The 275,913-nt window shown below is 44.6% G+C and overlaps 1 pseudogene across 1 annotated transcript; it reads right to left on the bottom strand.

Annotated features, from left to right (window-relative positions):
• Positions 1 to 63,565: 63,565 nt before the first annotated feature.
• On the bottom strand, positions 63,566 to 274,474 carry LOC309612085 (homeobox protein Mohawk pseudogene; annotated as a pseudogene). The gene is made up of 4 exons (XR_014249774.1): positions 273,643 to 274,474; positions 151,882 to 152,009; positions 93,765 to 93,896; positions 63,566 to 86,526 (listed from the first exon to the last, which is right to left on the bottom strand). The product of XR_014249774.1 is annotated as a homeobox protein Mohawk pseudogene (transcript).
• Between the last annotated feature and the right edge of the window lie 1,439 nt (positions 274,475 to 275,913).

Raw genomic sequence — 275,913 nt, 5'->3', positions numbered from 1 at the left:
TGCCCTCAGGACACGCACCCACCAGCAGGGGGAACGGCGCCCTTCTGGAAGCTGGTGGGCTGGGGCAGTAAAGGAAGTGTGGGGAGTCCACGAGGCCGGAAGCCGCACACCAGGTCCTCAGGGAGCTGGCTTGGCAAGGACTCGGGCCAGGCCATCCGAAGGGAGGCACGGGGTAGAGGAGTCTGGCCTCCAAGGCTCTCATGCCAGTGCGTCCTTGGGGGAGGCTCAGAGAAGAGGCTGGGAAGCCAAAGCCCCTTTAACATCGGCTTTGGGGGAGATCAAGAATCATATGGGATCTTGATGTTGTCCTATCGAAACCTCGAGGCAGGATGCTGTCTCGAAAGCCAGCACCCTGCCTCTGGCTCGTCTGGTGGGGCTGGGAGGAAGGCGTGCACGGTCACATCACAATCCACACTGGGGGTGGGCCAGGGGCGTGCAGGCAGGGGCCGGGGAGAGGACAGGGGGGTGAGGTGCCTAGGACTAAGAGGGGAGGGCAGTGACACCTTGAACACGAATCATCTTTACCTATGTATCCTCCGCCTCCTCCACCTGAGGAGCACCCCCCTCCACCCCCTCCGAAACCCCCTCTGGTCTCCCACCCCCACTTCTTCATGGCCTGGGGGCAGGAATGTCCTCCGGTGGCACCTTCCAGCAAAGACTTTCCAGACCAGAGCAAGGAAGTGTTATCATTCCAGCCACCTCCACCACCTGCAGGAAGAGATGGAGAAACGCCTAGGTGAGGGTGCCGGCTGAGCTTGGGCGGCTGCTGGGCCTGGAGAAGGAGGCAGGACTCGGTGTCTCTGAGGGGTGCTTGCCCCTGTCCAGTGCCCAGGGGGCCTGTCCTCAGTGGGGCCTGGGGCCTTCAGAGTCCACGGCCGAGCGTACCCTTTGCCCGAGGGAGACCTGCTCTGGCCACAGTCGTGCTCGTCCTGATGGGAGCGCCTCGTGCCCCAGCTTCTTGTCAGGCCTCTGGCTCAAAAGCCCGGGAGTATGCTCGGTGAGGGACGGGGGAAGTGGAGGGGACAGGCAGCATGACTACTAACTTGTGCCTCTGCCTTCCCTCTATGCCTACCAACTCCTGAAGCGCCCGGCCTTCGTTTCATCAACTGCTTCCCATCTCAAAGAACCAGGACCAACTGTCAAAACCCTGCCGAGGTCACGGCAGTGAAATTCCTAGCAGGAATCCTGGATTAAGGCACCAAATAACCCAAAGTGCTTTAATTGTCTACTAGGCAAGAACTTCCCCGGTTCTGAGACTTGGTTTCCTCACCTGTCACTTGGAGATAATGAGACGCCTCATGGGGTGGATGTTAGGATCAAAGAAGACAGGGAGTGTATGAAATGTTTCACAAACCGCCAAGTGGAGGGATGGTTGGGTGTTTGTGAGGCAGGACACACACAGGCAGAAGGCCTCACTCTCTGAAGCTCAGGCAGTGTCTTGCCTGCCTGCTTCTAAGGAGCTGCTCCAAGGTCAAGAGCAAAGAGAGCTGGGGGTGGAGGCGGTGATACTCTGGCTACAGTGGCAGCAGCTGGAGCTGTGCTTCCCAACGCCTGGGCCTGCTCTGAACTCTTGCAAACGAAATGTTCTTTACAGAGCTAGGTTGAATGTAACTGTATCTTAAGGCCACAGGCAGACCACAATACATCTCTCCCGAGGCCCTGGAAATTCCAGGACGCCCGTCTTGTCTCCCCATATTGTTTTGTGTGACATTTCAAGAGGCAGTTTACTCCAGAAGACCCCAAAGCCCTTTCTGCTCCAGCAGATGATGGGAGGTGGGAACCGGGAGAAACAGCTGTGCGTGTGTCTGCTGGAACCATAACGGTTAACCTGCCCGGAAGGGTCCTCTGGGAGAACTTGTGGCCAAGGTTTTTCTGCACCCGGAGAGGGCAGCAGAGGGACGTCTAGGTCGGGAAAGCTGCAGACAGGGATGATTATGGTGCTAGAAAGAGGGAGACAGGTTTCAGGAAATGAGGTCGAGGTCAGGAAGAAGCTTGGGTCTGGAACAGAGACAAGCAGAGCTGAAATGAGGTCCTGGACAAGTCGTGAGGACCTGTCAGCTTCGGAAGCTACAGGACTCCAAGTGTTTGGCCTCCCTTTGCCAGCCAGAGGGTGGGTATGGGGCCAGTCAAGGTGGTTGATGTCACGTGGTGGAGGGAAGGCCCCTCAGCGCCGTTAGCTGGAAGTGGGCTCTGCTGGCTATTTGGGGCCGTGAGCTTAGTGAATAAGTTAGGATGAGATGGGCCTGATACCAGGTCTGCCCTCCTTCCCCTGCCCGGAGAACCCTACCCTTGAGTCCTGTACAGTCCCCAGTTAAGTTGGTTTCCGACCCCCACTCTATCTTGCAGCCTTCAAGCAAACGTGTGGGAAAGAAAACAATGGGCGTAAAAATAAAAACAGCAACAACAGTGTTTTAAAAAACGGATTAAGTACGAAACAGTTTGGCCATCTTGAGAAAAAAAATCCACCGACTTTCAATGAGCTTGTTGACCCTTCTGTAAAATGAAATGATATGTTTGGAAAACCCTACAGGACTGTTTTGAAAAGCACATGTATAATAGATGTGGAAGTGCTCTGTAATTTATGACATGCTGGACGGATGTAAGGGGCACTGTAAATATCACTGTGGTAATTCCTCGCTGTGACCGCTTCTCCTCTTTCTTCTATCTCTAGCTCTCTCTCAATTGAAGAGAAAGTCTGAGTATTTATTTTAATTAATCTCAAATCTTAAACGCCTTCAAAAATCCTCCCTCGATCTGATTGTGGAGAAAAGAAAATACAAAGATGAATGGCTGACTTCGGAGGAATCAGAGAATTCACATCCCCTTTGGTGTCTGCCCCCTATTTCTGTGTTGCTGGCTCTCATTAAGGAGACAGAGAGCCCAACCATGGAGATTCCAGAAAGAAATTTTCCAGCAAGGAGATGTGTGCGCTGGCAGCCCGGGGCCCGGAAGTATGAACAAACCACAGGGGCCTGGCGGGGCCTGACTCTGCCCAGATTTCTTCCACCTGCTCACATCCAGTTGCATTTGGTAAAACCCGGGGATGGTTGGGTTGGCGGTCAGACTGCTGCCGCCTGCCTCATTTTCTCAGTGACCTTCTGCAAGTCCAAACCCCGTGTTGGCAAGGGGGCCTCTGGGTCCCCAGTGTGTGGCCTGACCTTCCTCTCTTGATCCCGGTACCAATATCCAGAGCTCCCAGCATCTCAAGGGCCAGCGACTAAGATGCCCACAGGTGTGTGATGGCGCCCGGCCGAGCTGAAGCTCACATGGTCCCGGGAGAATGTTCTGGGAGAGGGTGGGCTTGCAGCGATTTACCTGCGGCTCCGGAATTGCCATTCAGCCCTAGAACTGAGGAGTTATTCTCCAGTCTCTCTGGGTGGAACGTGTCTGTCTTGGCTCCGTAGGCCCTGCCGCCACCGCCGGCCGCTATGATCAGGGGCACTGGCACTCCATCCTTCATCTGCCCAGGGGAGACATTCAGAGATTGAGAAACCGAGTGGGGCTCCCACTCTGGAGACCCCTGAGCAATTTAAATGTTTAAATGTGGCCGAATGTTTGCTGGGCAGTGGGTGATATCTCAGTGGTCTGAGGGCCCTGATCTCATGTTACAACAACCCGTCAGCTCTTCCATCCCCTCCAAACCCCGGCTCGTGTATTAGTCCAGGTTCAGTACGTGAAGCAAAAGCACTAGGAGATACAAATGTATCTGAATACCAGGAGGCTGTTTATACAGCCCCTTTCCTGAAGTTCCTCTCTAGCCTCAGGGGTCTGGCAGCTGGTGTGCAGAAGCAGGTCTCTCTCCTCTCCTTCCTCTCTCCTTCCTCTGCACGCTCAGGGGTCTCTGCTCTGATCCCCACAACTTCAAGATTAAGCCCTCAGCATCACCGTCCCTGCAGGAAGACCCAGCAGGAAACCTTTGCCTATTTTCGATGACAGCAGAAAAGTCCACCTTAGGACAGAGGAGGGCACAGTGGGACCCTCTGGGACTCTGAAGCAGGATGGCAAAGGTCTGTGTGGTGAAATCCAGCTGGCACATCAACATGAGAAAGGCCTGTCCTTTCCTGGACAGACAGGGAACCTTATATTCCCTCTGGGCCTCGGTTTCCTCAACTTTAAATGGGGCTAAGAGCACCCGAGGTGCTTTGTTCCCAGGTCTGTCCTGAGGATCCAACACCAGGACACAGAGAAGGCACTGCTCTGGGGAAGCTGGCACCCAGACCTCACCTTAAATACGTAGGTGGCTCCGCCCCCTCCTCCGCCCCCTCCTGCCCACTCGTGCACACTTTTGTTCACGTGGATTTCTTCTTCTATCACGTTGTTCTCTCCAATGCAGACTTTCTGGATTAGTTGGTTTGTCTGGAGAAACAAAACGCACCTCAGGTTTGTGCCCAGGGTTCTCTACCTCCCAGCACACAGACCTTCTATGTTTAAGGATAGGGTCTGACAATCTCTCAAATAGCTTGTCGTTGAATTGAGGAGACAAAAACTACACACAGATAACTGTCACTCTGGGCACTATTGGAGAAGGACCACAGGGACAGCTTAGAAGAAAATGCATGGGAAATTGAGGAGGGAGAGTTAGGCTTTGTTGCTGGACTGGTGAGTAGGGAGGACTGCCTGGGGGAGGTGGCATTCACTTGGGCCTTGAAGGATGGGGAGATTTTTAAACACTGAGAATGGGAGAAAGTTAGGACATTACAGGGGAGATCAGCATGAGCCCAGAGGGAAGGAGGTGAGTGGGGTATTTTGGGGGAAAAGTATAAGGAGTCTCTGTGGCTCAGGAAAGTCCATCTGAGGACAGAGAGGTGGTCCAGGAGGACCTGTTAGGATCCTTTGGATTCTGAAGAGGGGGTGATAAAGGCCCCATGCGGTAAGACAGGGCTGGCGGGAGTGTAAATGGGAGTGGATAGAGGGAACCTAACTGGACAGTCAGATCCTGGACAGGGGCCTTGAATACAAACAGAGAAGGAGCTGGACTTCATTCTCTAAGCAGTAAGGAGCCACTGAGGTATTTTGAGAAGTTGCAGTTTGAAGTATCTTGTAAAGAGAAGAAAACAGCGGGAGGCCAACCTCGGATTTTATTCCACCTGGTGTGGGCCCAGGCATCTGGGAGTCTCTGGGGACAGGCTGGAAATTCCTGTGACCCAGAAGCCTGGAATCTCTGAATAAAGAGGGCAGCGTTTCAAGAACAGCCACCCTGCTTGTCGGTCACAGCAGCTGAGACGAACTCTCCATGCATTGGCCTGACCTTGGAGGAAAATGACTTTTCTTTCGCTTCATAGAAAAAAGGCCAACAAAACATCAAATTTTCATCGAATGTTGCTGTGTAACCAGCCAGTGGGCATGGCAATTCATCTTGAGCCACTCCTTATGCTAAAGCACTCAGGGGTGCCGGGAATGAGTACTAGAGAAATTTCCAGATAAATAGCTGAGATGCAATTTGTTTTATGGCATTTTGGATTTAATGATGGAAATAATTTGATATTTTTTAGAGTAGAGTTAGTGCGGATGGAAGGGTCTGAATTGCTGTTGTGGACAGCTGACATTTCTCCTGTGTATGTGCAGTGCCATCCAGGGCTGGGGCGGGGACTGAGTGGCATGGAGTCTGCTGGAAGGAAACCCTGTTAACCGCTGCCTGGGGAGGGCCTGAGACGCAAGGGGCATGCTCTGAGGGCAGAGCCAGGGACAGGGCATGGAAATGTGTGCTGCCAGCTAGGCAGAGCACAGCACAGAAGACAGTGTCCAGTCTCACTTCCTGACTGGAGATTTGCTGGGCCATCTGTCTGGATCTGCCCTCCTCTATTAATTGGAGAGCTGCGGGACTGCCCCGGTGGTCCAGTGGTTAAGAATCCTCCTTCCAATGCAGGGGAGGCGGGTTCGAGCCCTGGTCGGGGAACTAAGATCCCACATGGCACAGGGCAACTGAGCCCGCATACCACAACTAGAGAGAAGCCCACACGTCGCCACTAAAGATCCCACATGCCGCAACTAAGACCCGATGCAGCCAAAAAGTCTAAATAAATAAAAAAAAAATTGGGGAGCTGCCCAGTGCGAACCAGTGGTGCTAAGAAGGTCCATCCCCTCCGACCCTGCTCCCTTTCCTCCTCTCCTCTGTCTGGCAGCAGTGGGGCCCCCACCCCTTGGGGGTGCCCTCTTCCCTTGAAGGGAACTTGCCGATGGCTGGAGATTGCTGGAGGGAGCAGTTGGGCTTCAGGATGGTTTTTGTCTAAGTAGAGCCCAGAGTCAGCGCATTTCCCGCTGTCCCGGAGGCTCAGGTGTCTCCTTTGAATGGGGTGGGGGGAGGGGAACAGTTGATTCGCTTCTCAGTCTGCATCTTGCTGGGTCCACAGCTGCATTTGGAGGAGCTGATCACTTTTCCACGATTCGCTTTCTTGACCTGATTTCTGGAGTCTCCTCCTACATCCCTGGCTCCCCCCTCCCCGCCTCCTTTGTTGGTTCCTCTTTCCTCCATTTCTAAATGTTGGGGGTCTGCAGGGTTCAGCCTGTGGTGCTCTCCATCTATACCACTCCCTAGACAGTCTCAACCTGTCTCAGTTTATGCTGATCTCTCTCGTATTTGCATCTCCTTTCCAGACCTCTCTCCCGAACTCCAGCGGCCTGTCTTCCTTGTCCACAAGCAGCCTCCACGTGGCTGTCTACCAGATCAGTGCAGCTCAGTAAACCTGCTCCTTCCGCAGCAGGCCCCGGCTCTCCTGAAGGCAGCTCCCTCCTTCCAGTGCCTCGGGCACAATTCTTGGATTTTATGTTCTAAATACACCCAGAATTCAGCCACTTTTCACCACCTTCACTGTTACTGTCTTTATCCAAGCCACCATCATCTTGCCTGGATTAATGCAATAGCCATTAGATTCATTGCACCCGACTCCTCCCTTGGGCCCAAGTGGTCTGTTCTCCACATTGTAGCCAGAGGAGCTAATATGCAGATCACTTCAGGTCACTATTCTGCTCAAAACCTTCCTATGGCTTCAAAATGTTCTTCTGAGGTCCTGACCCAGTCCCCATCACCCCTCCCTCATCTCTCACCCACTCTCCCTCCTGCTCCATCCACTCATCCTGGCTGTTCCTCGAGCACACCAGGCACAGCCCGCCTGGGGACTCGGCCTCTGCTCTGCTGGAGTCCCCACTTACTTTCCTGGTTCAGTCCCTTAGCTCGTTCAGGACTCTGCTCAGCTGTCTTTTTTTCGGTAGGCTTCCCTTGACCACTCTATTTACGATTGCAACCTGCCTCTGAACTCCAGCACACCTGACGGCCCTTCACCCTACTTCTATTCACCCTAACCCTGTCTCTTCTGGGTGTCCTGAGGAACTTACGTTTACTAGTTATTGTCTGTTTGTCCCTCCTCCCCTGGAGTCAATGTGAGCTCCATGAGAGCAAAGGATCTTCCTTTTGTTCATGAACATCTCCCCAGTTCCTAGAACAGTGACTGGCGTGTAGTAGGTACTCAATAAATATTTGCTGAATACATTTGAAAGACTTGGGAACTGGGTGGGTGTGGGCTGGCCCTTCACAATACTTGTCTTGTGAGTGATGGTAGTGGTGGAAGCTAACATTTAGACCCATGGTTTTGCTCCCCTGGGGACGTTTGGAAATGTCTGGAGGCATTTTTGATTGTCATTTCTGAGGGATGCTTCTGGCATCTGGTGGGTAGAGGCCAGGGATGTTGCTAAACAGCCTACAGTGTAGAGGACAGGGGCTGAGGGGTGTGTGTGTGTGTGTGTGTGTGTGTGTGTGTGTGTGTGTGTGTGTGTGTGTATGGGGGGTGGTTCCAGCAGCTGGAGCCCATTCCAGGCTTGGGTTGGCCAGGCACACGGGAAGAGCCACTCCACGCAGAAATGCAGAGAAACTGCAGAGCTGCCAAAGCCTGCAGTTTAATTCTTGGGGTCCACTTCATTCTCTAGAAGATCCTCTCTAGACACCATTTTTCGGCCTAGGGAGGACTGGAGATTGAGGTAGTGCCTGTAAAAGGTCTTTCTCCCTTTCTCAAATGACCCCTGAGGGGCAGAGGTGTGGAGCAACTGGGAAGACCAATTATTTTCCCCATGCCCATGCTATGCCCGACCCGACCAGCAGAGGGGGCTGCCCTCTGTCCCTGGCTTCTTTGGAACCTTCCTCGCACATCCAAAGTTTGAGAGCAAGTAGGTTGATTAATAAAATGATAAAATGCAGCAGTCCAGAGGAACAAGTAGATTACAATTGAATTAAAAAAGAAGGACTCAGTCCTGTGAAAAGATGTAACAGATGACAATCCAATCAAGTAAAAGTTGCTTGCGGAAGTCAATGCGATCTTTCTGCTTAGATGGAAGAATTACATTAGCACTCAATAAATTCCTGTGAAAATTACAGCGGCTCCTAATGTAATGACTTAATACATTATATCAGGTTGGAAAGTCCTGATTATAGTTGCTAAATAAAAGAGTCCAGACATTTCTCACGCCCAAGGTTGCAACTGCGCAGCTTACTCCTGTTGCTTTGTTTTCAGCCTCTAAGGTGGGGTTGGGGGTAGGGCACATACTTTACTCCTGGCTCCCAGCCTGGGGCCTGACTCTTAGAAGCCTTGAGGTTATTCTGTGGAATTGAACTGCTTTCTCATAGCTCTTGTTCCCACACCTGTCTTCCAACTCTGCTCTTGAATAAGTTTCTGGGGAAGGAGCCCTGGGTCCTGAGACCTAGAACCCAGATCCCTGCCCCAGTCCCACCCAGTGCAGAAGTTCACCCTCAGGTGAGGGCGTGGCCTGGCCCAATGCGGAGACCCCCCTGCAGAGTGCGGAGTTCCCATCAAGACAGCCAGCAACACGAGGGTCCTGCGTCCCCCAGCACAGGCAAGAGGCATGGCTGCCGCTTTATTAGTCTCCACTGTCTCCCCTTCCTGGTCATTTTAGACCACTACTGGCTTTCTTAAGTACTGCTGTTGGAGCTCTCCCTGTTTGACAGCTGGACACCCCAGTGGGGTCAGGAACTAGAATGAAGGGTTGTCTCTGGGGCTGCAGAGGATGACAGTCTGGCTTGTCAAGTGATGTGCTATAAGTGGAAAAGGGAAAAAGGCTGTAGAAACTGAGCCCCAAGCAAGTTTGGGGCAGCAAAAATAGGAGCCAGAGTCTCTGTGCTGCATTATGAGAGACTCTGGACAAGTCCCTTCACTTCTGTGGTCTCCATGTTCTCATCTGTGAAATGGGGGAAGTGGACTACATGGTCTTTCAGCTCTGAGTCTGTGCTTAAAAAACTTAAAAAAAGTTTTAATCACACAAATAATAAATAATATGTGAACGCATTATTTTTGTAACAATATCAGACATTACTGACAAAGCACCCTCAACTCCAGTCCCCTCTCCAGAAACAACCACTGTTATCTGTATCTTTCAGAACTTTTTCTATGGTTTTATATGCATATATGTGGCTATGAGTCTGTGATTTAGAGCTGAACAAGACATGCTTAGTCTGGTATTTTCCTGTTTATGATAAAACGGCTAAAGACAATGGTGCCCTTGCAAGAAAGCTTAGGCAGTGGGCTTCAACTCGCACTTGTGCTAAGAGGAACAACCATTTGCCCATTTTAGCAGAATTCAGCTCTTCAGTTTCAAAGATTGCTCATGAAACCCATGCCTCAGCCTTGGTGCCTGTAAGGATGTGCGACCCCCAAAGCCACACCACCCACTTTCTCATGCACCCAAATGGCCCTGGAAAGGGAGGAGCATTTGCAGGCAGAATAAAGGGTGAGTCCTGCCATCTTTGAACGTGAGGTCTCCAAAGGCGTGTGTCCAGTGTTTGTGTCCTCTGAGGGACCTGCCTGGGTCCTGGTGAGTGTGGAGGAGAAACCCCCGCTCTGGGCACTTACACTGGGGCAGGCATCTTCGCCCTGCTGCCCGACCAGGATGTACAGCACGTCGTCCTTCTCCAGGCTGAAGATGCCCAGCACAGACACGCCGTGGGATCGCATCATGGTGTTCTTCCCGCCTTTCCCGCCAGCGGCTCCGTAGCCTGATATGCTGCAACAGGACAGAGCTCGTGGGCTCCTGCCATGGTATGAAGACTGACTCCCCTTCTGCCAACCCAGCGGCTCCTAACAGGTCGAGCGCACCACCCTCGTGCTGGAGGTCTCTCCCCTGCATCAGCCCATGAGGTCAGCAAGGAGGGTCCTCTCTCCACTGTCAGGAGAGGGCGATCAAGTTCAGAGAGGGGCAGGGAAATGCCTCATTCACAGAGCTAGGAAGGTAAAGAACTAGTAAGGGGTAGAAGAGAGGAAGAGAGGGAGAAGGGGGGCAGGGAGAGAGAGAAGAGATGTAGACAGGGAGAGTCTGTATTAATGTGGGCTGTTGGGGTGATGGTGTCCTGAATACCTGGGGTTTCCTGTTATGGACTTCTCTCCATGTCCAAGAGCAAAGGACTCATGTGGTCAACCTTAGACAAGTAATTGAACTTTCCTGTTCCTCATCTGTAAAATGGGGATAAGAAAAACCTACCTTCTAGCCCAGGTGTGTGGTGAAGATTAAAGAAATGAAGTCTCGCAAGTCTCAGAATTGTGGCTGGCACGTAAGAAGCACTCACTAAGTATTATTATTCTTACTGGTAGAAGGAGCAGTAATTGACTTGGTACAATGTTTTAAAGTCTCCCCACGGGGTCTAGACACAAGGAGTCCCACATGGAGTGATTGAGGAGAGTGGTGTTTACGAGCACAGACTGTTTATTTGCATCCCGCCATAACTCCTTCTGGAGCAATGTGTGTGCGGACAGCAAACAACCAATCATGATGAAAATAAAACCAGAGAATGGGGATGCGGGAGTATTTCTGCTGCCTCTTAGGTTGTTGAGTTGAAGTCAAGCAAGGATGGGGGAGAAAGGACCCAACTGATGAACCGTATCAGAAGAGCGGTGTGCCGTGAAGACAGCTCGCGTGCCTGATACGCACGCCTCCCCAGAGACCGGCTGCCAGGGAGAGGAACTTGTGGGGCTTTCAAGTCCCTGCATATTCAGATCCAAGGTCCTTGAAGAAAAGCTTCCAGGGAGAGCTGCAAGATGGTTTAGCACACGTGCGCACACGGCGGCTTCTCCACCTATAATTCTAGGAAATGTCCTGTGTTCCAAGCATGCGAGGGGCCTCCTGGAGGCTCTCCTAAGGCAGAACCCGGGCCTGTTCTGCAGAGACAAGCCCGGAGGGCCAGCTGATGGCTAACGTGGCAGGTGAGGAGCCGAGGTCTCTGTAGAGAGCAAGGGAGAATTGAGCCCACTGTCCTGTCTCCGGGGCCCGGCACCGATGGGAGATCATTGCAAACTGGCATAAGGCCGCGTGCCTAAGAGGAGGCAGGAGATGGGCTCCAGGCCCTCGAGAGGCTTCCAAAGAAATTGGGGAGACAGAGTTATGACATCTCCCTGTGGGGGTGGTTATATTGGGGAGGCAAAGCGGAGGGACCAAAGGGCTCTGGGGTTCCATGTGAGGAGTGGACCATCTCCTCATTGTGTGTCCTCTCAGAGTCCCAGATCCTTCCCTCGTCAAAGAAGGACCATTCTTTCCTTTCCGAACTCACAGGGGCACGGGGAGGTTCAACACTAGAAGGAGATAATGGGTGAAAGCCCCAAGAAAGTGGCAGGTCTCGGCACAAATCAGGGCCATCCGGTGCTCGGGGCCCGGGAAAGAGGCGGAGGACCGCGACAGACATTGAGGCAGCGGTGCTGGAGGCCTTGGCTGGTTTGGGGTGTGTGGGGTGCGGGTCTGAAGTCGGCTTCATGGTGGAGATGATGGTTGGGTAGGACCCAGACAAGCAGAAAGAGGTGGAGGGTACGAGTCAGGCTTGTGTGAACGTGAATGAAGAGGCAGGAAACCCAGGTGCTGGGGTGGGGAAGTGGGGCGTTGTAGCTCTGCAGAGGGAAGTAGGGCCAATTCCTGAGCATCCTACAATGTGCCAGGCGTGAGTGCATATGGCATCCCCCCAGTGGCCGTAAACAGTAGCTGTTAGCAATCTCATTTGGCAGATGAGGAAACCGAGGCCCAGAGGGATTCATTGGGACTGGGCAAACCCTGGTCCAGAGCTCTACATTTCCCCTCACGGAGCCCATTTCCCCTCCGACATGCTGCTGCGAGGTTATATGGATGCACGAGGGTGGTCTGAGAAGCTACTGGCCCATCCTAATTCACTCAGACCCTCAGCCAAACCCTCGCTCCTGACCCACTGGAAAAGGAGAGGTGATAAGGACAATTAAAAGGTTGAAGAAGAAGGAAGGCTCATTGGTGAAAGGAAAGCAGCAGAATTATTTAGCTCAGAGAAGGCAAGCCTGGGGCCGGGGTGGTGCTGGGTATTCCAGAGACTCTGTGGAGTGCAGAGACAGCAACGTGGCCGTAGACGGGCCACATCTGTCCTGCTGGCCCCTCCAGGGTTCCGGGGCTTTGGCAGGTTACCTAAGAAAGTCGTTTCAATCTGAAGGTGCTGTTGGCTTGGAAAACTGCTGCCCGAGAGGGAGTCCTCACCCTGCCCACTCCTGCTATGGCTGAGAGGTAAGCTGTACCCGTCTCGTCCTTCCTGCATCATTTGCATAGTCATTTGCATAGTCAATCTGCATGCATTATGAATCATTCTGAACTCTTTCACATGTTTAAATTTAGCCAAAGCATTATATTTTAGAAGTTGTTTGTTCCTGACATGCTTTTTTTCCCCTCTCTAAGTCTTCTTTCCTATTTCTCCTGCCCCCAACCGAGTCTGAACTCCAGCCCCATTTGGGTCTTGACCTAGTTCTTGGCAGTGAGGTGGCTGGAAAGAGCCCTGAGTTCTGAGTCATACCCTGGGCGCTCTGCTGGCTGTGTGACTTGGGACAACTTGCTTAACCTCTCAGAGCCTCAGCTTCCCCTACCAAGGAAAAAAATGAGGACAAGGACCCTCGCCCTCATGAGGGTAAGTAGTGGGTTTGAAAAGATTACAAACTGCTGCCAAGTGCAAGGGGGACTCTGGGCTGGGGTCAGCTCTGCAGACCCCAAAGGAGACAGTAGAGATTAGCACCCAGGTGTCAGCAGCTGGAGTTTGCTTTCCTGCGTGATGGCCTCAGCCCCACGTTTCCACCTGGACTATCACTGTTTTAAAGACACGGGACAGGCAGCTGCCCACCTGGGCTACTGGCAGGGGAGGTGGTGCCTCCCTCATCAGCCCTGTGGGGCCTGGAATCCCACCACAGAGCTTCACTCCTTTGGAAACTTCTAGCTGCTACTAGAGGTCCATCTCCTCCTGGGTGGGCTGTGCCACAGTGAAAAAAGCACAGGCTGGATGCAGACAGACCCGGATCCAAATCCAACTCTGTCACTCGGGGCCAGGAACTGGGTGAGACATCTCCCGCCCAGGTGTTGGCCTTACACTTGGTCAACGTTGAGAGCCAGAGCCTCCTGAACTTTTGTGTCCAAGGCACCTTGCTTACCTCTCCTGGTTCTGGCTCTGTTACTCGCCAGCTGTGTGACCTTGGGTAGTTTATGTACCCTCTCTGAGCTCCAGTTTCCTCATCTATAAAAGGGGGATAAGAATATTTACCTTAAAAGGTTGTTGTGAGAGTTCTATGAGATAATGCCCCTTATAAGGGGCCTAGTTCAGCCCCTGGAGGGTAGCTAGTGAGTAACAAATAGTAACTGCTGTGCTGATGTACCCCTGGGGGAGCCTGTCTGCTCCTCTCCTGGGGTGACTTCTGAGAGGCATAAGGGGGTGAGTGAATAAGGCCCCGGATTCTAGAGAGCAGGGCAATATGTGGAGCAGGGTGTGGCCGAGGAGCCAGGGTCAAGGGTGTTCAGTTTCACCCAGGACCTACTTCCACAGGGAGCCAGTGGGAGCATAGGGCCAGCCTTGGCGCTTCTGAAGACCCCCGCACTGTACGAATCACGTTACACAAACTTGTGCCAGAATAATAACCTCAGCCTGAATCTTTGAAGCCTTTTCCCATGCCTTGTAAACAACTTATTTTGATGGTTGACAAATGACAACAAATTAATATACTTGCCACTCAGGTGGGGAAAATGACTCGCAGCGATTCCTGTTTACTGGAAGTTACAGGATACTGTTCTCAGCGAGCTGATGCTGTAATTTGTTTGTCTGTCTTCATCTAAATCCATGTCCCCTCATCAGAATGGATGTTTATCAGGTTTGCGTTTTGTATTATTGACTGTGAGCTATTGTTACCTGATGTAATGGAGTTGTGAATCTTTTTAAAATAAAGAATTAGCTGCAAATCAAAGTGGCTGCCTGCCGGACCCTGGAAGGAGAGCACAGCTGGTGTGCAGCGTGATGGCGGTGTCGGCGGCACACTTGGTGGGGCTGCCGGGGGCGGTGGAGGGGGGGAAGGAGTGAGAGGACCCCACCTGGGGAAGCAGGAAGCACCTCATTTCTCTTCCACACCTGCTCTGGGCTCTGCCTCTAACACCCAGTGGGACCTTAAGTGAGTCCCTTCCGTCCTCTGGGTCTCGGTTTCCTCCTCTGTGAAATCAGAGTAGTTAGGTCCACCCTGCATATCCATCCTGCCTCCAGGGCTGCTGTGAGAGCACGGGGACTCTGGGTATGTGCAGGGCTTGGTCAGGGCGAGAGCTCTGTGCAGGTACATAGTCGTATGATCCAGATGGGTCACGCGAGCCATCAGGCGACACCGCCGGGGGTCAGCGGTGGAGGCGTGCGCTCCTTGCTGCCCCGGTTCCATTCCAGTTTGGCACCAATGAGCAAGACTCATCGTCCACTCATTCCCTACCACCTTCCTGACCCAGGAATATCAGAGCTGGAAGAGATGTCAGTGACCTCTCTCTCCAACCCCTCCTTCAACAGATGAGGCCCTTGTAGAGGAGGGGCAGCACACTTTCAAGGTCATACAGTGTGTCAGAAGTTGAACCCAAACTTCATTCTGCCTGTGGCTCATGGATCTTCGCTCAGTGCTGCCCCCCTTCCTCGACTTTCCCTGCGCTATGCTCTTCGTGGCTATGGCTATCTGCACAATTACTCTGGCAATGAATCATGACTTGTGACTCTCTTCTACAATTGTTTAGGACTTTATTGGCATTGTGGACTGTTATTGAACTTTTCTGCCCTGCGGTCTTTGCAAAGACTGCAAGGCTCCAGAGGCTCAGTCCTCTCTACAAGTTCTGCAGCATCTATTCAGTGCCCGGCAGACAACCGGAGGCCCCTTGCCCCGCACCACCCCGGCTCAGAGCCGGGCAGGCAGTAGGTGCTCCACGGCTGCTTGTGGATTTGAATGATGGTGTCATCCAGCTGCACGTGCTGGTCTGTGGAGCCAGGTGAGGAAACTAGTGTGAGTGATGGAGGCCGTCAGGAATAGCTGTGGCCCAGGTTGGCTGGTGGGCTTTGCTGGCTCCAGCTGGGATCTGAGACCTCTTGTACATGATGTCTGAGGAACAAGTGAACCATGTGAGAACTGTCATCAGGAGCTGTGGGCTGTGCTTGATGAATGTTTTTAGAGACGATCTGTGTGCATGTGTGCACGTGCGCATGTGTGTGCGTGTGTTTGTGTGTGTGTACATGGGAAGCTGGGGGAGGAGGAGGACAGGGAAGGATACGGAACCCTGGAGAGGCAGGAGAACAGGCAGGTGGGCTGGGAGGAGGGAGAGAAGGATGAAGAGGGGAAGAAGTCAGGAGAGCGAGAGGCTGGCTGGCTGACATCTGCATGCGACTGCCCCTGCGCGGGGTGTCACACGCCGAATCGCACTAAATCCCCCCGGGCCTTGGAGCTGGACTCGGTCAGTGTGCGTCTCCATTTCAGGCGGAGGCTGAGGCTCCTTCCCTAGCACACCCCCCACAATCACGCTCCTGTTCTGATCCACCTTAGCCGCCCACCTCCATGGGCACTCAGACCGAGACTTGGAAATCTCCCAGATCAGGTGTCCCTCTCGCTGTTACCCTCATCCTTGCCTGTCCTTCTCAATCAGGCTCCTTGGGACAGGAGCTGTCGCTTATTGTCCTGGCTTCCTCAGCCCTCCACGCACGGCTATCCTCCTGGGTATTGCCTGCTCCCCCTCACCCCCATCCCACCCACTCAATCCTCCAGTCATGCTGATTCTACCGCCCAAACATTTCAGCCTCTCCCGCCATGTTTCCCCTGCCCTGGTTTAGCCCCATTTGACTCTTGCCTGCCTGACCTCACCAGCGTTCCCTCTGTTCTCCCTGCCTCCCCACTTGCTTCTCTCACCACCACCATCTCGCTGGCACCAGAAAGAGCTGAACGAGTTCGGGAGGTGAGGCTCCAGCCTCAGGGCCAGGTCCTGCTTCAGCTCCTGCAGGCCCTGGCTTGCCCCAGGGGCTCCTTCCCCTGGGAAGCCCCTCCCCTCGTCTTCGTAGACAACTCTATCACCTTCAAGACTTAACTCAGGCTTCTGTCTCCCTGTGGAAGCCATCCATGAACTCAAGCCCTTCCCCTGGCCTCTGACACAGGGCTGTGCGTAAACCTCCATTGCAGTACTTTCTACATCACAGTGAAATGCTTTGTTCCTATGTCTACCACTGACTGGGGCTTCTCTTGGGCAGAAACTGGATCTTGTACCTCTTTATATACTTAAGTGTCAGGCATAGTGTCCTAATAGGTGCTTAATATGGTCCACTGAGATGTGCAAAGCAGGAGGGGAGCGGGTCTGGACACCTCTCCTGTTTTGACAGAGGAAGTGGCAAATCCAGAGGAAGGGGAAGCCCAGGGCAGGAAAGCAGTGTGTGTGTGTGTGTGTGTGTGTGTGTGTGTGTGTGGAGGAGATGGAGATTTAGGTTTTGCCCCTAAAGCCCCACCTTAGCCTGCTGTCTCCTTCCTGGTCTGTCCTTCCTCTCCCTCTTCGTGGTAGTAGACAAAGGTGTAGAAGATGGGAGAGGAACACCAGGTAAATGGCCAGTTAATTAAGAGTGGAGGCGTTTTCATTACTGTATATAAAATAGATAACTAATAAGAACTTACTGTATAGCACAGGGAACTCTACTCAGTAGTCCGTAATGACCTATATGGGAAAAGAATCTAACAAAGAGCAGATATATGTATACGTATAACGGATTCACTTTGCTGTACAGCAGGAACTAACACAACACTGTAAATCAACTATACTCCAATAAAAATTAATTAAAAACAATATATATATATTTTTTTACCTGTATGCATCCCTGAGGAAGCCCCAGGCAATGACGCCCCACTGTGGCACACAGTGGGTGCTTGATAAGTATAGCTCGCTTTCCTTCACCTCTCTGATCAGTAGGTAGAGACCTTGACTGTAGCAATAATTGTGCCAGGCCTCAAGCTGCAGCCAGGCAGCACTAGCTGAGCGCCACACTCTTCCAGGAATAGATGGACTCCCTAAGGAATGACTCCAACCTTTCTGTTCTCAAGAACCTTTTACATCCATCCTCCTGTGTGTCCTACGTTTGTCTCACTAGACGAACTGCACTTACTAAATAAGAATTAGTTAATATGGAGAAAATGTCTTCCAGAAAAAGGGCACCTGACTTCTCAACCTGGATATTCTGACTTGGGGACATTTCGATGGGGTCTGTATAGCAAATCATTAAATGGTCTGCTTCTCTGATGCGACGTTACGTGACCAATAGACATTATTGTCCAAGTCCCGAGCCTCATCCAGGGTCAAGGATGAGGTGAGGGTCAGGAATATCTATAACAGACTTTGTTGGGTTAAAAAACAAGGAGTCAACAGCAACAACAAAAACCCAAACCCAACATATTTTGGTTTTGATTCTTCCATTTTGATATGGTGCTTCTCAGGCCAGTTCAAAAAAGTCCTGATCAGAAGTCCCCTTTACAAATTTGGGCACTTTGAAGTGTCCTGCTTCAACAGAAAAACGGCTCCTGTGTGTGTTTCTAATGAGTGTTCAGCAGGCAGTGCTGGGGGCTGGGAGCTAGTCTCAATATTCCAAAGAGAGAAATGGAAACAGTTCTCTGATTTGGGCTGGGCTTGTAGCAACACAGGGTGGCTATACCGTGGCAATTTACACAGATCAGAAACCTGGCTAGACTTAGATATAGCTGTGATTAATAAAAAATAGGAAAATGAATTATTACTTAATAAGTGTAGTTTGGCAGGCAAAATCTTTCAAAAGGCAGGGACCATCTGAAGAAGTCAGAAAAAGTCCTTGGAAGCAGAGAAGTCAGGAACTACTGCTGTTTCTGGAAATGCTGTCTGGCCACTGCCTGACACCACTCCAGGGGACTTCTCTGCAGTCAGCTGGGCTGGGGAGCACCTGCCGCGTGCAGGGCATGTGCGAGGCACTTGTACGTGATCTTTGCAACCAACTGGGCAGGTGTTAGCAACCCCCAACCTTCGCCTTTTACAGGTGGGGAAACAGAGTCTCAAGAGATTAAATAACCCGCCCCAGTTTGGAAGTGGGTCTGATTCACACTATCTCAGGAGGAACGCAGCCCAAGAGGACCTCCGTAAGTCACAGAGGACTTCGAGCCAGTCTAGCCTGGGAGTCGCCCTGGGCTGGGATGGGACCATGGGTCTTGCTGGGGGTAAGTGTTGAGGTCTCTGTCTGCCTTACAGCTCCTCTGCTTTCTTCTTCACGTTGCTTTTTGTATGTGGCGATCTGTGCCAAGGGCTGGGCTGGCCAGTATCCCTTCGGGAGGCGGGGCCTCCCCGCCCAGGCTCTCATTCCTGGAGGCTTCCTGGAGGTGGGTGCCGCATGATTCCTACGCCCCCTCCCACTTCCTGTTTCCTGAGTGGGAGTTTTAATGGAAAGAACCAACAGACTTTGAGACTGAGGGTCCTGGGTTCAAATTCCAACTTTGTCACTGATTGAGTGGTCTTAGATCTATTGCTAAGCTTCCTGACACGCTTCTTCATATGGAAACAAGGGAATATGGATAAAAACAATAGTAATAACACCTACCTCATTGTGAAAAGGAGGAGAAATACCTAGTGGGTCCTCAACAGACATGCATACCCTTCTCTCTAGGACAGTGGATGACCCCTGGAAAGTCAGCCAGTTCGGACGGGGAGGCCCGGCCTGCTCAGTATGGCGGGGCCGAGGGTAGCCGGAGATCTTTGGCCATTTACTAGAGATGTGTGGGACCTGGAGCAGCTAATCTGATTGCAGCCAAGCCTTGTTATTGCATTCCTGCCCAGAATGCCATTTAAAAAGCACTTAGGGCTTTCCCCGGAACGTATTTACACTGAAGTCCCAGGGGTGGGAATGTGTGGAAAACAGGGCAACTTGAGAAGCCCCTTTCCTTCCCAGGGGGGCTGAGGATGTGCTGGGGGTTGGGGGCTGCGGGAGGGGAAGCAGCTCACTTCCCACTGTGTTCAGCCTCTAGGGGGCATCTGCACAAATGACAGCATGATTATGATGGTTCCTGTTTACACAGCCCAGCCGTGTGCTGTGGGAGGAACCTCTACAGAGCTGCGCCTCCAAAGTCTGGGCTTGGAGGCCATTTCTTGACCATGTGGCCGTGGGAAGCTCCTGACGCTCTGAGTCTACGTTTTCTCAACTGTAAAACAAGGATTGCGGCACTGGCCTTGCCCACGGCATCGAGCTGAGCAAGGATGACAGCATGGGCTGTGGTTAACCCAGCGGCGGCATCGGCGTCACCTGGGAACTTGCTAGAAATTCATATTCTCGGTGAATGAATGAATATGGATGGATACCATGAGTACAGTGAGTACCACTGGTGTCTCCCTCCTCAACCTGCATCCAATAAATGTCAGTGTTTTGTCATATTTGCTTCATTAATGTAAAAATGTTTAGCATGAAAAAAAATTCATATTCTTGGACCCCACTCCAGACCTATAAAATCATACACTCCGCGAGTGGAACCAGCAACCTCTGTTTTAACTGGCCTTCCTGTCATTCCGATGCCCGCTCAAGGGTAGGAGCCACTGGTCTAGGCCTTGCCATTAGCTTCGCTTAGCTGAGTGCCCGTTGGAGTCGGGCCTCCCTCCAGCCTGGCCTGGCTCTGGTGGAACACTGTGGGGTTGGGCCTGGGATAAGAGTTCCAGAATAGTTGCTTTGCTTGCAAACAATGAAGGCCCAGGAAAGGAGGCTCAAGCATAAGGAATCATCTTTCATGTGTATCATACTTTTGTCTCCCAAACACTTTGACATTCATTGCCTCATTTGAACAGCATGAAGTTCAAAGAACAGCCCACTATAATTATAGTTATTAATAAAGCTAAAGAATGTTCTGAAGCTGGTGCATGCATGCATATCATCTCCACAAATGAGTCTGTGGGCTTCTTGAGGACAGAGGACACAGCTTCTTTTCTTGCCATATTCCATTATCCCAAATCTCCCCATCTCCAGCCCTTACACTCCAATGTGGGCCAGAGTCTGTGGCCTCGGAGCCTTGGCCTGCCCGGGCACCCCAGGATAGCAGGCATGCACCCAACGGCAGGACCCCAGTCCTCTTCGGGAGGGTGGATCTGCCCCTTGCCCTCCCCCTCCCCCATACCCACCTGTAGGTGTCGGTGGCTGGCACCTTCCAGGTCTGGATGCCCTTCAGGGGGCCCTCGCTCCCCACCACCACGCTCAGGTTGGAGTTCCGGTAGGCATTGTTGCACTGGGCCTGCGTCGGGCCGTGGGGCCCACTGGCCCCGCATGTGGTGAACAGCCAGTGAACTGCACACAAGAAGAAAGGTGATCACTCACTTGGCCTGGCCCTCCCTCCTCCGTGGGCCTCCCTCTGCTGCCTCTGAGCTGTCCGCTCCATGAGGCCAAACCCACGTTCCAAGATGGCACCCATGTCGGGGCAAGGAACACTAATCAGTCATTTGAACTGGAAACTTCTCTTGAGGATCTACTGTGTGCCAGGCCCTGGACCAGACAGATACTAAGGGAGAGACACAAATGGAGCAGACTTGGACCCTGGCCTAAAGAAGCTTACAGCCTACTAAAGGGAGACCCAAAGGGATGCAACAAGACAGGACAGTAGCAGAAAAAGAGCCTCAAGAGGGTCTGGCTAACACTGCACTGTGAAGGTTCTGAGGAGGGAGAGAAGACCCCTCTCAGGTGAGACAGGCGGGCAGTGGCCAGGTCCTCTCCTGGTTTCTCTCTGAGTCCAGCACAGTGCTGGGCAAACAACAGGTGCTCAATCTGTGCTATTGTGACTGGATCTAACCCGCTTCCGGAAGTTTGATATCTGCATATAGGATCTTCTTAGCTTGGAGAAGATCAAAAGAGTGAAGTGGACCCAGAATTGGCTCCATGCCCTCCTCCCCCACATTGGTTGGGTTTGGAAATGCACTAGAAGCAGCTCTCAGGCTCTCTATGTAACAGAGAGTGTAAAAAATGGGAAACAGGTCACATCTGCCTTTGGTGCAGGTCCTTTTCCAAGCCCCTCACCGCTTCCTGGTGCTCTGTCCTCACCCGGCGCACCCAATGCTCTTAGGTGGCCTTCTGGGGGTGCCTCAGGAACACCCAGCACATCCTCACCCCTCCACTGCCACTGGGCCATTCCTTCCAAACTTTCTATCTTTGAGCCTGGCTGGACCTTGGGGAATTGTCAGATTTCATCCTGGCAGGAATTTTAACATGTTTACAACCTATAAAAACTTCCCAAAAAAATGTGCTCTTGATAAATCACTTTTACTTAAAATACAAAAATCTCATTATAAGATTGAAGAAATTATTTCCCTTTAAAGTGATTAAGTCGAATTCTACCTACAGAAAATTATGAAAAAATTAATTTGGGTGTATATAGTTTTGTTTGCTAAAGCATAAAATTCTTTTGATGACTTTCAACTAACTTGATGCAAAAATGAAAGGTTAATTTGGGTTGCTAATTATTAGCAATCAGATTGAGATTACACTGGGCAGTCTTGATAATCTGAAAACCGGGCTGGCTGTGGTGGGCTTTTGTGACACTGCCCCAGAGCTGAGGTCGGGAGACCGAAGCTCTAGTTGGGGTTCCCATGCATACAGCTACTCAATACTGAGCGCTCAATACCTTTCTTGGCTTCATTTTTTCGAATGAAGATGTTGGTTTCTATTCGGTTTCTGAAGGTTGTTTCAAGGGCAAGAAGGTGATGAATCCATTCATCTTTGGTGTGAATGGCTGATTGTTAATTTTCTCATCTATTTGTATTATAAGGGGTAACCTGTTATTTCAAAGGACTAACTCTTTACTGGAGGCATTTCAGCAGAGCTCTCTTGGCCAGATGTCCTTTCACCCTCTCCAGTGTTCAAATCACATGTGTGGGCTGTGCCAGAGGGGAGAAGCGGAAAGGATTCGGGCTTTGAAATCAGCACGAACATCTGAGTTTGGGAGCAGCTTCATCATTGTTGATTATGGGACCTTGATCGTGTTCCATTGCCTGTGAAAGGGGCTGGGTTGCCATGAGGATTAAAGAAAGCGAGGGGGTGTGAAAGGTCATTGTAAAGTCCAAAACTCTAAAAATGTGAGCTGTGTCACTGACACCTGCCTGCACCCAAGGCTGGTGCTGTTCCTGACAATGGGAAATGCGGACAGGGTTTCTGTGTATATGGATCCCTCCGCCAACGGCACCTAGGAATTTAAACTCAGTGAGTTGGGGATGACGATAGGAGCAGGGAAAAAAGAACAGCTCAGAAAAGAAGTTAAAAAATACACTCCTCCCCGTGGTCTCTAGCTCCTTGAAGCCTATTCTGCAGGTTCAGTCTGTGCCTATAAGCGAGCAGCCTGGGTTTGGGGGCAGCCTTATCAATCTGGGGCAGAAGCATGATGGTTGACTTAGTTAATTCAGTCCTGGAAATTAAAGAATTTAGACATAAATATAAATATGTATTTTTTTCCCCTGAAGAGTGTGCTGAGGAAGACAGTTCAAGGAAGGCATGGGCTTGGTACTCTACCGGAGCATGTCCTTCAGCAGGACCCTCTTCTAACTTCAGCCTCGCCTAACATTGTTCTGAAGGTTCTGAGATGTTCCCAGAGAGGGTGGGCTTCTACTTCTTGGCCAAGTTGGGCATCTGACGAGGTAGGAAGAGGGGAATGGGCTTTGGATCCAGATGGGCCAAATTTTCTCATTGGATTTTACCTCTGATGAGGTATGAGGACTGGGGTAAACTCTATAGCCTCTCTGAGCCTCAATTTCTTAATCTGAACAAGTGGAGACAATAACACCTAGTACTTAGACATGCTGTGAATATTAAATGATGACCTATGCAAAGTGCTTAGAACAACTTTATGCATTAGAGATGCATACTGAATACAGTTTAAAAAGTGTGTAACTTCCTGCTCAGTTTTTGACTGTAAGGAAGCAGAGACACCCAATCTCAAGATTTATGTTCCCCAGTCCATAAAGAAGGGACTCTAGGGCTGTTTCTCAATAAAGGGACCAGTATTTTCCCAACTCAGTGGACATATATTAGTCTCAGGTGGTTTCTATGCACAAAGTTCTGTTTTCATTTTCAGCAACTGCTGATGGAAAGGTCCAGAGCGGGAATTCTTTCTGAAGTGGATTCCATGGGAATAGAGGATTTGCTATCCCAGGTCAAACCCATGATTCATCCAGCCGGAATTCTGTTGCTCGCACAGCCTTCGAGGCATGGTGGTCCTCCCTGCTCCCTTGGATGGCTCTGCCTCTCATAAATCTGCCCAAAGTTGTTTGGAATTAATTTCTGTGTCCCACCAGCAGCACTTCTTGGGGGTATTGGGTCTCTGAGTTTATTGCCCATTGTGAAGGGCTGTCCTGCTTCTGATGTGTGTGGGCTTGTCTTACTAAAGCTTCATCCTGTTGGTTCTCTTTGCTCATTCTGTTTGGAATCTCATAGACATCACAGAATGCCACAGCAAGATGGGACCTTGGAGATATCTGAATTCAGTGGTTCCCAAACTACCGAAGGACCTTAAAAAATACAGATTCCAGGGCCCTGGAGATTCAGATTAGTAGATACTAGGTTGGGACCATGGTGGAGGGAGGACAATATTTGCATTATATGACAACTTTTCCAGGAGAGCCAGCCTGCTGTAAACAGAGTGGATAATCAGTCAAGCTAGGAGTTAAACATAGATCTTCTGAGTTTAAGTTCAAGACTTGAAAAGGTGCTACAATCACCATGAAATCCTCGTGGAACCTTTCTGCAAGTCTGTTTTTTTTTTCCCCCTTTTTAAATCTATGAGCCCAGAGCTCAGTTAAACCCGACCAAGTTTGCTCAGGGCTAGAGAGTAGGCAGGCCACCGTGAGGGGAGAGGAGTCTGGTCAGGGTATGTGGTAGGTAGAACCTCAGCCTCAGAAAGTCCCACAGTAGCTTAGCCTAGCAGAGTGTGCACTTTAGGGGGTCATGGGCACAAACCAGGGAAAACAGGTGCTCAGTGTCAGGACTCTGGTCCCCCGAGAGGCCACGGGGAGCCAGGGGGTGTCAAAAGGGAAATCTAGTAACTGCAGTGTTTACAAGATCAGCAAGCAGACATACAAGAGGGACTGGGTAATAAGCAACAAGGGAAAATCTTGGCTTTTAAAGAGAAGATCAAGGTCACAGTGAGACCAGCAGCGAGGTGGGCTTGACGCCAAGTTGCCAGTCTGAGAGTTCAAGGGTCCTCACATTTCCCCAGCTGAGAGTCTACATTGATCCCTGAGGCTCTGCGGAGCTGTAGGAGGATTAAATGGCCCCCAAGGAGGAGCCTGGATTGGGAGCAGGGGAGGGAGGAAACCCGGCTCTTAAAAAACAAACAAAAAACAACTATTGTATTAAAACTCATTTATGAGAGAGAAAAGACAAGAACTGCTTTATCTTGTTCTTAATTATACCACCCACTGGAAACCTAGTTTAATACTCAAAGCTATATTGTATAAAGAACCCACAAACGTCAAAATACTGATTGGTTATAGACAGCTGAGTAAAGAAAAATCCATTAAGCACTGGGTTTCATTTTAAGTATATTGCAGCACCCTCCAAGAAGAGACAAATCAATTAGTAATACACAGCACAATGTTAAAAAAATAGGCTAGGTAGTGATTGTGCTGGTTTTATTACTGTTGCTAAGCCATCTCATCTGCTCAATTGAATGCAAAGAAATAAAATGTGATACAAAGGAAAATAAGTTCTCAACTATCATTATTAATCACAATAATAAGGATCTGCCTCACATCAAAGGCCTATATGGTTGTGCCACAGAAGAGTGCTCAATGGCTCTTGTGGATCTTATATACCATTTTTATTCTGATCCATGGAACTCAGTTTTATCCATATCTGTTGACTGAGCTGAACTTCATGGGAGCTGTGGCATATTGAACCATTTTGATGGCAACTGTAGATCTTGTTAAACAAAATAATGACCAAAAATCCAAGTAAATATAATCATTCACCATCCATAAATGTATATGACACTATTCTTTATTATAAATTGGAGAAAGTAACCCTTCTTGTGAGTACATGATGAAAATTAATAACTTGTTCTCCTTATTAGGGCAAAATGAAAGCAATATACATATCGTTGCCATTGTGAGGTTAAAACATTTCAACTCTTTAAACAATGGAGTAGCATCCCCTTCTAGATACAAGATCAATGTCTGATTATTGCTGTCTTTTTTTGACGTTAACAGTTGTTGAAGCTTAATGCCTAGGTTCGTTTATTTATTGGGAGTTGCAAAATAATGATATTCAAATTATATATTTTTTTCCTTATTTATTAGTTGACATATATTTTATAAAGAGATGCTTCCTCTTACCTACTATGTTGTTACCCAGTGGTATAGTTCATATAGGAAAGGCAGGATAAATGCTCAATTCTTTCTCCTTATTTGCAGTATTCAAGGTAATGAACTGGTCCTCTATCATCCTCTGAAGTTGACTAATTAGTTGTTTGTATATCATTATGAATACATGAATTTAAACATATTTTGAGTTTTAATTAATCATAATTATTATTCCTTAGAAGCTCAAATCGTCACATTTTTGGTCAGTGGTAGCTTCCTGAGTTCTTTTGCTTCCTTGCTATCTGGTATGATGAAATGTTCCTTCCCCAGACCTGGGCTCAGCCATTTTTTCAAAAGCTTTGGTTTCTTTTAGTGAAAAAAGGTATTTTAAGTATACAATCTGGGTGCTATAGACACTTATTGCTACTGGGTTGGTGATTGTTTCTAGGCTTCTTTAGTGGACAGAACTAGGAAATATACATGTTGCATACATATGTATATCAGTATAAATACACACACACAAACACACACACACACACATTTATATGACAAAATACCCATGAGTTCACACTGACAGTTCCAAATCAAATTCAGGACTACAAGGTTTTTAATTTAACCTCTTCTATATTACATCTGTATTCCTTTTTCCACACTGAGAGAGAGTCTTGGTTTTCAAGAACAAAGGTGAAAATGGAATTAGAATATTCTATAATTACTCATTCACTTTATCCTCCATTATACACACAATAGTATCAGAGTAACAGTACTACTACTATACCATAATCAATATAAAAACTGAGATCGGTAAAAACATTTTTTTTGGTATATGTGCTCTCTATTCTCCTAAAATTTCTTGAAGTTGAACACTATCTACATTGTTTGGGCACATTGCTATTACATATACTACTCTTTCCTCTTTAACCTTTAGTTAGTCTGTAAGTACTGTATGTTTAATGCCCATATCAATCATGTTGATATATCTCTAGTCATTTTGGTTGTTTGAAGTTTGTTTTCAAGTAGATTCCTTAGGAGGGGCTCATAGGAGCAATATTCCTTGAGTCCTTGAATGTTGATAATATTTTTTCCTTTTGAGTATATTAAATATATTACTCCATTTTCTTCTGGTATAAAGTATTGCTGTCAAAAACTCTGATGATAACCCAAATTTCATTCTTTAATAAATCATTAGCTGTTTTTGCTTAGGTGCCCACAGTATTTTTTTTTTTCCTTAAGGTATAGCAATTCTACTATAATATATTGATACTTTGGTATTGCTCAATCTGAGTCAATATTCTCAGATATACAGATATGCTGTTTTAATAAGTAGTTTCAATAAGAACATTTTTCTTGAATTATAGTTTTAAACATTTGTTTTGTCCCCTTTCTTTGGTTTTCTTTTTCAGGCACTCTTGTTATCTGTGTGTTCGATCTTCTTTGCCTCTCTTTGATGTATATCATCTTTTTGATTTTAAAAAAGTTTCTCTTTTCACCTTCTATTTCTCATAAGGCATTAACTGTTATGTTTATTTGCTTTTGCATACCTTCTAATTTAATCTTCATTTCTGAAATTATTTTTTCCTTTTATTTCAAATTCTTTAGAGAGTTCTACCATCTAGTTTCTGATTTTTATAATAATGATTTATGTTATTTTCATTGTTTTCTTGTCTGTTAACTCATTTTGAAATAGTTTACAATTGTTATCTCCTCTGTGGGCCTGTCTTTCTGGTATGCTTTTATTTTTCTGTAGGGATGTTATTCTGTCCTCTCTGCTCTTTTAAAATTCTTATTGTAATTTGGATGGGGTTCGATCTTGATACTTATGCATTTTAACATAAAATTAATTTGCTAGAACTTTTAGGATTCAGGAGATTTTCTAACTTTACACAGCTCCCTTTACTCTTTTTTAATTTTCATATAGTGTTAAAAAATATGGCAGTTTGTTTTCCGATGTTTCTGGCTCTATTTCTTTCCCCCACTTGAATCTGGATATCTTCTCTTTTTGTTGTCTCTATTATCCCTATCCTAGTCAATATTGATTTCAGTCCTAGAAATTTCTTCTCAGTGTGGGTCATTTCCTGGAAAGGATGCTCAGTGGCCAAACTCTTCTAGCTCCTTCAGATCTCACCAAAGGCCCCTTGCTCTCACACACCACTGGGTTGGGGAAGAACTCTCCTAGTTTCAGTAGCTATTTTCAGATTGTCTGTCATTTCCAGCAAATACCTGTCAGCTCTTTGGGGGTTCTCCTGTTCTCAGGTTTGTTAAGATAGCCTGTTGCTTTTCTTCTCTTTCCCTTGTTCAGATGCTGACACTATGCAGGTCTTAGGGTTGTTGGTGCTTTGTCTTCACTCACTTGTATTTTGGGGTTGGAGGGGAATATATTTTCAAAAAATTTTTTGTTGTAAATATACATGGGTTTTCAGTTTTGATACACATTTCCTTGATTTTTGCATAGGGATTCAGAGAGAGAAAAAAACAAAACCAAAAAACCTATGCTGTTACTGCCATCACTGCCATCTTTCCAGAATCCTTAAAATTTTTTTAAATTTAGGAATCACTTGACATCATCTGCTGTGATTAGCTCCTTTATACCATCTCTCTGGTCAGGCTCCTCATCTGTATTTCTACTCCTGAGACTGCAGGGTTTTTCAGATTTCACCTCAGGGACATCCCCATTGACCATGGCCTAGAACTTGCTGTTACATCGTATTCTGCCTTTTTGTTGGATACAGCCCATTAAGTATAATTTAACTTCCTCTTGATAGTGCCACTTGGACTTAAGTTGTTTAGGGCTATTTGACTCTTTACTAAATGGCTGCAGAGATAAATATTTTATATTAACTCACTGTCCTCTCTCTCTACTGTCGGGCATGCTTTCTTAGTGGTTCAGGATGTTCTCTGATTAATCTTATTTGGTACCTAATGTTGGGTGAGGGCATGAGAAGGGCCAGGCACCTCTCTGTGCATCAGACTGAGGGGCAGCTAGCTACAAAAAACCTTTATTTTAGAGTTTTGGAATGTATTTATATTTTGGTACTTATATTTGGTGGATGGTGGAAGGTACTAGAAGTATCTTCTATCCTCAGATAAAAGGATGCTGCTGTGATTCTGAACGAACAGGACTGGGAATCTTTAGTCCCTCAATTTCAACGTACTTAATTACAGTACATTGATGGTGCATCTCCATCCTCCAGTGCGCTTAGCTTCCTAAAACCATGTTAGGTCAGTAGATAGGGAAGGGGGAAGAACTGTTACGTTTATCTCATAAGATAGGCAACCATGTAGAAAAGTTAAAGAAATGGCCTGTGGTTACAGAGACTAAGTGAGGAGGGGAACATCACATTTACTCTTTTTACAACACAGTTTTCAGTTGATGAATTTTCCTTGTTGTTCTAGTTTGTTTCTCAGACTGAATTTGTTTGCATCTACACACACACACACACACACACACACACACACACACACACACACCTCGTTTACTCATGCGTAGCTTTCTGGTCATTTCTCTCGTTCTATTTTGATGATGAGAAGTTAGGAGGGGGTAACAACAACAATTATAATACCAGCTCTGTCTTTTGTACTAGACGTGCTCACACGTATAATCTCTTCTTCACTTTTACATCTTTGTCTCCCTAGACCCTCAAGCAGTTCCTCTAGACGGGCAGGATGCCTGCAAAAGCTGAGGTCTCCTGGGGAACAAAGACCAGAGGCCCACATCCCTCTCTGCTGGGAGGCAGACATCCCTTCGCGAAGAGGAACCTCTGAACAAGCCGGCTCCCCATCAATAGGGCAGCAAATCTGGGCTGTTGAGATAAAAGCTGCTTTCAGGACTGAATTACCCTAAGCAGCTCTGACGCCTGGCGATCTGAGGCAGTTTTTAATGCCTCCTGTGACGGCGTCTGTGCTGTGTTCTCAGCCACCCCCTGCTCCCTGAGGGAAAGTGAGTAACACGTGAGAGAGGAAAGGTCACAGGAAAAACGCTATCCTGAAAGCAGAGCTGTAAAAATTAAGTTAAGGGAGGCCTCAGGGCTAATTTGGTTATTCCCAAGTTGGCTTCAGGCCAGAGTTGTGTTAATAAAGTATTTGATATCGAGATGGGTGCTGCGGACTCACCCATCTGGGGGTTACACATAATGGATTTGGTTCTGAGGCTTAAGTGGGAAGTAGCAGTGGTTCAAATACCAGCCTTGCCACACTCAGGCCTGAAGAGTCATTGATTTCTGCCCTCATCTGCTCTTGTCCACAGACCTGGGAGAGAAAACCCTGGTCTGGTACCTCCTGTTGTAAAGTCCACTGGCTCCTGGGAGAGAGGCAACAGCGTGGGAGGCCAGTACCCCTCACTGCTTTATTCTTACTAGTTCTTGCTTATTGTTTGGTTCTAAATCATGAAGGGTGAAATCCTTACAAGGCCTTGGGACTGTAACACCTCTGACAGATGGGCAGATGCAGGTGCAGGCAGCCCAAGTGGCCAAGTGCTTAGGAGCTAGAAGAACAAATGTCCTGACTCCTGGGTCAGGGTCCTGGACCTTCTAAGATGAATTGGAGAACAGGGACACGTGAAAAGGGGGGAATCCAAATGTCCAGGGCAGAAAGGGAAGTAGTGTGGTAGCAAGTAGGACCAAATGGTGGACCAAAGACAGAAGACAAACTATGTAAGACTAGAGAAGAGAAGGGAAGAGGCAATTCTCTCTTATTCCTGCTTGAGGGCAGTCATGGTGCCTGGAGATACAGTGGCCATGAGGCAACAAGCATGAGGAAAAGGCCAAAAAGATCACAGAGATGTGAGTCTTGACATCATCAGGCATTGAACTAATGAGACTAGTCATGTATAGGGCCATCTAACCAACATCAGCAGTCATCTATATAGTGATTTTTGTTATTGGACTGGACACTTCCTTGGGCTGCTGGACATTGGCTGGATCAGACTTAATGTGGATGGAGCCTTCCTAGAACACAGATCTCCTCCCAACTGGCAAAGAAAACACCACTGCCCAGAGAGCCCTGCTGCTCTCGCTCCAACAGCAATGCCAGACTGGATTGGGGCCGGGTTTCCAGTGCTTCTTTAGAAACTGTGTGTGGCCTTCAGCCTGCCTTCCTTGGAGGAGAGCAGGTGTCTGGGTCACTCCCCTGGCCCAGCCTGCTCAGCCCAGGTGTGCGCCCCCTTCTCTACCACGCTCTGCTCTGTGTCTGCACACTTCATGGTCAAGGCCTCTAGAGTTTATGAGAGCTGTAGTTACGTTGTAGAGGGGCCTCAGAGGTTCCCCAGGCCACGCCAGCCCAGGACTAAAAAGTGGGGTCTTAACGATAGTAACAAATAGTATTATCCCGGTTCTGCTCTGAGGCACACCTGACGAAGTTGAGTTTTCTCCCTTAACACCCATCGTTATAGCACACATGCTCAGTCATCTCTGTGCCCTTACCTTGCTTTATTTTCTTCATAACACATCACTATCTGAAACTATATCATCTGTACACTTGTTTGTTCCCTGTTTATCCCTCTAGTGTGCAAACTTTACAAGAGTGGGGCTTAGCCAATTTTGTTCACTGTTTGTCTCCAGGACCTAAAACAGTGCCAGTCACACAGAAGATAGTTAATAAACCTTTGTTAAATGAAAAACAAAACCAAAACCAAAACCAAAAAAAAAAATAGAAAAAAGAGAGTAGGCCAAACGCCAGCCACCAAACCCACTTGAGGGGTTAGAAGAGGGCGCTCACACATGCTGCGGGTACTGTGCACGCTTCAAAGGAAGCATCTTTGACCCTTTGGAGTTCTCGTATTAGGGTTAGAACATCATAGGATGGAGTGGACCAGAGGCATTCTGGTGGTACAGATGGATGTGTTGAAAGGCAAATTTTGTCTTACTCATGACTGCACAGCAGAGAGGGGGCAGGCTCCCAAGGAGCCGGCACACACCTTCACCCACTCGCACACACACCAGCACACACTCACGCTCGCACACCCACACCCACATAACTGAGAGGCAGGGAGCCCTGCAGTCTCTAAGGAAACACTCGAGTCCTGCCCCTTAGCAGTGTGGACACGCCACTGGCCCCATGGGTGAGGGAGCCGATCAGCTGACAGACTGAATGGACTAGTTAGTAGGCTCCAAGTCATAAATCTGGGTGAAGGAAAAGAAACGCTCCTCTTTTTCAGGGAGCTCTTCTGAGGCCCAGGAGTTTTTCTGACTTTCAGTTGGGTTGCTGAACAAGCCCAAGCTGTACCTTATTTTCCTTACTTGTGAACATTAATCCCACAACTGGATCATTCAGTCTGTCAGTCACTTAATAAAAAATAACAATTAAAAGAATAAAATACACTCTCACATTATTATGAAGTCACTGTCAATACTCACTATAAAAACCAAATCAGGCCTCTCAGATCCAACCACCTGGGATTTGTTTGAAAAGCTGTCCCTGGAGAAAGTTCTGGAGTCCCCATTATTTCTGAGATCTTGACAAGCTTTAAAAGACTAGAAACCCTCTTTCAACTTATATTGATGAGTGGGTCTTTTGGGGGGCAATCTTCTATGTCCTTACCCAAGTCACATATTTCCCCCAAGTGGAGTTTGAGGGTTTCACCTACAAACTGATGATCAGCTGGGTTGGGGGAATTGATTGAACAAAAGGACCCAACATGCAAAATACTGCCCCCTTGTTTCTTAAGATGGTTAGCTTTAAGAGGGCAAAAACTAGAATGTGCTTGAAACTTTTGCAAAAAAATTAAGGAAAAATATGCCCAGAACACATACTTATATACAAATAAAAGAGTGCACAGCTCATAGGTGGAGGAGGAGGAGGATTATAAATACACTGAAAATGTATAGAAGGCAACATGCGAGGGACAAGTGAATTGGCTCAATCTTTTCTGTTATGTAGTTTAATAATGTTAATAATAATATCACACATTTTATATTAGCATATTCTTCTGTACCTTTCAAAGCAAATGATCTCATTTGCTCACTACAATAGCCAGCTCTGAAAAAGAACTGTGGCAGGTAATTATTATCACTACTTTATGAATAAAGAAAAAACTGGGGCTCAGAATGTTTGACTCTCCTGAAGTCCCACAGCTGGAACCACGGTCTCTAGGATTCTTTGTTGATCCATTTTCCATTCCGCTATGGACTGGCACTCAGTAGGTACTTAGTGAATATTTAAGTGTCTGTGGAATGTTGAACAGAGAGGCTTGAGATTGCTGCCAGGAATTCTGCCCATCGGAATCCACAGTGAGCTCTCAAAGCTTCCTGGTGATTGGTTGATCTCTGACACACAAAAGCCACTGCGGGTAGGCTGTCAGGTGGCCCCAGTGATCTCTACCTCCTGGTAGCCACACCCTTGCATAATCCTTTCCCTTTGAGTGTGGGAGAGACCTGTGAGTTGCTTCTAACCAACAGAATATGACAAAGGTGACAGGATGTTATATTCATGACTATGTTACGTAAGATTGTAACTTCCATCTTGCTAGTAGACTCCCTATTTCTCTGTCTCTGTCTCTCTTTCTCTTTCTCATCATCAGCTTCTCCAGGAACTGCCAACAACCATGTGAGCTTGGGAGTAATTCGATCCCCAATTGAGCTTTCAGATGAGACCCAGCCCTGGCTAACATCTTATGCAAGCTTATGAGAAACTATGAAGCAGAGGACCCAGCTAAGCTGTGCCTGGTTTCTTGACCCACAGAAACTGATATAACAAATGTGTGTTGTTTTAAGCCACTTTATTTTTATGGTAGTTCATTACAAAGCAATAGATACCTATCTGTATACTCCAAAGCCCTCCCCAGAAGCCAATGCTTTCTTTGGCCTCATCTTTTTGGTAAGCACCCAGCGTGGAGGGCGCTGGTGGGCCCAGTTATTCCCTGTGCCCTCTCTCTTCTCCCTGACTCAGTGATGGCTAAGGTGATTCCACCTCTTGTTCCTTTTCCTCTTGGCAATGTAGGGGCAAGCAGGGAGGAACCGCCTTTTGGGATCTAGAGTTAGCATTTCAGCCTTTCTCTCCTGTAGTTCCACTGTCCAGCTCTGGACCCAGATAAATTTTAAAAAACCTCTCTGTCCAGGATCACTGAAGCTTTGCTGCAACAATTAAAGAGCTGAATAGGCTCCGAGGGGATGCAGGGTTATTTTGCAGGCAGAATAAGCAAGTCTGAGAGAAGGACGATAATTAAAAGTGGACTTCCCAAATAACAAGTGCTTAATGCACCTGCACTGATGGAGGGGCCTTTGAGTCCTGCTAGTCTTGGAGCTAAATGATCTTAATCAAGGCGTGCTGAGCTCAGAGTTCCCAGGTCATTTATTGTCTCTCACTTATGTCATCTTTCACTAAAACAAACGGGAAAAACAACATGTTTTCTCAGGCCAGCCAGGAGAGAGAAAGGCAATGGGTCCTCTCTGCTACTAAGAGGAACCACGGCATGGTGTGAAGGCATTCCGTCTGCAGCTTCGCCATAATGCCAACCAGTACGTCGTATTAGACTGGAGGTTCGTGAAGCATTTTTGAGTCTGCCAGAGCTGGAGGCTGCTGCACTATTTTTCCAGTGGGGCCCAGGGTCGGGCAGTTATGAAGTACACTGTTGACTCCTTGCTTTCTCAAAGGACACTGGATTTCTTTTCAAAAATGATGATCAGTTCAGCATAATTTGCAATGCATCAGTCTTGGATGGAGACCCTTTCACCATCCAGGGCAGGATAAAGGCAGAGCCGGGGAGTGGGGGCACCTGTCCTAATTCCAGCTGTGATCAGAATTGGACACCTGAAAAGGGATGCAGAGACTCCCTTGTACTGGGGTAACAGTGGCTTCATGTCAGGCTTATGTGAGCCCCGCTCTGGGTGGTACATTTTTCATGAGGGGCACTTGGGCTTGTTCCCAGCTGCAGGCCCCAAGGCACCCAGCACAGGACAGGGCACGGAGCAGGCACCAACACAGGCCTGTTAAATTAAACTCAGCTCGATGTGATTTTTTTTTTTTTTCTAGGAGAGAGATTCAGGGAATTGTGAACACATTAACTGGAAAGCAATGAGGTTTTCTGTGTTGAATGCTGAGCTGAATCTCCTCGTGGAAAGAGAAGATGGATGTAGCCAGTCTGGATGTAGCAAGAGCTTCTCCCTAACCGCGGTCAGCAGCTGGGTGGTATCTGGGATTGTTCCTAATGGGCATGGGGCTAGAGCGGGAAGACTTTGGGGTGAGCCGGCTTGAGTGGGAACCCTGGCTCTGCAGCTGATTGGTGAGGTAAGCCGCATAACCTTTCTGATTCTGTCTCCCCAATTCTAAAATGGGGAAAATAACAGCAGCTCATGTAGCTGACCCAGCTCACTTTGGGTCAAGCACCTCTCTAAGCCCTTGACACCGATTCACTTATGTGATCCTTTCCTCAAACCTATGAGATGGAAGCCCTAACTACATAAGCGCCATTTTTTGGATGTGAGGAAACAAAGGCACAGAAAGGAGAAGTGAGTGGCTTTAAGTAGGTGGCAGGGCTGGGAGCTGGACTGTCATGTCTCTCCTGGGGACTGGCGGGGAGAGTCTGTAAGGATCACATAAGAGACACAGAGTGTGCTTAACAGCTGGAGACGGGGGTGCAGAGGGAAGGGGGCCGTCTGCAGACCCATGAAGCTCTGCTGCCAGTGGGTGCTCTGCTCAGGGAGCGTGGCTTCTTATCCAGCCTTCAGTTCCTCCCTCTCACCATCACCGGGTCCCTGCGGAAGTGCTGTCTCTCCCTCGGCCACCAAGCAGCCCCTGGGCCTTGGTGTCGGCCACCTCCTGGGGATGCTGACTGGCTACCCAGCTTGCAAAGCCTCTTGCTCCGGGAGGGACTTGCTAACATGAGTGACGGGGATTGTGAGTCACGAATTAGTTCCAAGCTACCTCTGTCCCTGGAGCACAGCCGCGCTAGCTCCTGGGGAAGGGAGCTGCACTCAAATGAAGAGTGACATCCTAATTGGGAGGGCGCCGAGCCTGCCGCAGTGACTGGGGGCCCACGAGCCTTGTTAGAGCTGGTGCTTCATGCGTTATCACTAGTACTCTGGCTATAAATAGGTGATAATCTAAAATCAGTGGATAAGAGAGAACGCGCAGCACATGGTTAAACAGCGGGCCAGCTGAGCAGGGAAACGGCCAGTGCCCGAACGGGTTCCAAGGATTATATCTACAGCCCCATGCCGGCCCAGCTCTCAAAGAGGTGCTCCCCGCAGTTGAACGGGTGCCGACAGAAGTGCCTTTCATGTGCACCCATGAAGGCTGGGGTGCACGGAGAGACGCAAGTTAGCTGCAATGATCAGCTTTCTTACGTGTGCGGAGGTGCATTGTACGCCTGGTGTGCTGTTTGGAATATTAGTGAAGATGCCTATGTGCTCGGTTTAAGCAAAAACTGACATTTTCAGTTCAGGGTTTTTCAAAGAGAGATTCCTCCGGAAGACCCATTCAACAGTGGGATTCCTTTAAGGTTTCTTTAAGGAAACTTTGCCCTTCCAAATGTTATTTGGCTTAGAAAACTTTACTTTGCATGTGATTTTAGCCTTTTACACAACTTGTATAACTTAGGGCAAGTTACTTCCTCTCTGTGGGCCTCAAGTTCCTCATCTGTAAACGGGGGGTAATACTATAGTACGAGCGAATGAGATAATGCACGTGAAAGAGCCCAGCACACGGCACTGCTCAGTGATAGTCGTTATCATTGCTGTGAAGAGGAGACGCATGAGGCGAGGCCCTTACTGTCTGCGAGCGGAACCCTTGGAGGATGCTGTGTGGCCCCGAGCCCGCCTCCTCTCCATCCCAAGGTCCACGCCCATCTGCATCGAGGAGGTCGGGCTGCAGCCCGGGGTTCCTAAACTCTGTTTCAAACCAGGTTTTCCTTGTGAGTTTGTTAAAAAGGCAGAGCTTGACCTCTCATTCTCAGACATTAAGATTCCACAGGTCTGTGGGGCCCAGGAATCAGCATTTTAACAAGGAGCGCTTGTGGGTCCTCCCTCCCCCAGCCAGGTAACCAGAAGCAGATGACGTGAGGACACAGAGAAACCCTGGGCCAGATCTAGGTCCCCAACAGCCGACCTGCTCGCTGCTGCATTCATGCAGTCCCAGATCGTCACTGGTTATTTCTGGAAGAAGCTGTTAACGATACAGTGAACTTAGGAGTCTATTCTGAGGTCCCCCTGGAGTGAGTGGGGCTTCTATCTTTACTTGTTGCCTGTCCTCCCAAAGCTTTGGGGGCCTCCTGCCTTCAAAACTGACACACAGTAAAGAGCCACGGCTAAAGCAGGGATGCCAGCTCCCTCTGTACCTCCAACCTGGCATGAGGTTGTCTGCAATGCCAGCAGCTGATAAGATGATAGGATTTTCTGGAACTGGATGAGATACATGTATTTCTTTAGGAACTGGGTAAATCTTCACTATTGGGGTATGCCGCTGAAATGAGCTTGGCTGGGCTTGCAGATGCGAAAGGCTCCGATGGAAACAAAGACCCACAGTGAGTGAGAAGACAGTTCTGAGTGAGTGAGGCCAGGCCCTGTGAAGCCTGCCTTCCAATAATGCTGTCATCCCCAGAAGGGTGTGCTTGGAGCATAATGGCTCTAGCTACAAATTCTATTAACTCTAATAGTTGTTCTGTGGTGAATGGATAATGCATTTAGCAGAAATAGACCCAATCAATTTATGTGAAACACATAAAACTTTCTCATTGGAATTGGCATCTGTTCTTGAATCATAGGAGTGTGTGTGGAAATGGACCCTGCAGTCACCCTCACTTCTGGGCACATTAGCAGTGGGCCAAGGAGAGCTCTGGCTCCCTTATGCCATATCCCCTCAGCTCTTAGAACCATGGAGCTGGGGATGGCAAGGGACCTGGAGACTGTCTACTTCAACCTTGATTTTCAAAGGTAGCAGTTTTCTCTCCTTTGTCTGTGTTTGTGTTAGTCCCTCAAACACGAGCTGTTACCTGAGGGTTTGCTGACATGCCCCAGCCATCAGATGAGGGGATGGAAGGCCGGACAGAGGGGAGACCTGCCTTAGGACCACAGCTTGCTAGTGTAGGCCAGCCGGGAGCTCTGACTCCTGGTCCAGTGCTCTTTTCCACACATTTTTAATTGTCTCCCCACCAACCTTTGGCAAGAGACGTGTATTCAGAAAACAGTAAACCAACTGTCACCAACCAACTCAAAGGCAAGACTGTGGCTTGATGCCAGGGTTCTGCAAGTTATGGATACCTGTGGGTTGGGCTTGTTTGCATGTAAACTGAGCTGATTCCATCCTGCCCTCCTACACAATATGTAAGCTTGAAGGATAAGGAGAGATGGGTTAGGAAGCTGAGGCAGAGTCATCTGGCCCGGGGTCGGGGGAGGGTCCTGCCTCTCCTTACCTGGGCTTTTAGAGAGCGAGAAGGTGACAGAGCCTGCATGCACCCCCTCACCCCTAGTGGTCATAACTGCTGGGGGGCGGGGGGAGAGAGAGAGAGAGAGAGAGAGAGAGAGAGAGCTCTGCAGCCCGTGATTGCATTATCCCAACCATTTGGTTAGTGTGACTGTATGTGCAAAGCTGACAAATGTAATTTCTCAGCCTTAATACTTGCCCCATTTCTCTCTCAGTTTCTTCATCTGATTAGCTAAAGTGACTCAGAGGCTTCCGAGAACGTTCCGTGAAGCACCTGGACAGGCTATTCCCTGCCTGGATGCTCCAGCGGCTCAGCTCTGCCCCGTGGGCTGGGGGCGCGGAAATCCCCAGACCCAGAGGGTCAGGCCCTCATCAGAGGGAAGGGCTGGCTTGGGGGACGTGAGGAGTGTTTAGAAATTTGGAAGCTTTGTGAGTGACGGTTTTCAGAAGACCCAACTGGCGTTTGCATTTCTAGGAGTTGCTCGAAAGCCTGCCAGGAGGAGAGTCGAAATGTCACCAGCCACCTTTGTTCCAGCCCAGCAGAAATTGACAGTGCTGAACTTTGGGGAGAAAATCTTATTATCCAGCCTCCTCTGTCCTTTGTTGGGGTGGCTGGGAGCAGATTTGTTTACTGATCATGCAGGGGCTCTCGTCTGGGACGCTCTCCCAGCTCTTTTCCATTTATAGCTCTGACCTCTGATAGGATAATTGGATACTCGAAGTAGCTCAGTTGGCTGAAGAGTGCAGACTTCAGGGCTACATCCTGGCCCCGTTTCCTACCAGCTGTGGGATGCTTACATTCTTCCCCGTCATCTCTCTCACCCGTGCAGTTCTAATAACAGCAGCGGGCCCTGGGCCAGAGTGAGGACTAGAGGAGTAGATGTGTGAGACCCCCCAGCCCAGGGTCAGGTGTGCTCACTGATTGTTCTTTCCTTTCCTTTCCCTCTGCCCCCAGCCCTCTCTTCCTCTCCAGGGGCCTCTCCCAGGTAGAAGCTCTGAGTGAGGTTAAGCTTGTCAACTACAAATTGGCACTTGGCATCTACCTCTACAAGGTTCAAATCATAAGCTGCTGTGACCGTTGACCTTCAACAGTCACCCTGAAAGGAGTTCAGGGGGTAGATCAGGAATGAGACACTCTGTGCTCTAAAAAAACTGGCAGAACAGGCCTTCAAATAGTTAGATATTTTCAGGAGAAGATTTTATGAGCCCAATCCTTGCATCTCCTCATATCTAGAGAAAGCACTAACATCTTTCATGGTGACGTCTGCTCCTTGTGGCTAGCTGTAACCTTCACGAGACTAGCAGCAACCTTCTGCAAAAATGTGTGCTGCATTGCCCATACTCCCCGTTCACCAAAATCACATATACACTGACCGTCCCCCCTGCCTCTTCGGAGCAGTCTCTCAGAGCTATGCGAAATGCTGTCTCCTGGGCTATCGTCCTCATTTTGCCCCAAATAAAACTTAATTCACAACTATCACATTGTGCATTTTTTTCAGTCGACAAGCTTCACGTTGCAGACCATGACCTGCAGGTTCACAGGCTACCCACTTCCCGTGGGCCAGAAGCTCCAGAACAGGGGGTACTGGCTCCCCTCTTCCCCGTCGTAGCTGCACAGCCCCAGGTGTGTGGGAAGTGCCAGGCAAACGTTTGCCAGGTGATTATTTCTGAGTGGCTGTGGCCCTGACCGTGGCCTCTCCATGAGCTGCCTGCACTTTTCCCCCTCCAGGTCCCTCCTCCGATGGCACTTCTCTCGCTGCAGGCACCTTGCCCTCCCTTAATCGTCCAAGTATCTGTCTCCTTGTGCTCTCCTCTTCTAGACTGGGAGCTCTCTGAGCTCCTGACCTGGGTCTGGACCGCCGGCAGAGGCAGAGGAAGTGTGCAAGAACTAGGAGGGGAGCTCTAGATTAAAGCCAAGAGGGTGGGCCTGGGCTTGGACCCAGGGCGTGGCCTGTTCTCCCTGACCATGACGCTGGGTCCTGGCTAAGTGCCACTCCAGGGGGCTCGGTGGACATCGTCCTTTGGCTGGTGGGGAAAGGAGGCCCTGCTCCACACGCCCCCCCAAGGCTGCTTGGGGAGGTGTTTGCCTCAGTGTCCCCTTCCTCTTGAGCTGGGGTCACTCTGAAAGGGGTCTGGAGACAGAACACTGACCCACAGCCACTTGCTGTCACTCCTGCCCTGAGGCTGGGGTCAGGCAGCAGAGGAAGCTTGTGTGTCTGCCACTGTCATCTCCAGCCTCTCAGGCACCCGCTTGCTTCTAATTTTATTTGGAGGTGGTAGGGGAGCAATGCCACTTTTGAGCCTCTGCGAGATTTCATTAGTCTGAGTGGCCACCGGGCAGACCCTTATCGATCAGCCTTTTAGGGCCACTGGGAGTTATATGGCAATAAACCGGGGAGTCAGGCAGGGTGCGTGGCTGCTCCCTAAACGCTGGCTGCGGGGTCCCGCTGCCGACATCTGAGTATTGAGCTCAAGCATCAGTCGCCCACCAGTCAATTGATAAAGTGTTTCCGGAGCTCCTGCTACGTAATCGGTGCTGGTGGTGAGGAGGGGCGGGGCTTGCCGCGATGTTTGCTCCGCAAGTCCCGCATTTACCGCATTTATCGCAGGGAGGCAGTGGTTGACCGAGGGCTAGGAAGTGATGGAGGTGAGTCACTGGGGTGGGGGGCGGGGACAGGTGCTGAACGATTAGCAGAAGGCTGCCTCCATCACGTTAGATGTCTCTGCGAACCACGAGGCAGAGGGGGAAATAGAGATCACGGTTGAGGAGACCAGGTTCCTCTTCGTGTGAAAAAAATGAAAAAAAAATTGAGGTTCTAGTTCAAGGTGATGGGAGAAAAGGAGAGAGGTGATGGGAAAAGCAACGAACGCTTTCCTCTGGTTTGGCAGCTGGATTAGATCAGGCAGGAACTGGAAGGAATGAGAGTCCTGGGACAGCTTTTTAGGGGAAGGAAAGGAAAGGATTTCTTCAAAGACAAAGCAAAGCTAATATTTATTTAATAAGTTGAGGGTCAATGAATTTAGTGCAAAGGTATAGCCTCAACTATTTTTTTTTTGTACTTTGCACTAAACAAAAATTTTACGTTAAAGGTAGAAATGAGAGAGGTATCATTTATTTATTGTTATTTTAATATAGAATTACCTTTTAGAGGAAGAGTGTGGGTGGACTGTGGCCTTTCTGAGTTACTCATGTTGGATGAAGCCTGACACCCCAGGCACCAGCACCCACCTGGGGGAACCCCTTGACCTGCAGGTGTCAGGCCCGGTGGCCTTCATCAGCTTCTCTGGGGCTGGGCTCACAGACCTAATAACCACCGACAAACCTCATACTGCCTTTGGAGACTGATTCCAAGAGATTTCCCTCTGGTACAGAGCAGCTGAGAAGTCACACCCACGGTTTAGGGCCAGAGGCTGAAGAGGCCTGTGTTTGAAGCAGCAAGGGCCCCATGAGAAGTCCTTCAGCCCAGGGGATGCTGAATTAAACAGCTTCAGAAGGGAGTCAAGCTTTGGGGAAATGCGTTGAACCTGAAGCTTTGGGGGGTTTTACCACTGATGAGCTAGTCTGCCTTTGAGCAACGGATAACCTTGGCCTTGGGCCCAGCCCTCTTTACGAGGAGAAGAAATCGATGGAAGCTGTGCTTTGTTCAGTAAGTGGGGAGTGGTCTCGAAGGACTGAGTTGAGAAAAGGGTACCAGCTTGTTTCCCGTTTGTGTCGGGGCCTGGGTACTTCCCAGGCATGGAGGACAGTTGCTCCTTTGCACAACTTTCAGAAGCTCCGTTTCCCCAGGGAATAGGACAACCAAACAGCTTTCTCTTGGAGCCCATTAGCCAGAGGGTAGGTGATCTTCTTTCTAAAGGTCGACTATTTTATCCTATAAACACCTCTCCTCACCCCAGTCACAGTACATATCTTTCTTCTACCTTTTGCAACAAAAAATTACTTTGCTCAGATATGTAAGTTGAACCCTTACCTGTAGGGTCAAAGACGGGGTTCTCTTTTGGTGTGTTCTCCCAGGGTTTTGGCTCCTTGTTTGGGCTTCCCTCAAACAGATTTCTTGACTTGGGTGCTGTATTCTGCGGCATCTTGTCCTCCCCACCAACTAGAACAGAGAAGACCCCACGGGCTGAGTTAAGTGAGGTTCGGTTTGAGGGGGAGAGATGAGTACGCCCCGGGGAAGGTGGCGGAGACCACGGGCTTGGGTCTAGGCGGGATTGTGAGGCCCAGGGTAGTCTGGGTTGGGGGCCAAGTGCTGGGGACAGAGTGCACTCACTGGTGAGGTAGCAGTCCAGGCTGATGGAGATATTGCTGAAAGCCACGGTGGCTCTGGATCCTGGTCCCCACCACGCAACAATCTGCAGCCAGAACCTGTAAGTGTGTCAAGAGGAGTGGGTGTGAGAAACTACACGGGTGGGTCATGTCTTGGATTCAACGTCCAGCACGAACCAAATGTGCCCTGATGACCCAGCTCGCAACTGGAGCTGCTATCAGCCTCATCTAATCTCAGGGAGGCGGCGAAGGGGGAGCAGTCGACATCTCCCTACTTCTCCAGCACAGGGCACTTCCCTTTCTGAGGGACTGCTCTGTAGGTAATGGAATTTGGAGCTTGGGGCCTGAGACCAGGACTCCCGGATACTCTGAGGAGACCTCTTGTGCGTTCTGGGTGTGCAGGGTGGGCAGAAGGGCTAGGCTTCATATCAGCTGGTGCTCACAGGCGGGGCTGAAGACATTATTAAACTATTGAGATGCTTCTGTGCCAACGGATAAAGCGCCTCTGTCCCCCATGTATCCTCTGCTTGTTGATTGCCTCAGGAAGCATGGCTCTGTCCCTGGAGCCCCCTGGATTCCTCATTATCCAGCAACTGAAAGGTTAACTCCTCACACAGAGGGGGATCTTGAGGAACCCATGTCTCGTTCAGTATCAGTTCTGACTGGGGTTGGTCTCTGCAGTGCCCGACTGATTGTTAAATATTAAATGATTTGAGTGTGATCCCTGGGAGTGTTTGTAAGCAACACAGAGTGGGCCATAAGTGTTAACAGTAAACCCATGAGATATTGTTTCCTTCCATCTCTTTCACAGCCTTGGAGGATCAGGTCCTGGGACTGTGGCCAGGGAAGGCTTTAGAGTGGGATAAATAGAAAATACCTTTGGTTCATTTGTTTCCTGTGAAGTCATCCCCCTGGAAGACTTCAGTTAGCCAGCCCTGTCCTGCTGTAAAGTGAGTTTCCTGAGAACTTAAAAACCCTCTCCCACCTTTCAGAAAGTCAATCCAGCATGACCTTGCAGAAGCATGCACAGTCTCTGGTGTGGATGTTAAAATATCAAGAGAGACAACCCATGCCCATCAATTGGTGACTGGATAAACCACATATGCGGTGGCCATACAGTGGAATGCTACTCCCCAATACAAAAGAATGGGCATGGTTATAGGCTATAAAATGGATAGACCTCAAAAACATTACACTAAGTTAAAGAAGCCAGACAGTAATTAAAGACCTCATGACACTATTCATCTACAGTTTTCCATTTATATGAAACGTATAGAAGAGGCAAATCTAAAGAGATTGAAAGCAGATTAGCGGTTGCCTGGGAATGGGAACAGTATTGACTGTAAACCAACACAAGGGTTCTTTTTGGGGGGACGAAAACATTCTGCAACTGGATTGTGGTGTTCTTTGCACAACTCTGTACATTTGCTAAAAGTCATTGATGTGTACACTTAAAACAGGTGAATTGATGGTATGCAAATTATAGTTCAAAAATGCTGGTAAAACGAAAGGGGAGAGGGAACTCAGACAATAGAGTTGGCAGTGTGGGGTAGCAAGAGCAGAAAACAGAAGTGTTGGCAGGAGTGGGAGGCTGACGGCGTGCAGAAGGCGGGGCGAAGAGGGCAGAGCAGACACAGGAAACAGCCTTAGCAGAGGGAGGCAAGGCACAGAGGAAAGAAACCTGAGGAGAAGGAATGTTTGCTTATGATTTGCAGTGAGGGCAGCAAAGCTTTATAGTCAGTGAGTGAACTGCCACAGAGGCCGGAAGCCCCCATCGCGCCCGTGAGCCGATGACCTCTGATCCACACGTAGAAGGGTTAAACGCTGGGACCAGAGAAGAAATACTGCCTCTTGTGGGGGAAAGACTTGAAAACAAAATCAAACTTTTATCTAAATAGTGTGTTTGTGATCAATTATTCTTAACCAAGCTACTCAGTAAATCCGTCTATGCCTTTACCTGTCTTATGAAATCTGGTCAATCACAAATAATCCTTCTTATTTGAAAGTCACAATTAGGGGGCCCAAACCTGGTTTGATTCTGAAGAGGAAATGCCTGAATCTGCTGTACTCACGCCAGCCTCACTGGTGCCTTCAGGCCACATTCCCCATGATGGGGCCCACGTGCCTCCATTAGGATAGACCGGTAAAGAGGGCTGGTGGTTGGTTGGGCTTGGCAAGAAGAGTGCCCAGTGGAGAATCCCCAAATCCTGTTCTGGGCTGGATGACTGTGCATGAGGGGTCGAACCCACCCAATTTGTCCAGCCAGCTGTTGGCACCTGGCACATGCCTCTGAGACGCATCTTTCATTATGACTTTGATAAGCACCCACTGAAAGGATTTTCGTTTCACGTACACCTCTCATGTATGTGTATTGGGTCCTACTTCAGACCTATAAGGGATTCTAAAAGAAATCAGACAAGATGCTGCATTCAAGTTGCTTGCTGACCAGTGGAGAGACAAAGGGTGTCTATGTCAGTGTAGAATCAGTTAGAAGGAGGTGGATACCCCATGAGAGGTGCAGGTAAGATGCTCTGAGAGCTCAGAGGAAGGAAGACTTCCACCAGGCTGCGGAGATGGGAGCACTTCACAGAGGAGGTGGTCTTCAGGTTGGTTCTGAAGGAAGGAAAGGACTCAAAGATGTGGACGTGGGGATGGAGAGCAGTGAGGAGAGGGTGTCTCCAGGAGAGGAGCTGGAGTGGGGGACGGGTCAGAGCAGGACAGGGCCCCTCCAGCTCCAGTGCGAGGGGTGTGGAAGGAGGTGAAGATGGTGAGAGGCCCATGTGTCTCACACACCTGCACTGGGTTTCTCCATAAGTCTTGGCGAGGTCAGAGGTGTGGTTTTCCTGGATCTCCACAGGGGACATGGTCTACAGATGAACTCCTAGCCAGAGCCTGTGTAACCCCCAGACACAGCCAGACCTGGGATTCTCAAGGGGCCAACAAGCGCCCTAATATTGCTGTCTCGTTCTCTTTACAGCAGTTGCCAGGGTTAGGGAGATACTGCTCCCAGGCAGCAAGAAAACAGGTACTTAGAGCTACTTGGAGAGGGTGACTAGAAAGAATCACGTTCCCTGGTGGAACATCAGGGAGGCAAATCTGCCCGACGCTCCTGCACGGCAGTGGGTAAGGGGCCCTCCGTCCGCCTTTCCAATTCTCCACTCAGGCTCATCATCTCCTAGACTGTCCTCCATAGGCCAAGGGGCCAGGCCAGGCACCGATTTCGGTGCTGAGCTGCATCATGGGAATACTTTCCAGGAGGGCCTGGGGATCGTGAGCAAGTAAGTTACACCTGTGTGCCTGTTGAGCATGGGGGAGAGGGCCGAAACCCCTGTTTCCCCCTAATTGATCTCTTCCCCTAAATGGATGTCTCCCCTTCCCTCTCTGCTCTCCCTGCCCCTCTCTTGCCTTCCTTCTCATTACTGAGAGATTAGAGCTGCAAAGTTTTCAACCAGCCACTGGGCCTCTTAGCATGGATGGCATGATGCAAGCTGGTGCTGGAATGGTTTCTAAATAGAAGAGTTTCTAAAGTGCTCTGCAAGGCAATGGCAGTGGCAGCTGCTGTTTCAAAGAATTTGATTGACACTGGGAATTGCACATATTTTGAGTCAGGAACACTCATAACAATCAGGGAAGACTCAGTCAGATGCCAAATCAGATGTAAACACGTGATGCTGCCTCTGTCCACCCAGGAGGCCACGCTGCCAACCCTCCCCCAAATGCTCCAGACTCCGGAGGCTGCAGGGAGGGGACACGTGGGACAAAGGTGGGTCACGCTGGGAAGCGGGGGGTGGGGCAGGGGTGAAGCAGAGGCAGTTGGGGAGTGGGGTCTGGGCATGGTGGGGCAGGGAGGGAACAGAAGACCCAACCTAGGAGCTTCTTTTCTGCGGAAGCACTAGCCAAGAGACCAGGCGGCGATCAGGGCCGCCCAGATCCAGCCTTCTCTACTTTGGATGGTACCTCGTAGAGTATCTTTGCCTGAACCTCAGGTGAAGAAGGTTTTGCTCGTGGCTCTGCTTGCCCTCTCCTGGCTGGAGATGGGTGAGACTTCGTCAAGGCTCTCAGAGTCTTTCCGACCTAAGTGCAGACACCAAGTCACTCTCCAGAGTCAGCCACGGCTTCAGGTCTTGGGTCTTAGCACATACCAGGAGGACTGCTCTGGGACTGAGGGAAATTACCAGCACATACCAGGAGGACTGCTCTGGGTCTGAGAGAAAACAAGGTCCACGCCACATTACTGCTACGATGGCAGGGGCCAGGGGGTTCTAACAAGTGCACAGGTTACTCTGCAGCCCCAAAGCCTCAGCTCTGTGTGGGGAAAGGAAGCAGAGCCTCAGGGCCGGCAGAGCCTCTCTCCCCCTCTCTGTGGGCAGCCTGGTCAGGGAGAAGGAAAAGCCAGTTCTCTGGAGCTTGTCCAGCTCCCTTACTGAGCTGTGTCACTTCAGAGCGTGGCAGCTGAGACCCCTCCGTCTGGCCCTCAGCCGTGGGGGTTTCACTCCCTGCCCCTCCACAGTTCACACCTGCTCAGGTCTTTCTCTTTCTCCAAAGAAGACACTTTTGATTGCCTGGGTGGTTGTTGCTTTTTCCCTCTTTTCCAGGCAGTGAGGTTGGGAGCTTGTTGCTAACACAGACTTGGCTAGAGATCTTGGCTGGAGCCTGGCTTTGTATAAAGAACAGCCCCCCGACTCTGTCTCGTTTAGCTTTCCAGAGAGGCCTGTTGAGAGCTGACCCAGGGGGGTTCTGTGAGCTGGCTGTTGGGGCAGAGGGCCGGGGTAGAGGGGCGGCCTTGGCATCAGGTGCCGCCCAGACCCACGGGGCAGATGTCTGCACGGGAGGTGCGGAGGCAGCTCACGTACAGCTCAGAAACGCACAATCTCGTTCAGGCAACAGACTGTTAATGGACAGTGGATATAATGCCTTACTTGCCACCTTGCCAGCCTTAGGGATTGACAAACCTCATTAAGTTCACTTAATGATTTTAAATAGCTGACAAAAAGGTGTGTGTCTGAATGTGGACTGAGGGACTAGGAAGGCTTTGGAGAGAGAGAAGAAAGAACGGCCGGGCTGGGTAACAGGCATTTAATGGATAGGCACCGCGGCTTGGATTCCTCTGTCGACCATTCAGCAGGCTTGGAAGGTGGGAGTGTTCCACATCCCTTTCTGCAGCTGGGGCTCTCTGGGCTCTGGCTGCTTAGGATAGGGCTGGCAGATACTGCTGAGGAAACACGCTTTCTCCAAGTTCTCACTGTGCAGTTGATTTGCTCCACAAAAGGCTTCTAAAATGGACTGTCGCAAAGCTCCGGTCACTGTATGCATTTCTATTAGAATAATGTGATGACAAAGCCCTGCTGCATCCATCCTATTATCTGTGTAATTGACTTCCGTTACCAGTGGAAGAAGAGGGGCTGATGGCCAGCCTTGGGTGCCTGGGACCAGCCTTGGCTGGGATCAATGTGGCCAGGGCCAGGCACGTGTGCCCTGATGCTAGGAGTCTTTGGCTCCGGCACGGTAGAGTAGGGGTGGGCTGGACATTCTAGGCCACACTCAGCAGTTGGGAACCCTCCGCTTCCCCGGCAGTCCCACTCACAGAGTAATTTACCATCTCCTGATGCGGTCTCCCCTCTGGGCATAATGACATCAAGAACAGAGAGGGGAAGTCAATACAGAGTGATTCCAAGGCTGCCAAGGGCCACAGAGATCTTTCACAGTGAATCTGGCTTCTGCGAGGGAGAGCGTTGGGGTAAAATAGGGGAGAAAATGAATCTTCAGTCCGGCTGAGCAAGCATGGAGAACTCTTCAACTTTCTCAGTCCCAGCCTTCCAGGCACTGGCTGTCTCTGCTCATTCCGGAGGCTGACTCTTAAGGATCTGGTGCCCACATTTGCTCTAGCATGCCTCCTATCGGAAAGGCCCACCACAATGATGTTCTGCCAGACTGCAGAGCGGGGAGAAGTCCTTCTCTAGCAAGTTCCCATTTTGCTCTTTCATTCTCTCATTCTGTGTCCCATATATTGAGCTATCCCTGGGCCTCAGGCTTTCACGGGAAAGGTGAAAGGGAAATCTTGCTTCGTGGAGCCCTGGCCCATCGGGAGGTATCTGTGCACAAAAATACCTGCTCCACAGGCTCGAGTGTGTCAAGTGCCCCAAGGGAGGAGAATTAATGCACTTTCCCCAGGGAGAGGTGGAGAGAGAGAGAGAGAGAGAGTGCGCATGAGAGCGAGCTTCTTGGGCTGGATGTCCCCTTCTGAGTTACTGAGGCTAGATTATCTCTGGGGGCACCAGCATAAGAAGAGAGCTGAAGAAGGAAGGGCAGGGACCTCCTGGGAGCATCATCTGACTTGCCAGGTCACACAGGGAGACAGTAGCAGAGGGAAGATGGGAACTCAGGCCTCTTGCTTCCCAGGCCACTTTTTTCGCCATCCCTTGCAGAGCCATCCAAATTCTTTAATCTCGCTTAGCCTCTTATGTCCTCCATACTACTGGTGAAGTACAACCAGCCCCTAAGAGCCAGAAAGCGCCTGTACCCACTCATCTCAGAAAGACTGGGACACCTGCTCCACCTTTCTCAGGACACACAGACATTTCCAACACTAGCCTTATCCTCTACCCACTGCTGCCATGCTGGCCTGTGGCTTGGAGGGCTCAGATGGTGCCAGAGATGGCGGCCCTCCCCATGGAGAGGAGATCCAGGGAAAGGGTGGTTGCTGGTTCCCTTCTCCCTGACACAAATATCTTTATGAGGGTGAATTAGCAGCCTTCTCTGAGGGGTGGAAGCGGAGTCTCAAAAGGTAAAGTGGGGTGAAGAATGGGCTGTATACTTGGTGGGACCCTGGGCAAGTCACTGAAACTTGTCAGGTGCACCTATGGTTTTTTAAAATCTATGTAATATGAGTATTTTCATATTGGAAGCCCTTCTTCAGTATGGGAGATTCTAGTTTGTTGTTCCTGTTTTCTATTATTTCTTATTAGAAATCTGTACTTCCTCGGGCAGTATTATAAATTACATATCTCCTCCTCTGCCTTCAAGCAAAGATTATTTGAGCACCTTCTATGAGTCAGGCACTGTGTCTGTAGCTGGGAGTATAGAGATGTCTAAGACATGGAACTTGACCTTGAGGAATACGGACAGACTTGTAATTCATATTATTCTCTGACCATGAGATTTCTAAAGTCCCTATTGGTTCTGCCCCCATAGAGCTAGAGTCTATACAACTTGAGAAAACATTGAATCTGGGCAGTGAGAGAAGTCAAGGAAGACTTTGAAGAACTGAATGCGTAGAAAAGAATGGTAGTGCTGTGGACAGGAGAATCACTCAGGTGTGAGGTGTGGGGTTGGTAGCCAGGTTGAAGGTGTGGGTGGGAAGTCAATCAGGCAGCTGGAAATCCAGCTGCTTTGCTTCAAATATCAGCAGCCCAGGTATCTCCTCAATTCCAGACTTTGTGCCTGGGAAGAGAAGGGGCTGAGAACACAGGGTTACATTTTCAGAGGCACTAAGAGTTAAGAAAAATGTATGCATCTGTTGACTTGTAAACTGAGCTGTGGATATTACCAAGAAAATCTCAAGCAGATCTGAACATCCTGTTATTCTAAGGGGCTTCACTTATTGCCGTTTTGAGCAACTACTTCTTAAACCAGCCTCACAGGCCGGATCTGTCTCACTGTTTTGCACTCTTGATTGTGGAAATGCAGCAATCAAAAGCAAAAACTTGTTCCAAACATCACAGTAAATCAATGTTAGAAATGGGATTTAAAGCTCAGAGTTGCTAATCTACTCCTTGCTCCAATGATCTGGGATGTTTTCTGAGAAAGAAACAAGGCCAGATCCTTCCAGAGTTATGAATGTTTGATTTGTATATGTCAATGCCTGGTTGCACACTGCATTGCTAAGATCCCAGCCACTCTCTCCCTCTTCTCAGAGGCCTGACCCAAGCCTGTCCCAGGCTGATGGTGCCATTTGGTAGGCAGCTCCTCCTCCAGCTCCCCTTCTCCCTTTCTGAGCTCCACTCTGAGGCTCAGATAATTTCATGTTTGGTCCCTCACAAGAGCCTCCAACAGTACTCAATCTCAGTTTCCCATCCTCCATCCCATCGCTTTGCTCATGGCTCTCTATTCCCCACAGCCCAGAGTCCAAAATACTTCACCTAATATCCACAGCCACCCTCTCCAAGGAGATTGCTCAGGATTCTCTGACATAGCCTACTTAGCTATTCTTGAACGCACACAAAACATTCCTGTCTCGAAGCCTCTGCTTATCCTGATGGTCTTCTCTGGAATGCCCTTGTCCCTTTCCCATTTCCCTCAAGACCTAAATTTTCCTCAAGGCCCAGCTTATAATAAGCCCATTTTCTCCACGCAGGCTGCCCTGACACATGGGGGTCACTGCACCGTCTGAACACTGGCCATGCTCTGTCGGACCCAGCACAACGCTCTGTGTGTTGCTGTTTGCCTCTCAATGTGGATGCTCTGTGTCCCCCACAGCATGCAGGTCCTGTGACCCGGCAGAAGCTGAGTCACACACCCCTTTCCATTCTCTGCGCTCGATGGGGGCTTAATATAGGTTCGCTAACAATGTGACAGCCAATGACACTTCCCCAGGCACTTGATTCCCTGTCTTGTCCACAAGACATCTGGATCTGACACTTTATGCCAGTGACTTCCAAATGTGGTCGACCCTCACAGTCACTTAGGAAACTTAAAAAAAATTTATTCTTGGGCCCAGTATGTGATCTACTAAGTCAGAATCTCTGTGTATCTCTGTGTAATGCAGGGCCTAGGACTCTGAATTAAAGCAAGTTTTCTAGGTGATCATAATGTTCAGCCAATTTTGTAAACCATTGTCCTATGCTGTCCTGCTAGTTTAAAGCCTTTTCAAAATACCTTTTCCTGTTTATTTGTTTAATTTTTTGTTTGTTTTTAGAAAGGAAAAATTTAGTGAGAGAAATTCTCACTAAAAGTGAGAAAGTGAGGTTTCGCTCCAACATAAAATTTGGGGAATGAAACATTCATACCTTAGAATAGATCCTGGAATTGATTTCAGCCTTGAATTATGAAGGTTCTTGGAGAAGACTGATCAATGCTCAGAGTAGCTACATAAGGAATCAGTATTCTCAAGTGACACTCTAATAGATGCCAGAGATGGGGGCCGTATTCCTTGGCTTATCCCATCACACAACACGTATATATATATATATTTTCATCAAACCTATTTCCCTTTTTTCTGGGCACAGAGCTAGGCTACATTCCCCAGCATCTGTTGCAGTTAGTTATGGCTAGGTGACGGAGTTGTAGCCAATGGAAAGTGAGCTGAAGTGATGATTCATGAACATCTTCCTATGCAAGAGTCCTCCAGTGCTCCTTCCTCATTGGTTGTCTGAAGGCAAAGGATTTCAAAACTGGAGAAAAGGGGGAAGCCACACAGAGAAGGAGCCAGGATCTCTGAATGACCACATGGAAGGCTACTTGCCAATTGGCACATTCATTTTGGATTTCACATGAGTAAGAAATACATTTTTTGTACAGCCTGAGGATTGGAGGTTTAATGTTACTCTGGGTAGTGTTACCACAACTACCATATCATGTAGCACAAGCCTAGTTACTCAAGTGTGTTCAACGCACCTGACGTGGTTGGGTTGACAACTAACCCACTCCTGGAGGTGGGGTGATGGGTAAAATTAGCCCTTGGCTGGCTGCAGGTCTCTGAGCACAGCTTCTCTCACAGCTGCTGGACTAGGGACAGGCCTGGGGGAGGCAGAATGGGTCTTAAGGAGGGAGGTCTAGAGCGCTGGGACACTAGTTCCTGCCTCCCTCTGGGAAGGTAAGGACAGCAAGGCCAAGTTGCTTGTGAAAATCCTTGAGCTTGATGGGTTTCGTCAGTGCAATTCACCCTGCTTGGCCTAACATTGCGCTGGAGCCCGTCATTTATCTTCTCTCAGTTCAGCCCGATGTTAATAAGCATGTTGAGGTCCTCAGCCCCTGTGGCTTCAGGAAGGGACACATGTGCTGCCACAGCTGGCTAGGGGCGGGGAGCACCTTTTGTCTTCTCCACCGCCTGTGAGGAGGGCCCTGGAAGGGCTGGGTTCTCACTGTGGATATGGACTCAGGGCAACCAGACTCACGTCGTTGAGAAGGGCAGCTGCCATTCTGGGCAAGCAGAGCCTTGAGATCTTCCCTGCCCTTCTGCCCCCACCTCTGGTTTTGGAGCCTGTGGGGCTGCTCCTGAGTGAGTCTCTGTTGTTAGGAATGAACGAACAAATGCAGGCCCACACCGGGCAACAGTCATCGCTCTCTGCTTCTGTTGGCAATGGCTTATGTGGCAGAGGGAGAACCCCAACTGGCCACCAGAGAGAAGCCTGCTTGGAAGTGAGGAGCCCCAACAGCTGTGGCTTTACTGGGGCTCACACTGTTCTTGCTTTTGGTACCTCCCCATCCCCGGCCCTTACTGCCCTGTGATGCAACAGACTGGTTTTCCTGAAGGCCTCTCCTAATAGACAACATTCCTAGAGGGCTGGGCTGTATTGTTGTCTAGGTAAGCCCAGCACCTGGCATTCTTACTGGGTAGGCAGTAAGTGTTGGCTGGATAAATAGATACATAATACCTGGATGACCTTGGCAGTCAGTACCATTTCACACCGGAGCATCTTCACAGGGTGCTCTCTGGTGAAGTGGAAGGAGATGGAAGCAGGAGCTCTAAGGAGGAGCCTCTGGTTTAGCTGCCTGTAGGCCCTTGATTTAACCCCTTAGTTACTGAGAGGTGTGGGACAGAGCGGGCACCTCACGCTGTGAAGGAGTAAAGCACTGGGGAAGGGAGGTACATGGCTTCTGTGGGTGCAGAGAGCATCTCAGGGGAGGTTCAGCAGCTGCTGTGGCAGTCGGAGCAGCCTGCCCATCAGAAGGGCAGCAGGCACTGGCTGAATGGGGGGGGGGTGTTCCAGGGTGTGACATCCTCCCATAGGCATCTTCCTCCCTGGAGAAGGAGGGGTGGAGGCAAAGCAGTTACAATGGAAAGTTTTTGAGAAGGAGAGGCAGGCAGTGGTGAAGAAAGCATGCGGGGCCTGACCCTCTGCTGGTTTCTCATGGGGACGGTGTGGCCTGAGTTTTCTGTGTCAGTCCTTATGGAAGTGAACTTTATTCTCTATTAAAGGTGATTCGTTAAATGTATAAGCAAATGTATTTATTTTTTATGCTTTTGTTAGACATGGAACATTAATACATCTGCAAGTAAAAGATGTCTATTGGAATGTATGCTCTAGTTTTGGAGTAGGGATAGTCAAAGGCATACTAGAGTGGTGACTTGAAAAGGCACACGGGGAGGGGGCACAATGGCCTGGAAGGAAGAGGAGAGAATCTCCCTGGGCTGGTGATGCTGCCCCGCTGGGGGTGTGAGAGAAGGAAGGCAGGCAGGGTGGGGCTGGGCGGGGGGAGGTCTCTAGCAGGAGTTGGTGGTGGGGAATTAAGACAATGAATCTCAGGGGGTGGATGAAGCAAAGGAAACTAACTCAAAATGAGTAAGAGGTGTGGCCTAAAAAAATCCCCAAACCAAAATATTTTGTTAATTGTAATGGCTACTATATACCAAGTTTTCAACTATATGCCAAGCACTGTGCTTTCATTTCTTCACACATGTACATAGGAAGCGGACTAGCCTCAGGATCAAGGGAAAATTATTTCACCTCTTTAGACCTCAGTTTCCTCTTATAAAAAAGGGATTAATTATAGTATCTACCCCCAAGGGACTGTTTTAAGGATGAAATGAGATAATGCATTTTAAGTACTTGTTATAGTGACTGCCATGCAGTGAGGACTCAACAAATGCTAGCTGTAATCATCATCATTTATAACTTCCATGGCTCTATGAGGAAGCTGTGATTCAACTTACAAAACTAGGAATCAAACACAACTCTTTCAGGGGCGTAACTAGCCCTGCAAACTAAGGTTCATTGGAAATCTCTGGATCTCCATTTTGGATTTTCACTCACTGAGTAGAGTACTTCTCTACTCAGGTAAGAATAAGTAATGAAAATGTCCCTCTAATGCCCTTCTCAACACAGAAGATGCTACACAAAGAGAAAGTATTGTGTATATAAAACAGAGATTCTGTGAATGAGAAACAAGAATGGACTAGGAGAAAAATCTTGGCTCTGAGGAGTTTTTGGTCTAAGTACATGAAGCCATAACTCTCAGTCTAATTGATCCCATTTGAAAGATGCCTTTGTGAAACATACCACTTGTCATTAGGACCAAGGATGCAAAGGGAACAGAAATCTAAGTATCTCCAGAGGGAACATTTTCTTCTTGTTAGACTGTGTGGCTAAAAGCCTCTATAGTGATAATCCTGGGGAATAGAGCCTACATATGTGTGATAAGTTATGTACGTTCTATTTGGCTGTACGATTGCAGTGATTTGTAGGGCATGGCTTGATTCATGGTGTTTCGAAATCCATCTCGTAATGAGTTGAACTTAGTATCTGCTTCTGCGCTGTAAGCATGTCAAAGCTTAGGATGGTGTGGGAGGATTATGCTTAATTTACTAGGATATATAATTATAAAGAGGAAAACTAGGGTATGTCCCTGCTAGAGACTGACAATTAGAATAAAGGGAGGGAACTTGCGTTTTTCCATTTTGAGAAAAGGTAGAATTAATTCCAGCAGAAGGAGTGGCAGTTGAATGGCAGGGGGAGGGGGGGAAGCTGATGAAGTGGGGAGAGAATGGAGAAAACCAGTTATACGAGGGAGATGTAAAGTAATGAGATAACTTTTAAGCACACATTAAGCCAGTATTTGAATTGGTGCTGTCTTTCAAAATTACCTTGAGAGACTACAATCCTGCAGCCTGTGGAACAAAAACCACATTCATAGAAAGATAGACAACATGAAAAGGCAGAGGGCTATGTACCAGATGAGGGAACAAGATAAAACCCCAGAAAAACAACTAAATGAAGTGGAGATAGGCAACCTTCCAGAAAAAGAATTCAGAATAATGATAGTGAAGATGATCCAGGACTTCGGAAAAAGAATGGAGGCAAAGATTGAGAAGATGCAAGAAATGTTTAACAAAGATCTAGAAGAATTAAAGAACAAACAAACAGAGATGAACAATACAATAACTGAAATGAAAAATACACTAGAAGGAATCAGTAGCAGAATAACTGAGGCAGAAGAATGGATAAGTGACCTGGAAGACAGAATGGTGGAATTCACTGCTGTGGAACAGAATAAAGAAAAAAGAACGAAAAGAAATGAAGACAGCCTAAGAGACCTCTGGGACAACATTAAATGTAACAACATTCGTATTATAGGGGTCCCAGAAGGAGAAGAGAAAGAGAAAGGACCCGAGAAAATATTTGAAGAGATTATAGTCAAAAACTTCCTTAACATGGGAAAGGAAATAGCCACCCAAGTCCAAGAAGCACAGAGAGTCCCATACAAGATAAATCCAAGGAGAAAAACACTGAGACACATAGTAATCAAATTGGCAAAAATTAAAGACAAAGAAAAATTATTGAAAGCAGCAAGGGAAAAATGACAAATAACATACAAGGGAACTCCCATAAGGTTAACAGAGCTGATTTCTCAGCAGAAACTCTACAAGCCAGAAGGGAGTGGCATGATATACTTAAAGTGATGAACGGGAAGAACCTACAACCAAGATTACTCTAGCCAGCAAGGATCACATTCACATTCGATGGAGAAATCAAATGCTTTACAGACAAGCAAAAGCTAAGAGAATTCAGCACCACCAAACCAGCTCTACAAAAAATGCTAAAAGGAATTTTCTAAGTGGGAAACACAAGAGAAGAAAAGGACCTACACAAACAGACTCAAAACAATTAAGAAAATGGTCATAGGAACATACATATCGATAATAACCTTAAACGTGAATGGATTAAATGCTCCAACCGAAAGACACAGGCTCACTGAATGGATACAAAAACAAGACCCATATATATGCTGTCTACAAGAGACCAACTTCAGACCTAGGGACACATACAGACTGAAAGTGAGGGGATGGAAAAAGATATTCCATGCAAATGGAAAACAAAAGAAAGCTGGAGTAGCAATACTCATATCAGATAAAATAGACTTTAAAATAAAGACTGTTACAAGAGACAAAGAAGGACACTACATAATGATCAAGGGATTAATCCAAGAAGAAGATATAACAATTATAAATACATATGCACCCAACATAGGAGCACCTCAATACATAAGGCAACTGCTAACAGCTATAAAAGAGGAAATCGATAGTAACACAATAATAGTGGGGGCCTTTAACACCTCACTTACACCAATGGACAGATCATCCAAACAGAAAATTAATAAGGAAACACAAGTTTTAAATGACACAATAGACCAGATAGATTTAATTGATATTTATGGGACATTCCATCCAAAAACAGCAGATTACACTTTCTTCTCAAGTGCGCATGGAACATTCTCCAGGATAGATCACATCTTGGGTCACAAATCAAGCCTCAGTAAATTTAAGAAAACTGAAATCATATCAAGCATCTTTTCTGACCACAACGCTATGAGATTAGAAATCAATTACAGGGAAAAAAACATAAAAAACACAAACACATGGAGGCTAAACAATACGTTACTAAATAACCAAGAGATCACTGAAGAAATCAAAGAGGAAATCAAAAAATACCTAGAGACAAATGACAATGAAAACACGACAATCCAAAACCTATGGGATGCAGGAAAAGCAGTTCTAAGAGGGAAGTTTATAGCTATACAAGCATACCTAAAGAAACAAGAAAAATCTCAAGTAAACAATCTAACCTTACACCTAAAGGAACTAGAGAAAGGAGAACAAACAAAACCCAAAGTTAGCAGAAGGAAAGAAATCATAAAGATCAGAGCAGAAATAAATGAAATAGAAACAAAGAAAACAATAGCAAAGATCAATAAAAGCTGGTTCTTTGAGAAGATAAACAAAATTGATAAACCATTAGCCAGACTCATCAAGAAAAAGAGGGAGAGGACTCAAGTCAATAAAATTAGAAACGAAAAAGGAGAAGTTACAACAGACACCACAGAAATACAAATCATCCTAAGAGACTACTACAAGCAACTCTATGCCAATAAAATGGACAACCTGGAAGAAATGGGCAAATTCTTAGAAAGGTATAACCTTCCAAGACTGAGCCAGGAAGAAATAGAAAATATGAACAGACCAATCACAAGGAATGAAATTGAAACTGTGATTAAAAATCTTCCAACAAACAAAAGTCCAGGACCAGATGGCTTCACAGGTGAATTCTATCAAACATTTAGGGAAGAGCTAACACCCATCTTTCTCAAACTCTTCCAAAAAATTTCAGAGGAAGGAACACTCCCAAACTCATTCTATGAGGCCACCATCACCCTGATACCAAAACCAGACAAAGATACTACAAAAAAAGAAAATTACAGACCAATATCACTGATGAATATAGATGCAAAAATCCTCAACAAAGTACTAGCAAACATAATCCAACAACATATTAAAAGGATCATACACCATGATCAAGTGGGATTTATCCCAGGGATGCAAGGATTCTTCAATGTACACAAATCAATGTGATAACACCATATTAACAAATTGAAGAATAAAAACCATATGATCATCTCAATAGATGCAGAAAAAGCTTTTGACAAAATTAAACATCCATTTATGATAAAAAACTTTCCAGAAAGTGGGCATAGAGGGAACCTACCTCAACATAATAAAGGCCATATACAACAAACCCACAGCAAACATCATTCTCAATGGTGAAAAACTGAAACCATTTCCACCAAGATCAGGAACAAGACAAGGATGTCCACTCTCACCACTTTTATTCAACATAGTTTTGGAAGTCCTAGCCACGGCAATCAGAGAAAAAAAGAAATAAAAGGAATACAAATTGGGAAAGAAGAAATAAAACTGTCACTGTTTGCAGATGACATGATATTATACATAGAGAATCCTAAAGATGCCACCAGAAAACTACTAGAGCTAATCTATGAATTTGGTAAAGTTTCAGGATACAAAATTAATGCACAGAAATCTCTTGCATTCCTATATACTAATGATGAAAAATCTGAAAGAGAAATTAAGGAAACAGTCCCATTTATCGCTGCAACAAAAAGAATAAAATACCTAGGAATAAACGTACCTAGGGAGACAAAAGACCTGTATGCAGAAAACTATAGGACATTGATGAAAGACATTAAGGATGATACCAACGGATGGAGAGATATACCATGTTCTTGGATTGGAAGAATCAATATTGTGAAAATGACTATACTACCCAAAGCAATCTACAGATTCAATGCAATCCCTATCAAATTACCAATGGCATTTTTTACAGAACTAGAACAAAAAATCTTAAAATTTGTATGGAGACACAAAAGACCCCGAATAGCCAAAGCAGTCTTGAGGGAAAAAAACGGAGCTGGAGGAATCAGACTCCCTGACTTCAGACTATACTACAAAGCTACAGTAATCAAGACAATATGGTACTGGCACAAAAACAGAAACATAGATCAATGGAACAAGATAGACAGCCCAGAGGTAAACCCATGCACCTATGGTCAACTAATCTATGACAAAGGAGGCAAGGATATACAATGGAGAAAAGACAGTCTCTTCAATAAGTGGTGCTAGGAAAACTGGACAGCTACATGTAAAAGAATGAAATTAGAACACTCCCTAACACCATACACAAAAATAAACTCAAAATGGATTACAGAACTAAATGTAAGACCGGACACTATAAAACTCTTAGAGGAAAACATAGGAAGAACACTCTTTGACATAAATCGCAGCAAGATCTTTTTTGATCCACCTCCTAGAGTAATGGAAATAAAAACAAAAATAAACAAATGGGACCTAATTTTGCACAGCAAAGGAAACCATAAACAAGATGAAAGGAAATCCCTCAGAATGGGAGAAAATATTTGCAAACGAATCAACGGACAAAGGCTTTATCTCCAAAATATATAAACAGCTCATGCAGCTCAATATTAAAAAAACAAACAACTCAATCCAAAAATGGGCAGAAGACCTAAATAGACATTTCTCCAAAGAAGACATACAGATGGCCAAGAAGCACATGAAAAGATGCTCAACATCACTAATTATTAGAGAAATGCAAATCAAAACTACAATGAGGTATCACCTCACACCAGTTAGAATGCACATCATCAGAAAATCTACAAACAACAAATGCTGGAGAGGGTGTGGAGAAAAGGGAATCCTCTTGCACTGTTGGTGGGAATGTAAATTGATACAGCTACTATGGAGAACAGTATGGAGGTTCCTTAAAAAACTAAAAATAGAACTACCATACAACCCAGCAATCCCACTACTGGGCATATACCCTGAGAAAACCATAATTCAAAAAGACACATGCACCCCAATGTTCATTGCAGCACTATTTACAATAGCCAAGTCATGGAAGCAACCTAAATGCCCATCGACAGACCACTGGATAAAGAAGCAGTGGTACATATATACAACGGAATATTACTCAGCCATACAAAGGAATGAAATTGGGTCATTTGTAGAGACGTGGATGGATCTAGAGACTGTCATACAGAGTGAAGTAAATCAGAAAGAGAAAAACAAATATCATATATTAACGCATATATGTGGAACCTAGAAAAATGGTACAGATGAACCGGTTTCCAGGGCAGAAATAGAGACACAGATGTAGAGAACAAACGTATGGACACCAAGGGGGGAAAGCAGCAGGGGGTGGGGAGGGTGAGATGATGAATTGGGAGATTGGGATTGACATGTATACACTGATGTGTATAAAATGGATGAGTAATAAGAACCTGCTGTATAAAAAAGTAAATAAAATTAAATTAAAAAGAAAGGTTAAAGTTTTTTTAAAAATAGAAAAAAAATTACCTTGAGAGCACATATCTCTACTCCAGGGACGTTGCCACTGCTCAAAACATTTTGGGCACTTCTCTTGGAGCTTTTTCTTGCTACTATTTATAGTAGGTTGTAAAGTTCCTATCATTTCATGATGAAGACAGACTATGGCATTGCTTCTATCACTTTGCTGGTTTGTAAATGGACAGAAGAAATAAACTTCCATGGATCAATGCCTCCCTGTCAGCAGCCTGTATACACCTATGGCATATTCTCTGAGTCTTGACAGGACTAGTGTGAGGTGGGAGCAATCTGAATACAGCTCTTTACTCTCAAGTGCCCAGTTCTGGGTCTCCCTACTCACAAGGACCAGGGCACACAATTAAGATCAAAGTCTTTCTTACAAAGTGATTTTGGCAGGACAGTGCCCAGAGACAAAGAGAGCGCAGGTACCAGGCAAGTCTCTAAAGAGAACTCCCTGTCACAAGAGTAACAAATGCTGTTTGGGTTCATCTGATGGGACACAGGTATTGCTCTGATATACAGAACGCTGTGTAGTAGTATTTCTTAAAATGTGATTCTATCTGTTTTGTTAGTCGCAGTTTGAACAGAGGAAGAATATTAGATGGATTCCAATAAGTGAAATTCTCAGTTAATTCAGCTGGAATTTGAAAATACATGCAATTTCCCTCAATACTTCATTCTGTCAACCTGCATTTATTGGGCATACTATGTGTTAGGTATGGTACTAGACAATCAGGAAACTGCAATATAAGACAGACCTGATTCCTGCCTTGTTGGCGTGTATATTTAGATAATAAAAAACAGAGAGCAAAGAGTGATAAGTCATTATAAGGGTGTTTCAAGAGTCATGAGACTGTATTGTATGTATACTATACAGTCTAGGGGTCTGGGGACGCTTCTTTAAAAAGTTAAGGAAGAGTAGTAATCAGGGAGATGGAAGGTAGAAGAACATTGTGTGTGGAGAGAATGGCAGGTGCAAAAGCCTGGAAGTAAGAACTTATCATGATGCAACTGAGTTGAAAGAAGTTTAGTGAGGTTACCAGGTAGAGTAATAGAAGAATTATAATATAAAAAGGGGCTGGTGAGGTTATGGTTGGATAGAGCACATGTGGGCCTAAATGAAGGTCTCTTTAAAGGAAATTGAAAGGCACTCTAAAAACCACAGAAGCCATGGAAGGATGTAAAAAATGAGAAATAATTAGATTTACATTTCAGAAAGTTTATTCCAGCTTCCTTGTGTAGACTGGATTGGTTGGGGATAAAAAATGGAGGCAAGGAGACAAGACAGGAGGTCACTGCCATATCTACGTGGAGGCTAGTTTCATGTAATGCCCAGGGGCTATGACGAGTTTCTAGAGCCTGAGAGCTCTTTAGGGCTAATCCATAAGCCCTAATAAAGTTGCTTTTAGAATTTCGTAATGTATGGAGGTTGGGGAACCTGGGAGCAGAGGTGATTTGGGATAGCATAGGGAATGAAGTCCTTGCCCTCTCAAGGTCCATGGATGGGGAGCTGTCCAAGAGGCAGGTGCTGAATAGCTGAAGCCAGGACCTGCCTAATGACACTTCATGGGATATGGGCAGATGGTAAGGTGCCAATGTCTATCTCAGGGTCAGGAGGAAGGGAGTTGATCTTTGCCTTTTATCCATTTTCTTTGTCTCTTTCCCTTATTTATTTTCTTCCTCTACCTTCTCCATCCTCCCATTTTCATTTTCTGGCAATCTAGGCAACTATAGCTCACTCTCCCTGAAAGTAAGAGGGAGAATGTGCTTCCCTTTTATAAAAAGTCTACAGAGCATTGATGACCATAAATTCACATGAACACTTACCCCCATCTTAGGGTTGCATGACTGGTTATTATTGCTAAACTGGCCATCTTAGCCTTTTCTGAGGCTAGATGGGGAGATATTATTATTATTATTATATCATAGTTATTATTAGTAGTTACTATTGACTAAGCATTCACTGTGAGCCAGGCAGTTCACCAAGCACTCTACTTCTCCAAGCCTAAGAGGTAGACTTTATTATCTTTGTTTAATAGAATATGGCTTGGGACTTCCCTGGTGGTGCAGTGGTTAAGAATCTGCCTGCTGATGCAGGGGACATGGGTTCAATCCCTGGTCCTGGAAGATCCCACATGCCACGGAGCAACTAAGCCCATGAGCCACAACTACTGAGCCTGTGTGCCACAACTACTGAAGCCCGCACACCTAGAGCCTGTGCTCCGCAACAAGAGAAGCCGCTGCAATAAGCCCACGCACCGCAAAGAAGACCCAACGCAGCAAAAAATAAATAAATAAAATAAATACATTTAAAAAATAATAGAATATGACTTGACTTGGAAGATCAGTGGTTGTGATTTGTGCCACTTATGCAATAAATTACCTGAGGCCACAAAACTAAGGGATGATGATGGAGGGTGTGGGAAATAAACTTCACTGGCATGTACTACACATAGATGCTTTTGACAGTTACGTTATTTAGTTTTGTAATAATCCTGTAAAATTGTACTGATATTATACTCATTTTTCAGATGTAGGTGCCAAGGCCCAAAGAGGTTCAGTAATTGGCTGAGGTCACACAACTAGGAAGTGGCTGAGCCAGCGTTTAAACCTGGGACTCTCTGACTCTAAAGCCTGTGCTCTGTCATCCACAGTTCTACTTTAGTTTTATGCGGCAGTCACATCTACAGTCTAGTTGGATTTTAGCAAGTGAAAGCTGCTCTGCCTCATTCTCCTGCAGTTCCATTTGCCTCTGGGTCTTGATGCCTCCTATAACATCTCTAGTTCCAGGGAGTGGGGAGGGCACATCCCACATCAGAGCATGTCAGTGGTGGGCAGGCTCCCGGTGAATGGGGCCACTTGTGTAATTGCACGTTTATTAGGTCGCGAGGCATCATTCAACCAAGCTGGCCTTTGTCTGAATCCCCACTGGACGGTTTGGTCTCAATATCAGTATTGGAATGTCAGTCTGGTAAACAGCCTTTAACAGGAAGGAGGGAGGCTGAGAACAAAGTCTCCTTCAAACAAAACTCTAGCCGACGGGAGTGAACAGAGTCAACATCTTACTTGCCTTAAATCCCCTGGAGTGGCTATGAAAGAGAGAGGACTTGCTGGATTGAGGAGAAAAAAAACCTTTTGATTCATCTGAATTAATTTAGCATTTCCCAGGAGGGAGGACTCTGGCACTACCCGCCTGTTCCCCATCCCCGGCACACAAGCCCCCACAACCCCGAAGGACAAAAGACTAGTCTATGGTGAGGGCGCCCACACTGCCCCCTCCTCCATTTTAATTAAATCCATCTGTCCTAGGGGCAGCACTGAGCCCTGGGATGTCCAAGTGCTTTGATCTTTAACCCACACACATCTGAAGGGGCGGGAAGCTGCTGCTCAGAGGCTGATGGCATCTTCCTATGACAGCACAGCTTGAGTTATGAGCGCTTGGAAATAGCAGACTCTGAAATCTGGGTGAAGAGTGTGAGACCCAGCTATATATTTACAAAGCTGTGTGCCAACTGGCATCACCCTCCACTTTGCCTTAAGCCCTTTGCCCTCATTTTTCGAAGGATCCACTAGAACGGCAATTTGAATGTATTGGGGAGTCAAAAGCAGAGGCTGCTCTGGATCCTAGGGTTTGACATTTAGCCTATTAAAGATGGCTTAAAGATCCCTTCCAGGGCTTCCCTGGTGGCGCAGTGGTTGAGAATCTGCCTGCCAATGCAGGGGACACGGGTTCGAGCCCTGGTCTGGGAAGATCCCACATGCCGCGGAGCAACTAGGCCCGTGAGCCACAACTACTGAGCCTGCGCGTCTGGAGCCTGTGCTCCACAACGGGAGAGGCCACGATAGTGAGAGGCCCGCGCACCGCGATGAAGAGTGGACCCCACTTGCCGCAACTAGAGAAAGCCCTAGCACAGAAACGAAGACCCAACATAGCAATCAATCAATCAATCTTAAAAAAAAAAAAATCCCTTCCAGATCCATTTTTCTGTCCCATTTATATAAATGACTCCCTCCCTCTCCGTCACTTTTTGGTCTGGAACAGACCAGCACCAACTGTCGAGGGTTCAGTGGGACACAGCAGAGCATCACGTGAGCAACTGTGCAGGTCAGGCACTGCTTGCTCCAGGCCGACTGCAGGTGGCAGACTGGTGCCATCCTGGGGAGACAAGTGGCAGCTGCGCAGAGAAGTTACTGCTCCATTTCTGAGCCACGCGGAGCTAATGATCTTCTAGTCCAACCCTCTCAGTTTAAAGATGAGGAAACTGAGGTCCAGAGAAGTTCAAGGTTACAAAGGACATTAGTCCTAGAATCTAACTAGGAATCAGGGCCTTTAGTAAAAGCACTTCCCTGTTTACTGAAGAATTTCTCATCCACCTGCTTTGGGGACCAGACGCCACAGAGCGTTGGACTGGGGTTGGCCAGAGTGCCAGTCTTCACTCCAGTGCCAACCTACTGGTGCTTCACCTCTTTGGTTCTCAGTGAAGGAGAACCCTGTAAAAGGGCAGGAGTGAGGATACATAAGTCCTGTCCCACCTATGTCACAGGCTTTCTTATTGTTAATAAGGAATAAATAGAATGTCAAATGGAAAAGTAAGGCAAAAATCCATTAATTAAGAGAAAATGCCATATACATATAAAGCCTGATTATTCTTTGGGGGTCATATGAGTTGTTCAGTTTTACTTTTTCCTACAGATACTGTAGGCAGCCAAGCAGGCCAGGCCAGAGGTGTGAGAGATACTCATCTCATTAGCATGGAAATCCCTCAGAGAAACTCAGTGCTTCCTGTAAGTCTGCAGGAAGTGTGTGTGTGCATATTTGTGTGTGCACGTGTCTGTGCACATCTGGATGTGTGTCTTGGGTAGAAGGAATAGGGGGAGGGAAGACAAGGCTCCCCTCTGCATTTTGGCTGATAGAGGAAAAGGGATTGATGGGGCTGGGTAAAGGCTCACCTGTCGGCCACATCAAGGAGAGGCAGCACCGTCCACTGCCACAGGCTCAAGCCTTCCATGGTGGCAACATGCCAGATCATTCTGCTTTGTTCCTTCCCGGTTTTGTTCTCCACCAGCACCAAGGAGACATTTCCCTGCAAGACTCCACGGATGAGCCAGGACATTCGGAGCTGCAAGGGAGAGAAGAGCCAGAAGGACTAGGTGTTACTGTTGAAAGGAAACGGTAGCTCACCTTCCTGGAATTCTCAAGGATTTTGCTGGAGACTCAGCCAAGGTCTTCCCCATGAGGAGAGCTGGTCACCCACAGCCTGATCTCGCTCACTGTCTCCCAAAGTGGCTTTCACCAAGGTTCAAGGAGCTGGGAGAGGGAAACTGGTGGGCAATTTCGGAACTTTGTTCAGGTTGATGTCATCATCCTAAACTTCACAAGATTCTGCCTCTAAGGTTATTATCGAGATCAATAGGGTATTAAATGAACTTCCTAAAGAGGACCCAAAGATTATTGTCTGTGGTCCCAATTCACTTTGTGACCTTGGGCAAGTGATTTTGTGATTCAATTTCTTTTAGCGATTTAGGTATCATTGATTTTTATTCCTTCCCCAAAGAGTGTAATATCTTATTTGAATGGTACCATGTCATGTCTTAGCTAACTGGAGACCCTATGACTTGATACCTGTGGCCACTGGTGGGCAAAAGTGAGATAAGAATCTACCTATAAAGATCTTTTAATGTGGTATCTTTCAGAATGAGGGTGCACACTTTGCCTAAAGCAACATATAATTATATGTTTTTATTGTGTCTTTATTGAAGGTTTCTATGACATTGTACCCTAAGACATATGAAAGGGAACTGTAACTGATCTATCTCAGAAAGTTTAAGTACAGTCATGCCCAGAGGCAGTATATACTATAAACAAGGTCTCTGGTCTTTGTGTTTAAAATAATAGAGGTTGTATATTTGATAGACAATCTATAAACAACATTTAAAACTTAGGACAACTACAGCATATCATTGTCCTAAATATTCCTGTTCAGATCCTGTAATAAAAATGGCTATTATAGAAAGGAAGATAAATTATGTCCTATGGCAACCTGGAGTTTTCATCAGCTATGGTCCCTCCTTTTCTCTGATTCTCATTGTTTGAAGACATGCTTCTCTGTAAACCACTACTCCTTTTCTCCTAGTCTCTAAACCCATGGTTGACTCACAATTTGATCAAAGAGGTTACGTACCATGAGGCACTGAAGCAGAAGACTTCCCGCTCTGTTGCATACCAACCCTTCACTAAGAAGGCCACCCCTGAGCCTGGTAAGCCTGGTCTATATAACCATAACCTCTTCGCTTATACCTTTCCCATTTTCCCAAATCCAGTGTAGCAAATACTTGTCTCCACTGCATGTCCCAGGATAATCTCACAAAGCTGTTAAATTTGTTCACTGGTCCCACTTCGCTTTCTTGGGCAGTCTGGATGCCGTGACTGGAAATTTTAATCCTACTCTTGCTAACTAAGCCCTCTCAGCCCTCAGCTCATTACCCTGCAGCGACCAGCTTGGGACGATGCTTGCTACATGCTTTTTCTCCTTTTGCTCCCTGGCCACAGAATATTGCTGATTTGGACTGTTGAACCTCAATGTCCTGGATGGTTCATGTTCATGGTACTTACTCATCCACTGGTGATTTCCACAGTTGATTTCTTAACACGCATAGCACAATGGGTGTTTCAAACTCTTCCTCAGTCACTGATGCTGTCACCTCCTTGTCCCCAATTCCCGATCCATTATTTTGATTCCTACTTTACTGATAAAGATTTACTGTATCAGGTGCAATCTCCTTCAACCTCTTCTTTTTTCACAGCATAATTATCTATTTATCCACCTTCTCTCTTCCCTTCCTGTCTTACAGGAAGATGTGTCCTTCACTTTCTTCTAACCCCTTCTCTCCACCCTGCTACCCTGGTCCTTGCTCTCAATTACAGCTCTTCCTTTCGTCAGCACCTTTGGAGTCTCTCTACTTTCTGGCTCCTCTATTTACCCACAAGATCAGGTTTCACCTATCCTGGAAAAATATTCTTTATTTGATCCTGCTAGCTCCTCTGGCTTGCAACCTATTTCTGTACCTCCGTTCAGATGTTAACATTTTGGATAACTGGTACGTAACCACTGCTTCTATTTCCTTGTCGCCCATTCTCTCTCTAAATTCCTTCAATCTGGCTTCTATCCTCATTACTCTAAAGTAACGTTCACCATGTCCTCTATAACTTGCTCTCTGTACTCTTTCCATAGCCTCCAAAAGTGCCTCTCCCTATCCATTCTTTCTCCCTTCCAAATTCTTCTGTATATCTCTGTCACATTTTCCTGTTTATCACTGCCATCTGTGACTCTGCAATGGTTTCTCCCTCCCTATCAATTAACATCAAGCCATTCACATTCCTCTATAATCTAGACAAATCAACTTTCTAGTCATTCAATGGATATTTATCAAGTACTTTTGCTGAGCCACATGTATCCTCCTAGGATGGTCTAAGAGCTCTAGAGTCTGAGAGATCTGGATTCAAAACTTGTTCTTGCCACTTTGGTAAATTTGAAGCTCAGTTCTCTATTCTCTAAGAAGGGAATTGTTTTATCTACCTTACAAGGTTATAGGGACAATTAGATGAGATAATACATAGTGGAACAAAATATTAAAAAGGAATTTTGGCTCAAGCCCTGAGGCAATAGATATTACATTTCAATGGGAAGTCTGACAGCATAGCGAGATACAGGGCTTTCAAGAGACGTGGATGAAAATAGGGTACACATTTCTTAATCCCTCAACCATACTTTGGATATAAAAAAGTTGGTGGTTGATTACTAGGAGAGAGTTTTGGGAAGGTGCTTCTGGTGTATCATGAGTTCCACCTCACTTCACCTTCCTGTGAAGAAGGCTCCCTTTTCATCCCGGCTCAAGAGAGAGTAGTTTTAGTGCCACCATATCAAGTACTCAATATTTACCCCCTGCAATTTGGGAGCACAGTGGATTAGTGCCAATCTCTCACCTGGAAAATCTAAAGTATGAACAAGAGGGTGGTTAGCTGCTCTGATGGCAGAACAAGGGAGAAGTGACAATTTTGGGTGGCCTGCGCTCCCAGAGTTTGCTGGGGCAAAAAAAATGCATGAGGGCTGCACATAAACTACACTAGAGGGGGCCGTGTACAAAGGAGCCCATGTCAGTAGTTTTAGATCTTGCCTGCAAGGGCTGCTTGGAGGGGTAAATAGAACTCAGCAGAAGGAAGCTGCAGGTGTCCTGAGATGCCCAAAGGCAGAGTAGGCAGTAAGTGACCACCTGGATGGGATACACATATGCCCTAGTCAAGGCAAAAGATTCCCAGCCATAGTGGAGGGACTGGGGGAAAAGGTAGACCTCCAAACAAACCGCAAAAGTGCCCCCTGTGAGAAATAGTAAGCCTTAAATACTTGTCACATCTGGAGAATACCAACGCAGATCACTACAACAGTCTGGGCCAAGTAAGAGCTTCCCTATTCTCCTTACCTCTTCTCCTTCCCTGCACTTAAGATCCTGAAGGGTCAGAAGTTAGCAAGAAGAGGAGGAGAGTTGGATGAGGAAGAGAGAGGTCAATGATCACCCTCTCCCTGATTCCAGGCTTTTAATCTGCAATAGGGCCAAGAGTGGTAGGGGGAGGGGAAAGGAAGAAGCCCTGACTTTAAGCAAGACAGAAGTTTTGATGGGATGGGAATTTTGATTTCTCAATACGCCTGTGTTTTGGGTTTTGAAGAGACGTTAGGTCTGTATTACCTTAGAGTGACCAGATAAGTCGTGGGAACTGCCAGAGTTTTCACCCAGGAGTCCACAGGTTGGGGCTAAATGAGTGTGGGTTCCTAGATTCCCCCCACAGGTCTACATGCCAGATTTGCACCTGCCATGCGTTTTTCTGCTTCTGTGCTTTTGATCCTTCCATTTCTTCTACCTCCTCTTTCCTTCTTGCCACTTAAAAAATAAATCATTTTTTTTGTTGTTCATGGAGCCATTTCTTATAATCTGTCTTAGAAATGACATCCCCCTTGTCTGAACTCTTATAACGGAGGCTGGTGGGACCGTCACGGGGTGTAGCTCTGCTGCCTTGTCTTCCCTCCTACCCTCATCCCCCTTGGGCCACAAGTTGCTTCAAGGCAGAGACTGTCTTATTCACCTTGAATTCACAGTCGTTGTCAAGTGTAGGCACATGGTAGGAGCTGATCAATGTAAGAAAGAATAAAAATGTATACATGTACAAGAAGACCCTCCTCTTTACCAGGTTCCCCTCTCAGGGACAGAAACCAACTCTGCATCCTGTGAAGCTCCTTAGCATTTACCTGCCTTCCAGGGGTCAGGTTCCAGGAAAGGGGGGAGGGTCTACCCACTTCGCAGCCAACTGGCTGTAGGCAAACTGTATAGTTCTCAGTTGCTCTTAGGAAACTACATTTGAAGTAGATTCTGCTAGTGGCATGAGCATGTCGGTGAGATATAGTCCTGTCTTATACAATAGACACGGGGCCATAGACCAGTGACTGCTGAGCTTTCTCCATCTTCCTGCACTATATTTTATGACAATAAGTCTGGGCAAGAGAGAACTGGGCTGGCTGCCAAGGGATGGTGCTTAGGATGGCATCCTTAGCTCCTGAAGAGGTCTACCGGGCTCCCTCTGGGTATCAGTCCTTGAGAGAGATGACGATCCATTCATTCAACAAATATTTATTGCATACCTACTCTGTGCTGTACATTATGCATATCTTCCCTGCCCTCAAGGAGCTTATCGTCTAGTCAGGAAGTCTGAACTTAAATGAGTAATTGCAATTGTGCTGAGTACAGCAAAAGGGAAAGTAAGCAGAGCCACTTGACAGTGAAGACATAAGACAGTCAAGACAAGACACTTGACATAAGATAGTCAGGACTTGGGTCAAGACGGCCGCTTAATCCAGTTTAGTGCTATGAATAAATAGAAGAATGAAAAATTAACTTTCATCTTACAATATTACCACCTATTTAGAAAACATATATCTATAGCCAAACTCAAGCCAAGGTGTGTACTGTCCGAGTTTCAGCAAAGTCTAGTTCCAGAAATGGATGCAAAAGGTTTGGAATAAGATTGCCTGCTGGCAGCCAGTGAGCAGCTAGTAAAGCATGTTTTTCGGCCATTTATTTTTTTCATCCACTGAGTGTTTGGTAAGATGAGGTAACCAGGCAGATGCTGTTCTTTCTCAAGATACACGCAGTGCAGAACCTAAAGCCTTTCACTTAACCATTTCTCACCTGTACTTACCCCCCAGTGATTCCAGATTCTGCCTCTAAGAGTCAGTCAGTGCTTTGCTACTCAAGGAGTGCTCTTCAGGCTGGTGTCATCCATGTTACCTGGGAACTCGTTAAGAGATTCAGAATCTCTGGCCCGACCCCAGACCTACTGCATCAAAATCTGCAGAGAAGCATGGAACTAGAGAGCAGCCTCTAGGGCCTTGCCCCTCTGCTCCTATCACTCATCCCACTTCCTTTCCAGAACACACCAGAAGCAACTGCTCTTTGTATCAACATTCATTCTCAGGTGGCTTGTCAGACTATCCTTGTTTCCTTGCCTGTTGACAATGGGATAACTTGGAGTTTGTTCTCCAAGGCCAGAAAGAATTAACTGTATGAGTTCAAGCCAACCACTTACCCCTTCTGAACCTCTATTTTCTTATAGACAAACTTGTGATAATAACCATACCATCCCTGCTGGCCTTAAAAGGTGCTTATAAAGATTGAGTGAACTACAGAATGTGAAAGTAGAGCTCACATATAGTGAATGAAATGGTTAAACCTGTGGTTTTTCAACATGCTTTGCAGATTAGGATCACCTGGGGAGCTTTCAGGACTACCCACATCTGGGCTCCACCCCCAGAGATTCTGATTTAATTAGCCTTGGGTAGGTCCTGGGCACTGACAGTTTTTCAAATCTCTCCAGGTGATTCTAAAGTGCAGCCTAGGCTGAGACCACTGGGAAGATGGGGCTACTTAGTGCAGGAAGCAGCCTGGCCTTCTCGATGAGGGGTCCATTTTCATCTTGGACTTTGAGTAAAAGGCAATTATTAAATAGCTAAAAAATGGCTTATGATGTGCTCACCATCACCAAGGTATAGAAGAAGTGTTTTTCCTGCAGTGGGGGAGGACACAGTCCTCAGCAGAGGGTCTTCATGTGGCTGCCACACAATCCTTGGGCAAAGACTGAGAATGACCTTGAAAGTGAGAGATCCGTGGGCTGAGGGTGAGCAGGGATGATCTGAGGATGCAAACAGGACCAGAACTATCATCTTGGACCTACAGGATAAGGTCCTCAACAATTTCTTAAATAGAAGAACTGGAGGACTGATATCAATTCTTACAGAATATCCCGTATTAATTACTTGTATCTAAGTGTATAGAGCAACTATATGTGATTCCCAGAACAGATTGAAGGCTGAAGTCCTTTTTGAAGCCTTCCATTTTCTTTATATAGTCCTAGGTTAAATAACCCTTTTGATATCATTATATACGGATACTCAAATCAGGTAGACCTGGTTTGATCTTGAGAGTCAAGTTCAGGTACCCAGAGTAGGCAAAAAACACTCTTGGAATTTGATCTTAATGAGACCATTTTCTATCTGGGTGGCCTACAGGATAAAGCACTTCATTAATTGACTTTTTTTTTTAAACATCTTTACTGGAGTATAATTGCTTTACAATGGTGTGTTAGTTTCTGCTGTATAACAAAGTCAATCAGCTATACATATACATATATCCCCATATCCACTCCCTCTTGTGTCTCCCTCCCACCCTCCTTATCCCACCCCTCTAGATGGACACAAAGCACCGAGCTGATCTCCCCGTGTGATGCAGCTGCTTCCCACTAGCTATCTATTTTACATTTGGTAGTGTATATATGTGCATGCTACTCTCTCACTTCGTCCCAGCTTCCCCTTCCCCTCCCCGTGTCCTCAAGTCCATTCTCTACATCTGCAATTTATTCCTGCATTAACTGACTTTTTATTGAATATTAGAGAGCTATACTAGGCACTCGTACATATGCTGTCTCATTTTACACTCACAACATCCCTTCCTGTACGTATTATCACACCCATTTTTCGGATGTGGAATCTAAGGCTTAGAGAGGTTAAGTATGTCATGCGTGGTCACTAAGCCCATATGCTGCAGACCCGGATTCCATACTAGGTTCTATGTTCCTTCTACCATATCTATAGAGCTATACACATATAACATATTACGGTAATACATAAATCTTTTGGGTGTGTATTGTGAAGGTTTTCTAGATACTCGTTGCTCAAAGTGTGGTCTGTGGACCAGCAGTGTTGGCATGACTGGGAGCTTGTTAGAAATGCAGGGTCTCAGGCCCTACCCTCGACCTGCTGAATCAGAATTTATATTTTAATAAGATCTTATCATAGAAGCATCTTCATATTGGGGGAATTACCGACATAGTGCATTTTAAACCATTTACAACCTTTGTTTCTGCCTCTGCCAGACAATTAATAGTCACAAATGTGTGTATGTGTGTGTGTGTGTGTGTGTGTGTGGTGTATCTCAAATGTATTCACACAAATATGGGAAATCTTATACAAATCCTACATAATATTTATGGGAAGTAACACTTGTCAGAACCTGTAACGATAAAATTTTTGATCCTTTCTAGACCCATTCTAATAGATATAGGTTATAAGTGACAGCTTTTGACTAATAAACCATTTTACATGCAGACAACAAATGAGACAAGTGAAAAGAGACAACGCCAGGAGCACGCCACCAGCAATTGTATTTTCTGGCTCCAGCCCGCCCTTTCTGGGCCATTTTTCCCTCCCTCTTGGTGGGGCCCAACAGACTTTCCAATTATGTGCTACCAGTGTTTGTCATTTTATTAATTAAAGTTCTGTATGTAAAGCAGGAGCAGCCTTGTGGCTAGGCCTAATGCCATTATTCCTCTCATGGCCCTTGCCTCCTCCAGAGGTAACGACTGCAATTTTATGCCTAGAATATGCCCCCTGTTTGCTATGCATACCTTGTGGCAACTTCACAAGTTTCTCTTGAACCAATTAAAAAAAAAAATCAGTATGGAATTTAGGCTGAAGTTGGACAAAAGAGACTCAATGGTATCAAATAATGTCTATTAGCATGCAGCACCCCCAAATATAGGAAATGCTATGAGGGGGAGGTTCTACGTTTCTTTGAATTTCTGAAGGGCTGCATGTATTCTAGCAGTAGAGATAAAACCAAGAGTGGATGTTCTAGTGCGTATTTCACTTAAACAGAAGAAAACACTTTTTAACAGACTGAGATGCTCAGAAATGAGCTTGTTTGTGGCGGTGGGGTGGGTACTCCTTTGATATTCCCCACACTATGGGTCACCCAGCACTCACTGGATGGCCAGGATTGGGGATGTCGTCAAGGACATCCAAGCTTTAAATGGAGGTTAAAGCTTCTTCCCAATCTAAGATGCAACAGGACTGTTAATTCTGGGTGTGAACTTGTAATTTTATTTTTTTTAAACTAATTTTTATTGGAGTATAGCTGCTTTACAATGTTGTGTTAGTTTCTACTGTACAGCAAAATGAATCAGCTATACATATATGTATATCCCCTCTTTTTTTGGATTTCCTTCCCATTTAGGTCACCACAGTGCATTAAGTAGAGTTCCCTGTGCTATACAGTATGTTCTCATTAGTTATCTATTTTATACATAGTATCAATAGTGTATATATGTCAATCCCAATCTCCCAATTCCTCCCACCACCCCCTTTTCTCCCTTGGTTGAATTTGTAATTTTAAGAGTTCCTTGGTTTCAATGTGGTCTTATTAATTTTAACTGAGAGTACTGATTCACTGCAAAACCCAGTGTTTTGTACACCATCTTCTAATTCACCCAGAAAAAATAAACACCAACTCTCTAGCTATAAATAGCCTAATGAAAAATCAACCCAATTCAGCAAGAATCAGGCCAGATGCGGATTTCTGATAACAAGCAAATAAAATATGCTGGGAAATACTTGCAATTACAGAGGCTTAAGGATTCCTGGCCATGTAAGAGAATTGAAAGATTGAGATCCTTTCTGAAAACAGCACCCCATGTCTTTCCTTCTTTCTCAGGCATCACATTGAGGCCAGAGAACACCCAGCCAGGGACATCCACATGCCCCCTTTGTAAAAACACAGCAAGAAAAGCAATGAAGATTATATACAAAAATAATAACCATGGGATCCCTGGCTGGTGAAGTTACGAAGTTACGGGTATTTTTTTCCTCCTTTGGTATTTTCTTTCTTTTCTAAATTTTTTACAATGAACATCTATTACTTTTGACAACTAGAACAAAATGAATAAATTTAGGGTAAAAGCATATTTATAAAGAATGATATTGATCTAGGAAAATACAATATTAAGTAATGAAGAAGACACAAAATGCTTATACGGTATGATACCAAATTTGTATAAACCCTTTATCTATGCCTCTGCTCAAATCTACATTTATCTGCCTGGAAAGAAATTTACAAACATGGTAACAGGGGTTATCTTTGGAGGGTAAGACTGTGGGCAATTTCAATTTTCTTCTTTAGTTTTTCCTAATGTTCTACAATGAATGCAGAGCATTTTTGTAATCAGAAAAAACAATAAACGCTGCATTAAAAAAGGCATCAAGGGAGGATTCCGATATCATTGGAAAGTGGGAGAAGAGAGCGCCGTCTTTTCACCGCTTTGGGGAGGATCAGGTTCTCTGGCCTGAACTGTGGGCTTTGCAAGGAAGACCAAGGGAAGGTGGGAGCTTCTGGGGGAATGAGGTGCGGTCATATGGTGGCTCTGGAATCAGAAAGAACATTTCTGTCTTTATTTATGACATAATATCTCAGGGCCTCAGTCTTCATCTGTGAAATGGGGCCAACCGTACTCTCCTTATAGAGTCACTAGGAGACTTTAATAGGATTATGTGAGCCCAGTGCCCAGCTTACCAAATACATTTATCAATGTTAGTTCCTTCTTCCTGTATTGGAAAAAGCAGGCAGGGAACAACGTCAGAGATAAACAGCTCACAAAAAGCAGAATAGGACAGGATGAAGGATGCTGTATTAAAAATTTCAGTCCAGTGTTTTATATTCCAGGTTCCCTATAGAATTATCTTCCCAGTCTTGTGGGGAGAAAACAATATTTTCTTTTGAGTTACATTGTAATGAGGTGATCTTGGGCAAACAACCTCGTCTGTGCCTCAGTTTCTCTGTAGGTGATAGAGATGATGCTGAGAAATAGCTTTGAAATCCTTCAGCTGGGGAACAGGAGTGACTCTGTGAAATGAAATTCCTACAACCTTCATGAACAGCCATCAGAAAGAGAATGGACTCCAGGCACGAGCGTATTGGCAAGTCGCAAAGCCACCGGGGGAGTGTTCATTCCCTGACAGCTGGGGAGAGTGTGCTTTCAACAGGTTGGCTGTGCATGTGGACCACATGAACGTGTTATAATGATCACCACTAGTGGGAGCCACAAGGGCGTATGATTAACAGGTGGACTTGGAATCGGACCCAAATCTCTGCCAAGTGCCCAGGAGGACTTTATTCACACCCATGAGCCTTGACAGTAATTCTTCTATGCCTCAGTTTCATCAGGTAATGGCTGAGGTATTAATTTTGAATGACTCAAAGGTATTAAATTAATTATGTCTGACTGTAATTACAATGGCTGTTGATTACTTTAGCCCATTAGCCTGTGTTCTGGCAGCATCAACCACATTACAGTAAGTGGTGACAGAATGCTAGGTTCCAGTGGCTTCCCAGCTCTAGGTACTGAGGTAAGAATTATTTTGACTCCAAATCTCAGTAGGGCCATATTTGTTGGACCTTGAGAATCGATGAGGAGTCTCTTTGTTTGCGCTTATCCTGCATCAAGGTTATACTCACGATTGAGAAGCTGCACAATTAATCAATGAATTATGATGAAGCAGGTTCATTGGGCACATCTCCCTGGTGCTAATACTAGGAACTGTGCAAAATAATACTCCCAAGCTGTCTGCATGTTGCTAATTGACCCAGAGGAGAAAGAAGAACGTATCACGTCTGAATTTAGGTCAGCAATGGCTTCTTCATGCCTATGCAGAGTAAGAAGAGGGATAATAATAATTTCTGCCATTCATAAAATATTGTAGAGATTACAAAGAGTTTTCCTATTTTCATCTGATCCTCGAGCAAGTAACACAGGCATTTTTATTCCCAATTAGGGAGACTGACTGACTTGAGTGACCTAAGTCTAGTCCAGGGACCTTAGATTGTTTGCAGGATTGGCTTTGGAGTTGGACAGACCTGTTTTGAATCCTGGCTCTGCCTTTCACTAGCAAGGGTGACTAGTAAGTTACTTAAGCTTTTGAAGCCCCAGATTCTGCATCAGTAAATGGGGGTAACAACCCCTCACAAGTCTGTTTTGTTAATAAGATAACGCGAGTGAGATGCTTAGCACAGCGCCAGACACACAGGAGGGGATCATTATTTAAAAAATATAGTAGTCCCCTTAATCAGCGGTTTCCCTTTCTGTAGTTTCAGTTACCTAAGGTCAACTGCAGTCCAAAAATATTAAATGGAAAATTCCAGAAATAAACAATTCATAGTTTTAAATTCTACACCGTTCTGAGTAGCAGAACAAAATGATGAAATCTCCTGCTGACCCGCTGTCTCGCCTGGGACATGAATCATCCTTTTGGCCAGTGTATCCATGCTATATACACTACCCCCCTGTCCGTATAGGATAAAACATAGTATATATGGGGTTTGGTACTATCTGTGGTTTCAGGCATCCACTGGGGGTCTTGGAACGTATCCTCCATTGATATGGGGGGGGGCTACTGTACTCCTTTAGTTACTTTACAGTTATTAAGGGTCCCTCCCTTAGCCCCAGACTAAGGGAAGGTTTCTTTCTCCTAGGTGTACAAAGATTTAGGGTGTTTGAGGGCTCTAGTTAAGAATTTTGGCTTGTTTTTTAATGTAACATAGCCAAGTGATTCATAAGTAACTTGGAGACCTGGACCTGTCATACTGAAAGTAAGTGTTCTTAACTTTTCTGCTGAATAAACACTAAAAAGATCCCAGATTCCTGTGGTCTGTCTCCTGCACGGCCGGTCACATGGTGGGTTTGAAATGAATACTCGCTGGCTCACCGCCTGAGTGAGGACCCTCTGTGCCCCTCCCTTCCTCAGTCCTCCCACCAGGCATCTGTGTGCCCATCCAACCCAGCCAAGTTCCATGCTGCCTTTCTGGTCCCATCTTGGCAGCTGCCATGTATCTCGTCCTGAGGGTGCCACCCCTGACCAAATTCTCCAGATTCAGGATAGGGCAGGCTCTGGCCTTTGATCTTGGACCCATCACAAAAGTAATAATAGTAATAGCAGCAGTGGAGGAGCAGAAACCACACTTATTAAGCATCTACTATGTGTCCAGATCCAGGCCAGGTACTCTTCTACCTTGGCTACTTGTTTCTCCCAACAGCCCTGCAGAGGATACTGAAGCTGAGAAGAGTGCGGTGATTTGCACAAGGTCACCCTGCTAGAAAGTGGCAGGATTCCACCAACGTCTGCCTGACCTCAAGGTGCTGCTCCTCCTACCACGTCACACTGCCTTGGTGATGCTCCTTTTGTCCTGACCCCGAATGACCAGCTGGATTCCTCTGGACATGGGAGATGTCCCGACTGTTGGGCCATGGGGCAGGGGGGAGGCAGCTGCCTGGGGCCACCGCGCTGCTCTGGTGACTTGCTTCAGATGTCAGCCTCACCGCATGGGAGCCAGAGGGGCCCTGTGCTTCCTGCTGGGCCCACCATGACGTCCTGGACAGAGGTGGACAACCCAGCTGAATGTCACACAGGAAGCACGGAGTTCTATCCCTGCTTCTTCAAGGTTCCTCGAAGCAGGAAGAGGAGGGGTGCAGAGAGTAGAGGGTGCAAAAACAAGCCCTGGCAAGTCTAGCTGGATTTGCTCTTGACTTAAGCAAACACTGAAGCCTGGAGCTGTCCGAAGATGAGCGGGACTTGCCAGTGAGTCGGTGAGCATTCTGTCACTGCAGTGGATGTCACAGCATTAGATGAGATGGGAGTTGGATATCCAGACCTCAAATACCGTGCAAAGGTGCTCAGGCTCGTGGGAGGGGAGCTAGGGATGGTGTTGCCCCAGAATCCCCCCTAGCTTGGCATTGAGCCCTAACTATTTACAAAGAGGGTTTCTGCAGCCACCACAAAGTGTTTGTGCAGCATTGCTTGGCCACACAAGGCAGAGGCCGTCCTAGGTGGACTCTGGAAGAAACTGCTTGTTCTTCCACCAGTCAGCACTCAGCTGAGGCACAGGGGAGGATGGTAAGTAGGGAGAAGGGAAGGGTGAAGTTTCCTTCTCCCCAGGTGGGCCCATATTCTAGGCAGAATGTGGAATGAATCCAGGAAATGACAGCCTTATTCAGGATCAAGCTCATGAGGTCTCTTGGGGTAGCTTCTCCTTCCTGATTTGCTAAAATAAGTGAGAGCACGTGGGGCTGAGAACAAGGCACATACAAGGCACAAATAACATTTGAGTCCCACAGGTGAGTGGCAGTGTCCCCTTGGTTGCTCAGGAATTAGACCCAGCAACTAGTCCCAGCTTGAGGAGAGGCAAAGTGGGTAACTAGTCTGCTACAAAATGGTATGAATTTCCTTCCTGCCTCTGGAGATGAGGAATCTATGGTGAGGTAGGGTGAGGGCTCTGGGTTAGGTGAGAGCCATGCCAGTCCTCAGGGATGCTTCCGAGGCCCACATCAACTCCCCAGAAACTGAGAAGGTACCACCATTGCCGGGGGCAGGGCAATGTGACAGAAAGAGCACGAGGCTTGAAGTCATAAGGCCTGAGTTTGATGTTGATTTTGCATGTACTGGCTGTGCATCTCTGGGTACATTTCTTTCCTGTCCTGAACAGATGGAATGCTCCATCCCCTGGGCAGCCCTGCATGAACCCTGACCCAGATCACGGGCGAGGCAGCCCCTGACACCTAGGAGCTACTCCAGAAAGTGAGCTGCATAGAATATTCTTAGCGTCTTTAGCTCCTGCTTGTCGAGGGTTTGGTGGGGCTGACAAAGGAAGAGCCATTCAGCTTTTGTATTTTTTTCTACCTCAAGCCATCCTAGAGGAATTATTATTACTCTTATTCTCCTTTTTTTGCCTTTCCAAGGGGGATTTTGCTATTGAATTTAATAAACTGTTAAAACACAGGAGTCACAAAGTTCCTCTCTTCTTCCTATCTGGAAGTCCTGTTTGTCTGCCCATGGGGAGGGAGTGAGGCCAGCTTGACTAAGCCCCATCAACACAGCCATGACACTCACTGTGGGTTACACCGGGATGCTGGAGAATGCCCCACCAGCCAAATCCCTGGGAAAGGATGGGCCCTGTGTCCAGGCATGGTCACCAGCAGCCTGGAAAGCCTTACACAATCAACCAGAGTGCAATTCGCTGAAAAACTCCCTAGCCTCCAGCCTTGGGGGCCCTGCCTGCGTAGCGGGCTCCTTCTCAGCGGGGCTTTGAGCAGAACTTAACAGGTGGCAGAAGGCAATTCCAGATGCCAGGCTCCTCTCCCACGTTCCTCTGGCCACATTTGCTGGTTTTAATGACACGGAGCGGAGGTCTCCTTCCCTGCAGGCCAGAGAGCCTATGCCGACATGGAGGAGCCCCTCTGGTCGCCTCTGCTCCCATCTCAGCAGCTCCTAGCCGCTAATGAAAGCTTTTATCGCTACAGGGCTCATGCCAGGAGTAGAAAGGACCGGCTGTGTTCCAGCCCTAGCGTGTGTGTGTCTGCGTGTTCGCACACGTGTGCAGGGAGAGGTCAGAAGTGGTGGCAGCTTTGGCAAGATCAGAAAACCAGTAGCCAGGAACTGGCCTGCCCTAGGCTGTCACCACAAATTAAGTGGCTCACGTGCCACTTCCTGTGTCCCTTTCATTCCTGCAGCTCATAGATGAAAAACTACTTCCATGTTTTGGAGGGGGGAGGAGATTGAGGGAAGCCCATTTTTCCGCCCCGCCAGCCTTGCTCTGTCCTGAGAACATGGTTTAAGATATTCTAGTCACAGGCAGGCTATTCAAATAAATTAGAACTTCAAGCCACACCGGGCTTGCTGAGACACTCAGGCTTCTAGGATATGCGAAAGGCAGGGGAGGGGCGAAGATGGCCCCTGCCACTCTGCCGTCGTTTTTATTACCAGCAGCTGCAACGCTAGACACATCCCAGTGTGTCTCCCAGCCACAGCGGAGGCGAGCAGTTCTGACAGCAAGCGAGCGCAGGAAAGCCATCACGAGGCTCCCCTCCCCAGTGGCAACTTTAATTATTTGAACTGGAGCTCAGCAAAATAAAAATTTAAAAAAATCTGAATATATCGTAAGTGGCGCCTCACTTTCCTGCAGGGAATAGCTGGTGGTTGGTGGGCGGGGCAGGGCTGGGCGGAAGTCTTTAAATATTCAAGCCCCTTGTGCAAGCGTGGTGCAGGCCCTGGTGGATGCGGCATGTGCACCAAGAGCAGACGGTGGCGAGAGGCGGCTGGCTGCGGTGCTGCGGGGATCTGGAGGGAGGAGGCCGGAGCTGGAAGGCTTCCGAGTGCTCTGCAAGCTGGTTGGCACAAAGACACACCCTGGCTCTGTCTCCGTGGTCGGTGGGCACCTGACCCGGCTCCACACGGGCTCTGAGAGGCGCTCTCCCAGCCCCTTCTGTCTCCACCACGTCTGTCCCCCGCCCCGTCATTTCTGCGCCCTTCTCTGACTCGTCTTTCTAAAAGGCAAATTACACCACACTCTTTGGAGTCCCAGGTAATGGAGGGTAACTGTCAGCGTGGGCTCAGAATGAATTTCGGTCACAACTGGCAAGGACGCCGATGGCCAGTCACTCTTAAGCTTCAATGTGCATCCAAATCACCAAGTGTGGGGTTTGAAAATGCAGATCCTCAGGCCCCTGTCAGTTATGTCATTCAGGAAGTCTGGGGTGGGTCCCAAGAATCTGCATTTGTCATGTTTTCCAAGTGACTGCAGCTGGAGAAACCTAGGCCTACTAGTTTGCTTACAGCTAGATTTTCAAGGAAAGGCATCGAAGGCGACACCAGTTCCCCTATGGAATCCACTGATGATTGTGGGGTTTCTTGGAGTATTCTGAGCTATTCTGCAATTACTTCAACTCCCTGGAGGCCATGGACCAGGACTGTTAGTGTTTAGAGAAGATGCGCAGTGGTGGGTGTCAGCCTGGAGCTCAGCTCAGCCAGCTGCCTGTTCCCGTGGGCCCGCCCCTCATCAGAGGCCTTCACCCCTGGCTCTAGCCAGTGTCCACCTTCCTGCACTGGGGCCCCACAGCCATCGGAGGCCTCTTTAGGGCTGGGGGCTTAACCTCACACAGTCTCACACAGCAATGCAACATCCGTTTCCCCGTCGCTGACATTCAGCCAGCCGGAGAGATGGAAATCAACTTCCTGCCTTCTGCATTTAGGATTCGAGTGAAATAGATGGCAGGGCTTACGAACCTGGAAATGCATATTTCTATTTTGGTCATTTATTTTTCTGATGAAAACATTTCCCCCAACGTTGGGAATTCAAAGACCCATCAGCCTGAGATGAATAGTCTGAAACCTGAATGCGAAATAACTGTGAGCTGATTGCGGAATGGACTCATTGCCTTCCCTTCAACTCCCTGAGCTGAGCCAAGTTCTGTAAAAGGGCAGGAAATAGCAGAAACAGCCCAGAGCAAATGTGACTGGAGGAATAATAGAACAGGCCGGTAAAACAAAACACCTGTTTAAGCTATTGATCAACCCAAAAGTTATTAGAGAAATGATGAAGTATTAGAAAAATATCAGTTTTACCTTGACATTTCTTTTTCTGAAATCAGCCTCATATTAAATCCAGTGAAGAATAAATTTAAAGATGAAATGCTTTTAAGGATCCCCCTCACCTCTCAGATGGGCCAACCAACTCTCCTCATTTAGATTTCCTCTTAAGAAGCCTCCCTTTCTAGGTGCTGCTCTGAGGCACCCGAGAAATATCAATGATGACTGAGTAATTCCATCATCTGCACCAGAGAGCGTGGTTTCTCAAATACAATTTAACATAATGAATCTATTTATTTGTGCCCTGACTTCTTCAAGAAAGGATTTAAGGTGCTTCACAGAGATACACAAAACCTAGTCAGATAACATAAACTAGGAGAGGGTAAGGAAGATGGGGCAAATGTAGAGTTATAAAATTGAACCAGGGGCTTCCCTGGTGGCGCAGTGGTTGAGAATCTGCCTGCCAATGCAGGGGACACGGGTTCGAGCCCTGGTCTGGGAGGATCCCACATGCCGCGGAGCAACTAGGCCCGTGAGCCACAACTACTGAGCCTGTGCGTCTGGAGCCTGTGCTCCGCACCAAGAGAGGCCACGATAGTGAGAGGCCCGCGCACCGCGATGAAGAGTAGCCCCCGCTTGCTGCAACTAGAGAAAGCTCTCGCACAGAAATGAAGACCCAACACGGCCAAAAAAAAAAAAAAAAAAAAATTGAACCAGGAGTAAGGCTGCTACAAACTACACATCATGAACCCCTATTTGCTTACTGGGTAAAGCCTCAGATTTAATCTGACCATTCTTCTGATTAAAAAAAAAATCATTGATACATCTTTTCCATTCTCCTTTTTTTTTAATGTTTGTGGGTTTTTATTTCACAAAAAGCCTGGAGGGCTTGAATTTGCCTGTACCCTAAGCAGGGGAAGGCTCTTTCCTGCATCTCTGCTGGTCAAAGCCCCACCTGCCTGGGATTGCTAGCAGCCCCTCAGAGGGGAAGCGAACCTGGTCAGTTTCACAATGCCCACTATTTCAAAGGGAACAAATTGCTCCAAGGGCACAGAGCTATTCCTGAAATGAAGTCAGAAAGGAGTTTCTCCTGTGAGTTTCCAGAAAGAGAGGACAGACCAAATCTAAACTCTGTGCTGGCTTTCTACTGTGTGCAAGGGGTTGACACAGTGCTTGGTGGGAGTGCAAAGAAGCACAGGCATGGCCCGGCTCTCCAAGAGCATGGAGGCAGGTTTTTGGCTAAAGTCCTCTTCCTCCTCCCCCTTTCTCCTTTGCATAATTATACAGGGTACCAGAGACTGTTGGTTAACTATTGTAGTACCTACGCTGTGCCAGACCTTGTGATAAGCCCATTACATATACTAACCTATTTAAGCCTCACCTCCTTGGGGTAGGCACTCTTATTGTTTCTACTTTCCAGGTGGGGAAACTGAGGCCCTGAGAGGTTATTAGCTGATCAAACAAATTGTACAGCCAGTCAGTGATGGAACCTGACTTGGACTTAGGTAGTTGATTCCAGAGTCCACGAGCTTAATCAATGGGCCCTGTTGGGGTCTAAGCACATCTCCTGGTCCCTAGAGAATGTGACCTTGTGTTAATGGCACCTTCAGTCTTCACATTAAAGAGGTAACAGCTACACGAACAATTTGGTTAAGTGGCTCTGGAGGTACCTCACTGAATGCCATTGATGCCTTAGAGAAATTTATGTAAGTCAAAGTTTTGATGTTCTATAATATTTAAAATGTATTATAAGAGACTGACATTTTAAAAAAGGATTCTGTAGAAAGTTGCTGTTACCCTCCCCTGCTATGCCTTGGAAATATTTTTTGGTTTTGTTTAAATCAAGGTCCTACTGCAAATAGTTCAGTGAAGCTGAGTATGGTGTTTAAGGTAAGATTCTCTGCAGATGGGACTTTACCACGTTGGTGGGTACTGTCTGCCAAGAAGTTGGCTCAAATGGCCCTCTTGTCCTCCTGCAAGAGAACAAGCAGCCCGACCATCAGGCTACTTTGCTCATCTGTGTGGGTTCATCTGGAAGTGCCCAGAGGTGGGAGGAGAAGGCAGAGAACTAGAGGAACACTGAGACTTGCCTCGCACGGAGAGTTCTTCATCGGTGCAGGAAACGTAGCGCTGGTCACCGTAGCACTTTCAGAGGTGGGGGCATCAGTGGTGCTGAGCAACAGGGCGTGGCCTGGGCAGAGAGGAAAAGAGTCAAAGATGCACCATCCTCGCGCACTGGAGGGCCTCGGGGTGCAGGGTTAACGGGCCCTGCCCCATGCTTCTCTAGCCTCAGGACATCTCTAAGGGTACAGGTTTCCTGCCGCCTCTAATGGATAAGACAGCCTGCTGATCGCTGTCTACAAAACTTGGCTCATGCAAAGATCTTCATTCCAAATGGCCTGCAATGTCCCAGCACCGTACGTCTGGGTTACTGCATCCTTGATCTCCCAAGGTCACCAGCTTTAGCCCCTAGCCTGGGAGCAGCCTGAAGTATGCTGGACTCCCCCAGGCCCACCCCTGCCCCCCGTTTCCAGTCATGCCAGCGCTTTGCCCTCCAATGGTCTCTAAACCTTCACTGTCTTCTCCCCTCTCCAGAGCCCAGGTCATCCTGTGCCCCATGCCCTGACCAGGAAGCCTCATTTATTGTTTTCTAAGCACTGACCTGCCTGAAAACCTGGCAGAACATGAGCCCCAGCCCCACGTGGTGGTGGGAAGAAGCATCTGCAAACCTCCAGGAGTATTTTGTAGATGGTAGGTGCTATGGAGATGGGGCCAGAGTGAGCCCATGACTTTTTAGGGGCCTCAGAGAACCCCAAGTAGGACTTCAGTCCTTCATTTCTATTTTTCTCTCTTAGCAAACTCTTTATAGAGTTACTACCAAGTAACAAATTCAGGTGGGTCCAGAGCAGAGTAACTAGGCCAGGCCAGAAATCTTAGAAAGCACCCTGCCCATCCTTGAGGAAAAATTAAGTGGCTGGGGTTATGGGACCCAGGAGAGAAAAGGCCTTTCGTGGTCGGTAGGTCATGATGGTTGTCTTCAAATATCTGAAGGGCTGCCTCTGTGGGAGAGGGCATAGTTCAGTTCTGTGGGGTTCCAGGAGACAGAAATCAGGGCCAATGAGTAGAATTTACAGAGTGGTGGGGCTCGATGAAGAAAAGCGGTGTTTGATTCTGACCTGCTAAACAATGGAAAGGGCTACTTTCGGAGGAAGTGAGAGCCCTGTCACTAGAGGTATTCAACAGGGCTGGACATTTCTTTGTTACGGGTGCTGTCAGCGACTATCAGAGCAGAGATGTGAAGATCACGTCTAGCTTTGAGCTGTTTGTCTTCTCTGCTCCTACAGACAGGGCGCTGAGGAGGAGGCAGAGCGGTGAGGAGGCCGGGAGGAGAAGCAGGAGCTCTTGGCCTCCACCTCTGGGGAGGGCCCTGCAGCACTCCCCCGTGGTGCAATAACTCAGCCTCCTTTATAACGGGGCCCAAAGCCAACTCACTAGATGCAGCCAGCTCCGGGGACCGAGGACAGAATTGCACGGGCTCTGAGATCCTCAGTGGCTGATCTGAACATTGTCTTCTCTCACATTTATCATTATTATTAATTCTTAAAGGAATCTGTAGGATGTATGATCTTTGCTTGGAAAGAGAGAAATTTTGGTACAAGGGACTCTAGCTCCACAAAGAGCAGGTAAATACAGGGGAGGGGAAGGGAGAGGAGGGGAAGCGAGAGAGACCCCCTTGCCTGCCATCCTGCAGAGAAGTGGGCCCCAGGGCCTGCTCAGGCCTAGCCGTTGTGTACAGACCAAGGATAGGCCCATGGCTGGATGGTCTGGCCTCTCCAGTAGCCCAGCTCTTGGAGATATGCTGGCCTCACAGACCTCCTCTGATCCCAAGGCCAGGTCAAGTTCCTCTGATCCCGAGGCCAGTTCCTCCAGGCGTGGAGTCAGCCCAGCCCAGTGTGGGTGGCATCTCTTGGGTGTGTGGAGGCCCTCTGCCCCTCTGGCAGTCAAGCAGGGGCCGTGAGAGGATGGATTCTAATGAGGGGAGGGTGGGAGTTGCCAGCTTCAGCTGGATGCGGGTGGGGGCGGGGTATGATTGAGGAAGGTGGGCCGCAGGCAATGGTCTAGATATGGGGCAAGGTTCCCAGGGCACAGTTCTGGGGCAAATGACACAAGGGCCTCCCTGAGCCTCAGCCTCCCCAGTCATAAAGAGGGCTACAGTTTTCCTTATCTCTCAAGGAGTTCTGTGCCTGAGGCATAGTAGGTTTCAACAAACACTTGTTAAATGAATGGATTATTATTATTGTTGCTTTTATTCTTATCTTTCAGCTAATCCTTGATCAAAGTTCTCATTTTAAGGATCAAAAGGTGACATTAGCCTTGGCTTGATTTAATCATTCTAATGCTCAAGAGAGTGTGAAGAGGGAATTGTGTAGGTGTACCCCAGGGCAGGTCCTCGGGGGAGGTCCAGTGTCTCTGGGGTGGTGCCCCAAGTCTATTGTCTGGCCAGGTGGGCACCAGGGGAAAGGAAGAGAGGGTGGTACCTTGGTGGTCCTGGAACCGGGCATCCTTTAAGGTCCTGACTTGCCACTGGGGCGTGTGGGGTGACAGTGAGCTTTGGGTCCAGCCACAGAATCCATCCTCGAAGTTGCAGTAAAAACCAGCAGGGAGTTTACCTTCAGGGAGAGCACAGGGGTACAGTCATTTCCAGGACTGCTAAAGGCAAAATATGTCAACAGGAAGTAAAGTTAGCCAGGCATGACCATCCTCATTGATGATAGCTCCCCAGCCAGACCCTCAATGTCTAATCATGCTCATAGTGAAGAGAAGCCCAATCCCTAACTTGTACATGTGCTGGTTTATACTTTTCTGATCTTCAGAAAATAATAATATGGGGTATTGTTAACCCAGTTTTATATATGAAAAAGCAGAGGCTCAGAGATGTTAAGCAACCTGACCAAGGTCACACAGCCAACAGGTAACCCAGCTGGGATCTGAACCCAGCTCTTCTGCTTTTAAATTCTGTGCTCTTTATACAGATCCACCATGAACACGATCTTAGAAAAGCCAGTGTGTAACTCACTGAAATACATTTCTAATGGCACAATGATAAGAATGTGGTGGTGGCAGTGGTAGTGTTGGCTGGGGGTTGGTTGGTTTGGGTCCCTCAGATCACCCCTGTGTGCAGAGACACATATTGCTCAAAACCATCTATTTACTCCCCTTTATTTCCCAACCCCCTTGCAGTTAAGTGAAGCCACATGGCTAGTCCTGGCCAATGACATGTGAGTGGAAGTGTTGTGCATCTCCTGTGGACTGAGGCTGTGAAAAGCCCTGGTGTAATTTTCAGACTCTCTCTTCTGCTAAAGCAGCCAAGGAGAGTCCTCATTCCTGGGGGCACTGCTGCATGATGGTGGCGCTTCTGCCAGCAGGAGAGATCCCATGGGGTAGAGGCCCCTCCCACCCCAACCATTAGTGGACAGGTACCGTAAATGTTATGTTAAGCCACTGAAATCTGGGGATGGTTTATTACTGCCGCATAACCTAGCCTATCCTGACTAAGCAATCCCAGTCCCTGGGGCCTCTTTATATCATCTGTTGGCTCAGCATAAAGGGCCCTGTTACGCTTTTCTCTACATCAGCCCGACCTCGGGTCCCATTAAAGAGGCCACAGTCAGTTCTATAGACCACATATTTCCCCAGTGCCCACAGAAGGAGGAGGACAGGAGGAGAGGGGTAGAGAGAGCCCCCTTGTTGCAGTTACTCGGAGAATGGCCGCAGGGAAGGCTCTCAGCCCCGAGGAGCTAGTGGGCCATCACAGGCTACCCTGATAGTGCCCCACAGCCCCGGCCAGGCCTGTCTCCACACAGCAGCTCTCGAGCCAGACCCACCGCTCTCAGTGTCCTTCCTCTGTCTCAGCCTTCTTGGCAGCTGCAGGCTGACAAAGACGGCCCTACCGCTTCCTGGCTGTGACAGCACCTCAGTGAATTATTACTCATTTCTCCCTGATTCTCTGTGCATTTCAAACAGAGGCAGAATTATAAATTAAAACAGGCTGTCACTGACTTTGAGCATCTCTTCCCATTTATACCCCCCTGAAGAAATCATCCCCCCCGCAAGTGCCGCATGTTCCCCTGATTAAAAATCCAAAAGCTAAGGAGATCTTTCTATTTTATTTTTTATGCCCCCCTCAAGGGATCTCACATTCACTTCTTAGCAAAAACTAACTGGTAGCTGGAAGTGACCTTCCACAAAGCGTCCTTCACACATGTGCTTTAAACTGAAGACCGTGGTGGAAGATTCCAGCAGGCAATGGGCCCCTGGTAGAAGGAAGAGGCAGGGCTGAGCTGGGTCCTGCACAGCGTATCATTCCCTCCATACCCTTTTAGGAGGTAGAGGCAGAGAACTTAGCCTGACTTATGGGTGTTGGTACCTCATCAGCACCAGACACCTGGGCTCTGGTCCTGGCCTCACCGCTTTCCGCTCTGTAACCTCAGGTAGGTCACTTCCTTCCTCAGAGCCTCAGCTCCCTCATCTATACAGTGAGGTAAGATTATTGTATATTTCACAGGGCTGTTTTGAGGACAAAGTAAGAGAGAGAGCGTGGAAACATTCTGCAAACAGAGTTGAGCAAACATAGAGCGGTGGCGGCATTATTAATGATCATTCACACCCGGGACAGGGAAACTTCTCAGCAGGGGAGAGGCTGAAACTGCCAACACTGCCCAAGGGGGCAGAGACAGGTCCCTCAGCTGCCTCTCTGGAAATGCCTGTGCCTCCCACTGGGACAGGAATGAAGAAAGTCACTGGCACTCTCCACCTTCTGGAGGCCCGTCCTTGTCCCACCTTGACATAGGGTCCAGGGTGAGCTGGGACTGAAAGCCCCTTTCTTTTTGGCTGACTGAATACAAGGAGATGAGGTAGGCAAAAATAGTTAGGTCAACGGGCAATTTACGTGCCAATTAAAACCCTGAAGGGTGGGCAGGGGTGCTGAGAGGATTTCCAACCCTGCAAGCACATCAGGGCATGTCCTCAGCAAGACCAGTCCTGCGGATGATGGTAGGGTGGGTACCAGCACCAAGCCCTTGGCAGATCAGGCCGGGTTGGGGAAATTGCTGTGAAGTCCACTGCTGAGCAGTGTTGGCGCTCAGTGTCGCGTCTAAGGTGTCTTCCCCTTTGATCACCTACTCAGTGCTTGGCACGTTGTAGGACCTAAATACTTATTTCCTGAATGAAATGGGAGTGGGTTCAGTCCCCTAACCCTTTGCCACTCAAAATGTGGTCCAGGGACCAGTCACATTTGCATCACCTGTGAAACTGTTAGACATGCAGAATCTCAGGTCCCTACTTCCCGACCTACTGAATCAGAATCTGCATTTTTAATGCTCTCCAGGTGACTCCTTTGCACCTTAATGTCTGAGAAGCTGCTCTAACCCACCCTCTTCTTGGGCTGCAGCCAGTTATTTTGTTGGCTGGATGGCCAAATCGGCTGTGTGTGGGTCAATCAATCCCACAACATTTGGCACTTATGACACCTGATTCCACTCTAAGAGACACAAATTGATAGAGTCATAGAGATGTGACCTTAGCAGCAGCTGCCAGGAGCTGCCAAGTATAAACTCCAGGCCAAATGACACTACTTCCTTTCCTTCCTGTGTGACAACTCTGTTAACATTTTTGATGAATATGTGTTATACATTTCCTTGAAAATATAGAGTCATGGGAAAAGTGCTAGAAGAAATACATCAAAATATTATGGTTATCTCTGAATGTCTGAGAGGGAGGATTATGGGCAATAATTATTTTCTCCTGTGTACTTTTTTGATTTTCCAAATGTTTTACAACCAACATGTTTTATTTTACAATAAAGAAATAAACTTAAAAAAACCCCTGTTTTTGCCTGATAGGAAGAGTATCCCCACCAAACCGATGAGATTATTGAGTACGTGGAGGGGGACTGAGCTGCCTGCAATAGCGAGTGAGTCAATGACCCATCCAAGGGATGAAGCGGGGCCACCTGACCCTTTTCTGGGGCACTGCATGTCATCGAGGCCATTGCTCAGGACACACAGGGAACCCTGAAGACACCCTTCAGTGGGTTACAGCAACCTGGGATGTAAACATGGATCGGTAATGTTTAATTAGAAAGAGAAGGTGTACGGTGTATGGTGTGTGGGCTTGGAGGACGGGGTGTGAACGGATTGGATGGAGAAGGACAAGGGCAGTACCACCTCCATTTCAGGTCCCCTACTTATCCCAACCAGAAATGTCCCACAAGGTTGAGTCTGATAATCTGAATGAAGCTCTAGTGTGTGCGTGTAATTCCTTCTAGGGAAAATGTGGGGAGCTGAGGCTGGGAGTTGACAGGATACAACCTACTTTTCCCCTCCAAATTCCAGCCATGGCAGTTTTTGGTTGAAAACTCTCGCTCAAGATTACTGACCCTCATGGGGGTTCCTTAGAAGACCTGGACATCCCCAACAGGCTTAAAGTGACCACTGCTCAGAGAAAATGTTCTAACAGGTTCCAGACCACCTGGAAGGACCAAGTGAGGTCAAGAGCATTGTCCTTAATGCATCATGGGCATCAGCATGTCAGCGGGCATCATGTTCCAATTCATATTAGAAATGAGGAAAGTGAGGCCTAGAGGGTGGAGACGAATGATCTGAGTATCCCCCAGAAGAGTCCTGGACGTTCCCTGCCTTTTCCTGGCCCCTTCGTCCTGGGTAGATATGTAGTGAAGGCTGTGCTAGAAACTGCTGGAAACTCACGAAACAAGTGAATCTGGCTTGCAGTGATTAAGAGCATGGGCTTTGGAATCAGACTGGGTCTGAATCACTGCTCAGCCACTGGCTAACAGTCTGATCACAGAGTATTCTGGTTCCTCATCTGTAAGATGGGCATAATAGCATCACATAGGATTGCTGTGAGGGTGAAATAAGTTAACGCATGAAGAGTATTTGGTGCAGCTCCTGGCATATAGAAAATACTCAATAATGTTAGCTGTTACTATTATTATTGTTGTTATTATTTTCATGGGGATGGTTTCCAGAATCAACATCAGCCAGTGTGGTAGGGAAAACAGCAGAAATGCCAGAGAGAGTGGGTTACCCAAAAAAGGAAAAGGATATTTACTAAGAGTACTGCCAAGATCAGAGTGGCAAAAAGATTGGAATAATCCTCCTTCTAATTGAACTTCCCTTCTATCAACCGACTTCTGTAGCAAAGAGCTCCATGGGGGTGTTCTTCAGGGTGGAGTGGTCATTCTGACAGCTGGTCAGAACAGCTTTTCAACTGTGGCTGAAAAGCCTTCTGGGCTCCAGGCGCCTGCCTTCCTTACTGGAACCAGGCTGCCCTCAAGCTTGGAGTTGGCTCTGAAAAGGCATTAATGGCAATCCCCGAAATGGTGGGAAAGTACCCTAAGTCCACAATAACGGGCTGGATCCTGCAGGCTCCAAGCTCTAATCATGGCTCTGTTCCTGACATGCTGTGTGACCCTGAACAAATCAATTACCTTCTCTGCGCTTTCATTTTCCCAGTTGTAAATCAGGACATGGACTTCCTGACCCATGTCTCAGCTGGGAAGTGGGTATCAAAAACTTTAAAAAGGCCAAAGCAAAGTCACACAGCTCAGAGGCACTGCTGGAAATACTATAGAGACAAATAACTAGAGAGACACACAGACAGGTCCCGGTCCAGGGCAACATGGGCAGGCCTAGCTTCCTCTTGGTCCATGTGTGTAGTGAGAGCTCTGAGAGGAAGCCAGGAGCAGAACAGTGCGGAACGAGTAAAGGGCTTACCTGCAACTCTTTACTGAGTTTTATCTGAACAACCACTATTCCATGATTATTGGAAAACTTCATTGGAAAGTTTTGTATAAAAAGGACGATTTTCAAATTGAAAAATGCATTTCTTTATAGCTTCATTTAAAAGGGAATAAATAAAACCTTTCTTCCCCTAAGGGAAGATCTGTCCTCCAAATGACCTGGGGGCCACTGTTACCTTCTTAAAAGCTACTTGGCAGGTCACAGCATCTTGGGGCCTGTGTATCTGAGGGGAGGGGCATTTGTTGGGTGTCCGAGCTCCACAGCACCCCAGGCTGCTGCATCCTTTCCCAACCACAACACCTTTGTTTCACTCCCTGCCCCTGTGTTGGATTTACAGCACTACGAGGACAGATGCCATGTTACTTGTCCCTGCTCCAGGATCTAGCTCACTTTTTAGCTCATTATATATGTGTTCTAGAAGTGTCCGTGGTTGCCCTGGAAAAAACTTCCAGAGTGTTTACTCCTTGCCAGGGAGCAGCTGAGAACACTGTGTTCAAGTGGAGGGAGCGCTGGGCTGGGAGTCTAACTCTGGCCCTGACTACCAGTGCGACCTCGGCAACCTGTTTCCTCCAGGGAACCCAGGTTTCCCAACCCATTTATTCATTTTAATCAACAAAGAGTCAATGAGCACCTATGCTGTGCCAGAAATCCTTTGAGATCTTGGTATGGGGAAGAGTACCAGGCCCCCTCTGTCCACAGTGAGGGAGAGAGACATGGAAGCCACCTCCATGAAATGTGACGGATGCACACCCACTAGGATAGCTAACATAAAAAAGCAGATGAATAGTAAGTTTTGATGAGGATATGGAGAAATGGGAATTCTTACAGAATACTGGTGGGACTGTCAGATGGTATAGCCATTCTGGAAAACAGCTTGGAAGTTCCTCAAAATGTTAAATATAGAGTTACCATCTGACCCAGCAATTCTACTCCTAGGTAGGAAATTTCATTTCCAAGAGAAATGAAAACATCTGTCTATACAAACACTCGTACATGAATGTTCACAGCAGCGTTTTTCATAAGAGCCAAAAAGTGGAAACAACCCAAATGCCCATCCACTGATGAATGGATAAACAGAATGTGGTACAGCCATACAATGAAATATTCTTTGGCGATAAAAAGGAATGAAGTACTGATATATGCTACAGCACGGATGGGCCTCAAAAACATTATGCTAAGTGAAAGAAGTTAATCACAAAAGACCACATATTACATGATCCCATTTATATGAAATGCCCATCTGTAGAAACAGTAAGTAGATTACTGGTTACTTAGGGCTAGGCAGTGGGTGAGGGGGTTGGGGGGGGGAGGGATTGGAGGTAAATGAGGAGAGATTGAGAGGGGTTTCTTTTTGCAGCGATAAAAGTGTTCGAAAATTAGATTGTGGTGATGGTTGCACAGTTGTGACTACACTAAATCGTACACGTTAAACAAGTGAATTGTATGGTATGAAATTATATCTTTAAAAAGCTGTTAAAAAGTAATGAATGTTACGGTGCATGGATTCGGGGGGGCGGGTTCCAGAGGAAGAAGAACCAACTGTACTTGTGGGAAATGGTCAGAAGAGGCTTCCCAGAAGGATTGACTCTTGAGGTGAGTGTTGAAGGAGCAGATGTGACTTAAGATGGGAAAGGGCATTCTGGGGAAGGGATAGGACACAAACAAAGCCAGGGAGGTGTGAGGGAGCTGAGAGGTGGTTTGATATGGCTGGAGCTGGGGTACATGGAAGGTTGGGAGGAGGAGGGAGGCAGGTGGGTGATGAAAGAAAGGCTTAAAACGTGATGGAGGTCCAGGCGTAGAGGGCTTCTCATGTCGTGTTAGAGCTGGGCTTTAGTCTGCACCTTTTCTCTATGCATGAGGATGTTGACAGCATAACTTATAAGATCTTGCTTGGTTCTTAATTATATACTGTTTCTAGACCATGGGTCTTAGCCCTGTCTTTTGAAGACTGTGTAGCTTTTGAAAGTTGCCACCAAAAGGACACAAGTGGCACTGGTCGTAAGGGAGGTCATTCAAGCCTCGGATGGTGGGGGAAGGAGGGCATGTGGGCATGGGTGGGGTGGGGTGGGGCAGCCTCATCTACTCACTGCACAGCTGGCCCTCGTCTTCTCCCTGGGCACAGTCCCGGTGGAAGTCGCAGGCCTGCCCGAGCTGGAGGACTGTCCCGTTCCAGCAAGTGAAGGAACTCTGCAAGGCCATCTTGGAGCCCAGGGATGTTCCTGGAGAGCACACAGAGACACACGACACTGGTCAGCTTGGGTGGCCCCGTGGGAAGGCTGCGGGGAGAGCATCCCTCCCATGCCATTCACATCTCAAGGTCTGAGACAACCCCTTTTTAATCTGGCCGAAACCAGGGTCAGCACCAGGAGGCTAAGAGGAAGTCAAAGCCCTAACCCCCCAGGCCCCTGGCTGCGATGTGAGTAGTAGAGTGGCCCGAGGTTTGAGCCGTGTTCCCCAACACTTTGGGATCCTCCAGCCCACGGCTTTAGTGTGCCAGGTGGACAGCTACAGGTGGAGTCTCATCTGCACACAGGCAGCTTTCCCCTCAAGGTCAAATTTGGGGTACCAACAGGCACATCTGGTCCAGTATATTGTCCCCATGCTCTTGAGCCCAGATTCCACCACTGGAGTGACTAAAACACACAGCACTTTCTGTTTTGAAATGAAAAGAACACCACCGTAAGAGCAGGGCTCTGGGCCCTGGATTGGCCCCTCCATGAATGGCTGTGTGATGCTGACCCTCTTCCTTCTCTTTCTGGCCCCGTCTCCCCATCTACAAAAGGAGGGGTTTTGATGCTATTTCCAAGGTCTTGTCCAGTTCTGAAATTCTTAGATAAGTCATATTATCCAGTGGAGGAAGGGAGAGGGGGCAGTTTATAGCGAACATATTAGCAGATATTTGCTTTTGTATCAAGAATGATGAGTAATGATAATTTATTAACCTGTGACCTCAGAGAGCCAAGCTTCAGCTGGCCTGGCCCAGCCTGCCTACTGAATGGGTCCCTTGCCTGGGGACCGCCTAGCAAGGGCCTGGCTGGTGTTTCTGACTGTGCCTCCTGACACCCAGCCTCGGTTGGTATGGGATGGGGGAGCCTCCGGCCCCTGTGGAGATGAGCAGGCAGGGCCCACCTGGGTTGACCTCCTATCCCCACCCCCCAGGTCTGGCTGCCTTGCTCTCTGTCCTATTTCCTAGCTCTATCCCGATGGTAGCTGGTGCCTCAACAATCTCCCCACCCCCATACTACCTACCTCAATGCTCAGCTGGGTGGTGGAGAGGATGAACCAGGACCCTCACTTGGCCAAGCCCCACAGCTTCTCTGGGCCTCACATGAGGGGTGGGCTTCTTTAACCCTGGCTGTGAAATTAGACTCTTATTTATTAAATTTTATTTTAATAAAATCTTACAGCTGATTGTGATGTGGGACTCTCCAGGTTAGATGATCTGTAAAATTCCATGATTTTCTGGTTCCCAACAGCGCTGAAACTAACATCAAGACCAGCCTCTTTACTTCTAGAATCCCTCTGTATACCTCAGCCCATCTGGCTCTGTAAAGAAGCCAGGCAAGTCTTAATAGTGTCCATTTCCTAAGTGGGGAAATGGAGTCAGAGTGGTTAAGTGACTTGCCTAAGGTCACACAGCTGATAAGTGGGATTTAGACACAGCTTGTCAGACTGCAAAGCTGGCCTCTCCATCTTATGGAAAGGGGGTGTTGGAGGTGGCCCTGGGTCCTCTTTCACAGGCCAGTCCAGATAAGGCTCAATTTGTCAGCTGATGGCGGATGGCTACCTGGCATTTTCAGACCAGTCTCCAGCCTGGCTGGGCGTTCTCAGTAGCTCCTGGGCATGGGAAACACCAGCCCTTCTTCCTTCAGGGAATCATATCCAAACCCTTTAACCTGTTCTTAAAGGTCCTTTGTGATGTGGGCCCAAATTTCCTTTCCGGTCTCACCTCTCTGTCTCTCCCCATGAACGCTGTGCTCTAGACCCATCTGGCATTGGTTCGTTGCAACCTGGCGCTAGAACACACCTGTATGCTCCCATCTTCTCCACTGAGTTGCTTGAGTCTCTTTGTGTTCCCAGCCCTAGCCAGTGCCTGGCCCCTGGGAGGGTTCACAAAAACCCTGCACCTTAGGTTATGCTTCTGTGGCTGGCTGAATAATGCTGTGCCCCGCCCCCAATACCCATATCCTAATCCCCCAAACCTGTGAATATGTTACTTTATGTGGTGAAAGAGACTTTACTGGTGTGATCAAGTTAAGGATCATTAGGTGGGAGATTATCCTGATTATCCAGGCGGGCCCAATATAATCACAGGGTTCTGACAAGAGGGTGACAAGAAAGTCAAAGTACGAAGTAGATCTGGTGATAGCAGCAAGAGTTTGGAGTAAAGTGAGGAAGAGGTCAAGGTATTTAGGATAATAAGAAAAATTCTCCTTCACTTTTGCTTGGTGATTTCTATTTTCCAAAGTATTTTTTCTTATGCCTTATACATGATCATGAAATACAGTTAGGACCTTACGGCCCTCATTTCCAGCCCGACCGAAGAAAACATGAGCCAAATAAAACGCCTGTAAAGACTTCCTCAACTTGGAAACAAATGTAAGCTGTGTCCTGTTTTATTCACACCTTATGATTAGGCCTTGTTTCTCATCGTGTGTTTTCACGAACACATGCACGTTTCATATACCAATTACTTGTCATTCCCCAAAGAGCTTTTACTTTTAGTTTCTTTTACTTTCCTTCACTTGAAAAATTTATGCCTATTGTCTAAAGTTCAAAACCAGGGTAAAAATCAACAAAACAATGCCCAGAATCCCACTATCCAGAGGCCGTCATTTTTTACATCTCGGTAGATTTCTCTTTCTTTTTTTTTTTTTTTTTTTAGCAAATTGGATCTTAGTTTCTTTTTATTTATTTATTTATTTATTTTTGGCTGTGTTGGGTCTTCGTTTCTGTGCAAGGGCTTTCTCCAGTTGCGGCGAGCGGGGGCCACTCTTCATTGCGGTGTGTGGGCCTCTCACTGTCGCGGCCTCTCTTGTTGTGGAGCACAGGCTCCAGACGCGCAGGCTCAGTAGTTGTGGCTCACGGGCGTAGCTGCTCCGCGGCATGTGGGATCTTCCCAGACCGGGGCACGAACCCGTGTCCCCTGCATTGGCAGGCGGATTCCTAACCACTGCCCCACCAGGGAAGCCCTCTCTTTCGTTTTTTTGGCCTATGCTTTAAAAGTGTGTATAGTTGTGTCATATATGTATGTTGCTTAAATTAATTAAGATTATATCACAAACTTTTCCAAGGGCTTAAAAAGTCCTCATAAGGATACTTTTTAATGGCTATAATACTACATGATATGTACCATAATTTATTTCAACATAAGTCAATGACTGGATTGTTAGATTGTTTATAATAACACTTTGAAGAGTATCGTTGAGCATAAACTTTCGCCCGCTTTTCAGATTATTTTCATAGGATAAATTCCCAGAAGTGGAATTACTGAATCAAAGGGTATAAACATTTTAAAGGCCCTTGATACATATTGCCAAATTGCTTTCTAGAAGTTAATCCAATTTACACTCTCACCAGCTGTGTTCATACATGCATGTTCCTCTTACTACATCCTGGCCAACCCTGAATATTATCATTATTTTTAACTAAAAGTATCTCCCTGCTGTTTTATTTGTATTTCTTTGATTGCGAGGGTGAATATTTTTTTCCACGTGTTATTAGCTTTATTTTACTCTGATTTTTAGGGAATTGCCCACTTCCTTTTGCCAATTTATCTGTTAGGGTATTCATGTTTTCCTGTTGAATTGTACGAGATTATTAATAAGGATGTGAAACTATTTATTACATGCTTCACATTTTCCCCCAGTATTTTACGTGTATTTTCATTCTGTTTATAATGATATCTAGGAGTTTAAAAGTTGTACGTAATCCAAACCTATCCATATTTTCCTTGGTGATTTCTTCTTCTTCTTTCGCGCCTTAGAGAATTTGTTCCATGTGGGGTTGGTAGGTAATGTGTGGGTCACCTTTCGTAGTCTTTGGTTTGCTCTCTCATTACTAAGGTTGCCCTCTCATCAGGGAACGTCTTCCACCAACTCCTCCTTTTTCAGCAATGGGGATACAGATCTCACCCCCTCATCTGTGACATTTACATGGATTCTCCCATTCTTTCCCCATCCATGGACTGTCCTTTCCCCTGGGCTACCATAGCACATTACTTCTTCTTGCATTTAACTTGGCAGACGTTCTGCTGTTATATTATAACCAGCCGTTTGGCTGCCTGTCTTCCTCACCAAACTCTAAGTGACTTGAAGGGAGGGATCAAGTCTTATCTTCATGAATCTATACCAGTACCTTGTATAGAGGTCTCCCCACCCCAATATCTGGGACTTGAATTTCACCATGTATTATCTGTTGAAGCTATCATCATGCCCATTTTATAGATGAGAATACAAAGGCTCAGAGTGGTTACATGGATTGTTGGAGAGATTGGTGGAAACCCACATTTTCACATCTTGTTCTCTATCCTTTGTACCGTGTCTGTCTATGGGGTCCCCCCTCCCCAGGTGATGAGTGTCCTCAGGAGTGGTGATAATGGGTATGAAAGGGCAGGGAATCAGTATCCCTGCCCTTTACTCCCAAACCTGGACAAAGAAGGGGTCCAGTCGTGGCAGGGGCGTGCCGCTTCCACTCTCTGGGTGCCCCAGTGTTTATCCCCAGGACCTCTCTGTTGCACAGCCACAGCCCAGAGAAGCCAGCCCCTTAGGCCCTGCTTCTACCAGCTCCTCCCCATCTCCTCTCCCAGGCTCCTCCATACCACAGGGAACTTTATGCTTGTGAGAGATTCAATTAGATGGATGCCGAGTACTCTGATCTCTTCTACCAGCCCAAACTCAAAACTAATGAAGCACAACAAAAAACAACTGCTCTGTCTTCTCCAGTTCTTTTTTATGGGGCCCATAAATTCCAAGGAGGAAAGTACCCTTGGTGAATGGTTTTAATCAAGGGCCTGAGTTTCTGAAACAGCATCCTTTCTGTGGTTGTGAAATGATTGTTCTGGCTTGTGGAATAGGGTAACCTGAGGCCCTGGATGGTCACAGCCGGCTCCAATGCAGCAAGGAAGGGGCGGAGCTTAGACAAGAAGATCCAGTACCCACTTTCTGCTGGCACATCCTGATGCCTTCCAGCCACGAGTGCCTGTGATTCCTGGAAACCACTGAAACACCAAATGCCCTAATCACAGCAAGATTAGGGAGAGCTAAGATCAAGCCACTCTGGGGAGAACTGGTGTCTGGGGATCTTTTGTTAGCAAGGGTCTTCTGTATGGAAATTTATTACCTTTGAAAAGGTAGTTCTTCCCAGAATAACAATATAAGTCACTGGGGGTAGTAAACTGTCACCATTCCTTACCTTTGTATAGCACTGTAAGAGCTTACAATGTGCTTTCCTAATCCTTCTCTCTTTGAACTTCATAAAAAACTGGTAGAATAGTTATTATTATTCCCATTTGATTAATCAGAAGACTGAAGATTCAAGAGATTAAATAATGGAGAGAGAAATGCTTTCTAAATAGTAAGGCACTACAAAATGCAACCAATTACTTGCTAGGTGCTTTGCCTGAGGTCTCACAGCTAGTAAACCACAGGGAAGGCCCAGAACCTGGTCAGATGATCCCGGGTGGGGTTCTTCTCCCATCACTGGGATTAGATCGCCTTCTGGAGCAGCACCCTGACGGCCCAGCGAGTCACTTGGGAAGTTAGAAATACTGTTGATGTTCAGGGTCCACCTGGACCAATGAAACCAGTATCTTTGGAGGACGGGCCCTTGGCACTGGTGGTTTTAAAAGCTCCAGGGATGATTTTCATGAGCATAGGGTTGAGAACCACTTCCTTGGAGGGCTGGAGGATTTGCCCCTGAGCACCTATGTGTCTTAGGTGGGTCTTTTACCTCTTGGGGTCTCCACTGTCCCCTGGTACAATGAGGGGGTGGCCTTGAACCCAACCTCCAAGACCCCTTCCATCTTCGACATCCTGATTCTGGGGTTCTGAGCAATGGTTGTTGGTGGCTCTCTGTTTATAGGGTTGACCTGATATAGTTTGTGTCGTCTTTATTAATGCTGACCATTTAATGACTTCCTCGGAGCCTGCTGCCAAGTCACTCACCCACCAAGCTTCCCCTGGTTTCCTCATGTTGGCTTTTCCTGTCTCAGTCATCTGTCATTTGCATCCTGGAACATCTCTCCTGAAACAGCATGCCACTTGCTTGCCCATTTATCTCCTCTGGGTGCAGTAGAAATCAGTTCAGCTTTGCACCTGAGACACGTGTGGCCCGGGTCAGGTTACATGAACCGCTATTTGACACCATGGGTGACTCATTGGGTTCACTTGCTAGGAGTGATTCCTTCTCCCTAATTGCGCATTCAAAACAGAAACCCACACATACTCCCCTCCTTCAATCATGTCTTGGAGATTTGATACTACAAAATCTACACAACTCTCCTAACTCAAATTTCTTTTTTTAAACAAATGTCAGATTTTAGGGCACTTAATTAATTTTTAATTATGGTGATTTATGTGGCATTAAAAAAGGCACATTTGTATCAGCTTTCAGGCCATCTCCCACCTGCTTGCTCTTGCCTAACTGATGACACTCATTAAAGGGGGAAAAATTGAGTGCTGCATCAGTGAGAAGGGGGTCTTGCTCTTAAAAAGAAGGGGAGATGACGTGTGGGAGGAGGCTGACTTCCACAGCATGGGGAGGTCGGAAGGCTGGGCCAGGCTCCCAGTGGAAACTTAGTGTTTCGCGGGATGAGGAGAATCAGGTGCTCAAGGGTGAACAAGCCCAGAGACATGAAAATGGATGGTGACATGATGAGGACGTAGCCACAGTGCTCACAGGCTAACAGCCACCGCCTCTGCGCTGACGTTAATGGGGATGTTGGAAGGTCTGAGAACTGTGTAAATTAAGCCTGGCAGAGACCAGTCCTGCTGAGGGCTTTGGCCTCATAAATTGTAGTGTGGACAACCTCATTAAAGAACTGGCATCTTGGGTTCCTACTCAAAATATAAATTGGTGAGGAGAGGGCCCGGCTACAGAGGGCCCAGCGGGCTGGGTGAGGAAGTGCTGTGCTGGAAGTCTGGAGAGCTGGTTCGAGGCCTCGCCTTTTGCCACGAGGCCTCTGGGGCCATGAGCAGGTCACACCTCTGGGCCTCAGTTGCCTTGTTTGTAGACTCTCCGCAGCCAACCACTCACACTGACCACAGGCTTAGGCTACTGCCTTGATGGTGCGTCTGTAGACCCTCTGCATCAGTCACGTGGAGCTTGGAAATCAGGCTGCTTCCGGGGCCCCACTGCAGACCTACAGAGTCAGAACATCTCGGGGGGACTCTGGATCCAGCATGTTCCACAAGCTCCCTCGGTGAAAACCGGGTGCACCAAAATCTGAGGACCTCTAGTGTTAGGGAAATTAACGGATCTTCAGTTCCTTCTCCCCTTGGAAGAATCCCAAGCCTTCCAGCACCACCCTCTCTCTCACCGTGACAATTCCTTCCTTGGTCCAGAGTTCTCAGAGTTCCTTTCATGCCTAGATTCCATTTCTGTTATGACTCCAGCAGGCCCAAGGCACCACTTTGTTAGTTTGTGTAGAAGAGACCCCTAAGGTGCAGAGAAACTAATACTAGCTTCCAGTCTTCTCTTCTGCTAGCTAGTGGTATGAACCCTGACACAGCTCACAGGCTTCTCTCTTCTGTAAGTTGGAAAGGCTATCTAATTTACAGGATTTTTGTGAGGATCAAATGACATTGGGTACATAAAACAGTATGTGGGGTTCTTATGAGCTAATTTTAGAGAGTGTCCCAAGGAGTTTGGGAGAATTGGCCATGGAGGGTGGGTGGGAAGTGGTCAATGAAGGGGTTGGACAGGCCAAATTTGGGGGACAGAGAGCACCTTTGGGGATCCCTCACATCGCACAGTAGAGGTGACGATCTACAGGGCCAGACCTTTTCAGCAAAGCAGTGGCAGAAACAAACCCAATAGTAATTTGCAACATAAATAATAGCTATGAAGAGTAATTGCAATGATGAATTTTCAAGATTATTTGTCTCTGGAGTCACCGCTACCACCAGAGTTAGCTTTCTGAGCCCAGCTCCTTTTGGGTCCGAATCCAAACCTTTGCTGGTTTCCACAGGATTCAGTCCAAACTGTGGCTTAGCACACCCGGAACAGCCCACTTTCCCAGATCACTGTGTTCCTTTGCATCTTCAGCTAAAGACTATGACTTGCAGTTTTTTGAACATGCAGCCACGGCTTCAGCCTTTGTGTAAGTCGATTGGGTGGGCTAGAATCATCTTCTCCATCTGAGCAACTCCTCCTAACTCAGATGTAACTTTCCCCAGTTGCTTGCTTTTCTCTCTTGAAGGAAGACAAATGCCTCCCACTGGGGTGCGCTGGCAATTGCTATACACCTGTAACTGTGAACTCAACTCCCCCATTGGGCAATTATGCCTGCATTGCTCGCTTCTCCCACTAAATTCTAAATTCTTTGAGGCAGGGGGTCCATCGTACTTATTTTATCGCCTGGAGAGTGCCTGGCACATGGCAAGCGTTAATGAATGTATGTTGAAGAAGTACAAAATAGATCACCAAGTTTAAGTAGAAGAACAGGGTGAGGTAGAATTTCCTTGCATTCTGGAAACTGCTAATTCCTTTAGGTTATACTGTAGCAATTCCACACACACATCCCCCCTCAGCCAAATCCCATTCAAGCTTTTCATTATTGAATGACTATGTTCAAAGCTTCTACTAAGAGCCTGGGGTTAGAGTAGTGAACAGAGGGTGACATGGGTGACCTAGTTTGATAGGTGGGCCATGGGAACCCTCTCTGGGGAGGAGATATTTGAGCTGACACTGAAGAATAAGAGAAGTCAGCCGTGTGAAAAGGCTGTGGAGGAGTAAGAAGTGCATTGCCGGTGGTGGGAAATGACGCTAATGATCTAAGAACAGAGCAAAGGCCAGTGTGGCTCAAAAAGTCACAAAGGGTTGGGTCATGAAGAGTCACTGGGGAGGAAGGCAGAGGCCCAGTTGGGCGGGATCTTGCAGGCTGTGAGGAGGGGTGTGAATTTTGCTTAAGGGGTTTAGGCAAGAGACTGAAAATAATGTCATTGATTTTTAAAGAGGTCATTCTGAGCGATTTAGGGAGAATGGATTAGAGAGGGCAATAGAAGTGGGAAAACCAGTTCATAGACCATTGTAAGCGACCAAGCAGGTGATGAAGGCAACTTGCCTGAGCCTGCTGGTGGTGGAGCTGGTAAGAAGTGAGTGATGTGAGCTTCGTGTTGGAGGTGACCCTGACAGGACAGGCTGATGGCCTGGAGGTGAGGCTGAGGGAGAGGGGACATCAAGGATGGTGCTAGGGTGAAAGCATGGCTGCCAGCTGACATGACAGAGCTGGTTTCTAAATCCCAGTTCCTCAGGGTCGGTCTCCATGTAAACTTATGAAGAACCACAAGGATTCCTGCAGGCCATCAGTAGGAAAGCAGTGTGTGTTTCATTTCTGCAGTTGAGCTCTCCTAAAAAATTAAAAATTTTCTCTTTGTAGCCTCAATACCCCTTGATTTTGTTGCATGGTCCTTTTTCCAAGGTTTCTCTATGCGACATTTATCTTCATTGCTTCGTTGAAAAGACAAAGCAATAATTTTATTTTTAATGTTATAAACGACCTCGGTGCACATTTACCATTAATCTCCCTGAAAAGCGATGACATTTAACCATTCTGCACCACAGCTCCCCATATACTATGTCATTTTCTCCTCTTGTTTGTTCAGTAAGCAATGAACAATTCCAGTTGCACCTTGGAGAATTAATACTAATCACAAACAAATTACATCTACAACTGAGACCACTGGAGGGACTATGCAGATGACACAGTGGAGAAGCCGGCTTGGGATGGAGAGCAAGAGGGCGTAGAGATCATTCAGACTGGAGGAGTAGAGACAGGAATGCTGATTAGGGGGAGTGGTCCCATGAGGCACCTCCACAGAAGGGAGTCGGGTAGATTCGACTTCTTGAAGACAGATGGGAGGTCATCTTGCCTCCATTCCATCCATGGAAGCCATGGTGGAAGGAACGGCTGCTCGATGAAGAGACAAGATAGCCATTGGGTGCTGATGCAGATATCAATCACGATGAGAATAACTACCACCCTCACCATTCACTGAGTGCTTATCATCTTCTAGGGACTGTATTAAAGGCTTTCTGTGCATTATTTTATTTAGACCTACAGCAACTCTATGAAGTAGTTATTATCTCCAATTTACTGAGAAGGAAACTGGGACCCAAGGTCATAGAGACAGATTTTATGTCTACCTGACTCTGAAGCCCATGATCTTAATCAATATGCTAGACCTACCCGGTGGAAAAGGCCACGTTAGAAGCCCCAGAAGTAAACAAGAGGGAGGCTGGCGGACCGCAAGCAAGTGGAGTGCCAGAGAGAAAATGAGCAGTAGGCTGGAGACGGAGGCCTCATCGCCCTGGGAATGTGGAGGGGCGGAGGGCGAGGCTGGCTCAGATTCTGGACTGGCTTCTAGGCCCTCAAGTGCTGGTCAAATGTTTTTAGGGGAGCAATGGACCAGGTAGGTGCTAAGGCAGGCTCTAGGCATAGGGGAATAAGATAGGACTTGAATATCAGAATTCATAGTTTATCCCCTGGGCTGGACAAAAATCTCATCTCTATCAGAGGCTTTTGGGGTCAAAGGAGATAGCTATGGAAAAGTACTCTGTAAACAAGTGAGTGTAGCAAGTGATTAAGATTTTATTTTTATTATTAACCACCTGACATTCCCATAGGATCTCACCGAAGCCACAAGAGGCTCACTCCTCACCTCCTTTGTCTTTACTGAAATGTTACCTTCTCAGTGAGGCTTTCCCTGGTGACCTGAACTAAAATCTCTCCCCTGACCCCACCCTAGACATTTCCTGTCTCCCTTCCCTGCTGTATTGTTTCTCCTTGCTACTTACAATTGGGCAATATACAATAGCCTTATTAGTTTTGTTGATAGCCTTTCTCCTCCACTAGCATTAAGAGGATGGAGAGCTTAGTCTGTGTCTTCACTGCTGAATTCCCAGTTCCTAGAACAGTGCCTGGCATATAGTGGGCTCTCAATAAAAGTTTGTTAAAAGAATAGGTTATATACGCTCTTTAGTAAATAACTTTGGGCAGTGGTTTCAGAAGCAGGATTTATGTTTTACTCACAATTTAGAATTTGTATTTTTGAGAAAAGGCATTTCACTGAGGAGGACTTCATGTGGTCCCAACCCCCATGGCTCCATGTGTACATAGCTGGGATTTGTCTATATAAAAACCAAATCATGTAAGAGGCTCACTGCGTGATTGTGACCTGCTCTGTCTGAAGACCTCACTCAGTGCTGCCAACCCAGTTCAGGACGATGGCTGCACACTCACGTGTGCAGTGAAGCACTAACTGGGGAAGGCGGGCTGTTGAGGAAGCTGCAGCAGGCATGGGCTGCTGGGACCTTGCCACACGGGGTGGGAGGAAAGAAGTGATGGCCGATTCACAGTAATTAGCGAGAGGCTGAGACACTGTCAGGAAGTACTTTCCATTCCAGGCTCAAAACTAAGAGGGAGGCTGGGACCAGGCCCCAAGCTATGAATGTTCAGTGTTCCAGTCAGAGTCAAGATGAAGAAAGCTTTCCTTGGAGGAAATGTGAAGAGCTTCTGTGTTATTCATTTAGATAGGCAAAGAAATCTGGAAAGGGGGTAGAGTCTCCTATGAAAAGATCAAGGTCACTTGCTTTGTCTAGGAGTCAAGAATCTCTCTACATTTTTGATTTTTAGTTCTCTTCTAAGACTTTCATGTTGGGGTCTGACGTTCTCAGAACCACAAAATTGGGAGAAATCTAATGAAGAAGGAAAGCTGGATGATAAGCAGGGAAGAAGGTTAAAAAAATAATAATAAGAAGAAATAATATTCAATGGGTACCTACTATGTACCAGCCATTTTTTGTGTGTATTATCTTTCACTTGATTCTTTGAATGGACATAACTGAAATATATAAGAAGATGCGTGATTTAGAATGGTTACCATAAAAATGTGGAAAATAGCAAGTGTTGGCAGGATGTGGAGAAGAAACTGGAGCCCTGTACACTGTTGGTAGGAATGTAAAATATGCAGTCAATATGAAAAACCGTATGGTGGTTCCTCAAAAAGTTAAAAATATAATTACCATGTGATTCAGGTATTCACTTCTGGGTATATATCCAAAATAATTGAAAGCAAGGTTTAGAAGAGATATTTGTATATTCATGTTCATAGCAACATTATTCACAATAGCCAAAAGATGAAAGCAACCCAAATGTCCATCAACAGATGAATGGATAAATAAAATGTGGTATATACATGCAATAGAATATTATTCAAACTTAAAAAGGAAGGAAATTCTGACACATGCTACAACATGGATGAACCCTAAGGACAATACACTAAGTGAAACAAGCCAGTCACAAAAAGATAAATACTGTGTGATTCCACTTATATGAGGTACCTAGAGTAGCCAAATTCATAGGAATTCAAATTCCACAAATAGTGGAATGCTGGTTTCCAGGGAATGGGGAGAGGGGAGAAAGGGGAATTGTTGTTTCATGGGTACAGAGTTTCAGTTTTGCAAGATGAAAAAGTTCTGGTAATTGGTCGCATAACATGAATATTTTTAACACTACTGAACTGTACCCTTAAAAAGGGTTTCATGTTATATGTATTTTACCACAATTTAAAAAAACCCAAGAAGATGATTATGCTGGCTTTCCTAAGTATGATTACCAGCCTATTGATTTATGCTGGCCTTGAAAATAAGCCCTAATTAAGATGGCAGGGCAAGAAGACATCAATATGGCCTAATGAGAAAAACCCGTTGCAGTGGCTCTCCGAGAAGTTCAGGTTCTTCTTCTTCTTTCCTCTTCTTTTAAATTCCCCTTCTGTTTGGCTTCCAGTGGAATATGCTGGCGTGTGAGGCACTGTTCAGGCACAGCAAGAACACACTGGCCTGGCGGTGAGGAGGCCTCAGATCTGCCTTGACACTGCCATGTACTAGCCGAGTGATGTTGGACCAGGCCTGTGCCCTCTTGGCCTCGGTCTGCTTATCTGTAAAGTGATGGGGTTGGACCAGATGAGCTGTAAGGGGCTCCCTCCCCACTGCTGTGGGTCAAAGACTCAGCCAACCACAGGGAATAGTGGAGAAGAGTTCCATTTGTAGGAGGAGGGTGCCAGGTGGGCTGGGGGGAGTAATGGTGATAAATGTGCATGACAATTTGGAAAGCCTATGGGGAGACTCCCAGCTCAGCTAGAGCCCTCTCAGCTTCCACTCTTGCTATTAAATGTAGGGCACATCATGCTGAGGGCTGCTTCAGGCCCAGCAGATCCCCAGGCACACAGGGCTCCATTTCCACTACTATGAGTATTTCCTGAACACCCAGGGGGTTTCCTGCCCGGTACTATATGCTTGAGAGTAAAGTGCTACCGAACAGAGTTTACAATTTCTTTTAGAGAAAATAGGTGAGAAAAGAAACAAGATTTGATGAAACAGATATTTGAGAACACCTACAGGACTGTTCATGCCCACAGGTCTTAGGCAGACCTACAAAGTCGCAGGGGCACAGACACATGTGTCCTCTCTCAGTTCAGGGAGAGTCCAGAGAGGAGAGCGGTTCTGCTAGAGAACTTCTGGGAGTACAAGGACGACCCATTTTAGATGGACCTGATGGAAAGTTTTTTAATTGCGTTGCTGTCCCGAATCGAATCTCCACTGGTCTATGTAATTTGCCAAACTGTGCAGAGACTAAGCAAAGAGGATTGGTTTTGGAGACAGATGGACCAAGTTTGAATTCTGACTTCACCACTTGGTCTTGTACAAAGTACTCAATTGCCTTGAGCTTCAACATCCATCTTGCAGGGTTGTTTTAAGGTTTAGAAATATTACAGATAAACCTCAGTGCCTGGTACATAATAGGTGTTCAATAAATGGTAGATGATGAAGAAGACATAGTCTACCCTCTTGAGGCCATCCTGTATGTTGGGGCAAATACGTGGACAAATAGTTATCATCATGGTAATCATCATCTGATAAGTGTTAAAATAGGTAAAAGAGGTGTACTGTGACAGTTTTAAAACTAATCTATAAATTCTTTAATAATCCTCTTGAGACGGTTATTGGGAGGTAGAGGTCTCTGTCTCCTTCTCTTGAATCCAGGCAGGCTTGTGACTGCTTGGACTAATTGCATATGGTAGAAGCCACCATGTGACTTTTGAGGCTAGAGCACTTGTTCATGGATATATTTGGCCCTGGAGCCTGGAGCTTCTATGTAAGAAGACTGACTCCTCCAAGGCTACCATGCTGGAGAGGTCATGTGTAGGCACCCAGGAGACAGTCCCAGCTGAGCCCAGCCTCCCTGCCAGCTTTGCCAATGAAGCAGACATGCAGAAAAGCCATCCTGGACCCTGCCCGTCAGTCGATCTGCCAGCTGAATACCATTGTGTGACCTCTATCAGTGCCACGTGGTACCAAAAAAATTACCTAGCTGAGGCCTGCCTGAATTCTTGTCCCACAAAATTGTGAGGTATAATAGTTGCTTTAAGCAGCTGCACTCCGGAGTATTTGCTACTCAGAAATAAGAAACTGGAACGTATGAATGACAGGCACACAGAGGAGAGGTGTCTGATTATGGGGTAAAGGAAGACTCTAGAAAAGAGGCAACACTTGAGTTGTGCTCAGAGAATGGGCAGGAGTTCACCAAATAAGGAGAAAGGACAAGGGAGCCCCAGGAAGAGGACAGCATGCTCAGGGAACAGCAGGTTGTCTGGGTGACCCCAAGTATGAGCTGGGGGGTCGGGGCAAACTGGAAAAAGAAGCCGGAAGCAATTCGTGAAAAGCCAATATGCGTTATCTTATTCAGACCATATAGCATCTACATGAAGTTGTTGTTATTATCTACATTTTACTGAGAAGGAAACTGGGATCCAATGATTTGTAGAGTCCTTTGCAAGGTCACAGAGGATTGGCAGAGCCAGAATTTTAACAGGCCCGCCCGACTCTGAAGTCCACGCTCTTAATCAATATGGTAGACCCACCAGGGAGGAAAAGGGCATTTTAGAAATCTCAGGAGTAGACAAGAGGGAATGCAAGCCCATAGATGACAAAGAATATCTAAAATACTTTCAGAAGGGACAGGACCAGAGCAGGAGACAGAACTAGGACCATGTCCTAGAGCGTGTGGAGAAAGGTGTGGGGTAGGGTGGAGTTGGGGGACAGAGATGCTGGTGGCCAGAGGGCCATCGCAGGAATCTAGGCAGATCTAGGTCAGGATAGGGCCGTGGGGTGGAGAGAAGGGGGCTGGTGAGAGCTCTTTCAAAAATAGAGTCGTCAGGATAGGACTATGGGATGATGGAGGAAGACGTACAAGATGGCATTGAGGCTTAAGCATCCGGGCACTAGTGGGCCTTTATCTGCAAAGGCAGGTGAGAGGAGCAGGCTGCTGGCTGGGATGGCGCCGAGGGGCAGTGAGCTGGACCACCCACACCCCCTCTTCTTGCGGGGCCTCCCAGGGTGGCTGCCGTGGTGTTAGGGCCCAGGGACAGGGTTACATCGGGGAGCTCGGGGAGTGCCAGGAGGACTCCGACTGTGGCTCAGGGTAGCACGTGCAGGACGGTCTGGAGGTGAGGGAGCATTCTGGGAAGGCAGGGCTCTAGAAGGAGCCGGCACAGGGGTCTTGTGTGTGGACACACCCACTGGCTGCAGAAGGGTGAGGTGTGGGCAGAGAGCCTTGGGATCCAGCTGGCCCTGGTCCCTGTTAACTCGGCTTCCCCATCACAAGCTCCTGTCTGCTGCCCTCCCCCAGCTTGTCACGACGGGTGGTGCTTGAGGCTCCGAGAGCGGAGGGCTCCACAGCCCCTCCCTACCCTGCAGTCACCCTGTGTGCATAGACCCCTCTGTGTGCATCACTCTGAGTTTAAGTTTCAGAAAGGAAATGAAGGTGAGGACCACTAGTCAGAACTTCTTATAAAGTACACTTTACTGAAAGCAAAGTTACTCTCTTCAGTGAGAATAAACAAGCTCAAGTCCTTGAAAATAATAGATGAAAAACTCAACTGTTTCTATGTTGTTCAAAAAAGGATTTGAGGTTACCTGCAATTACATGTAATAAAAGATATAAATAAATAAATCAGGGTGATCTAAGGGTAATATTTTAGTACAAATGTGCCATAGAATTTCTACATGATAACTAAAATTTGGCTAAAGTACATTTCTGTGCTTCCTAGTAGCCAAAGCAAAAAAGGAAACAGGATCAATTTTAAAGTTCAAAGTGTTCTTAGGAGAATGCTTTTTCTGACATTGAGCTCTAAGAGAAATGGTTTCCCAGGTCCTCATCAGTACTACAGCTAACACCTTCACCTGCATCTGTAAAGCCAATACAACAGCATGTTCATTTAGCCATTTTTTATAGTGCTATCTCTGAAGCACATAAGTCAACTGAGGGTTAGATTTTAGAAAGTTGGGCTGCATTAAATTAGGGAAGATATTAAAATAATATTCATTACTAGCAAGGATGTAGTGGGTTAGGGACTTTTACATACTGCTGGTGAGAATATGAACTGATAGAACTTTTCTAGAAATGTTTGGAAATTGGTTACAAGAACCTTTACAATTTTGTTCAGACTCTAAAACCCCAAAGTTCCCCTTCTAGGAAACATCCTTGAGGAAATAGAGTTATACAGATATTTAGACCCAAAGACATTCATAGTAGATTATAATATCATAAAAGTAAAAACAAAGAAGGAAGAAATTCAATGATAGGGGAATGGTAATAACAGTTGGCACAGCTGTGTCACACAAAGAGATGTTTCTAAAAACTTTTACTATCATGAGAACATTTTCATGATAAATGAACTAAAAAAAAAAAAAAGAAAAAGACAAACTTGCCTGTTTCTAAGAATGTTGGAACAGCATGGCAAAACCCATGAGAAAAAACAAAGAGAAAAACTAGAAGGAATATATCAAATTGTTAGCCAAAGTTACCTCTGAGCTGGAGGATTTTGAATACTTTGAGTTTTCTTTTTTCTACCTTTTCTGAATTTATGTGATCTATAATGGGCATATATAACTTTTATAATCAGAAAAAAGGAAGTAAAGTTACCTTAAAAGAAGCACGAGAGTCAATCCTCCCCCTTTTCCTAGACCAAGGCTTACATTCTAAGGAGACCAATTCGTCCTGCGTTTCTATTCATGAAACCTTCAAACACTTTCAGTCCATTATCTCATTAGTTTTTCACAGTCACTCCAGGAGGCAGGCAGAGCAGGGATTCCATACATTTTTAGAGAGGAAAACATGATGCTTAGCAAGGTACCATTTGAATGTAGTCTCTGCTTTATTTTCAGGAATCCATATCTCAACCACACCCCTGACCCACACCCGAGAACCTCCTGCTGGTACAGCGAGCCCTGCGGTAGGTAGGGATGGGGAGACGGACCTTACCCACGCTGGACCACCAAGCTGTTGGCACTTCTCAGGGCTACTGCATCCCCGAGACGTCCACAGTGCTCTGGCAAGGCTTCTAAGTCACGGTTTAGACACACACGTCTGACAGAGGCACAAATTGCTACTTTGCACTGCTGATCTCGACATCTGATTTCCTTTGACAGCTAAATTAACAAATCAACTAAACTCTGATACATTTTCTGTTCTGTCTTATGCCAGATTGGAATGTGTTCCAGGCCCAACACAGTGCAGAGGAGTTTGGATTTACTGGCTCAGGGGTAAACTGTAAACTATTCACCACATCCATTTCACTCACTGAACTAGGAAGCAATTCCTGCGTCCATCTGTCAGTCTCTCAACTGGGAGGAGATGAATGAATCAGAGACAGCTGACCTGGCCAGGCAGTCCCTAAGAGCTGGCCATTCACTCTGCAACACGCTTCCATTACAATCAGAGGGATAATTCCACTCCTAATTTTTCTGCCCTGATGGTCAGACTTGGTCTACACCTGCTCCACTGACCTCACTTGTCTCTCGTGTAGAGCAGTGACTCAGAATAATAAAGACCTTCATTTGCACAGCACTCATTTTTTGAAGCTCAATAACATAAATTATTTCATTTGATCTTGACTATAATTCTATGACATATTATTGTCCGCCTCCATTTTACAGATGAGAAAGCTGGTTCAAGGTCAGATAGGTTGTAAGGGGTAGAGCAAGACAAGAATCACGATCTCTTGGTTGCCAGTCCAGTACATCTTCTAGAACATCCTAGAGCCTTCTAAGAGTGAGATCTCTTACTCTGCCTGAACAAAAGGGCCCTGACCACTCCTCTGAAGCTCTGGTACTCTGCCTCTGCTGGAATCTGGTTTTCCAGGTGGGCTTCTGCGCTGGTAGGGGGCACACTGACCAGGCAGCATGACTACTAGCCAGCCAGCTGGTGTCCCCTCCCTTTTTCATATTTAAAATTTTAAAAAATAGTGGTAAAATACACATAAAATTTACCATATTAATCATTTTTAAGTGTACAGTTCGGTGGCATTATGTATATTCACATTGTTGTGTCACCATCACCACCATCCACCTCTAGAACTCTTTTTGTCTTGCGAAACTGAAATTCAGTATCCATTAAACACTGACTCCCCATTGCCCCCTCCCTAAGCCTCTGGAAACTATTCTTCTACTTTCTGTCTTGACGAATTTGACTACTCTGTGTACTCCATATAAGTGGAATCACAATTGTCCTTTTGTGACTGACTTATTTCACATAGCATAATGTCCTCAGGGTTCATCCATGTTGTAGCATATGTCAGAATTTCATTCCTTTTTAAAGTATTCAGCCCCATTATTCAAATAATTCATTGTATGCATATATCACAATTTGTTTTTCTACTGATGGACACAGATTGTTTCTACATTTTCGGCTATTATGAATAATGCTGCTATGAACACTGGTGTATATGAATACCTGTTCAAGTCCTGACTGTTCTTTTTTACAATGGCAGAATAAGCATGTAGCCTACATTTGCTGAATCATCCTCACAATAATTTTCAGGAGCTGAGACATCTTCCCTTCTTTTTTTTTTTTTTCCTGTCAACTTTATTGACGAATATTTTATGTATAATAAGCCACATTCATTTGAAATGTACAAACTGATGAAGTATGACAGTGATATATACCCGTGACGCCATTACCATAATTTAAATAGAGCATCTCTCCATCACCCCCAAGAAATTCCTTGTGCTCCTTTTCAGTCCATGCTTTCCCTCTAGCCCTGGGTCCTGGTACTGGTCTGCATTTCGTCACTCTAGATTCGGTTGCATTTTAGATAAATGGAATCACGTGGTACGGAGTCTTTCTCCTTCTCCATTCTCAATAATGCCACCCACTGAGCTCAGAGCCTAGACCCTGGATGGTGGCGGGGGGGACACTGCAATGGGGAGGCTTCTGTTTGGGGTTAGTATCTACACGTGGAGGGACCCATGACAAGCTTCTGAGAAGCCACTCCAATCAGCCAGTGGCCAACACCAACTCCAAGTATTGGTGTGGCCAGACCATTCCATTATTTCACTTTGCAAGCCATTATGCAACTAATTTGGAATCTGTTATACTCAAATTTTAGGAAATTTGAGTAAAATCCTGTATCCTTACCTCAAAGTATTGAGTTCCCAGAGGGGCTGGGGAGAAGAGAAAGTGACCCTATGTGATAAGGTGCTTTGTATATGATAGCTCACTTGATTCTCACAGCAACCCTGCAACATATGTTTTGCTCTCTCCCTAATCCAGATGATAAAGAATTCTCAGGGGTCTAGTAACTTGCCAAAGACCACTCAATTGTTTAGTTTTCGAGTCATTTTTCAGGCTCCGAAACCTAAGCCCCGCCCCTTGCCCCCTGCCTCTTCATGGGTGGAGAGGCCCCTGATGATGCAGACAGGGGATGGCAACGGGTTCTCTGCCACGGCCAGTGCCAACATCTTTGGTAGCAATTCCTGCTTGCCTCAGGCCAGTCTCAAGCTTCCCCTGACCTGCATCATGAGTCAGATCCACGTCCTTGCAGGCACTGACCTCGGCAAACCCCAAGCCTCCCGGGGCTGCTGCCCGCCAGCTACAGGGCTGCAGCTCGGCGCTGAACTCTGTGTTCCTTCAACCCAGGCTCTGCTGATAACACTCTGGTGAACCCAGGGCAGATGCCCCCCAATCAAAACAGCTGCAGAGCACCTTCTACATGCCATGGGGGACTGCAGAGATAAATGACACAGCATGGCCTTTGGCCCTGAGGTTCCCAAGTCAGGTAAGACAATGTTGCTGGGGGATGCCAGGCTAAACAGAAAGTGTACCTACTTGCTTCTGATCACATCCTGGTTACTAATTAACCTGGGGCTACCTGTCAGAGCAGATGTCCCTGCTTAGCAATGAGAGGTGGGAGCAGTTCCATTAACACTTGGAAGAAATACCAAACAAGACCACTAAAGATAATCATTTGGTTTGGATGGGGTGGGGTGGGTGGGGAAGGAGTGACAGGGCTGATGCTCTGAGCTGCTGGGGTCTGCCTGCAGCTAAGACCTTGGCGCCTTTCTTAGAAGGCAGAGAGGAGATTTAGGTCCACATTCTGGGCTCCTAAGCAAAAGAATTTGGGAAGCCTGTCTCCTCTTACATCTAGTAAGATTATAAAAGAATTAATTATAAAAGAACTGGATTATGGTCCCATCCACTCCTAAGATGCAGGGGCTACTTGGGCAACAAGGGGGAAGGAAGGGGCAGTAACGGGGTTGTGAGGGGGAGACTTTAACTTCCATAGCCTCTCAGGCTCCAGCCCTGAGAATAACGACTGCTCAGGAACTGGGCTGCCGTAGAGCTAACCCTCCACATCCGCGTAGTGCCTTCCATGAGTCACAGAGGAGCTCTGCACCTGAAACTGCGAATTACTCCAAGAAAGTGGTTCTCAAACTTTGGCATGCATCAAAATCTGTCTTCTTGGCTTCCCTGGTGGCGCAGTGGTTGAGAATCTGCCTGCCAATGCAGGGGACACGGGTTCGAGCCCTGGTCTGGGAAGATCCCACATGCCGCGGAGCAACTAGGCCCGTGAACCACAATTACTGAGCCTGCGCGCCTGGAGCCTGTGCTCCGCAACAAGAGAAGCCACGATAGTGAGAGGCCTGTGCACCGCGATGAAGAGTGGCCCCCACTTGCCGCAACTAGAGAAGGCCCTTGCACAGAAACGAAGACCCAACACAGCCATAAATAAATAAATAAAATACATAAATAATTCCCATTAAAAAAAAAAAATCTGTCTTCTTAAAACCCCCAGAATCTTTCATTCAATAGGTCTAGGATAGAGCCTGATAACTTGCATTTCTAATTATGCAAGTTATGACAGTGCTGTGGCCCTGTAAACACATCTTGAGAACCTCTGCTGTAAGGGTTTGGCTATAAGGAACAGCTATGGGGCTTTGCTGTGTCACCTTGATGGCCTTCCTATTAACATGACAAACTGGCTGACAAACTGATCGCTAAGGACTGGGGAAATTTGGGAGCGAGGGGGTCTACTCCCTTCTCTCAGAGACAACACAGTCTGTGCCAGGTTGGGCGTGGGTTGACAGCGTGAGTTATGGGATTCTGCTCCCACCCCAGTGAGCCAGTCTCCTCATCTCTCCCAGGCTGACTTGGCATCTCTACCCAGCCAGATGGTCCCCCAGGATGGTCCATATGGGTCTGCTTAGGAGAATGAATGAACTGTGTCTGTAAAGAGCTGGCAGCTCTCTGGAGAGGGCATCTCAGCCCAATCACCGTCATAATAAATGCTTTTCATTCATATGGTGCACTGTGGGTCCTCAGGGCACCCATGGGCCTCAGTTCACTGGGGCTTTACAACAACTTGGACAATCAGGCTGGTAGGAAACAAGGTGAGAAGGTGGCCATGTATCAATAGTATCATTCTATGGTTGAAAAGCTGAAGTTCAGAGGCCCCAATTCACAAAGTCAGTTAGTAACAGGACCAGAGTTCTTCACACACTGGTTCTTCATACAACAGCAAGTGCAAATCACTCATATGGTCAACGTCATGGTCTCTGAAGCACTTTGACACATATTATGAGATTTCACCTTTGTTATAATTCTATGAAGTCGTTATAAAGCCACTAAGAGGTTTGGTTCTTGTCCAGATCACATGGAAGGAATGAGGCAGAATGGGTCCTCAACTGGGCTCTGAATTCGGGCTGCCTGAGTTTGACTCTTGGCTCCACCATGTACTGGCTCTGTAAGCTTGGGCCAGTGGCTTATCCTCTCCCAGATTCAGTTTCTCATGTGTATAATGGGGAGAGTGAGAGAACATTTTGCATCGGGTCTTTGTGAAGAGCAAGTGAACCAGTGTCCATAAAGTTCTCAGCGGTGCCTGACCCGGAGTAAACTCGATGAACATTGGCTGTATTACTATCACTGCCCGCTGATGAAATGGGTTGCAGGGCTGTCATCTCCATATGCTTGGAGAAGACAATGGAGTGTGCCATCTTCTGTGGGGCTTGCTGGGTCTTAATAACTGGGAAGCAGTGGTTTCCTTGGCCCACAACACAGCCTGCCCCTTCACTCTTGACCCTACTCTGACAGGTGTTTTGACAACAGACGTCAGCCTGAGTTTTGGCCTGTTTGTGGCCTCATCAGGGAAAGTCATTTCAAACTGCTTGCTTGTGATTGCTGCTTCGTAGGCTGAGATTCATGGGGCCACACTGGCTTAACGGTCCATTACGAATCACAGTGGGGAAATCAGAGTGCACTGACGTGGCGTCTACTGGGGTTGGGGGCAGCGGCTGAAGACAGAGGTTCATTTATACATAAAACAACTCCACATCCACAAAGCAGGGTTCTACCACACTGGGGCTGTTTTTAATCCTCCAATGCAAAAATGGGTGGCAGTCTGTTCCCTGGCTGGTGGTCTCTCCTTTCATTATTTCCAGCTCCTGAGGAATGCCTTGCAGGTGGCATCAAGGATGTGTAGAGGTTGACCAGATGACGGCACATGGAGAGGGATCAGGTGATCAGAGGAGGAGGGATGGAGACACAGTTCATATATTCAGCACCTGTGGATATGGTGAAGCCTGTGGGTGGCAGAGGCTCTAGCTAGACAAGGAGGACCAGTGTCTGCAGGGTCCTTGTCACCATGGCTACTTGAGAGGGTGGGTCAGGAGGGAGCTGGCTAGGCAGTTAGGCCCACTGAGACAGGAGCATCCCACATTCAAGGTGGAGGTAGGCAGGCCCCCAGGCCCTGGAGGATGATTGAGAATCAGTAAGAGCATGTCTGGCAGGCAAGGCTGATGGACTGTTGATCTTAGGGCAAAGACTTGGGCAACTGGCTTACTCTTTCCAAGCTTGCCTTTCATATCTGTAAAATAAGTAATTCCTGTACTGAATATCCTACAGGGTTGCTGGGATCAGAATTGTCCTGTTACACAATTCCAGGGCATTGTGAGGACCTGGTGGAAGTGATGAGACAGAAGCCATAAAGGAAAGCTCTTCGTGAACCTGAAGGAACTGTGCAAATGCAAGTGACTTCATTATTTTATTCAGTGTGCTGGATGAGAGTGGCCAAGGGCCAGTGGGCATTTGTTGTGTCCAGAAAGAAGTTAGTAGTCCATGGGTGACCTCTGGTTCTGGTAAGGGGATGGGCAGGGGGCGGATAGTGGGAAGACCCTGCACTGAGATGTGTGCCTGAGTCAGCTCGTCCCACAGGGGTGGCTGCCACCAGCTCTGGCCTCGATGGGTTTCTGTTGGGTATGAGGAACTTCCAGACTTCTCCATGGTGCTGTGCTTCTGAGTGGGCACCTCCTGAGCACCTGCTCTAGCACGGAGGGGTATCGAGAAACCAACAGTGACCATGTATCAGGCATCCGCTCAGGGCCAGTCGTGGAGCCAGTCACTTTGCTTGCACTCTGTGTCATTTCATCCTCCCAACACGTATGAGTAGGTATTATTATCTTTGTTGACTAGATGAAGAAACCCAGGCCCAGAGAAGTGACTTGTCCGAGGTCATAGAGCCAAATTTGAACTATGACTTGTCCACACCTGAGTCGAAACAACTTCTGCTACATGGGTGTCTCCCAAACTGTTTTCTGCAGAAAACACTGGTTCTGGGAGCTACTTTTGTTGTTTCATGAAAAGGTAATTTTGTGGCAATAAGGACAGGAAGGCTACATATTCTGGTTTCCTCTTGGAGATTTACATTGCACGTTAGCAAATTAAAGGCTCTGAGAAGCCCTATCCTAGAGAAATTTGGACAACATTTTAAAACTCAACATTCATTACATGTATTTGAACAGGGGGCACTTTTCACTCCAACAGTGGTAGGAGATACTGTGTTATATCATGGCTTTTTTTTGGAATTAATATATAGAATTATTAAAGATAGATGAAACATACTTTTACTCTTTTGGGACCTTATATTCTTGTGGGGGTTAAGACATATGGGAAAACTGAGGAGAGATGTATCAGAGTTTAGTGGTAGGACTGACTCATACTCACTGAAGGCTTCTCAAAGGAGACAACGCTTGGGTTGGGCCATGGCAGATCAGTAGGGACCACCTGACAAGGACAGAAGGGAGGGTGTCCCAGGCAAAGGCCGGAGCACAAATAACATGCCCGCACGGGATGTGTCAGTCCTGCTGCCTTCACTGCCCCGAGTTCCTGTATCCTGGGAGGCCACCGGATCCGCCTCATCTGACTGAGCCAGGGACAACCAATTCCTAGGCTGGCCATAACCTGTGACGTATGTGGTCCAGCTCAAAGAAATAAGCTAGAGCAATCAGATTCTCAACTTGGGAAATCTGACCAAATACATGGAAAGACTTAATGATTTGTGGCAACAACTGCAGCTGAAAATTCTTGAGGTGGAGTCAGGCTGGAGAGGACCGGATGGGCCAGGGGCTGTTCAGTTACCTTAGCGGGGGGCCAGGGGGTGCCGTGGGGGAGGCGCGTGCTTATTCCTTAAGCAGAGGGCTCTGGCTGGAAGAAGAAGAGAGGAACCGACACTCGGTTGGGGCTGATCCACGTGAAGAGCAGATGTTGGCTGTAAAAGCCAAGAACTCTCCTGCTGGGGACCCCGCAGCCCTGGGAATTCAGAACCTCCTGAGGCCTGGGCCCAGCGAAGCCAGCCCTGTCATCACCCCAACCTTTGCAGCCACCATCTCTTCTTCTAGCCTCTATCCGTGGAAGGGGTTGGATGACGACCTTCTAAGAGCAAGGCGGTGCAGTACTATGGAGAGGGCAGGGGGCTAGAAGTCAGCCGTCTGTGTTCCAGTGTGCCGACCATTAGCCATTCCATTTCACGTCTATCTGCGCCCTCACCTCCTCCACTGGTAACCTGGAGAGAATAAGGAGTGTGGGGAAGAGCAAAGGCAATGCGGTGTGTGAAAGCCCTTGGTCAGCCCCACGAGGGGCATAGGTTTATTACTGTTATCAGTTGTGGAACGTAGGTAAGGAGGAAAGGCGGAGATGCTTTAAAAGCCACGTGGGGGCCGGCGATGCCTGGGGGAACCCCGTGAACCAGTCTGCAGCTGTAGTGGACCACGAGGTCCCGAAGGAAGTACAGCGTGAGGGCCGCTGCCCAAGGCCACCCCAGCCCTGCTCTCCCATGTCACCCCCAAAGTCACATGTGTGCCCACTGGCGATCTTGAATGTGCTCAAGCGAAGGCACAGAAAACAGCATGTCAAGTGGGAAAACTGAGGCCCAGAAGGGTTACATGAGATCGTGATGCTGACTAATTAATCAGCGATTAGCAAGTCGGGCACTTCAGATCCATCTGTAAAGTAGTGACCCCAAGGCACCGAGACGGTGATGGGCAAGAGGAGGGAGAAGAGAGGTCAGAAGGTGTTGTCTGGGGGACAGTGAGGAATAGGGGGTGTGGGGAGGGGGCAGAGCTCAACGGTGCCTGAGGGAAGGGGTCTCTGGGAAGGGAGAAGGGTGAGAGGGGTCAAGGGAGTGGGGGTGAATGGGCAGGGACCACTCATTCAGCATCACATTTGGCACAGGGCTCACCTGGCTGCCCCTCTCATTCCAGGGTATCTGACCATGGGCACCCCTGTCTCAGACATCACTGACGCTGAGCTGGAGTGAGAGTACACCTGACGGATTGATCACCTTGCAGATGAGGAATCTGAGGGAAGGGGCTAGTCCTGAGTCCCCTGATGTTAGGGGTTGACTTGGCCCCCAGGCCGGCACCTTCCGGGTTCTGCCTCAGCGACCTCCCATTCTTCCGTGACCCACCTCCTTCACCAGGCCCGGCTGGGCCACAGGAGCTGAGAAGAGCTAATGGGCTGGCAGAGGGCTGCTCCAAGGGAGGGTAACGAGTTGGGTGCATTGTTCTTCCCTGTCAATCAACCGTCAATTTTTCACCTTTTTTTGTATTTACATTTGCAATTACTCCAATTTCCAGGAAAGAGAGGAGAAATAAAACAAAACAAAACGTGATTGAAGACTCATCTCTGGAATTTTCCAACCTGAGAGCACAGAGCTCTTGTTGTGCTGCCGAGTCTGGGTCTGGCACCACGCACAGCCAGCCCCCATCTCGAGAGGGCAGAGCGCAGGGGATTTACACGATGCTGCCTGAGCTGAAGCCGCCCGTCTGCACACCAGGGAGACGTGTTGTGCTCACACTTGTGTTGAGCTGTAAGGGACCCGAAGGCAGAGTCCTGAGGTTTCAGTATTTTCGGGTGGAGGAGGTCATGGTGAAGTGAGGGGCTCAAGGGAAAGTATTTCTGAAAGCTTCCTATTAGGTTGAAATTGCCTACAGTGGACCATTCTGGACCCACGAACACCACAATTTCATATGATTCAACCTAATGCATACAGACGCTGCGGAATTCTTCATAAACACTCCACAAGGAAAACATCTTCACTGCTTTTTGCCTGATTAGGATAGTGAGACTCAAAGTGAGGGAGAGAAATGGGCAAATGCTGAAACTTTGAACAAAGGACAATCATTTGGTCCCTATTTACAGGACAGCCTTAACTCTGAGACAGAGGCACTTCTTTCACTTTCAGCTCAAACGTCCCACATTATCCTCCCACTAACACCTGCACCTTTTGTGTGACCTTCCAGTGGTCTCATGTGCGAGCCACAAGGTCTTTCAGAATTTTATCTGAGTATGTAGGGGCCACAAAAGACTGGAAACATGTCCAAGGAAGGCAGGAGGTTGCAGAGAGGCTGCTCCCGGCACTGGCTCTAAAGGAGTCTGTCGTGCCTTAAGTGGCTGGGTTCTCTCCATGCTGCGTGGCCCCTTCCTGGCCAAAACTGAAGGGCAGCCCCACCACGGGCTAAGCTGAGCACCCATTATTTAGGTGCCCTTGCTTGAAAGGCCTATCTGGGCCAGTCGGATGCCTTTCTTCAGAATTGAGACTGAGGCAGTGCTGGTTGCCTGTGAGGGCTCAGCTGAAGGGGCCTGGGGTGGATTTGGGGCCGAGGCAGCCATTCTGGGCCACATTCCAGCTGAGGTTAAGCAGCACTTCTTTAGCAGAGCAAGGAGACAGCAGACATCCCATCAGATGTGCATGGGACACCAGGCCAACTCTTTATCTTACTCTTTGTCCTTTCTCCTCCTTATCCCAATTTTAGACATAGAAGAACTGAAACTCAGAGGCTTTAATTATCCCTGCCTCATAGGGGCAGAGGTAAGGTGCTCTCACATCTCCTGCGAGGGGTAAGATGAAGAGTTGCTTTCTCGGTGCCTTGCCTGTAGCGTGCTGGTTCCAGTTCCAGGCAGTGAATACCCTTACAATGCTCCCACTTTTCTTGGTGGCGACATGAATGGGTGTCTGATACCTGCCCTTGCAGCTAACTGGTTTTGGAGGCCTTTGCCCAGTGCATGAGTATTTTGCCACTTCTGTGATGAGTAAGGCTTAATCCTTTCAATCTGTATAGAGCTTTCACAGATATCATTTCACTGGCTCCTACAACATTCCCATGAAGAAGGCACGGTGGGCATAATGAGTCAAATTCTCAGAAGGGGAACAAAGTCACCCAGTGCTGGGCCTAAAACCCAGGCCCCTGGATTCCCAGTCCAGTGCTTTTCAACATGATCTCTCTGGTTCTCAGGTTACCCTCTACCAGGGTAAGTCCTGCGTTTGTTAAGTCCAAGACTCAGTCCATCCTGGCCTGTGCTCCCCCTACACACACACACACACACACACACACACACACACACACACACACACACACACACACACACACACACACACACACCCATCCTTCCAGGTCTCTGCAATGCACACCATTATGTCGCGCTCACATCCCTCAGCTGAGGCTTGTTGCCCAATGGGCCCTGGCAGTAATTGAATGGCTGCACTCGAAGGGAAAGCCTTTAAGCCACAGAAGCAGTTCTGCTGATTCAATCTCATCTAATTAAGAATCACTGAACTGTCAGACACATTGCCTTTTGGATTAGGCATAAAAACTAAGACCCTGAACTCTCCAAACCTTTTTCTTCTTGCTCCATACTCTGCCCATTCCTGATGTTTGCCCAACATTAGGGGAGGCTTAGCTCCAAAGTTTGGGTTACACTGAGGTGGGATGTACAAAGCCAGAGTTAGGAGGGAGCAAGACTCCCTGGGTTCTGCACCAGGCTCCTCAGAGTCCTAGGTCCAGCGGTGTGCTGGGGCCAACCGTGGGCCTGCGTCTCTTCCCAAGTCCATGTTCAGTGACCTCAGGATGGTATTTTAAAATTGGCCACGAGAATGTTTGCACTGCAGAAACTGACAAAGGCTAAAATCAGGGCCCCCTCTCTCCCACCCCTCTGGAGAGGCAGTTGTTAAACATGTGCCGGCTCACCACTGCCCAGGGCCCCCAGAGGGACCACGAGAGTCTGCATGGGGAGTGTGGTTGGAGGCTGAAGGGGCAGAACTGCAGGCCCCTCAGTCCCCATGCAACCCGGGCAGCCCTGCTTTTGTCTGTTACACGGACTAATAGCAGCTGACCTTTACTGAGCACTAAACATGTGCCAGGCTCTGTGCTGAGGTTTTACAAGTATTGACCCACTTTATCTCCTTATGACCCTAAGAGTAGGTAGTATTATTAACTGCCTTTTTGCAGATGAAAAAATGAGGCTCAGAGAGGTGAAGTAACTCACTGCAGATCACACAGCTAGTAAAGATGGAACCAGGATTTGAATTCAGGCAGTCTGACTTTTAACTCTCAATCTTTTTTTTAAATATATTTTTTATTTTTTTAACATCTTTATTGGAGTATAATTGCTTTACATTGTTGTGTTAGATTCTGCTGTATAACAAAGTGAATCAGCTATATGTATACATATATCCCCATATCCCCTCCCTACCCCACCCCTCTAGGTGGTCACAAAGCACCTAGCTGATCTCCCTGTGCTGTGCGGTTGCTTCCCACTAGCTATCCATTTTACATTTGGTAGTGTATATATGTCAATGCCACTCTCTCACTTCATCCCAGCTTACCCTTCCCCCTCCCCATGTCCTCAAGTCCATTCTCTACGTCTGTGTTCTTATTCTGTCCTGCCCCTAGGTTCTTCAGAACCAATTTTTTTTTAAGATTCCATATATATGTGTTAGCATATGGTATTTGTTTTTCTCTTTCTGACTTACTTTACTCTGTATGACAGACTCTAGGTCCATCCACCTCACTACAAATAACTCAATTTTGTGTCTTTTTATGGCTGAGTAATATTCCATTGTATATATGTGCCACATCTTCTTTATCCATTCGTCTTTAACTCTCACTCTTTTGCTTCTCTACATTAGATTTAAGTTGGGGGAAAAAACTCCCAGGTAAAAAAATGTTAGAAAATTAATATTTTCACTAAAGTATTAATCAAGGGACCTGAGTATTCCCTTCTACCCGCCTGCACTTTGCTACCCCTGGTTCTAAATTTAGTAGAAACTGCTTGCTCAGAGTTGGCTCAATCAATAAATGATAAGTATACTTCAGAAACCCCAAACTTGCTCCACTCCTCCTGTCTGATTTTGGGACAGGAGACTAAGCAGACCCACTGGGGTGGTGGAATCACTCAATCATGCTGAAAACGACGTCTAAATAAATAAAGAAACTCAAGCACACCATCTGGGCTCTGCACACAGCATGGGCTCCTGTGCAGCTGCTGGGTGCTGTTTACTCTGGGCTGCCTTGGACAGGGAAGGAGAGACCTGAGTTCAGCTGAGGGTAAAGAATCTTCCGGGTTCCTGGATAGGAACTGAAACCTATTAGTGCCTGAAGCCTTCCCCACCATTTGTAACACTCCCTGGACTGCCCCAAGTCTACCTTTCCTCAAAAACTCCCAACCCCAACCTCAGGACCTTCAGCCACCCGCACTAGTCACAGTTTCCTAAGCAAGCCCCAGGCTTTTCCCCCATCGAATTGAATGAAAAGGTTTAGTCAGGCTAGTGGCTGTCACTTTGTTCTTATATATTAGCTTTAATGAAAGCCTCAGCCTCTCCAGTTCTCTGTATTAAAATTGGGATAATGAGCTACCATGTGGGTTAGGGTGAGGATAATAAGATAACCCATCTAAAGGCCCAGCACAAGGTTTGGTACCTGGCCAGGACTAAATATGGGTCGGCACTGATTAATGGTGACGAGGTGGATGATAGTGCTTTGCCCTCATTCCCTCCTCACCACTGTTCTCTCTGTCCCCTCACCTGGATCACCCTCCACATCTCCCTGTCCAAGTTCTACCCCCTGGCAAGGCCCAGCTCAGATGGTTCTTCTTTGAAGACTTGGGTGGCTCTTCCAGGGAGAAGAGGTCACTACTTTTAGCTTCTAGAAAGATCAGTTATATTATTTCTGAAGTCTCAGCAATCTTGGCAATTCATACCACGTGCTATTCATACCACGGCCAGATTCAAATCTCATTCTGTCCTCCTGGTAATAGGTGAGTGCTGTGCCAACCTCCGAGTTCTCCCTGTCCTCTGGAATATTCAAGGTACCCCATGTGTTCTAGCAAACATTTAGAGAAGGGCTAACACCCATCCTTCTCAAACTCTTCCAAAAAAATTGCAGAGGAAGGAACACCCCCAAATGCATTCTATGAGGCCACCATCACCCTGATACCAAAACCAGACAAAGATACTACAAAAAAAGAAAATTACGGACCAATATCACTGATGAATATAGATGCAAAAATCATCAACAAAATACTAGCAAACCGAATCCAACAACACATTAAAAGGATCATACACCATGATCAAGTGGGATTTATCCCAGGCATTCACAGATTCTTCAATATATGCAAATCAATCAGTGTGACATACCATAGTAACAAATTGAAGAATAAAAACCATATGATCATCTCAATACATGCAGAAAAAGCTTTTGACAAAATTCAACACCCATTTATGATAAAAACTCTCCAGAAAGTGGGCATAGAGGGAACCTACCTCAACATAATAAAGGCCATATATGACAAACCCACAGCAAACATCATTCTCAATGGTGAAAAACTGAAACCATTTCCTCTAAGATCAGGAAAAAGACAAAGATGTCCACTCTCACCACTATTATTCAACATAGTTTTGGAAGTCCTAGCCACAGCAATCACAGAAGAAAAAGAAATAAAAGGAATCCAAATTGGAAAAGAAGAAGTAAAACTGTCACTGTTTGCAGATGACATGATACTCTACATAGAGAATCCTAAAGATGCTACCAGAAAACTACTAGAGCTAATCAATGAATTTGGTAAAGTTGCAGGATGCAAAATCAAGGCACAGAAATCTCCTGCATTCCTATACACTAACAACAAAAGATCAGAAAGAGAAATTACGGAAACAATCCCATTCACCACTTCAACAAAAAGAATAAAATACCTAGGAATAAACCTGCCTAAGGAGGTAAAAGACCTGTACTCAGAAAACTATAAGACACTGAGGAAAGAAATCAAAGATGACACAAACAGATGGAGAGATATACCATGTTCTTGGATTGGAAGAATCAGTATTGTGAAAATGACTATGCTACCCAAAGCAATCTACAGATTCAATGCAATCCTTATCAAATTACCAATGGCATTTTTTACAGAACTAGAACAAAAGATCTTAAAATTTGTGTGGAGACACAAAAGACCCCGAATAGGCAAAGCAATCCTGAGGGAACAAATGGAGCTGGAGGAATCAGACTCCCTGACTTCAGACTATATTACAAAGCTACAGTAATCAAGACAATATGGTACTGGCACAAAAACAGAAATATAGATCAATGGAACAGGATAGAAAGTCCAGAGATAAACCCACGCACCCATGGTCAACTAATCTATGATAAAGGAGGCAAGGATATACAATGGAGAAAAGATAATCTCTTCAATAAGTGGTGCTGGGAAAACTGGACAGCTACATGTAAAACAATGAAATTAGAACACTCCCTAACACCATACACAAAAATAAACTCAAAATGGTTTAAAGACCCAAATGTAAGACCAGATACTATAAAACTCTTAGAGGAAAACATAGGAAGAACACTCTTTGACATAAATCACAGCAAGATCTTTTTTGACCCACCTCCTAGAGTAATGAAAATAAAAACAAAAATAAACAAATGGGACGTAATGAAACTTAAAAGCTTTTGCACAGCAAAGGAAACTATAAATAAGATGAAAAGACAACCCTCAGAACAGGAGAAAATATTTGCAAATGAATCAACGGACAAAGGCTTAATCTCCAAAATATATAAACAGCTCATGCAGCACAATATTAAAAAAACAAACAACCCAATCCAAAAATGGGCAGAAGACCTAAATAGACATTTCTCCAAAGAAGACATACAGTTGGCCAAGAGGCACATGAAAAGCTGCTCAACATCACTAATTATTAGAGAAATGCAAATCAAAACTACAATGAGCTATCACCTCACGCCAGTTAGAATGGGCATCCCTCAGAAGATCTACAAACAACAAATGCTGGAGAGGGTGTGGAGAAAAGGGAACCCTCTTGCACTGTTGGCGGGAATGTAAATTGATACAGCCACTATGGAGAACAGTATGGAGGTTCCTTAAAAAACTAAAAATAGAATTACCATATGACCCAGCAATCCCACTACTGGGCATATACCCAGAGAAAACCACAATTCAAAAAGACACATACACCCCAATGTTCATTGCAGCACTATTTACAATAGCCAGGTCATGGAAGCAACTTAAATGCCCATTGACAGATGAATGGATAAAGAAGTTGTGGTACGTATATACAGTGGAATATTACTCAGCCATAGAAAGGAATGAGATTGGGCACCCGTGAGTAGAGTAAATCCGCATTCAAGTAGAACTGGTGAACAATCGACTTTCCTGATGCTTGAGAAATGCAGCATTGACGTGGATGGACCTAGAGACTGTCATACAGAGTGAAGTAAGTCAGAAAGAGAAAAAGAAGTATCATATATTAACACATATATGTGGAATCTAGAAAAATGGTACAGATGAACTGGTTTGCAAGGTAGAAATAGAGACACAGATGTATGGACACCAAGGGGGGAAAGCGGGGGGGAGGGGGTGGTGGTGGTGGGATGAATGGAGAGATTGGGACTGACATATGTACACCAATATGTATAAAACGGATAACTCATAAGAACCTGCTGTATAAAAAATAAATAAATAAAATTAAATAAAAAAAAATAAAAAAGTACCCCATGTGAAGTGCCAAGCTCTGGCTAGGATTCTACCTGGTATGTTCTTTTTTGTTAACAATTCCCCTTTGCAGAATTTGCAGGCTGACTTAGCAGGGTCTCCTGGAAGGGTGGGCAGAAAGAGTTCTCTTCTTACATGTGGTGGTCGATGGTATATCTCAGAAACTATCCCCTTGATTTCTGAGATGCTTAATGATATCTCATTGGCTTGGTCATTTCCTGGGTCTTTAAAATCCAATAATTACTAGTTATTGAATCTCCTGATGTACTAATCACTGTGCTAAAGCCAGAATATACAATTTCTTCTTTACTCCACTCAGCATCTCTATGAGATAAGTACTATTATTATCAGTATTTTACAGATGGATAAGTTGAGACTAAGAGAAGAAAAGGAACTGACCAAGTTCACACTGCCAGTAAATAGCAGGATGGAGACTTGAGCCCAGAATGTCAGACTGCAGAGCCAGAGTTCGTAACCGATATGATACTGAGTTTGTCAAGGTATCTCTGAAGTTGTGTGTGTGTGTGTCTGTGTGTGTGTGTGTGTATGTGTGTGTGTGTCATGAACAACTTACACAAATGTAGGAAAAAATCCAACGATAGGCTTTGTTCTTTGAATTAAGCAATGTTGTATTCAGAAGATATTTTATCTTATTTATTTGGAACTTTAATTCTCTGAATGATGACTGATAGGACTAACCAAATTCTATAATTCTTAATAAATGTTTTAGTCTAAGGTGAAAAGTAAAGATGAAGATTCCTTACTCAGATAAATATTTGAGCCTTAGGAGGAACGTTAGGGAATCAGCCTACTGTGTAGGGCTCTCCGTCTTGTTTGTCTCCAGATAAGAACAAAAGTCTCCTGGCATTCGGCCCCCAGGAAGCAGTCTGGCTGAAAGCAAATTCTTCTAAGGGCTCCGGAGGAAACATTTCAATCTTAATTTTGCTCAAGTATCGGAAAAGTTGATTGTTCACCAGTTCTACTTGAATGAGGATTTACTCTACTCGTGGGTGCCCACCTCTCTGTACAGCTTCTCATCTGTGTCTCCATAAAATAAATGGTGTGTGGTCTCAGAAAGAGGCAGGCACTGATGCCACCTCTCCCGTTGGAGTCACCTGCTCTTCTCTGTTTCCACAGCTTCCCCCATGGCGGCATTTCATTCTGTTATAACTGGTTGTCATATATCCTTCTTCTTGACGATGGCACAACCTCTGTGAGGATCAGCAATTCCCTACTATGCACATTCCTAGATGATTAATATGTATTTGGGGAATTAATAAATAAATGGTTCCAGCATAGGACTTTTTCAACTAAGGGATGAACAATTAGAAATATTCTAAGTATATCTAGAAGGATGGCCCAAAGCAGAATTTAAAAGGAGCCTTTCAACTTCCACTGTAGTATCGGCAGTCATGCACACTGGGACTGGTGTCCTCCCTGGATCATCAAATCAGGGTTTGCACTGCAGACAGTCCCCCATGCCTTGACAGGGGGGTTATTTAGGCTGACCCAGCGCTCCTCTGCACCGAGATCCTAACCTCCATCCCCTTCAAGCTCCACTGAAGCTGTGCTATGCGGCTTTCAGACCGTCCCCACCCCCCTACCCCCGGCAGCAGAGTTCCTGGCAGGGTTGGTGTCCCAGCCTTCTCAGCAAGGAGCTTAGTCAATTAGCCTAGAAATTCTGTTCCCTCTTCATTGGGTGCTTTCTTGGGGTTGGGCCAAGTCATGGTATTTCATTAGGATAATCAACGGGAGAAAGGCAAACTCTCAGGATGTGAAAGTCTCTCACATAATAAAAGCTGACTGGTAATTTATGGCTATTCCACCTGAGGGTGACTTTGGGATCAATACACTCTCTAGTTGGACTTCCAGAGACTGAATTGATACAGGCTCTCGGTATCATTAGTGGGCTGCACCGGCCAGCTCACCTCCCAGAAGGGGGCCAGTGCCACCCAGCTCATCCCCAGACTGCAAATCTCCCGAGCAGGCGGCCTGGTTGGGTGGTCCCACCACCGTCTCCCCTCCTCTCTCTGTTTTGTATTCTACCTAATACAGAGTTGATGCAGCTTGGCCCTTCGGTGGTGCCCACGTCTTTGCAGACTTTGTCCAAATGTTTCCACATTGCTGTGGGGAAGAAGATGTGCATTTCAACTCCCTTCTCATGTCCAGGGCAGTGGGTGTCCACAGTCCGAAAGCCTGATCAGATTTACAAGCCATGAGTTGTGGCTTTTCAGCCTTAGCTCAAGTGTCCCTGGCCTTCTGCCGTCCATTGACTCTGCTCGGGAAGGCAGAGGCACACAGCCATGAGGCAGTCTTCTGAGTCTCAGTCTCCACTTTAGCCTGAGTGGGTTCCGTTTCCTTTCTTTCTGCAGAGTGAGCTGCTGCAGAGTCTGTATGCTGTCCTGAGCTGGCCAGACAACCCTCCCCCATCTCAGGTCTAGCCTCTGGGAGGCCTACTGGCCTCTGCAGAGTAGGAAGTACAAAGGACACACATTACCCAGAGCTTCTTATACAAGGCTCACCCCTGCACACAGTGGGTACTTTGCTCTAAAGCCATGTGTTAAACCTGTTTTCGTTAGTGCCTTCATGTTAAGGTTTTATTCATTGGGCATCTTCCCTGTGTACAGCTCTGTGGTAGGTGTCCAGTGCTGCGGAAATACGGAGATGATTCATGGACTCTTATCCTCTAAGAGTAGCAATGTTAGGGCAGATACGATAGGAGCACAAATAACAAGGAATTGTGGTAAAACATAAGTACCATAATGGTGGTAAAAATAAAAGCCTGCAGACATTTAGAGGAGGAGAAGTTATTTCTAGGTTGACGAGATGAATTAATTATGCTTAATTTTTGTGCTTTATAGTTGAGATGCTTGTGTATGAGGTTTGTTGAAAGAGGGGTGGTAGGAAGCCCACTTGTTCTCGGTTCTTCCAAGGATAGAGTGTTTCTCTGAATCCCCGCTCTCCACTCACCCTGTCACTGGGGCCTGGAACCAAAGAGGCTGCCAGGGGCTCAGTGAGAGGCCAGGAGAAGTGGAGAAGAATGGCCACATCTGAGGGAGGCTCCCGGAGGCTGCGCCATCAGAAGCTGAGCAGTAAAGTTGCCTGGATCCTCCTTGCTGGAAAGACTCTCTCAGGAGCCCTCAGGAAACTGATGCACCTCAAATCCACACCCCGGATTGGCAAAACAGGTCCCAGTGCTGTTAGCAGTGGTGACAGCTTTCAGACGGGGCATAAACCAATTGTTAAAGACCCGTCAGCATTATTCACCAGGGCAGGAGAATTGGTTTTGGTATCTGGGAAAAACAGCCGTTTGGGTAATTACATTCTGTTTCCCCGAGTCTCCTCTAATGCATTAGTGGGAGATAATATTACACATTCTAAGTCCAGAACCATCCCACAGAGCTGCTATTAAACAGCTGTCACTTTCCTCCCCGTAACTGGACACATTTCTCTGCAGGAAGAATGATTCCTGGTGTGTGTGTGTGTGTGTGTGTGTGTGTGTGTGTGTGTGTGTGTGTATGTGTTTGTGAGCTGCATCAATCCTGGCATGCAGGAAATCTATGCCAGAGGCAGAGGCAATGCACTGTAGTGGGAAAAACACTGCACTAGTTGTCTGGAGACCAGATTCTGGTTTTGGCTCAGTCGTGACTTGCTGTGAGACCTTGAGTCAGTCACTTGATTTCTCTGGTGCCTGGGTTTCCTAAGCTGTGAAGTGAGGAGGCCGGGATGGGTGATTCCCGTGAGATCTACAGTTTGGGCTCACTGGGTGGGCTCTTTTTCAGCAGAGCAGGGGCTCTGCATGACTCTTGCTTTGGGCTGGAAACTTTCAAAATGGATTGGCCACATGATCCTTGGATACTGTGGTCTACCCACTGCCAGCAACCCAGAGAGTGAAGGCTGTGGAGGCACTGGGCCAGGGTTCTTTGCTCCTCACTGACCTAAGGTGTAAGAAGATTGGAAACAAATTACACTGGGCTCATCCTTTCCCTCACTTCATTGCTTTTCATGATCCGTATCAGACCTCTGACCCCATTAAAGTAATGGGAAATTAGGGAGAGAAGGATGGAGAAAGGACACAAAGGCTTGGGGGGTAAGACGGGAAGTGGGAAGGGGCTGGAAAAGGAGGAGAAACAGAGAAAGGGAGAATGTGGATGGAAGGGGGGAGTGCAGGCATGGATGGGGGGTGAGAATTAGCAGTGTGTGTGGGAAAGAGGGACAATCGTGGAGACAGTCATGGAGAAGGCGGTACTGGAAGGAGACAAAATACAGGAGATGGCAGAAGTTCTGGAGGTAAGTGCTGGAAGTTTAAGAAGTTCAGTTCCTCCTTCCCTCCCTCCCTCCATCCCTCCTTCCTTCCTTCTTTCCTTCCAACAAACACTTATTAGCAATCCACGACCTGACACACAATATTCTACATCAGTGGCCTAGGTGCTAAAGGTGCAAACATGAGCACAACACGGTCCTTGCATGCAAAGGAGCTCACAGTATATGAGGAGGAGGCAGAGTGTTTACTGTGTGACAAGGTGCGGAAAGACTCTCACAGGAGAGGTGTGTATGCAGCAAGGGGAGTGGATCAATCGTACCGGACGGGGGAGGGAAGTGGGGTCAGGGAGGCTTCATGGAGCTGGATGGGTCTCTCTAGAGGAAGAGAAGAATTTCTGTGCTTTTCTATATGCAGCTTCCCCTCCAAAGCTTTGTTGAATTATCTTCATGCAAGCCCCGAGTTAGTCACTCCATTCTCCATATTTCCACAGCGCTGTGAAACAATTTTATCTGCATTCACCTCACCGTATGGTAATCACTTCCTTCAGTGCCTGCCTTACTCACTAGGCTGAGCTCTTTAAGGCCGGGAAACTTGGTTTAATTGCTTTTATATTTATACTGCCCAGGATCTAGCGTGGAGCCAGCAAACAGCAGATGCCAAAAGAAACCACAACCCCCCAAACTCCAGCACCCCCCCAGAACAATAATGAAAACCACATTGAATGACAGTATTAGGCATATATAATTTCTCTTATACTGGTTCCCATTTACATGGGTTACCACCACAACTAACTTTCTAGCCAGCATTTCCATCACATTGCTGATATTTTGTGTGGAAAAGGGAAAGATGTTTCTTTGAATGCTTTTATCAACATCCATGCCTTGCCTTCCCTCTTTTCCCCGCCTCTCCCTTCCCTTCCCTTTCTTTTGCACCTGCCTCTTCCCCTCTCCAGGGATCCTGAGTGAAAGGGGGTGAGCCCCAGTTTCCCTTTCATCCTGGCTGTCTAGAGCCTTCTCCTATGCGTGTGGGGTTTCAGGGATCTCTTCTCAGGCATAGCCTGGGGTGTGGACTAACATAATGAATCAGTGGCTTTGGGAATGTCTGTTTCCTGGGAGCACATACCCCACTTTGCCTTCCTTATTCCTGGGGCCTTCATCCATTGCTGCTGGGCTATTTTCTGGAAAACAGCATATCCAGGGAATTGGAGGCAGGGCCTTTTCCACGGAGTGGTGCCTCTCTGAGCTCACAGCACTCAGCCCCAAAGAGGCTGGTCTCTTGACTGGGAAGTCAAGTGTAGGTGGAAGTCAGCTGTCCTCCTCCCTCACACCCTCAAGAAACCTTCACTTCTACTGGGACATGTCCACTAGGTCTATGAGCTCCCTGGACCACTGTCACCTCTGGATCTAAGGGGCAGATTTGATGATTGTCTAGACTGTAGTTGGCTTGGCCTACATATAGGTTACTCAGTATATTTTTCTGAGGGAATTGTGTCTTTTAATCTTTGTACACAAGCCCAGGGACCTCAGTGATGGACACATTTTAAAAATAGAAATAAATAACTCTTCAATTCATCATTCCCACTGTGAAAGCAGGATACTTGGAAAGCTGTAGAATTTGTCAACAATTCAGACTCAGTCATCTCTTCAGAAAAGTTATTAAGAAATGTATAGAAGAAACCAGATTGCAATCTGTTTGTGAAAAGCATTGGGAGAATATAATACCGTAGCTGGAAACTGGGGTACCACTGCTGCGGACTGACACAGCTTTCCCTACGAGACCTCCTTCTTCCTCCCATCTTGGGACTGAGGTTAAGAAACTCTAATGGTCTCTCTGAAATACATCTAAGCCCTTAAAAATGTCACCCAGCCTCACAGTCCCTCATTATTATGGGCCATAAACACATATTCAAAATGGGAAAAACTAAATATGACTGAGTAAATGTTCTACATTGAATTGCAGTCTTTCATGATGAGAGATTAATTAAAAGGAGGCTTTTCATCCAGATTCCTATGTCTAAGACAGCTACCCCACCTCCATGGCAAGACACCTGGTGTTCTCAGACCTGGAACAGAAGTGCCCAGCTTGGGTAATGATCACGTTGCCTCATGGCTCCTGGAAAGGGGAACGGAACAGCGTGAGGAGATGTGGCAATTTCTCTGAGACACAGGGCAGGTGTTGACCTGGGGAAGGTTCCAGCTAATGAGGTTGTCTTGCCGTGGGCCTCATGTCACTGCTTAGGAAAGCTGGAAGCCCCTAGTACGCTTGTGCTAAGACGGAATCAGTTCTGATAGAAATCCTGCCAGTTCTTTCTGAAGGACACATTGTCCTTGAGGAAAGAGCCAACTATCATTCCTCGCAAGTGCCCTGGTTTTCACTGTCAAGGAAACCAAAGCCTGCTCAGGGATCCTTGTCAAGCTCTTCCTTAGCAAAACGAATGAAGGAGAGCTGGAGCTCAGGGCAGTGGTCAGGAGGCTTCCCAGAGGCTGGGTGAAGCCGTCCTGGTGGAGACTGAATGTGGAATAGAGAGCAAGTGTGGGAATGGAGTGATCCTAACATGCTGTTTGTTCTCATTAATTCATTCATCTATTTATCTTTCATCCATCAAGCACATCTTTATTGAGGACTTATTATGCTTCAGGCATTGGGCCATTTTGTGAGCTGGTAGGACCCATTCTGGTGAGTGGGGGCAGGAAGGAGGAAGAAATATAGAACTCTAAAGAGAAAGAAGGAAGAGAATTTTTTGAAAATTTCCTGTGCCAATTTGTTACACAGGTTGTCTCACTAAGTCTAAGCCCATTGCTGCAAAGTTGGCATTATAATGACTCTCATTTTACAATGAGAAACAGCCAATGCTTAGAGAGGCTGAGTTAGGTGATTTTGGTGTGTGGCTCCAAAATCTGTTTCACTGTGGTGCATGGTCCTCAGAGAGTGTACCATCTAGACGGGCAGGGACACATTCTCATGGGTGTTGGATGAATCAAGAGTTGGTAGACTCTACATAACACATAGACTAGTACTAAAAGTGAAATCACTTTCTATGAGAAGCCATGAGCAGTGGATGTCTTAAGGCTAGTTAGTGCCAAATGAGTGGTTTAAACGACGATACTGTGGGAAGTGCTCATGGATGCCACTGGGGGATGAGTTGAGAGTTGTGATGGTCCCTGATGAACAGAGGGGGCTGGGACCAGTGGAATGACCATCTCTGGCCTGTTCGGAGGACAGGTTGTCGATTTGGTGGGTTGGAGTGTGGGATTTAGTCAGAGGCCAAGATGGAGAAGTCTGGGCCAGCAGGTTGGGGCAGAGAAGGGAGGATTCAAGGTCTTTGAACTTGACTCCACAGGTTATAGGGATCTTGAGGAGGAAACAGATGAAGAGGTGCTTTCAAAAAATGAATCTGGCCATCACAGAACCCAGGCTGGGTTTGCCTTAGGTCACGATCTTTTGCCAGGAGAGACTATGGGGTGAACCACAGAGATGCACACACAGATCTGTGGGGCTCTGAGCTTGTCTCAGGACGACAATCCACACCCAGAAGGAGTGAGTGTTGGCTGGAACATCTTAGAACTTTAAAATATTTAGAGTCCTTTGTCTCCCATCAAAATTGTTGTGGGAATGCTTTCCATGAAGGTCATTAAAAAGGGGCACTGAAAACCCTCTCTGGGGATTGTTTAACTGGAGGCACAGCTGGACAACTGGAGTCAGGGGGTGTGATAATATGATGATATTTATGATAATTATGATTCAAAATATGATAATATTTTGGAGCATCATCTGAGGTTTCTTTTTCCTAAGCTTTGTAGACCCACTCCCTCATTCGCCTCCATTTAGAGAGTTGCTATTGCTTTCTCCAGGCACTGCCTTGGATGGGGGAGGGCAGATACACTTGAAAATACAGATTTTCAATGGTAAGATATGGACTTTTGGAAAGTGAACCAGATCTTGGAGTTAAAAAGTTGAGTCTGGAGTATCTGGAACCAAGAATTGATAAGGCCCCAAAACATAGGCCTGAAACTGCATAGATAAAAAAACATAGAGTGGGGCAGAATGTACAATGGTGTGGGATAGACCCCATAGACAATTAGAAAAGGAGAGCAAATGAGTGGCCCTGCTAGGGCAACAAGGTCTGTGCATTTCCTACCTGGGACATGGCCTGGTGAGGGTGTGGGAAAGAGACAAAGACCAGAAAGGTTGAGGGGAGTTGCAAGTAAGAAGACCTGTGTGCCCTGGGTTAGCACTGGGCTGTTTCAGTAGGGTGAGGAGAGTGGAATGGGGCGGCTGGGAGGTTGAGGGTAGAAAGTGCCCCTGAACCCAGAGCAGCATGGGAGGGTGTCAAGGGCCTCAGAGTCTCCCCAAGAGGAGCCCAGAGGTGGCTGAGTGGGTGTGGGCAGAGTTGTAGAGGCTTGCGGACGGAGCTGGAGTGATCCATGTGGACCTGCAAGCAAGGACTCCCTCCTTCAGTCACACTCACGGGCCTGGTCCGATGACCAAAGACCAACAGAGACTGAATGAATGTCTTAAGGGAGCCCAGACTGGATGGCTCTTTCTTTACCAGGTGGCACAGAAACCTTCCCATTTTTACTTGCTCCCCAGAGGAATGGGAAGGGCAAAGGGGAGAATTCTGAACTACTCAAAAGGGACAAAGAAAATTCCCATTCAGAGTTGACTTTGGATTAACTGTTTGCCATCCATGGAGATGGGGGGTTCTCTGAAGAGCCAACTTAAGTTTAATTTCTTTTAAAAATAAATTTATCGGGCTTCCCTGGTGGCGCAGTGGTTAAGAATCCGCCTGCCAATGCAGGGGACATGGGTTCGAGCCCTGGTCCGGGAAGATCCCACATGCCGCGGAGCAACTAAGCCCGTGCGCCACAACTACTGAGCCTGCGCTCTAGAGCCCGCGAGCCACAACTACTGAGCCCGTGTGCCACAACTACTGAAGCCCGCATGCCTAGAGCCTGTGCTCCGCAACAAGAGAAGCCACCGCAGTGAGAAGCCTGCGCACCACAACAAAGAGTAGCTCCCGCTCACTGCAACCAGAGAAAAGCCCACACGCAGCAACGAAGACCCAACGCAGCCAAAAAAAAAATTAAAAAAAATAAAAAAATAAAAAAAAAATAAATTTATTTATTTATTTTATTTTTGGCTGCGTTGGGTCTTTGCTGCTGCACGCAGGCTTTCTCTAGTTGCGGCGAGCGGGGGCTACTCTTCGCTGCGGTGTGCGGGCTTCTCATTGCAGTGGCTTCTCTTGTTGCAGAGCACAGGCTCTAGGCATGCGGGCTTCAGCAGTTGTGGCTCACGGGCTCTAGAGAGCAGGCTCAGTAGCTGTGGCACACAGGCTTAGTTGCTCCGTGGCATGTGGGATCTTCCTGGACCAGGGCTTGAACCCCTGTCCCCTGCATTGGCAGGCGGATTCTTAACCACTGTGCCACCAGGGAAGTCCTAATAATAATTATTATTATTATTATTTTGGCAGGGGAGAATCTGGAATTTAAGCTTATGCTATAGGGTGTGTTTGTCTTTGCCTATACTTACAAAGTAGAATGTCCACCTATATGATTAAGTGAGTATCTGAAATCATCTGAAACATTGATAGATTTGCCTTGTTTACAATTTCCAGCTGCTGATCTCAATTTTCCACTCTGCTTGGCATTCACAGACACTTTCCACACCATTCCCTCTTAACTCATTTTTTCGTTCACTCATTCAACACTCTACAAAAACTCATAGAGCCCCTATCGTGTGCCAGGCTTTGAGCCAAGCGCTAGGGATACAGAGATGAGGTGGAAGGTTTGCCACTTAGCAGGAGGGGAAAATAACAGAAGCAGAAGTCAAGCAGGCTTTGGTACTTGCATGATCCACCCGAGTCCTGTAAAGCCTTGCTGGAAGCTCTGCAGACAGAGCCCTGGGCTACCTCTCATACCACACTTACTGGAGTTGTCTGCGTGGGAAACAAGGGCTGGGGTGGAGGTGCGGTCGAGGAGTTCTGCACCTGACAAAAGAGCCCATTAGTAGTGACTGTGTGACTCCTTTTCTATTTTTTGTCTCTGAAAAGCAACAACCAACAATTAGAGATGGGGGAACCTCATATGTCAGTGGGGCCTCTGATGAAGTTGCACCAGATTATATAATAACATGGAAGGGCAAATAAAGATTTTTAAATCTAGAAAAGTCTCAGGAGATTGGATTCTTTACTAAGGTCTCCAGCCTTGGTTCTGGAAGCCTGGATTTCTGTTGTGGAGTCCAGTTAGTAGATGGTGGGAAAATGGGAAGCCCAATTTATACATCTGGACATATACCAGGTAGGGAGATTCCACCTTCCTTAATCAATGCAAGATCAGAACCTCCAAGTTTGGCCCAGAAGGAGAACTTCATGGTTGGCGGGGAGGGGTTAGACTTCAAGCTTTTGCTCCCTCTCTTCCGCTTTTCTTCCCTCCCTTCCTCCTTCTTTTTCTAAGATTTGTCATTTCCTTGGAGAATCCTATGGATCACTACTGCCATCTTCAATCTGGTCTCAGGAGTGACATTTAAATCCTTTAAAACCCTGGACAGTATCCAGACAAAACTCTTGGAGTACAGCCAAGGTAAGCTGGAACGTTCAACATGACTCTACTAAAGACTGGGAAAGACAAGGGAGAAAACTTCAGGTGTGCACCACGAGCTTAGACTCTGTGCTTTGCTGACCCCAGAAGAGAAGAAAGTCTCCCCAAGCCCAGCTAGTTTTCCTTCCTAGCTTCTAGTGTCTTCCCATGCAGTGAGTGCAACCTCAGCTCCAGTACCCAAGAGCTCACTCCAATTCCATTTCTTGACCCCCAGAGGAAAATACCAGACCCTCTTATCTACCCAGATCCTTGCCTTTGCCATGTGATTGACACCAGGAAAGACTTCCATCTTAGGTAAGACCTCACTCTCAACTAAAGACGGTGGTCTTGCCCCTAAGGCCCTCTTCAGGGTCACCGTATCCAAATGTCCCCCAGAATTCCTCACTGTTCATGAGTATGTACGTGCTTCTCTCTGTGTGTATATGTGTGTGTGTGTGTGTGTGTGAGAGAGAGAGGGAGCGTGTGTGTTTTGGGGCAGTGGTGAGGTTGCTGAATGAGAGAGTGACAGGTACATGAAGGGAAAGGAGGAAACATGGGGGAAGGGGAAAAGGAGGAGAGGAGAAAATCTCTGCTTAGAATAAGGAAGAAAAGAGAGGAAGACTCCATGTGCACACACCCCAGATCCACCCCGGTGTAGCCAACCTGCCTGTCTCAGCTGTGGTCTGTGGGAGCAGAGCCTCAGGCCTGTGCCTGATGTGAAAGCAGAGCAGGGCTCACCGATAATGGAGGTGGCCACAGGCATCCCAAGGCTATTCCGTGGCCCACTTTTCTTTTCCTCACAAGGAGAGGAAGAAAGATGAGAAGAGAATGAGTTAACAGACAAACAAAAAGACAAAGATATCCAGAGTCTGGGAGAGATAGAGGGAAGAGAGGCTGAGGGCAGGGAGATGTAGTGAGAGGCTGTCGACGGGATGCCCAAAGAAACAACTGAGAAGGAAAATGACCTGTCTGCCTTTACTTATTTATTATCACAGAGTAAACAAATGATAGGACTCTGAATGGAGTAGAAGCTTTGGCATTACACATAGCCACAGGTAAGAGATGAGAGAAAGGAATGGGGAAAAGGGCCACACCAGGGGAAGAATGGCAGAGAATGGTTGAGATGACAGGCCTGTAACATTAGTGTACACACATGCTCTGTAGATAAAATAAGAGAGAGAGAGAGAGCGAGAGCATGTGATAGCCAGTAAGCAAGAGTCTGTGTCTGCACACTAACAAGAAAGAAAGATATCATTCCTGAGATGGTAAGATAGGAAGGAAAACAGACACCATCTTTCCTTGTAATTTTCTGCTTTCTGTTCTAACCCACATAATGTAATTCTGGGCATTTCTCACCCCAGCTATACACACTTACGGGCCCAAGTCCATAGGACAGAGGCTTTGGGCTACTCACAGGCTCTCCTCAGCCTCTGGGGACTGGGGTGTAGGGAGCTTGCTCCATTCCCCACCCTCCTAGAGACCCAAGTGACCTTCTCCAGGGTCCCTTCTACTGCTGTTCCCAGCTGTTACAGCTCGTTCACCTGCACTGCTCTGTGTTCCTGAGCCATAAACCTACAGATAGGCTGCCTCCTGACCCTAGACTCGGGCCGCCTGTCCCCGTAGCACTGGGGAGCTCATCAGAGCCAATGTTTTCATTATATTTACATTTCACAAATGAGTGAAAGGATCAGCTTATAAAAGCAAAAGAAAGTTGACGCACTTAATCTCCTTGGGCCTTTTAAGACAACAGACTTATTATGTTCATGTGAATTCCCAGGAAGAAGCCTCTAATTAAAGCTTATTGCCTCTCAGCTGCCATTGGCTGGCGATGTGGCTTGTCCTTCCTGTTCATTAGCGCGGAAGGGCATCCCAGTGTGGCTGTAGCCTCACAGAGCCTGTGCCCACCTTCCGGCCACTCCCCCACCGAGCTCTGGCGGATCCCAGTGCTGCCATGATGACCCCATCGCCCCTCTGAGCGTGACTTGGGATCCAGACAGGATATTACACCCGTGTTCTTGAAGGACCTGGTCTACCAGTTGCATGAATGATTAATGAGGAGTAATTAGTCAATGTTTGTTAAGCGTTTTATAGACACAAAATGCTGGCTAAGAGCTAAATGAAGAAGCAAAAGCAGCAAAAGCCAAAAGACTTTACATCCACCCACAAGCTTCTCAGAGAATCCCAGAATGTTGGAGCTGAGGGAAGGAGGGATCCCAGAGACCATTTGCCCTGTGGTTTGCAAGCTGTGCATCACAGGGCTTTCCAGGCAGCTGCGGAGCAATTCCCAGTGTTTCTTCCCAAAACAAATCACAACAAGGAAGGCAAACTAAAGTTCCACAAAAACTGTGCTCACAGCATAACTTGAAGACAGAGAGTGCCCCAAATGGCAAAATAACCATGAGTGAAGAGAGAAAAAGCATCACATCCCAGCAGGGCAGGCTCCTGAGCTCCCAAGTCTACGCCCATCAGCGAGCAGAGCAGGCGGCCCCCTCAGCCCACTCTCACAGCCCTCCACTCCGGAAATTCCCAAACCCCTGATGTGAGGAGCTCTGTCCAGGGGTCCAGGAAGAGAGGAAGTAAAATGTCTCCCAGAGCTTCAAAGGTTTGGTACCCCTCCCTGTGTCCCCCCTTCAAACAAAAACAAAACCAAACCAACTCTGAGATCAATTCTGTCCTTGGGGAAATTTAAGAAGCTTTAGGCCAATGCACAGAGGACTTTGCAATCTCATATTTGTTAGTCTGTCCCTGATCTGGTACCTAAATTTTAGGAACTGAGCCCTTCTCTGCTTCATTTGGTAGATTAGGGCCTCACTGCTGGTTTCTGGTGTCACCTGAGTTCTGCCTGCCATTTTGCCCATCCATGGCTTGCACTGAGAGGATACCTTCCCTTTGGCACCAGCTTTCCAGTGGGTGACCCCAGGCCTGGCTGTACCTCCTCTTACCCATGTCCCTCTGTCCCCCTGGAATGGTGCTTCACCAACATACCCTCTGATGTTCCCCCAATGGCAGAGAAGGGTGAAGTCACCTCCCAGAATCTGGGGAATCACTACGAGCAGAAAAGGTCTTTTATCTTAAATTTGTGCACAGTTTTCATTGGAGCCCAATATATAGCCCTGAAAATTTTAATAGAAAATTTCCCTCCACTCCAATCTGGAAAGTTGTACCATGTTGATTCTGTAGGTTTGGAAACTCCCAGAACATCACTATATATTCTTGAGGTACACGCATCGCAGTGTGAGAAGCGCTGGCCACACTTCACCTCAAGCCACTTGGTGGATCCTGCCCCCGCCCCATTTGCCCACAGCCAAATGCCTTTAGCCATCCCCTGTGTGGATGAGGCTCTGGAGGCAGTGCAGTGAGCCTGACCTCAGCCCTACGGGGCAGAGCCCTGAGAGCGGAGTTGTCCCACCCCTCCTCCCGGGGACGTCCTGTCCTTAGACTTCACCGAGTCCCTGAGTTGTACAACTCACTGTTGGCCCGGTTTTTCTTGATGACTCATACCAACTGTTTGTACCAGGTTAATTAAGAGTTGCCAAGGCCATTGGATCAATAACACCACGACACACTCTTTGGACTTAGAGAAGAGTAGAACTAACCCTGTTTGATTTCCCACTAGGTTCCAGGCATGTAGGCACACAGACTAACATATTTAATCCCCCCACGGACCCCGGGGCAGGTACCACTGTCTTCATTTCACACACGAATGGTCCAGTACTGCAGGATGTAATGGATGTGTAGCACCCAAACAGCTCAGGACTCAAATCCGTGTTTTCCTCGTCCAGATCCTACCCTCCTTCCACTACGCTTTATGTGGTGTCCTTCGTTGTTCTTTCTGTTGCATCTTTTTGCCTGTTTTACCTGTTATGGCCTCTATCAAAGAATGAAAGAAACAGAAGGGGCGAGGTTGGAATATACGAATTTTTCTGTCACCTGTTCCAGGAAGATGAAACGGGGGTGGGAGAGGTGGTGGATTGAAAGAGAAGTGTCAGTTTAGACACGGGTTATCATCTCCGGAATTAATTTATCTGGGTCCACCCGGTTTGCCTCACAGCCCCAGGTTTTAAGGAATGGCTACAGAAGGGCCTTAGAGACCCAAAGAGGGAACACAGTTTCACCAAGCCCCTCATTCATCACCAGCTGGAGTGATAGTCTCATTAATAACTAGGGCTTAATCCTCCGCATTCAAAGAGACTCCCATTACCCAAAACAATAATTTTTTAAATTACCCAGGCAGAGTGGCAATCACGTATTGAATACTAAGAATGATTTAAAGCTAATAAATACTTTTGGAAATTTCTTGAACATTTTAATGAATTAAAAGTTATGAAATATTTATAAGCAGTAACAACACCATTTAGTACCATTAATAAAATAAATACATTAGTCAGAGAAAGAAATTCATTACTATTTTACTACTAGACATTGATGTCAATGACTGAATATTGCTCCAAATTACTTGTCAGATAGACCAATTATTTTAGTGTGATTAATCTTTTCAGTTATTTCTTTTATGTAGTTGTAATTTGGAAGTAATTTTCTTTTGGGAGTACAATGACCTCAGCACATTGGTTCCTTATTTATTTATATTTTAAGACCTTTTGTGTCTGCCCTCATTTCCAGGTGATTTTCTATGGTCGAATATTTAAAATAGTCGCCCAAGCAGTCATTATTGTTCCTAAGCACTTCGTGGGGCATTTCTAATTGGCTTTATTAGTGATTATGAATAAGCCATTCCAGAGTACAGAAGTCTCTGCCAACAGCAGCTATGCACCAGTAGGGAACGGAGGGGTGGACAAAGTTCTTTTCTGGTTCCACGAGCTGGGGGCCTGTTTGTTTTAGACCCCATGTTTAGTCTGCTTGAGGAGACAGTGTGATAAGTAGGTCAAAGGACTTTTAGGCTCTTCCCTTGCCTCCAACCATCTCCACAGGATTAAATGGTCTTTCTCCTTTGGGGACACAGTGGATTCTGTGCACTGAGTCACAAGGAAAAAATGACTCTATTAGAGATAAAAGCATACAGAAGCAGCTTCCTTCAAAAGCAGAATGTAGATCTGGGCTGTCAGGGTCTTTGTTGGACATGGGATAACCTCTCCCTTGGCCCAGCGGTTCAGACAAGGCCCAGAGTGAAAGTGAAAGGTAGATTCAATTTACATGCCAATTAGAGAACTATTAGGGAATATTAAGGAATTATTATTAAAATTGTTTTGTGTGATAATGATATTATGGTTCTTTCCTTTTTTTTTAAAGAGTCTTTATCTTTTAGAGGTGTATGCTGAAATGTTTATGAATAAGATGATATAGTATCTGGGGTTTAGAAAAAGCAGTCTGGGAAGGAAAGAGTGCAGTGGTGGGTTACAGCCAGCTTGCACTCATTGACAAGAGCTGATTATTAAATTTTCAGAAATTTTGTGAGCTAGCTGATAAAGTTACTATTGAAAATTAAATTCTATAAACTAACAATTAAATAAAATATATTATTAAAAAGGTAATATATTAAACAGAAAACAACAAAAAATAAAGTGAAAGGTGGGTGTGACCCTGCAAATATATAACATACCCCGGGCTAGTCGTGCAGAATTATTCAGCCCTGGTTCCAGAATGAGGACACTTAGCTCAGTCAGGGGACATGGGAGAGAGAGGAAGATGGTATTTACTGTGCCAAGCACTGTCCTAGGGGCTCTTCACACAATATCAGTTTTAATTTCCCAGCAAACCCGTAATTATATATTATTAGCCCCATTTACTTATGAGAAAACCCAAACTCATAGATAAAAACAAACAAACAAACAAACAAAAAACCTCTTCTGAGCTCAAAAGGGTGGTAAGTGATAGAGCTGGAATTCTACACTCATTCTGTCTGATTCCAAAGCCTGTAATCTCTCTCCTACATTGTAACAGCAAAACCTTTATTCACTGCTTACCATGGGTAAAACACTGTTAGCTGCTAACTGGGATATAGAGAGTAAAAAAAAAAGACACAGTCTTTTTAAAAATAGAACCTAGCATCCATCTATTGAGCAAGACATAAATAACTCCGGAAGGAAGTAGATTGTTCTAAAACAGAAATATATGGAAACACAATTCTGGGCTGAGACTTCTTGGAGAAGATAGTATTTGAGCTGAGATTTTAAAAGACATGTAGGACCGGGACAGGCAGATGTTGGGAATGGGGGAGGGGCAGAGCTGGAGCGAAAGCTTGAGGTGGGGAGGCATTTGGGGAAATGTGAGTAGATCTCAGTGGCTAGATGAAATCATCATTTTAAACAGTACAGTCCACTGATAAATTATGGGCAAGAAGTTTTAGAAATTGGGAATTAAGAGGGTAAACGGGGTTCACCCTCCACCTGGAAGACACAGAGAGAACTAAGCGAGGACAGCAGGCTGTGGGTCCGATTTCTCCTTGGCTTTCACTTCCAAGCTGTAGATCCCGCCACCGCACAGCTGATTCAGTCCCTTAAAGAGACCAACCCAGGTGGTGGCCACCCGGGTGCCAGCGTCAGGTTGGCAATGCTGCAGCTCCCGTCGCCCACTTGGCACTTGGTTATCTTTAACATGAAACGTTTGCAGGAGGCATCAGAAGAGCCAATTTATTTCTGTGGATAGTAGTTTCTCCATGAGAAACCGAGCAGCAGAAAGGGAGCAGCTTCATTTTTAAAGGCCTCAGGCCAGGTGAGGGCAGAGAAGTCAGGTAGCTCAGGGCAACATCTACAAACACACCTCCACAGCCATCTTCTCCTTTGACCCTCATGATTAAGGTCAATTTCAGGACAGCCATTGACATATTGTTATTCTTATTTTAAAATAAAAAACAATCAGTGTGCCGATTCTGGGGGAGACCTTTAATGTCCCTTCTGATCCACAGAGTTGGCTAGTCTATGGCAAATAAGAGGTGGAAAGGGGACTTAAATCCCCTGATTGCTGGTTCAGCGCTCGTTCTGTGGTCTTTCTGAGAAAGGCGCATTGCAACTAGTTTGGAGGAAGACATCTCTACAAATGGAGCACATATTCAATACCTCTGGTGCACACTAAATATAAGCCAGGGAGGCCTTTTGGAAAGCAGTGTTTGTGCCGAGTAGAATGGAGATCTTAAAGCCACTGCACCAAAACTCAGTCCTGAGACAGAAACAAGTTTATATCAGTGTCACTATATACATATTGTGTTTAGTTTAGTACTGCTCAGTAAAATATCTGTTGAATGAATGAGTGAATGCATGGATGGATAGATGGATGGATGAGTCTGCCACATAGAGAGTGTTCCGCTAGCAGCCCCAAGACAGTGTGTCATAGTAATCTTCATTTCACAAGCACAGACGGAGGATCCTGCAGGGCATTGCTTGCTTTTGGAACAGAAAATGCCCAGTTTGGGCCAAGCTGCCAGGAGCCCATGAGGTAATCTTTCATTTTACCCAGCTGGATTTTGGAGCTTACTCTAGAGGCTAATTGGTTCCACATGGCTGGCCAAAGATTAGAATCTGTTTGTTTAGCTTCTCTCATTTCCTCTTGTCAACTCCTGGTCTAAGGAGGACATCCTCCACTGCCCATCATTGTCTTTGGTGAAGTAAGAAGAGAGAGAGGAGACAAGGCCGGGAGATGCCACACATGTTTTACTGGAAACATTCATACCAGCTCCATACCTAGCATCTCAAAGCCAGGACCCACAGTGACAAAAATTTGTCTTGTGGAAATGGCCCGTATTCAAAGTACAATAGCCTTGGGCTTAGTCTTAATCATTTAAAGAAGGTATGGTTAATGTAACTACTTTTGTCTATCACATTTGAAATAAGTACAATATGATAGGATCAAAAAGCTGGAGTTAATACGAGAGTTGAAAATCAGACTGTCCAGGGGTTCTCAAACTGTACTTCATGAAAACCCATTTGGAGGGTGTGTCAAGGGCTGTGGAACGGGTGGGTTTCCCACCCTCACTTCCTCAAGGGCAGCTCTGCTTGTGTAATTTTATATACTGGACTTCTGTATAAGACTTTATTTGAATTAAGAGTTCAGCCTCTAAAAAATGTTTAAGGACTGTGGATCTAGTTCAAATGTGCTCATTTTAGGCCCAGAGAGGTTAAGATATCTGTGCATCTCCAACTCTTCTGGGACACGTGTTTTAAGGTATCCACGGTGATCGGACTGCATTTGACACCTTGGATTTCTTCCCCTTCCTGAACTACAGAAGTTAGCGAAATACCCACCCTGCCCCCCACCATGGGTAATGTGAAGATTCTGACACCCTCTCTGAATGGATCAGAAGAGGTAATGTGTATGAAGATGTCTTGATAGTGTAACGGATCAAGAGCACTTCTTGTTGAGAAATCTGTTAGTGAGCTGAATGTGGCTCTGACCTGGGAAATCTCAGCTGTGAGATTCTTGCAGGTTCATTAGAGAGAAGTGGAACTATGGTTACCTGCAATAAAATATGTTTAAGCTTATACTGGAGCCATTTTTAGTTCCTTGATTTGCCCACTGTTGATCAGGGGGTGGTGGTCCTCCTAAACTGCCTTTGACCAATCTGGGCAGGGAGAGGGAAATTCTGAATTGGTTTCTTAGAAAAATTGAGAACTTGACAACCATGAGATGGAGGTAGAAAGCACATTGGGGGCTTCCCTGGTGGCGCAGTGGTTGAGAATCTGCCTGCTAATGCAGGGGACACGGGTTCGAGCCCTGGTCTGGGAAGATCCCACATGCCACGGAGCAGCTGGGCCCGTGAGCCACAACTACTAAGCCTGCGCATCTGGAGCCTGTGCCCCGCAACGGGAGGGGCCGCGATAGTGAAAGGCCCGCGCACCGCGATGAAGAGTGGCCCCCGCTTGCCGCAACTAGAGAAAGCCCTCGCACGAACTGAAGACCCAACACAGCCAAAAATAAATAAATAAATAAAGTAGCTATAAAATTAAAAAAAAAAAAAAAAAGAAAGCACATTGGGCTAATCAGTAATTTAGTGTGTCAAAGTTCAAGGTAAATCTTTGGGTGTTTGTGCATTCAATTTCCACATGGTGAGGGAGGCAGATTAGATGCTTTCTGAGGTCCTTTCCAGCAGGGACCTTCTACAGGTAGCAGCAACGTGTGGTAGATAAGAGCATGGATGCTGGAGCCAGTTGGAGCCAAAGCTGTGAGACTTTGGGTAAATTACTTAGGTCTCTGTGCCTCGACCTCCCCATCCATATAATGGGAGTGATGATAATAATAATGTATACCTCACAGCAGTAAGGATTAAATGAGTTAATATAAGCAATGTGCTTAGAACAGGACCTGGCACATAGAAGGTGCTAGATGGGTGTTTGCAATATGTATTTTTATGAGCTGTTCAGAGGCACACTGATAGTTTTCAAATCCTTTTCAGTAAGCTAGTCCTGCCATTCTGACATATGTCCTTCTGTAGCTTTCTCTGAACATGAGGGTACCCGATGAGTGTCCTTCACATCCTATTGCTCTGGGTTGTCTGCTGAAGAAAGGTCGTTGTGAAAGGGTTAAGGGTTCCCTGGGAGCCAGGGCATGGGTGTCTCTAGGAGCTGATATCCCTCCCCTCAGTGCTGAATATACACACTGCCCTTTCAAGATGAGGGGAAAACCTCTTCCAAGTAATTTCCACTCACTGCTACTTTCTTTTGGGAGTAGCAGCCCAAAGCTATAAAAGCAGGAGTAGCATTTATCAATTGATTGATTAGCCAATCAGTCAACAAGTATTTACATTGTGTTTCTTATGTACTTAGCATGGTGTTAACTGCCCCCTGGAGAAATAAAAGAAATAGAAGACAAGGCTCTGAACCTCAAGTTAGGGTCCTAAAATGACTAGTTGAGAAATAATTATAAAACAGCTACTAAATTTAGATGCAGAGAGCAAAGTCTTCCGAGAAGAATTTCTTTAGCTGCGAATGATGTTCTGGAGGGTTTGGGCTCCAAGCTAGATCATAAATGATCAATCAGTGTTCAAAATGAAAGGCCTGGGACCAAGTGGGCCACTCCTGGCATAGTGTACAGAACACCAGTCTGACTAGAGGACAGGAGGTGTAGAGAACAGAGGGCATAATGTTGAACAGATACAGAGGGGCCAGATTGTAAGAACCTTGGAAATCAGGCAGAGACACTGGGGCTTTCCAGGCAAGATTGAGCAGTGGTGAAAATACCAAGGTCAGAGTCAAGACGGTCCAGCTCTACCATCAACTGGCTGGGTGATCCCCAGCCCATCATTTTCCTGGCCCCAGGAAATGAGTGAGGTGGTCCATTCTAGCCCTCATATTTCTGATGTGGTAGACAATAAGACGTCACTGAAATTCTCATGAAAGTGCCACAAGAAAAGGGAATTTGGTGGAGATTTTCCTGGTAATGTGCGAAGGATGGATAATGATATCAGGGAGACCAGCTGGCTTTTGCCAAAGTCCCAGTATGCATATGTGAAGGCCTGGATAAGGCACATGGCTGAGGAAATGAAGTCAGAAGGATAAACTTGAGAAGCAGTAACAGTAGCATCTAGATAGCAACAGATAGAATGTGAGGCAGCCACAAGCCTAGAGCTCAAGACTTGACCATCTGGATGTAGGGATAAGAGGAAGAGTCAAGGATAATTTTAAGGTTTCCAGTAATATATAAAACTCCAGCCTTTACACATTCCATTAAGGCAGCAGAATGTCATGGACAGAAATACTGGCTTGGTGATCCAATTGACTTGGGATTGAGTTTGGCTCTACTTTTCCCTAACTGAATGACTATGGCAACTTTAGAAACTTCTGTGAACTTCAGTTTCCCCATACGTAAAATGAAGATAATAGTACCTATTTTTTAGTATTATTGTAAAGCTCACAGGAGATAACTAACACATGTAAACGGATCAGCACTTTGCCTGTGCACATGGTAAGTGCTCCATAGATGTGAGCTTTTATTGCTTATTAACTGAGCGGCGATTAACTGTCACATACTGTGATAGGTGTCAGGATTCAGAGAGGAAAGAGGCACGAACTCTGCCCTGATGACACCCACAGATAGATATCATCTCCTATGCGAGGAGAATTGTCCAACTTCCCCTTTCTCCAGTTTAATTAAAATGGCATCTCTTTTCAGGTGGGACAAGGAAGGGTTGTAGAGTTCTATAGGAAGTAGACCAGACATCCTGCAAACCTATTAACAACCTGGCTAGCCTGTCATCAGCATCACCCCCTCAAAGATATTACTTCTCTCCTCTTATCTCCTCCTCTTCATGACCTAACTAAAGCAACGACTCAGAAAACACAGACATTTGTCTATATCAAATAGGCCTTGAGTATGCCTCCAAAACAACTCTTTCCCTTTAAATATATGAGGGTAGCTTTAGGGTGCTTCTTATGTTTGCAACTTGTCCACACCAACTGATATGCACCTGAATTTGTTCCATAACAGGAGGAAGAGTTAGAAGTTCTCAGGACACACTGGGGTCACTTTGTTCTTCTCTGCCTTACACAGATCCACAGTGATCCCTTCACACCCCTTGGTGGCCACAGGATTCTAAGTCTGAGAAGGAGCGTAAAGGACACCTGCTTCCCTATGGAAAACATCTGATTCTTGGACTTGGAGCCTCTGAAGGAAGGTAGCTGGGCCATGAGAACCTCCCTAGGTCTCTTGGCCAGTCCACTTCCCCTAGGGAATCGGACGAAGACTTCTTTTCTCCCTCCTTAAGAGAGTGTCCTGCCAGAAGAAACACTTTCTGGATCATTAGAGAAAGTTAGAGAGGTCATCTCTCTTGGCTTCATAAGGGTAGAGAAGCAGAAAAGAAACATGTCTTTTAAACTGTGCAGCAGGTCGCTGCAAATGCAACATAAGCTACAGAGGAAAACTTTTGTAGCTGAAAGGAAGTTCTAAGGGATGAAAATTGTGCACAACTGGCTGAGATCTTTCAAAGGTACAAAGAATTTTTGCAGGACTATTTGTGCTGCGCCTGATATCTGGAGTTTTGTAGTCACTTATTCCCTTCTCCTGATGTAGTTCAAATGCAATTAGGCCAATTCTGGGAACTAATGCCTTCTCCTTGACACATTCCTGTTCACCGGCTCCATTTCAACACATGGCCTCTTTTGGACGGTACGTAGGTAGACCCTTGACATCTGTGAGGACTGGTGATGTCCAGAGACGTTCACAAATCCCTAAACTCATGAGTGTGGAAACATTTGTACAAGCTCCTGGCTTTCTCCCAAACCACATGTTTCTTGTACAGTGCCTCACATCACACGCTAAGCAACTTTTCAACTTGAACTGAAGTTCAATCTGTCATGTTATGGTGACTTCTCTTTTTCCCACACATAAACCAGTTTTGATTAAAGAAAAAAAGAAACAAATACGCTTTTTCAAAGTCCTTGCAAGGCCAGCAATGAATGAAGAGCTACAGCAACGTAAGCAACTGGGTGGTCAGTGGGTTCCCTACCTAAGGGAGTCCGTTTTGTATACCAGCTCCAGATTCAAAACGGGGCCTCTACCTGCAACAGATGGCTGTGTGTTATGGGCCTTCATGGTTGTTCATGAATAGTCTAAATGGAGAGGTTAGGTCTGGGAGTGCCACAGGCTTCCTTCCTGTCAACACTTCATTCTTGGGCCTCCAGACCACAGGTTCCATGGCACAGGTGAGAGCTCCCTTCCCACTGAACCTCTGGGAAGAGGCAGGCACAGCAGGAGAACAGTGGCAACGAAAGCAACTTTTTTCCTGAAGATTTGTATAATTCAAGCCCATCTTGTATACTCTCTACATGTGGGAAATAATAAAGGATGTTTATAATTATGACCCTAGGTCTTCTGAAGAATCAAGGAAAGATTGACTTCATATATGTATTGATGGTCTATCTTATCCTGCATACCAATCAGACTTGAGGCAACATCTAATGAAAGATACATATAAAATATGATCTTGAAAATAAGAATAGAAGATCAAAAACTCTGTAGAGGGAGGGGGAAATAAGCTCAACAAAAAACTACACAGATATAATTATTGTGATTAAGTATTGCGTTTAGTTCAGAGTTTCCTGGCAACAAAGGCAAAAAGAAAACAAATCAACAAATTATTCTTCAGGAGAGAGATGCCCTCTCTTGGTAATAAATCTTGAAATAAATTCACACAATGTAGGGCTTATGCAAAAGAAACTCAATGACACAGTGGACCATGCCCTAATGATTTTTACAAAATAAGCAGAAAAATTCACATATAACCATTTCCCACATTGTCCCTTAATGACAGCTTAAATCAAATCATTAAAAATACATAGTTGTAAATTTTAGCTCAGGAAAAAAAGTAAAATACTAATCAGTATCAAGTTAGCGGGGTGGAGATATAGGTGAAACAAAAATGGCAGAATGTTGATAATTGTTGAAACTGGGTTGAGGGTACATGGCGGTTCATTGCACTATTCTATGCATTTGTAAACATTTGAAAATTTCCACAAAACAAAACAAACCCATAGCTGAAAGCATTTGACAGCCAGGGGAGTTAAGCTAATGTGTTATCTAACAAAGACTATATTCTATTTGATAAAGTTTTAAGTTAAGCAGATATAATACTATACTCAATCTTTGAAAATTGATCAGCTGAGCTATGGAGCACTTGTCAATACTCAGAATCAGACCCAAAGCACTGTAGACATTTCTATATAAGTGTGCACATTCCCAGCTAATCATGGCGGCAGGTTATTGACCCACTTAAGACAAGCTACCAAGGAGTGGAGGGGAAAGCCAGATTCAGATACCTTCGCTGCAGTTCCTCAGGGCAAAGAAGTCCACTGCAGACAAGCTTTGGTTTCCACTCGAGATGTATTCCAGGGCCACTCGGAACGGGTTCTCTGGGCGCCCAATTCTTCCCTGCAGCACAGTCCAACTGGTTGCATTGTAAAGCAGAGGGGAAAAGCATAGAAAAACAGTGATGAGAAGCAGACCTAACCTGCAGAGAGGTCCTACCCCTGCACTGGCCCACATTCTTCATGCTGCACCAAGAGGTGGAACCCTTTTTCCTCTTTCTGATTGTGCTGAGGCTAATCCTGTGTGCTTATGTAAACACTGCCTTAGGACAAATTCTTAGAACCTGGGTCAAAGCGTATGTACATTTAAAACTCTGAGGATGACCCTGACGGCAACACACACACATTTGTTTCTTTCTTGTCCAGCTAACTCAGAGACCCAACTCTTAAACCCACTGTAGCCACTGGTGTTCCTTTTGTCATACTTTTCAGGCAACTGCAGACCTTTGGACTATTTCAGTAGCTAGTCTTACAGGAAAAGGATATATATGCCTGAGAAAATCTGCCAGCAGAGTGAAGGAATCGTCTTCAAAGCATTTATTAGTGTATTCATAATTATCTTTGGAAAGAATGCTTGGTTTTTGTAATTTTATCGGATCCCAAAGTCTCAGAACACTCAGGTTTGGTATATAGCTACTTAAGGGAAGCTAGCAAGTGCTATTTATTTACTGAAGGAAAATTAAAGTGCACTGAAGCATGTATTTTGGGGTAAAAGTTACCTAAGATTGACGTGGACTCTGCAAAAAGGTTCAAACAGAAGAAGACGGAAGCAGGTCAAACACTGAGCACTGCATCTATCTATAATCAAGGACACTGACACCACTGGAGAACGGAGAATAAGCTAAATGAACATTTTTACACCTCACTCAGGCTATTAACCTCTTGGAGTAGCCTCCTGTCACTGATTGGAACATCAAATTTACTTTCCAAAATTGATTCAGGTTTTTTTTATATATATAGTTATTTTGACAATTTTGTGTGGAGAATGGAAATTACCTGGACTATTTTGTATTTTCTTTCCTTTTAAAGAAAAACAATTTTATTGAGGTGTAATTAATGTACAATAAACAAATCACATGTACAAAAGTGTACAATTTGATGAATTTTGACATTTGGATACACCCATGAACTCATCACAATGTTTCATAGTGTCTTACCACTAGGTTGGGCTTAGGTACGGCAGTACGAGTACTAAGGAACTTAGGGAAAGACTAGCTTTCTGTTTGAAAAAATTTTAAAGCACCCTCCCAAACCCCAAGTATAAAAAATATTAAAAATCCAGAAAAGTTGGTCAAGGAAAGTAAAAGTCACCCAGAAGCTCATCCAGAGACTACCATGGTGAACACCTCTGTGAACAGCCTTTTAGCTACAGTTTTACACAGATAAGGTCATACACACATAGCTTGCTGCGACTGCACTTTGCCACTCAATGGTATGTCACAAGACAATAAATATAAATTACATGGTCAGGTCAATGACTGCATTTTTAATGATTTGTGCTTTGTTCCTGATTTTTCCTCTCATGCTGAGGCCCACCCTGTGTGCTTATGTAAATACTAACTTAGGACAAATTCTTAGAACCTGGGTCAAAGTGTACGTACATTTAAAACTCTGAGGATATTGTCAGTCCTCCAACAGTGAATCAGAAGGCCCATTTCTCCATTTGCTTATTTGCTTGTTAACACTGGATCCCATCAAATCTTTTTTTTTGGTCACACTGCACAGCTTGCGGGATCTTAGTTCCCCCACCAGGGATTGAACTGGGCCCTCGGCAGTGAAAGCGCAGAGTCCTAGCCGCTGGACAGCAAGGGAATTCCCAAGATCCCATTAAATCTTTTCCATCTGCTAACTTTTGGTAATGAAGGCATCGCCTAAGGCAATCTATGGTCTTTCAGGTGGGTGTTCCTGGATGGGAGTTTTTTGTCTCCGGTCCCTGCCATGTTGTTGGGCATGCAGTGCGCTTTGCTGAAGGCAGAAGGCATTTCTGTTCCCTTTCTGTGCTCTTCGGTAGTTAATTCAGATCACTGGAGCCAGTGCCTCAGCCATTTAATAAAAGTGTATTAAATGTATAGCTGATTCACTTTGTTATACAGCAGAAACTAACGCACTATTGTAAAGCAATTATACTCCAATAAAGATGTTAAAAAAAAAAGTGTAATAGGTTTCCCCACAATAGATGTTGTAGAAGGGATTATTGCAGTTGTAGTTTGTTCTCTGTTACTGTACCCAACAGGATTTCTATCCAAAATAAAACCAGTGCAATTGAATAAGGAAAAGGAAGCCTTCCGTTTAAATGTGTGACTGTCAAAGAAAAAAAATTTGTAAAGAAAATGTAAATGAGGGGTCCTTAAGGAAAAAGACAAAGAGAGCAGAATTTTTCTTGTTCTTTTGAAAAATAAAGAACTCTTATTTTCGAGGAAATATGGTGATAAAAGGCATGACTATTCATACTCTTCCAAAATCATAGCTCTCTGCTCTGAGGAATGATGGATTTTAATTCCAGGTACACAGTGGCCCTTGACAACGATTTCCATTTCTGTATTGGCACTAGCCCTCTGGAAAAATGTGTCAAGAGTTTTAGGGATTCGCTTCTGAGTTACTGATGCAATAACTTTTGTCTGAAATTCTCTGGCCTCCCATAGTTTCCTGCTGCAACTTTAATAACTTTCAGAGTAGTTGCCAAACATGATTTTATAACCAGGGAAGTTGGGACTGAAAAAGGGCAAGCTTAGACCTAGGCTCAGATTTGTGTAAGAGACAGCAAAAACCCTGTGAAAAAAACCCAAGCTCTCTTTTCTCTCTGCCTCCATTTTCTTTGTTGACATCCCAGTGGTCATGAAACTTGCTCATTAGGGTCCTGCTTTCCTCTTTGGCTGGTGGCAACTGTACTTCTGCTTGCAAAGGGGAAGGTTATGTTCTAACCTAGAGCCTCCTAGAGACAAACGTGCAGCTGTATCCACGTGCTGGGGATTTGTGGCCATCTCAGCGCTGGTGCTTCAGTCAATCAGTATGACAGTGAGGCGAGGCCATCTGGACTTTGGGAAGCCAAAAGCACAGTATGGATGGCCTGTCACCATCCATTATCTCCCAGCTCTCTGGAGCTTTCCACTTCCAGTTCTGGCTCTGCCCACCATTGGCCTGATGACTTTGAACAAGGTAGTTTACTCTGAATGCCTGAAATTTGGGGTGTTTTCTGATCAAATTGTATTCTCAAGCAGAGAAAGTGTCTCCAACTTTGTGTGAGTTTGCTGAGAAAAAAACTGACTACACATTTTTGCTGAGTGGTTACACCATAATGAATAAATCAGAGTCCACTGAAAAAGGCAGGAGGATTGGTCTGTGAATATCAAGGTCCACTTCTGACCTGGAGGCTGGAAGTAATATATTCAAAGGCCACCAAGTTGGGAGCTGAGTCCCAGATTCTGGTCCTGGATTTGCATGGGGTAAGGTAAGTACGGGACCTCCTTGGGTTATAGTTTCTTCATTAGCAAAATGCAGCCGTTGAATTAAAAGTTCTCCAAGGTCTCATACTGATCTAATGCCTATACTTTTCTAGAAAATTGCCTGAGTTCTAGTGACAAAACACTTTACCAAAACCCTGAAAGCTTCAGTGGACCGATAATATTCTATACAAGGTGGAAGAAGAATGATTAGTCAAAGAACCACAGACTTATTTCTCCAAAGAGACTCAGCTCCACCCTCCTCAGAGAAATGGTGAGAGCTGCTCAAGGTCACACATTGGTTACCTACAGACCAAAGATTAAAATCAAATATATTATTTCTCCACAACTGCAAGAACAGGAGACAATGTGACCCATGGATCAGTCTGTATATTCAGTCACATTTCATATCACTAGAATCACAGAGATAAAGAAGGATATGTTGACTTAGCATTGCTAGAGGAAATCACCAGTCTGGGTTTTGAGGATAGACAGGTCAGTCAGACAGTGAAATACATTGTCAGAAAATGCACACACAAAACGAAACAAAAAATCATAAGATCTGACATGAAAACAAAAAGAATTTCTAAGGTCCCCACTGCTCCATACCAGGTTAGTCTCTACATGTTTAAAGGAAACTGTCTGGCACTTCTGATGTGAGGCAATCTGCTGATGAGATTGAAGCGTTGGCAGCGTGTCTCAAAAGGATGAAGGCACCAAGTTATTGTAAGTCCAGAATGAAGGGTCACTTTTTGACAGCACTTGAGGGCCATGGATGTCAGCTGACAAAACAGAGGAATGTGTATTACTTCCCTGCTGTGTGATATTCCAATAGGCATGATGTTGATGTAGGGCTGGCTTACAAAAGTGAGCCCTCAAACATACATGCCAGTCAATGAAATGCCTTTCTGAGATGGTTTTAGCTGCTAAAGTATCAGGACGCCTACATTCAGTTCTCAGCTCCACCGTCTACTAAGTGAACTTAGGCAAATGATGTAATTTCTCTGATCTCCTGTTTCCTTATTTTTAAGGTGGAAGTCGTAATACCTAGCTTGCTGGATTTCTGTGTGGATTTGTGAGAAGGATATACACAAAGGAATACCTTTATTGGGGCCTCAATAAGCAGGAGCTCTTCTTACAGAAGACCAGAGCTTTTTTCTTGGAATGGCACTGGTCAATGAAATTATCTGCATCTCAATTCATTTACAAGATTCAAGTGGGAGAGGAATGTAAGTAAAAGAAGGTAAGAAAGGCATTAGCGATTTATGAATAGCAGCCACCTTTTGTTTAAATCAGGAAAAATTTTTAGTTAAAAGAAATTATGTTGAAACACTCCTACAACAAAATATATTAGCATTGGACTATGATAGCAGATCAACGTTCTGCCCAGAACTCTCTAAAGGCCCCCATCTCACTTTGGAGTAAAATCCTCTTATTTATCTTTGCACCTTTCTATAGCATGTGAAAAGATGCCTTGTGTCTAGATCTTGGTTAGAATTTGTTGAATTGAATTCCACTTCTCAGGTATTTATTGGTGCATCATTGCACACTAGATAACGTATCAAATGCTTTGGGGATCCTTAGAGTTTAGGATTTAGTTGTGTACTCAAGGAGCTTACAGACAAGTGAGAAAGAGTAAAAGTATGTACCGAATTTTAGAGTGAATGGCAGTATAGAGGAGCTGAGTGAGTGGCATAAGCACTACATACTATTGAATCATAGAGGGCAAAATGATGTCTCACATCCAGTGATCAGGAGAGGTGTAACTTGAGGATGGGTTATGAAGAAGGGGCAGGAATTGGGAAAAGGGCAATGCAGAAAGAGAGGCTGGCATAAGCACATGAGCAGAGCCCATACAGACTGTGTATTCAGAAAACAGGGTGGTCCTGTCTGGTGGGAGTCAATGTTTTTCACTTTCATAGGAAGGAGGTCCTCTGTCTCTTGCCACGCTCCCCGACTCCCCCCACCCCAAACCTCCACCTGCTTGAAGCCAGGGTGATGGATCATTCATCATTGTGTCTCCAGTGCCTGATACGTTGTAGACACTCGACAAATATTTGTTGAACAAGAGAACAAACGCATGAACAGATTTCTGTTAAATCAGACAAGATTCTGACATTCTGGGCCAAAATTTTATTGCAGTGGAGTTGAGTTAATCTGAAAGTTCAAGTCAATTCATTATTGTTAGCTGTCATCCATTCAAGTGATAATGATGCCTTCCCTGTTAGGAGGAACCTAGGGACCGGGGAATTTGCAGGGGTTGAAGGAAGTTTTGGGATTGATTCATTGTATAGCTCTTGACTCCCCATTTGCCCACAGGCCCCATCTTTAAAGGCGCAGGGCCATGGGAAGCCATCAAACTAGCTCTTGTCCAAGGACCTAGAACCCAAACAAGGAATCAGAGAGTTATAGTAATTGAGACATGGAGGGGACCTGAGTGCTCAACTAGGAGAGGTCCCACCTCATGCATGATCATTCTCTACAACACAGGTCAGCCTTGAACCCAGCAATATGAATATTTTTTTAAATACATCTTTATTGGAGTATAACTGCTTCACAATACCGTGTTAGTTTCTGTTGCACAACAAAGCGAATCAGTCATATGCATACACATGTCCTCATGTCCCCTCCCCCTTGAGGCTCCCTCCCATCCTCCCTAACCCCCCCCTCTAGGTCATCGCAAAGCACCTAGCCAATCTCCCTGTGCTATGCTGCTGCTTCCCACCAGCCAACTATTTTACATTCGGTAGTGTATATATGTCGATGCTACTCTCACTTCACCTCAGCTTCGCCCTCCCACCCCATGTCATCAAGTCCATTCTCTATGTCTACCCCTTTATTCCTGCCCTGCAACTAGGTTCATCAGTACCATTTTTTTTTTTAAGATTCCATATATATGCGTTAACATACGGTATTTGTTTTCCTCTTTCTGACTTACTTCCCTCTGTATGACAGACTCTAGGTCCATCCACCTCACTACAAATAACTCAATTTCATTTCTTTTTATGGCCGAGTAATATTCCATTGTATCTATGTGCCACATCTTCTTTATGCATTCATCTGTCGATGGACATTTAGGCTGGTTCCGTGTCCTGGCTATTGTAGATAGTGCTGCAATGAACGTCGTGGTACATGTCTCTTGTTGAATTATGGTTTTCTCAGGGTATATGCCCAGTAGTGGGATTGCTGGGTCATATGGTAATTCTATTTTTAGTTTTTTAACGAACCTCCATACTGTTTTCCATAGTGGTGGTATCAATTTACATTCCCACCAACAGTGTAGGGGGGGTTCCCTTTCACCACACCCTTTCCAGCATTTATTGTTTCCACCTTTTTTGATAATGGCCATTCTGACTGGCGTGAGGTGATACCTCACTGTAGTTTTGATTTGCATTTCTCCAATAATTAGTGATGTTGAGCATCTTTTCATGTGCCTCTTGGCCATCTGTATGTCTTCCTTGGTGAAATGTCTATTTAGGTCTTCCGCCCATTTTTTAACTGGATTGTTTGTTTTTTTGATATTGAGCTCCATGAGCTGTTTGTATATTTTGGAGATAATCCTTTGTCTGTTGTTTCATTTGCAAATATTTTCTCCCATTCTGAGGGTTGTCTTTTTGTCTTCTTTATGGTTTCCTTTGCTGTGCAAAGGCTTTTAAGTTTAATTAAGTCCCATTTGTTTATTTTTGTTTTTATTTCCCTTACTCTAGGAGGTGGGTCAAAAAAGATCTTGCTGTGGTTTATGTGAAAGAGTGTTCTTCCTATATTTTCCTCTAAAAGTTTTATAGTGTCTGGTCTTACATTTAATCTTTAATCCATTTGGAGTTTATTTTTGTGTATGGTGTTAGGTAGTGTTCTAATTTCATTCTTTTACATGTAGCGGTCCAGTTTTCCCAGCACCACTTATTGAAGAGGCTGTCTTTCCTCCATTGTATGTTCTTGCCTCCTTTGTTATAAATTAGGTGCCCATATGTGCATGGGTTTATCTCTGGGTATTCTATCCTGTACCATTGATCTATATTTCTGTTTTTGTGCCAGTACCATACTGTCTTGATTACTGTAGTTTTGTGGAATAATTTGAAGTCGGGGAGCCTGATTCCTCCAACTCCGTTTTACTTTCTCAAGATTGTTTTGGCTATTCAGGGTCTTTTGTGTTTCCATAGGAATTGTAAGATTTTGTGTTCTAATTCTCTGAAGAATGCCATTGGTAGTTTGATAGGGATTGCCCTGAATCTGTAGATTGCTTTGGGTAGTATAGTCATTTTCACAATTTTGATTCTTCCAATCCAAGGACATGGTATATTTCTCCATCTGTTTATGTCATCTTTGATTTCTTTCATCAGTGTTTTATAGTTTTCTGAGTACAAGTCTTTCACCTCCTTAGGAAGGTTTATTCCTAGATATTTTATCCTTTTTGTTGCAATGGTAAATGGGATTGTTTCCTTAATTTCTCTTTCTGATCTTTTGTTGTTAGTTTATAGGAATGCAAGAGATTTCTGTGTATTAATTTTGTATCCTGCAACTTTACCAAATTCATTGATGAGCTCTAGTAGTTTTCTGGTGGCATCTTTAGGATTTTCTATGTATAGTATCATGTCATCAGCAAACAGTGACAGTTTTACGTCTTCTTTTCCAATTTGTAGTCCTTTTATTTCTTTTTCTTCTCTGATTGCTGTGGCTAGGACTTCCAAAACTATGGTGCATAATAGTGGAGAGAGTGGACATCCTTGTCTTGTTCTTGACCTTAGTGGAAATGCTTTCAGTTTTTCACCATTGAGAATGATGCTTACTGTGGGTCTGTCATATATGGCCTTTATTACGTTGAGGTAGGTTCCCTCTATGCCCACTTTCTGGAGAGTTTTTATCATAAATAGGTGTTGAATTTTGTCAAAAGCTTTTTCTGCATCTATTGAGATGATCATATGGTTTTACTCCTTAATTTGTTAATGTGGCGTATCACATTGACTGATTTGCGTATATTGAAGAATCCTTGCATCCCTGGGACAAATCCCACTTGATCATGGTGTACGATCCTTTTAATGTGCTCTTGGATTCTGTTTGCTAGTATTTTGTTGAGGATTTTTGTATCTATCTTCGTCAGTGATATTGGTCTATAATTTTCTTTTTTTGTGATATCTTTTTCTGGTTTTGGTATCAGGGTGATGGTGGCTTTGTAGAATGAACTTGGGAGTGTTTCTCCCTCTGCAATTTTTTGGAAGCAGTTGAGAAGGATTGGTGTTAGCTCTTCTCTAAATGTTTGATAGAATTCGTCTGTGAAGCCATCTGTTCCTGGACTTTTGTTTGTTGGAAGATTTTTAATTACGGTTTCAGTTTCATTACTTGTGATAGGTTTGTTCATATTTTCTAATTCTTCCTGGTTCAGTCTTGGAAAATTGTACCTTTCCAAGAATTTGTCCATTTCTTTATGGTTGTCCATTTTATTGGCATAAGTTGTTTGTAGTAGTCTCTTATAATCCTTTGTATTTCTGCAGTGTCAGTTGTGATTTCTCCTTTTTCATTTCTAATTTTATAGTGTCTTTGTCTGGTTTTGGTATCAGGGTGATGGTGGCCTCATAGAATGAGTTTGGGAGTGTTCCTTCCTCTGCAATTTTTTGGAAGAGTTTGAGAAGGATGGGTGTTAGCTCTTCTCTAAATGTTTGATAGAATTCACCTGTGAAGCCATCTGGTCCTGGACTTTTGTTTGTTGGAAGATTTTTAATCACAGTGTCAATTTCATTACTTGTGATTGGTCTGTTCATATTTTCTATTTCTTCCTGGTTCAGTCTTGGAAGGTTATACCTTTCTAAGAATTTGTCCATTTCTTCCAGGTTGTCCATTTTATTGGCATAAAGTTGCTTGTAGTAGTCTCTTAGGATGCTTTGTATTTCTGCGGTGTCTGTTGTAACTTCTCCTTTTTCATTTCTGATTTTATTGATTTGAGTCCTCTCCCTCTTTTTCTTGATGAGTCTGGCTAATGGCTTATCAATTTTGTTTATCTTCTCAAAGAACCAACTTTTAGTTTTATTGATCTTTGCTATTGTTTTCTTTGTTTCTATTTCATTTCTTTCTGCTCTGATCTTTATGATTTCTTTCCTTCTGCTAACTTTGGGTTTTGTTTGTTCTTCTTTCTCTAGTTTCTTTAGGTGTAAGGTTAGATTGTTTACTTGAGATTTTTCTTGTTTCTTTAGGTAGGCTTGTATAGCTATAAACTTCCCTCTTAGAACTGCTTTTGCTGCATCCCATAGGTTTTGGGTTGTCGAGTTTTCATTGTCATTTGTCTCTAGGTATTTTTTGATTTCCTCTTTGATTTCTTCAGTGATCTCTTGGTTATTTAGTAACGTATTGTTTAGCCTCCATGTGTTTGTCTTTTTTACGTTTTTTCCCCTGTAATTCATTTCTAATCTCATAGCGTTGTGGTCAGAAAAGATGCTTGATATGATTTCAATTTTCTTAAATTTACTGAGGCTTGATTTGTGACCCAAGATGTGATCTATCCTGGAGAATGTTCCGTGTGCACTTGAGAAGAACGTGTAATCTGCTGTTTTTGGATGGAATGTCCTATAAATATCAACGAAATCTATCTGGTCTATTTTGTCATTTAAAGCTTCTGTTTCCTTATTTATTTTCATTTTGGATGATCTGTCCATTGGTGTAAGTGAGGTGTTAAAGTCCCCCACTATTACTGTGTTACTGTCGATTTCCTCTTTTATAGCTGTTAGCAGTTGCCTTATGTATTGAGGTGCTCCTATGTTGGGTGCATATATATTTATAATTGTTATATCTTCTTCTTGGATTGATCCCTGGATCATTATGTAGTGTCCTTCCTTGTCTCTTGTAACATTCTTTATTTTAAAGTCTATTTTATCTGATATGAGTATAGCTACTCCAGCTTTCTTTTGATTTCCATTTGCATGGAATATCTTTTTCCAAACCCCTAACTTTCAGTCTGTATGTGTCCCTAGGTCTAAAGTGGGTCTCTTGTAGACAGCATATATATGGGTCTTGTTTTTGTATCCATTCAGCCAGTCTATGTCTTTTGGTTGGGGCATTTAATCCATTCACGTTTAAGGTAATTATCGATATGTATGTTCCTATGACCATTTTCTTAATTGTTTTGGGTTTGTTTTTGTAGGTCCTTTGCTTCTCTTGTATTTCCCACTTAGAGAAGTTCCTTTAGCATTTGTTGTAGAGCTGGTTTGGTGGTGCTGAATTCTCTTAGCTTTTGCTTGTCTGTAAAGCTTTTGATTTCTCCATCAAATCTAAATGAGATCCTTGCTGGCTAGAGTAATCTTGGTTGTAGGTTCTTCCCTGTCATCACTTTAAGTATATCATGCCACTCCCTTCTGGCTTGCAGAGTTTCTGCTGAGAAATCAGCTGTTAACCTTATGGGAGTTCCCTTGTATGTTATTTGTCGATTTTCCCTTGCTGCTTTCAATAATTTTTCGTTGTCTTTAATTTTTGCCACTTTGATTACTATGTGTCTCGGCGTGTTTCTCCTTGGGTTTATTCTGTATGGGACTCTCTGTGCTTCCTGGACTTGGGTGGCTATTTCCTTTCCCATGTTAGGGAAGTTTTCGACTATAATCTCTTCAAATATTTTCTCGGGTCCTTTCTCTCTCTCTTCTCCTTCTGGGACCCCTATAATGCGAATGTTGTTGCGTTTAATGTTGTCCCAGAGGTCTCTTAGGCTGTCTTCATTTCTTTTCATTCTTTTTTCTTTAGTCTGTTCCGCAGCAGTGAATTCCACCATTCTGTCTTCCAGGTCACTTATCCGTTCTTCTGCCTCAGTTATTCTGCTATTGATTCCTTCTAGTGTAGTTTTCATTTCAGTTATTGTATTGGTCATCTCTGTTTGTTTGTTCTTTAATTCTTCTAGGTCTTTGTTAATCATTTCTTGCATCTTCTCAATCTTTGCCTCCATTCTTATTCCGAGGTCCTGGATCATCTTCACTATCATTATTCTGAATTCTTTTTCTGGAAGGTTGCCTATCTCCACTTCATTTAGTTGTTTTTCTGGGGTTTTTTCTTGTTCCTTCATCTGGTACATAGCCCTCTGCCTTTTCATCTTGTCTATCTTTCTGTAACTGTGGTTTTTGGTCCACAGGCTGCAGGATTGTAGTTTTTCTTGCTTCTGCTGTCTGCCCTCTGGTGGTTGAGGCTATCTAAGAGGGCCATTTCTAATTTTATTGATTTACGTCCTCTCCCTTTTCTTCTTGATGAGTCTGACTAAGGGTTTATCAATTTTGTTTATCTTTTTAAAGAACCATCTTTTAGTTTTATTGATCTTTGCTACTGTTTTCTTTGTTTCTATTTCATTTATTTCTGCTCTGATCTTTATGATTTCTTTCTTTCTATTAACTTTGGGTTTTCTTTGTTCTTCTTTCTCTAGCTGTTTTAAGTGTAGGGTTAGATTATTTATTTGAGATTTTTCTTGTTTCTTGAGGTGAGATTGAATCGCTATAAACTTCCCTCTTAGAACAGCTTTTGCTGCATCCCATAGGTTTTGGGTCGTTGTGTTTTCATTGTCATTTGTTTCTATGTATTTTTTAATTTCTTCTTTGATATCTTCAGTGATCTCTTGGGTATTCAGTAGCACACTGTTTAGCCTCCATGTATTTGTGTTTTTTACAGTTTTTTTCCTGTAATTGATTTCCAATCTCATAGCTTTGTGGTCAGAAAATATGCTTGATACGATTTCAATTTACTTAAATTTTCTGAGGCTTGATTTGTGACCCAAGATGAGATCTATCCTGGAGAATGTTCCATGTGCACTTGAGAAGAAAGTGTATTCTGCCACTTTTGGGTGGAATGTTCTATAAATATCAATTAGATCTATCTGGTCTTTTGTGTCATTTAAAGCTTGTGTTTCCTCATTTATTTTCTGTTTGGATGATCTGTCCATTGGTGTAAGTGGGATGTTAAAAGTCCCCTACTTTTATTGTGTTACTGTCGATTTCTCCTTTCATGGTTGTTAGCATTTGCTTTATGTATCGAGGTGCTCCTATGTTGGGTGCGTAAACATGTATAATTGTTGTATCTTCTTCTTGGATGATCCTTTGATCATTATGTAGTGTCCCTCCTTATCTCTTGTAACAGTCTTTATTTTAAAGTCTATTTTATCTGATACGAGATTGCTACTTCAGCTTTCTTTTGATTTCCATTTGTATGGAATATCTTTTTCCATCCCTTCACTTTCAGTCTGTATGTGTCCCTAGGTCTGAAGTGGGTCTCTTGCAGGCAGCATATATATGGGTCTTATTTTTGTATATATTCAGCCAGTCTGTCTTTTGGTTGTGGCATTTAATCCATTTACATTCAAGGTTATTATCGATATGTATGTTCCTATTACCATTTTCTTAATTGTTTTGGGTTTGTTTTTGTGGGTTTTTTCCTTCTCTTGTGTTTCTTGCCCCGAGAAGTTTCTTTAGCATTTGTTGTAAAGCTGATTTGGTGGTGCTGAATTCTCTTAGCTGTTGCTTGTCTTAAAAGCTTTTGACTTCTCCATCGAATCTGAATGAGATCCTTGCTGGGTAGAGTAATCTTCATTGTAGGTTTTTCTCTTTCATCACTTTAAGTATATCCTGCCACTCCCTTCTGGCCTGCAGAGATTCTGCTGAAATATCAGCTGATAACCTTATGGGGATTCCTTTGTATGTTATTTTTTGTTTTTCCCTTGCTGCTTTTAATATTTTTTCTTTGAATTTAATTTTTGTTAGTTCGATTAATATGTGTCTTGGTGTGCTTTTCCCAGGGTTGATCCTGTATGGGACTCTCTGTGCTTCCCGGGCTTCGGTGACTATTTCCTTTCCCATGTTAGGGAATTTTTCGACTATAAACTTTTCAAATATTTTCTCAGACCCTTTATTTTTCTCTTCTTCTTCTGGGATCCTTATAATTTGAATGTTGGTGCATTTAGTGTTGTCCCAGAGGTCTCTGAGACTGTCTTAAGTTTAGTGTTGTCCCAGAGGTCTCTGAGATTGTCTTCGATTATTTTCATTCTTTTTTTTTTATTCTGCTCCTCAGCAGTTATTTCCACCATTTTGTCTTCCAGCTCACTTATTCGTTCTTCTGCCTCAGTTATTCTGCTATTGATTCCTTCTAGTGTATTTTTCATTTGAGTTATTGTGTTGTTCATCTCTGTTTGTTCTTTAGTTCCTCTAGATCTTTGTTAAACATTTCTTGTATTTTCTCAATCTGTGCTTCCATTCTATTTCTGAGATTGTGGATCATCTTTACTATCATTACTCTGAATTCTTTTTCAGGTAGATTGCCTATTTCCTCTTCATTTATTTGGTCTTGTAGGTTTTTACCTTGCTCCTTCATCTGTGACATTTTTTTTGCCAATTCATTTTTTTTTATTAATTAATTTATTTTGGCTGTGTTGGGTCTTTGTTTCTGTGCAAGAGCTTTCTCCAGTTGCAGCAAGTGGGGTGCCACTCCTCATCGCGGTGCACTGGCCTCTCACTATCACGGCCTCTCTTGTTGCGGAGCACAGGCTCCAGACACGCAGGCTCAGTAATTGTGGCTCACGGGCCCAGCTGCTCTGCAGCATGTGGGATCTTCCCAGACCAGGGCTCGAACCCGTGTCCCCTGCATTGGCAGGCAGACTCTCAACCACTGTGCCACCAGGGAAGCCCTTTTTTTTTTTTTTTTTTTTTAAATGAGTGGGATTGTGTTCCTGTTTTACTGGTTGTTTGGCCTGAGGCTTCCAACACTGGAGTTTGTAGGCTATTGGGTAGAGAGAGCTGGGTCTTGGTGCTGAGATGAGGACCTCTGTGAGACCTCACTCTGATGAATATTCCCTGGGGTCTGAGTTTCTCTGTTAGTCCAGTGGTTTGGACTCGGAGCTTCCACCACAGGAGCTTCTGCCTGACCCTGGGCTCGCAAACCAAGATCCCGCAAGCCACGTGGGGTAGCAAAAAAAAAAAAAAAAAGAACAATAACAAAGTAAAATAAAATTAGACTAGGAAACTAACAGATATGTTAGAAAGAATGTAACAATAAAAATATAGATGAATCAATAACCGGAAAGTACATTAATACCACAATAGTAAAAAAGAGGAGGAGGGAAAACAAAAAAAAGGGGGGCTGCGGAGGGCGGGGCCTAAGCAAGGGCGAGGTTTGGGTGGTGGGCGGGGCCAATGCTCTAGACTCACAGGGCTGGAAAAGGCCCTGGGAGCTGTGGGGGCGGGGGTGGGGCTTAGGCTCAAGGAAAAGAAGGGGCCCAGGCTGTCCCCCACCCCTTGCCTCAGAGGGCAGGGGACCTCACCTGGGATCCCAGCAGGCTTCCTGGGCTTGAGTGGGCCAGACAAATGCCCTCCTCTTCTCTCCTGCTCCTCAGGTCTGGGGTCTGGGAGGGCCCCTCCTGCCTGCCTCTCCTGTTCTCCCCTTGGCCTCCTACCTATGCCCGCAAAGACCCACGTGGCCTGGAGGGGGGTTTGTAGGGCAGGGTACTGGCCTGGGAGCTCAGCAGGCTCCCAGGGCCCCAGTGGGCCAGGCAATCGCCCTCCACTTGTCTTCCGCTCTTCCTGGAGAGTCCCTCCCGCCTGCCTCTCCTGATCTCCCCAGCCTCAGGGGCGCAGATCCTGTCTGGCCTCCACTTCTCCTCCCCCCTCAGTCCCCCTACATCCTACCAGTTCACTCTGGGGTTCCTCCCATCTCCTTGGGTGTTAGGGTTCTTGACCAGCGGCCGCAGGCACCGTAGTTGTGGGGAGACACTAACTCCACTTCTTCCCACACCGCCATCTTTAGCAATATGAATATTAACAAGCACAACAATTCCAGTGATAATAATAACAGCACTAATAATGTGATCAACAGCAACAGTTAACATTTATTGAAGGCCTACTGTATGCTCTGCTCTTCTTGTTGAATTTTAAACCCAGCTTCAAGTGACTCCATAGTCCCTATGAACACCCCCCTAAACTGTCTCTTTTAAGCTTCTTGAGGTTAGAAACCATGTCTTCCTGAGCCTTTGTTTCGACTTCTGGCCCTGGTGAACACGGTTGGGGATCTGAAGCTAAAAGATGTGGTCACCCTCACGTTCTGTAGTGGCTACAAGGGCCAAGTCATTCAGGTGGCGACTAACCCCTTGCTGGGATAGCCAAGCTCATGGGTTAAGTTGAGGATGATGGAAACCACACAAATTAGACAGCCAGCAACGTCCTTTGCACACGGAGCTCAGTCGTATGATTATTATTATTACCAAGCATAACACTGTCAAGGCTCAGGCCTCACAGCTGACATTACTCCTCATGTCCCTTTGCTAAGACTCTCTTGACAAGTGTCCGGACGTGGGTGTGAAGAGTCGTTAGAAATAAGGAACTGAGCCTGTGGGAGCTTGCCTAGATCAATAAAAAAAAAAAAAAAAAATCAATTGCACTTCTCTCCCCAATCTTATCCTAAAGGAAAAAAACACACATAACTTTCAAGGTTTTTTAAAAATAGACCTTGTAGTAATTCTGCAGCAAATATAAACCATTCAGCACTACTTTTTATTGTTTCCATTAAATCAGCCTGCTTTTAAAGCATTTTTATGGGAGAGAGCAGGAGTAAAAAATGCCAGATCAATGTAAATTTTACTGTAGAGTCCTTTGTTGCTAGTTAATTTTCTGTAATAATAATAACACTTGGCATGTGGTGTGGGGTCTTTTACCCAAGTAGCCCTGGCTTTGTTATTCCTTGTCCTTCAAAATTCCCCAGAAGTTAGATGCATGTGCCCTGGAGAGGATCGGATCTGGATGGAAACTAGGTTTCAGGTTGATTCGGGATGTGGTTCCCACAAGCCTGTGGTGGAAGGGTTGCCCTGAGGCTGAGGGTGGCCTCTGGCTCTGCTGGAGGGGAGCTGTGGGAGCAGAGGGGTGCTGAGACAGGGTTGGCCTCCCTGGGGCCACAGTGGACTCTATTGCGACCTTAGCACTGGCGGCTGGAAAGCAGTTTTGATTTACATCAGAGATATTGTATGGGTGACAGGCATCCAGAAGGTGGCCCAGCTTTCCTGAGGTGGGAGCTAAGAAAATGTTCCCGAACTGTGTTTCCCCTAATTCTTCTGTCGTGCTTTTGAGCAAAGAAAAAAATTGAATGGTTTTGGGCTCTTCTGCTTGGTCTCTCTTTAGCTTCTTCTAATTTTACCGTCTCCCTCCCTCCCTCCCTCCTTCCCTTTCTTCCTCCCTTCCCTCCTTCCCTCCTTCCTCCCTTCCTTCTTTCCCTCCTTCTTTCCTTCCCTCCTTCCCTCCTTCTTTCCTTCCCTCCTTCCCTCCTTCTTTCCTTCACTCTTTCCTTCCTTTCCTTCTCTCCTTCCTTCCTTCCCTCCTTCTTTCCTTCCTTCCTTCCTTTCCTTCTCTCCTTCCTTCCTTCCTTCTTCACTCCCTCCCTTCCCTTTTTCTTTCCTTCCTTCAGAAGAAATATATTAATTAAGAGTGGAAACTTTGGAGGCAGACTTCCAGTTTTATAATCTCAATTTTGCCTCTTACTGGCTGTGACCTCTGGCCAGCTACCTACCTAAACTCTCTGTGCCCAGTTCCATCATTAAGAAGTGGGGATAATAATAGAGCCTTATAGGGGTGTGGTGAAGACCATGTGGGTTAAGACATGTACAGTACTTAGCTGACACTCAGTAAGCATTAGCTAATACTGTTATTATTATGTTAGTGTTTCTTTTCTCTCTTACACCCACTATGGTGGATGACCTTACAAGGAATGACTTTACAAGAAGGTGAAACAGGAGACTGACCATGTGTGATGGGCTTTCAGGGATTTGGGGAGAGCCTCCCACCCCAGAACACCAAAACTTTTGGGATTCCTTCCAGTCTCCCATGTGGAGCTGAAGAGACAAATGCACAAATGCAGATACCCCAGGGAACATTGTGCCAGGCACTCAATATACATTTCATTTATTTGTGTGTGTGTGTGTTTATTTACATTCTGTTTCATTCCAGAAAGGATTTAAGGCAGCTATTTTACTTTATCTCATTTAATTTTCACAATAAATGCATGAAACAGATATTGTCATCCCTATTTTATAAGAGAGAAAATTGAGGCTCAGAGAACTTATAAACTTGCCCATGTAGTAAATGGTAAGAGGCGATATGAACCGAAGACAATTTATCTTCAAAACTGTTGCACTTTCTACTATATTGCACATGGGTGTAAATTTATGTTAAATGTAAATAGCTAGTTTTATAGAAGAGCTTTTTAGTGGGTTGGGGGTGGCTAGTATTTGAAGAATAGCAGTGCTCAGAAAAGGCCGTATCCAAGAAGTATTTTGGCTTCTCCCCGTGCTGACCCAGGCTGTCTAATTCCTTCTCTCCTCTAGTTCCACATTGTCATAACCAGGTTAGAATACATGGGTTTGTGGGAGGGAGGCAGATATCCACCCTGGTCCCTGGCTGAGAGTTTTTTCCTACATTCTATATACCAGGCCACGAAGAGGAGACTGAGAGTCGACCTCTGCAGACCTCGCCCCTAAATCACTGGGGGTGGGGTGGAGGGGAGTAGACTGATCATAGCCACAGTTGTAAGAAAAAATGTTAGTAGAAGAAATGTTCTTAAATGACCTCCTGGTGACCAATTTGCTTGCTGGATTAGCATAATCTCTACATTCTATTTTCAGTGGAACACCCTTGCTCTGAATGTTTAAGGTTACTGAATGTTCAAGGTTACTCTCTAGTATCCTATACTTTCCACCCCTATCACTTGAGCTACTTTAGCTATTCCCAATTCTGTTTATGCCAATTGTACTCATTAAGTTGATACAACATGAGCAAGAAAAATTGGAATTACTTTGTGAAGACTAGTAGAGGTAAGTCACTAAAAATAATTGCTGTTTAACTAGATGTGAATGGGGCAACAGAAAAGATCAAGGGAAACTACCCTTAAAAATCCCAAAACCTTCAGATTGGTTCACGAGTATTCTAAAATTATTTCCATCTTAGAGAAATTGAAACTGAAAATCGTGGCTGTGGTGTCATGGTGTCATGAATTTGACTTATACGGAAAGACAGTGCAAAACTCCCAATCAACAGGGCCACACTGGAAGCAAAGGCCTTGGCCCTACAGCAAGAGACTGGTGAATTAGCACATGCTTAGAAATTGCAAATTAAAATAAAATGTTTGAGGGTGTAAGTTGATTCTCAAGCAACTATTGGTTTTAAGCTTATTGTCCAAGAACATTTCTTTGCTCTAGTTTGTATTTTAAAATACCTAGAGGGCTTCCCTGGTGGCTCAGTGGTTAAGAATCTGCCTGCCAATGCAGGGGACACGGGTTCGAGCCCTGGTCTGGAAAGATCCCACATGCCGCGGAGCAACTAAGCCCATGGGCCACAACTACTGAACCTGTGCTCTAGAGCCTGCGAGCCACAACTACTGAGACCGAGTGCCACAACTACTGAAGCCTGCACGCCTAGAGCCTGTGCACTGCAACAAGAGAAGCCACCGCAGTGAGAAGCCCGCACACTGCAACGAGGAGTAGCCCCCACTCGCCGCAACTAGAGAGAGCCCGCGTGCAGCAACAAAGACCCAATGCAGCCAAAATAAATAAATAAATAAAAATTAAAAAAAAAAACATAGAGGATTCACTAGTGGTTTTCTTTTTTTTAAAGGAGGGAACACTGATTACTTAGGCAAAAAATCAAGTGAGAGAAAACTTCTTCAAGTCAGAAGTAGTGAGCCTGAGAGTCCTGAGGCCCCCTTCCATTTCTCTGAATTTTGGATTAGGTCCCATGCCAGTCACTATCTCCTCCAGCATCCCATGAGCCTCTCCCATCGGGGGCTGTGTGGAGGGACCAGCTGGATTCTGGGCCGGGGAAGTGAGAAGGGAGAGAGTTTGGTTGGTACCAGCATCCCAGGAATCATTTAAAATTACAGAAGAGAGCACAGGAGGGGATTCCAGCGGGGTTCCCCATTCCACAGATTTATCAGACAGTCTCTCTGGCAGGGTAGGTGGTGGATTTTCTCTGAGTAGAGGCTCAGGTGATCATTTTGCCCATGGAACTTTTTCTGTATGGAGGTTTGGGCACATCACCCACCAGCAGCCAGTGGGAGTCTGGAATCTGTTTTCCTAACTTTCTCTTCCTTCCAATAAAATCTTAGCACCATCTGTTCTTTTCAAATACAATCATTTCTTTCAAGCCAACTCAATGCAGTTAGTTCTTTTGTTTCTGTTTTTTAAAAATACATCCTCCCCAGAGCCAGATAAAGAAGATAAAGAAAACACTGAAACCTGAAATGTGGCCATTTTCTGGAGGATCCCTCCTTTGTCCCAGTCTGCCTCCAGCTTGAGCCCTGAGTCCTGAGTGGGGCAGGGGTTGGAGCTTTAAACCTGTGTCCCCGCCTCAAGGCCCAGGAATTGAGCCCAGGCAAGCTGTCCTCCTTGCCTGTGCTCAAATGAGAGCCAGTCTCCCATCTTGCTCCCTAGAGAACCAGCCTAAATGCCATTTAATGCGTTAAAGTATTGATTCATTCAGTGTGAACTCAAGCCTCTGTGCCAAGCAAAATGCTGACGCCCAAGCCCAGAGGAGGCTCCATTTCAGTCATAAATTTCTGGCCAAGTCAGGCCACTGTGCTAAAACCGTATACGGTAGGGTAGACCTGGCCATAAACTGCGGCCCTGTAAGCAAATTCTGGGGCTGGGATAGTGGTCAGCTGGAAAAGGATGGAGGGCCTTGGCCAGGTGGGGTTAGGACAGCCCACAGTTTGTCCCCACTGAAGATGATCCCCCATTTCACACTCTGCTCCTGTATTGCCCCTTTGCCGGGTGGCCATCCAGGGGCGTGGAGGCAATTGCCAGAGGCATTGATGGACCATATCCCGAGCCCCTTGGCACAGAGAGGCTCAGTGGCCCTGCTAGAGCTTAAACTGTACTGTGGCATGTATAGTAGCTGACGTTATTGTGGGGTTGAAAGATGTAAATCTGGTATGAATCTTGGAAACCTTGGAAATCACCATATTGAATCCTGTCACGTGGCAGAGAAGGACTGAGGCCTGAACTATTCTCCTCTACTCTGTAGACACAGGAAGGTTCTATTCTATACATTGTGTCTGGAATAATGTCTTTAAAACTCAAGCATGATCATGCTCTCCATTGCCCTCAAGACCCGTCTCTGGTTCCCCGTATATGGCAGGGCTCTTTCCTGCCCCTGTGCATGTGCTCAGGGGGTTCCCTGTACCCAGAATCCCTTTTCTATGTTTTCTCTACTGGGCTGTTCTTCATTGATTAAGGAATCCATCTTCCAGGTTGGACCGAATGACTGGTACAGGGGAGCAAGGGCAAGACGTGCCTGACTCTCCCTGGGGTGTTTTTAGAAAAGCTTCTTGAAGGAAGTGACATTTGTTATTTTTGGCTGGTCTACTCTGGTCCTAGAAGGGATGTTTAGAAATGGTGGTGTTTTGTGTTGAATTGTGTCGCTCCAAAAAGCTATGTTGAAGTCCTAACCCCCAGTGCCTCAGAATGTGACCTTATTTGGAAATAGAGTCTTTAGAAAGGTAATCAATTGCAAATGAGGTCATCAGGGTGGGCCCTAATCCAATATGACCATGTTCTTATAATAAGGGGATTATAATAAGGGGAAATTTGGACACAGAGACAGACACACACACAGGGAGAATGCCACATGAAGATGAAGGCAGAGGTTTGGGGCGATGCATCTACAAGTCAAGGAACTCCGAAGATTGCCAACAAACCACCAGAAACTCGGAGAGAGGCGTGGAGCAGATTCTCCCTCACAGCCCTCAGAAGGAACCAACCCTGGTGCCACCCTGAGCTTGGACTTCCAGAACTGTGAGACAGTTAAGGTTTGTTGTTTAAGCCACCCAGTTTGTTATAGTTTGTTCTTTCTTATGGTAGCCCTAGCAAACCAATATAGGTGGATAGTTCAAAATCATCCCCACCAGAATGTAAGTTGGTACAGCCACTATGGAAAACAGTATGGAGGTTCCTCAAAAAACTAAGAATAGAATTACCATATGATCCAGCAATCCCACTCCTGGGCATATATCCAGACAAAACTCTAATCCAAAACGATATATGCACCCCTGTGTTCATAGCAGCACTACTGACAATAGTCAAGACATGGAAGCAACTTAAATGTCCACTGACAGATGAATGGATAAAGAAGATGTGGTACATATATATAATGGAATACTAGTCAGCCATAAAAAAAAGAAATAATGCCATTTGCAGCAATACAGATGGACCTAGAGATTATCCTACTAAGCGAAGTAAGTCAGAAAGAGAAAGACAAATACCATATGATATCACTTATATGTGGAATCTAGAATATGACACAAATGAACCTCTCTATGAAACAGAGACAGACTCACAGACATAGAGAACAGACTTGTGGTTGCCAAGGGGGCGGGGGTTAGGGAGGGATGGAGTGGGAGGCGGGGGTGAGCAGATGTAAGCTATTATACATGGAATGGATAAACAACAAGGTCTTACAGTACAGCACAGGGAACTATATTCAGTATCCTATGATAAACCACACGGAAAAGAAAAACAAATCCCCCCCTAAGTGGAGAAACAAACATTACAGTATTTTTACCGATGGTGGATGATGAGTGGCATCATCCCTCTCCGTGACGGCCCCCGCCATGGACAGGCAGCCCACAGGCTACTGGGAAAAGAGTTCATTCCTCGCACAGGAGCCCCATTTTCCTTGGGGCCAGAAAGAGCGCTGGGCACTTTCCTACACATTTACCTCAGGCTCCCAGAGGAACAATATCACCTTCACCTTGGGGAGGCCCCACTTTAGAATGACAATACAAAGTGCTGGCTAATAACCCAGGAGCCAGGGGCCCATTAGATTCGCCTGGGTAATGCTCATACCTTTAAGCCATGCTTGAAGAAACTAATGGAATTTGAACTTCAGGATTCTACTGTGTCAGCCGTGTGGGAGCTCTCTAGAACGTAGCAGACGGAACCACTTGAGAGGCCCTGAGATTGTGCCCATGGTGTGTTTAGCCAGGAGCCAATTTCTGGGCTGAAATTTCCACCACCAGTTCTCACACGACAGGAAAGGGTCAGCTCAAAAGAGTGACCCGGAACTTTGCAAGGATGCGCTAGAAGCAGAGCACTTGCGAAGCAGGGCCAGAAAGATGTGGGCTGGGGTTAGGGGTGGGCAGGAATCCCTAGGCGTGGGCCAAGCTTTCCTCCCCCCTCTCAATTCATCTTGGACTGTGAATATTTATAATAAGAAAGCCTTGAACACTCAGAATCTTTTGACATTGGCCCTGGCCCTATATACTGGAAGCTGCAATTTTCTGGAAAGGGCAGGCTCCCTGTTCCCCCTTCAGTGGTCTATTTAATCAACAAGGGCTTGGGGAACACTCACCTGTAAGACAGGAATAGCCCACCTTCCTTCACCTGCCTCCCAAGGGATGTATGCCTCTCAGAGTGCCTTAGAAAGGGCTGCCTGGGCGTCTACTGTATTACAAAGGTCACCATAGCCACCGGTAAGGCTGAAATGCAGTTTTGTCAAAACCAAGGCGAGCAGAGACCTCCAAAGAGTCAAAACAACTGACTCCTGGGGATGAGGTTGTAAGACCCGCCTTTCTGCTCAGGCCTTGTACTGATAGATCATGGAAGCTGGAGCCTATCCAATGGTTTGGCATGTTTCTCGTGGAGCCCAGAGGGCAAGCAGAGTCCTCTTCCCCTCCCCAGTCTAAGGCATCCTCAAAGGACAGAGGACTGCAAGAGCAGACGGTGACAAAGGCTGGGCAAAGTCCAGCACAGGAGCTCCTGGCTAGTGTGAGCACTGTGGGTGGTTCCAAAGCTCTGCTGACAGCTTGCAGCAGGTTCAGAGACATCATTCAAAACAGCCCTGAGCCTTTGATTCAAGGGGCTGGTTGCCTCTGCACCGAGCAGGTGGCAGACACTCATCTCCGGCTCTTCACACTCACAGAGCAGGGGCTGGGTAGCAGGCGCTGCTGTCGGTGGACCCTGAAGGATGTGGAAGGGATCTGTGTTCTGCTAGCATCTCTGCCTTTGGAAACCCGCCAGTGGTATCATCCAGCAATGATGGTAATACTTGCTATATTGTTATTAGATTATTATAACTGTTATAATGCTGACCACTCTTGGACAAAAAGGAACTCTACACAGCCATCTCATTTAATACTCTTAGGGGCTGTGAGAGGTAGGAGTTGGTGCCCCATTGTACAGATGAGGAAACTGAGATTCCAGCAGGCGAATTATCTTGCTCTCGATTTAGTAAGCAACATTTCATAAGCTGAGATTCAAACTCTGGCCTGTCAAACTTGAAGTCCGTGGATGTCTCTCTATGCCTTGGCTTCCCACAGAAACAGGATGTAGCCTGGGCTGCTGTAGGAGATGATGAGGCTGGCCTCAGACACTCAGAGATCCCACATCTTCAGAGCTGAGAGGTATCCCAGAGATGGCTGAGATAGTTTCTTGAGGGCCCACTGCATGCAGAGCACAGAACTTACTGCATGTATCAGGAGATCTAGACCAGAGATGGACTCAGGGTGAAGATGGATCCCCAGTCCAGAATCCTCAGGTTCACAGGGTGAGTGCTTCTTGGGACAGCCGTGGGACCACTGCCTCAGCACACTGGCTCCCATCTGAGTGGCTCCATGTTGCCACACACACCCTCTCACCTGATTCTTACAGCCCCCCTGGGGGACAAGAACACAGGTGCTCTTATCCTCTGTCCCACAGCCAGGCAGAGTGGAATAAAGGGTTACAGGGCTTGCTCAGAGGACTAGATAGGAAGTGCCAGAGCTTGGTCTCGTGATTCCCAGGCTGGTGCTCTCTTCTCCATCCCCTGAAGACTCCAGAAACAGGAAGGGCCTCAGCGTGTGGGGATTGGCTGCCATGATGTCTGCCTGACATTGGTACGTGTGGAGCCTCGCTAATGATGTTCTGTTTCTAGAGCCATCCCTTGGTGGGGGCATGAAAAGCATGTGTGTAGGAAGGGGCCTGGGAAAAATCCGAGTTGGGAGCCTCCTCTTTCCCTGGCATTTTTACATGGATGAAAATAAATATCAGTTCTTATAGGACAGGGATAATATACAACTCTTCCCATTTTACAGATGAGAAAATTGAGGCATGAAAAGCAGAAGGAAATGGAACCCAGTTTTTTAAATAGAAAAAGATCACAGACGTTAGAAACTTAGGGCCAGTATCTGACACCTAATCCTCGTTGCCTCTTACTGAACTGAGTAAAGCTAACTGGGGCCCTTTAGTCCTCACCTATGACTTGGCTCTGTTTGTGGTTTGTGGGCAGGTGCCTTGGGTGGACCAGGGGCTAAAGTCCCGTACTGAATTAAATTATATGTCACTGTATCCTTTAGTATCAAGTACATCATCTAATTTAAAAGATCTTATTACTTATTTTCCTTTATTATAAAAGTCTTTAGAGCATGCACACATACTCCTGTCGATCTGATATCAAATATTAGTAGAATTTAATATCTTATTTTTAGATGAGTAATACATATAAGTTGCTATGTTAATAGTACCCCCAATGAATCATTTTGCCCATGGGGTGACTACACTCTGTTTGGACATGCCCCTTAGTCCATTGCCTTGTTAGATCAATACTCTTGAGTGATGAAGGCTCTTCGTGCTTTGGTCCAGTCCACTAATTGTCTTCTCACAGGTTGTGCCAGCCAGTGCAGAAAATCCCTCTGTAGCCTGTAAAGGGCTGCTGACAGAGGGCCTGGGGTACCTCCTCGCCAAGGTCGGGGAATCTCATTCCCTCTTGGCTGCCTTCACTCAAGGTCAGGACTTGGAGCATCAGTGTATGAAGCCCTGAGTCCTGGGTTTTCTCTTTTCCTCCCAAGCTTCTTTGGTGAATTCCCCTTTTCCCAGTCTGAGCTCTGTCCCCCACCCAGCCCACTGTCAAACAGAAGCAAATGTTTTTGGCCCCACAATTAAACCTTCTTTCAGCAACTGGTGACTCTGGATACAGAGCGGTGCACTTCTCCCATACAAATTGCTGTCACCAGATGTAAAGCACTAGTGGCACCTCAGAGGTGGCTCCTTTAGCTACTCCTGCCCCCAGCATTCTGTCTTAGCCCCTTCACTACACCCTGGTCCAGCTGGATGTTTGGGAAGAGGGTAAGAGCTTGCTGTCACTCCAGCTCTTCTCTCTTCTCTGTGACATGGCTGCCCTTCGCAGGCTGTTGCTGCTCCTGTATCCTCTTTCTCTCCTTGGTGATGGGGTCCCTTTCCAATACTGTACAGCCCCTCAGATAACACCTGCTTTTACTTTCCCCCAAACACCACAGGGCTCCCTAGGGCTCAGTTAAAGGATCTCTCCCCTCCCTGACCCTCCCACCTGAATCCTCCAATCATATTCCTTTAAGCTATTTCCCATGGAAAAATTCTCAATACCATTTGCATGTTTCCAGAACTGTACAGCTTTCACAACAAGCATGGTGGGACATGCACATCCTAGTGCATTAACTTCGTGCTTCCTATTGGGGAGTGGAGGGGGAGGGGTAGATGGAGGTACAATCCCTGAACTTCCAATTCCCTGTGAGGGGAGACTCCTAAGAACCCTCCCAGGTTCCTCGGTGGGACTGCTTGTTAGACCTGGTATCTTCAAACCGGGCCCATGGCTAAAGCCTCATAAGCAAGATTCCAAAAGGGGGTGACACCTTGAGTATTGAGTATTGAGATTGGCCCAATCCCGGGGGTCACTGTGTGGAAATAATTGAAGTCTTTTAACAGAGGTGTCTAAGAGAGCGATTAAAAGGGAATTGCAATTATTGAGCCCAGAGGTAACATTTCAGAACTGGCCCATAAATCCCGCTTTGACATGGAATTTAAAACTCCCCAGTGGTCTCCAATGCCATATTAAAAGAGCTTTAATACTAAGAAGTAGAAATAATGAATGATAATCAGGGTGTTGTTTCTAGGAGTAGGGGCAGCCCTGAGGGCCAGGCTGGCAGGGAACCACAGGTTTGCATTTGGTTGTGTTTTACATCCCTCACTTCACAAAAGAGCAGTGCAGGCAGGGAGGGCGGGCTTGGCAGAAGGGTGTTGAGTGAAAACCTGGCAGAGCCATTCCCCAGTGCACTCCAGCTCCAGCTCTGCTGAAAGCCACGGGTGCAGTTGGCTGTTGTCTGTTGCGCAGCTGCTCTGCGCCAGGCCCTGCAGGGAGCAGCTGCTGGGTGAGGGCTGGCCCGGGAGCTGACTTGGACAGGCAGCAGGGCTCCTAGGAAGAGCGCTGGGCTGAGAGTCCAGAGATCCTGGCTTGAGATCCGGCTTTTTCACTGGCTGGAGGGTTGGCCAAGTCACCTCACCTCTCTGCTCACGGTTCCTCTATTTCACTGACTTCCTCACAGGACTGTTGGAAGGACTACATGGTAGAATGAATAGGAGAGTGCTTTGAAAATATATGTTATAATAGATTTCTATTGTTTTGATATCTGGTACTCGCCTCGATGTGGTCGTTCTCCTCTGGACGTCTTTTAAGTTTGTTCCTTTACAATTCGTCGACAAAAATACAGCTAGATGACTCCTGAAGCTGCTTTCAGCTCCTGGATACTAGGACGATGGCAGTGCCCTGCACTGGATTGGCTGATCCAGGGAATGCTGGTCAACCCTACCTAGGATTTGGTTCTGCACCTGCAGCCCCTTAGGGTGTTGTCTTCTCAAGCAGCTGCAGGACACCAGGGCTTTATGTTAACTTGTAATCAATCGGAATCTCTCCCCCTTCCCACCCCTCTCTAATCCTCTTCCCACAAACTGTTTCCAAGCCAGATTTTCCAGATCTTATAGGTTGTGGCTCAAAGCAGCAGATTGTTTTGAACCTGAGTGCAGGACCATCACATTTCCTGCAGCAAATTTTAACTGGTTTGGTTTCCAGAATTTAGAATCTGTAGTATTAGCCTTCCTACCAAGCTTGGTGTCATCAGTAGATCAGCCCCCCTATGAAATGAGATAATGAACATGTAGCTTCTAGAATGTCATAGGTCTGAACAAATGTTGATTCCCTCTCTGCCACCATTTCGGTCATGCATCAAAAACATGGAAGAGTCGTCAAAGGTCAAGGCAGAGCCCTTTCTCATTTCTCTTAGAGACACCTTTCAGATGGACAGAGCTCACTCACTATGCCTCTTTTGGATACAAGTGTTCAGTTTGCTGCAGACTCATCTACCAGAATATTAAGGGAAACACTGTCAAATGGGTGCTTAAATCAAGATGCTCTGTCTGTCACTTTTGCTTATCCTCCTAATCTCACACCCCTTCTGAAGAAAGTGTTTTCCAGGACTGGCTTTAGGTAAGCCTGTGTTGACTCTTGGAATCACTGCATTCTTTTCTGAAAGTTCCAAAACTACTTCTTCAGCAACTTGTTTAGAATTTAACTGGGGTTAATATTTTTAAATTCAAAAAATTTTCTGACTGACGCCTGATGTAAATAGAACCCTAAAAATATAGCATTGAGATCCTTGCATTTAAACCTAAAAATAAAATTGTCTATAAAAGGAAATCTAGTCAGATTAGCCTAGTTTCATCTTATATACAGAGCATATAACTATGCACTCCAACAGGACACTTTACAGTTTATGCTGGGTTGGTATAAAAATCTGACTTTGAACAATTAATGTGGCCACCCAACATGTGGAGGTCCTGTTACATAAATCTGTAACAAGTGTTTTAGTGGTAGGGCAAAGGGAGAATAACACAGGAATCCTACCCTCAAGGAATGTTTTAGTTGTGAAGGCTAAAGAGGTAGCATGGAATAAGAAATAGATAAGCCCAAGGTGCATACAAGCAATTTCACTGAATTCAATAAACACTTACTGAGCATATTGTGTACGAGGCACGCGGTAGGTCCTGGATATAGATGAGACATAGTTCCTGCCCTAAAGGGACTTATATTCACATGTTGAGACTGCTTAAGAAAATTCAAAGTCAGGGAGAGCCTAGCTCAGCATGGGATAAGATTAATTAGGAGGAAATTTGAAGGAAATAGAGGCAGGGAAAAGACAGTCCAAGTAGGCATCATGACACAAGGAAAAGTACGTTAGTCCTTCAGTTTCCATCACCTGATTGTTCCAGAGTTTTAAAGTTCAAATCCCCAAAACGGAGACAATGGTAAAAAATGTCGAGAGAGAAGCGCAATTCAAGTTTGACAAGAAATAGATAATGTTACAGGTCAGGGAATCCGTTTCAAAATAAGACTTTCTTTTTGACAGTGTCCTTTTAAATGATGTGACTCTGGGGACTTTTCCTCTGTCAGCATCTGCCACCCTACACAATAATTAGCCAGCGACACATTTTCTTTGTTGTTCATTAAAGATTAATGAGGGGCAGAGCTTCAGGCCTGGTTAGATGGAGAAACCCTGAAGGGTTCATTTGAACCTTTCATATCTGTTCCTTTTGGAAATTCTGATGAACAGGTTTTCAGTACAACAATGCCATCTGCCTTCTAACCTACAATAGGTCTTTGGTGGAAACTCAGACATTTCTGCCAGGTTGTCTCCCACCATTAGCTTAAAAGCACATGCATGGAAGGAGGCAGAACAGATGTTTGGAGCTCTGCAGTGGGTTGCGCACATTTCATGCCGGGGTGATGGGCATTTTCAGCAAAGCGTGTCTCCTCACTCTGTGCTACGTTCCTAAGGTACCATCAAGGTAGCAAGGCGCCACTGTGCAAACACAGCAAGCTCTGGCTCATTTGGAAGCAAGTCCTCCTCTATCTATTTATATTGTTCTAACTGTTGGATTTCTGCTTAGTTCTCCTCCTGCAGACAGCCTCACCAGGAGAGACTGAGAGGTGATAAAGGAAAGTTTATTTAACAAAAGGGATAAAAGAAAACTAATAAAAGTTTAAATACTTCTAGTTAAAAGTAAGCAGTTGATCAGTGGATGAATGGATAAAGAAGATGTGGCACATATATACAATGGAATATTACTCAGCCATAAAAAGAAATGAAATGGAGGCATTTGTAATGAGGTGGATGGAGTTAGAGTCTGTCATACAGAGTGAAGTAAGTCAGAAAGAGAAAAACAAATACAGTATGCTAACACATATATACGGAATCTAAGGAAAAAAAAAAAAAAAGGCCATGAAGAACCTAGTGGCAAGACGGGAATAAAGACACAGACCTACTAGAGAATGGACTTGAGGATATGGGGAGGGGGTGGGGGGGGATGTGACAGGGTGAGAGAGTGTCATGGACATATATACACTACCAAATGTAAAATAGATAGCTAGTGGGAAGCAGCCGCATAGCACAGGGAGATCAGCTCGGTGCTTTGTGACCACCTAGAGGGGTGGGATGGGGAGGGTGGGAGGGAGGGAGATGCAAGAGGGAAGAGATATGGGAACATATTGTATATGTATAACTGATTAACTTTGTTATAAAGCAGAAGCTAACACACCATTGTAAGGCAATTATACTTCAATAAAGATGTTTAAAAAAAAAAAAAAAGTAAGCAGTTGAAAATAATGGAGAGAGGAATGATACAGAAGACTCTGGAATAATTAATGCCTTTCTGAAATTTACAAGGCCCTGGCCCTTTAAGATTAGCACATGCGAATGGATTCAGGCTGATTTAAATCTTGCTACGCAGAATGATGCCTGATTTGGTCCACTTTCTGCTCTTTTCTGTCTTTCATTTTCTGAATTTGGCACTGTTTAGCATCTTGTACAATGCCCTGTACCCAGAGGAGCTCAAAATCCATTAATAGACGATGTTGATGATGCCAATAATCAGAGCTGAGAGCTGTGATTGTATTATAAGCAAAGCATTTGACTCATTGCAGAGCCAGCAAGGCCCAGAGTGACATTTCTCCATCCCTATCACTGATGAGCATGACCTTGGGACAAGTCACCCCTTACTGTTCCCTGGGGATGCAATTCAGGGAAGGCCATGGCACCTTCTATAGAAAAGGTCACAGGAACGAACACATCATTCCACCAAATACGCCTGTGTCTTCCCTAGGCTTCTCTGGGACTCTGACCTCCTGAAGCCCCTCTCCCACACCTCTTCACTCTCCATTCCTTCTGCCCAGAACCCCTTTGCACTGAGACTCCTTAGGATTTGAGGTGGAATGAAAATCTATGAGGCTATGAGCTGAACTGTTCCCAGCCCATTCTCAAGATGGCCTTCAGTAAATATGAGGTCCCTCTTAGGCTCAGGGGCCTCAGTCTGACAGATGACTAACACTTCTGAAGTCAGGTCCAACCATCTCTGATGGTTTCTCTACTCATCTGCAGAGTCTGCGTGGAGCTGAGATGGCTGCCCAATTCATGGACCTTCTGTATTATGAAATTAAAACAGAATTTTCAGGAAAGAACAGGCCTGAACATTGATGGGGAGGCAGAACTTCCTGCTCCCCCATCCGTGGCAGACTCTGATCTTGTCCATGTGTCAGCCGTCCCCATTAGCAGCACATCTGATTCTGTGCATGGAGTCCACATGCATCACCTGTGCTCCTTGCTCAATCCTGGGCAGGCAGAACTGTCCCTCAGCTCTCTAGCCAACACTTCCAGCTGCCTAGAATTCATAACTTTCTGATCTGAGGCAGTTCTTTATCTTCTTAGCAGACCATATTTTCCACCCAGGCTCAACCATAAGTAAACCTATGAATTTATCCCCTATGGGTGAGATGTGCAACATCCCAGATAAGGGCTTCAGGAAACCTGGCTTCTAATTCCACCTTTGTTGCTGTTCATAGTCAACATTTACTTAGTTCTAATTAGGTGCTGGACGTTGTGTTAAGCACTTCTATCCATTTTTTTCATTCAACCTTCACCATATGAGGTAGCTCTATCATGATGAGGAAACAGAAATTGAAGAAAGTTAGGTGATTTGCTAGTCATCCAGCTAGTAACAGATGTAGAGTGTGAACCAAGGACTCAGGTCTGCCCAACTTCAAAACTACTGCTCTTAACCACTACCTGGACTGCCTCCTGGCCCATGTGGGACCAGGCAAGCTCCTTTGGGTCTCTGGGACCTGGTTTCTTCTTTATTTGCAAAATAGGGGCGTAGGTCTAGGCCTTCCCAAGGGACCTCCAGTTCCCACATGCTATAGATCAAGTCCTCACAACACTCTCTTTGACCAGCAGCCTTTTCTACCCACATTCCATTCAGAGCTTCCTGGGCTTGTGCCCTCTTGCTATGGGGCCGCTGACTTTTCTCTCCCCCATGTGCCATGTCATGGCGGCCCAGCCATCACATCACCTGGCAACTCCTCCATCTTCCTCTGCCTCACCTTGGATGAGTGTAGATTTTAGAGAGAAGGTGAGCCAAATAAAGGCCAATACCTCATGGTGTGCCTTGGAAACCAAACAGTGACAGACACCCTTAGGACTGGAGGCACAGAAAGATGTGTCACCGCAGTCAAAGGAGGAAGAGTGAGCAGGCTCCGGGGTGGGGTCTGGGAAGATTCCTAGAGGCAAAAGTATTCAGGAAAAGACCTTCTTTATAGAACGTGCCAGGAGCTCCGGATGGGCGTGAGCCATACAGGGCAATGAGCCAACTGGAGCTCAGGATGCCAGTGAGAGAGGAGCACACAAATGTCTTAGCCTGGCTCTTTGGGAGACAAGTCCCTACCACCAGTCACCTTGAACTAATCTTTGCACTCTTAACCTGCAGTATGGGGTTCCCTGGAGGAATAAGCATGTGTTACAGGGACCCATAGAGTATCCTTTTTTTACTTTAAAAGGGGCTCATACAATACTCTGATTTGAGAAATATTATCTAACCATTATATGTACTAATGACCTTGAGCGAGCCATTTCATCTCTCCTGGACTGGTTCTTCATGTTAAAAAAAAAAATAGGAGGATGAGTGGATGAGATAATTTTTACTTCTAGGAATTTCAGGCTGAGCAGACAAGCATTTAGGAGGCAGGCAGACCTTTCTGAGATTGCTGCCCCAGCCAACTGCCTCAGGGTCACCAGTTTTGAGCATGAAGTTGCTCAGTTAGAAAACTGAATCAAAAAAATACAGGACTTGCTGATATTTTCTCTGGAATAGAATTGCACAGGGAGAAGGAAACACACAAACAACCACATCGAGAGGCTGATTTATTTCTGTGTCTTCCACATCTCAACCCATATTCTCTAAAGGAAAAGAAAACCAGGGACTCATTTAGTGGTTGTTTGCATTCTGGAGACAATGGAGATGCCATCTCATTGGTGAACAGTAATGCAAGTGGAGGAGAGGCACAGACAGGTGGACCTGATATGCAACTCAAGGAAGAAAGTCCATATTTATTCTTGTGTCCTCTAAAATGTCACTTGTCTTTTCTCCACTTGTCTTCAATACATACTTCACTATTAGCCTCAAGTAAGGTAAGAGGATGGGTCACCTTTCAATTTGTTTATCCAGCCAGAATAAGAGTGTTCTCTAAGATCGTCTTTGACCTTTTTCTTTCTCTCTCTGCTCTCTGCAGAGAGCTTGCCCATTCTCACAGGTTCAGTGCTGCTTTCTGTGCGGGTGACTTTCAGATCTTCAGCTCCAGCTCTGATCCGATGGGTCACCTGGGCCACCAGCACTGCATTTCCTGCTGTTTTGAACCCATTTCTTCCCGGCTGTGCCCCACCACATGGTGCTCCCTTCAATCAGCCAGTCCTCCCATCCATTATTCCACACGTCTCCAGAGGGTAGGAAACAATTCACAAGCCCAGGGCTTCCTTGAATTGCTTTAATCAGAGAAGAGACCTTTGGACCTCCAGCCTTGTAATTACCATGATTGGCAGGGCCAGTGGCTCTCCATCAGGCCTCATCCTCTTCTTTGGTACTTTGGGGCTGTGGCCTAATATTGTTGCTGAGTTTTGCTTTTCATTGCTAAGACTCTTCTCTGGGTTCTTGATTCCTAAGGGGCTTCCCACCTGCCTGCCTGCTCAGTTGGTGACCTATTTCGCTTGTTGAACCCTAGATTCTCCTGCCCACTTCTCTACCCCATTGCCCCTTTCTGGCTCCTCTGGCTGCCCGTTCTGCATGTGCCCTGTTGGCTGCTCATCTGTTCTCTGCTTGGACCTTGACTCAAGTCAAGTTCTTCCAGTCCCACCCTCTTGCCTGAGCCTTTATCTCAGTCACATGTATCATTAAACATATATTCAATCTTCATAATTTGTAGCTCAGGAACCTTCAGAAAATCATAGTATGAGAAGAACTCCTTACTATCTTCACAAGGAAATCAAGGGGTTGAATCAGATGATCTCTAGGATCTCTTCCAGCCCTGAAATGCTATGATTTAACAGAATTGAGGAACCATTGCGGTAAACTCATTCACTTGAGAGATGAGAAACTGAGACCCAGAGAGATAAAGTAACTTGACCGTTTGGGGACTGAGCTGGGATTAGAATTTAGGTCTTTTGAGTCCTAACTCTTGCCAAAACTCTCCAGCTTTGCTGTTGTTGTCTCCCTCTCTCCCTGTAAGTAGCCCTAGTTCAATCCCCTTGGCCGTCTGTTAGGTTGTTGTTTACTTGGAAATAAGGAGGAAAATAAAAGACCCTTGCTGCCAGGTCACCCCTTACATTAGCAGCTTCAAGATGGCAGTGGGAATGTGCAACCCACTTACGAGAACAAAGCGTTTTTAAGGACTAAGCACATTGATTGTTTGTGTGTGAGTGGCACCACTAATTACAAATAAGTCCTATCTATTTATTAAAGCAAGCCCTTTTCAGACATTTCCCGCATGCAAACAATCCTTCCCCACAATTAGGGTAAATTAGTAAGGTTTCACTGAACTAATGAGACAATGTTTGTGAGGCTTGTCTTTATTTTTTCTAGGCTGTTTTGAGACAAGAGTCTATAATTGGGATTCTCAAACTGCCACATTCAAGGCAGGCTGCATGAAAAGGGAGGTTATCAAAACCCCCAGTCACTTCAAAGAATGCCACATGGAGGTGTGGCTCCAGGCCCAGGGACACGCACACACCTGCATGTCTGCACAGGATATGTGCACACTCACACGTGCACATATATGCACCTCACACACATATACATACTCGTACAACAAAATCACGTTTCTGTTCACAGTTAAACTTCCCCTTCCCTCACTAACAAGTGACTATCCAGAATGCTATGGTGCTGACATGCTGGGTCTGAAATCTTGCCTGATTCATGAAGGATAATACAATACAAATACAGCAAAATAATAGCAGGAAACTTTTATTGCAAACTCAACTTTTGTTAGCAACTATCTTCACAACCTTCCACACGAAGTGTTATCTCCATTCAACTGGCACAGACACTGATGGTTAGTAACCCAAAGCACATGGTTAGTACGCTGAGCTGGCATTCAAACCCATAATCTTTCCACTCTCCCCCCAAAGCACATCCTTTATCCCTAGTCTAGTTCCTTCTGCTAAAGCTCTATTTGGTCACCTAACCTGGCATGCTTTCCTCAAAAACTCTTTTTATCCTTTTAGCATAAGAAGGAGTCTAAACTCAGGTCATTACCCTTTCCCCAGCCCCACCCTGATCCCTTAGATCCTTCAGATCTCTACCCTGCATCTCTACAAGAGACTGTGAGCAAGGAGTGACCTTTGGATGGTACATTACTTCTTCAATCCATTGGTTTGTAGCAAGCAGGTTCCCCAATCAGATTCACTGTTTTGAGACCCGAAAGCTGGAGGTCAGAAGTGGGAGTGTGGGATGGGTACAGAACCCGCTCTTCACAATCTCTGCCAGGTGCCTGAATGCCTATATGCCAATCCAACAAGAAGCCAGGGGCTTTAGGGTATGGGATTAGGGAATGGAACTCCAATTTGCAGGAGAGCCATCTTTTTAGCTGTTTTTTCCAGTACCGGATTTGTGATGTGAAATAGGACTAAGTCCCCTTTTAGCTTCTAGAAATATCAAATATGGCACCCAAGGGCCAGGCTTCAGAAGTTTAGTTTTGAGTTTTCCAGAAGCAGTTTTCCAAGGAATTAGCATGAGTTAACAGAAGATGGTTCAACAATAATTATTACGGGAAACAAGGGATTTTCAGAGGCTATCAGACTTTGGGGATAGAGTCAGGAAGCATGAAGAACTCACTTTAGTGGAGCCACGAGGAAGAATATCAAGACTTCAGATCCAGCCTCAGGCTCCAGACACTGCTCCTTTTGGTCCTTTTGTCTCGATTCCCAGGATGCAATGTGATATACTATAGCAGTCAGAGGGATGAGGCTTCAAATTCAGATTTCACCCACCAATAGCTACCTGACCTTGTGCCAATTACTTAACCCCTCTAAAAGTCAGCTTTTCCACGTGTAAAACGGCATTAGACTATAAGCTCCACGTTGCAGCTCCAATACCTGACTCAACACCTGCCTTGTAGTATGCAGTCAATAAATATTTGTCCATAAGACAAGAATTACTCCTGTTTTATAGATTCTCTCAGGTCAATCAATGTTAGCATCCTTCCTTTGCTTTGTGAATCAACTTCTGAAACCCATTCTCCTTCCTTTCCTCAAAATTTCTGAATCTGTTCAAGAGGCAAACTTATACTTCAAAGTGATAGTCCTATAGATGCTACAAAGAACAAATATTCACAGACTCATAGAATTTCATCCACAAGAGAGAGCCCTAGGGTTGAAAGGAGAGACACTCTGTTCTAATCCCTTAGTTCACCAGATAAAGAGACTGATGGGGAAGGACCTGATTTGCCCAAGACCACATAGCTAGTGACAGAGTATATTCATTCCAAGGCAAGGCTCTTTCTTCTGATTAAACAGCCTCTAGCCTACATCCTGTGATCACCAACTAGAAAATTTCCAACCCAAATAAAAAGCCCAGATATGACACCAGGAAGAGACTCTTCCCCAGTGCTGTCCCATCCCTTATGCTTTACATGCATAAGGAATGGAACTGCTGTGTTCCAGTCTTGCAGCTGCTAAGTATCATGGTCCCATGTACTGGAATTCAGCTGAATACCATGCTTAACATTGAGAGTGCACTTACCCTAGTGGCTGGGCTTTTAATTAGTATGCTTCAGGACATGTTTATTTTATGTATTTATTTGCCACAAGTTCAGTTGTAATTCTATTTGTGAAAATCAACAGAAGAGACCTCTAAGCTTCACAATCCTGGGGCACAGAACCCCTATAAGTTCTTGCTTCCTGGTTTTCTTCTCTTACCCTATACTCACAACCCACAAGAAGTGGTTTGCTTTTACTGGCTGGATTCGATTAGTCCTTAATTTGAGTAAAACCACAGAGAGCTAGATTTCCCAGTTCATGACCTTTGAGGCCTGAATCAACTCTGCAATTAAAAAATATTCACCTAGACCAGAAAGCAGTCAGCCTCTATGTGCTCTGGTTGGTCTAATTCCTGATGTTTTCCAACCTCTACACCTCAGTGCTCCTTGGGGATTCCTGGGACCAGAAAACCCAGCCTTTAGTTCCAAGCTTTTATACTCTACTCCCTTACAGTATTTTTTCAACCAAGGAGTTCAGAGAAAAAAAAGCATAATTAGTAACAGATATTTTATTACCTTGCTTTTCAAATCATATTACTAAGAGGTGAGTTTCTTTGCATTGGGCGGCATAGGAAAATAGAGATTAGAGGTTAAGGGGAAGTTTGTCTAGTATTAACTAATTTGTTGATCACTCATTCATTTTATATTCATTCATCATTTTAAAAATTATTTATTAAGAGTATGCAACATGAAAAGCAGTGGGCTAGCATAGGTGAGGGGACAGGGTAGAAATACAAAAATACATGGCTCCTGCTCTCCATAAGCTTATATTCCAGTGGGGAAGACAAGATATTTACTCATATGTTTATAATACAAGGAGCTCAGTAACAGGAGTCACTAGGGCATGAGTTGGAATTTGATAGTCAGAGATGGGAGGTGAGGGTCTTCTAGGTGGAGGAACAATCATAAGCAAAGGTTGCAGGGTGAAAAGGTGTGAAGGTTGGTTAAAAATGAGGAGTGAACTTGCTTGGCTAGAGTGGAAAGTGTAGAGGATTAGTAAGATAAAAAGCAAAAGGCTTTACCTGCTCTACAAAGGAGTTTGGGTTTTGTCTGAGAGGCAGTGGGGGAGCTTATGAAGGTTTAGCATCATCAAACAAAGTGATCCATAGGAAAAATGTCTTGGCATTAGCAACAATGAAGATATTTAGGGATAAGGGGACTGGGAAGAGTGGAGACAGATCCATGTTGGGAAATTAATGCAAGGGTAGCATTGGGGGGATAAGGCTTGAACTAGGGTGGTGATAGTTTGCCTAGAAAGATGGGGCTGCACTGGAAAAGTCTCCAAGCCATCATACTAACACAACTGACATTGCATTTCTAAAGAACCATGTTTAAGTTCAGCTCTTCCCCAACCTCTGTAATATAGGGACCAAAGGTAGTCAGTAGACAGAAATGAAGATATGTTAATAAAACAAACTTTTACTGGTATTTAAAGGTTTTCGATGCTGCTTAGGATTGATCAGAAAAATATTTGAGTGCCCAGAGGCATCAATCTCCCCCTGATGGAGCTGCTCCCAGGTTCATTACCATATTCATTCGGTGGTTATTCTCATTTGAGGAGCACATTCCTAACAAGGACTGCTTTTTTCCCTTCCAGCCACCCACTCTAGTCCTGTGAAACCAGAGCTTCCTAACATACCTGGTTCAAAGGAGGGAAAAATCCTTTCCTGCTTAACATTCTGCAAAAGGCACAGGCAAATCTCTGAAGTCAATCATCATGAATGAAGCCATTTAAGAGGAGCTCCGCGACTCCTCTGTGCAGATGGATAACCAGGCGGAGTGAGTCGCCAGCAGAGGAGACTGCGGGTGACTCCCTTTCTGCTTTGTCAACCTTTATGACCCGCCTTATGGTCTCAGCGCCCTTCATGGGAATGCCTTGCTTTGCAAAAAGAAACAGATAATAACTACAGAAGGGAGAAATGCTAGCCCTGCAGCCTGTTATTAAAAAAGTATGCGGAAATGGAATGCTGGCGAGAACTTACTTTTACACCGACAAACTTGCCCCCTCTGCTTTGCAACTACACGCCCAGAACGGCAGCAGAAGCAATCCGGAGGCTGCATGCCCTCCTCCATCACTGAACTTGTCAGGGAAAACAATGGCCAAGGGGGCTGCTGATGGCTCAGGACCCCTTTTGTCTCCACACTGTTTGTCCATGTTCAGCCCAGGATGGCTCTGGTGGAACAGTGCTGTTGGTTCTATTCAGCCTGGTATCCAAAGGGGAAACTGGCTCCAATCCATTCCCTAAGTCAATGAATATCCTCTGCTGGTACTGCAAGCTGCAGCCCCTCAATCCAGAAGTCAACTGAGCAATGAGAGGAAAAGCTGTCCAGATTGAGTGCAAGCAGGGGGCCACCTTCTGTGAGTCTGCCTTTGGCTCCAAATGACTGTGCTTGAACGTGCTGATTAAATATTGCTAAGTGTTGACTTAATGAGTGATGGGGTAGGAAAGAGAGTTTTGTGTGCTAATTTCAGCTCTGCCACTGAGTCACCACCACAATGTACATTCGTTCATTCAGCATTCGTTGAGCACCTATCGTATGTCTGCAAGCGGCTGAGAATATTAAGATAAGCGAGATTTTTGAGGGGCATTCTGGGAGAGGAGGCATTTGGAAGGCTATTTGATGTCTCCGGGCCTGTTTCCTTTAAACGCAAAGGTGTTGGACATTATTTCTAAGGCCTCTTCCTACTCCAACAGTATGTGAGTGGGAGACTGGGCTCTCTGACCCCACCAGGGATGAGCAATGGGTTGAAGATGTGGGTCCTGACTCCGAGTTCACTGTTTCACGCTCAGCCTGGCTGCTGGCTATGTCTCAGAAAGCCAGAGCATCTGAGTCAGGCAGCAGAACCCTAAGTGCCAGGCTTTGGTCAGGCATCTTGAGCCACCTCTGCCCAGATCACAGCCACAGTGGGGGCAAAGAAGAGCCCTTACCTTTGAACTTCCCTGCAAAGCCCCATCCCGCAAATCGTAAACTCTATGGAACACCTCACTGTCAAGTCTTGAAGAAGAGCCTTTGTTTGCTAGAAATCCTAGAAAAGCAACTCATTTTATAGTCAACTTCTTTTTTTCTTAACTTCTAAGAATGATTAGGATCAGCTGTTAGAGGAACTCCATTCTGGAATTTTCCTGGACAACTTCATTCCACACTGAGGCTCCTTGGGCTTTGTCTGTGAGGAGAGGCCAAGGGATGCGAGTCTGAGACTGAAACCAGGTGGTCTCTTAAGAGCCTGGAGGTAAGGTAGGTGTGGTTCAGTCCCTCTAGGCCAGGATCACAGAAGTAAAAGGCTGACTTTAATGACAGCCCAGTCCTTTTCAGAAGAACCTAAAGGTACCCAGCAAAATTGGGTGAGATCCAGGAGGGTTACTTTCTCACTAATAGAAAACACGGTCCCCCGTTGCACAGGGACAGCCTTAGGAGTGACTGACTGCAGGCCGCACACTGGTGGGATCTACTCACTCTGAAAAACCTCATCCCTGCTCCTATGGGAGGTCTCTCCGGTCCCAGGCTTCTTACCACCTAGAGCAGCACCTCGGCCTTAGTAGGTCTGAGTGTTTCCCGAGGTGCCAGTCAAATGCGACACTCACCTTTCCCTCTTCCAGCTGCCCTAACACTTACTGTCTGAGGAAATGTTTGATGAAAGCAACATGCTGCTCAAGAAGTTTTTATTTAGTTCATCTTCTTTTTGAGACTTGTTGGATATCCTTTACACCAAGCTTATCAAATGGAAATAAGAAATGCCAGTGACATCTCCTGCCAGCTGCTGTTTCTTCTTAAGAGTCCCCATATAAAGGATGGAAGCACTCAGCATGGCCTGGGGTTATTGTTCCTCAAGGATCCCAAGTCTTACTCTTTCTATAGATATTGGAAGTCTTTCATCTTAAAAGTTTTTTCAGGAACTGCTTCAGAAGTGGTGCCTGGGTCTATGACAACTCCAAACCTCAATCAGAACAGCATTTGGTACTTTATTTTTTTTCTGCATCAAATCTCTGTTTAGTCTAAGGGATCTTACCTGTAAGTGTGTCACCAACAATGCCAGGGGAGATGGGCATGGGTGAGGACTACTCCTTATATTTTTAGGAGGAGAAATGGAGGGCACATTAGTGTGAGAAGGAGAAAGAGAAGAGGTTTCTTTGTTTGTTTGTTTTTTTGTCTTAGCCCAGGGAAAGAAATCTGGCAGTCAATCACGGACTATCTTTCTGTGCCCCAGCATTCATGAAACTACATTCTTTTGCATGTCATTTCACTTAATTTTAAAAGGAGGACGAGAAGGAGAAGGAGTAGGAGGAAGGGGAGGAAAGAAACTAAAACTGACTTAAAAAAGACTGTTACTTGCCTATGAACCCTTCAGCTAGAGATGAAACTAGGATTTGTATCAGGATCAAAACCCTAAAGTCCTGGCTCCTCCACCACATTGCATTGACCTAACGAACAATCTGCATCCTTTTGTGACTAACTACATGGGATCAATTAGCATCAGTTGGGAAGATGATCAGAGTCAATGCCTAGATTATGCTACAACTCAATCTGTCTTCTCCAGCCTGCTTCAGCTTGAAGCTGCAAGTAAGTCAGCGGCTTGCTACTGGTAACAGAATATGCCTTTAGAAGTACCTCTTCAATTCTCCTGCTTCTTCATGATCAAGCTGGTGTTTACAGGCAAATAATCCAAGCAATAAAACTGCCATAAACTGCAGCAGAACAAGCTAATAGAAAATGTACATTGTAGATGAAAAAGGTACAGGCAAGAATAATGATACCCCATTTCTCTGACTCAGTAGAGAACAATTAAGAGGGGGTGAATGATTCCTCTGGCCATTGGGGAGGCTCACTAGGAGGTTTTGGCTGAATTTACCTCATGTACATGTAGGGATTTACACATTCTCACATGTTTGCACCAAGAATGACAGAGAACAAAGGGAACAAAGAGGAAGCGGAAACATTCTCCTTGTAAAATATTAAAACATTACAGATAAGCCTAGTGTCCTCTTTCACCAGCAGGCTCCCTTCTTCCCCTTCCCACTCCCTTCCCTAGAGGTAATCACTATTTTAAGTTTGGATATGTATCTTCAGGTCTTTTTTCTTGTGTCTTACAAACACACACACAAATATGTATCCATAGAAATTTCCACAAGAAGAATAAATTCATGTGTTACTTGGGTAATGAAAATTTAATTCAAAAAAAGAAAGAAGAGAAAGAAAAAGTGAAACTCAGAAAAAATAAAGCTCACTTTAGGAATGAAGCTACTGATTCAACTTTTAGGGTGTCCAACAGATCACTGTATTTGTCAGAAATAGACTCAGGTACAATCATACTTAATGACATACCTGATCTGAGTTTCTGAACAATACGGCATTAAAGATCACTAACCTAAAAGGTGCCAAACTGACGAATTATGCAAAAATCAGATAGCACAAAATAATACTACTATGATCTGTTGCTGAAATAAACTCAAAGGAAGACCTTTTGCAAATTCCAGAGAGCTTAGTACTATACTTCCTGAACATTGTGACTATATAGTATCCATTGATTTAATTTAATAAATTTAGGATTAAAGTTGTTCTTACATATTATGATTGCCATTAAGGCAAAGAAACTAATTAGCAAAGTCAGAGAAGTTGCTGTGAAGATGCACTAATCAGCCTGAAAGCAAAATGTGAAAGGAGTGAGAAGAGCTGTGTGCTGATAGATATTCTTGGGCTTGTTATGCCTAAGAGTTCAATTATTTATCCATTCATTTGGTTTTTTTTTTTCATTCATTCAGCCAGTACCTGTATTCCAAGCACTATGCCAGACACTAGAGCACAATGGCAGCATGGTGAAGTGGGAAGAACACAGACTTTAGAGAGAGTGACTTGGTTTGGGCTCTTGGCTCCAATACTTACTAACAGTGAGATTTCAGGCAAGTCACTTACTGTCTTTAGCTTCAGTTTCCTCACCTATGGAGGGATGATAATAACCAACTTGCTATTGAGGGGATTAGAAATAATATTCACAGAGCACCAAGCATAGCTCAGAGTAAATGTAGGCAGCAATTATTATTTGGATACAGCCCCTATTCCAAAGGAGCTCCCCATCTGGTCTGAGAGAGAGAGAAAGATAAAGAATTGCAGAGGGGTTCCACTTTTGGAATGGTGACATGAGGAGCTCTGAAGACCTGTTCCCCAGTGAAAGATGCATAACTGGTGAAAATTGTTTTTAAAAACCTAATCATTCAATGCCTCTGGAAATTGTCTTAAGGACATACAGCAAATGAAAAAACATTTATTCAAGAAAATCTACTAAAACTCGGTAAGAACAGTGAGAATCTCTGACATTTGAACCCTCCTTCCCTCTCCCTGCTCAACATGATGGAAACTCCACTCCAGGCAGTTTCAGTGAAGAACACAGGGCTCCCTCTGTCCCCAGCTCCTGATCTAGGGTTCTGGAACCTCTTCAGGAGGGGCAGGCCAATAACAGTTCTCAACTTCCCCAGCCATGTGTAGTAGAGGCTAAACTCCAGGCAAGTGTGGCCAAGAGGTCAAGGTTCTCTTACCACACCCAACCCCACTCATAGAGCAGAGGCTCTACTTGAAACATGGGACACTGAGAATGTTGGGGTCTTGATTACCCTGACCACAGCTCATGTGTAGGATGGAGGTGCCAAGCTGGAATAGGCAAGTTGAGAAGAAGAGAAGCTACTAACCCTGCCCAGCACCCTGCCCATAAAGCAGGGTGTCACTCCAAGAGAAGCAGGCCACTATATCCTGTCCCCAGCCCCAGGGAGAGGCAGGCTATAAGAACAGATATCTCCAAAGTTCTCTTGAAAGGAACTGACTTTATTTGAAACAGTGTGGAAGAGTTCAGGCCTAAAGATGCTCTTGAAAACAATGGTGATTTTGGTGGTAAATAATTGAGAGACTGGTAGGTTCATGAGAGCAGAAGGTAAACAGTAGGACAGCTATCTTACCAGAGAGAACCAGGGAAAGAGACAGCTAAGAAGAGCCCAACTGAGTTCAAAAGAAACTTCAAAGAATGCAAAGGGACCCACATTTAATTGGATCAGACTGCAGGAATATATGTCCCCAGAACTTTGCCAAAAACAATAGAGCTATCAGATAATAATTTGCGGCAGCCAACAGCTGGATGTGATGCTAGAAGCAGACAATTTAACAGAGTCAGGGAAAGAGACAGTTCAAGAGAGCCCTGTTAATACCACTGACATTGCAGGATGTCATCCTAGCATAACCAAGACTGAAGAGTGACTTCAGATGCTTCACCCTGCAAGGGAAATAGACCTCACTGAAGCCAAATAAAGTTACATCACAGGTACTGGGGGTTAGGACTTCAACACATCTTTTTTGGGGACACAATTCAACCCGAATATCCACACACAGACTTATTGCAGTAAAAATGCTCAATGTCAAAGACAAAGAGAAAAATTTTAAAGCAGCAAGAGAAAAGTGACTTTACTTACAAAGGAACCCCAATAAGATCAACAGCTGTCTTCTCATCAGAAGCAATAGAGGCCAGAAGGCAGTGGGATGATATATACAAAGTACTGAAAGGTTAGGGGGTAACCTAAATCCATCTACATGCTGTCTTTAGGAGATACATGTTATTTTAAAAATACAAACAGGCTGAAAGTGAAAAGCTGGAAAAATATATGTCATGTAAACAGCAACCATAAGAAAGCTGGAGTGGGTATACTAATATCAGACAAAAGTGATATTAAAACAAAAAATGTTATTATATATAAAAAGGATATTTCATAATTATGAGGATCAATATATTAGGAAGATATAAAAATTATAAACATAAACATATGTAACAATAGAGTCCTAAAATACATGAAACAAAAACTGATAGAATTGGAGGGAGAAATAGACAATTCACAATAATAGAAACTTCAGTATCATCTTTCAATAATGGATAGTAATTAGGCAGAAGATCAACAAGGAAATAGAAAAATAGAACAGCATTATAAACCAGCTAGACCTAATAGAAGGATATAGAACATCTAATCCAACAATAGCATAATATAAATGCTTCTCAAGTGTACATGGAACATTCTCTGGGATAGACCACATACTAGGCCATAAAACAAGCCTCATTAAATTTAAAAGGATCGAAATCACACAAATTATTTTCTCTGAACATAATAGAATAAAATTAGAAAACAACAGCAGAAACATATTTGGTAAATTCATGGAAATTAAACAACACACTTCTAAATAGCAGGGTCAAAGAAGAATGAGGTGAATTAAAATGAAGAAATAATACACCAAAACTTGTGGGATGCAGCTAATGCAGTGCTTAGATGGACATTTATAGCTGTAAATGCCTGCATTAAAAAAGAAGAAAGGTCTCAAATCAATAACCTAACCACCCACCTTAAGACCCTAGAAAAGAAGGGCAGACTAAGCCTAAATCAATCAGAGGAAGGAAATAATAAAGATTAGAGCAGAAATTAATGAAATAGAGAACAGGAAAAAATAGGGAAAATCAAAGTTGGTTGTTTGCAAACATCAATAAAATTGGTAAATCTTTAGCTAGGCTGACCAAGAATAAAAGAGAGAAGACGAAAATCACTAAAATCAGGAATGAAAGAAGGCACATTACTATAATACCAACCTTACAAAATAAAAAGGATTCTAATGGAATACTATTTTTTAAATGTGCCAGTAAATTTGATGACTTAGATGAAGTAGACAAAGTCCTAGGTAGACACCAACTAGGTTATATGTGAGAGTTTATTAAATTAGTAATAAAGAAAAAAACCTGTCCACAAAGAAAATCTCAGGTCCAGATGACTTCACTGCTTAACTCTACCACACATTTAAAGAAATAATACAAATTCTTCACAAACTCTTCCAAAAAATAGAAGAGGAGGGAACCCCTCAATTTATTCTATGAGGCCAGTATTACCTTGATACCAAAAACAAGGATGTGATGAGAAAATAAAACTACAGAGCAGTATCTCTCATGGATATAGACAAATATCCTCAACAAAATACTAGCAAAGTGAATCCAGCAACATATGAAAGGGATTTTACACCATGACAAAGTGGGATGTATGCAAGATTGGTTTAATATTTCAAAATCAATTAATGTTATATACCATATCAGTAGAATACAAAACAAAACCACAGGATCATCTCAATAGACACAGAAAAAACATTTGACAAAATCCAACACCCTTTCATGATAAAATACTCAACAACTAGGAATATAAGGCAACTAATAAAGAGCACCTATCAAAAAATCCACAGCTAACATCATACTTAATTACGGAAGACTGAATGGTTTCCTCTAAGATCAGGAAGAAGAGAAAGATATCAGGTCATGCCACTTCCATTCAACACTGTACTGGGGGTTCTAGCCAAGGCGTTAGGCACGAAAAATAAGGAAAGGAAGGATTGGAAAGGAAGAAGTAAAACTATCTCTATTTGCAAATGACATGATCCTGTATACAGAAAATCCTAAGGAATTCACTAACAAATATTAGAATTAGTAAACAAGTTCAGCAAGTTTGCAGGATACAAAAATCAATTGTATTTCAATACACTTGCAATGTACCATCCAAAAAAGGAAATTAAGAAAACAATCCCATTATAATAGTATCAAAAATATATTTAGAAATAAATTTAATAAAAGTGCAATACTTATACTCTTAAAAACTACAAAACATTGTTGAAAGAAATAAAAAATATCTAAATAAATTTTAAAAATCCATGTTCATCATCACTATTGATATGATGGCAATAGTCCCCAAATTGATCTACAGATTAAGTGTAATCCCTATCAGAATCTCAGGTGACTTTTTGGTAGAAATTGATAAGCTGATCCTGAAATTCATATAAAATTATAAGTGACCCAGATAGCCAAAACAGTTTTTAATAAGAACAACATAGGATGATTTATACTTCCTGATTTCAAACTTACTATAATGTGACAGTATTCAAGACAATGTGATACTGGCATAAGTATAAATGCATAGATCAATGGAATAGAATTGAAATAAACTCTCACATTTATGGCTAATTGATTTTTGAGAGGATACCCAGACAATTTAACGGGGGAAAAATAGTCTTTTCAAAAAATGTTGCTGAGACAACTGGATATTGAATGCAAAAGAATAAAGTTAGAGCCCTACCTCATACCATAGAAAAGTTAACTCAAGAGAGTCAAAGGTTTAAATGTAAGTGCTAAAACTATAAAATTCTTAGAAGGAAACATAGGAGTAAATCTTCATGACCTTATATTTGGCAATGGAATCTTAGATATAACACAAAAAATATAAGCAACAAAAGAAGAAAATGGAGAAATTGGAATTCACCTGAATTAAAAACCTTTGCATTTTAAAGGGTATCATCAGGAAAGTGAAAAGATAACTCACAGAATGAGAGAAAATATTTGCAAATTATATATCTGATAAGGGACATGTATCCAGAATATACAAAAAACTCTTAGAACTCATTAACAAAAAAACATATAAACCAATTTTAAAATGTGCAAAGTATGCTGTAAACCCACTGTAGGGGAACTCTTTCTGTAAAAGGCCATATGGTAAATATATTAGGTTTGAGGGTCACACAGTCTTTATTACAACTACTCAACTTTGTTATTGTAGCACAAAAGCAGCAACAGAACATATGTAACAGATAAACATGGCTGTATTCTAATAAAGTTTTATCTATAAAAACAGGTGGCTGCCCTGAGGGTCATAGTTTGCCAATCCCTGCACAACAGCAACTCCTAAAAAATAAAAAAAGCAAAGAGGTAAAGCTAATAAGTCAACTGTGGAGATAAAATGGACCCTATGGGCATACCCAGACTGTGACAGGTGCTCATTGCCTGACGTAAAGAGAACAACTAATGAATAGTGTTTAATGAATGAACAAAGAAATGAATGTGCAAGTCATAGGCCACATATTGCATATGATCTCCCGTGTATTCTGATGCTAGATTCCACACAAATCTCCTGTGTTTGGGGGCATCTTGATTGAGAGCCCAATCAGGGCGGTGCTGGTACACCCTGTCAGCATTCCAGATGAAGTGCAGCTGGGCTGCAATGCAAGGTGAGGTCAAGGAGCTATGTTGCAAAGGGATGGCTTTTTCTATAACTAGGGGGTAAAAGTAAGAGTTCTTGGAAACATAATCACTTCCACAAAAGATAAATTTGGAGATGCCAGAGACAAGAGAATTATTATAAGGAACAATCCAGAAAGGACAACACTAAAATAGTTGAAGACACAAAGGGACCTAGGAGTTTGAAAAATCAAACCAAATGATAAATATGAGAAGATAACATGCTCTCAGGTTGTGTCCCCCAAGAGTCATTACTTTGTATTTAAGGCTATGTCTACAAGACAGAAAACAACAGTGTGAAAAGCAGAACATTCAGGCTAATGGATTAACTAGGAGGTAAGAGTCAATTCTCTTGACTCCTGTAAGCCACTAACTCTGAATTTTAGCCAAAACTAAATCACAAATAAAAACCACCGAAGTGATTTGTTTTCTCCATTCATAATGATCTATTCTAGGCACATGAGGACTGACAAATCAATCTGGTTAAACCTTTCTTCTTGCTCAGGATTACGTGCAAATTGTCTACTTGCCCCTTGACTCAGCTGACTGACAGGTATGTGTACCGCACCAACTGCAAGCAAGAATAGCAACAGGGACTTTGCGGTTGTTCAGGTAGGTCTGTGCCTCTGGTGATGGCTGCCAGCAGATTTGGGGCTCCCCGAAGCTGCTGCAGTCATTCTTGCTATAGAAACTGAATCGACCTGTGATTTACAAAAGAGCACCCCCCTAAAAGTTCCACCAACCAAATAGGGATTGAGAGCCTACTAAGTACTAGATGTTTTGGGGAAGTAGATATGAATCAGATGTGCATTCTGTCTTTAGGAGCTCCCAGGTCAGTATAGGAGCAAGTGTTCTGCCCCATTCCATCTCATTCCATTCTCATTCCCATTCCCATTCACTGAGTGGAGAGGCAGCATTTTAGGGGCCCTTGAAGGATGGAACTTGAGGGTGGACATTTAGCATAAAAGGAACTTTGGGGAGACCCCCTCAATCCCTGAAGCCTACATTACAGGTACGTAGGCCTCTCTCTGACACACTTATTTCCTGGGTTTGTACTGGAACAAATAACTTTAGATTTTATGATAACTAGGTCATTTATTTGATGATTAAACTTGGTCAGTATCAATTTTGTCCTTACTCATGCCATGGCATTAATTACAGTACAAATGACTGTGTTATTATGATTCCATTTTTTGCCCTTGAGAATTCGACTCTAAGCAATGGATTACCTAATGGTAAATTAGATGCTGTCATTTTTTACCGATCTGATCCATCGAGCAGCAATTGATTTGTAAGGGATTCATCCAGACATGCCCTTGGGCCTCTGTCTTCATTTCTCAGTGAAGTGGAGGTGAATAAGCACTAGACAGTGAGTTCAGAAACCTCAGTTCTAGCCCCAGCTCTCCTACTTACTGGCCATGAGCCATTGATCGTTTCCCTGCTCTGGGCTTCCTTATCTCTATCAGGAGGGAATCTGTAGTCAGTAAGATCCTACCCAGCTGGACCATCTATGATTTCATATAATCAACAAAAATGTCCTCTTTATCAGACTTGTAGAGAAAATCTCTGTCTCCCAAGTGACCAGGCAATGTTTAACAACTACTGATATAAAAGTCTGTTATGACAATATTGGATGCATGGTAGGGACTTCAGGACGCCCCCATAAGTACCCTTTGCTTAGCTAAGTGACAGTTTCTCAGACTCCTCTGGTCTCAGCAGTGTTTCTTAAACTTTAACGTGCATGTAAGTCACAGGAGGATTTTGTTAAAATGTAGATTCTGATTCAGTAGGTCTAGGGTGGGGCTGAAGATTCTGTATTTCTAACAAGCTCCCAGGTAATGCTGATGTGGACCACACTTTGAGTAGCAAGGTTCTGGAGGGTTTTGATGAGAGGACACGAGACCAGTATTAGGAGGCCTGATACTATATCTGAGAGAATACCAAATTTCTGCTAACTTGTACTCTCCCCAAGTGCTTACCCCAAGGCCTTGCTCAAAGCAGGTGCCTAGTAAGTGTTTGCTCACTGATTGATGGATTTTACTCTTTTGTTAAAAGTTACAAGAAAATGTATCTCTTTCCTTCTTCACTACCTTGGCCAATTTAGCCCAAACGGCTTCTCCTACCTGGTTGTACACACCCCATCCTGCTGGTAATTCCTATTAAGCCTTTCTGGATCTCTTAGGCCAAATTTAATGGAATATCTACAAGATGTTTCAAAACTCAGAGCTTCTTTGACCCCAAGCTCCCAATAGCTGGAATCAGTCAATGGGTGTTTGTAAAGTAAAGGAAAGTGTGTAGAAGTAGTGGGCATAGGGATGCATACTTTTGCCTGCAGTTTTATAAAGGATGTTTTCCATATCACGTCACCACTTGCACCTGTACAAGAATCCCTAATGTGTTATCCTTGGTTACGTTCCCAAAGGGAATGCATGCAGTTTTTAACTGAATATTTTCCAAAACTCCTGTATAAATCTTATATAGCTATCTATATGATACACTCTAAGTAGGCACATTGTCCTTTAAAAAAGAGGATGGAGGGGCATAATGGACTAATGAAAATAGGGTTGGGGCTACAATGGGATATTGGGGATAGCTTATTCCTTTTATGAAAGTTGACAAGCAGAATCAGTCCCAAGGCTCACTCTCACCCCGGCTTTGCCTCCTAGGAATATCAAATTCATATGGATTGCTCTCTGATGAACAATTTGCATGGCTAAAATGGAAACATGTTCATCAATTTAAGGCCTGGATGGCCATAATGTGTTTTTTCCTGAATATGGTGTGCATTACTTGGAAGCAACGCTAGTTGTATCATAAATATTTCAGCTGTAAATGTTTGGGACTTGTTTTTTTGACCTGGTTCTAAATCAGTCAATGAGTAATAACAATAGTTTAGTCTTTAGAGTTTGAGGAGTGCTGACAATCCGCATGATTAAAATTCAAAAGATAGGCGTTTATCAAAATAACACCTCACCCACAAAGGAAAGGCATTGATCACTCCCCAACACATATAATATCCACTTACAATGGAGAGCCGCCTTCTAATTCTAATGGACATTGCTGGGCTCATGGTTGAGAGATAAAGCAATTGTATGTTTCCCATTAGGTCAGTAGGAAATCCATTTGCAATGGAACAATTTCGGATCACAGATCATTAGAACTGGAAGGAATAACAGAAATCTTCCAGCCCAAAGCTGTCATTTAGTAGATAAGGAAACTAAGACTAGAGAACTGAACTGATTTGCCCAAGGTCGCACAACTATTTAAAGAACCCAGTACAGTTCAAGAAAGTACTTGCTTTGTATTAAGCAGTGTCCTTGGAAGCTCCCAATTTAGTGGGCCATTACCATTTCTACCAATAGATTTTTGTGGCTTTGACCCAAAACACAGGGGAAATGAACTAATTAATTAAAGGAAACAGAGTTTCTACCACTTGACATTCATTCATTACACAAAATATATATTGAGCCTACTATGTGCCTGGCACTCAAATGATTAAATCCCAAATAGTCATCAAACTCTCTCACCTGGAATGTCAAAGCTCATTTCTCAACGTGAAGACTCATAGGAGTGTTCAGCCCACCAAAACCACTCTGCTGAATCTACTTCAAGAGTAATCCCTTTATACATCTGTCAGAGGTGGCCCTGCCGGGTGCCATAAACAAGAAGATAACTGAGAACAACATAACATCTCAAAGTTTTTGAATCTCCAAGTGCAATGCTAGGTGCTTTTATATCCATGATCTCACCTGGTTCTGGCAATTACACAGTGAAGTATTGCCCTCTCCCACACATACATACATATATATATATATATATATATATATAAACATAAGAATAGAGAAGTTTGTACAAGTTTTATGAAGTCTATCCAAGGTCACAGAGGTAATAAAATCTGAAGCTAAGATTTGAATACAGGTAAAGTTGACTCCAAAGGCAATACAAGCTTCACCCTTTTGCCAGTTTTATTGAGGAACTGTGTCAAGAGCAGTCAGCTAGACAGATTTTGGCAACTTTAACCCTTAAAGTAGTGCTATAGACTGTTTGTGTACACTCTTGCCCCCAAATTAATATTTTGAAGACTAAATCCCCAATGTGATGGTATTTGGAGGCAGGGTCTTTGGGAGGTGATTAGGTCATAAGAGTGGAGCCATCATGATGGAATTAGTGGTCTTATAAGGGGATGAAGAGACCAGAGCTTCCTCTCTTCACCGTGTCAAGATATAGCAAGAAAGTGGCTGTCTGCAAACCAGGAAGTGGGTTCTCTCTAGATGCCGAATCTCCTGGTGCCTTGATCTTGGCCTTCCCAATCTCCAGAACTTTGAGAAAACGTTTGTTATTTAGGTTACCTAGTCTGTAGTACTCTTATTATAGCAGCCTGAGCATACTACCACAAGTAGCAAAGGTAGGATCCATTTGATCATTAAGATTCTTTCCTCCTACTTGTTGACCATTTAATTTTCCACCTTTGCCTCTGGTATTTTTATTTTTCTGTATAAGACATGGCCTTAATAATGCTAAGATTTGACTTTGAGTATAACTTTGGTCCACAAAAAAAAAAAAAAAAGATAGCTAGAGGCCAAGAAGGCATAGCAAGTACAGCCAGAGAACATTTTTAGTAATGCAAGAAAAGTGTAAAATCCATTTATTACAAAACCATCAGCAAGACTTGAACTCCTTAGAAATCTGATAGTCATTTAAAAAATTTTACTGATAAATGTCAACCAATTTTGCCACATCTTCCTGAGAAGACATGGTGAACTGACAGAAGTGAGGCCGGGACCCTTTGCTCCCTTCTAACTTCTATCACTCGTACCTATTCCCAAGGGGACTGGTTTCATAATGTCATCATCTTTCAGCTGATATTGCCACATCAAATTATAACCTCCAAACTCTTCTCTTACATCATTTTCATTAGTCCCTTTAAATTAATCTGATTCAATGGATGCTATTAACTGAAACATAGCAGGTATCAAGAGTTCATCTTCTACCGGGTATCATGAGGTCTTTGAGAAGAGTCCCTTTCAACAGACGCCATTTTTGTTGCTATCATACTGATGTTTGCTCATCAGCTGATAACTCTCTATTAGCCCATCAAGTTCAGCTTTTAATGCACAAACTGTATCTGTGATGGCAATTCAATTTCCACTTGGCACTTGTGGTTCCTTGATACCTTGAAATTCTTTAAACCTGCTTGATTAGCCACCTGAGGTAAATGGCTTAGTCATTTTAAGTTTTATGAAACATCTGTGCATTTTGATCATAGCCCAGAGGAGAAAATGGCTCTGGAATCCTCCTCAAACCATCAGGGAGCACAGACCCCAAGAGCTATGTGACACAGAATTCAGGGGGAGTGGGAGAGGTAACAGTTAGGGCCAAATCCATAGGATTTGGTTAAACTGGAGCCACTTAAGGGAATTGAATAGCATTGGTGTTTTCTAGGCTGACCTTTTGATGCTGCCTCCAATGGTGACCAATTATGAAGTGGAATCAACTCAATTTATTTGAGTTTTTCCTCTTTTCCTAGGGCCTCTTGGGGTGGATATGCAGACACACGACAGCCTCATAACTTCTTTTCCCTCTAAGTGTCTCATTCCCTCCTCCTTATTCTTTTCCCTCCCTTCTTCCTTCTCTCTCTTACCTACTCTAGGTGCATCTATTTTTGAAACTATATTTAGGCCCATGGTTCTACAGGGAAACTGTTGGTTTGAATATGTGTGATGTGAGAAAGAAGAGCGGCCCCTGACGTGCAGAAGCTGGCCTGGCTCTCACAGCTCGGCCATGTTATTCTTCTATCAGAAACGAACACAGAATACTAAGCTCGGACAGGGTTACTCTGAGATCATGATAAAATGAGACAAAGCATGGGCACTTCTAAGCACAGATGAAAATAAGATCACTGTGCTGCATACAAAATACCAGACACCTCCCTCTTGCAACAAAGATGAGTTACTACTTCTTCTTTACCAATTACAATTGCAGCATGATCCTCATTCTAGTCTTTCCTCTCTGAGAAGATTTACTGAGATACCCAATCATAGAATTGTCCCTACTTTTGGACAGAATCCAATTTAGAGCAACCGCCTTCTTCCCTAAACCTCCTTCAAATCATCCAACCAAAGCCCAAATCCTATGGTAGGTTCCTTCTAACACCCTCTTACTGAGACACCCCATGTTTCCCATGGTGTCTTTTCTGTACTGCAACTAGTAATAAACCCAGCTTGTTTAGCTACAGGTGTGTTACTGGTGGCCTTTGCCTGAAGGACATTGACAAGTGATAAAAATAGCTCACATTTAAATAGCAATTTATCTTTTAAAAAACTTTCACAAGCATTATTTTATTCAATCTTCATGACTATGAGGAAGATGAGAGGTATTATTGTACCCATTTTCCAGATTAGGGAATTGAGGCCCCATGTAGTTAAATGGGTTGTGTAAATTCAAATATCTATTAAGTATTAGAATCAGCGATTGAGCCAAGTCTGCTTGTTCCATACTCAGTGTTTTCTCCCCTTGGCTGGTCCTAGAAGAAAGAAGTCCCTCAACTATTTGTTAATTAATGCTTCACCAACTGGAGATTGCAGGTGAGAAGGGAATGAGGTTGGTGGTAGGTACAACATTATGGAATAAATCCTAAATATCTTTTAGAAGCATTGATTTTAATATAAGATTTTTGAGGAAATAAGTTAGTTTAATATTTTTTAAAAGAATGAGGTTTAAACGTTTTGGAAAACTCAAGAAAAAGTTAAAGATAAAAAGAGAGCAAAGGGGCTTCCCTGGTGGCGCAGTCGTTGAGAATCTGCCTGCTAATGCAGGGGACACGGGTTCGAGCCCTGGTCTGGGAAGACCCTACATGCCGTGGAGCAACTAGGCCCGTGAGCCACAACTACTGAGCCTGCGTGACTGGAGCCTGTGCTCCGCAACAAGAGAGGCCGCGATAGTGAGAGGCCCACGCACCGCGATGAAGAGTGGCCCCCGCTTGCCATAACTAGAGAAAGCCCTCGCACAGAAACGAAAACCCAACACAGCCAAAAATAAATTAATTAACGGAAAAAAAAAAAAAAAAAGAGAGCAAAGAAATTTGTTATTTGCTGCAAGTGACTTAAGGCTACTATCCCAGATATTGTCCCCACCCTCCAGGGGTCTGCATTTAGGGATACTTAAGTGGAGCTGAGAATTCCATCTAATGTCCATCAATTCATCTCTGGATCAAAAAGCATGAAGCAAACACCTTGGACTGGCTCTCTTGTTTCAGGGCTGAGGGCAAACTTGTCCTCGGGGCCATTAGGGTCAATAGAGTAGGGTTTCGTGTCCCCTGAGGCTCCTACTGATTCTGGGGGAGGGGAGCTGTGGACTTGTCCTGGAAGTTAGTTCTTCTTTAGAATTCTAGGGTTCAGCCAGCTTTCTGGAGCTTGGCAATCTCCAAGCCAGACCTCCCTGTGGGACTCAAGCCAGAATCTGGCCCCTCTTTGGACCAGATATTACTGCTGAGAAGCACAGGTGTGGTGGGAGAGGACCCTAAGGGAACTGGCCTTGGCTCCAGGCCATGTCAAAGCCCAACATTTACCCTGGGGCATATGCTGGTCCTAAGAGGTACACAAGCCTGCAGGGAATTTGAAAACTGACCACTGTGCCCAGGCAAGCTGCTTTTAACAGATTTACTCACACATACAAGGTTTGGAAAGCCACCATCTCCTCTCACATCTGGCATTCATCTAGACCCCAGGGGCTATAGTACTGAAACAACGCGCAGGTACTTTAAATAGAACAAATGAATATTGTCAAGGACTACCTGAACTGACAAATTGTTTGTATTATAATGTTATTTTAAAATGTATAATGTAAAAGTGGGTATAAACTCCTTATGCTTATAACCTTTGCATGACTATTAAAACCAAACAAAATAATTCAATAATTATTTGCGAAGTAAATACAAACAAATGTACAAAACCATGGAATTCAAATTAACAGACAATTCAATGTGATGCAGGTGCTGTTTACTGAAACATGTCCCTGCTCACAGGACACATAGGGCACAGACTGCTTCTACTCAGGTTCTATTTTGGGTTGAATTGTACCCTCCAAAAAGATACGTTGAAGTCCTAGCCCTGGGTAGCTGTGAATGTGACCTTATATGAAGTCTCTGTAGATGTAATCAAGTTAAGATGAGGTCATTAGGGTGAGTCCTAATCCAATATGACTGATGTCCTTACAAGGAGAAAAAGGGAAAGCCACACAGACGGAAGGGCCTGTGATGATAGAGGCAGAGATTGGAGTGATGCAGCTGCAAGCCAAGGAATGCCAAGCATTAATGGCCACCACCAAAAGCTAGGAAGAGGCAAAGAAGGATTCTACTCAGAGTCTCAGAGGGAGCAAGGCCCAGCTGACACCTTGATCGCAGGCTTCTGGCCATCAATATGGTGAGAGAATAAGCCAGCCAGTCTGTAGTCCTTCGTTACAGCAGCCCCAGAAAACGAATCCAGGTCTTTTCAGGTTGACATGCCCTTACTCCCAACTCTGTGTGAGTTGTGTGATGAATCAATTCTCCCAAGAGTTTTGCTATGCCAGCTGCTGCAAACCCTTCTCTTATCAGGGTCCTCTGTGGTCTTTCGGCCATCAGGGTCCTGAACCCACCATGTTTGCCTCACTTCTTTTTTCATGTGTCATGACAATTAAAGCACCACCCTTTGGTACCAAAGTGATTGAAACAGAAGATTAGTAGGTGCCAGGGCAGCTCCTTGACGGGAAACTTGTAGGGCTCAGAGAACTGGCTATTTTCTAGCTGATCTGGAAATATGTCAATGTTTTTATAATCAGCATAATCATATTGGTGTGTACCACCTGAACATCAGTACTGGCTTAAGAACCACAGAAGAGCCAACTACTTGCTTCCATGAAGTGCTTTGGAAAGGGCTGGATGTTCTCTCAAGACCTTGATTTGGGTGTTATGATTATACTGAGATTAAGGAGTAACAATGTCTTTTCAAACATTGGCAGGAACAGGAATATACATCGTTCCTCGGAAGCCCAGCAAGTCCCCTCTGATGCGTCCATCTGGCCCATTGTGAGAAAAGTAAAAATTATGGTCACAGGAAAGAAAACAACTTTCAGTTATGCCGTCTTGTAGAGGCACAAATCATTTCCAAACAAGCTAAATTAGCACTAATTTAGAAGCAGATGTCCAACTCCTTCTCTGGTCTTGCTGGTTTCATCATTCAAATCTTTGCAGGAAGCAGGCTCATAGGTACACCAAAGTGTACCTAAGCTCACTAATGACAAACCCAAATCATGCCTACCCTCCACTCTCCTCTGGCAGGCATCTTTCCCCTCCTTTATAGTCCTCATGATAATGCCACTTGACCAGTAAAAAGAGCATCTGTGGAGAAAATGCACTGAATCAAAAAACCTTATAGTACAGGGAGCTTTGGGGTGTTAATTACACAAATTACCCATCAACTCCATTGTTACTCTCTTTCCTCTGATAAATTAAAAAAATGTTGAGACTTCTAAGCATGAATGCAGTTGAGCCAAAAGTTTTCCTATAAATATGGATGGGAATCCTGGCTCCTTCATAACAGCCATAGCCAAGAGCTCTGGACAGTTGGCTCGGAGGCAGTGTGGGGCGATGGGAAGTGTGCTATCTTGGGGTCAGGAGACTGGGTTTTATACCAGCTTTTCTACAACCTGGGTGATCTTGAATACTCTCCTTTAGCCTGTTTGAGATTCAGATTCTTCATTGGTAAAAATGGGGCTATATTACTCATTTTCCAGGCCTGGTTGCCGTAATTATGAAAAAAATAATGAAAGCACGCCTAGACTCCCAAGCTTGTGCAAATGTGTGTGTGGGTGTATGTATGTGTGTGTATGTGTGTATCCACACACATACACCCACATACCTAAAAACCCTATGCACTACAGTGAAATGGACGCTGGACTGGACATCAGAACACTGGGTTTTAGTCCTGGCTTCTTTGCTATGTGAACTTGGACAAGTCCCTTAGGCTTCTGGGCTTCAATTTCCTCATCTGTAAAAGGACAATTTTGGACAAATGATTCCCAGTGTCCTTCCCGGGTCAAAGGCCTCTGCTCCTAACTCAGAATTTGAAAGGGCGAAGTCACAACTCGACAAGGACGCAGGGGTCAGGGAGCACTTCCTGAGCGTTCTGCTCAAAGGATGACTGTGGGATGGAGAACGAGGGCCCAGGCCTGGAGTGACATGCCGGCAGCTGAGGGTGGCCTTTCCCTTCCCTTTGACCTCCTCCTCTTCCTTTTCTCTTCTCGCTCTCCCCTTCTTGCAGTTGTTTCCTCACACTTAGACCTCAGTTCTGCCAGGAGATGGGCCAAGGATTTCAGAAGTGGTTGGGAAGGGGCACTGCTAAGTCTCTAAGCTGAACAAACTGCTGGTTCACTCAGCCCCTTTCACAGGTCATGGGGGTGGACTGAAAGTAATAAAAAAATCAGGGCCCTTTCACTAGTGATGAAATTTATGGATGGCAATTCAGGAAAGAAGTGGAGGAGACTGTCTAGTCCTGAAAACCCAGGAAGCCCTTATGCCCGGGCACTCGGAGAGGCTTGAGCTCACTGATAATCAGGCTAATAATAACTCCTAGTTCAGGTAGAGTGTTTCTTCTGAAGGTTCTGCACCTTTCTAGCTATAATGTCCTTCCCTTTTCCAGTGCTCCTACAAAGCTGCTCTTGTTATCCTCAATTTGCATACGGAGAAACTGAGGCACAGAAAGGAGAAAGTCACATCATGATTGGCACTGGTTCTCCTATGTTCACAGAAGTTTATATCAAACTACAATAAAGAACAATGTAATTGCTAATGAACTATTTATTTATCCTGTTTGAACAATCCCTGAATGAAGAGGACAGAGGACAGAAGGTGTGCCATGGGACAGGGAGTCAGGAGCTCCCAGTTCTGCACTCTCTCCTTTCTCTGTCCTCTGTCCCTTCTCTTGCTTGGCTTGAGGCAGTTGGGGGGCTGTGGGCAGGAACATGAGGAAAACTGAGGAGTGTGGAGAAACACTGGCTGATGCAAACTACAGGGCAAGCAAGTAGCCAAGTCTGGACAAACCAACGGTGATTTTGATATAAATGACCTTCTCAGAAAGGTCAGTTCTCACTGGGCATCTTGAAATGTTGGGGGCTAGGTAACCCAAGGCCCACAGTTTGGATGCTCTTTTGTAAATGAAAAGATGGAGATTGAATAGATGAAGACTGGGTGCCCAGGGGACAACAGAGGGCCAGGCTGTAGCATCCAGGGCTGCATTATGACTTCCAAGGGCCTGGGCACTTTTGCCGTCATGGGACCCTTCCTCCACAAAACAAATTAAAAATTCGATTTTACAATTGCATTGGTGTACAAATATTGGGTTGGCCAAAAAGTTCGTTCGGGTTTTCATGTTATAGCACAACCCGAACGAACTTTTTGGCCAACCCAACATATTAATATCATATGTTAAAACACTTTATTCAACCTAAAAGCTCATTTTCTTCCCTCTGATTTTAAAAGAAATTAAAATGTTTTCATGGGGCCTTAAAAGTATTTGTGAGCCATAGGCACTGTGTCTGCTGTGCCTCAGGGATTAGTCAGCCAGCGTGGGAACATTCCTTGCTTCCTAGGATGGCCCTTCAGGTCTGCTCAAGCCCGTCCAGGCCAGGCTCACCCAAATGCATAGGATCAGCCTCAAAGCATCAGTCTGAGCTTCTAGGAGGTGCAGATGCCCCATTGCCTTTACAGATGAAGATACTGAAGCTCAAAGAGGCCAAGGTCAAGTTATCAAAGAGGGAGGGGCCGGGTTTTGAACTTCGTTCTGTCTGGCCCCAAAGCCCATGATTTGACTCCCACTTCCCATTGTGGTTATCTGTGTGTATATGGTGCTCCTGAACACTACTCCCCAGACCAGAGGTCTTCCTGTCTGGGACCTACATCAGAAACATCTATCTACGTATCTATCTATCTATCTATCTATCTATCTGATAGATGTTTCTATATAACTATATCTATATCTTAGCAAATATGGAAATGAGTAATTAAGCAAGGGTGGATAGGTGATAGTACGTCATAAGAAGAAAAGTCTAAAAATAAATTCTACCTAATGCAATGGAAAAGGTCCCACAGAGATGCTCAGAGGGAAAAAGAAATCAGAGGGAAAAAAGAAAGGATTAATGTTCTGGTAACCTGTAAGCTGCTTATAGTTTCACCCCATTACATAACTTTCAAATAACTGTCTCAAACAATAAAAAGGCAATTACTTAGGGCCAGATGCATCACAGGCTAGGCGACACTGTCTTTGAGCCATCGGGGTTCCCTTGTACAGTTTCCCAATGGCAGTGTGGAGGCTGAAGAGGAGACACTGCATTAGCAGTAAATGGGGACATTCTGCCTCTTCTCAATGGAACTCTGGATCAATTCTCAGAGCATAAAGTCTCCAAGGACCAAGAGGCCTAGATTTGGAATAAAGTCTAGGCATGACCATTTACTACCGTGACACGAGCAAGTCACTTCACCTCTGTAATCTCCTTGCTAATGAAAAGTTCATAACAACCCCAGCCTTACCAAGCACACAGGTTTTTGTGAGGCTTAAATGAAATAAGGGATGTTCATTGGGTTTGGGAACTACAGAGTGCTGTCCAGATGCTTGAAACTTGACCCTGCCCTAGAGTCCCCTGTTCTGAGACTTCACTGTGTCCGTTTCCCCTGGATACACTGAGCCAGGGGTGGTCACAGCTCCCTAAAAGCTGGCCCCATCACCACCAGGATCCCCAAGCTGGGCAGACATACAATGGCAGTAGATTACACTAATTTGTTTTATTTTATTTGACATACTTAGAATTAAGACTTTTTGAAAGCACTATGCAAATATATGTAAATGACTACATTTCATGCAAAATTATGTGCAAACAGTGTCCCTGTGTTGGCTTAGAAAGATCTGGTGGCCAAAGGCTGTTTATATCCTCGGAAGAATCAGGAAGAATATTTTAAACGTCAGTCACCCTTCCAGGTGTTTAGGAAAATACGGATGTTAGGGAACCTAGAGTTTACTGTGTGGCTTACCAGCTGGTTATGATCCTTTTTCAGTATTCATCAGGATATCGGACATCAGTTAGGCAGTCTTTCGTTCATTAATCATTGAACAATGATGGTGCCAGGCACTTAGTGATGGAAGAAGAGTAAGGTATGAGTCCTCCCTTAAGGACTCCCTGGCAATGTGGATGCCAGAGTTGGCTGTTACAACACAGCTGGGCATCAGTTTCCTGACACACATTCATGGTTGGTGCCCAATTCTGTTCTGAATAAAGTCCAAATACTTGATCAAGGCACTCAAAACTGTTCACAACCTAGACCCAACTGACCTTTCCACCAGAATCTCTCCCCCTACCCCTCTGCTTTCCCCATGTGTTTAGTATGTAATATTAAGTATTCTTCCAAACATGTTTACCCCTCCCCTGATCTGTACCTCTAATATTGCTTATTTTCCAAATACCAAAGAGCATTATTAAATCATTGCTCCTAGCCTGGGTCTCCTGTTAGTAGACAAACAGGAGTGCTTCGCTAACTTATGCTTCTAAAGCCAAAGATAGAGCAGGTGAGTCTTTACTGATCAAATAATCCAACACCCTTGTTCTACAAATGGGTAAATTGAGGCTAAGAGAAGGGAAGGGACTTGATCAAGGTGGTAGAGCTTGAACAAGAACCCATGTTTCCTGACCCAACTCCAGGATGCTTCATAACAATTGTATCATGGTCATCAGGCTATGTTTACTGAACATCTCCCCGGGTGGAAACTAGTGAGCTAGTGAGCGGACACTAATTCTGGGACAAGGTCATCCCCTCCAGGGGATTACAATCCAGATGCTCCTAGGATGTGCAATCAGCCTCTGGATTAACAATAATAATGTTAATGAGAATAGCTTGCACGTACTGTCCATTAACTCTGCGTCGGGCGCTCTGCAACCTTCTTCTGCTCCTCCGAAGTCTAGATAAGAGGTTTTCAACCCTGGCTGCACACTAACATCACCTGGGGAGATTTGAAACCTATCAGTACTCAGCCTCCTTCCTGAACAATTAAACGGAATCTCAGCAGTGAGGTCCAGGTGTCAATACTTTTAATATACCTAGAGGAGCCAGGCTGCAGAGAGAGGAAATGATGCGGCTCCCTCCCTGTGCCCAGAGCCCCTCTCCATGTCCTCTGATTCTGTCACCCACTTGGTTCATTCTCCATGGCGATAGTACAGCTGCACTAACCCTGATATGTCATCCGGGCCCCTCCTGCTTCCATCCATCCTGGGATGACGGAGGAAGCAGGGAACAGACCTCCCTTAACCCTGACCCTCTAGGGGCCAAGCCCTATTACTTGTCCAGAGGTCATTTTCGTTGCTTTTTTAAGAGCAGCCCACTATGATTTCTTGCAGAAACCACTCTAGTAGGTACACTCGCCTCTGGGCTGGAGGCATTCAGATTAAGCCACCACAACATCTGGGTAGGATGGGGACCGAGAGTGCACACAGAACAGGTCTGCTGACATGCGGGGCTTTTGTCAGATTGCGAAATTATTTTGAGCAGCACAGCAAGCAGTGGTTTCAGGAGGGGAAAAAATCCTATGTGTTCATCATAATGAGTCCAAGATGATTGCCCTGAATGAATGAAACAGAATAGAATTGGTCCTGGTTTGCTGAGCACACATAAAAGAAGAGAAAATGGAGTCAGGCCCCGTCCTTCTCTTCAGTCTGTTTCTATTAGGAGATGACACGATTCAATGGCAACTTTGGTAAGAAAAGAGAGTGGCTGGGGGAGAAATGCAGGGATTTCACCTTGAACACAGATGTCACTTTACATCTCAGGGTCAATGGCACTGGTCTTCCGGGTAAGTTCCTGCCTTTGCTACCTAATCAAAAACCCATCCACACCTCTCGTCTTTGGGGTGGAGGGCCTTACCACTCTCAACTTTTCCCCATCTCTCTGCTGCTTGAATTAGTGTGGATTTTTCCTCAGAAGTGTATTGTCTAAGGGAGGGGTGGGGAGAAAGCGATGTTGCTTTTGATGCAGTTCAACAATTGGTGAAGGAAAAGGGTGAACAAAAAGTGATGAAGAGTCGGAAACTATTTTTTTTAAATGACAAAGGAGAGTAACAGTTTTAGTTTCTGGTATTATTGTTTTCTTTGTAAATTTAGGGCCAGATGCAGCAATTTATAGTTTATTATTCTTTCCCCTGGCGCTTGCTAAACATTTCAAAGTTATAACATACTGACTTTCTTTCCCTTTGTATTTCACTGCTAGCAGACACAGTTTGAATCAAATCTCTAACAAAGACAGAAGGCTCAGAGTCTGCTTGTTTGCTGAAACTGCTGGAAACCTTTTTGATTTTCCAAGAAGCCACAGAGGACGCAGGGGCTTCTGCAGTCCACAGACTTAATACACAAAGTAATTTAGGAGAGAGGCTGGCTTGGTTTTGCTGGTAATGTGAGTTCATTTGCAATTCTCTTCCCTTCTTACCCGGCTTGAAAATGAGTACTGAAATTCAGAAGAGGGTGTGTGTGCCTCTTGGGCGTGTTAAGCCAGAGGGTGTGTGCTCTCTGTCTACACTCCAGGGAAGGGATGGCTGGCCATGCATCATTTTTTTACAGCTGTATTTGCACAGGTGGGAAATAACTGTCATCTTGGAACAGCAGACACAATGATATACGTGTTTGGGGGGCATCTATAGAGCACAGTGAATCATGCAACATGCGAGTCAGTCCCACTATAAGTCAATCCATGCTGCCCACCAAAAGCTCCTTAGGTAAGTGGAGAGGCTGCCTTCGGATTACTTTGGAAGATGAAAAATATCCCCATATATATTCAGGCCAATAAAGTAGCCATGCAGGTAAATAAAAACAAATCCTGAAATCAGAGTCTCAAGGTTGGAAGACACTTTCTTTAAGATGACTAGACCAGCCGCCCATCCAGACACCCATGCTTGTGTCCCCTTAACATCTTTGCATATTCTCCTCCAGTTACTGGTTTGAACCCCTATGATGGGGCTCTCACTGCCTCCTCCACAGCAGTTAACCCATCTCAACTTCCCATTGTCCAGGTGGTTAAAAAACAAAATGAAACAAACCCCTCTACTTTATGTTGTTAAAATCATAGCGTCTACTGCTTGATCCTAGTTCTATCCACTACTGCACAAAGGGAAGAAATAATCCCTCTTGGCATGACCATCTTCCAAGAGTGGCAGACAGCTGTCACACCCTGTAATTTATTTATTTGTTCATTCATTAGCTGAACCTGTATTGAGCATCTACTACATGCCAGAAAGCAGGGTCCAGGGCTAGGAGTTGGCGAACATGGAACCTGCTCTCACAGTACAGTAGGGAACTATATACCTTATCAACTAAGTTGAATTTTTTGTGGTAAGTGAAAGTCTAAACAATGTCCACGGGGGCCTACAGGAAAGCATATTTATTTGCCTGGTGGGAGGTAGGTGAGTGGAAGCAGAGAAGGCCTCCCAAGGTGGTGGCTGTGGTCTTGGACACTGAGGGCTACATGTTTCCCACCTTCTCTTCAAGCTGCCGGGCAGATTTCTCAAGAGGACATTTGCACATCGGGGCCTGCGCAGTCACTGAGCTGGGGTCTCCGTTAATGTAGGTTCTGACAGTCTTGACTCTTAGGTATTTTTCTGCTCACAGTTCAGACCCAACTTGCTTCACTTGTGTTTGTACCTGGAGGCACTGCATCTGGAGCAGGGAAGCCCTCGGAGGGGACAATGCCCCTGAGCATCTGGCCGCAGGACCCGAGGGCTCCTGGATGCTAGTTCCCTCCCCAGTCACTTCCCTACAGGAACTGTCTGTGCATATGAGGCTCTTGTGTCAAAACCCCCATCTGTTTCACAGAGGCATGGATTGCCAAGGGAAATCTTGAAGCTCCTTTCGCAAGCAGTTTGTCTGCAATGTGACATATTAGGAAGAAAGGGGCCATGTTAAATATGAAAGCTCCTTACTTGTGTGGATTTGGAGGAAAGGTCTGTAATTATCACCCTTTGGACTCCCCAGGTACCTGGGAATTGGGAACACTCCTCTTGAAGATGCGCTAATGGAACAGCTGCCTGTTAGTGCAGATTGAGCCTGGACACGTGGCATTGGAGAAATAGGAAGAGAAAGTGCTAGAGCTGGAACTGAATGACAGCAAGCAAAACCCCGAGGGCAAAGGGGAAGATGCTGTCACCCTCTTGCTGCCCCCTTGACAACAGAGCTCCTGTGACCCCAGGGAAAAAACATAAGCATCACCAAACACCTATCTTCTCTGAGGCCATGTGGTGAACAGCAAAACCTATACGGGACGCTGGGTTCAGAGACCTATGTTTGAAATCACTCAGATAATTACTGTGTGCCCCTAAGGATGCCAGTTAAGCCCACTGAGATTGGGTAATCTCATCTGTGAAATGGCTTTGGTAGCGACTCTAGTTCTGCAGGGTTATTAGAACACTCATGGTACCAGTTGGGCCAGAGCTCTGAGGGTCCTACAAGTGCTAGATGTGGTAATCCCAGGGCACCGGCAGAGCCCTGCAAGGTTCATGGAAGTGACTTCAACAAGGTCGTTGTGCTCACAGGAGTTTTAGCTGTGCAGGGCAGACGGGGCAATGCAAAACTAATGTCTCTATAAGGGAAACATGGGAGAAGGGTGGACAGATCAAGCTATGAAAATCAGCACTTGGGAGAAAAAGAGGAAAATGAAGGGATACTTCTTTAAGCCTATTTAAAGTGGATAAAATAAAAAGAAATTGTAAGTGAAAGAATATGTTACAGTTCTCTGAAGTCTACTACTTCATGGAGGTGGGAGAAAAAGGCATAATGAAAGGGGAACATTGCTTTTTTCGTATCTGCAGGGTTATAGCCTATAAATAATGAAAGGGGGAATCTGTTAACTTGAAGACAGAGAGCTCATAAGGAACTAGGACTGGGCAGTGTTTCTTGGGTGACTTTCCTCAGATTACTGCTTCTTTTGTTAAAATCCATGTCACCAGGCCCCATCCCATACCTAAAAAATCAGAACCCCTGGGGTGGGGCCCAGCACTCTGGGCTGCTGCGTGTTGCCCGGGTCATTTTTATGAAGCTTAATGTCTAAAAAACCCTGATTTTGGTGAATAAACATGAACAAAGAACACCTGTTTATACCCAAATCAGATCCTGTGGGCTTTGTATGTTAATATCAATTTCATGGTTTCAGTATTTATACTATAGTTATGTAACATATCTGTTTGTTATACGGAGTAAATAGTATATTTTCAAGTCTCAAAGTTTATTTCAAAATGTTACATTTCAAGCAGCCTAACTTTATGTGCTTGAGAATGTGTTTAGGTTTTAGAAAAATATATGGTGGAATAGTAATGACCTCACGCTTGCTCTACTGCACATGGATTTCCAACCTTCTGCCTGCAGTCTGTCTCTCCCCAACCATAATCCACCTCATATACTACGGTTCTGGTAAGGTTACTCCTTTCACCAAAAAACCCACCAGTGGCTCCCCACTGCCTATGGGATAAAGATAAAACTCCTTGGCCTGGCTTCCAGGGCTTTCACACGATACGGCCCACCTGCCAGCTAAGCTTCCCCTCACATTCTCCTACACACACACCCAAACGCCAGCCAATCTAGACTACTCGTCATCCTCATCTGGAACTTTACATCTCCAGAACTTCAGCTCACACCAAACTTCTTCATCTCAACCCGTCAGAATCTTACCATCCTTCCAGATCTTTCCAGACATCTAAGCACTGCTTCTTCGGAAGCCTCTTCTGATCATCCAGTTACAAGTGCTTCGTCCAAACCCTACAGTATTTTTTTCTGTGCTATGCCATGGTCTCAATACGTGCTACCTGGTATTGTGCTTATTTGCATACTTGTCTACTAGCCTTAAATTTACTGGGGAGCGGGGCCCGTAACTCACTCAACTCTGTATCACCCATAGAAACACACCTAATGAATGACCTCCAGAAGGCATACGTAAGTGGGCTATCCAATAGAACTTTCTGCTATGATGGAAATTTACATATCTGCATCATCCAGAAGGGTAGTCATTAGCCACAACGGGACTCTTGAGCACTTAAAATGTGGCTAGTGTGACTGAGGAACTAAATTTTCAATTTTATTTTATTTTAGCAAATCGAAATTTAAATTTAAGCTGCAGATGTGGCTAACGAATATACCATGGGACAGCACAGAGAGAACGTATTTAATGAAGGAAGATGCACTGCACTTAGAATACTTTTAAGCTTGCTACCCTACCTTCAAGGTTCACCTGATCTGGTTCTCCCTACTTCTGCATCCTTAGCTCCCACCACTTTACCCCTTACGCACCCCACTCCAGACAGGCTGGCTTGTTTCCTTTTCTTAAGCAGGCCTTGCTCATGCTGGTCTCCAGGCTCTTGCTCTTGCCCTGTGCTTTGCCTGGAGTGCTTTTCTCTCAGATCTCATTCAGCTGGGTTTTTGTTATTCAGGTCTCAGCTCAAATGTCACCTACAGGATGTCCCTGATGTGCCATCTAAAATAGACCTCTCTTTCTGTCACCCCACCTTCTTATATTTTCTTTACAACCCTTTCACTATCTAAAATCATCTAATTTATTTCACTTCTTCTTTATTGTCTAACTCTTCCTAATAAAAGATGGGCTTCTTAAGTAAGGAAGCACTCAAATACCAATGTGTAATAAAAATCCGTGGGTGAAAGCATGATGAGAAGGAAGATATTTGCATAGTCTCAAACTATCTCCCAACAAGATACTAATTATAAAGGAGAAAAGGGTAACTTTATTACAGAGGAGAAAACTATCAGACACCACCCTCACCAAGTGTTAACTTTCCAAATGTAACCCAGGGTTAACAGCACCAGTGACAAAACATTTTGACATCATGTACATCACTTCTGTGGTATCCTCCCAATAATGCAGAACCACAATCTAAGCATGAGACACTAGACAATCTCAAATTGAGTGACATTCCACAGAATATCTGACCAGTTCTACTCAAAAGTGTCAAGGTCATGACTGAAGGACTGTCAGACTAGAGAAAAATAAGGAGACATGATGACTAAACATGATACAGGAACCTATATTGGTTCCTGAACCAGAAAAAGGAGTAGGAAAACTGGAAAAAAATCCTAATAATATCTGTAGGACTGTTAATTTCCTGGTTTCAGTATTTATACTATGGTTATATAAGATGTTGGTGGAAGGGGAAGTTAGGTGAAGGGTATATAGGAACTCTGTACTATTTTTATAACTTTTACGTAAGTCTAAAATTATCTTAAAATAAAAGATTTTTCTAAAAAAATATAAGCTTTTGAGAGCAACGGCTTATCTGTCTTGTTCTAGAACAGTACCTTTTACATAGTAGGAATTAGCTAATTATTTGTGAATGGGAGCAAAGTGAGAAGGAAGAAAGAAGGATGGAATAGAGTAAGGGAGAAAATGGTTGAGGGAAAGAGGGAGGGAAGGGAGGAAGAAGAGATGGAGGAAGTGTGGGAAGAAGGGAGTGCACGCCTTTGGGAAGACTCAAGGTATCCCTTGAAGAAGATGTGAAACATAACAGCCCTGTTAAGGTCCTCAAGGAAAAGGCTCACCCACAGCATCTGTCACATGGCCTAGATACACAAGGGCTTGGGGATATGCCCCAAGCAGGGGCTATGGCTATTTATCTTTGTGTTCCCGGAACCCAGCGCCCATGCCACATTCTAGGTGTTCAATACACATTTATTGAATTCGATTTAAAGTAGTTAATGACTTGGATTAAATGCAGTGGTTGGATTAACACATGCAATGCCTTCCCAAGAGAATTCTCCAGCTTTTGGTGGGCAGGTTAATAACTTTGGCTGCTGAATTGAACTGGCACAGTCTAACTAAGGCCTGGGTCCTGAGGGCTTGGGTAAGTGAGTCTCTATAGACTGTTGGAAATTGGAGCAAAATTAATTCAGTGAAGCAGCCCATCCTGGGATGGCCTACAGAACTGAATTTATTTTCAAGTGCAGGATGTAAAAAATTATGTGCTGCGCTGTCCTCCAAATTTAAGGACATAAGAAGGGGTCAAAATTTGAGATGTCTTTCCAGTACAAGGAATGAAATTTCACTGATGAACATTATTTTAATTCTATCTATAAATGACTAATTGTGTGCCTAGTTATATACTTCCTTAGCTGTTCACAATAAAAACCCTTTGAAATTACGTTAATATTTCTGCTTCACAGATGAGGAAAATAAAGCTCAGAGAGTGAGATGACCAATCCTAATTTACACAGCACTAAAGTCATGAAGCCAGAACTCAAGCCCAGCTCCCGCTCATCCAAAGCTCTTGAGAGGGTCTTAGACATCATCTATTCTGACTCCATGCTGCTCTGCCCCATCTTTCATGCTGCTAATAATAGGCATTAGCAGGTGGGATAGACTAGACTTTAATGGAAAGGGGCCCTTGGTCACCCTCTTTCACAAAGTGTTGAAGAAGGAGGCCAGTGGAACAGCACAGACTGGGGGCCTTTCTTGCCTCTCATATTATTAGCTGTGGGATCTCAGGCAAGGCATTTGCCCTGTCCAAGTGTTGGCTGGTGCCATCTGTCAGATGACAAAGATATGGAAGCCTCTCCTATCCCAGGAAAGCTGCCAGGTGGGGCCTTATGTCTGCTCTCCAGTTGGAGACTCCTGTCGTCCTGTATGCCAGGGACAGACAGGGAAGTTGTTTAACTTGCTGAAATGCTGTGCCATGCTAAGTACACCAACCTCAGAATCTACTATCTTTTTCTCTCCCTCACTGCTTCTATTTCATTGTCTTTCTGTCTCTCTCTCTCTCACTCTGAGTTTTCAAACAAGAACTGTTTGTTAGCTCCACAATCAGAACAACCTAATTGGCTGCAGAAAGGAACATGCATGATGTCCTCAGTGGGAACCTTAGTTGGAACAAGGTCAAAAACCACTTGACTGACCAAGAGAAGTGAGAGAAACGGGAATTCAAAAGCCTCTATTTATAACTGTGGAAACTGAAATTTTGAGCTGTGCTCTCGACCAGGTAATTATATCATGGAAACAGTCTGTCCATCCTTGGGTGGCTTTTCAAGATAAAAACAGACTCAATGGAGCTCTTCTCTTAAACAGACTCTCGCCTCTATGGTTTTCCCAAAGGCCCTGAGTTCTGAGCATTGTGCTGGTGCAAGGAATACAGCAAAAAGTTTGAGGCCTAGGAGCTCTAGATTAGAACTGAGCCACTTTTGCTTACTAACAGCTTGCTGTTGAATAAGTTACCCTAGATTTTTGACCCTCAGCTTCCTCACCTATAATATGGGAATGCCACTTCACATCCATTAGGATGGCTATAATCAAACAACAAGAACAACCAGAAAATAACAAGTGTTGGTGAGGATATAGAGAAATTGGAACCCTCCTGCATTGTTGGTAGGAATATAAAATGATGTAGCCACTGTGGAAACATTTTAGCAGTTCCCCAAAAAGTTAATCATGGAATTACCACATGATCCAGCAATTCCACTCCTAGGTATATACCCAAGAAAACTGAAAGCAGGGACTCAGATACTTGTACCCCAATGTTCATAGCAACATTTTCACAATAATCCAAAAGTGGAAACAACCCAAGTGCCCTTTGACAGGTGAATGGATAAACAAAATATGGTATGTACATACAGTGGAATATTTTTAACCTTAAAAAGGAAGGAAATTCTGACATACACTATAACATAGATGAACATTGAAGACATTATACTAAGTGAAATAAGCCAGACACAAGAGAATAAACGCTGTATGATTGCATTTACATGAGGTACCTAGAGTAGTCAAATTCATAGAGACAGAAAATAGAATGGTGGTTGCCAGGGGCTGGGAGGAGAGGGAAACGGGGAGTTTGTGTTTAATGGGTACAGAATTTCAATTTGCGAAGATGAAAAAGGTTCTGGAGATGAATGGTGGTGATAGTTGCACAAAAATGTGAGTGCCATCTGAACTTTACATTTAAAATGGTCAATTTCATTTTATGTATATTTTACCATAGTAAAAAAAATGGGAATATTACCATCTAACTTACTGGGTTATTTTAAAGATTAAAGTAGATATCATATGTGAAATATCTAGAATGATGCCTGTCACACTGTAGTTGTTCAACACATACTGGTTTCCTTCCCCACAGAGCATATTTAATTTTCATGGAGCCTCTCCTTGCCTTATAAGATTATAACTGAAAAGTGGCCACACAGATGGAGATGGCGCAGAATAACATTTCTGCACAAAGATGATCATACTCAAAGGAACACAATTATAAGTGAGTCTGGAGACCTTGCTTCCTTCCATTTTATGCCTTAAGAATAATTTATTCCTTAAAGCAAACTGAAGGCAGAAAGGCGCACCTGAGGAACCACTGCAAATCTCTCTTGAGTTTAAAACAGGAAGAGAGAAATACCTTTCTAGGTCTCAAAAGTGAAGGAAAGCATCCTAACCTACCTAGTTCATTGGGCCAACAAACATTTTAGCACCAGCTTGATTCGGGCATGGGAACCAGAATCTCATCCACCTTGCTGAATGGTGTTTCTGGGTGGGGATCACCACCCCTGCCCACCTATGCTCAGGTGACCTTCAGAAACAGGATGAGGAGGTAAACTGGAGGGCAGTCCCTGCTTGAGGCAGGAGTGGGGAGGGGTTCCGCAGCTGGCTGGACCTGGACTTCTAAAGGATGATGCCAAAGAGTGTTTCTCTAAGCCTTCTTCCAAGTCCAACTTTTGGTACACCTGTGGCTCCCTGTTGGAGAACAGGTTGCAGCCTGCAGGTTTCAGGGAGAACTCTTCCAACAGGAGCCCAGGCCAGGCCCTGAGCCCCCAGCATACCTGGCCAGGTCAGGCCGGGACTGTCCCTCTTTTTCTCAGGTGGTACCTTTGAACACTATGAATCAGGGAGCTTAGGCTCAAATCACTTCTTCAAACCTATCACATCTAAGTACAGAGGGTATAAAAGTAAAAATAACAGTGGCTTATCAAGGACTCACTATGTACTGGCGACTGTACTAGGTGCTTTACACATTATTCCATTTGATCCCTAGAACAGCCGTGTTGTCAGTATTATTATTCCCATCTCATGAGTGCAAAAATGGAAGTTGAGAGAGGTTAGGTGTCTTGTCCAAGGTAAAAAAAAAAATCCTCCTTATTTCCATATACTTCTCCCCCTGCTCCTTCCTAACTTCTCAGCACCTTGAAGGTACCGTTAACATGTTAGAAAGTTTAGGAAGTTCTCAGATGCTATGCTTACAAATAGCCTTTGTGCAAGCTCTAGAGGTGTGCTTAGCTTGTAGGAAAAAGGCTCAAAGAATGACAAGTGAATATTTGCAATCTGCTTTTTTTAAACCAATAACCATATTGACCATGTGACTCTCACACTATTTTTACAATGTGTGTATATATGTATATGTATATAAATTTAAACATATGTATATATGCGTATATGTGCCTCCATACACACACATGCACACACACACACACACATCTATCTATCTATCTATCTATCTATCTATCTATCTATCTATCTATCTATATACACAAATATTTTTCAGCTCCAGTTATACAACTTGGGACACACAGCCTAGAATGATCACCTATAACTTGATTAATTTGTTTCAAAATCAACCAGGAAAGGATCTGCTTAATCATACCCAGATACTTAGCTTCAGACATGCTATGTCATTATATTATGTAGACCTTTTCAGCATTTCTGTCAAGGATTTTGTAGTAATTTATCATCTGCCCTTCCCAACACCCTGGGCTAAGGAGATGCCACTAATCATTACAGCTTGAATTTGTTTTACACTCTCTTTCTTTTGAGGGAGTCTATACCTTTTAAAGATACTACATAAGTCTTGCAAATACCTTTGAAATGGTCTTGAGGCTTGAGATTTCTTATTGACCTATGGAATGCATTGGAAAACTTCCTATTGTTCCCTGTGGATTGAATTAGGAGACTTCAATGGTGTCTACCGCTAGCAAGCTTGGGCGATAGTAACTTCATTTCACAGACGGTGACTGAACAACTGAACCATAGCTGAAGTCTCCATTAAGATCTAGGTCTCCTGGTGCTGGAGAAAATTGTCAATAATAATAAAAGTTGCCAACATTATTGAGTGCTTACGCTGTGTTTCAGGTTTAAGAGAAGGTATGGTTGCTATTCAGCAGTCTGCTCTTTGTTTGGTGTTCCCCTCCCTCGTTCCTCAAAAAACCCACTGCATGTGCACATCTATGCAAGAATACCTTGTTCTACCTCACTGGGTTGTCCCCAGTCATGCAGGGCCATGGTTCTCCATTTTAAGGGGCATAAGGATTACTTGGGAAATGTATTAAAATATAGGTTTCTGGGACCCACCTAACGTTTTAGTAGGTCTGAACTTATATTTTTAATTATCAATCTTTCTGATGCCTTCTAATATAGGCATCAGGGGGTATACTTTGATAATCACTGATTCAGGACTTGCAATGCCATTCTTATTCTCTACTGAAATTTTCGCCTTCATTCACTTCTCAAACATTCACCAAGAAGTTAACATAATAAAGAATCCCATGTGGATGGTGCTTTTACAGTTTGAAAATCACTTTCACGTATGCCCTCATTTGAAGCTCACAGGAGCCATCTAAACTCCATCAGGTAGGTATGGGGGCAAACATGGCAGACACCAGAAAGCTCTCTTCTTCTCTGCCAACAGGATCCTGATGCATTTATCTCTTGGGCTGGAGATCCCATGAAACCTGGAAACATGGGTCCCGTATCCTATCCAGGGAAAATTTTTTGACGTCCAAACAAACTACTTTAGGCAACTGATTGGCAAAGAATGGGCATGTTCTAGCTAATGAGATATAAAAAGAAGTATACTGGGGAGAATTTCCCTTCCTGAACTAAAAAACAACTTCCTGAGGTGAATGCCTGCCCCTTCTTTCTTTCAGAAACTCATAAATGAATAGTCATCTCGTGACTGTAAAGCAACAAGCATAAGGATGAAAGCCCAGATGCTAAATATGGTGGAGCAGAAAGATAAAAAGATCTGGGGGTCTTCAACAATATCACTTAAATTGTGAAAAAAACCCTCAGCAACTGAATACATCTGAACTTGTTCTTAATTACAAAAAAGGAACCTCTGGGTTTGTTTTTTTTTTTGAGGGCACACTCTAAATTAGATTTTCTTTGTCACCTTTAGCTAAAAGCATCCCTAACTGATCCAGAGGTGTTATAATTATTAAAATCCTTCTTTTATAGAAAACAGCCACAGAGAAGGTTAAGTTACTTGCTTAAAATCTCTTAGCAAGTAAATAGTGGGTCCTGGACTTGAACTCAGATGGACTGACTCTAAATCCTGAACCACCTACCCTGGAGCCTCACTGTACAATAAAGGTATTCCAGTGACTACCTTGCAATAGAAGTGAGTGGGCGTCTGGGCTCCTTATCCCACTTCAACTAGAATAATTCTTATTAATCTATTTTATAAATTGGACTGTCAAATATAAAACATAATTTGAAGAAAGGGTTCTGCTGATTAAAAATATAGTTTAAAATAAAATAGCATTATGTCATGCTGTTTTCCCTTTATATGTAAGGAATTCTAGATACAAAAGACTACAATACTTGATCTTTGTTTTTAGCACATTGTTACCTAGTTCAGGAGATAAGACATATACACATACTGTGTTGAGGAGCAATGCAAGAGTTAAACTAAAGCTGTTTAAAGCAAAGGCTACTTTTGCCACAATATGTCCCTGAAAACAGTGTTATAAAGCAAATAATTATAAAATGATTCTTATTTCCCCCATAGGAACTATGCCATAAAAAGGGTTGTGCTCCTAACCAAAGACGTAGGATCCAATTAATTATAACTATAGCCAATAACAAGGCTCAAGAGCAAAATGTAACATCATTTGAAATAATAAAATGATGTTCCAACACCTATAAAATGGGAACGAATATATTGAACATATTATAGCACATTTGGGTTTATTGTATAATCAAAGTAGTCATATAATATAAACATAAAAATCTATACCATAAATCTGACCTAAAACTAACATGCTATCAACAATAAACCAAAAACATGTGAGTGATAATTTTATTTGCTTCTTTGAGACTTCAGATGGAATTTTACAGGATAATTTAGATGCTCACTTCTCTTATAAATGTGAAATATCCAAGGAAATTAGTACTTATGCACTCCCTTGTTTTGGATTGACTCCTGCAGCAAGTCAAAATATTCATTTGAAATACCATGGAAAATGATGACTGTTGTTCAGAGATCCACAATGGCAGGTTAAATACTGAAAAAATGTTTTAAATGTAAAAGTCTGCTGTTGCTTTGGTTTATTCAAAGCTCCTGACGGGACTTCCACTTCTGCCCATGTACATTAACTGCTATAGGGATTGGTCTCCTGTCATAAACAACCAGAAATTCATATAAAGTGGTGGGTTTCAGGTATTGAACAACAGGCAGCACAAGACTGGTACATGAGAGAAGGGAAAGAAATGAGATGAGCTTTATAATTTCCCCAGGTTATTGCCTGGAAGAAGCTTCCAGGTTGCAATTAAGGGCAAGTAAACCCAAACAGAGCGTGTTGACTTTGCTGGGTTGAGGCCGAGATGAAAGTTTGGAAAGAGAACCAAAGTAGCTATCTATGGTTTCCAGGCAAGATACCAGAGAGGAAGCTGGAGAGACAGAGAGAGAGAGAGAGAACATGAACACCCTGGAAATCCGCAGAGGAATCCCCTTTAGTTGAGTATGAATTCATGGATGTATGTGAGAAAACCACCACAGGACAAGAAAAGAAGCACCAGAAAGCAATAGGCTAAACAATTCCTGGAGCCAAGGCTATGAATAGTCTGTGCCCCAACCAGCCAGAGTGGACAGATCTAGTAATACCATTCAGTAAAGTACTCAGAAGAATCACACTTTAGTAGTAATAGAGTTAAGTTATGTTCAATGTTCAATGAACCCCAACCTGAAAAAAACAAAAAGTCATATCAAGACCTATCATAATCAAATTGCTTAAAAACAGTGATTAAAAAAATGTTTAAAGCCTCCAGAGAAGAAGGATACATTATGTACAGGGGAGCAAACATAAGAATGGCAGCCAACTCACTGTTAGAAGTCATGCCAGAAGACAACAGAGCAACATCTTTAAAGTGCTGAAAGAAAAAACTGTCAACTTTGACATTTTTTTAAGCAAAAACATTTTAAAAAAATGAAAGCAAAATAAAGAGTTTTGCAAAAAAAAAGCTGATAGAAACTTTCACTATAAGTCATGTTAAAGGAAGTTCTTCAGGCAGAAGGAAAATACCAGATGGAAATTTGGATCTACACAAAGGAATGAAGAATGCCAGAAATAGTAAATATGCAGGTAAACATAAGAGACACTTTGCCTCATTTTTCAATTCCTTTAAAGGACTTGACAGCTTAAAGCAAAAATAATAAGGTATTGTGGGATTTATAACGTATGTAGAATTAAAATGTATAACAACAACAGTACAAAGGCTGGGGGGTGGGGACTGGACATACACCAATATACCTTATACTACACATGAAGTAATATTATTTAAAGGTAGGTTTTGATAACTTTAAGATGAATACTAAAAACTCTAAAAAACCCACTAAGATATAAAAACAAAGAAATACAGCTAATAAATGGTGCTAAAATTGAATTTTAAAAATTCAACTAATTATTCAACTTTTCATGGTCCCTGGGCACCACATGGGTTGTTTCTTCCATGAAAATATTAGTACAGACCTTAGAAAAGAATCTCCAAATCTCTCTAACGTGTTGATATCTTAGTTCTCAGTATCTGTTGTCATTCTATGTCCAGAGAGTCATGGAAACCACACACACACACACACACACGCACGCACACACACACACATCAAACTTTATTTGGAGACTGACTGTCAAATATGCCACACAAAATATGCATAACAGTATTCAAATACATGTTGATGCTCTAATGGTGCAAATTTTAAAGCGTTATTAAATTGATAAGACTTACCATCATTATTTTTTTAATCAATTAATGTTTATGACTAAACAACTTCTACTACATGGGAGTCATTAAAAGGGCTCCTCAATTTTGAAAAGGCCAGGAACCATGGAAACACTGTGTTGGATGAAAGGACTTGGCCTTGAGAGTTTGAGATTCTTTCTAATATGTAACAATCACTGATGGTTTCTAAATGGTGTGACACGGGACAACAATGCTCGCACATATTTTAGATTTGATGAAGTGAGGTAGAAAAAAGTCAAATAGTTTGTTCTGAAGCTCAGTGACTAAAACTAAATTGAATAATCACAAATCAATCACCCAGTTGTTAACTTGGGTGGCATACAGTTTTCTGGATCACAGAGTGACCAGATCACATATTATACATCTGATAATTTGAGTTATGTGATTAGATAAGATATATGTTGATAGGTTATTATCTATGATATCTTTAGCGGACATCTGTAATTTTGTGTGATGTATGCTTAGTGTTCTTTCATTTGAGGAACTGCCACATTTTCACTTGATTTGATTCTGGTGGGGTTGTTAATAATCCCCTCCCCTTCTCCTTCCAAGCCGGTGATACCCATTCCCCTCACACACAATAATTGATTCAGCTTGGGCACATGGCTCAAGAAAGGGCAATGATTTTCCTTTCTTGGGAATTATATGGATGCTGTGTGAAGGAAACAATGACGTCTTCTCTAGATTCTGAGCACTGAGAACCAAGTTTGACTAGAGCTTCTAGGGAAACTTGATAATAGAAAGAAATAAGAAGCAAGCAGAGTTGAGGAATGGAAACAGAGTCCTGCTAACAGTACTTAATCTATTGTTTAATTAATTAGCAAGCCTATATCGAGTACTTATTATGTGTTTAGCAAGTCCTCTAAATGCTTACATTCTAGGGAATTCTTGAGCCCCTTGACAGGGTGGAATCTGAAGCCCAGTCCTAGTATTTTAGACTTTCCAGTTACATGAGCCAATTAATCTTCCTTTTTCACTTAGTTTACCTTTAATTTCTGTCACTTGAAAGAGTTCAAACACACTCTTAATTCTGATTCTAAAAGCTGAGAGGATCATTTAAAAAGAAGAGCTTGACTGAAGACCAGAACTTGGAATCCTCTCACTCTTTCTAGTATAAAAGCTTATCAGCTAGACCGGTGCTTCTCCAAGTGTGGCTCAGAGATCGCTGGGGGTTCCTGAGTGTCTTTCAGGGGATCCATAAGGGCAAAGCTATTTTCATAATCATATTTAGATGTTCTTTGCCTTTTCTGCTCTCATTCTCTCATGAGAATATGGTAGAGTTTTCCAGAAACTACATGATTTCTACTAAGGCAGACAAATCTCTTTAAGAGATTTGAAAAAAAAATGTGTAACAATGCCACTCTTCTCACTAAATTTGTTTTAGCTTTGGTAAAAATGTTTTCTTTTTCTTAAAATTTGTTATGTTTCTGTGTAATGGATTTACTATTATTTGCAAATGTATTAATAGATAAATATTTTTTAAATTTCTGAGTTTAATAATAATATAAAATCAATATATTTAACCCACACAAACAAAAATTGGGGGGGCCCTCAATACTTTTTAAGACTGTCAAGTGATTCTGCGGCAAAAAAAGTTTGAGTCCTGCTAATCTAGACCAGGGCTGAACAGTTGGTGGGCCAATAGATATATTTTGTGGTGAAATTGAGGAGCCATGGACATACAGACTAGAAGAATGTCAGCTTACTGGAGGTGTGAGTGCAACATAAGTTCACGAGCATACATTTCTCCCTTCTATCCTCATAGATGAAAAGTTCAGGTTCAGACTGAATTGGCACAAAACAAACTGCAGTAATTGCCTCACCATTAATGGTACAGACTGATGTGTCTTGGAAGTAGCCAGCCCTAGTGAGGCCTGAGAAGGTAAAGATGGTGCGAAGAAGCTTTCCTAAAGAAGCTATTCTCACCGCCAATCTGAATGAAGGAGCAGGCATCCTGTCAACAAGATAATGAAAAGACAAATGTTCAGTCTATTCACATCTGTGGATTTGTTGGACCAACATAAGGAATTATCCAAATCAGTGAACATTAGCCATTATCTTGTGGCAAATTGACTTCTCAATACCAGAACCTTTGATTTGATAGGACTGAGAAGAGCCAGTGACGTCAACAAGAATATCAAATAGGGGCTTCCCTGGTGGCACAGTGGTTGAGAATCTGCCTGCCAATGCAGGGGACATGGGTTCGAGCCCTGGTCTGGGAGGATCCCACATGCTGTGGAGCAACTAGGCCCGTGAGCCACAATTACTGAGCCTGCGCGTCTGGAGCCTGTGCTCCGCAACAAGAGAGGCCGCAATAGTGAGAGGCCCACGCACCACGATGATGAGTGGCCCCCGCTTGCCGCAACTAGAGAAAGCCCTTGCACAGAAACAAAGACCCAACACAGCCAAAAATAAATAAATAAATAAATTGATTGCCTGAAAGGGAGATCACTAACAAAAAAAAAAAAAGAATATCAAATAAGAAAGCAGCAGGTGGTCTTTGGATATTGCAGCTTTTATTAGCCTAAGTATTTTAATAAGGTCCCTCTGACTCTAAGTTTTAACTTGTATTTCAATGGCTTCTCTCCAAAAAGCTGAAATCACTGTGTCTATTCAGCCCCAACATCCTTTCACAGGCATGCTCCAACTCCATGGCAATCAAATCCCTCCCTATTCTTTCCCAATTTTGATCTTCCTTGCAGCTCTCCTAATGGCATCGTTCTCCTTGTCACTGAGGTTCTCAGCTTAGAGTGTTTGACTTCTCTTTCTCTCTTGCCAATACTAATCTACCTCCTTTCCTCCAGCCGACCCCTCCACTGTCTTTCAGTAAGTTGCTGATTTCTGCCAATTCTACCCAGTCTTTCAATGAGACTCCACAGCCCTGAATCATCTACTGCTTGATTGAATCAACATGATCTGCCTGCCAAAGAAAATGAAACTTTTCTGAAGAAGAAGAACATCATCTAAAACTTCTGGAATTCAATAAAACATTACCAGGAATGACAGGAAACAGAGTCAAATGACCCAAAGCCAAGATAAAAAACAAAGAGAAAAACAGACCTTGAAGTCTGGTACTGGAGTTATCAAATACATACTTTAAAATAATTATCTGAAAAATATGTTCAAGAAAATCAGTGAAATATAAACAATTTCATCAGAGAACATGAATCTATGAAATAAGGATCAAATGAAAATTCTAGAAGTGAAAAATACAATAACTGAAATCAGTAATTCAATAGATGGGTTTAATAGCAGATTGGGCAAAGCAGAAGAGAGAATTAGTAAACTAAAAGAGAGGTCAGTAGAAAATAACCAGATTGAATCACAGGGAGAAAAAAAAAAAAAAAGAATGGAAAACACAGAAAAGAGTCAGAGAGACATATGAGACACAATGAAAAGATGTAAAATAGATGTAATCTGAAGTCCTAGAAAGAGAGGAGAAAGAGGAAAGGACAGAGGCAATATCTGAAGAAAAAAAAAACAAATTTTTTTTTGAAATTAACAAAACATTGTTTCTTTATAAGCCCCAAACAGAATAAACATAAAACACATTTAGTCATATCATAATAAAGCTGCTTAAAATCAAAGACAAAAAGAAAATCTTTAAAATAGCTAGAGGGGAAAAACATATTACCTCTAAGGAAGCATCAATAAAGCTGAACACTGACTTTTCAGCAGAAGCAATGAAGGCCAGAAGAGAACAGAGTGATATACGTAAAGCACAGAAAGAAAATGACTGTCAGCCAAGAATTATTTACCCAGTGAAAATTGTCTTCAAAGATGAAGGTAAAATAAAGACATTTTCAGTCAAAATAGCTGAGCAGTTTTTCCCCAGCAGACCTTCATTAAAAGGAATATTAAGAAGAGTTCTTGAGGCAATAGGAAAATGGTTCCAGATAGAAGCACAGTAATGTAAGGAATTCAAGAGCACTGGAAAGGAAAAATATGGGAGAATATTTAAATAAATTTTGACTATTTATTTTGACACAGTAATACTGCCTTGAGAGATTTAAAATATGTGTATCAATAAAATATATAACAACGAAAGGACAAAAGATAGGGTGGGAGTAAATGGAATTTAAGTAATCTAAGGTCCTTGCCTTGTGCAGGAATGGTAAGCATACTAATTTAATATATACTTTAGTGATCTCTAGGGTAACAATTAACGGCATAGTAATATGGTACATAATTAAGTACTTTTCCATAAAGGTTATTCTAGGCTTTACCAGTGAATTCTTCCAAATATTTAAAGATGCAGTACAACCAATTTCATACAAACTCAGCAGCAGATAAAAAAAATAAGGGAGACTTCCCATTTCGTTTTACAAGGTTACCATACCTTTGATAACAAAAGCCAAGAAGGCTTACTAGAAGGAAAAATTACAGGCCAATCTCTCTCATGAACGTAGATGCAAAAGTTCTAAACAAAATATGAGCAAATCAATATAAGTTACATATAAAGTAGATAATCCATCACAAAAGTTGAGCTTATTCTGAGATATAAGGTTGGTTTAATTCTCAAAATTCAATCAGTGTAATTCACTACTTTAACAGAAAAAAGAATAAGTATTATATAAATGACTTGATAGATATGGAAAAAGAATGACACAATTCATCACCCATTAATGATTAAAACCCTCAGCCCATTAGGTATAGAAGTTGTGGCAGACTATATTTTCCAAAAATGGCCACAGCAATATTCTGTCCCCCCATGCTCTGCCAGAGCTTGCAGGACTCTGTATCTTGCTGAATAGAATACAATAAATGTTGCCATGTGACTTTTGAGGCTAGACCATAAAAGGTAATGCAGCTTCCACCCTGACCACTTGCAGGATACACGCTATTGCAACCTATTCCCTATGCTATGAGAAAGCTCAAATTAGCCTGTATGGAGAGACTGTATGGAGAAGCCCAAGTAGAGAGGCTCCCAGCCAACAGCCATCATCAACCACCAGATGTGAATGAACAAGCTTTCAAATGATTCCATCCCCTCAACTTCAAGTCTTCCAACTGAGGCCCCAGATATTGTGAAGCAGAGATAACCCTTCCTTACTAGCCTTTGTATAAATTCTTGACTCTCAGAATCTTCGAGCAAAATAAATGGTCATTTTTTGCTGCTAAGTTTTGTGATGCAACCATAGGAACTGGAACAGAAGGAAACTTCCTCAACCTGATAAAGACATCTTTGAAAACCCTACAGCCAACATCATATATAATGATGAGATACTGAAAGCTTTCCTCTGAGTTAAGGAATGAAACAATGATATCCATTATCACCACTTCTAACATACATTTTATTGGCTCTCTTAGCCAATACAATAAGGCAAGAAAAAGAAATAAAAGGAATGATATTTAGGAAAAAAATAAAACTGTCAACGTTGGCAGATAACAGGATAGAAAATCCAAAATAATCTATAAACTTTTAGAACCAATATGTAAATTTAGCATGGTCTTTGGATACAGCATCAGTATACAACAAAAATTATATTTTAAAAAATCTAGTCACAAAAGAAAAATAAAATTTTTAAAACAACTTTTACAAAAGCACTTAAAGATCACAAAGGAATGAATCTAAAGAAATATTGGCAAGAACACAAGGAAACCTACAAAATATTACTGAGAGAAATTAAGGAAGACCTAAGTAAATGGAAGGCTCTATTATGCTAATGGATTGGAAGACTCAGTACCATAAGAATATCAATTCTCCTCAAGTTAATCTAGAGATTCAATGCAATCCCAATCAAAATCTCAGCAGATCTGTGTGTGTGTGTGTGTGTGATGATTCTAAAATGTATATGGAAATGTAAAGGGCTAAGCATGGCAAAGACAATCTTGAAGAAGAACAAAGTTGGAGCATTTAGAGTACCAGATATCAAGATAAATCATAAAGCTACATTAATGAAAACAGAGTGGTATTGACACAAAGACAGACACATAGAGACCAATTGAATAGAATAGAGTTCAGAAACAAACTTATAATCATCTGATTTATAACAAAGATGCCATTGAAATGCAATGGGAAAAAGATAATCTTTTCAACAAATAGTGCTGGATTAATGGGCTACCTATTTGAAAAAGTGAGTCTGCATCTCCACTTCATGCCATATATAAAAATCCACATTAAATAAATTATAATCCTAAATATGAAAGGCAAAATAATACAGCTTCTAGAAGATAACATAGGAGCATACGTTTATGACATTGGTATAGGTAAATATTTCCTAAACAGGACATAAACAGGACTAATCATAACCCCAAATCAGTAAGTGGGAGTTCATAAAAATTTAAAAGTTCTTCTCATTAGAAGATACTGTTAAGTAATTGGAAAGGCAGACCACGAACTGGCGAAAAATATGTGCAATATTCATAATGCATACATCTGATAAAGGACTTTTGTCCAAAATACATAAGGGACTCCTAAAATAAATAGTAAAAAAAATACAGTACAATAACATCAAAAAAGAGCAAAAGATTTGCAGAGGTCCAATAAGCATATGAAAAGATGTTCAACATCATTATTCATCAAAGAAATACAAAGTTAAACAACAATGAAATACCACTTCACACCCTGTAGAAAGGCTAAACACAAACAGAATAGAACAAAATAAACAAAAACCCGACCCTACCAAGTTGAGAATATGGAGCAGCTAGAAGTCTCATATATTGCTGGAGGGAGTGTAAATTGGTACAACCACTTTGGCAAAATGCTTAGCAATATCTTCTAAGGCTGAACACACTTTTGACCCTCCTAAGTAAATATCTGAAAGAAATGCATACATATGTGCACTGAAAGCCATGTACATGAACAACCTAGTTCACTGGATAAACTGGGGTACATCTATAAAATGGAATATTACACAATGAAAATGGAATTGCCAGTACATACAACTAAATGGAAATAGCTCACAGATAAAAAACAGTTAATACGGGCTTCCCTGGTGGCGCAGTGGTTGAGAGTCTGCCTGCTGATGCAGGGGACACGGGTTCGAGCCCTGGTCTGGGAGGATCCCACATGCCGCGGAGCAACTGGGCCCGTGAGCCACAACTACTGAGCCTGCGCATCTGGAGCCTGTGCCCCGCAACAAGAGAGGCCACGATAGTGAGAGGCCCGCGCACCGCGATGAAGAGTGGCCCCTGCTTGCCACAACTGGAGAAAGCCCTCGCACAGAAACGAAGACCCAACACAGCCAAAAATAAATAAATAAATAAATATGTAAAATAATACATATACTTTACAAAAAAACAAACAAACAAAAAAGTTAATACTATTCATATGCTCATTCATATAAAATTATATACATTTTAAAAGCAGGAAAGCCTAGTCTATAGGGAAAGAAGTCCAAGTAATGATTATTTTTAAGTAATCTGTAATGACCGGAAGGGGCATAGGGAGGTTTCTCACGCGCTGGGAAATGTTTCATGTCTCGGTCTGTGCGGTAGTTTTATGAATAATTTCATTTTGTAAGAATTTATGCACTGATGTGTGGTTTTTAGTGTATGTATATTATATTTCATTTAAAATACTCAAAGAAGAAAAATCATGAGTGGTGGCTGGGGATGCCGACGGCAGCAGTGATGATTTTCTGTTCCTCAGCAGACCTGTGTTTCTTTTCCCAAACGCCCAAGGAGTGGGCTCCGTGCAACCGTCACGAACAGAGCTCCAGTTACCGCTGCGTAACTAACTCTGCAGCAGTACTACCCGACTATTTTGCCTCTGGGAAAAAATTCTGAATTCAGGAATTAGTTCTCTTTCACAAGATGGCATTGCAGTATAGAAACTTACTCCTGAATTCATTTCTTATTCTGTTGGACTGGGGGGAGTTTAGTTCAGATTGGTCTTCTAGAGGAATAAAAGTCAGTCGGGGCCAGAAGAGAAAGATGGGCACGGGGAGGGTTGATTCATCAGATCAAGTTGAAAGGCAAAGACAGAGGAGCACGAAAACCTGAACTATCTACTCAAAGTGCTTTGCCAGTCGGGCCTGCCACTCCCGCCACTTGTCAAGGCCCAGGCTTTGGCGTCACTGTGAAGGGAGACCTTAGAGGACCCTTGAAATTTCTGCAGAAGAAGCTGCCTCGGGGCTCCTCTGTCTAATCTGAGGTCCCCTCCTATCTTCCGACTCAGCATCAACTCTGCCTCAGATTCTGCAGCTCACCTCCTGGAGCAGCCGTGAGGGAGGGGAGTGGAGAGGAAACAGTGAGTAAGGCAGCAGGCAGGTCAGCAGGCAGCCCTGGAGAACCACGCCCCATCGCCCGGGCCCCCGCGCTGAACCAGAGGCGCATCTCAGTACCACCAGGCGCAGGGAGCCCAAAGGCAACATTCAAACAGGAGGGCTTTCCTTTCCGAAAGTCTCTTAGTGTTCCACACTATCTCAGCTCACACCATTGCCATTTGGCTAATGAGGAAATAGGCTCAGGGAGGGGAAATGCCCTGCCCAAGGCCGCATACTTTGTAGGTGGCAGAATCTGTCTCTCCTTCTGTCTTATCCCCTAGGTCCTCCCTACCCTGCGGGGCTTCCTCCCTTCTCCAAGCCCTCACACTGGTGAACACTCTGGGCCGCTTGGGTTAGCTGCATGAGATGACATCTCCAGGCCTTCCCAGAGGGCACCAGAGGGAGGCAGATGTCACCATCCTCACTCCCTCCCCTTTAGTGTGTGGCCGAATCCCCCTGCTTGCTCTGTGGAGATATCGGCAAACCCCTGGGGCCAGTCTCCATTTGGCCCTGGCCTCTCAGTCAAAGGTTTGAAAATTCTGGCTGAAAATTTAAAAGACAGCTGAGAGCACAGCTGGCTCCCACTGAGTAAAGAGCACTGAGGTCCCGATAAAGGCTCATTCATCTCCAGGAGCCTCATGCTTGAAAGGCTCTGAGCTCCCGAGGAGAAACTGTGCAAACTGACATCACAATAAACAGAGAAAGCGTGTCTATAAAATCCCAGACAGGCAGCAATGCGACTGATGACATCGAGTTCCACAACTGCAATGAAAGGGGAGTCTCAGTTGTGCCATGTAGGGCTAACTTCAGACAGATAGGGTGCAGAGAGTGGGCCAGAGATCCCAGGGAGCTGCAAGCCCCACCAGCACTTGCTATGGGAGGGAATGGTCACGAGACTCCCTGGGAATGATCTGTTAATTTATGATGCTGAGACCAATAGGATTTGTTATTCAGTTTCCTGATGATAAACTGAGGCTCAGATTCATGTCTTTAGTTGTCAACTCAATTGCTGCCCTCTTCTCCCCATTCATCCATCCATCCAACCATCCGTCCATCTGACATGCAATGAGCACACAATAGGTTCTAAGTCTGAAGATGACACAAAAAAGACCGTGTTTCTGGCCTTGATGTTCCCAGAGTACTGCGGAAGTGACAGACATAAAATAACCACAATCTTTTTTAAACACCAGCAGTTTTCCCCTCCATTTATTAAGATAATTGTAGGAAAGAAACATTGTAGAAAAAAACGGAAAATTTCTGAAAGTATCCAGAAAGAAATAAAAACCACACATAATCCCACTCTACAGAAACAACTACTGTATGTATTTAGGGACATGGATATAGCTCATGACCAGGGCCACGGGGGAAGAGGCAGAAAGTGGGCAGGAGCACAGGAGAGAGGGAGTTGGCAGCCCAGGCAGACAGGAGGGCTTTCCAGGTGGAGGAGGGCAGTGCTTCCAGGTGGGAGGGAGTACAGGAACGGGCAGGAAAGCATGGTGTGTGGGCTGGGACTCAGGGTGTGTGAGGGCACCCAGGGAAAAGAGATGAGAGGAGGGAAAAGACAGGTCAGGCAGGTTGCAAAGCAACCCCTCAGGCAGAAAGAACTAGGATTCCATCCTGTAGCCTCTCTCGCTGTAATGTCACATGCAGAAATTTGTTGTGAGATGCATTGCTAGTAATTTGTTATTAATGATTCTTCAGGTACTGACTGACTTGCCTTTTTATAGTTATTTTTCTTTAGAGCAGTCATGTGCACCTCACTCTCACTCACTTGCATTCTAGTCAGTTTCAAGAGTGGATGGGAAAGGGGTAGAGTAGAGCAGGATGGTGCCCCCCACCCCATTCCCCTGGAAGTCAGCATCAGCATCATTACTCCCGCCCCATTGATAACTGTCTGCTTTGTCTCCCCTTTCTGTCCTGATTAAGTTCTGTGAGGGTGGACTCCATATCGTCTTATTGTTAGCTGTATCTCCAGTCCCTAGCACATTTTGTTCATTCATTTAATAAGTATTTATTGAATATCTACTATGCGTTGGACAACCAACTCACTTCACCATGTCGAACAAACTTCCCAGCCTCGTGGAGTTTACGGCTTAGTTGGGGTGGGAGGGGCAGACTTTAAGCGAATAAACACACCAATAAATGTTTCATTACAAATGGTGACAAATACTATGGAAGAATAGCACAGGGGTTCTGCATGGGAGGACTAATTAGACTGGGAGCAATGAAGAAATCACTGAGGAAATTACATTTCACTTGGTTCCTAAAGGGGCTGAAACATATTAGGCACTAAATAATTATGTACTGAATGGAAGGAAAGTCAGAATCTGCATATGCTAATGGATGTGTGTCCTGCATGAGGTTTATCTCCATCTAAGCCTGGCTGCTGTGGCCAACAGTTGAATAGCTTGTAGTGTGGGATTGGCACAGTCAGATGTGTGTTTTAAAAAGATTGACGGCTACCTCTGTTGAACCTTAGCTTCTTTTTTTGTAATTTCTGGGAACAGGCCTAGATGATCCCTAAGAATTCTTCTACTTTGCCCATTCCAGAATCCTTGACCAATCAGTCAATAACTATCTGGCCCTTAGGCAAAGTCAGCATGCAGGTGCGGTCAACCTTGTCCTCTGTCACTCCTCTCCCACTCAATCTTCTTCTCAACTGCTATTCTTCTTTTAATTGTCCTTGAGCAACTCCAATAGACTTCATACTAGTCGTCTTCTTATCTATCTTAACTGCTTTCATAAAGTGAAATCAAAGAATGATGTAAATGCCCAGTAAGGCTTAGTGCATTACTACCTTCCCTATTAGCAAAGACAAACTCTTGAACCAAATAATGGAATGCTAACAATGGCATTCCAGCCACATGGAGGGCCACAGATGGCTGTCCTGGGCCCTGCACTATGCCTTCAGGGACGTGACTGGGTGATGCGGAGGCGGGATTCCCATTTACCACTTGGTGGGCAGAGGATCAGTGGAGTGGGGATGCCAGACTAGAAAGGCTGTGGATCTACAGGAAGAGGTGATCCATCGGAGAGAGCTGAGCTGAGCAGTGCAGGTTGGGTTAGGTCTGGGTAAGTGAAGAGGAACAGGGAGATGATGCCTGGCACAGAAGCTTTGAGTGGGTCATAGAGACTGGAATGAGCCAGGAGCCTGCAAATTATAAACCCATATCAACATGCTTAGTACCACCTTATCCCACAGGCCAGAGGTGCAGCACGCAACACAGAGAGCTGCTCTATCACTTACCAGCTGTGTGGTCTGAGATACAATATTTACCTTTCTGAGATTCCATATCATAAAATAAACTACAACACTTGTGTCTCTAGTTGTGGTGAGGATTTAGGAAGATGGAAACTATGAAATTGCCTAGGAGAGTGCCTGGTACACAATGTGTGTTCAATTGATGTTTGATTTTCTTTCCTTCCCAGCTAAGCAAGTCAGGAAGTCCCCACCCTCAGGTTCAGGCTGCTTCATCAGAGACATTACATGATTCTTAACAACCCGGAGTGGTTCCCAGATTTTGAAGGTCATAGACTAAAGGGGTAACATTTCAAAATTTCCAGCTCTTCTGCTCTGGGAGACAGCAGTTCTGAGGGTGATAGATCCTAACCAGCTGCCAGTTTTAGAGGTGCAGGGATGGCAAGCATCGGGTATGTGGAAAGATGCAAAGGAAAGTGGGGTCTCAGTGTGGTAAGGAGCTATGACAAAGGTGGGGACTTCAGATGGGCCTGGATGGCTTAGGGCAAATTACTTACCTGGCCAGCATGAGGTTGGCAGTCAGGAAATGTGAGCTGCAGCTGAATGTGACTTAGAATCAAGACAGCTCAGGTTCTACATGGAGGTGCTGTGCGGGAGCATATAGGCAAGGCAAGGCAAGATCTTTTGCCAGCAGATAACACATTGATTTTAAACAAAAAAGAAAAAAGACTATTTTCCCAAGTCTGAGTTCAATATTGATAAGCTGTGCAAAGCACTGCCCCACTTGGTGTACACTTCTCCATCCATAAGAATTGAAAAGACTGCCTCACTTTCAGCTTCTCAGAGCTCTCTAGGTTCCCTGCTTTTGGCTCCAGACCGAATAGATAGAAATATGAATATCAATATAATCACAAATATGAATATGAATACACACAGGTGAACATAAACATGTTCATACATATAAACCTATAAATGAATGTGGTATACGTCTCCCTCCTGTAATCTCTTTTTAGAGTCAATCAACAAACCATCTTGTACTGTGCACGTGACTACAATGATCCTTATCTTGTATGAAGTGCATTGCAGCCTCAAGACAGCCCTCACATCCATTGTCTGCCATGAGTCACTCAAGTTCCTTCCAAGAAAGGTAGGGCAGGTGCTGTCATCCGTGTGTGCATGTGGAAATAGCCATGGGCAGGTGGAGGACTTGTCTCCCTGGTGGCTGCTGCTTTCTCTTCACTACTCGCTTACTCTGTGCTTTTTCAGGAGAGCTTTGAAGTAGAGGACTTATTTTGTGCTCTCCAGGGTCCTGCAGACCAACTAGGAATGCATCATTTGCATATGCAAATCAATTCACATCACCAGGTTACTTAGGGGAAAGGTTCCACCCTGAGCTTTCTAGGCTCCAGGCCTGCGTGAGAAAGCTGTAGGATTTGAGCTCTTAAGCACAGGTTTCTCAGAGCACAGCTCTGTCACCAAGACCTAGGAGAGAGTTAATAAGCAGGGCAGGGGATGCTTGAACGCATGGGTCTGAAACTCACTTTTTATCCACATGGTGATTTTGGAATTAATTAAATATCCCATTTTACCAAAGCTTTAGGGTGTTTTTGCTCTAGATAGCTTCTTTTCTCTTAACTAAATTGAGGCCCATAAATGAGAAATACAGTGCATGAAATCTCTGGATGTCACACCATAAATCTCAGGCATGCGGCTTTGCAAATCTCCTTTAGGATAAATCGTAGCATTAAAGTATTTGCATTTTCTCCCTGTATTGTTGGATGCAAGGAGTTGAGCCTTTTCCAATCATGGACACTTTGATTGCAGACTATGGGGTAAGACAGGGGACCATGAGGCAGCTTTACTGTAGGCCCTAAGGGTTGCTGGTCCTCTGCCCTTCTGCCACCACCGAGAGACATGAGTGCTTCCATTCTGGCAGTGACCTTGGGAGAAGTTAGTAAAATGTGGAGGGCAGCGTTCATCTCAGGGGCGGAAGCCACAGGTTTAGACCAGGAAAAGGGGCATGGGATTCGTGGAATCTGGTACAGAAATCTTTGACCTAAAATATACTAGACAAAGAACTAAAATTTGTTAGTCTTTTTTTCATTCCCTTCAACCTGTGACTCACTGTTGTATTCATTCAATTAAATGATAAAAAGCCGTTTAAAAAGAATGGATAAACTATATATCAACACAGAAAAATCCCCCAATGTGGAGTGAAGAAATACAAGTTCTAAAAGACATACATAGTATGATCAAAACAAGAATATGCATTGACTGTGGACACATTCATATGTAGGAAAAGTACCAAGTCTCACATGGAATAACACCCAGCAACTTCAGGAGAGTGACGGGGGAGATAAAGGGGGAATGGAGCCAAGCTTTAGCTTTATTAACTAAAAAAGGGGTAAAAAAAAAAAAAGCAAATAGGGCAAAATGTTAATATCTATTCTAAGCAGTGGGTACATGGGTGTTTGTTATATTATTTTCTGTATGTCTGCAATATTTCACAATTAAAAGTCAAATATTATTTTAAAAAAGAATGAAAGATATATTTTTTGCCATTTGGAGAGATGTTGAAACGGTTATCTCGTTGCTTTAATTTTAATTCCCTGAGGTTGAACATCTTTTCATGGACTTATTGACCATTCTACTTCTCTTTTGTGAACTGCCTGTTTATATTCTTATTTTTCTTTTATTTATTTGTCTTTTTTGTTTTTTATTCTTGACCTAGAAAAACTTGTCTAATGACTCCTTAAATAGACATAACTTATATTGTAAGTATTTTCAGAGCTGATTGAGTTGTATGGGACTTTTTATCTCTGAACTAAGTGATTCCTGGTTGTCTGTTTATATGTCTTGTCTCTGCTTTTTTGTTGTCCCCCTGCTCCAGGGACATGTTTACCTTTCTTGCTGTTGTCTGTCAACCTACCCAATTACTTTACACACCAGCCAAGAGGAGAGGTCAGTCAGACACAAGAAGGGAAGCAGAACTGGGGCTGGCTGGGTCAGCTAGAGCCTGACAGGCACTATCAACACACAGGTGGATGCGAAAATGGGCAGCGAGGAAGCTCCCAGAAAAGCTACCTATCATCTGGGAAGCCGGACAAGGTGTCCTAAGCCAATGCTTCTCAATGCGCATATGAATCTCCTAGAGACCTTGCTATAATGCAGATTTGGCAATTTGGCAGGTCTGGGTGAGGCCTGAGATTCCGCGTTCCTAATGAGCTCCCAGGTGATAATGCTGCTGATGAGCAAGGATCACACTCTGAGCGAGGTCCTAAACAAGGAAAAAGAGATCGAGTGTGGTCCTTTGAGTCACTGCATATGGCACCTGAGTGTATTCCTCTACTGGGGGCCTATGTTCCTGTGTCTGAGGATCAGTAACAGATTTAGGGAAGGGGAGGCCTTAGAGATTATTCTAAAACAGCTGGTGAGGAAATAGCTGCCTATGGAGGTTCAGTGACTCATCCAAGCCCACATAACTGGTTAGTGGTATTGTAGATCTGAACTAGAACTTGGATTCCTGACCTGTAGTTTATTGCTTTAACTATTTTACCATTTCATCATAGTAAGAAAACAAACTCAGCAGTAAGAAAGAACTCATTAACTTGCCAATATATTTGGCTTCAAGCAACTCCCCGTGGACAAACCCAGATTAAGCAATGGGGAAGGGAAATTTGTTTTTCAGTCTTTATCATAGGATTCCTGTAAACTGCAAGCTCCTGTAATAGACTTCACTTATAATTTGATTTTACCAAAAATCAATTTATGTGTACTATTTTATCAGCACACATTGCATAAATAAAGGCCCACCTTAACTGATTATTCTGTGCCTGCCAGACCCTAGGTCCCTGTCTTTCTTTAGCTTTCTAGAGTCTCTGACTTTGGCAAAGCTACTTCTTTAGGCTTCAACTTCTTCAATGGTGTTAGACTCATTGTCTCTAAGTACTTTTCATTTCTGATGATTTTTGAGTCTGAAGTTTTCATCTTTGTACACCTTAAATATGATTTTCTGGGACTCCTCTGCAGCTGTCATTTTTCTCTTTACATGGTTCACAGCTTTCCTGCCCTGAAAAATGATAAGTAAAAAGGAAGGACTATTGATACAGTAGTTACTTTGTATTCAGGAAAGAGGGTCAAGGTACTATTTAAAACCCAGCAACAGAATGACTTGTGGATTGATTTTCTTAAACCTCAGTTCTTCTTACAAAAAAAGGAAAGTAATTAATTGCCCCACATCCTACCTGCCTTAGAAGAAAGAATATGGCCCGTTCAGTGGGCTTGTTAGAAATGCTAATTAAGCCAATTGTGCCTTTCCCTTTTTGCCTGTGACCACAGATCCCAAATGGACAAAGTATAAACCTTTAGTGTAACCCCTGGGTGAATCCTAACCAGTCATTGCCTATTTCCCCTGAGACAGTCCTGGTATGAGACCAGTATTAGAAATGAAAACCCCACTAGTGTTTGAACCATAAAGACTCTCTCTGGGCTTGGAAAGGTATTGCTAGGGGTAGGATTCAGCTGGTCAGTATGAGATATACCACTGGAAAACATGCCATGAGTAGGAGTAAGTTATGCCACCGCTGTGGTTTTACAAAAGGGAAGGTTGATTTGCAAGATTTTCTAGTCTCTAAACTCTTAAAGTCTGTAGTTCCAGAATTCTGTATCTGAAGAATCCAGAATTCTGTGGACTTGAAGTTCAGGCATAAATCCTACTTGTTCAAGGTCAAGGAGAACTAAGGGTGAAAGATGTCTATGCCTACATCTGAGGGAGGATTATCAAATCAGTGTGGATTAGTAAGGAAAAACAGAGATCAAGGCTAGAAGAATGGAAGCTGGGAACACCTGGGAAAAGTTTACCTAATGTTTTAAACCTGTGTCAAGTTAATGGTGTGACACGAGGTCACGTACTAAGGCTTTCTTCGGCATGAAAGAAGAAATGCGTGGTTCTCATGGGTCCTTTGCACATAAATGAGTGTTGTTAGTGCAATGGAATGACTGCAGTGTTGTATATTTCAGCTGATGAGAGAGCAGGAGAGTGCTGTGCAAGAGAAAACAAAGCAAAACAAAACAAAACAAAAACCTGAAGAACTTTGGAGAAGAAAGTTCTTTATTCCTCCGTGATGTCATTTATTCAAATCCATGGCAAGAACTTCCGCAAGAGTGTTTCCGTTTGTGCCTGGAGGGGCAATGGATGGGAAGGGAGGTGGCTGAAGAGTGCCAGTGGCAGTCTGACTTGATTTACAACCATGCTTTGGATCTGCCCAATCCTATTTCACTCGGCTGTGACTACACAGTTATTGGGCTAAGAGTGAATGAGCAACAGACACCCTATAACTGGAAACCTGAAGGGCAGGAACTTGGAAGGGATTGGAAGTAAATCTTTTGTGCCTAGAAAGAGAACTGGAAAAGGAATTGCAAGAGTAGGTTCTAGTGGCCAGCAAGCTGCACAACCTGAACACGGATCTGCCTCTCCTGAGCCTTAGTTTCCTTAGCTATAAAATGAGTTGCACTCAATTGTTTTAAATCACATCTGCATGCTAGCATCACTTGAGGAGCTTTCCAAAAGGACCAGTATGTAGGCACCACCCCAGACCAACTGAATCAGAATCTCTGGGGCAGGCGCACAGGCATCAGGTTCTCTTTAAAGCTCCCCAACCGACTCTAATGTATGTCCAGGTTTGAGAACTACTCTTGCGTGGTGGTCCATGCACCAGTAGCATCAGTATCACCTGGGAACTTTTCAGAAGTACAGAATCTCAGGCCCCAGCCCAGAGACCTACCCAACGGGCATCTGCATTTTAGTAAGATTCTCATATGATTTACATGTACATCCAAGCATGAGAAGTCCCAAGACAGATGATCCCTAAGAAACATTTTACTTTAAATTGTGAAATACTTTTAACACGTAGAAACCCTTAGAGAATAATTTAAGTAACACCTGTGTTCCCAACCCAGCTTTATCAAATCATTATTTTTTTACCATTTTGATTTAGGTTTTGTTTAATGTAATAATATATATTTTAAGTTGAAGCCACTCTATCTATCCTCCTGAATCCTATTTTTTTCCCTCTCTTCATAGATGTAGTCACTATCTTGACTTTGGTGTTTTTCTATTTCATGAATGTTTTTATATTATTATTACACAGGTAGGTAATTAGATAGATAGATAGATAGATAGATAGATAGATAGATAGATAAAATGGCTTTGTCTATTTAATAGGTTTTCCATTACTGATCCATCCCTGCATTCCTGGGACAAATCATAATGGGTTATGCTATATATACTTTTAAAATACACTGATGTATTTGGTTGCTTGTATTTTATTTAGGACTTATGGTATTAAATGAGATTGGTCTAAAGTGTTCCTTTATTGTCAGTTTTGTTATCAAGAGTATGCTGGCCATATTAAATGGGTTAGGTAGTTTTACCTTTTTTTCTATTCTTTGAAATAGTTTGTAAAAGATAAGGTTTATTTATCTGTTTCTGGGGGGTTAGAAAGGATCTTGCATCTTTTACGGGGTGTTGAAGAGGTTGATTATTGATTCACTTTCATTAATCGTTATCAGTTTATTTGGCGTTTCTGTTTCTTTTTGAGTCAATGTTTGCAATTTATCTGTTTCCAGAAAATTGTTTCATCTAAGTTTTCAAATTTATTGACATTGAATTTATTTTTTAAAAGTTCTACTGTAGCTGTAGTTATTGCCTGATTTTCCTTTTTCTCTTTTGTTTGACTTATTAGTTTTTTCCAAAGAACCAGCTTTGCTAACCACTCTTTATTACCCTTCTTAAAAAAATATTTTCTTTAAGTTTTATTAGGTTTTAAATTTGTAGCTTGAGTTAAATAATAAATTTTTTTGGAAACTGTATATAAGGCTATAAATCTGATCTCAAAATTCACTGTAGCTGCATTTCACAAATTTTCATTAGTACTTTTATTGTATACCAGTTCTAAATATTTAGTAATTTCCACTGTGGCTGTCTTTTAATACATGAGTCATTTAGGACATTTTTATGTTTTCAAACATATGTTGGTATTATTTTTATTTTAAATTTAATTGCACTGTGATCAGAGAATATGATTTCTAGGGCATCAGTCCTGGGAAATGTAAGACTTCTGAATATAGAATGTGGTACATTTTTATAACTGTTTTATGTGTCTGTGGAAAGAATGCCAACTCTATACTTATTGGGTTCATAATAAGATGTTACATGTTAATTTCTTTAAAATTTTCTGTATCCTTACTAATTATTTTTCTGTTTTTCAAATTTCTGATAGAGTGGCTTTTTCAGTTCCTCTTTGTTTTTGCTGTTTTCTTTTACTTTATATATAACTAGGCCACATCATTAAGTACATGAACATTTACTGCTGCTACGCCTTCTTGCTAGAGTCTTCTTTATTATTTTTGTTGTGTCCCTTATCCATATTACAAGTTTTTGCTGTGAGTTCCATTTTGTCTGATATTAATCATTTCTTTTGGTCACATGGTATGTCTTTTTTCATATCCTTATTTTCAATTTTTCTGTGTGGTTTCATTTAGGTGTGCTTCTTGTAAGGAGTACGTAGCTAAATTATGTTTATCTTTTTAATTCATTGTGAAAATCTGTCTTTTTAATAGGTGACTTTAGTTAATTTACCTTTTTGTGTGATTACTGATATATTTAACCTATTTCTACCAACAACCATCATTATCTCTTTTACAATTTTCTTTCTTTTATTTTTTCCCCTTACCTTCTATTAGATAGATACTATACTATATCATATATAGTATAGATACCATATATACTATAGCATATATAGTATATGCTATGCATATTATATTAACTTTATCCTCAGCTCAATTAGAAGCTATAGATTATCTTTCTATTCTTTGAAACAGTCTTAAAATTTTACATACATACTTAACTATAATTTATTTTTAAGAAAAACGAAATTGAATTTTTTTCTGTGTTTCTATCCTTCTCCCCAAAACAACATGGAACTTATCATCCTTAAAATACCCATTGAACACCACTTCCAATTTTGTTTTACTTTTTTTAGAGTTTTAGTTTTACCTTTTAAAATATCCTAAATTTGGGACTTCCCTGGTGGTCCAGTGGTTAAGACTTTGCCTTCCAATGCAGGGAGTGCGGTTCGATCCCTGGGCAGGGAACTAAGATCCCACATGCCTCGCAGCCAAAAAGGCAAAACATAAAACAGAAGCAATAAAATATCCTAAATTATTTCTTGTAATCAATGATTAATTATAATATTTTAAAATTTACCAACATATTTTAATCATTTCTGTGCTACCGTTTCTTCTATCCCATACCTTCCCTCCAGATTTATTTTCCTTTTTGATGAAATACATCCTTTAATATTCTTTTCATGAGAGTCTACAGATTGTAAAGTCTCTTAGTCCTAATAATTCTGAAAATGTCTTAGTTTTGACCCTATTCCTTAATGATACTTTAGATGACTTAAAGTTCTAGGTTGACTGAATATTGAAAACAATCCTGAGAAAGAAGAACAGAGTTGGAGGAATCACTCTCCCTGATTTCAGACTACAAAGCTAAAGTCATCAAAACAGTACGGTACTGCCACAAAAACAGACACATAGATCAATGCAACAGGATAGAGAGCCCAGAAATAAACCCATGCACTTATGATCAATTAATCTATGACAAAGAAGGCAAGAATATACAATGGAGAAAGATTGGTGCTGGGAAAACTGGACAGTTACATGTAAAAGAAAGAAATTAGAACATTCTTCTAAACCCATATACAAAAATGAATTAAAGACCTAAATGTAAGGCCAGACACTATAAAACTCTTAGAGGAAAACATAGGCAGAACACTCTATGACATAAATCACAGCAAGATCCTTTTTGACCCACCTCCTAAAGAAATGGAAATAAAAACAAAAATAAACAAATGGGACCTAATGAAACTTAAAAGCTTTTGCACAGCAAGGGAAACCATAAACAAGATGAAAAGACTACCCTCAGAATGGGAGAAAATATTTGCAAACGAAGCAACTGACAAAGGATTAATCTCCAAAATTTACAAGCAGCTCATGCAGCTCAATATCAAAAAAACAAACAACCCAATCCAAAAATGGGCAGAAGACCTAAATAGACGTTTCTCCAAAGAAGATATACAGATTGCCAACAAACACATGAAAGGATGCTCAGCATCACTAATCATTAGAGAAATGCAAATCAAAACTACAATGAGGTATCACCTCACACCAGTCAGAATGGCCATCATCAAAAAATCTACAAACAATAAATGCTGGAGAGGGTGTGGAGAAAAGGGAACCCTCTTGCACTGTTGGTGGGAATGTAAATTGATACAGCCACTATGGAGAACAGTATGGAGGTTCCTTAAAAAACTAAAAATAGAACTACCATATGACCCAGCAATCCCACTACTGGGCATATACCCTGAGAAAACCATAATTCAAAAAAGTCATGTACAACAATGTTCATTGCAGCTCTATTTACAACAGCCAGGACATGGAAGCAACCTAAGGGTCCATCGACAGATGAATGGATGAGGAAGATGTGGCACATATATACAATGGAATATTACTCAGCCATAAAAAGAAATGAAATTGAGTTATTTGTAGTGAGGTGGATGGACCTAGAATCTGTCATACAGAGTGAAGTCAGAAAGAGAAAAACAAATACCATATGCTAACACATATATATGGAATCTAAAAAAAAAAAAAAAAAAAAAGGTTCTGAAGAACCTAGGGGCAGGACAGGAATAAAGACACGCAGATGTAGAGAAGGACTTGAGGACACGGGGAGGGGGAAGGGTGAGCTGGGACGAAGTGAGAGAGTGGCATGGACATATATACACTACCAAATGTAAAATAGATAGCTAGTGGGAAGCAGCCACATAGCACAGGGAGATCAGCTCGGTGTTTTGTGACCACCTAGAGGGGTGGGATAGGGAGGGTGGGAGGGAGACGCAAGAGGGAGGAGATATGCGGATATATGTATATGTATAGCTGATTCACTTTGTTATAAAGCAGAAACTAACACACCATTGTAAAGCAATTATACTCCAATAAAGATGTTAAAAAAAAACCCAAATTGGATTAACGACCTAAATGTAAGACCAGATACTATAAAACTCCAAGAAGTAAACATAGGCAGAACACTCTTTGACATAAATTGCAGGAATATTTTTTTGGATCCACCTCCTAAAGTAAAAGAAACAAAAGCAAAAATAAACAAATGCAACCTAATTAAACTTAAAAGCTTTTGTACAGCAAAGGAAATCATCAACAAAACAAAAAGACAACCTACTCAATGGGAGAAAATATTTAGAAATGATATGACTATAAGTAGAAACAATTGCTTTCAAGCTTATTGCAATTTGTTAAAAAAAAATGATATGACTGATAAGAGATTAATATCCAACATATCTAAACAGCTTATACAACTCAACATCAAAGAAGCAAACAGCCCAATTATAAAAATGGACAGAAGAACTGAATAGACATTTTTCAAAAGAGGAAATGCACATGGCCAACAGGCACATGAAAAGATGCTCGACATTGCTATTCATCAGGGAAATTCAATTCACAACCACAGTGAGATATCACCTCACACCTGTCAGAATGGTTATCATCAAAAAACACAAATAACAAATGTTAGAGAGGATGTGGAGAAAAGGAAACCCTCATACACCATTGGTACGAATGTAAGTTGGTGCAGCCACTATGGAAAATAGTATGGAGGTTTCTCAAAAAAAAAATAGAACTACCATATGATCCAGCAATTCCACTCCCAGGCATATATCTGAAGAAAACAAAAACACTGTTTCAAAAAGATACATGCACCCCAATGTTCCTAGCAGCATTATTTACAATTGCCAATATATAGAAGCAACCTAAGTGTCCAACAACAGATGAATGGATAAAGAAGATGTAGTATATACACACCATGGAATACTACTCAGCCATAAAAAAGAACAAAATTTTGCCATTTGCAGCAAAGTGGATGGACCTGGAGGGCATTATGCTAGGTGAAATAAGTCAGACAGACAAAGACAAATACTGTATGATATCACTTATATGTAGAATCTTAAAAAATACAACAAACTAGCGAATATAACAAAAAAGAAGCATATTCACAGATAGAGAGAACAAACTAGTGGTTACCAGTTGGGGGGGGAAGGGCAATATAGGGGTGGGGAAGTAGAAGGCACAACCTATTGGGTATAAGATAGGCTCAAGGATGTATTGTACAACACAGGGAATATAGCCAACATTTTGTAAGAACTGTAAATGGAAAGTAACCTTTTAAACTTGCATAAAAAATTTTTTTAAATTTTTTAAAGAAAAAAAAATTCTAGGTTGACAGCTTTCCTTCAGCAATTTGAAGATATTATCAGACTACTGTTTTCTGGTATCTTTTGTTGCTAATGAGAAGTTTGACATTCTGATTATAGCTAATGCCTTTAAAAAATATTCTACTTGGGCAATGTATACAAATACCAAATCATTATGTTAGATACCCGAAACTAATATATCAATTATACCTCAAATAAAAATATTCTACTAGTTTTTTAATGTTTTTCTCTTTATTATTCTTGATATATATGTATAATTAAGGAATATATGTATATATATTCCTTAATTCTGCTGCATACTTGGAGTGAAATTTTTATCTAAATAATTCTGCCTTTCTTCACATCTGGAAAATTCTCACATTATTTCCCCAAGTATTGATTCTCCTCTATCCCTTCTACTCTCTCCTGACACCTGACTATGTAAGACCCTCTCTATCTTCCACGTCTTCAACTGCTTTTTTAAAAACTGAGAAAGTCTCTTTGTCTCTCTCTGCTGCATTCTGGGTGAATCCTTGAGTATAATCATAAACTCCACTAATTTTCCATTTGAACAAGACCATTCCAGAGTTCATTTCATCTAGTAAGCTGTTAAATTTTACTTAAAATTTTATTTTTATTTTATTTTTAATGACTATCTTTTTATTTCTAATATTTGTAATTGGTTCCTTTTCATATCTCCCTGTTCTTATTTCATGTCAGCCTGCTTTTGTTTCCTAACTTTTTAAACAGAAGTTTCCTTTATGTATCTATTTGAGTATATACTAACTGTACTTGTTTTAAAACCAATTCAGACTGGTACATAAGTTTCTTTTAATCTGAAGAGCATTCATATCCTGATCATTGATTTTAGCCTTTCTTCTTGACATGTTTTTACATTTTCGGATTTTGTACTTGAAGGCTAGGCTCATTTTGAGTGATTTGTTTGTTTACATGTCCTCCTTTTCCCAGCTAGGCTCGCCCCTCCTTGTGCAGTTGTTTGCGTGGCACTTGCAACTCTCTCAAGGCCAGAATCAGATCCAATCACTGGCAATTTGCTTCAGCTCCAGGTCACAAGACATTCTCCATAGGACTATGGCTTGCTAAAAACACTAGCCTAGGCTCCCTGTATGACTGGGGGAGCTTATGCCATTGTCAACCCTGGCTAAAGCACTGACCACTGAGCTCTCATCTTGGTGGTCACCCTTAGAACTACTTACAAGTAGGGGCCAAATTCCTAGCTGAATGGACTGCTTCTCTACCCAGAGCCCCGGAGGCCTGCAGCTTGATCTACTCACTATTTTCCACTTCTGTTCTGGATTTGAGAGATGGTATCTGTACTTTTGAGCTCAGTTATGTTATTCCATATCTATCATTCTGATATATTTAGAGGAAGGGAGTGCAAAATACATGATCTTCCTCAAAGTCTAGACTTGCAGAGAAAGGCCCAGGCATTGCCAGCAGGTTAATGGGAGTCTTGTTTTCTTGGAGGGTTGGAGTCAGTATATATTAGGTTATCTCCTACCTTTTAGAATACAAGTACCAGAAGGACAAGGTCCGTGGTCCTCTATCATTCCATGCACTTCCAGGACCCAGGAGACTGGCATGAAATGAGTGCTTCACAAATGCTATAGGAAAAAACTAAATAAGCTTCTCTGGACATTTTTCTGAAGCTTTCTGATAATGTTCTTAGACTTAAATTCAAACATCTACCCCCTGGACCATAACTTCAGTGTTGCACATAAAGTCAGCACATTTTTAAGATCAATGATGTCTTGAAGTCATCCATTAACTACAAAAGTCAGAGCTGCTTAAGAGAGATATGAGCATGCCCTGTTTTATCACAAAGGAACAACATGGAAAAATATTCCCTGATAAATATCCTACCAGTAAATTAAAAACAATAAGCAAATACCTTCAAATTGCTTTCACAGTGTGTTTTGTATGTTTTTCTCTTTGAATATTATTTATGCGGGATAATTTACTGATATTGTTGTAACCCCAAATTATATACCAAACAAAATTAAAAGTACTACACCGGAGGAAATAATGAATAGTAGCATTTAATTAAAACCAAAGTGAGTACAATCAATGCCTGTCGAATACAATAATGAGCTTAATTTAATTTTCATTTAATGGAAAAAAATGAAGCTTAAATCAACTGCCTATGGAATTAAAGGACAGCAATTTCAAAAATGCAAGTTTTTCTAAAGTAGAGTCTTAAGAGAAAAATAATGACCCAAAACAATGCCAACTAACAGGTCCATACACATTTTCCAGAAGAGTTAGAGGGGACCACGGATAGCAGGACTACGCATTTCCAGCTTCTGGAAGGTAGAATTAATTAAAAAGCAACTCTAACTTTCTGAACTCTGGAGTCATCAAAAAAGTAGACAAAAATTGGATTTCTAAGGATTGCCAGTTTGGGATCATGGCCCAAAAGGGACTGAAATAAACAGAGTAGCATGTGGGGGAGCTTGAACGGAGGCTTCCCATCAGCTCTCTGCTGCATGTAGAACAGCAGCTGAGCATGAGGTGGGAGAGCTGTGTGGGAGGGAACTGCTGAGCCCCCAGACAGTTGTCTGTGGCTCTGACTGAATCTGAAGCTGAGGGAATAGGATTCAGGTTAGATGATAAGGTGGCACTGTTCTTCCAAGTCCCAGCATGGATTTTGAGGAAAGGTGGTTGCATCTGATTAGAATTGTGCTACTTATGAACTCCAACATCAGCTGAAGAAAGGACTCTACTTGAGATGGTTAATCCATGAAAATGTGAAATGGGAGGCAACATGGTACAGTGTTCAGAGCACCAGATGCAAGGTTGGAAGTCCTGTCTCTGTAGTTCACAGTCCTGTGACCTTGGGCAGCTCACTTAACCTCTCTGAAGCTGTTTCCTAATCTGTAAAATGGGGTTAATGGTAGATGATTCAGGAGATGGGGAGACATTTACTCCATGCATACTATGTACCAGTCACCTTACTAGGTATTAAATATTATTTCATTGAATTTCCTGCTCATTTACTGATCTGTCATTTTAAGAGACAGAATCAGAGTCACAGACAGGGCCAGACCCAGCACTGACAGCTTGTGTGTCTGACGCCCTCTCCGCAGGCCTCATGTTATCCTGTGCTTATTCCTGGATCTCAGTCCACATTCAAAGGCAAGAAGGACCCAGTGTGGCTGGAGTTATTTTGGTCTTCTCTGCTCAGCATATTTTCTTAGATTGTTATTTTTGTTTCTGTTGGACTCTTCCATAATAGTTATGGCACACATGCGTGCATACATAGACACACCAACAGCCTTCGACATTCTGCCTGCCCTACTTAGACTCTGGCTTCATAGCAGCAGGGATCAACTCATATGCAGGTCTAGGTAATCCTAGGACCGGTCTCTGCACAAAACAGGTGCTATTAATATACGCCTACGTAAATGATTAAACTTTTTGCATTCTTTTAGTTTTGTAGGCTGCTTTTTGGGCAACTGACAAGTTCCTGTTATCTACTCCTTGATAATCTGTCACCATACTCTACCAGGTGCCTACTTCCTATTATATAAGTTGTGTTTCATCACGCTGTTATATTCAGCAGAATGCTGGGGTCACTTCCTAAACTGATACTCAAACACTGGTGACTCACCATCTCTCCTAAACATCTAATTAATCTCAGCAGCTCTGGAGCAGAGCAGCACTAGTTCAGGGGATGTCAAGCAGTTCCCCCAGCATGACTGATCACATTGGAGCTGTAGGGTTGGTTTAGGCCAGATAATACTGCTAAGAATCCAGATAGCCTTCATGGTCATGTTTCATAAATTACACTGAGGTTGGTTGAAAAAGCAAAGAATGGAAAAAAAATGACATCTAACATTCTTTTCCTTACAATTTACTCATGACCTCTACCTCTCACTTAGTAATGATGGTCTATGGGGAGAACATCAGATCCAGTGGTGATCCAGTGGAGCCCCATAACCATGGTGTATCTTTAAAGGGAAATGAGAGCATTAGAGGTGTGACTATCAGGTAGACTTAGCAGGAAAGTGAAGTTAGTTGAGCACTTTTGATCAAGCCTGGTCCTCCTCCACCTGGGAAAGCTGTGGTCTTTGTCCAAGCCCATGACTTTGGTTTCATGGAGCAAAGGAGAGGGATATCACTTTATTAGCCCCAACTCAACACCAATGATCACTGGGATCACTGGAGTAGTGAATGGGGCTACAAGCTCTGAGAAGAAAGCAAAGGACTAAAAGCTTGCCAAAGGAGAATTCACAACCAGTCATCTTCAGGATAAAAAAAAAAAAAAACTCCACTTAAAGAAGAATTAGAGATGAACTATGAACTAGAGCAGAACTATGCAAATGAATATGCAAAGGAGAGGAAAAGAGACCACAATTATTTATTTATATGTTTACATCTCATATTAGTCTGTGCCTTTCTCAAAACAAGGTCTGGGGCTTCCCTGGTGGCGCAGCGGTTGAGAGTCCGCCTGCCAATGCAGGGGACATGGGTTCGAGCCCTGGTCTGGGAGGATCCCACTTGCCGCAGAGCGACTGGGCCCGTGAGCCACAACTACTGAGCCTGCGCGTCAGGAGCCTGTGCTCCGCAGCAAGAGAGGCCGCGATAGTGAGAGGCCCACGCACTGTGATGAAGAGTGGCCCCCGCTTGCCACAACTGGAGGAAACCCTCGCACAGAAACGAAGACCCAACACAGCCAAAAAAATTAATTAATTAATTAATTTAAAAAAAAAAAAGCAAGGTCTGAATCTTAGTTTTTTCTTTTATATCCTTAAGGCTTGGCATAATACCTAGCACTTAATAGATGCTCAATAAATGATTAATTGAGCTAAACATTCCACAAGCATAAGCACTTCCAAAGATGTTATATTAATCTTTGGGGCTTGATCCTGCCCCAAATCACAAAGCATGACAAATGTGTTATCTGTGGCACGATAGGGTGTGTGAACTCCAGAAGGATGGGTTAACTGAAGCAGGCAGAACCTGGGCCCCAGAAGCTTATTCCAAAATGAGGAGTTGTCTCAGGTGCTGAGCCTGGCAAAGGCCCAGGATCTGGAATCTGAAGGACATGGCAATAGGTATTGCTGGTTATGCAGGTGTTCTGAAGAGGACGTGGCCCCATAGAAGGGAGAAACATGTTAAAAAGAAGACCAATAGCAGGCAATGCTCATAAAATGCAGGAAGGTTGGAATTCTAGGAGGCAACAGGGACTCAGTCATTGCACTATCCAGACTAGGACTCCAAACCCTAGCATGAGGGCAGGCACTTGTCTAACAGGGGCTAGGGCATGAGTCAAGGATTCATGTACCATGGAATAAAGCAGAAGCCATGTATCGTTCCTGGGGACAAGGGACAAGGGGGTAGAGCTGGCCAAGATGTGAGTATGGCTTGATGTTGAATCCCAGAACATTCAGTGCTTCCTAAAGTGCCCCTGCCTAAATCAGAATTGGAGCTAGAGGCGAGGGAAGGGCTGAGCTTACAATCAGTAGGGTCACAAGACCTTGGCCATGGGCAGAGGAGGGGCTAAAGCTCAGCATGGCCTGGCTAGCAGAGTCAGATGGTGTATTCCTGTGTCGCTCTGAACCATTTGCTAGCACTCCAGTGCCCTGAAATTGTTCATGTGTCAGGTCAATATGGGGAAGAAACATTTAATACCTATCATGTACTAGGCCGGGGTTCTCACAGTGTGGTCCATGGAGGCATCAGCCTCACCTGAGGCCTTACCCCAGGCCTACTGAGTCAGAAACTTGGGGGTAGGAGACAACAGTTTGTGTTTTAACAAGGCCTTCAGGTGATTTCAACACAGTTCAAATTGGAGAACCACTGTAGTAGACACCATCTAAGTCGATGTTCTTCCCTTTTCATGTGTGTCACAGACCCCTTTGGCAGTCTGGTGAGGCCTGTGGGCCCCTTCTTAGAGTAATGTTTCCAAACACATAAAATAAAATACATAGAACTACAAAGGAAACCAATTAAAGTGAAATATAGTTATCAATATATAAAAAAGTTATGATATAGTAATCTGTATGCTTCTTTATTAATACATTTAATAACAGCATCTCATGGCAGATCTAATAATGTCTGTCCATTTGAAGTAGTGATGAGCTTAAACAGTATTTCATGATATCTGCAACAGCTGTAATGAGATTTGTATTTGTGACAAAATCACATATACTACTACAGTAGATTTATTTCCTACATTCACAATTGAAGAACTGCTAAATTTCTGTCACAAGTTCTAAAAATAAAGATGTAATTTTTTTTCCCCTCCAAGTTCATAGGCCCTTCAATTCTATCCACAGTCCTCTAAGGAACCATGCGCCCAGGATTACAACTTGTTTATTAAGTACTTAATAAATATCATCTTATTTTATTCTTTGAACAATCTTATTCTTAATATTCCCATTTTATGGGTGAGGAAATTGAGGCTCAGAGAACTGAACAAATATATCCAATGTCTTACACAGCTAGTAAGATATGGAGTGCAGGTTCAAAGCCCCTGTGGAATGCAGTTTTCTTTGCTTCTCCCCAATGCCCAGAATGGGGTGGGTCCACAGTATGTGCTCAATAAGTATTCAGCGAATGAATGAATGAATGAACGAATGAACTGAACTGGACTGACTGAAAGCCAAGCCTGCCTACCTCAAAAGTCCATGCTCTTTCTACTCCCCATCCACCCTATGCTATGCATCCTCTATTAAAAGGGGACATTTCTTCATATTTACCCAGGAGGCAGGAAAAGGTAAATTCATTTCTCTAATCTGCTAGACCCAACACCTGAGCTTTGATTCTACAATTCATGTTAAATACACAGTTCATGCGTGAGCAACATTATACCATCAAAACTGGAACACAATTCAAAAAATGGAGGAGAGGAGCATCTCAGCAAGGAACATGAGTCCCTCTGGTTTCTCTTGGAAGCAGCTGAGCTTGTTTATGAAACAGGTTGTTACTTTTACTCAACATGTGTCCTTTTTTAACTGACAAATTAGTTGGAGCCAGCAGGAGAGGAGACTGGGAGGGGATGTGGAGGACCCAGGACCTGGGAGAAACAGGAACGAAGGAAAAGAAACAGAGAAGGCCACCTTCTCATCTGAGCAAATGAAATTTTTCTCAGGTACTTTTCATAGATGCCTAATGTTCTTAACTCACCACACTTAATTTAATTACCTTAAAGGTGAACTGGATGCTGAAAATTCATTTACATAACAGCAACTAAACCCTTAAGAACAAATGTACAGCCTGTAGGATTAATCTAGTAGGATTAATCAAAAGCTAATAATGAAAAATATCACCCTTGGCTTGACTGGAAGAATATGTCATGGTTTCCATTCCAAATTACAGTACTGCAGGATCTGTTTTAATACTCAATCATATTAATCGGCAACACTATAGTTAATGTGTTTTGTAATCCCTTCCTTCTAAATCAGAAATTAATTTATCTTTAGACTGTGTCTTCTTTCCCCAACCCATTAGCAACACTGTTACCCTTGCTACAAGTGTGTATTGAGTGTTTTTTCCATGGAAGACATGGGGCTCTCTACTGGGCAGGCATGGAGAAATAAAACAGTCCCTGCCCTTGAGGAGAGAAGAGACAACGGTTTGAGTCCTTGGTGGTTCAGGTCAGAGTGGCTTAAAAAGAGTGGGAGAAGGCATTAGGGATGGGAAGAAAGAATCAGGACCTTAGGGTGAGACTCTGAATTGGCCTGGACTGTGGCCTATTCAGTTCTGGCTTCTCCAGGGCCTGGCTCAGTGTCTGGCACAAAGTGGGGCTTAGCAAAAACTTGTTGACTTCATTTTGGTCCAGTGGTTCTGCTAACAAGAATGAAACCGAGGGGCTTCCCTGGTGGCGCAGTGGTTGAGAAACTGCCTGCCAATGCAGGGGACACGGGTTCGAGCCCTGGTCTGGGAAGATCCCACATACCGCGGAGCAACTGGGCCCGGAGCCACAACTACTGAGCCTGCGCGTCTGGAGCCTGTGCTCCGCAGCAAGAGAGGCCGCGATAGTGAGAGGCCCGCACACCGCGATGAAGAGTGGCCCCCGCTCGCCGCAACTAGAGAAAGCCCTCGCACGAAACAAAGACCCAACACAGCCAAAAATAAATAAATAACTTTAAAAAAAAACCAGAAACATCATCTTAAAAAAAAAAAAAAGAATGAAACCGAGAGAAATGTCTTGTGTTCATAAAGGTTCTTAAAGGTGATTTCTGAGGCTGGATGTGATACCAAGGGTGTGGTCGTCTAAGTCATGCAGGTAACTCAAGGCTGTCTTGGTTACACAGATGCCTGTTGAAGATTAGATGTAGGTAAGTGTTCTGAATTTAAAAAATCAATTTCGTAGTGGGAATACTGGCATAGGTCCTTGGCCAAATTTTAATCTAACCAGATGGTTTGGGAGCATTCAGAAAAGAACGCAGGGATCACTGAAAAGCTACTACGGGTAAATTCAGAATCAGGCATGCAAACCAATCTCGTTTTCTCTGCTGTTAGGCTTGGCACAGGTGGGGGAGTAACGCAGTAGAGAATATGCATCTCATTTCAGCTTTTGATGAAATCTCTCTGGCTATCCTTTCAAGTAATAAGATAGATGTGGATTAGTTGATAACAGTATTAAGTGGATTTACAGTTACTTGAGCTTCAACAGCAAAGGAGTGTGGATTAATGTCTCTCTGTCCACTGCCCTGTCCTATTAGAGGTTTTTATCCAACACTGGGATGAAGACTGGAAGGCTGGCTGATCAGATTTTCATATGGTTCCACCTGGGTAGCTCACTCCTGTGATTCTGGCATTTCCAGTTGCCTCAGGGAGTCCTCTGGTCCAGGCCCTGGTCTCCCCTCATTCTTAAACTCTGTCCCCCAACCCAGCCAAGGCCGAAGTCATATTATATCAGAGAATGTTTTCTCCAGTCGTCCCATAACAGAATGAGCTGTCCTTCTAGGAGGTCCCTGCATCAGTGACAGGTTGACCAAGATGATCTCTGAAGCTTTCCTGTCTTCCCTTTTTTCTTTCATTATCTGAGGGAGCAGTGTGTAGTGAAAAGAATATTTGCTTTCAAAACAGAACTGACTTCACTTTTTACTCTTTTGGCAAATCTCAGTTTCCTCATCTGTACAATGGGAATGATAATTCCTACTTAACAAGGTTGTGGGAGGATTAAGTCACACGGACTATCTGAAGCACAAAGCACAGAGCAGGCCCTCGATAATGTTAGCTACCCCCTTTCTTCCAGCACCCAGGTCTAGGACGTGCATGTGGTGAAGAGGCTGAACAAGGCTCCCTGAGAAGTGCCCTGCAGAGCCCTTGGGGCTTGGTTAGTGATACAGTCCACAGAATCTCTCTTTGCAAGGCCATCACTGCCAGGATAACATGTCCCCAAACATGGTGAAGTAGCAGGTTCTTCCTACCCTTGAAGGTCTTTGCAGAGCACAGGGGAGACATCGGGGTGAGTGCAGAGAAATACGTTGAGTCTCCTGCTAACTTGGCAGGCAGGCAGGCTGCTCAGTGTCTGGGGCAATTGCCCCAGTGTCCTCAAATGAGCAACAAGAAGCAGAATCCCCAACTCGATGGGTCTGGGGAGGGTTAGTTGAGATAAGGAATGTGAGATTGTCTGGATCAGAGCCTGATGCCCAGAAAGTGCAGAATAAATGGCAGGTTTTATTATTATTTGTAATATTAGTATCAAGAACAGCCCAAGCCTTTAGGTCTTCAGACCTGGTATTAGTCTACTTCAGGGGCTCTGTTAATGGCAAGGGAGAGTGCAGTTAAGACAACTTGGGCAGAAGCTGTGGGAAAATCGTGCTGAGAGGTGAATGCTAAGATTGCAGAGAGCTTGGCGAAACAAAGGTTATTTAGAAGACCCATGAAGTTTGGGGCTCTGAGATCTTTTTTTTTTTTTTTTATTTATATAAATGCACTTTATTGTTTTAAACAGAAGAGGCAGAAAATATTTGCATATAACAAATCCTAGCTTATAAGTGTAGTTTTTTAGTGGTGATGTCTAATCAGCATTCAGGGATTTTTTTTTTTTTTTTTTTAATTTGCTTCACTGTGTCTTGAGCACTGATATTAGAGAAAAGCACATTGGTATAAAGTGTAAACCAGTGTCTCAAAACACTGGAGGAACTTGGAGAGCAAACATGATTTTTCTTATTTCCTCTAAGTAGTCTTTAGTAAAACAAAAGGTGATCTTTGGCATAGATTCATACTTTAAAGGCATTAATATTGCATTTATATCAGGTAAGCAACTATACAAGGATGCTGAGGGCCTTGAAAATAATCATCAGTTAAAAGGAAACAGAGGAAGCCTGAGTGTACAGTACCAACTTAAGACAAGTTTTACACATTTGATGTTAGGGTCTAACACACACTGGAGGTGGGGAGGACATTCAGGCAAGGGTTCTTACTCCTTTACTCATCCAGTTCTGGCTTTGGGAAGAAATATAGTTTCATGTGCTGGGGAATGCTTAGACAGCAGTGATAAGTACAAGAAAGGAAAAATTGCCTTCTCTCACTTTGCTAATAGGAAACTTACTATGGTGATAATTAAATATTATACCCATTACTCTCTTAACAACTGTACTTAGGAGGGAGGGTAGGATGCAAGGGGCTTGGCTGTTGTTGGCTGAGGGAGGTAGGAATCACTGAGGACTATTTCCCATCGATTCATCCCCAGCAGTGCCAGAATTCCAGTCTGCATCTGAGATCTTTTAAGATCTGAAAGTTTTTAAACTAGCAACCTTTCCCACACTTACGAGAGCTGCCACACTGGAGTGAGGCACTGAGTCCTAAGGGGGCTGGTGGGGAAGCAGGGGTTGGGCATGGCTCCCACACAGGCTCTGCCCCGTCCAGGTGGGTATCTGACAGTCAGGCCCTTCTGCAGCTCATGGAACCCACCCTGCAATAGAAAGGGGCAGGTGGCACTAGCTGCTTCCTCAAGTCCTTCCCAGACTTAAAATCATGGGATTCCAGGTCTGCCCAGCCTTGTGACACAGCATAACAATGGACCTTTCGGGTGCCTCAGTGATTCTGCCTCAAGGCTGGAATCTCAGAATTGACTCACTGCCTAGTAAATTCCATGCTATTGTGAGAAGCTTAAAGTTTACTTTAGAGATAGTCTGTGCGTGTGCATGCGCGTGTGTACGTGTAGCGAGTCATAGTTCTTTGCTGTTAGACCTCAGTTGGGGCTACTTCCTTTCTTTCATGTATTTGTTCATTCTGTAAATGTATTCTGCTCACCTACCATGGCGGACTCCATGCTTTATGCCATGTTCCCCTAAGTTGCCAGCACATTCTCTACTCAAAAAAAAAAAAAAAATTTCTTCTAACATGTTTCCATTTGGCATGCTTTAAGAGGACAGGGTGTCTGATGTACATTGAGTATGTTCATATTGGGTGGACTCAGGGAGTGTGCTGGGCATCTCCTGCCCACCCCCCGATTCCCTCTCTGCCCTTCTCCTCCCTGCTTTGTGCTGCAGGAGGCTGAGTTGCATGGAGTACATCCCCAGCTCTTTTGCCTTCTGTCTTCTAGTTGGGTTTGGCCAATGGGGAGCATCACTGGAGATTAGAGGGAGGAAGGAGAGTGGCACTGGGGAATCTACTTCTCTGTTTCCTTTGCTGTGGCATGCCAGTCTGTCCCTCAGCAAAGGTCCTGCCCTTCTCAAGGCAGCCTTCTCTCCACAGCTCTCTCCCTCTGGATTCTGGTAATTGTGCTCCACTTTCCCTTCAGGACTGGGGCAGCAACAGCCTGTGGTTACTGGCCCTGGGCTACTGCTCTATCCCCGGTGGTTCCCTTACCCTGCCCACACTTTTATAAAGAATCTTCTCTCTTAAATGCACCTCAAATTATCTAATTGAATATATCATCTCTTTCCCTCCTGCCACCTTGAATGATAATCTATTCCCACCTTCTCATTTTTATAGGGGAGGAAACTCAGGAGGTGACTTGCTCAAGGTCACTCGATTACAGAAAGCCAGGACTCAAATGGAAGAAGCCCAGGATGAATATATAGAAAGTTGACCCAGATTTTCCTGTTTTCTTATGTTTAGTCTTTTTTTTTTTCCCTCTCAGTCCCTGGAAAATGCTGTCAGGAGGATTCACAGTGTAATTAATTATTCTGGCACATCCCGTGATTGGAGCTATGATTTAGCAAGTCTACTCGAGATGCTGATGAATCAAATAATGAAATGCACATTTCAGTTTCAGTTAAGAGAATTCAAACCTAGTTGAGGAAAGGAGTACAACCTCACATGCCTTTTTTAAAAGAGGGAAGCTTTATATAACTTCTGCTCTGAGATCCACGCCCCAGTTCCCCCACAACTGATGATGATTCCTTGTTCAGGAATCTATTGTAGTTTCACATGTAGGGATCAAACGAAATAACCTATCTGAAGTATTTTAAAAAGTGTAACATGCTTCGCAAAATGCGAAACTTTATAGGTACTCAACCTATAAATGTCTGATTTAAGGAGAGCATATGCATATAAACAGCCCTTTTCACCTACCTATTACATCAGGTCCAAGCTCTTTAGGCAAAATTTTAAGGCCCTCTAAAACCTTACTGCCTTTCCTCTACAACTGCCTCACTTTTTCATTAAGGCAGTGTGGGGTAGTGGAACCACTATAGATCATCTTGATTCAAATCCTGGTTCAGGGTCATCAATGTATAGCTGTGCAGGCTGTGTCCTGCACAAGGATGCCACATCTAAGGCATTCACGTCACAGATACTATAGATCTTTATTTTTTTTTAATGACAACTTTCCAGGAGGTGGTAGTAGAGTGGCTTGCTCTGTTAAAGTTGTTATATTATGACAATTTTACAACAGATGAAAAGAAAACGTCTTGAAATAGGGGTTCCTTTTCCTAATATTACCCTTCCCTAGCTTCACAAAAAGCAACTACATGAGCTTATGAACGTTCTTTAACTTAACCCTGGTTTCCTAATCTAATCAGTGGGCATCTCTTGGAATAGAGATGGCAAATACACTTGTGAGTACCACATCATTCTCTGCCCATGGCAGATCCCACAGCCCATCAGGACTCCCTTTCTCACCAAGCCTGGATGCCATCCACATGATGCCCCAAGCAACTACTAACAGCCAATTGGGGTTGGTGTGTTGGCTGACGCCCATTTGCCATCACTGCGTGAGAGGGTAGTTGTAAGGATCTCAGTATGATGAACCTACAGGGCCTGGAATATGATGATGACTGTTGTTAGAGGAGAACACAGAACTTCCACTAGAGCTCTGGGGATGTTGTCTACAGCTTGGCATACCATTCCCTCTATTGGCAATACCTGGTGCCTGCCTCTCCAACAACATATGCTCTGCCTCAAACACTGACTGAATATGAACAAAGCCTTGGTCTGTGTCAAACACTGTGCTTGTAACCCAGAGTGACCTGGTCTCCCAGCTCTATGCATGTCCTCACCAACCTCAGCTCATTCAGGGCCCTTTTCTCCTCTGTCAGCTCCGCACAGACCCACGCTCTGTTGCTCACTACCAATCAGCACTTGGCGGTGACTTGCAAGTCTTTGTAAAACTAATTATAATTCTTTTATGTGTCTAGGCCCTATATTCCCACCGAGAAGGCAAATCCCTTGAAGACAGAATCTTTTTCTTCCATTTAGGTTCAATACTCTGCTCTCATGGGAACTCCATAAAACATATTGTTTTGGTCATGTAGGGTGACCTGACAAATAAAGCATGAACATTTGTTATAACTAGTCCCTGGTCTCCTTTTTCATCTGAGGCTAAGAAAATGAATATACATAGTCATAAAATGATTATTACTCTCCTGGTCCAGAAAGTAAGTTTAAATTTTTTCTCTCTTCTTAAGTCCAAAAAACACAGAACTAATTGACAGCGCCTGAGATCTTTATAATAGTATCACTTATAATAAGTAATAATAGTATTAAGTCAAAATACAATTTCTTTATGCCGTTACTATTAATTTCTTTAGCATTCATTTCTCTTTCCCCCCTTCTCATTTGGCCAAATGCATTTCAGTAAGTGCATACAGGAGCTAAGAGGATGACAAAGTGTTATGGGTTTCAGTATTTATTCTCTGCTCTCCTAATATTGCAGCCGTATTCCTTCCAGATTAGATGGCATTTTGACTGTGGGTGATGGGATTAATGTCCAAATATGGTTTGGAAAGTGGACTGGGAGGCATGGTGACTGGGTTGAGGGGGGTGTGGAGGAGGAGATATCCATGAAGTGTTAAGCTATTTAGGCAAGGAAATACTCGTTGATATAAAATACGCAAAAATACAGAGGAGCTTTGAAATGTGACACTTTTCAGGAATCCAAAGCAGGTAGAATTGGAGTATGTGTGTGGAGGGCCACAAGATGTAGGGGAAATTACTGAAGCTTTCTGGTTTCTGATTTCTTCGTCTGTAAAATGGGAGTGCTCACTTGCCCTCAATGACACTTCTGTTGTCACAAGGATCAAAATCAGTCGGAGTTGTGCAGGTTGGGGCCTGTGCTGAAGCATCCTGCTGAGGGGAGGAGGGGCCCCCAGTCCAGCCTGGCTCCACTTGCCAAGCCTCAGCCTTTTGCTCATTTGTCTCCCAAGAGCTGGAGGGCTGTAACTAATTTGGAAAAGGAGATGTTTGTGTTCACAGCTGCCCGGATTAAGTATGTAGTGACATTCTTACTCAGCCAAGGGCTTCTACTTTTTTCTAATGAGCGTCTATCCTTCCCACCAATGGAGACAGTGTGGAGTTGGATCATCATAATTGAACACAGGCAGAAGTGGTGGCATGAAGAGACCAAGGAACAGATTCACAGCATCACAGCATTTTGAAGCTGAAAGATCACCTATTCTAAACACTCCCATTTTGCAGAAAAGGAGTCCAAGACTCAGAGTAGCTCCCCTCACCCTCAAAAAAAAAAAAAGAAAAGAAAAGGCTTATTACTTAGGTTCATAAAGCAGCTGGTGGCAGCTGGAATGAGAGCCCTGGTGTCCTGACTGGCAGGCTTGCACGTAGGAGTCCTCCAGTCCCAAGACACATGCTTGTCAGCCCAGTTTTGTGGCACTTGAGAATCCACGCACTGAGCACTGCTCTGGACCTCCTTCCCAGGGCTCCTCTCCATCAGGCTGAGGGCTCACTAGTCTCACGGACACTTGGAGTGAGAGCGCTTCCTCACCACGCCGCCCTGAGGCCTCCCTCTGGAATCCCCTCCCGTCCCTCTAGCCTGACTCCTCATCCAGCTTGCTCACAATTATTGCTCAAGCTGTAAATTCCGAACTCCAGCACCTTCTCCTTTCAGCCCTCCTTTCTTCATGGGTGGCCTCAGCTTTGCCCACAGTGAACCTTCTTCAGGAGAAGTTGATTCCTGCCCCCAGCCTGTTTCTTCCTGACTGACTGACTGGGTCTTGTGGTGCCCTCAGCTCCCATCCCCCCACAGTGGCGCCTCTGTCCTTCAACAAGCTCTTCCTCTTCTTGTCCTAGCCAGCCAAGTAAACTTTCTTCTTCACACCATCTTCCCTCCCTGGTGGTTGGTGTTCTCATTCATCTAACACTTGTTCCCACCTCATCACCCTGTCACCATCTCTGGGGACATTTCAACATCCCACAAATACGTGGACCTCACAGTTCCTGTACTTGGATGGTGTCCACTCCCTGTCAGCAGCACTCACCTGGATGCTGCCATCCCACACAGCTGCTTGACCAGGACTTCAGACTCCAAAGTTCCTTCTCTTTCTTCCAGAACCATCTCCTCACCCTCATCATAAACTCTAGTCCCTGACTTCACACCCTCCTAGCTCCTTTGGATCCTGATTTCCTTGCCATCCAGCCCAGACCTCGTGGAGGTCGGTTTTATCCGTGCTCTTGCCCATCCTGGGAAGCCTGTCTCTCTGGGAAATGTTCCATGTGCTCTCTTCCTTCAGGCCACCAGCAGCTGAGCGTTGTTGGGCTCCCCACACCCACAGGGGCTCTGACCTCAGCTGGATCCATGCCGGTCCACATTCCCTACAACACCATCTCCAAACTCTCAACTCTTCTCTGGCACATTTGCGTCTTCTCACTGTCAGCACTCGGTCTTGCTTCCCGCTTCCCTGAGGAGACAGGAGCCCTTCAGCTCCCTGTTCTCTGCCTTATTTCTTCCTGATAACTCCTCCATCTCCTTATCCTGCCTTCTTGTTTCAAAGGGAGAAGGAATCCCCCAAAGCATCCTTCCCAACCATTCCAGATCCTTCTAGAACATCTCTCCTTTTCTTTCAATCCATGTCCCTTGCTAAATCTTTCTTCTCCCCTGTCCACTGATTCCTTCAAGTTTCTGCCATCATTCTCCTTCCTTTACTCTCAAACTTCAATGTCTTATTCTCCATTCACTTGGTATTTAACCTTTTGAAGCCTCACTGCCAACACAATTCTCTGAAGAAGCTCTCCTAGGGGTTGCCTGTTACCTCTTACTTGTCAAATGCAAAGGCTTTGGTCAACGTCTGTCATGCTCTAAAAGGATCTCCTTGGAACTCTCTGATCCTTCATTTCCATGTCCCTAACTAGCCCACTGTTCCTGCACGTTCTGACCACACTTCCCTTGGCCTCCCTTCCTTGACCCGCTGGAGTGTGTCCTCAGCACAATTCTACGCCCTCTTCTTCCTACCTCCCTGGGAAAGCCCATATCCTCCCAGTGATCCCTTCTCTGTGGAACACTCCATTGCATCTCTGGCCTCAAGCTCTCTCTCGACATCCTGATAGACTTTTAAAATTTGTTGTGGTGGTGGTTAAACTATACACAACATAAAATTTAGCATCTTAACCATTTTTTAGTGTACAGTTCACTGGTATTAAGTACATTCACTTTGGTCTCCAACCATCACCACCATCTGTCTCCAGAACATTTTTCATCTTGCAAAACCAAAACTCTACACCCGTTAAACAATAACTCGCCATTCCCTCCTACCTCCAGCCTCTGGCAACCATCATTCTACTTTCTGTCTCCACGAACCTGACCTCCCTAGGGTTCTCATATAAGTGGACTCATATAGTATTTGTACTTGTGTGACTGGCTTATTTCACTGAGCATAATGTCCTCAAGGTTTGTCTAGGTTGTAGCATGTGTCAGAATTTCCTTCCTTTTTAAGGCTGAATAATATTCCTTTGCACGTATGTACCATTTTATCCATTCATCTGTTGATGGACACTTGTCATTAACAGATTTTTAATGAGCTTTTCTGTGCCAGGCTCCGTGACAGGCACTGGTATACACCGGAGCTTGCAGTCCTCGTGGCGCCCTCATTATTGTGTATGAGCTGCATATCCCCAAATGCGGGTCCCTCCAGGGTACAGACCATATCTGGTTTCTTTGGCAGCTTCAAACCCCTAACAGAGCCTCTTGCAAGAGTCAGTGCCCAGCAAAAATTTGTTCAGTGAGTGAATGAATGAATCCAATAGGCACTTGTGAATAGATCAGTTTTATAAATACCTACCTTGAAATCCTTCTCTTGAAGTTTCATCCCCAGAGAGTGTTTGCAGTAGAAGTTACCTCCAAACACAGCATGGATCACTCAAGTTTTTATTACTGAGAGGTTCTTGTTACTCCATAAATCTTGTGCTCCCCCAATGTAAATTGCCATTGAGCAAGCAGAACAACGATATGGGCATTCTTTTTATCAAGGACCTAGTATTAAGACAGATTAACTTGAAGGGAATAGCACCAGCCTGGGTATCTGCCCCATCCCTCATTCTTATTGTGATTAATGAGATGAGGCACATATTTTTTTCTATTCTGCCTGAAAACATATTGAATTTATGCCTCATCCCACAATGTTAAATATTGTCTTAGAATTACATTATCTCTTACACAGATGGATGGGCCTGGTGCTGTGTGTACTGCTGACAGTTTTCCTGAAGTGGAACCAGGATTGGTAAGGGAATTTTTCAGCCATGATTATAGCTGAAAAGCATGCAGAGACCTTCAGTAAAACTAGACTATACAGGTATGCAGTGAATCCGGAACCAAAGGGTTCATGCAAAGATGCAAAGATGCAGCAGACCAAGAACCAAGTCAGTAGGAGGTAGACATGTCTTTATGGTGGGTGGCTAATGCCATCTTGAAGAAGTAGAACCCTTTAAAAGATCATGTCTCCATATTTGTAACTTGAGTGCCTTAGCACTAAGGAAGGACTCAAATATTTTTGAAATGAATGAGTTTATATTTTTCAAACTGTTTTTGTATTTACTATTTTATTTTATTCTTAAACTAACCTTAGATAGGTAATGATTTATTATTCCCAATTTACAGGTGAAGAAACTGAGACACAAAGTGGCATTATGAGTTACCCAATTACCAGGGGGCTGAGATTAGTAACCTGGCCTATTGAATTTACATGCAGGGACTGCTCTTCCACTTCATTCAGTCATCTTTTCAACAAATGTTTGTTGAGCAACTAATATGTTCCAGGTTCTGGACTTGATTGTGCATGAAGGTTGGGGAGATGGAAACATGCTCTATTTCCTCAGGGATATCAGAGTTTACAGAGGATACAGATAGGAAAATGAATCATTACAACCAAGTTGCCAAGAGCAAGAATAGAGCCATGGGCACCATACTGTGGCCATGGAGGTCTGGGGGACTAACTTTGCTTTGTGAGGCTGGAAAGGCTTTGGAGAAGAGATGATATTTCAATCAGAGGAGTTTTCTAGTTAGACATAGTAGATCAAGAATCCCAGCCCAGAGGCATGTGCAAAGGCACAGAGATGGAAAGCAGTGTGCATCTTCAGGGAATTCCAATCAGCATGGCTGGAATGTGGGTGTCATGGTGAGGAGTGGCAGAGAAGAAAGACTGAAGAAGCAGCAGGGGCTGGATTCATTTAGCATCCAGACAAAATTTATAGAGGGCCTACCACATGCTATGAACTGTGTTTGATGTGGTTGATCCAGTGGATATAATGAAAGAGAGAGGTCCTTGCTCTCATGGACCTTTCTTTCTATTGAGGGAGTTAGACAATATACAAGGAGTCAAGTACACTAATTAGTTACAGATTGTGAGTATTGCTAAAATGAACTAAACAAGGTGGTGCAATAGAGAAAAGCAGGTCACAGCAAGCATTCCACAGGTGGTGATGTTTCAGCTGAGACCTAAAGGATGAGCAGCAGATTATAGAGCCACGGAAAGGGTGCTCCATGCTGGGGCAGCAGGAAGCGCAAAGGGCCTGTGGTTGGTAGAGACAGATGCACAATGACTGTGGAGAACAGTATGAGAGGTGGTCAGATATGTGGGCAAAGCAAGGTCATACAGGGCTTTGGTCAAGATTTTATTCTAAGACCAATAAGAAGCCATTCAAATGCTTACAGTGAAATGACATAATTTGAATTATACTTTTAAAGTTTATTTTCACTGCTATGTAGAGAATGAGTTAGAAGGGAGCAAAAGTGGAAGTAGGAAGGCCAGTTAGACTACTGCTGTCACCCAGGTGAGAGATGATGGTGGCTTGGACCAGGGAGGTGGGAGAGTGGGGGTAAGTAGCTAAATATATATTTTGTAGGTAGAATGGGTGGGACTTGCTCTCAGAGTGGATATGGGTGAGGGGTGAAGGAGGAGATGAGGAAGAATCACAGCCTTGGGTAATGCCGGGATGGTGGGCTCCTTCCCGAGATGGAGTCGGGGAAGCAGCCAGGGGTGGACTAACCTGGAGAACCAGAGAGACCCTGAGGCTCGGCAGTAAGGCTGGGCTTGATTTCACAGAAGATGGATGCCCTGATGCTGAGCATAATATCATGGTCAGATTGGCATTTAAGAAGGTTGTTTTGACAACTGCATGGAGAGAGGAGGCAAGGAGCCTAGAGACAGAGAGGTGAGTCCAGGGTGACTGTAATGGTCAAGACAAGAGGTGATGAGGGCTTGAAGTAGGGCAGAGACCCTGGGCTGCTTATGGTCTGCTGACACCCCAGGTGTCCAGCTGTTAGGATTACGAGGGAAATGTGGTTCCCACTGGGGAGGGGAGTGGGTAGTAATTGGACCACGGTAAGGGTAGCCAGCTGGGCAGAGAGTAACACCAAAACCTTTGGGGCCTCTTGATGAGGCATAACTTGGGAACAGATGGGGTGCTCTGTGGTTCTCAGGGCAGGAAGGCGAATTCTTACCCCAGAGCCAGGGAGGGGGCTTCTCCCTACGTATATGCCAGTTCCTTCTCAGTAGACTCTTGGGGGCATCAACAGCTCCAGAACAAAAGTGCTGTCTAGAGATGATTGAAGTGCCTTGGGGGCAGTGAGTTCCCTGTCACAGAAGTTCAAATAGGCTGACAACCAATTGGCAGGGCTTCAAATACCAGCTGGAAGTTGGTTTAAATGTCCTAAAAGTCTCCTTCTTGCCAGAGCTTCTAGTTCCCCTCCGGTTCTGATGAGCTTGGGAGACCTGTGTTGGGTCAGGCACTCCTGACATGACTGAAATTCCGTTCTGGGTGGAAGAGCTTGAAGGGACGTCGGAACTGAGCCCTCTGCTGCCTATGCCATCAGTGGTGGCCGGGGCTTCAGGGAGTTGCTTCATGCTGACAGATGGGTGCAGGGCAAGCCATGGAGAGCAGAGGCCATGTCACGCATCAGAGCATTCATGTGACGGCAGAGAAATCATCATTCCCAGAGGCCAACGCCAGCACTGATCGGCTCTTTCTATAACATAAGACAGCCAAGGGTTTCTATAGCATCCCGAAAGAGAACACAATGAAGGGTCGGGAAGAGTTCAAACTCAAAAGGGGACAGATTAATTGGGAAAAAAATAACGTTCGTTTGGTTTGGTAGCCAGCAGCAGCCCCACTGGGATTATTTGCTGGCATCCACCATGGGGTGAATGGATATGGAAGGAAACCTGGCCCTTGTGTAATGTAAATGGCTGCAGACGTTGTAATAAAACTCACACAGACTTCTCCAGCAGTCCCCTGAACTAATGAATTCTGGTTTGCTACAATTTGTGGTTAGCACTCCCAGAGCCAGTTCTCCTCTGAGAAGCATCTCTCCTCAACTGATGACGTTTAGGGTCAGTGCTCTCCAGGGTGACTGTGGCTGGGGGAAGGACGTCCGACTAGACGGTGCAGAGGCTCTTAGTAAGCCTCCACCAGACAGTGTTCTGGGGCAATAGGACTCGGCCTCTTTTCTCCATGTACAGAGTTCTTAGATCAGGAATCAAGCTTTGGGCATTTGATCCCTTTTTGTCTGCACACTTCTTGCTTTTCTTATTCTATCAAGCACGTTACAATAAATGGCAATTGCTTTCACTGCTGGGTAAAAACCAATGAGCATATAACATGACTTGGAGCAACAGGAGGTGATTAGAGAATGAGATACTCATCATCAAGGGAAAACAGGAGTGGTCTCAGATAAAGATGAGGTGAGTTCATCATAGGCTAATGACCTTGGACTTTTAGAAAACATGAGACTTAGCTTTAGAGATTGAACAGAATTTGGAGGGGGCAGGGAAGACTGAGAGAGTATATTTTGGGTGGGACACTGGGGCAACGGCCCAGATTATAGCTAAGGAAGTTGCTTGAAGTAAGAGGCAGAAGTATTGGCAAGGATATTGGAACCCTTGTGCACTGTTGATGGGAATGTAAAATGATGCGACCACCATGGCAATAGAATGGTGGTTCCTCAAGAAATTAAAAATAGAATTACCACATGATCCAACAATTCCACTTCTGGGTATATATCTAAAAGAACTGAAAGCAGGCCTCAAAGATATATGTACGTACGTGTTCATAGCAGCATTATTCACAAGCCAAAGCGTAGAAGCAACTTAAATGTCCATTGACAGTTGAATGGATTAATAAAATGTGGTATAAAGATGGAATGGAATATTATTCAGCCTTTAAAATGAAGGAAATTCTGGAGCATACTACATCATGGATGAATCTCAAGGACATTACGCTAAGTAAAATAAGTCAGTCACGAAAGTACAAATACTGTATGATTCCACTTATAGTAAAATTCACAGAGACAGAAAGTAGAATAGTGGTTCCCAGGGACTGTGGGTAGGGGGAATAGGGAGTTGTTGTTATATGGATACAGAGTTTCAGTTTGGGGGATGAAAAATTCTGGAAATGGATAGTTAGTAATGGTTGTACAACACCTTAAATGTACTTAACACAATTGAACTGTACACTTAAAAATGCTTAAGATGGTAGGTACTTCCTTGGTCGTCCAGTGGGTAAGACTCCGTGCTCCCAATGCAGGGGATCCAGGTTCAATCCCTGGTTGGGGAACTAGATCCCACATGCGTGCCTCAACTAAGAGTCCACATGCCGCAACTAAAAGATCTGCATGCCACAACTAAGACTCGGCACAGCCAAATAAATAAATAAATAAATAAATATTTTTAAAAATGCTTAAGATGGTAAATTTTATGTGTATTTTACCATTATTAAATTTTTTACTTAAAAATTATTATTATATTTAATATTATAATTAAATATTAAATTTAATATTTAATTTAATATTTAATATTAATACTATGATTATTATTATTATTATTATTATCATTTTTTAGCTTTAATTCTGTTTTAAACAAGGTATCACCAAAAAGCACAGACTTACCTGTGCGATAGACGAAATTGCCTTCGGTTTCTGACGATGAGGGAGATACCAATTCCTCCTCAAATTCATTGGAACTAAAAGATCCTGAATGGTTTCTCTGCCTTGTCTTTCCCATCATGGCAGCATCTGTGACCATGACGTGTCTCAAAGAGTCGTTAAGGTAACGATTCAACAAGCTGCTCTTGTATTTTGCGGGCGATACGTAGTCCTCATTGGCCCGTGACTCTGGCCTCACTCCAGCTTTTATGACTGAGCTCTCACTTTTAATCACAGGATGGTGAACTGGATTATTATAGCCTTCTTCATTCATGTGGTTTCGTGGAGGATTTTCTCCATCTTCAGAACATGAGTCATCACTGCTTACACTCAGCCGCTCAGCGTTTCCTTGAACATACTTATTGTACAACTTTATTCTTAAGGCCCAGCTTAAATCTGGCTGTCGAACAGTATTCTTAAGCCGACGTCTTGCATTAGCAAACCAATTTGACACCTGCACTAGCGTCATCTGCGAGCCGAGCGCCAGGAGAACCTTCTCCGTCTTGGTGGGGTACGGACTGTGGCGGTGCTTGTACAGCCACTGCTTGAGGGGCCGCGCCATGTCCCGCAGGGCCTGCCGCTTGTGCCTCACCTTCCCGCCATTCTGCCGGGCCCCGGTCCTCCGGTGTCTCAGGCCCAGGTTGTCCTTGAGGGGCGCGCCGTCCGTAATGCCCACCTCGGGGCGAGCGTGCGTACTGTCCAGGACGCCGCCGTAGGGCCTGCCGCCCCGCTCCCGCTCCGGAGCCCCGCGGTCCTCAAAAAGCACAGCGCCGCTGAACTTGTTGAAGACGACGGTTCATGGCGCGCCTGCGCGGCGCGGCCGCAGCGCCTTGGGGCCGGGCCGCCGGGAGCTCCGCAGGGCTCGGGTTCCGGATTCACTCCACACTGTGGCTTGGGGAGCTCCCTCCCTGCGGAACCGCCCCGCCCCACGCCCGCGAACCAGGTGGGCTCCCCGGCTCCTCACAGACCCTTGGGCCAGCCTCGGCCGCCGCCCCCACCCCGCCTCGGGCGCGTCCCCAAGGGCCTCGGAGGGAGGTGGGGGAAGGGCGGGGAGAGCCCAGGCGCGCGGAGCAGGGGGAAGGAGACTGAAAATTATTTTTTAACAAGTAAGAGATAGAATAGCTTCCAGATGCAAATCAGGAAGAGTAGGGCTCAATTTTCACTAACATTTCTGTGACTCAGTGCCCAGCCCAGTGCCTGGGGCTTAGAAGGGTTTCCTGTTTGAGCAACGAAGGAATGAGTAGAACTCAAAACACTTCAGGAGAAGTAATAATAGGAGCAGGAAAGGCAGGCCAGGCTGACTGAGTCATGACTTAAGGTCTGTCCCCACGGCAGCATGAGAGGCCACTGAAATCACTCAGCTGACGCTTCTGAAGGTCTGCTCACCAAGCCACCTGCTGATTGTGATCTGAGTTTTAGCTGCCCACGTGGATCTGCTTGTAGGCAGAGAACACATATGTTGGCCAAAGAGAGGATTCTAACCAATCATTATATGTTTTATCGGGCATTTAAAATTAGCATATATGACTTACATATGTTCTTTGGGAGTGTGGTTTGCCTGAGTCTTGAGTATGACTGGTCCTGCAAAACTGAAGGTCTGGCCTAGAACTCGGTGAGTCTACTGAGCAATTACCACCCTGGAGGGCCTTGCTGGCTTTCTCAAGAATCAAGAATCGTTTCTACCATCACTCATCAGATGAGCAAGGAGAGCAGAAAGTCTGCTCAGTCCCTCTCTAATTATTCTGGCCTCTAGCCCCAGTCAACACCTGCTTGTGGACATTCACTGCCTTTCCTTTAGACCCTTGCTAAGCAAAGTGGCTGCAGCAGCATCAGCATCACCTGGGGAGCTTGTTACAAATGCAGATTTCAGCTCCATCCCGGACCGACTTAAACAGAATCTGGATTTAACTAGATCTCTGGGGGGTTCATAAGCACAATAAACCATCTAATTCCTGTTCCCCATGCTCACCCAGTCATGGGAGTCATCTGGCATGCATTATTAAAGACAGTCCCAGGCTCCTCCTCCCTTGGAGATTCTGATTCAGTAGTGGAAATGGCATGTGAGTAGTGTGTGCAGGTACCGCAATGTGCGAAGAGTCAGGAAAGAGGGATATTTAAGCCATGCTATAAAAAGATGCTTGTTTCTGGGACACACACACACACACACACACACACACACACACACAGAGACCAAGGTGCTAATGTCATGTCCAGGAGGCTTCCTTATAATGAAAG

Source organism: Balaenoptera borealis (assembly GCF_965194805.1).
Source record: "Balaenoptera borealis genome assembly, chromosome: 15".
Taxonomy (NCBI): domain Eukaryota; kingdom Metazoa; phylum Chordata; class Mammalia; order Artiodactyla; family Balaenopteridae; genus Balaenoptera; species Balaenoptera borealis.
Note: the sequence above shows the minus strand (reverse complement) of the source record. Positions and strands in the feature narration are given on the sequence as shown.